The following is a 223858-nucleotide window of genomic DNA, read 5'->3' as shown; positions in this document are numbered from 1 at the left end:
TCTCCACCTGAAGTGGTTCCTTTGCACCGCTCAGGCCAGCTGAGAATCCCTCAGCAGGAGGACTTCTCAACTGATTCACAGCCAGCATAGCTGGACTCTGTACCAGCTGCCCTACGTACCCATGCCAGTATCTGGGGGGGGAGCGGGGGGGCGCGCTGTTGGGAGCATGAGAGGCAAAGTGTAGCTCTGATTGGCCAGTTTTCAGCTGGCGTACGGTCTATAGTGACCATAGCCAATTGGCATTCTAGTTAATGCAGGCCAGAGAGCCAATGACTTTCCCTCCCTATCATGCGCCAAGCAAATCTGACCTTTCTGCAGGAGAGTAAGGTGTTACTCAAGGTGAATAAATGTAGCAGAATGGGGCCCTTAGTGATTTGAAGAAACATACATTATAAAGTACCAATTTATTAACAACTATGGGAATGGGACCACTTGCAATGTGAACTGCAGGTCCAAGAGGGAACATCTTGGGAAGTTATTTGGAAGCATCAAATTCAAACAAAAAAAATCAGTACACAATTGTGCAAACAAAAATATGTTTAATTGCATTGTATATATTGATCTACTATAATTGTTAATAAAAATACTATGTTACTGTATAACTTATCGTTCTTCCAGTTCTTTAAGCAGTTCGTCAAAGTGAGTGATGTACCATTTGGCTTTCTCCTTTACTTGTTTCCTGATTACATTTCCTCCAAATCCAATGAAGCCGTCCTAGCAAAACAGAAATGAATAGGTTCGTATATTAAGCTTTCCACTAATGAAATGGGGATTTTCAGTGTAAATATGTTCAATATTTTAAAAAGAATGAGTTTATCCTCAAAATCTGTAGCAAAAACCCCACAAAAAATTGCCTTTCTGTGTTTGTTGCTGGGATGGATTTCATCAAAAGGCTTGATCTTGCATCCTGGAAGTCAATGGGAACTTTACCATGGGAGAAGGGTCATTCTCTATGTGACATTGAGATTGTTCACATCCGAGACTCTACTGAAAAATCTGAGGAAAATTCCTGTGACTTATGCTGCTACTGTACCTTGAACTGACAGTCCAGTAGGAGTTCACAGGCGAATGTTTATGCCCAATACTACAATTATACCTCTGCTGTTTATTTTAACTCCACTCACCTCCTGTGACAGATACCAAATGCAATCATTAACTAATAATGGCTCAAATAATTAACCAAGAACAATCATCGTTTCTAGAGCCTAGACAATTTAGATCAATGAAAATGCAACATTTAAACTTTCACTCTTTGCTGTTTCGTGAGAGATTTAAGGCATTAAGCAAATATTAATCTGAAATCACAGTGCACACACTTGCTGCCAAGGTACGCACTGTTAGAATTAAAAATAATAGAATCACACAAGCACTGATGCTTGGAACTAGCATCATGCATGTTCCTTATAACACGGTGCTGATTTTGTGGTATTTAGGGAGCACACCCCAGGCCCACATTAAGGTACGTGCTTCCTGATTCTGACAGAGCAAGAGCATTAGTATTCTAGGAAGGTACTTGACTGTAATGGTAAGTTGCAAGTTAGATCCACACCTGCTGTAAAAAGGCACTTTTTTTTTTAGGTTGTATTTTTAATTCTTTTTTAAATTATTCCTAGTTCTGTGAGAGCTGCCATGTTCAGCAGGTGTCTGCTCCATCCCCATGAGAAGTTATCTCTGGTGCAAGAAAGGATCTTGGTACCCACCCTCTAAGTCATCAGACTAGCACTCTTGCTCTGCTAGTATCAGGCAGCATGTGCACCAGAAGGATGCAGGAGCGTGGTTCATAAGCACCATAAATCAGTGGCCCAGATTGGGATCTGGGCACTTGAAGGAATCTGTGTGGAAGCACCATGATACTAACAGGAATCTAAGGCCTGGTCTACACTGGGGTGGAGGGATCGATCTAAGATACGCAACTTCAGCTACGAGAATAGCATAGCTGAAGTCGACTTATCTTAGATCGACTTAGAATCACTTACTTCACGTCCTCATGGCGTGGGATCGACGGCCGCCACTCCCGCGTCGACTCCACTTCCACCTCTCGCCATGGTGGAGTTCCGGAGTCGATGGCAGAGTGATTGGGGATCGATTTATCGCGTCTACACTAGACATGATAAATCGATGATTGATAGATCGATCACTACTCGCCAATCCGGGGAGTAGTGTAGTCATGGCCTTAGCGTTACTGTGACAAAAGATGTGGCTGGTGTGTGTGTGCGTGCAAGCAATGCTTCTGAAAAAGGTAAACAATACCCAAGAAAGAATTGCAAATCTGGAGGTGCTGGCCACAGTCTAAAAGGCAGGTCGAGTGCTGAACAATATTGTCCAGACCAACTGGAAGGCATTATAGTTGGACTGCTTAGTGGCACTGGAGGGTTTTCAGGAGATTTCTGAGGGAGTGTGCTTGGCTGGCTTCCAAGTCTGTTCCAAGCGCAACGTGAAAGAAGGCAAGGAGCTGGGAGTGGGTCAAGGAGCCAAAGGGAGCAGTCGGAAGAGAAGCTTGGGTGGGCTACAGGAAGAGTGATGAGTGTAAGGTGATAACAGAATTATGATGTTTCTTTTCAGGCTTTCGTATTAAGGGCTGGAGAGGCAGGGAGGTGATGACCTCAGCTGCAGGTGTGGGTGTTTGCTGCACCACTTACAAGCAGTAAGATCTGGAGGGCTCTGCCAGCTTGAATGGCACAAAGAAGAGAGAGACGTAATGAGTGTGTGTGTGACCCAGAATGAAAGGGGTACATGAGTGAATGGCCTGATCCCTTGGTCCACCCTGAGGTGATCCCACTGCCTGCTGGCACAGGGAGGTGAATGCCCATCAGTACTTCCCCCCCTCTTGGTGTCAGGCAGGAAATCTGATCTCTGTCACAGCCTTTGCTGCTGCAAATAGCTCACCAAGTACTGTTTCAGAATAGACTGAAAGGCATTAACGATCCCCCGTAAATACTGTATAATGGTCAAACAGATGGTGTCTTGCCATTGAGATATATATATGAAAGCATTTGTTTAAAAGGGAAATCCAGTTCTTGGATACTCACCGCAGGGGGACATGCCTCCATGTCTGTAGCTCCATCTCCAATCATAACTACCTTCTTAAAGTGAAACTCTTCCTTCAGATGACTGATAACCTTTCCTTTTCCACCTGATTCAGCTGTTGGTTGTGTCTCATCAAACCCTGCATATTCTCCTAAAAACATGTGGGGAGGAGGAGTTAGATACTTGGGCAGCATGTCCAATTGCTTCAGTGGGTTGCAGAGAATCACAAGTACCTAGGAAAGACACCAATGAACTTCTTGAAAATCAAGAGGGATTTTTACTTTGTCTATGGCCTTTTCATTAGGAAATAACTAATTAGGGCCCAATCCCGAAGGCTTTACATGCATAAAGCTCCCACTGAATTAACTGGAAATTAAGCATGCATTAAAAACTGTAGATTTGACCTAAATCACTTTGTGGGTCTTACAGTGCCACAAAGGTGTGAATATTTTCACAGTGTTGGATGCTGAGAAAAGGCAAAAAATTCCACAAATTCACAGATGCATTGGGACAGGTTCTACCCTCGGTTACACTGTCACCATGTAATTCAGGAGTGACCCCATTAAAATCAGTGGCATACGCTCAGTGTAAATAAGAATAATGAACCTCCACTGAGCCCAATTCTGCTCAGCTACACTGGTGTAAAATCCAGAGCAACTCCACTGAAGTCAAGTCCATTGAAGTCAATAGTTACTCTGGATTTACCCCAAAGTCACTGAGAACAGAAGCTGACTTTCTATGCCTCCACAGCCATGCAAAGGAGCTCCAACATTTGCTTCTTTTTCCTAGTACAGCACGTAGTTTAAAAAAAAATGATTTGATCTTTTATTCTAGACACACAATAGACTGAACCAACTATCATTATTAGTAGGATATTTCCCATGCTTGTTTCTTTACCCTATTGTGTTATGCTGTCTCAGGGAAAATAATGGCTTCCAAAGAACAATTTGTACGGCCAGAAATTGTTTCAATTGGATTTGTTTTGTTTGGAGGAGAGAGGGGAGTTTTGGGAGAAGAAAGGGTTTTGGGAGAGGGGCGGGGGGGACAACTTAGTGCTGGAGAAAGTTGCCAGCCTGACAGCACAGCAGTTCGCAGTTTTCCATCTACAGAACAGCCCACCCCCATGAGTTTGATTGGCAGACATCAAGAGAGAGAGAAAGAAGAGGGGCTCACAATTTCCTTGCCTGGTGCTGTGCCCAAACTGGCATTGAGACGATGCAGGCTGGATGGTTCTGGCAGAGCATGGAATTTGGCTGTAAAGCCACTACTGCAACCCACGCTTCATTTTCTGTCTTACGTCCTGTGACTTTTTAAATGCTTTTACGTCGCCAAACTGCCTTAACCCTGACCTTTCTAGGGGAGCATGAGCAGTTCAGTTTCCATTCCGCTCTCATTGGCCTCTCTACTAAGACAGTCAATAAGGGACAATCAGTGCCACTCGTAGTAACAGTATTTATAACGTGGACACTTGATCACAAGAAACAGGACTGAGAACCATCAACCTCAGTTCAGAGAGGCCATTCATAGAAGCAAAATGATCATATTTCAATGTGTTGATTTTCCATTCAATTCTTAAGCCACCATAGCCCACGATCCTACTTCAGCTTGAAGTGAAATGGTGACCATCAATGTGTAGAAAAAAGAGCCATCCAATCACATCTTACCATTAAAGTAAAACTTCAGCCTATTGGCAAACACGTTTGCTGTTGGAATGTTCACCTGTAAAGCGACATGCTCCACAATGCTCTGAAACCCTCCGGATATTAAGAAGACTTGGATGCCTCGCTGCTGAAGCCTGCTTACCAGCTCCCTTATAGGAAAAGAAAACACAACAACCAGCCCTGAATATCTAGCAAGATCAAGAAGTAACAGAGAGGGAAGGAGGAATCCCAAGTAGATCGTTCATTAACAAAGCTGACTACAATTTGCATTATCCTTCTTTGTTCAGGAATTGGGTTTCAATACCATACTTCAGTGCAGTTTTAGACTTTCCCTTCTTCCTTTGCAGGCTCCCATAGAGTTTGTATGAAAGGAGCTATAACAAATCTGTATTATATTGAGACACAGACTGGCAATTAGTTGCTCAGAAACTAGTGGATCAGGGAACTGATTTTCTTGACATTCAGGTCAATTTTCTTGACATTCAAGTCAATTCAGGTTAGTGGGTAGGTGGGAGGGGTCAGTGGGGTGAGAAGAGGGGGTGGGGGAAATTTGGGACATGCAGGGCTGCAGTGGCCAGAGAAAGAGGCAACTTTCCCCAGCTCCAGGGCTGCAGCTGCCAGGGAGAGACTGCCCTCCTTTCCAGCCTCAGCTCTGTAGCTGCTGTGACAGGGGAGAGACCCCCCCTCCTTCCAAGCCCCAGCTCAGGGGTTGCTGTGGCGGGGAAGAGAGGGCACATCCATTGCATTAGAAAGGTAAGACTACTGATATTAAAATATGAGTTGTGTGCTTTTATTTGTAGAACAAAAACAATTTAAGTTTTTTTCAATATAGCACTTTTAGCCAAAGCACATTACAGTCGTTAAATAACAGTACAAACAACATTTGGAAAGATCATTAAGTGGTCCGCCAAGACCCTCAGCAATTTTCAAGTGGTCTGTGGGGAAAAAAAAAATTTGAGACCCACTGATCTAAAGCACAAGCTGTTTTTTTGGATTCACTGACCCTGAGCTGTATCTCTTCCTAGGGAACATTGGACAGCAACAGCCTTCCTATAGAAAAAGGCAATAGCTACAGAAAAGGAATCCCCAAAAGCTGTATTGGAGACAAAAGAATTTCACCCCCAATCTGTGAGGACAACGGGAGTTGAAGGCACTCAGCACCTGGCAGGATCTGGCCCTAAAACAAAAGACCAACAAGCAGCAAAAGCAAAGCAGCAGAAGTGGTAGGAAGAGAGGAAGGGACAGGAAAGTACAGGATTAAAGCAGAGGAGCGGTGTGAACAGCGAAGCGGAGGGAAAAAGGAAGAGGGTGAGTGTAAATAGAAGAGAATCGTGATTCCAAACAAGGACACAATGTGCCGTTTGTGTTCTTGCCACCCCTACAGAGAGAGCTAATGTGTGTTTCGGTTCAAGGAGAAAATGCTGATGCAATATCTTCTCACAACACTGGTATTATAGAATTAGAGCCTGCTAGGAGGGCAGTTTTCTAATAAGAGCCTTTTTTCAGCCACTTTCTGCTTTGGGGCGGAAAATACCTGTTAGGTTAAAATAAGTTATGCTTACTCTGAGCCCCAGTTTCTTTAAAACTTCGTTTGTGACTTTAGTAATGAATTGATAGCCTTGAAGAATGGACTTCTCTAGATGGGCCCAGTCCTGGGATTTGAATGCCCTCACCACTTCATAGGGTCAGATTCTGTATCTCCAGAACACACACACCTAGGGCAACAGCAGTGCAATCAAAGGGCCACACGCCTGACCTAGAAAGACCACTTCTAAAGGTGACGGGATAGATCATGGTCCATAACCATTCAGTCCTTGGCCTGTGTGCTGAGACTGCCAACAAGGATGCCCCTTAGTACCAACTGAGATGGTGCTTGCTTTGATGTGGACACTAGTCCACAGAAATGGACTCATCCCACTGTAACATCCCAATTTGAACATCACATACCATGTAAAAGTCAAGCCGGAAAACATTCTGGGCCAGATCCACAGCTGGTGTAACTCCACTGACTTCACACAGCTATGCTGATTTACACCAACTGAGCGTCTGGCCTTCTGTGGTTTTGGAAGGCTCACTTGAAACACATCTTACCTTATCCCTGGTGTGAGCTGAGGAGGATGTTCTGAAATTAGTTTTTGCACTTGCTCGCAGGAGGGACGTATAAGTCCTAGTCGTGCCGTTAAAGCAGCTTTGAATGTTACAGAGCCTCCCATAGCTCTCCGTGTCCTAAATTGAGATCCAAACAAATCCATACAAATCAATTACACTCGATTGGAGATGATTTGTCACAAAGACTTTTAACAGAAGAGGAATTATTCATACTATAACGGGGTTCAAAAGGGAGCTACATAGATTCTTGGAAGATAGGTCCATCAATGGCTATTAGCCAGGATGGGCAGGAATGGTGTCCCTAGCCTCTGTTTGCCAGAAGCTGGGATTGGGAGACAGGGCATGGATCACTTGATGATAACCTGTCTGTTCATTCCCTTTGGTGCACCTGCCATTGGCCACTGTCAGAGGACAGGATACTGGGCTTGATGGACCTCTGGTCTGACCCAGTATGGTCGCTTGTATGTTCTTAAGTGCCATTAGTTCTAGGCTCTGCTGTGTCCACATTCTGAAAAGGTATGATCTGATGAGCTGAGAAATTTGCATGATATTTAGGAACTGCTGCCAGATTTCAAATCCCCCTCCAAAAATTTTGTGGCGGTTCAGATCCACCTCTAGTTACAATGGAGCAAAGAGGGACAGCACTCTAACATGGCAGGTTGAAGTTACCTGACCGATATTACTGGGCAAAATACAGAAGATGGGCAGCAAAGAGCTTTAAAAAGAGGTGGAGCTGAACTGATGATGGATGACTACTTGTTAGCAACTCATCAAGTCTGAGGTTTGTAAGGGATTTATTTACAGCATTCACAAACAGACACTTTCCCCAAGCTCAGTGGAAGAGGATCATTGATACTTCTAAAGATAAATGCTGTGATTTAGGAGGACCATGAAGCAAAGCAGATACGTAGCCCTGACAGGGAACCCCATCATGCTGTACATGAGCATGGCTGAACCAGCTGACAAAATCTTTTATTTCTCCATATCAGACCAGCATTCCTTAAGTAAGGGCCTGATTCGTCTCCCTATGAAGTTAATGGGAGTTTGACTATTGGCAGCAATGGGAGCAAGATCAGGCCTCCGAATGGCCCAAAATGTATTTTCTTTCTTTCACAAAAAAGAGGGACCAAGCTGTGCTACTGTTTTCCAAAGTTTAACTAAAAGCCCCTTAACAAAGTAGGGGCCTGGTGTTCATTGGACAGATGCTCATTGATTTGAATGAACATTGGCTCAGGCCCCGTATATCCACAATTCCAAAATGTAAGTTAGTCCAGTATTCATTGATGCTATTTATTATTACTATGATCCTCTTTAACCTATTTGTCCCTGATGTAATTCCACTGGCCAGGGATGAAGCTGAGCCATTATTACTATTGATTGCTATGCACATGAAATAAATAACCAAATAGTGTACATACATTTCTGCCACAGCATCCCCAACTCCACAGAACTTTGCCAGCTCATCAATTCCTTCTTCCTTGATGACTGTACTATCCACATCAAAGCACACTGCATCGGCATTGCGGAAGATTTCCTTCAGCTCCAGGAGGGAGGCCATCCTTCTGGGAACCTTCCTGCTGCAAGAGAAGAGGAGAAGTTCTTTCTGCCGGTCACTGCACTGCACTCTGTTTTGAGCCATCTAAGAAACTGATCTGTCATCTGCCAGCTAGTGCTGAATGCAGCCGTGTAGCCAGTCCTTATTAATGAGAGTGGGCAGTGGTGAAGACCTGGCTCATTCGCTGATTTGCTCTCTGTGGTGCCTGCTGGCTGATGTTCAGTCTGAGTTCAAGGCTGGAGTTGGGCAGTGGAGATTTGGCTCAGCTATTGATTCGCTCTTTGCAGTGGCTGCCAGTTGATGCTCCAATGGGGCTCAAGCTTATAGTTGTTGCATTAAATGTCAGTACTATCTGAATCCAACTCTCCTGCAGTGATTGTGACATTAAATTCCAGCTCACCCTCTCAGGTCTAAGGAAACAAGACTTCTCACCCCAAGGACTTGTAGAAGGACATAGGATCAGACCCTGGTCCATCTAAGCCTGTGCCAAATGCTCCAGGGATAGTGCAAGAAATCCCATCAAGGACAGTTAGGGATTAATCTGCCCAGAGGTGAAGTTTCTGCCTAAGCCCAGCAGACAGTAAACAAAATTCTTTTATAAGTCCTACTATCCTCCTGGTCTCAGTGAAGTTGACCCAGGACATCAGTCACAATGTCATGACACAACAACCTTTTCCCCAGAGGACTATGTTTAAAATTAGAAGTTGAAAGTGTCACTCAGCTGGACAGTCAGGGTGCATAATTACTGCTGAAATAAAATAGCTTTCCCTTTCTTTTGTATCTGTTTACTTGGCTGTGTTGGGCACAGTTAATTCTGTACATCAGAAACACAGGATTTACAGTTGGATATTAAACAGCATGAGTATACTTTCCTGCTATCCCACGAATCATCTTGTGCTTTTTCTCTTTATAGGCAAATCCAAGGTGTAATTCCATATTTAGCAATCTGTTTGTATTTGGGAGAAATACTCAGTGCTACAGCTTTATACCTACCCTCATACCCCAGATGTTTTTGTTTGGCTGGTTTGTTTTGGGGTTGATTTGTTTCCTAATCACCAATACTTTCTACTATACATCCCTGCATGTGATTAACCTGAATCTTCCCTGTTCTTCCATCTGGTGTCATGTCACACAGCTTCATCTTTTCTTTTCATCACACTAAACTATATGCAGATTCGTTTGCCTCTTGTGTATTCATCTATAATTTGATGGCAAGATGCCCTACAGCTACTTACAGAGGACCTGGCTGGTTCCCACAGAGAACATATTACTTGTCCTTTTAAAACACACTTCTTACACTTGGGCTCCTAACTGTTGCCGGTGGAGATGGGACCCTGATCATCACATATCCAGCTCTGTAAGGGCACCTTTAAAGTAAGAGACGTTTTGATTTTGTAAGAAAGCGCTTGGCTTTGGGAATGGTTAAAACAGCTGCCAGTGGATGCCGTGGGATAAGTGTTTTAATTTTTCCAGGATAGTCTCCCCACCTCTGCCCAATATATATATCAGAACACTCACGGTCAACTTCTTTGCCACCTTGCCTGCAAATATACCTGCTTGTGGCATGATCCTGGTAAATGTCACAAGTTAAGAAGGATTGAACTGATTCAGTATTTGGATGAGAGACCTCTAGAGACAGTAGGTGGTAGGATTGATAAAAGCTGAGAGACAGCAGTGCTGAATAGTTAAAGCAGGGGATTAGGAGTCAGGAAACCTTAGTCAGCTTATTATTTCCCATGCTGCCAGTGCACCTGTGTGTGACAATAAGTCTCTTCATCTTTCTGTGTCTCAGGGCTTGCTTATAAAGAGTTAGTGCTTGGCAAGCGGGGATGTACAACTACAGTGCACTAGCGTGCTGCAAACTAACTGGCTGTGTGGACTCTGTCGCCATGCACTAGAAGTTCCATAGTGTGCTTTGACCTATTGCTGTTTCAAACTCTCAATATAGACATGGCCTCAGTTCCCCAGTCTATAAAATGGGGATAATACTATTTGCCCACCTTTGGGTAGGCTACACATAGTTGAGATGTTCAGAAGGAAAGCTGCTATTTAAGTCCATCTATTGTTATTGGGCTAAATCCTGAAGTTCTCACTCATTTATTACTCACTCCTCTCTTGGACAAAACTCCCAGGAGAGTGATACAAAATTTATCTGAGGACTAATTAAAAACCAAGTAAGAACTTAGGGACAAATTCAGCAGTCCTTAATTGAGCAAAACTTCCATTGACTTTAACGGGCTCTTCATGCTCTAGCTCCACATTATTATACTTTACCATTAGTATAACCACAGTACCTAGGGACCTCAGTCATGGACAGGACCCCACTTTGCTAGGACTCTGACTCAGAAATAAAAGCGTCTGATGAGACATAAAGAATGAGGTCCTGCTCGCTTATCCGTCCCAAGACCTTTTCCATGTGAAAGAGGCATTAAGCCCAGTCATGTGGCAGAATTCCCATTTGAGTACTTGCATCCACCCTAGCTACATTCCCAATACATTTTCAATTGGTTGAGTTATTCTTCACTTCCTGTCCTTATGGAGCTCTGACTGACCATTTCTCCATGGCAGGGGTGGGCAAACTACGGCCCAGGGGCCGTATCCGAGGGTTTTAATCCGGCCCTCGAGCTCCCGTCACGAGTGGGGTTGGGGGCTTACCCTGCTCTGGCTCTCCAGCCAAGGAGCGGGGTTGAGGGCTTGCCCCACTCTGCCCGTGCCTTGGCTCCGCATGGTTCCTGGAAGCAGCAGCATGTCCTTCCTCTGGCTCCTATGAGTAGGGGCAGCCAGGGGGCTCCGCGCGCTGCCCCCGCACCAAGCACCACCCCTGCAGCTCCCATTGGCTGGGAACCACGGCCAGTGGGAGCTGCAGCGGCAGTGCCTGCATACAGGGCAACATGCAGAGCCGCCTGGCTGCGCCTCCGTGTAGGAGCCAGAGGGGGGATATGCTGCTGCTTCTGGGAGCTGCTTGAGGTAAGTGCCCACCAGAGCCTGCGCCCCAACACCCTGCCCCAGCCCTGATCCCTCTCCCGCCCTCTGAACCCCTTGGTTCCAGCCCGGAGCACCCTCCTGCACCCCCAGCCAGAGCTCTCACCTCCCCCCCTGCACCCCAAACCCCTGTCCCAGCCCAGAGCCCCCTCCCGCACCCTGAACTCCTCCTTTCTGGCCCCACCCCAAAGCCCGCACCCCCTCCCACACCTCAACCCCAATTTCCTGAGCATTCATGGCCCACCATACAATTTCCATACCCAGATGTGGCCCTCGGGCCAAAAAGTTTGCCCACCCCTGCTCCACAGCTATGTGTGTAAACTGTTATCTCATGTATTGGCATTTGTCTCAGTGAGATTCCTTGGAGCAGGGTCCTTGTGTTTTGTAAAACATGCGGGTTTATGGCACTCTGCCCTGCCAGTGGATGAATGACTGTATATACCCCGTGGAAAGAGCTTTGAGATCCTTTGGGGTGAAAGGATCTATGAACAATTATTGTAATAACTGAAAACATATGTACTACACACACAGTCATCAAAGAGACTGACTTGGTCTTGTAAATGTTCATGTAGTACACAACTAACCGAATAAATAGGAATGCTCCAGTCCTTCATTATGAGACAGAAGACAACAGCCAAAGATGCCACATCGAACAGGTGGAATAAAGCTTGTGGCTGAGAACAGGTAACTCCTTATCTGTAAATGCTCGTGTGTATTTAGCAGGACGCTATCAGCACGGAGTATGAAATATCACCACGAGAGGCAGAGACAGAGATTTAGCTGGCAAAAAACACCTATGAAAAATAAAACTCTACTAAGGCACCTGTGAAATAGTAGTATGTGCGACATATAGTCTATCTACCTGGTTTAGGGGTTTGTGTGGCACACTCCACAAGAACCAGATTTTGACTTCTGCTGTGCACTCACACAGGGATATAAAGGGATGTAAGGAGTCCCCTTACCCTCCTGCACTTATCTGTACCACAGGTAGGAATGTGAGGAGCATGGGCAGCTGCTGCAGGGCTGCTATTCCCCTCCCACGCAGGTGGGCTGGGAGTGGGTAGGTAGGGCAGAGGGTGTGGGCAGAGCTCTGGCTCAGCCTCCACAATGTTCCAGAAGGCACAGCTGAGCCAGTGTGGAGGGCAAGTAACCTGTGCCAAGAAAATGGCTGGTGCAGCCTACTTCTCTCAGGGCACTAGGAGGAAGCAGGGACTGGAGTCTGACTCTGAAATAATGCAGCTACGCGCTGCCCCTCATTCAGGGCAGATTGTAAACTTCAGTCTACCCCCAACACTTAGCCTACAAGCTCTCTGGAGTGGGGACATCATCATGTACTTTTCTGTGATGCACCCCTTACACTTATGCAATTGCATAAAGAACACATAATATAATAACATTACACGGTCACTGCATGCAAAAGAAACTTAGTGCTACGACATAGCTATAGAAATAAACCATAAACCGCCCTGCAATACCTACAGCTTGGTACTAAGCTAAGGTTTCTCAGTGGGTGGGTATGTGACTGAATTCCAGCTTTACGTTGCATCAGCCTTAACTTGCAATTGACTCCATATCTGCCTGGTCATGCCGTTACTGGAATTTTTTGCTCTGACTTTGGGGCAGAGTTGGAGAACCATGTGTTGTGACATGTGATTGAGCAAGGGAATTGAAAAGAGCATGTACTGACATTTTTGGGAGAGCATTTGGTTAAAATCCAGTCTGCAGAAAATTATGAAGTCTGTCAAGAATTCAACCCTGGCTATAGATGCCGGTTTTAAAGTTTGCTCTACCGGACAAACATATTGCCTCAGAGTGGCATGACATTTGTGTCATGATGTCCCAGTGCTGATCTATCCGTATGCAAAGTTATCATGTTGCATCGTGAGAATGTGAGGTTGCATTGCATGTCATCCTGTAGTGATACACCACTGCCATGTGAAGATGTAGTGCTAGCCTGAAATATATTTCAGGCTATGCCTCCTCAAAATCTGATGTATCCTGTGAAAACTGGGATAGGCAGAAACCCTAATCATGGGCACCAACTGGGTTCTGCCTATCCCTGGGCTCAGCGCTTCCAGTTTGCTCCCTTTCCTGGACATTCCCTGCTGTGATGTAGCTATTGCTGCTGACTCTGATGGACTGGGATATAGGATGGAGAGAAAAAACACTGATGCCAGCTGTGAAGCCACTACTGAGACCAACACTTCCTTCTCTTTATTACATGCAGTGACTCTTTGGAATGCTTAGATGCTTAGGTGGCGTGATCTTGATCCCCGAGGAGAATCTGGGTTTGATGTGTAAAACAGAGCGGATGTTTCTGATCTCCTTTGGCCTGCAATCTGCAAAATAGCTGGAAAATCATCCCACCCCACACTACAGCTAGGATTTTGAGTCATGGGCTAATTGTTGGGGGCATTTGGGGCTTCTGATCAAAAAGGTGATGATGGAGGCTTTGTGGGGTGGGGCAGCTGGTGCAGAGCATGCTTGGGGTAGGGAGGCTGGTGCTACTGCAATGAGGGGCTCGTATGTCGGTACAGCCAGTGCTGCCTGAGTTGGTGAGGGTTGATACACCTCAGGTGAACTGGGGTTCTTCCTTTTTTGTCCTTCATGCCTGCACAGCTCAAGGGGTCGCCTCAGCTCTAGGGTTAGGAAGCATCATTCCAAGGGGCTACAGAACCAGCTTCACAGAGTCTTGAAGCCATTTCCATAGCCCTGGAACTGAAAGTAACAGGGGAGCGGGTAGAGCACCGAGCTGTCCTGTGACTGGTACCGGACAATAGGGGTCGGGGTGGGGGCAGAGGGAGCAGTCACAGCGTCAGCCCAAACTCCCACTGGGCCCTCCTGACCCCATGATTTTGCCACACCAACCAAGCACCCCCGGGGACCCACTTGTGGGTCACACCCCACCCATTAAGGACCTCTTCAAACAGAGCATAAACGCATGGAAGTGGGGAAGGAAGACACAGGAGGAAGTAGACAGAGGTGATCTCTAATCTGACTTTTCTTCAGGGCTGAAAGCAATGCCCTGCACCTTTTTCTCTGGCAGTTCCTCAAATGAGGTGGAGTATAACGATTATGAGCACAGCCAGCACAAGCAAGGAGTTGCTAGGTAATTCACAAGCAGGTGTTGTTTGGAAACAGATAAGCATAAAGACCAGGACATTGTGCAGACGTGTGGTGTATAAGATCTCAAAAGGAGTGGAAGGAGAACTGAAAACCTTTGTCAAACTTCCAAGTAGAAGACATGAGGAACTATCGTGTGTCTGGCTTTACTCCAGAGGCCCACGGTCCAAGAGGTTATGTAAGCTTCTAAGGCTGACAAAGACCAATTGCACTGAGAAAAAGAGAATCTACTAGCATAGATGCACTGAGGTTTGTGCAATATAGACAGAAAAGGATGAATTCCCACAACTAAGATCAGTTAGGCCTATCTCCATGTGAAAGATGCAGGAACATCAAATTGGAAAAGCCTGCCTCCTTCCAGCACAATAACTCCTCGCTTAATGTCGTCCTGGTTAACATTGTTTCGTTGTTATGTTGCTGATCAATCACAGAGCATGCTTTTTAAAGTTGCGCAGTGCTCCCTTATCACATTGTTTGGCAGCTGCCTGCTTTGTCCACTGCTTGCAGGTAGAGCAGCCCGTTGGAGCGAGCTGGTGTGGGCTTGGAACCAGGGTGGGCTGGCAGCCCCCCTATCGGCTCCCCTAAGTTCCCTGTGCAGCAGTGGCCGAGCAGGCTATCAATTGCCGGGCAGTTCAGGTGTCCCTCCCCGCACTGCCATGTGCTGCTCCTGCCCTCTGCCTTGGAGCTGCTCCCTGAGCCTCCTGCTTGCTGTGCAGGGGGTGGGGTGAAGAGGGGTGCCAATGTCAGGGTGTCCCCCTCCCCCTGCTCATGCACCCCATCTCCACAGAACATGGGATGGGGTGGACATGACAGGGCTCAGGAAGGAGGGAGCTTGCTTGCAGCAGCTGCTGTCTCAACTTGCTGATCTACTTAAAAAGGCAGTGTACTTAGAGTGGAGTCAGCGTACTTAAAGGGGCAATGTGCGTCTCTCTCTCTCTCACATACACATACAAACACACAGTGTGTGTGTCTCTGTCTAACACACACATGCACACACACACACCCCGGCACTTTGGAAAGTAGAGGAAGTGGTGTGCTCCAGTGGGATACCGTGGGTTTCAGTTTCCCATGTTTGCAGCCTCTGCCCTGCTGTGTCTCCTCCCTCCATTTGTGCTGCCTTGTCGAGTGTGAGGCTACATTAACAACAATGTGTTAATCCTTGAGGGCTCAGCTGAGCGCTAGTTCATAATTTAGCAGTAAGGTATTTCCTGGGAAATATCCCACCCTCTGACTCCACCACCTCAACCATGCTTCACAATCATCATTGCTGTGTACAGTATTAAATTGTTTGTTTAAAACCTATACTGTGTGTATATATATATATATGTATGTCTTTGTCTGGCAAAAAAAATTCCCTGGAACGTAACCCCCACCCCATTTACATTAATTCTTATGGGGAAATTGGATTCACTTAACATCGTTTCGCTTAAAGTAGCATTTTTCAGGAACATAACTACAATGTTAAGTGAGGAGTTCCTGCATTTGACTTCTGGAAGGCAGGCTAGATTTCTGACTCTATCATTTCACCTTTGGAAAGGTTCCACACAGCAAGCATTCATACAAGTCTGATAAGTGAATGGAAGAAGGTGGACAAAAAGGTGAACGAAGAAAATGGGAAAGAGGAGAAGCCGGGGAAAAGGAGAGATCAGAGAAGATTTAAGAGAAGAGAGTGAAGGTTCAGAAGAGCAAAGTAGCACAGCTGGGGGAAAGGAAAGATAACGAAGAAGAACAAAGAGGAACAAAGAAGGCAGTGGCAAGGAAGGGAAAGTAGATCTTTCTACAGCCATCTGGATTTGCCAGGACACCCAGAAGCAGCCCTGGCACATCCACAGTTTATAGATGAGTTTTGTTACATAACCTAGAGGTGATGGAGCCAGTGGATTAGGATTAGGAGTTATGCAGTGCCAAATGTTACTGTTTAAAGAAAACAATTGAAATATTTCCAGTTTTCCGACCCTTTGAGGAAGAATGTTTTGTACATTATGAAAAGCAAGAAGTCTGATAAATTATACTTTAAGAGGGAAAAGGGAATGATGTTTAGAAGCCACGTGGTTTTCTGGCTGCATTTATTTCTAGCCTGATGTAACTAGGTATTGATTTGCCTAGTGAGATCAGAAAATCAACATCCCAATCTCACTTCACTTGTTATCATATGTTAGTTTTCAGAAGTGCTATCCATCCCCATCCACATTGTCACTTTTTGTTGCATTTACACTTGTTGTCATAAAAAACTGAAGATCAGCTCAACCTTAGTGAAATAGTTACCAAAAGTACCTCCTTAAACAGATCATTAGGGCTGTGGTGTACATCACAAACAGTATCTGGTGTCTCCCACTCTCCCACCCCCCTTCCTTTTCAGTGAAACTGTAAACGCCTTATCAATAGTAATGGACCGCACAAGAGGCCCGATTTTAATCTCACTTACACTGGTTTAACCCTCGTGTAATATCAATTACTTCAAAAGTTACTCCTTGTTTACACCTGTGTATATGAGAACAGAATCAATCCTGAAATATTACTATATTCACGTGGCAGAACTGAACCCTGGTTTGTTGCACAGATGTGAAATTAACTCTTACTATATTAAATTGTTTCTAGTGTACTAAAGAGAAATGAGAGTCAGGAGTAATGGGTTCTAGTCTCAACTCTGCCACTTACTGTGGGTCTTGATCCAGCTCTCACTGAAGTTAATGGCAGTCTTTCCATTGACTTCAGCTGGTGCCGGATTGGGTTGCATGTTAGGATGAGGCAAATTACTTAATCTCTCTGTGCCTCAATTCCTCTATCTGTAAAATGGGAATATAAATACCTACCTCACAAGGTTGTTGCGAGGCTTAATTCACAATGCTAGAAAAGCACTTTGAGCTTTTCAGATGAAAGGAGCTATATTTGAGCAAATTATTATTAGCAGTAATTACATTAAAAGACCAAATAATAATACTCATTAAAAATAATAGAGCGTGGGAGTCCTAAGGAGTTTTTGGTGCACAAGGACTAAAGGATTCAGGTCCTGGTATCACTGAGCGTGGTTCAACATGTTGATTTTCAGTTCAGCTTTTAAAGGAAGCAATGTAAATAAATATTTGCATTTTGAATCAACAGATGGGTTACTTGCAACTGTCAGTTGACATCTAACAGCAATGCACCAGGGTAAATTGCTTTAAATATTTCATAAAAAATAGATGAGGAAAAGGCAAAGGAGACCAAATTATATAGCCATAAACATAGGACCCCTTTCAGCTTTTTGGGTAGTGCTTTCTTCTGGTAAAGTGATGATGATTCCCCTCTATAGGATTGCATCATTCATTTATACTCTTGTTGCAAACCAGCACCTCACTGTCACTGCATCTGGTGTGAGAACACAATCATACCAACAACAAGAAATACCCGGAAGGTTCTGAAAACTAAGTCCATCACATACTGTCTGGAATAGAAAACAAATTGGGAGCAAGATGGATATGAGGTTTCAGAGAGACATCCCCTTTTAAACAGAGAAAAAAAAAGTCCTTGTGACTTACAGTATTGTACTGCCCGTGGCTGCTGTTGCTGCTGCTGGAAACCTCCTGGTTGTGCAGGAAAAGAAATGATAAGCTGGGACCTTTGGTCATATATATACAAAGGCACGAGCTGATCAGGAAGAAAGGTGCATTTTCTAAATAGCTCTTTATAATCTGCTGAGTAAGCACGGCTACTTTTTTTTTAATCTTTACATGCATGAAACTAGAGGTGTTCAGCTGTTTGCTGTCAGGCTTAGGAAAGAGAGGTGCAATCCTGCCCCCTTTGGAGGAGGAGCGCCTATAGCCCAGCCCTGCTAGCTCCCTGGTTGGCTAAGGATGTACTGGCAGAGAGAGCATTGCAAGGAGAGGTGGAGAGTTTGCTCGTTTCATATGTCACTCTGTGCCACAGAAATTTATCAGGGTTCTGAAGCCTCAGCAAAATGAAACAAAAGAGCTTGGCACAAAAACACAAAGAGGTGGGTGTAGGGATGTTAGGGGCCGTGGTCCAGGATTACTATTCCTAGTAATGCAGAGGCAAGGGATACGGTTACAAAGACTATCCCCAGAACTAAGGATAACTCAGTGTTTATATTTGTAACAGAAGAATTCTTAGTCAGTGGAGCTAAGCTGATTTACACCAGCTGAGGATCTGACCCCTTAAATTATCCATCTTGGAGCTGAGGAATATCTCCATTCTCACGTGAATTGAGAGACACATGGTACCAAAGAGATGTAAGAAATATTGGCCTATTTAAAGATTAATGTAGCTCCCTTCTACGCGTGGGCTTTCACTAAATTAGCATGGCCAGTTCAAGCACAGTTCAGATGAACTTGCTTTAAACAGGGTTTGACAGGCCAATGTAGATAGCTCTGATACATATTACACATGAATATGGAAACATAGGAAGGAATTTTGAGGTACCTGTGGAGATTTGGGGACAGATCCTCAGCTGATGTAAACTGATGTAGCTGTGTTGGGATCTGGCCCATTTTGCCAGGCATTCTGTAAGCCAAAATTGCCAGTGATTATTGTCCTGAATAAAAAAGCTACCTTCTCATTTTTAAAAAGGGATGCATTTTAGTGAAAGGTAACTCTAAGCACTGAGAAATTGAATAACTGAAGTCAATGGGATTACTCGCAATCTTAAAGTTAAACACATGCCTAGGTGCTTTACTATATCAAGACCAGGAGGCTGTTCAGCATCTTGCAAGATCAAGCCTCAACTTTTACAGCAATATAAATTTGGAGTGGCTCTATTTAAATCAGTGTGATGACTCCAAATTTACACTATTTTAAACAAATGTAGAAGATAGTGTACAATCTTTTATATTGGTACTCCTGTGGATTTTCGATTAGGGACTGAAATTATAGTGGTTTCCAAAATTAGAGGGCGGATTTCTTTTTATGAATAATCTGGATTGTTAGTAGAGCTGTGTGGAAACTGGAATTTCCATTTGTGGGAAATTGCATGATTTCAAAATCAGTTTTTGTTCTGAATTGGAAAGAAACATTGAATTTCCAAATTTCCTGCAAAATGACATTTTCAACAAATTTTGATTTAGGTCACTGTAAACATTTTGTTTAGCTAAAATGTAAACATTTTATTTCTATTTTAACTTTTTAAAATGTTATATTATAGTGTATAATGTAATCTAAAATACATTTTGAAACAAAGTTGTTTTTTAAATGAAAAATCAAAGTGTGCCATTCAGATAAGGTTGAAATGCTTCATTTCGAAGCTGAGGGTGTGAGGGGAGTTCATTAAATTTTGTCAAAATTGACATGTTCCTGCAGAATGTTTCAATTTGGATTAATCAACATTTTCCAGTGGAAAAATATTCCATCAGAAAATTTTCGACTAGCTCTACTTGTAACCATTAGTTAGGGAGCTTCAGGCAGCCAACCGAAAACTGCCATCTCTCCTTTTAAGTTGGTTGTTATATTCAAAGGCAGGAAAGCTGTTGTGGCTGATATAGCTCCATTTATTCACTTCTTGATGGGCAGTCTTGTGACTGGCATCCTAATGAAAAGATTGTCAAGAGCCAGTCAGTACAACAGTCACAGTTCATGCATCAGCTGTTTTGCAATTCTGGCAACCTTATTCCTCCGATTTATGTGGATTAATTAAAGTCACAAGCTTTATTGGTGCCTCCTTCTATGTCATCCTTGTCGTTTCAAATATTAACAATATTTAAATAATCAGTGGTCAATATGAGCATCTATGTGTAGCTTCTTGTGTCAGAGTACTCCTATGGCAGGACCCCCTATTGGAGTGACACTGACGTCTCTAATGTCTATTCTGATTCTGTTTATTAGTTTTATCTTTGTCAGGACATTGTGTTTTTAAACAGGCTTAGAAATAGTTTATTTTAACATGGGTTAATCACAGTTTGATGCTGGACAAATTGAATCAGATAAAGACTAGAGAAAATGGTTCCTACCCAGAAACCCAATGGCAGTTTTTCCTGAGTAAGGACTGCATAATTTGGCCAACAGAATTCTTATTGCATACGTCAAGTAGAAATATCCCCCCTTTGGTTTCTATAGATTTAGTTGGGTTTAATAGACAGGATTTCATCCATTTAAACATTATAGGGAAGTTCTTCAGTTGATGTAAATTGTCACAGCATCACTGACTTCAGTGGACAATTTACTCCAGCAAGTATCTGCCCTTATATTTTTATTGCACATTAAAAATTAAATGCACAACAGTTCAACAACTGAAATGAAAATGAGCTGTAAATCGACAGGTTTGCATGGATCCCTAAAAAACTGATGCAAAATGGGAGTTCAACTGCTCTAAAAATATAAAAGTCGTAATAAGAAAGGGTTGTTCTGCATACTCTGAAACAGCAGACCCTCAAATGTGTGGTCCGGGGAGGAAGCACAGAGACTTTTAGCTGGGATTTTCATTGGGGCCTAGTGGAATTAGGCACCCTAATCCCCTTGAAAGTCAATGTGAATTGGACACTAACTCCTTGAGGCTCCTGAGAAAACGCCATTTGGTGAGAAGTGTAGATACTGACTTAAACTAAGGACTGATGGATTTCTTTTGAAGTTGGCTTTTCTTTCTGATAAAACATGCAAAAACTCTAACTAAAACAAAAAAAAGACTACATTTTTTCCCCTGCACTAAATCAAAGCCCCCTATCTGAAATAGCTCCTGAGTGTTTGAACACCATAGGCATCAGGGCTGGGGCAAGGCCAAAACTGAATTCCTTACAGATGGCTTCAGCCTTGCCTTGGATTCATATTGACACTGACCCCTTTTTATCTATATTGACAATACAACTGCCCCATTTCCAGGGAACATCACAGGAAAAGATCATACACCTGGAAGTTGCATAATATGAAGGATAGGAAATGTGTGTGTGTACACATGTGCACATGTATGTGTGTGTTTGACTATATTGCCCTCTATTGGCTGGTTGCATGCTACATGCTACAGCTAGAGGCTAGGCCTGCTAATCATCATTAATCAAAGGTGATTGTCAGAATGTTTGGGTGTGATATTTGGACTGTGGAATCCTTTGGGGGAGAATGTCAGGGATGTGTGGAAGATTCAGGAGTGGAGTCTCCTTTGCAGGATATATGGGGACAGAGATCCCAAAAGCTATGTGTGCAGTCTTTCTCCAGGCCTGTAGCCAGTAGCCAGACACACAGAGTAGACAATTAAAATTAAAATTCCAGGGGTCCCCTCTAACAGTACATTTTGAGATACCAAGTGCAATTTCCTGCATTTTAGAATATTGAATTTTAAAAAAGATGAATGCAATGACAAAGAAAGCCTACCTGGTATTTTTTATTTTGGTTCCTCACTAGAATAACTTGCCAGCAGCTCAGCAAAACCACAGAGGTCCAAACATGCTGATATATTTCCCATTGATGCTTACTTACCAACTGCATAAAAAAACATCAAAAAGTCAGTAACCCAAGCAGGTTGCCACCTTTCAGCTGCACAGAAACTCTTGGGCTCCCATACCTAGCTCTATCATTCACAACCAGGTCTCCCAAAACTCCCTCATCCTGCTTTCTCACTAGTAAGCACTGTACCCTTAGCATACTACTGCAAGTAGTTCCTCCAAGGGCAAAGTGTGTAGTACTTAGTCTGGACCTCTGTCATGGCTTTGCCATGAGCCCATCTACAAGGCAGCACGGTGTTGTGCTGCCCCACAATCAGACTGGAGATCCTATTGTGAGGTAGAGTCATATTCGGCCTCACAGCTCCCTCCCTGTGGCAATGGATGGACATACCCTCCATCAGCCCTACACCTGGCATAGTTTACATCTCTCTGTAATGCCAGCATGTTGCAATGGGCAGAGTGGACTGTTGCAGAAGCTGCTACCTCCCCCCCCCAGTGTGCTTTGCTTGAAGAGGGAATAGTAAAGGGGGTGTTTGTTTTCTTTCCTGTATGGACACACAGGATCGACCACCATCTGGCCTGTAGCTAGACCCACCAAGGGCAGAGGCACCTAACTACCTTTGACAATCTGGCATCTGCAATCACAGTGGAGGTATCTATGTATCCTGTAACCACTTCAGTCATAGGGGCATTATATCATGATATTTCAATGAGCAGTATTATTCCAAAGGCACCTGTCTCCTCTCTGGGATCTCTTATATATAGGAAACTGAGGCACGGAGGAGTTAAGTGACTTGCCTAAGGTCACAGAGGAAGTCCAGAGCAGACCAGGGAATTGAACAGAGGTCTCCCTCATCTCAGACTAGTCCCTCAGTCATTAGGCCATCCTTTCTCTCCCAGTGAAAGTGTATTGTTTACGTATGTGAGCTACTACACTCAGAGGTTTGCGTCTACTATTGTACTAGTCCCACTGAGGACAGACCATATTTTCAAAGGTATGTAGACACCTAAAGATGCAGATAGGTGCCTGAAGTGAATGAGAGTTAGGCACCTAGGACTTTTTGAAAAGACCACTAGTTGTCTATCTGCATCTTTAGGCGTCTAAATACCTTAAAAATATGGCCAATGGTGCTTACTCTATGAATAGTTCCACTGAGGATTGGGGTGTGTGTGTTAAAGGATCCTAAGTGAGTTAGGTGCCCACAGCCCATTGACTTTCAATCAGAGTTGGGTTCCTAACTCCCTTAGGCCCCTTTGAAAAGCTAGTCTGTAGAATTTACTATTATGAACACCCCGCTGAGGACATTCAGTCTTCCCAGCTCTCTTGATTTTATTGCAAGTACACAAGTCTCGCAATATTTGTTGTTTTTCTTAAAGCCTCCGCTCCTGAAGTCCTGTGATTACCTGAGAATCTCAACTTTCATCTAAAACAAGCAAGTTTCGAGCCTTCATAGTTACAGATAATATCTTGAAAAAGGGAACCCTAAAGATTCAGAATTCAAGGCAAATAAAAAGAAAAACTCTTAATTTTATTATTTGTGAAATCTCAGGATTTTAAAGCAAATCTCAGTTTTTTGGAGCCTGACTCATGATTTTTGAACATTGGGGATTGGCAATACTGGACATTTGCTTCTTACTCTGAGCAGCACATCAAGGGTATAGCAGTAGCAGGGAGAGCAAAGAAGGCTGTTTGAAATATTAATTGAGTTTATCTGTTATTAAGCTAATTTCAATATTAATCCACTATTTAAAAAAAAACTTGGCTAATTTCTAACTCAGGCAAGTTTGTGATTTTAGTAACTGGGGGATTGCCATTGCTAACTAGGTAATATAACCATTAATGACCTAGAGGCATGTTAATTATTTGATTTGTATACAAATAGCTATAACTGTGACCAGCTATTTTGTGCATGTTAATTACGTTATTCATATTTTGAGTCGCAATCCTACATGACTAGGCATGGTTGTACAGTAGGGTGACCAGATGTCCCGATTTTGGGGGCTTTTTCGTATATAGGCACCTATTACCCCCCCTCCCCATTTTTCACACTTGCTTTCTGGTCATCCTATTGTACAGTAATAACTTTGTATATATTAATGAGCTCTCGTTGTATATTAATTAAAATATGCGCACGTGATTACGAAGATTTGCATATTAACGGCTTCCAGCGGCCGCGAGCGCCTCTGCAGGGGGCGGGCACTGGGAACGAACGACAAGCGAGCTGCCCAATGGTCCTGCAGCCGGCTCGGCCTGGCCAATGGGAGGCGGGCGGGGCTGGCGCCGGCGGAGTGTTCTAGAAGGGCGGGGCGGCGGCGGCTGTGGTAGCTGGAGCCTTCTCGTTCCCTGGCCTTGCTGCAGACATGTCGGCGGTGAAGGCGCTCAACCCTAAGGCCGAGGTGGCCCGGGCCCAGGCGGCGCTGGCCGTTAACATCAGCGCGGCCCGGGGACTGCAGGACGTGCTGCGGACCAATCTGGGCCCCAAGGGCACCATGAAGATGTGAGACCCGCGGGGGCCGGGCTGAGGCGAGGCGAGGCGGGGGGCCCGGGAGAGGCCGCGTGGCCGAGGCGGGTGTAGCGGTGGGGCCCGCTGGGGAGGGGGGCCGGCCGCTCTCGGGAGCCGCTGTGCGCCGTGACTGGCGGGCTCTCCGCCGGCCCCGCGCGGAGCGGGAGGCGCCGGTTGCTGCCCGGCGCCTGCCTCGGGCTCCCGCAGGCCTAGGGGCGCAGAGCGCTGGAGACAAAGCAGCGGGCGGGAGGCTGGCGCTAGCCGCGGCCCCCTGGCCGTGCAGGCGCCTGGGAAGCCACGCGCTGGGGTTGGGCCACGCGCAGGCCGCTGGGGAGCGGGGCAAGGCGGAGGCTGCGCAGCCGCTGACTGTTGTGCATTGTGACCCTCGCAGGCTGGTGTCCGGGGCTGGAGAGATCAAGCTTACCAAGGATGGCAACGTGCTGCTTCACGAGATGGTGAGTGCGCCCCTTTCCCCCGACCCCCTGGGGCGAACAGAGCGGCTGGAGCTCTGTGCGGTAACGGTGATGAACGGGGCTTCTCATGCAGTGGTTCAAGGCAGCGGTAGTTTGGGCAGATGTTCGCTAAATCTCATGGGTTGGCAACCATAAAGGAAAGTTGTTAATTCCCTAGTTAAAATATATCCGTTGCCTCATTGGTTTGTTGTTTACCGATTTCAGACTTCAGAAAGGGATAGATCTTTCATTCAGTATCCTGCCTGTTACTCTTAAATATGCTCTTGTTTACCCAAAATTTCTTTTGGTTCACCTAACACTGGTATGTCTCTAAAGTCCTAGTCTTGCATCTGATCAGGGAGAGGCCTGCATTTCTGTTGCAAACAGTAGGGCTCTGGACAGATGTACATGCAGAACTGAGGCCAAAGGTAGTAAGGTACAGATGTGTGAGGTTAAAAAAGAAAAAGAAAAATGTACTGGGCTGCATGGTGGGTGTGGTCCACGTGTGAGTTTCTGCTACACACAGATCCATTACTACACTGTAGTTTCCCTGCCACATGCTAGCTAAATGAAATATTACAGCAATATTTCATTGTACTGTACTTTACATCACACTTTTAAATGCCGTTTACTCTGTGCTTATATGTTCTGTCTACTCCATTAAGGTTAACTTTTCTGTGCTGCTTCTTAAAATAACATCCTTTTTCTCCTTTCCTGGGTCACTGTCAGGCATGTATACATGGTCCTTTTAGAATAACTCGGCTGATAAGGACTTCTTAATGTTTGAAGAAACCAGTGCTGTGCTTTGGTTCTTTATTTTCATTGCTTTTTGGTCAAAACAAGAGTTATGCAAAGTCTATGACCACTATAGCTGGTTCTTTAAATATGACTCTTTAATTAGATGGTGTCACTTTAAAGTAATAAAAACAAAATCATTCAGATGCACTAGTGGTTATGAAAAGTAAGCACTGGCCAGGTTAAATTGGTTTCAGATAGTTACTCCCATAACAATTCAAGATTTATTGTTCAGTGTCTTGTTTTTGTTTAGCAAATACAACACCCAACAGCCTCCTTGATAGCAAAAGTAGCAACAGCACAGGATGACATCACTGGAGATGGTACCACTTCAAATGTTCTGATCATTGGAGAGCTGCTGAAGCAGGCGGATCTCTATATTTCCGAGGTACGTATGAATTTTTCACTTTCATAAGAAAATGAGTGAACATTTTCCTTTGAGGCTGTTCAGCATCATCGCAGTTAATGTTTCATGTTCATAAAAAAAGCTTCCGGTGTTACAGCTCTTCCAGAATTATTTTATTTTGAGACACTTTTTATTGTGTAAATACATTGGGTAAAAACTAAAACAGATGATCAGCTAGCCAGGGTTATGTTGTTACAGGTTGAAACCACCTATGATAGATGCAGGATGTACCTTGTATCTACCAGTTTGTTTTTGACTTATTTCTATTTGGATTTAAAGCTCTTGTCTTCTAATTGTATGACAACAGGAGGTACCTTTCTAGAGTAAGGAATTGCTGCTGGCAGTGTGTGCCAGGAAACTTAGGCTGATACCTTATTAATTCATGTTGCACAGTGAACACCCAAGTGTGCTTTGTAGTTCCCTTGGCTATAACTCTGTGCTAAAATAATCTGTACTTTTCCTCTGCATTAGAAGGAGTGCCATTCCTTTTACATGTATTCAGAAGGACAGTACAATTTTTATTTTATTTATTTTTTTCCCTTCTCTGTAGCATGCAAATTCTAACTTCAGTCTTATAGCACCAAAGTCATGGGTGTTTGTGGTATCCGAAGTTTGGAGATAACACTTCAAATCTTAACTTTTCAAGTAAAACTAGTAAATAGGAGTTTTCAGTCCACTCATTCTGTTACTTAACTCTTTTTAAAAAATTAGGGCTTGCACCCTAGAATAGTCACCGAAGGATTTGAAGCTGCAAAAGAAAAAGCACTTGAAGTTTTGGAGAAAGTCAAAGTAACCAAGGAGATGGACAGGGAGACACTTGTGGATGTTGCCAGAACGTCCCTGCGTACTAAAGTTCATGCAGAACTTGCTGATATCTTAACAGAGGCAAGTGTGCATGTGTTGTCTGTCATCTACCTTACTGTCCTTTTGTGTAAGGAACTCCAGGTGTTCAGCTTGTTCTGTAACTATTTGGGGAAGGGGTGAGAATGTATGGAAGTTGAGGAAATACTGGCTGGGTTGCTTTTTTGACGAATGCATTGTTTTTTATGGAGGCATTCTCTCCTATTTCAGGCTGTAGTAGATGCTGTTTTGGCAATCAGAAAACCAGATGAGCCTATTGACCTCTACATGGTTGAGATTATGGAGATGAAGCACAAATCGGAAACTGAAACAGCGTAGGTAGCTATAAAATGTTGGTAATGCATTCTGTACTTAAAGGTTAATCATAGCTTGAAACTTAATTGCTTTAAAACAGTTGAAGGTAGCTTTAGGGGTAGTATACCACCTCTGAGTCCCTCTGCCAATTTTTTGTCAATTTACAATTGCGTTTTCCCGTTTTTCTTACCCCTCTTTTGTTTGAAAAGAGGAAACTGACTACGCAGGGAAAACTACAGAACTGACGAATAGCTAGGTATTGTCAGAATTACAAAATAAATAACCTGAAAAATAGCCTTTTTCCTGTAATCTCTGTTTTGCTAATCTTCTAACAGGCCTGGAGGGACTGGACACAAGTGAGACTAAATCATGTCCCTTTATGCTGGAGGATCTGACTGTATTCTTCTGATACACTTTTCTGAACATCATTATCACTACACATTCATTTCAAGTATAAAATGTACATTAGGTGCATGTATACAACTGTTCACTTTCAAAGATTGTTTTAAAACAGTTGTCAGCGTCAAAAACATGAAGTGTCTTATTCCTTTTTAACTATTCCATCTTTTTTGGAATGCAAGTCCACTTCCAGTATAGATGAAGTGTAAGTTTTAGGTGACTAATCAAAAATGGAAGGTGAACAGGAATCCAACTCTCCACCTTTTGTAACTCTAAAATATTGGCAGCACGGGGTGGCTCCTAATGTGTCTTAAGTGTCCTCTTAAGTGAAGATGTATAAAATCTTATCAGAATTACATGTTAAGAGAACCGTAATGCTTCAAAATTCTTTGAAAATACAAAGAAGTGTAGATATTTAACTTCAGTGGCATGGACGAATTCTGCATTGGCTTCTTCAATAGCTAATGCAGTCAGACACTATGCTAGAGTATATTTCCTTTTCACTTGTTCCTAATGGTATGCTTTGTGTAAAGTTAGCATGTCCATACAAGTAGGATACATGATCCAAGGAATTCTTAATGTGACAGTAAGGTAGTTAATCTGTTTGTTCAACTATAGTATGAGTTTTATGACTACATTTCAGGAAAACAGAAGTTTCCTACCCTGTGAATAAAGGATTTCTTACAGGTCATCTTACTGACTTTTTACAGGCTGATTAGAGGACTTGTTTTGGACCATGGTGCTCGTCATCCTGACATGAAGAAAAGAGTGGAAGATGCTTACATCCTTACTTGCAATGTATCACTAGAATACGAAAAAACGTAAGTAGTCACCAGTGAGACAAGGGAAGAAATATACCTGACTCTGGTAGTGTGAATTCATATTTGCATATGTATCTTAAACCTTTTAAGAGTAATAAATACTTTAGAATATCCTTTTTCTAAAAAAAAGAGAGAGAGAAAGAACTAGCCTGGTTTTGTGTAAAAGGAGGAAATGAAGTCAAATGTTTAACTCCAAACTAGTGGAGTGATGAATTGGCTTTTGAGGTGGGCTGGATTGTGGACACATTAGCATAATCGTCCCTTCTGTTGGCTTACTGAATGACAGAAAGTCTCCCCTATGCCTCCAACAAGTCTTACATTGCACAGTGAACACCCAAGTATACTTCATAGTTCCCTTGGTATAACTCTGTGCTAGAATAATTCTGTACTGTGCCTCTGCATTGGAAGGAATCCTTTTCCTTTTTACATGTATTCAAAAGGACTGTACACTTCATAGTGCTGTACTGTAATTTTAGCTAATTGATGTCTTAACTGAAACATGTAAGTTAAGTCCCCTTCTGATTTTAAGATTCTGCTATTTTAACACTCTAGAGCACTAGTAGTAATGTTGAACAATTTCTTTTTTTTTTTTCTTTTCAGAGAGGTGAGCTCGGGATTCTTCTATAAGAGTGCAGAAGAAAGAGAGAAGTTAGTAAAAGCTGAGAGAAAATTCATTGAAGACAGAGTGAACAAAATCATAGATTTGAAAAAGAGAGTCTGTGGTGATTCAAATAAAGGATTTATTGTGATCAATCAAAAGGTGAGATAAATGAGAATGAGGTAACTGGAAAAATTACTTTAAAATGTTGGCATTCTTGGCAGGCCTGATGCTTTGTTTTCAGTTAACTGTATAGGCTTCTTCAGACAAACCCTAGTCAGGCTTGGTCAGCAGTGTATTTTTCAGATACGTGTGCATACCTCCCACTTAACTTCTGTATGAACTGAATGTACAATTTGGTCTTTAGTGCTGGACTGAATCTCTATTTTTAGTTTTCTTAATGTGTACTTCTCCCTTTGATTATAGGGAATTGACCCATTTTCCTTGGATGCACTTGCAAAAGAAGGAATAGTAGCTTTGCGCAGAGCAAAAAGGAGGAACATGGAGAGGTCAGTTCTTGGGGAAGGAATTTTGTGTTAGACTTTCACTCTTTCCATTTTTACTTTATTGTATATTTTCTTTCAAAACTGAAATAAAATATCCCTTTAGCTCAAGCACATACACTTCTTACAGGAGTAAAAACTGTCAGTCCAGTATAAACCATGTTTACAGTAAGCTTTCAACTCCGAGTAGAATAGAAGAGGCTTGAATTGTTTTAAACTTGAACACTAGGAAACAAATCACCTGAATAAACAAACCTTAATATCTTGAAATAAATTCACAAATAAGGAGACCAGCCTATATGTTATAACAATATATGGCATGGTGTGAAAAGCATCTTCACTCAGGACTATTCACACAACTAAGATTCTCTAGCTTTTCACTTTTTTTTTAATGTAACATGCTTTAGGTGTTTTTATGTACATCCTTTTTCAGATTGACACTTGCTTGTGGTGGTATGGCTATGAATTCTGTGGATGACCTCACTGCTGACTGTTTGGGGCATGCTGGTCTTGTCTACGAGTATACACTGGTGCGTAAGACCTTCATCTTCTAACCAAGGCTAAACTAGATATTCCTCTGGCTCCTATCTGGTGTCTGCAGCAGTCTTTTTCAGTTCAGGCTTTATTGTTGATTCTGCTACTTCTAAACATATGGAGGTCTTTGCCAGCATTTAGGTGCCCATGAGAATTCATTTAAAAGTTTGAGAGCAGTAATGGAAGTCTCATAAAAAGTCACTGGGACTTCTTGTCCTTGTTGCTCCTTGTCATGTGTAGAATGTGTTTGGGGTTAAAGAATAAAATTGAACCAAAGGAAAAAACAAAATAAACTTGTTCTCTATTTAAGGATAAAATATAATTGAGAAGGTATCTGAACAGCTTCTGAGGGTGAGGAGACAAACTTCTCCCCTTCTCTCTCTCTTCCCCTCCTGAAAGGTTCAGTATAAAATTAATTTATCTGAATAACTCTCTTGTTGACATCGGTCTTAAAATACTCAGATACACCATAGTTAAATATTTTTCATTTAGTGATTTACATGGATGTACTGTGGGGTTTTTTGTTAAGCAAAAATGTGATATTAGAAACTTGCTATTGGCATATAGGGTGAAGAGAAGTTTACCTTCATTGAGAAGTGTGACAACCCTCGCTCTGTTACCCTATTGATCAGGGGGCCAAATAAACATACGCTCATACAAATCAAGGATGCAGTAAGAGATGGGCTACGTGCTGTCAAAAATGCTATTGAGGATGGTAAGTCTCGTGGTGGTGTTTCATTTAGCAAGGTCTTATGAAGCACATCTTGAAATGTGCAAAACAGCTGCCAATGCACATCTATGTGCCTGTACTTTTCTGTCAGGTGATACGGATAAATTGTTCGCTTTTGTTAATAGTTTATACAGACTGTGCTAAAGCACACTTCTACTTGAAGTGTTCCCAGTGCCTTGCTGTTTTTAAAGTGAGTATTTAGGAAAGATGGGCACACATTTGGTCAGTTATTGTAACTGAAGTTACATGTTAGGTGACACAATTAATAGCTGCATGTTGCCTTTCTCCAAGAAAGGGAATAAGTTATTGTTGTTAATTGTTAACAGTAAGTTAAGTGCTGCAGGTAAAAGTTGCTGGAATACTCTGTTAGTACAAGATGCTCTAATCACTACAGGGAAAATTATTAAAACTTCAGATCTAATTAAATTCAGTGCTTTTGGAAGTGGGAAGAATAAAAAATACATACCTTTAGCTGAAAGGTGTATGTCTACATGTGTGGCAGCATATAGAGTACAGACACCACACACCTCACTAGCACAAATATAAAGAGCAGTGTAGACCGTGAAGCACTGCTTGGCTGAATAGACATGCCAGAACCCTAGGTAATCTACCCTACATAGATCTCTACACACCAAAGCAGTGCCTCCCATGCTACACTGCCACATGTAGCTACATACTGCAGTGTGGACACGGACTATTTTTCACTGCTGTGTGTAGCTATATGTAATATACCCTCTATGCCTCTGGAAGCATAGACGAGGGCTAGGAAAGGCTTGCTTTCCAGTCATCTAAAAGTTTATTACTCTGCATTATCAGTCTAGAGTTCATGCTGGGAAGTATCATTAGAACAGCATTTCTTATCAGTGGAAATAATGAACCGATAACACATTTTTCAAAAATCTGTTTAAAGTATCTTGATTTAGTATATATGTATGGTGTTACCAAAACCTGAGTTTTATTCCAAGAAAACGGTAGAATTGCTGCTTCTCTTCTATTCCAATCTCCATTTCAAAGGGAAGGAGAAAACAAAAACAAAGCGGCTCTTTTAGATGTTTTTTAACTAAAAATGACACATGAGAACTGCAAACTGTTGATGTGAAAACCTTTTAATATGTGTAGACTTGGTGCTTTATTTAAATTACTTCATGTAATACTAATAATCTTGACTTGACTTTCTGCTGTCTTGCTGAAATGTCTACAGTGGGCCTAAAATATAACTGCTGTCAATACTTTAGGTAGCTGGCCAGTTAGTAAGATTTTTACTAAAAATCACCACCACCATCTTGGCACGTTTTTAGTGAATGATAGAAACATACAGGCTTTTGTTTCAACTTCCTAGCTTTCTCTCTGCCCAGTAAAAGCTTGGAGCTCTTCACTACAGTCAGCAAATCTTAAACGGACCTCTTTTTGTCTCTGTGGGAGCTTCATGACCACTAACTTAAATTAGTGTACAGCCTATCAAACAATTGGACTACATAGTGTGTTTTATCTCTTACAGGATGTGTAGTTGCAGGAGCTGGTGCATTAGAAGTGGCAATAGCTGATGCTCTTGTGAAACATAAGCCCAATGTAAAAGGAAGAGCCCAGTTTGGAGTTCAAGCCTTTGCTGATGCTCTGCTCATAATTCCTAAGGTATAAAAGTACTCTTGGTTAAAGTAATGGTTTCAGAGCAGTTATAAAGTGTAGAAAATTGTACCTGTTTTAGCAGTAGTCCACTTCACTGAAGAGTCTTTTGCCAGAGGACAGACATGAGTAATGTTTTGAACTGAAGGCAAGGATGTATACCCTTCCTAATTTTTGTCTGAGTTATACCAGCAGGGGGATATGTTGGGAGCTGTGGTAGAGATTAACAGTTAATGATGCACCTTCTGAAACAACATACAGGGCTTTAAGTTTAATACATACAATGTGCTTTTTTTTTCTCCTTCCTTCCCCCTCCAAGGTTCTTGCGCAGAACTCTGGCTATGACCCCCAGGAAACACTAGTGAAAGTTCTGGCCGAATATGCAGGATCAGGACAACTTATTGGAGTTGATCTGAACACTGGTAAGAAACTTTAAAATATGTTCAGACAATTAGGATTAATTTTTGCTTTGAGCCCTCAAAATGGTGCTGTTTCTGCTGAGGAGGAAATGGAGCTTTTATTTAATGTACAGCAAGTCCATCATGCTTTGGCTTCCAAAGATGTTTCAAGACTGGCGGAATTTTTGTAAGATCTTCTGGCAGATTTTCAGTCGGCAGCTTCTTTAGTTGTTTAGATTTACAAGAAGAATATTTCCTAGAAGAATACTTCACTCGTGATGAATAATGTTAATTTCAATATAGCTTTATGCAAGAGAATTAATTAACTGACTTGGTGAGCCACTGCTCCACATTTGGAGGCTCAGACACTCCATTTACAAAGTATATGTGTTACAGTGAAAAATACGGGCACACAAAGATGAAGGCCAGTGTTTAGTATGAAGTAGGAGATACTTTGGTTTGCCTCTTGGTGGCAGCAGCAAGTGTTCTGCTAGAAGGTGGGAATGGGTGAAGGGATGGATCACTTGATTACCTGTTCTGTTCATTCCCTCTGGGACATTTGGTATTGGCTACTGTCAGAAGACAGGAGATTGGGCTAGATGGACCTTTGGTCTAACCCAATATGGCCATTCTTATGGTGGGGGTGGGGGGAGAACATGTTAATGTCTTGTGATTTCCTATTGTCTGTAACAAGATTTTTGAACTACATTAATAAAATGCATTAATTACCTAAAAGGGGATTTATTTTGCATTCCCAGGTGAACCAATGGTGGCGGCGACAGCTGGAATTTGGGATAATTATAATGTCAAAAAACAACTACTTCATTCATGGTAAATTCTTTGTAATTTTTTTTTTAATTTTAAATTAAAATAGGTTTCCATTGCTACTAGTCAAATTTGATGGATTGATATGGGATGGGTTAATCTTTACAGAAATATTTTATCTAAATAAATATTTTATCTAAATGTACAGTGTAGAAATATAACTATTGTACTCACATGTTTTTATAAAAATGACTAGTCTTGATATCTGTTTCACCTCTGTCTGCCATAGAGAAATCAAACTTCTTAAATAAGCCAAGATTGGTTTATAATAACTTACAGAATGACACTTCAACAGCCGGTACAAGTTTTTTAACAAGTTAGTGAATGTAGAACATAATCTACAGAGTGGGTGTGTGAAGTGGGGACTGAAGGGGGGAGATGCATGCAGTTGGTACTCTTGTTTGGATGAACTGTAGAATAATACAGAAGTTTTGACCATCAATGTTTTGATCTTTTTAGCACGGTGATCGCTAGCAACATTCTTTTGGTTGATGAAATTATGCGAGCTGGAATGTCGTCTCTCAAAGGTTGAACTGAATCTGCCCTCTGCTGTGATGGTTGCCTTGAGTAGGGAGATGCCCTTAAGTAACTTAAAAAAAAAAAAAAAAAAATCCAGCTACAGGCATTATTTTCTCCAGCCTCCAGTGGATCTTCACAGTAACAGAAGTAGCCCTCTCTTTGGAGTATACATAGCCACTCTCAAACATTCGCTCCTATTCAAATATTAGGTTCTAAAATCAGTTATTTATTTTTTTTCTTAATTGCACTGAAATGTACAACAGTCTTTTTACCCAATAAACAGTTCTGCTCTGTGCTTATTTTGTAGTGGTGTCAGTTTTGCTTGGGATGGCTAATGTGGGACAGGTCAATGTAGTTATGTAATTGTCAGCTGGGAGGAAATGTCCCTTATCTGTACACCTCTTTCTGGATATTGCTAGAATACCCCCAGCAGGGATGACTTTCTGTGGCTCATGTACACATGCAGATTGGATTGCACCAAACTCCACTCTTAGCAAATCTTTCAAGCTTCAAAGAGAGTCTCCATAGGATTTGTGAAGAATACCTTTTAGTTGTCTGGGAGGCAATATGTTTTAATGTGTAGGACACTGCACTGGGTGAGTGTCAGTCTGGATTCTTTTCCTAGCTATGCGACTGATTTACGGCCGTTAATGTCAGCTCTATGCATCAGTTTCCCTGTCTACAAAGTGTGTGGGGCGGGGGTAAACAACACCTTCATTTGTAAAGTGATATGAGATCTATAGGTGGAAAGCTGTGCATATTTATAGGCATAATTCTTATAATTTAATTAGCAATGTATAATGGTGATCTACAATCCAGGGTGTTTTTAAAATAGTCCACAAACCTGCTGGCAAGTTCCTAGAGTGTTTGGGTTTTATTTTATTGGCAGAATCTGATAACTCAGATGCGAATTCACCTATGACACAAGCTGCTTGAGCAGCAGCTTGAGGAGTTTAGGGGGAGGGATGGACAGGAACTCTTTGACAAACCTTGAACTAGACCCAGCTGCAATGCCATCAAAACTTCAAGTATGGGATCAACTGGTTGAGATCTGGCCTGATATCACTGTGGGTAATGTAGATTCTTACTTCAGTTGCCTGCCTGTTCTGTTTTCCACATTACAGAACTTCTAGCTTCAGTCTTGCATGCCTTTTGTTGTAATGGTAATCAAGAAATGTTTAACTTCTTTCAACTCTAGCCGTGCTTACTAATTTATCCTGTTACATTTGGTTTTTTGTGAATATGGGCATTGGTCTGATGATTCCTTGCGCATTATCCCCCACCATGGAGCTTGGGTGAACAAGGAATACAGTATGAGGCCTACTGAGTAAAAGCAAAATCCTGAAACAATATCTTGTAACACTAGTCATACGTCACTACCTGAAGAATCAGTCTTTGGAGAGTTGAGTTAAAAAGCAAGCCTCTGTACTTGTGTATGGAAGAGCTCATAAAGAGTCTCTAAAACTGCAAAATTTCTTCTGCAGAAAATCTCAATATCTCAGTAAGAGTAGGTTCAAGAATTGAAATGCTGTGTCCTCTTGACTGAGCAGGTAGGGTAGCTAGTGCTTTCCCCATTTAAAGGGACGCAATATAAAAGCTAGTCACTTTCCAAAAAAAAAAAAGGAAAAAACCGTTCCAGGATCTACACCATCTGTAGGATGGTCTGCGTCTATGGGAGCCTACAGTCCCCTCCCCTCCCTCATGTTTTAAAAATCAAAACACCTTTCATTTGTCATGGTAATGAAAACCCATGCAAAGCAGACCAAGTGCATACCTCCCCCATAAAAAGCACAAAAATGATCGTGTGAAAAGTGTCAAGTGCCCAAAATCGGTTTGGATTTTAGGCTTGCTTTTGGGGGGAGAAGGGTAAGATATTTTCCCCTCTTTAAATGAGAGGGATCCTAGGTATTCTGGGTAACAATTTTAAGGAAAACGCTTCAGTGAAAAGTGATTGGCTTTTGCCTCTTGAACACCAAATGGCTTGTGCACTAATTTAATGCACCGTCAGGAGCGATCCTGCACGGGCTGGGTTTTGGTTATGGCTTAAATATGACTTAATTTCCACACCGACTCCATATACGCAGAAGCCAGCTTCTCTGCTGCCGCTTGTGCACATACTCCTCCCCTTTCATCACCCCCCGGCTTTCGTTTCCATGCAGGGGGAGGCGGGGACTCGGGCCGGGAAGATCTTTGACTGGCCTCCCTTCTAGCCGGAGATCCCGGAAGCATTTCAGCCCAGTACCCAGCCTTTCTGCGTCACAGGCAGCCTTTCCACCTCCTCTTCTAATTCATCTCCTGTCCCCGATGCTACCCTGCTCCTCTGCTGGGAGAGTGCAGCTGGCTCTCCTGTTAGGCACCTGTGTGTTAGGGAGCAGCTCCAGTCTGCAAGGTGAGTTCATGTGTCCAAAGCATGCCTTGCTCCACCTTTCCGTTCCACCTCCTTTACCCTTTACACTCTTTCATTGCAGCAGAGCTTAATAAGTGGTGCCTGCCCCCACTTAATGACTTTTTCCCCTTCTGTCAGGGGCTGCATTAACCGGAACTCATTTCAAGGAAGTGTCTTCCCTGACTCTCACCACCCTAAATCCTTCTCCCGGAACAGAGACTTGAAGTACTGCCTTAAAATGAATCCTTAACTGCCTGAAAACAAGGAAGAAAGGGCCCATCTGTTCCCTTTTAAATAGATTTGAAGGAACCAGTATCAAACTCTTAAACTTATTCCAGCAGTTAGGTGAAATGAGCAATGTAAAAAGAGACCAGCACCCCCACCTCCAAACTTTGGAAAAGTTAGCTGGGAGATCCATCCCTTCACTGACTCTAAAGTGCAAGCTTAAGACAGAATCCTCCTGGATACCCCACAAAGTTCAGCTCTAGATCTGATGTTTGTGATGCTGGGGAGGCTAGGGGAATTCCCTTCCTACTCATCTTCCCTTCTTCGCACCCCCATGCCCAAATTTGTTTCCTAGCTGTAAAGGTCTGGTAACTTCCCCACTCCGATGTATTTTTCTCTTCTCTTTCTTTCTGAAGGTTTGCAGAGTCATTTCTAAATATGTTAACGCAGTATTTAATCCTGGGCCTGCCCATCTCTGGAGGGGCTACTCCTTTCAGAGTTTCCCTCGTGAATCCCTGGGTCATTTGATGCAGCTGAAAAGTGACAGACCTTGAATACTTTCAAAGGAGATTCCTCTGGTGGCCTGAAATCCTGCATGTAAAAACTGATGAGCGAGACTAGATGCCAGGAGTGAATACTCAAAGCAATACCCAGGAATGCTGCTCTTTATAAATTGCCATCAAACCACCACTGAGTCTAATCTAAAGCAACAGATTGAGCTGCAGTTGTCCTCAGTGAACCCTTCATAGTGTAGATTCTGTAACGGTTCCTTCACAATAAAACCTCTGTGCATTTACAAAACTTTCATAGGGCAGATCCAGGCTGTGTGGGCTGGGGGTGTTTTGTGCTGCTAGTCTGATTCCTTTATGTGGTTAATCTGTTGCCATGCAGAGGAGCTGTCTTTCAGATATCAGTATCTTCAGCAGCAGTGGTCCTGTAGCATATTAAGAGATTCCTAACTCTGCTGCTTATCCCCTGTGACCTAGAGTGAGTCACTTAGCCTCTCTGCCTCAGTTACTCCAGCTGTAAAATTGAGATAACAATACTTCCTTGTTTTCCTCCTAGGAGAGTAGAGAGAATGAGTGAATGGACTAAATTTTTCTCGGGGATAATTTCATTGATTTCCATGGAGTTACACCAGGAATAAGCTCAGTGTACTCTGTGCAAAGGACTTTCAAGATATAAAGCACTGTCTAGATGCTAGGTATAATTATCAACTTTCTATTCTCCTCCTTCCCCAGCATGCAGACATACCTCTAGCGAAGAATGTACGCACTCCAAGATTTTGTTACTAATTAATGTTATATTGGATCACAACATCTCTCATAGTTTTTGAAGATGATGGAAACATGGTACAACTGCCTGGCGGGAAGTTCCAAATGGGAGCAAATTCACCTGACGGTAAAAATGAAGGGCCTCTCCAGGAAGTGACAGTGAAGTCATTTGGTATTGACAAATATCCTGTCACCAACCGGGATTTCAGGTGAGGCCTACACTTAGCGTTTGCTTAGTTTGCAGAGACTGGATGGCGCAGGGTGGTGGAGACTTTCAGCTATATGCAGTTGGTCTGGGTAGTGACTGAAGCTATCTTTGCTGAGTTTACCTTTGTTGGCAGCCGCAGTAAAACGTCAGCAGCCCCCCATCAATTCTCCCAGCGCCTCCCACCCACCGGCAGCCCTGCCGATTAGCACCTCCCTTCCTGCACCTCCTGATGAGCTGTTTCGTGGTGTGCAGGAAGCTAGGGTGGGGAGGGGGGAGCAAGGGCATGGCAGGCTCAGGGAGGGGGTGGAGTGGGGGCAGGGCCTGTGGCAGAGCCAGGGGTCAAGCAGTGAGCACCTCTGGCACATTGGAAAGTTGGCACCTGTAGCTCCAGCCCCGGAGTCGGTGCCTGTACAAGGAGCCGCAGGTTGGCCACCCCTGCACTAGACTATGTATTGGAGGGACTATCCTGCATTGGTACAGAGATTATTCTGATATCTTAATGAGTCCTTTTTGGACGTGCCGAGAAGCTCATCTTGAGTCTCAGCTATTTTGGGAGGCGATAGAACACAGATTGGGCAGGGTTATTCACTGCCCTGGATAATTACATTTTGGGGACAGATTTGCAATAGGAGCAGTGGATTTAAGTGGTTGCATGTGGCTTTTGTTCAATGTGAATTTTTGCAAAGTGCACTCACAGCTTAGAATAGGAACTTCTAGTAACTCTGCTGCCTTGATTGGTTGGTTTTTTGGGTTGTTTTGTTTTAATAAATCTAAATAAAGAAACTCAATAAATTTTGTTTTTAAATATTAAAAAAAGTTCACATCAGTATAGCAGTTCCATTCAACCAATACGAACTGGGTCAGTTTCATCTCTAAACCTAACTCCATTGAGCTGATTGGATTTACGCCAGGGGCTCAAACTATAAATGGTGTGAATAGCTCTTGTAAATTACATTTACTTTTATCAACTTCTTATGCATGTGGATCATTAAATTTTGTGGTGTTAACCTTGTGGGATTGCTACCCAGAGACCTATATCTGACATGTTTACACCAGGGAGTTTGTTCGAGAAAAGAAATATAAAACTGAAGCAGAAGCCTTCGGCTGGAGCTTTGTCTTTGAGGATTTTGTATCCGAAGAGCTGAAAAAGAAAGTGACCCAAAAACTGGAGGTAAAGTGCATTTGGAGTGTGTAAAGTGACATGAACAATATGTTATGGGGTTGATGGTGAAAAGAGGGCTGTGGTGTTTGTCCTTGGAACTCAGAGTGGTGTCCGGATGGTGGAATAAATACAAGCAAATCCATTCCTGAAAAGTCTACTATTTATGTTGTGGCCTTATGTGAAGAAAGGAGACGTTAACTTCAACTCTAGCCAGGTGCCCAGAAAAAGGAATGCAAGCCTTTGGAAATCTTAGGCTCCACACCGCAGGGATTAGGAGGGAATTGGATTCCTCACTGGGGAGTTTTTCACTTTATTTCCTGACCGTGTTACCTTTATTTGTTTGTCTTGCTATAAACATTAACCCCTGAGGGAAAGACTTTGTTGATTGCAATGGGTATTTTTTTTTCTGCTGAATACTACCACCGGGTAACAACTGGTTTAATATTTTGGCTTTTTCTCTGCCTGGTTCTGCTCCCATTGAAACCAAGAGCAAAACTCCTGTTGACCCCAATAAGAGCAGGATTATGCCTTACCTGATTTAAGGCCCCAGTTTGCAGAGTGTACAGTAGGGTCTGCTAGGCGAGTATGGAGAGAGCAAGGCATCTCCTGATATTTATTCAACAGAATTGCAAACAGGGAAGCCTACATTTTTAAAGGAGTTTTGTAAATCTTGAATTTTCTTTTTAAAAGAAAGTACCTTTCTTTACCTTTAAAAGAAGTACCTTACTTATGAGCTTTATAGAAATGTCTTTAAAATGAACCAGCTGCTCATATCCAGCCACAGAATCTAACCATATCCAACTCAAAAACACTCCGCATGCTGTGAAATGGGTTAAGCACCAAGAGTCAAGGCTTGAGGACGATTCAATGGCAGGATTGTGTTTTAATCTGGTCTCTTTTTTTCCTTTTTCTTAGTCTGCCCCTTGGTGGTTGCCGATTGACAATGCATTTTGGCGACAGGTGAGCAGTCCAAAGGAGCGAATTGCAATCCCATAGGGCTTCAGAGACTGTCTGCTTATGGGCTGAACTTCAGAGGGGAGAAGAAATGGCATTAATTACAACGTTAGCAATTCCACTCACATAAAAGGAGGAAATTGAGAGTTAAGCGCAGAGACTCCTCTGTGATTTTCAGAGGAGTCTCCGGGAATTAGATGTTCAAATCTCCCACTGCAATTTACTAGGCTGTGGGTGCCTAATTCCCTTAGGCTCATTTGAAAATCCGTACCAGAATAACTAGCAAAAGGAGTGGTAATCAGAAGGGCTGATGACAAGCAGCTGAGGGCACTGGCTGCCCTCCCGGCTATGCACTGTTCTTGTCCGTTTTGTTTATATATTTAGGGGGCACTGTGATTGGAGGAGTTCTGTTAACTACCTGGAAGTGATCACAGGCCACAGTTGATCTGCAGACCTGTTTTAGATCATTGTCTAGGGGATAAACTCCACTACCAGCCAAGTCTTTTTAGCAGAGTAGATAGAACTGGTGTCTATGTGTTACGCAAGTCTCTGAGGGTATATCCTCCAGTCTTTAGTTAGATTGATTTCTGCCAAGTAGTCAAAGGCAAGGTGCCCTGTACCATGTAGAAAAAGATAAAAGGATGCATTTCCAAATCCTGCAGAAGTTCAGAGTATGATCTTTATACATTCATGTGAAGCAGGCTGGGCCAGTATTTCGACCATTAACCTGAGACCTAGGTTCAATTCCTTGCTCTGCCACAGACTGTCTTACTTAATATTTATCATTTGTACCCTCCCCGCCTTTCAGAAAGTTGTCTTGGGCTAATGAATGCTTTTGGTGTTAAAAAAAATATGTCCACAGATTTTTCTTGCCCCCGACCCCCCATAGATTTCAAAGGTGTAGCCACCTTAGCTGACAAGCCATTGAACGCCTGAAGTCCAAGATTCTTGTCTATTTCAGTACTTTACAGATAGGCAGAGCAAAGTGGGTGGTGGATGCTCATGGCAGCACATCATAGATGATGTGTCTAATTGTAGGCCTCCCAGACTCTGTACTGTTCCCTGTTGTTGGGTTTATTTTACATAAAGTTTTTATGGTTCAATGAAAACCTGTTAAATGAAATTCTCCTCAGCCAGCAGGTCCAGGATCTGGGATAAAAACCAAGCTGGACTACCCCGTGCTACACGTGAGCTGGAATGATGCACAGGCATACTGCAAGTGGAAAGGGAAGAGACTCCCTACTGAGGCAGAGTGGGAATTTGCTGCAAGGGGAGGACTAGAGAGTATGTAAGAAAAGCTCTTTGAGCTGATCTCTTTCAAACCAAACTAAGTCATCAAATAATTATAGTTGAGTCTATGGTGGGATGGCAGGGGACCAGACTCAAAGCTCTACCTTCCCTTCTGCTGGGGGGTTCTGGTCTCCGCAGGGAGATGTGGGTGGAAGTCAGATTAGATGATCTAATGGTCCTTTCTGGCCTTAAAACCCATGACTCTATGAAATTAGTTACATGAATACATTTTGGAGCCATCTCTCTGATTAAAGCTCTGGAGGCCAAATTCTCCTCTCAGTAATGAGAGCTGGGTCTGGCCCTTAATGTTCATGCTTTGCAGTGCATTCTGCCAGGAATAATGGGCTGTCCTGGAGTTGACTACAAAGATGTGCTTTGCCTGGGGGAGCTGGATAGCATTAGGTGTTCAGTTATGAGGCATGGCCCTGAGAAGTGAACTTGGCTTGATCCACTTACAATTGAGATATGAACATCAAAGCTTGTGGAACTCATTGCAACAGGACGTCATTACGGCCACAGGTGAAATCCTGGCCCCGTTGTAGTCAAACGGGAGTTTTGTCACTGACTTTGATGGAGCCAAGACTTTGTCCCAATAGTTTAGGAAGATTCACAGAGGGATTGGATGTTTATAGGGATAACAAGAATATCCAGAGTTATAACAGTTAATGCAAAATTTAAAAGAAGAGTGTAGGAAGGGATTACAAAATCTCATGCTGCAAGATTTAAACCAGCTTCTATTTGAGATTGAGATGTGACCTGCATGTGGGGCAGATTATCTCCCATCCGCCTGCGTGGAGTTTCTTGCATCTTCCTCTGGAGCGTCTGGTGCTGGCCACGGTCAGAGATGGGATACTGGACCAGGTGGACCCATGGGTTTGATCAAGTGTGTCAATGCCTGTGTTCCCACAGTTTTTTCGTAAGAGAAGAGACATTAGCTCTGACATCCAGGTCAAATACCAGCTCCAAATTAATGTCCATCCTAAAAACTCCCCCTGCATTTTCAATCAGGTACAATATTCCTCTTCACTTCACAGCAGTAAGAAGCTGGCAGTGTCCTACTCCAGAGGCAGCTGCATTTTAGTGGTGGATGAACTGATCCCCATGTGTAGTTCATGTTTGTAAATCACTATGCGCAGAAACTGTGATTATTTTTTCCCAAGGAGTCTATGGCAGCTAGGTGTTCAAATCTCCCATTGAAATTTAGTAGGCTCTAGGTGCCTAATTCCCTTAGGCTCCTTTGAAAATCCCCGCCAGAGTAACTGGCAAAAAGAGTGGTAATCAGAAGGGCTGATGACAAGCAGTTTAGGGCACTGACTGCCCTCCCAGCTATGCACTGTATCCTTTAGAGTCAATGTTTATTTTTAAAACCAATGTATGGTTTCCTTTTGAACATAAGAATGTTCATATTGGATCAGACCAATGATCCATCAAGCCCAGTATCCTGTCTTCTGACAGTGGCTGGTGCTAGATGCTTCAGAGGGAATGAACAGAACAGGGGAATTTATCAAGTGATCTTTCCCTGGTCATCTATCCCAGCTTGTTGCAGTCAGAGGTTTAGGGACACTCAAAGCATGGGGTTGTGTCCTGGACTGTCTTGGCTAATAGTCACTTCCTTATTACTTTCTCCACATTGGTCATGATTTTATAGACCTCTCTCATATCCCCCCTTAGTCGTCTCTTTTCTAAGATGAACACTCCATCTTTTTAACTTCTCCTCAGATGGAGGCTGTTCCACACCTCAACCTTTTTTTGTTCCCCTTCTTTGTACTTTCCAATTCTAATAGATCTTTTTTGAGATGAGGTGACCAAAATTGCATCACAGTCCTCAAGGTGTGAGCGTACCGTGGATTTATATAGTGGCACTATAATATTTTCCATCTTATCTATCCCTTTCCTGATGGTTCCTAATATTCTTTTAGCTTTTTTTGACTGGTGCTGTACCAGATGTTCTCTGAGAACTATCCACAATGACTTCAAGATCTTTCTTGTGCTATAACAGCTAATTTAGACTCGCATCATTTGTATGTATAGCTGGGATTATGTTTTCCGTATGCATCAGTTTGCATTTATCAACATTGAATTTCATTTGCCATTCTGTTGCCCAGTCTCACCCAGTTTTGTCTGATCCCTTTGTCACTCTTTGCAGTCAGCTTTGGACTTAACTATCTTGAGTAATTTTGTATTGTCTGCAAATTTTGCCATCTCATTGTTTATACCTTTTGCCAGATCGTTTATGCATATGTTGAACAGCACTGGTCCCTGTACATCAGTGAGAAAGGGTAAAGCTGACAGTTCCTACTGGTATCCTGGTTTGATCAGGAAGGAAATAATTGGTCCCGCCTCTTCTTTTTTGACAGGCAGAGTATATCCTTGGGGGAACAAATTTCAACCAAATCGTACAAATCTCTGGCAGGTAGGGTCTTAATACCATCATGTCTGTTACAGGTTGTCTTGATGGCTTATTGATGAAGAAAAATGTCCTAAAGTGACGTAAGGAAACATTTAGCTAGTAAATCATACTGACTTGTCTTCAAGATATTGAACATCAGCTGGTAGGGCTCCCAGGTCAGTTGTTAAATTTGCCACCATTTGACTCTCTTCCCTCCCCCTCCACTCCCAATCTCCAGGATTTAGAATTTAAAGGTAATATTTATCCATAAATATTTAATATTTATACAGAATATCCTTGCAAGGTGGCAATCTCACCCTGCTCTCTATGGCGGAAGTGGAATCCAGATTCCTCAACATTTGTGGCTGTTGAGGTTCAGAGTTTCACGAGGGAGGGATCTCCCTGTTTAGCACTTGGAATGGTTGAACTATTGTTTCCTCATACTGAAATATCTTCATGTTGTGTAATTTACGACTGTTAGACTGTTTCCATTATTTTAAGCATGAGGAGGTTCTGTAAAGCGCAAGCTCCTTTCTGTGCCATCCTGGGTGAGGTTTATTTGGGTTTTTTTTTCTTCGAGTAAAATCCTCTCTTCACACAGGGAATCTTCCCAAAGATTGATACGGCAGAAGATGGTTACCATGGTGTTTCCCCAGTGAACGCATTCTCTCCTCAGAACAACTATGGTATGGACTAGTAGGCACCTTTGCCCCAGTTTGCAAATGAATTCTTTTGTTAATTTCAATTTAGAAATAATAAAATAACGCCTTAAGATTGTAGCTGGACTTTAAAACCTAAACTGACATGGAGTTTCTTGGCATTTAAATATGTTGATGCTGGGCACATTGAGATTTCTGAATGCTGTTTAAATTGGCTGATGTTGACATGAGACATTTTAACACAACAGGCATGACATTGCCTGCAATGATTTATAATAATGATACTTGATGACTTTTTGTCCTTCAGTAATGCTTTTCAGCTGAGAATCTCAAAGCACTTTATTAATATTATCTAATTAAGCTTCACAATGTCCTTTTGAGGGTAAGCAAGCATTATTACCCCACTAAATAGATGGTCACAGCGAAGTTTGGTGATCTGCCCAAGGTCACAGTGAGTGTGTATTAGAGCTGGGAATAAAACCCAGAGCTTCTGATTCCTGGTCACCTGCTCTAGCCATTAGACCATGCTCTTCTGATGGCGTCTTAAACAACCCTCACTGCACCAAAGTGCTTCCAAAAGGGCTTTGTATTGACAGTGTATGTGTCCTCCTATGGATCCTAATTAAGCAATTTCTATATCTCAGGGCTCTATGACCTGTTAGGAAACACCTGGGAATGGACTGCATCAGAGTATCAACCTCATGGACCTGTATCAAGGCAGCGTGCCCAGAAAATGCACGTCCTGCGAGGTGCATCTTGGATTGACACAGTGGACGGATCGGCCAATCACAAAGCTCTTGTTACTACTAGGTAGGTTTACTTACTGCTGTGGCCAGGTGCTATTTTGCACCACATTGGGGGGCTTATAGTAACTTAACCTTCATTACATAGATTTATTTAAAACTTTTTGCTATTTAATAATTATTTACTTTTAACTAATGTGAAGACCACTTTATTATTATTTATTAATAATAAATCCCCAAACACTTCTCAAATTCTGTATGGACAGCAGCCAATCCTGGAATGAAGGCCAGATGCCAGCTAGTGTATAACACCCAATACAACAGTGTGAGAGGGAAGGGAAAATAACATAAGGATAGAAATTATAACAATGAAGTGTAATTAACAGTGGGAAATAATGTTCAACTGTTTTAAATCATACAGACAAACTCATTTTTGTCAGCGATTATGTAAATGACAATTTCTGAATAATTAAATTGCTTTGCCTTCCTTCTCCATATTAATTATTGTCAGAAGATCTCATTTAAAAAGCCCGGGGGAGGAACTGCATCACTCATCAGCCCCTTTGCAGCAATTCTGTACATCAAGTGGTAGATTTTCCCAAATGCTCTGCTCTCATTTAGACCCCTAATTTAAATGGCCAGATTTTTTTTTAATTAGCACAGTATGTTGATGGTTGAGTTATTTTGAAAATCTGGCCACTTACTTAGGTGCCTACATTGGAGCTGAGCTCTTCGAAAATGGCCCCATGTGTCAGTATCATTTTAGGATTGGCTGCCTTTCTGGAAGATTTGCTTTAGTCAAAGACAGGTTAGTGGGCTCAAAACAGGGATCACTATGGCCTGTGTCATTGAGGGGGTCAGATTAGAGGATCTAATGGTCCCTCCTGGCCTTAAAATCTATGACTGAATCGACATAGGAGGGGTGTTTTTGTCCTTTCCCAGGATGGGAAACACACCAGACTCTGCCTCAGATAACCTGGGTTTCCGCTGTGCTGCCCACATCCTGAGTCGGAAAACGGAGAGTAAAACAGAGCTGTGATGACATCACTTATTGGAATGGTCCTGAGATGTTTTCTCCCGTGGAGACGCCAGCGATTCCCTGCAGCTATGTTGGATCGAAGTTTGGCGAGTTTTAAAAATAAACATTTGCTACTAATGGTCAGTGTCAGAGTGGAGGGTGTAGACACTGAAGGTGGTTTTGTCCAGTTGTCTCAATTCTTTTTGACTTTTTAAGAAGATGCTGCTGCTCTCTTTTCAGCTAACTTCAGCCATCCATCCCCGTGGGCCCAGTCCTGCAAACACCTACACACGTGAGTAGTCTCAGGGACACGGATGCTGCTGCTCATGAGTCAACTCTTGCAGCCTTTGCTTAGGCTCTTACTTGCCTAAATTCCTTTTGGAAAAAACTGGGAGTTTTGCTTGAGTAAAGATTGCAGGACTTGGCTCTGTAGGAGTAAGAACTACTCATGTGAGCAAGGGTTGCACTTGTTCCTGCTGGTAACTGAGAAAGACAGGTGTAGGCTGAGCCAGAAATTCCTGAGTTCTAATCCCCGCTCTGACTCAGGGACACTTTAGGTTTGCTACACTACACTCTTCTCCACCCCCCCACCCCAATCCTCTGTGGCCGCAGCTCCACCTGTGCCACTGATGGCGGGAGTGCTAGTGTACATCAGCCACGGCTCTGAGCGCTGTTCCACAACACAGTGTCTAGAATCATGGAACTGTAGGGCTGGAAGGGACCTTGAGAGATCATCCCGTCCAGGCCACAGCACTGAGGCAGGCCCAAGTAAACTTAGACCATCCCTGACCGCTCTTTGTCCAACCTGTTCTTAAAAACTTCCTGTGATTCCACCCCCTCCGGTGGAAGCCTGTTCCAGAGCTTCACTGTTCTTAGAGTTAGAAAGTTGTATTTTCAGTAAATAACCTAAATGTCCCAGGCCCGTGCCAGTGACTAGCCTCCACAAACATTCCCATTCTTGCTATCATCACCCATGCTGCCGTGGTGGGAAATTTTAGGAAGCAAGTGCAATGTAGACACAGCCAAGGTGACCTGAGGCCAGTCTCTTGTGCCCAGATTATCCAAAATGCAGATGGGACCTAGTGGGATTTTCAAGAACACCCAGGCATCTGACGCCTGTTGATTTAAAATGGGAATTAAATCAAGCTCCCATTGGTTTAAAAGCACTAGGCACCTATCTCCATCTTTAAGTTGATAAATACCTCTGACAATCTGCCCCTTAACCTCAGCTCTACCTCAGTTTCCCCACCTCGAAAACGGGGATAATAAAACATACTTACCTCACAGGGTTATTGGGAGGACGAATTACTTATTGTCTGTAAAGCATTTGAATATAAATATAAATACAAAAGGGGATGAGCTAAAGGAGTTACACATCTAACTCCTATTGGCATCCAGTGGGAGTTGGGCACCTAAAGTCTTAGGCCCCTTTACAAATCCCAGCCTAATATGTTACTTGACAGAAAGAATACAACAGGCACTAGCTTACCAATGCCACGTCACACCAGCTAAGTAAAATGAAGCCTATTTATTGACTTGTAAACAGTTTACAAAACAGACATAAATAAACTGAAGCCCTTGACCATTTTGCCCAATGTGAGGTCTGTGTATTAGCCCTATATCTTTTAAAATGTCACCTAAATACACATGCAGTACACAGGTCACCATTAGCTGCAATGTGCATTTTCCGTCATTCAAAGGCTGTTTAAAAACTCAGCCTAAGTTGTAGATGCATAAAATGAATTGCTACTCTTCAGCATAGTGCATTAAAGTTTTGGAAACAAAACACCTGTCGCACTTAAGGCATCGTTTATAGCTTGACTGGTTATAACAGCGGTAACTAAGGCTGGCCGTGATAATGACATAATGGAATCTGTTGGCTAGGAAGAGTGCTATGTGAGATACTAGTCACCGGTCAGGATATGCCCTATCCCTGATAGAAAGGAAGGAGCCAATCGAGTCCCTTAAGATGAAGGCTCTGATTTCTGGTTTCACATGCAGGTGGCCTTTTGCCGTTTGGGGGATTTGGATGGGTCACTTTTTCCTACTGACACAAATTTGAGAGTGGTGGTTTTGTCACAACTTTCCCCCCTCACTCCCCCCCCACGGTTTGGTGGACAGGGAGAGAAGTTTTCCTCAGCTTGTATTAAAGGCTGAGTTATAAACTGCCAATTGTACTACAGCCCAGGGGGGAGGCTTTTTTTTTTTTAAATGTGAAAAATGTGTTAGCCCCAAAGCTAAATGAAGCGAGAGCTCAGTGGATAATACCTAGCTTTTATACAGCACTTTCTATCCGTGGATCTCAAAGCGCCTTACAAAGGAGGTCAGTATCATTAGCCTCATTTTACAGATGGTAAAACAGGCAGTGAACACTTGCCTTTGCAGTGGGGCACCCAAACCAGGCTACTCGTGCCCTGAAAGACTCGATTTTCGAAAGTGATACGGGATAAGCCCACCGTACTTAAGGCCCTGCCGGTGAAGGCTGGTCCCAGAAGCTTGGAAACATGGGTCTCTAATAGCAACAGCCACCTCGTAAAAACAAAGCTTGACCAGCTTTTTCATGTGGTTTTTAACCTCAAGCAATTGAACGTAACTGGTTAGTATTTTGTGAGTGTCCCATGGGTGGGGCTGCTTTCCACACCTCTGCCCCCTTTCCTCCTTGCCTCTAACCATTCAGCGGCCAATCTATCATCTTCACAGAACAGGTCATGCCTGCTACCAAACGAAAGCGAGGCTTTGAAACCTCAGGCTCGCCTGGGCCAGACACTGAGGCCCCAATCTGGCAAGCTGCTTCATAGGGGTGAGCCTCTGCGCCCACATGGAGGTCCCCTGACTGCGCTGGGGCAGGTGCAAAGGTCTGCCTAGGTGTAGCTTACAGGATCGAGGTCCTAGCTGTAAGCAGGAGGGCACCAGCAAGAGCAACATGAGCCTGATTATAGCAAATGGCAATAATAGAAAATATTGCCACCATGGCTGGAGAGGATTTCACACAGATGTGATGGTGCTCCTTTTGTTACCACAGCTCAGGGGAGCATGGCCCATCCTGCCAATGAAAGGGTGTGGTTCCTATAGGAGAAGCACTAAGTGTATTTTGTTGTTCTTGCATCCCCTATTGGTTCCCTCTGCAGTAGAGAGGGGACAGAGCTGCGATGTTCAGAGCTGGAGCTGTACCCGAATGCCACAGCTAGGATTTTACTTGGGCCCCCAACTCTATTCTTTTTCAAAAGCGCTCAGCTTGGGGACCAATTTTGTGCCTGCAATTCATTCCAGGCCAAAAAAAACCACAACATTCAGGTGGAATTAATGTGGGGCACACGTGCTGGCATTTAAGATGTTCACCTGCCTGATGCAGGTGAATTTACACACACAGTTAATTTTTATTTTATTTTATTTATTTTAGTTAATTTATTTACACACACAGTTAATTACAGCTGCAAAACTTAGAGGCCACGTCTAAAAAATCAGGCTCTTAAATGTCATTTTGGAGGGAAGTTGAATATCGGTATGGCAAGGCCAAATTGTGGAGGCCTTACACAGGCAAAACTCTCATTGAAGTTTGATGGGGCTCTGCAGAGGTTTGTGCACCTGGCAGCTTTTGAAGGCCAAATAAGAATGTCAAGGTTTGGCACACCCTGGGTTTAATATTATCTATTGAGATTTTATTGGGAAAACATAAAGGAGACTGCGGTTAGTTTCCAGAGCATCTGCTTGCCTTAGCGCTTACAAACTTAAGCGAAGACGGTGCTGAAGCAGTTTTACTCAGGGCTAAATCAAAAGAACGCTTCCTCTGCAGCTAAGCTCAGCAAAATCACCTTTGCAGTGTTCTCAAACAGGGCTGCTCTGTTCTGTGCTTCTCCTTTCTTCACCCAGTGTCCATAGATTCTAAAGGCACAGGCATCGATCAATTTGCGAATGGGTTTCAGAGCGTAGGGGTCTCTCATTAGTACCTCCCTGGTAACTGGCTTGACATTCCGATAGTGATGATAGATGCGGACTGATGCCAGAACTGTCAGGCAGATGACCTGAAATGAAAGGTAACCAGTTCATGTGAAAAGGCAAGTGCTTTGGAAAACTGAAATTAATCAACAGACTATCACTTTAAACTGATTCATTAACATAAGAATGGCCTTAGTGGGTCAGACCAATGGTCCATCTAGCCCAGGATCATCCTGTCTTCTGACAGTGGCCAATGCCAGATGCTTCAAAGGGAATGAACGGAACATGGCAATTATGAAGTGATCCATCCCCTGTCATCCAGTCGTCCAGTCCCAGCATCGGGAGCATGGGGTCACATCCCTGATCATCTTGGCTAATAGCCATTGACAAACCTATCCTCCATGAACTTATCTAATTCTTTTTTGAAGCTGGCCTTCACAACATCCCCTGGCAATGAGTTCTACATGTTGAATGTGCCTTGTGCAAAGTACTTCTTTTTGTTTGTTTTAAACCTGCTGCCAATTAATTGCATTGGGTGACCCCTGGTTCTTGTGTTATGTAAAGGGATAAATAATACTTCCTCATTCACTTTCCCCATGCCATTCATGATTGTATAGACTCTCTCATATTGTCCCTTAGTCATCTCTTTTCCAAGCCTAACAGTTCCAGTGTTTTTAATCTCTCCTCATATGGAAGCTGTTTCTTACCCTTAATCATGTTTGTTGCCCGTCTCTGTATTTTTTCTGTCTTTAATCTATTTCTTTTTTGAGATGGGGAGACCAGAACTGCACAAATATTCCAGGTGTGGGCATGCCATGGATTTATATAATGGCATGATATTTCCTATCTTCTATTTATCCCTTTCCTAGTGGTTCCGAACGTTCTGTTTGCTTTTTTGGCTGCTGCTGCACATTTAGTGGATGATTTCAGAGAAACATCCACAGTGACTCCAAGATCTCTTTCTTGAGTGGTAACAACTACTTTAGACCCCCATCATTTTGTCATAGTTGGGATTATGTTTTCCAAGATGCATTCCTCTGCATTTATCAACACCAACTTTCATCTACCATTTTGTTCCCCAGTCTACCTTTTCCTTGTTCAAATCCCTCTGTAACACGCTTCTTCCATTAAAAATTTCAGTGGAAACCCACTAGGATATATCAAAAAATAAATGATGTGGGCACTGCTTTTAGCCTGGCCTCCATCTGGTTATCTATAATGTATTAAGTACCTGCACTGTATTGTCTCTCTAAAGCACTAATATACCGGATAGGACTTAAACAAAACGGATCTATTACTTTCCTGTGCATTAGAGATGAACCCAAGCTACAAAATTCAGTCCCAAAGTTTGGCTCCATAGTTACAGTTTGGGCCCATCTTTAACAGCCTGATCCTTCACCCTCATTAACAGTCGAATCAGTGTTGGAGCCGTGGCAGTCGACCATGATGAATAAATAATAAACCAGCTGAAGGCTGAATGCGATCTCGCTTCTAATGTGTTTGAAAGGTCACTGTCAGTCAGTCCTGATGGAAGGGTCTAAAAAATTCTGTTACCTTAAATTTCCTTAAAGGGCTGAAGTACCGCACTTCCTCCACGACATATTGCTGGAAGAACGGGTGGGCCAGCGCATCATTGACTGTGTAGCGCGTCTTAGGATTCACGACCAGGAGCCGGGAAATCTGCAGGAAGGCACAGTCAGACGGACGTACCCCTCTCTCCTTATTGTTACCCCATCCCAGGCGCATTCCGTCAAGTGTCCCCGCTACTGGATTCTTGTCTGTCTTTGGTTCCTCAGGCCTCGAGATTGCATAAGAAGAGCAGTGTCTAGAAATACTTGGAGTGTTATTTATTATTTGTATGACAGTATAGCCTAGAGGCCCTACCCAAGGTTGGGGTGTCATTTCTTTAAGCACTGTATAAACACAAAAAGAAAAGGAGTACTTGTGGCACCTTAGAGACTAACCAATTTATTTGAGCATGAGCTTTCGTGAGCTACAGCTCACTTCATCAGATGTTTACCGTGGAAACTGCAGCAGACTTTATATACACACAGAGAATATGAAACAATACCTCCTCCCACCCCACTGTCCTGCTGGTAATAGCTTATCTAAAGTGATCAACAGGTGGGCCATTTCCAGCACAAATCCAGGTTTTCTCACCCTCCACCCCCCACACAAATTCACTCTCCTGCTGGTGCTAGCCCATCCAAAGTGACAACTCTTTGCATAATCAAGTCGGGCTATTTCCTGCATAGATCAAGGTTTTCTCACATCCCCCCCACCCCCATACACACACAAACTCACTCTCCTGCTGGTAATAGCTCATCTAAACTGACCACTCTCCAAGTTTAAATCCAAGTTAAACCAGAACATCTGGAGGGGGGGGGGTAGGAAAAAACAAGAAGAAACAGGCTACCTTGCATAATGACTTAGCCACTCCCAGTCTCTATTTAAGCCTAAATTAATAGTATCCAATTTGCAAATGAATTCCAATTCAGCAGTTTCTCGCTGCTGAATTGGAATTCATTTGCAAATTGGATACTATTAATTTAGGCTTAAATAGAGACTGGGAGTGGCTAAGTCATTATGCAAGGTAGCCTGTTTCTTCTTGTTTTTTCCTACCCCCCCCCCCTCCAGATGTTCTGGTTTAACTTGGATTTAAACTTGGAGAGTGGTCAGTTTAGATGAGCTATTACCAGCAGGAGAGTGAGTTTGTGTGTGTATGGGGGTGGGGGGGATGTGAGAAAACCTTGATCTATGCAGGAAATAGCCCGACTTGATTATGCAAAGAGTTGTCACTTTGGATGGGCTAGCACCAGCAGGAGAGTGAATTTGTGTGGGGGGTGGAGGGTGAGAAAACCTGGATTTGTGCTGGAAATGGCCCACCTGTTGATCACTTTAGATAAGCTATTACCAGCAGGACAGTGGGGTGGGAGGAGGTATTGTTTCATATTCTCTGTGTGTATATCAAGTCTGCTGCAGTTTCCACGGTAAACATCTGATGAAGTGAGCTGTAGCTCACGAAAGCTCATGCTCAAATAAATTGGTTAGTCTCTAAGGTGCCACAAGTACTCCTTTTCTTTTTGCGAATACAGACTAACACGGCTGTTCCTCTGAAACCTGTATAAACACAGTCCCTACCCCAAAGAGCTTACAGTCCATACACACAAGACTGATAAAGGGTGTGAGGCACAGCGACTAAGTAACTTGCCCAAGATCACACAGGACAGAACCAGGAGTAGAACCCAGGTCTTAGGATACCCATGCTACTGCTGCATCCACCAGGCCACCCTACCCCACTAGTAAAGCCAGAGAGCCATTCCCTTTTTTCTCCCATTCCTTCCATGGCAAGTAAGCGCTCACCAGATCTTTGACTGTGTCTGACTGATCATCCCATTCCGGAGAGCTGAACTGGTAATTCCCGCTCATGATCATCCGCAGCATGAGCATCTGCTTCCGGTGCCAGAAGGGCGGGGAGCCAGCCAGCAGGGTGTACATGATCACACCACTACTCCACCTGCCAAAGGCAGAGCCGACCAGTATCAGTCCTCTGGGCACATTCATTAGTATCGCTCACAACAAGGAAGCCAAGACAGGCATAAACTGCAAAATCCTGATCCAGAGCTGGGTGTCAAATGTCTCTGGGGTGCTCGGTTTATTAGACAAATAGGGCCCAGTTATAAAACTGGAGGCCAGAGCAGGGTTCGGGCCTATCCTGGGTTTGTTTGAACCTCACACTCTGTCAAGCTGGGAAAGGGAGGGTTGGCAGAACAGGCCACAACTGTGGAAAAACTGCCTCCGCTGGTAACGAGGAGGGCAGAGTTTCCTCAGGTGGGGCTCATTAGCTAAGGCATATAAGGAGCAAGCATGGGTGTGTGAGGGGCTGTGTGCAGAAGGAGAAATAACCTATGACTTCTCCTGTGTGGGAAAGACCAGGAAGTCGGAGTAGATGCTGAGGTGGAAGAGTGGAGTGGCCCTCCTCACTCGCCAGAGACATTGCGCGAGCTCAGGGAAGCTGTGAGTTAGACTTTTATTCTGGACCTGTTTTGATTTCACTGCTTTAGACTGTGGGGAAGCTTTGGTGGGCCATGAGAGAGAGGGCTATTTTGCCTTTCAGGCCTATCACTGGTGAAGCCACTGGGTCCTGTATGCCCCCCCAGCCCCATCCTGGCAGGATAGGAGTCAGCTGTCTGGACTGTACTGCAGTGTAATTCGGGAGTCTGCACCTGACAAGCCTGTGCTGTCAGGGGTGAGTGTGCTGGCGTCACTCTGTCACGGCTGGCCAGCCAGGAATGGGAGAACCTTGCACAGCAAATAGCCTTTACACCCATGAGGCTTGTCAGGTGCCCGGTTTAATTCAGGTGACTAACGCAAGAAGAGAGCTGACAAAGCAGCTCAGCTGTCTAGCCATTACGTGTCTGTTTACAGTTACTAATCTGCACAGGCCTGGCCTTGCGCCCATTAAAGTCAATGGCAAAGCTCCCATTTGCTTCACTGGGACAAGGATCAGGCCCTAGAAGAGCATTGTTTTCCTGTCTGACTGCTCTCTCAGGGGGTGTATAAAACCCACTTTCAGGGCTTGTTAGTGTGAAAAAGCAAAGAGCCATTTTGGGCACCCAATCGTGCACAGCTCACTATTATTAATGGCACTTACTGCTTTTCACCTACATAGCACTAAGGCCCAGATTGAATTAAGTGGCAGTTAGGTGCCCCAGTACCTTTATGGATCTGGCCCTATGTGTTATTCCCCTTCAAAACCCCCGTTAACAAAGCCTCACAACACCTGTGAGGCAAGTAAGCAGGGTTGTTATTCCCATGTTTTAGACAGTTGATGGTAAATAATACTACTTCTCTAGCACTGTGTGTTCACATAATAGGCAAAGATGAGGAAACTGTGGCAGAGAATTTGTTAGAGCTGGGATTAGAAGTCTGATCTTCCTGGCTCTCAGTTGTATGTGTAGACCACTAGCCCATATACAGTGCGCTGAGCAAATGACAAGCTCTTCACTGACCCCAGCCAGTTGTGGCTGGTATTCCGGTCTCTTATCCTTGGAGACTAGTTTGTATGAGATCCTCTTGCTTTTCCCAGCATCCAAAAGCATGTGCATTTCAGAAGTAAACGCCAGCGCGAAGGGAGGAGATGTTCACTCCAGTTACTAGGAAAGTTTGTCACGACTTATGAATGTTCTACTTACATGTCAACTTCCTTTCCATACCCTGGATGGTCCTTATCCATGGAGCACTCTAATATTTCAGGTGCTAGATAGCCAGGAGTGCCACAGATTTCTGCAAGAAAGGGATGGAACTTTTCACTTTAACATCAGTGAATTTGCAGAGGTTTGTACCACCCTGTAACCAGTAAATAGCTATTCATTGAGCAGATGCTGCTGGACAGAATGTTTCCAGTGTGTGTTATATAGTCCTTAACTATGCTTCACTGGTATCTAATGAGGGTAATCCAATATCGAGTTATAACCTGTAATGTGGGCAAGGAGAAGAGTGACCAAGCCAAACAGCCATTTGTGCCTTTGAATAATCTCATCCCAATGAATTATAAAATAACTAGTATCTGCAAGTAAGATTGTGACTGGGAAAGCTAGTATAGGATGGCACAGGTGTGTGTAACTAGGAGCAACTAGTAGAAATCAAGAGAAAAAATTTAGGATGAACTTCCAGAGGAGAAGCCAGTGTAATGGCCTCCCAAGGGAAGTGGTGGAAGTCCCATCGGTTAAGACGTTTAAAGCAAGGCTTGACAAAGTACCGGTGTATAGGCTGAAGGAGCAAGCCTGCCCTGCCAAGGGGATAGCATAGACAATCTAGAAGGTCTTCTCCTCCTCTGACTGCTGTGATCAAATAATCTTCCCACCTTTGAGCATCTCATCCCTATTCAACTGGCAGGAGAAGCCAAAGTCCATCAGCTTGATGTTCATGTTGTCATCCAGGAGAATGTTCTCCGGCTTCAGGTCTCTGTGGACTATGTTCATGGAATGGAGGTATTGGATCACTTGCAGCAGTGCACGCATGATCTTCCTAGAGGGGAAGATAATGGGATGGGGGAGATAGGTCCTCCTTCTGCCAAGCAACCCATCCAAAAAGAGAACCCATACCCTCTTCTCCTTCTCTCCCCACAGACAGCCTGAAAATGATGGAGAGACACTGAGCCCATCCTGCTTTTAGGCAATGAGATGAGCACTGTAGCTCTGAACCCTAGTGTCCAATTCAGTAGCCCGAGAGTGAGCTTTGCCAGCTGGCCCTAGGAACAGACACTGGTTGTCCTTACGTTCCATTGAAGCTGGGTGTGGACCAAAAGGTGCCTGTAAGTGCAACCCCTTGCACTCCTGACAAGTTGCCAGCTGAGAGCAGCAGTTTTGGGCAACCTCAGGAACTGAAAGGTGTGAAACCTGGGCTGTGAGGAACCCCATTTCAGACCTGGAGACCTTTTGGGGGAGCTTGGGACTAGCGGGTCCAAAGTGCCACTGTTTGTCCAGGCAGAAGTGCTGGCTGAACCACTGTGCTGTTCAAGTCTGTCTCACCATACCTGGTTTCCTTCTCACTTAAGGTGACTTTCTCTGTGAGGTAATCGAAAAGCTCTCCTCTCTTCATTCTGTGTTTAGGAAGACAAGGCATTTAAAGATGCTGGACTTAAGTCACAGCCACAATGTAAAATGGAAATAAAATCTTTGGAATCAACCATTGCATGTAAAATGCAGTGACAATCCTGGAAAAGGTCTACAGGGTTCCCAGTTTCTCTCTGTGACATCAAGCAAATCTCAGTATCTCCAACTACAAGCCTGCAAAAGTCAAGAGTCAGGGCTCAAACAATCAAGAGATTTGGCTTTAAAATCATGAGATTTGTAAAACAATAAATATGGGGTTCTTTTCATTTTGCCTTCTGAACTTTGTACTCTGTGAGGTCACATTTTCAAGCTTTCCTCTAACTATGAGGAACCATACTTAAAAAAAAAAAAAAAAAAAAAAAGCTGGGAGTCTCACATAATCACTTGACTCCGGGAGTTGAAGCTTTAAGAAAAACAACAAAGATTATAAGAGTCATGATAAAATCATGAGAGTTGGTAACACTGAATTGTACTCAATTCACAAGTAAAAGGGAGTAGATTTCTCCCCCAATCAATCAGCCCCATAAGCTCACTCTGAGATCTGAGAGTCAAGCTGGGTTCTCTCTGGTTCTTGCATCATGACCAGTAATAAAGTTTTTGCAAATGAACTTGGTTAACAATTCCACTGATGCAGAACTAGGAAAGAACCCAGATCCCTCTCCTGGAATTGTTTTTGGCTTAACAGGAGGAAGCCCTTTATCTTGGTCACTAAAGAGCACAGAGATGACTCCGAACACCCACAGGCCATAGATGTGGTGGATAAGAAGCTGACAGTTCTAAATAATGTTCTTTCTCTTGCCTTTTACACCACAAACATAATATGAAGGAACCACAGGGGCACAGTAGGGTCCAAATAACCATATTTACTGAAAAGACACAACATTCAAGGTGTCATTACATACGTATTCTGGTTGCTCTGGTTAGGTTCTGGCAGCTTCTAAAGCCTAGAACACCATGAGCACCACTAGAGGGCTTGCAAACTATTTAAAGGAATACTCCCCTAGTCTTTTACACAACAAATAGTAGTTTTTCTGACCACTCAAAACTATTTATTTATTGGTTTTTCTGTGGGACTTTTCACCTAGATTCTCAGCCCCTCTGTGACAGAGTGCAGGGTGCAAACAGGTGAGCCTGCCCTCTGATCACTCTAAGAGTAATTAGTTTCCCCAGTAGGAAGCTGATGGGGGGGTGGGGGGTTGTAATTACTCAATCAGTAATTGAGCCCTGGGCTGATGAGAGGTGGCCCAGAAAGGAAGGGTGGGGGAGGAGAGAAGGAGAAATAAGGCCAGCTAAGCCTAGCCAGACAGAGGCTCTGAACAGGGAGTCCTCTGTTACCTTCCAGCTCTGGTGAGAGGGCCAAGAGGCAGTTAATATTGTCAATAGGCTGTCGCGCCAAGGACTGTTTGGTGGTGGGAACACTAAATAAAAAGACATGGGGAAGGCACAACCAAGCGAGTCTGTGCAATTTTTGCAGGGAGAAGACAGGAGTGGGGCCATGCCCCATGACACCCTCACAAAACATGAATCGCGTTATTCCCACTAAACCCCAGTGAGGCTGAGAGCCTCAGATGGGGGAACTGAGGCCCAAAGCAACTAAAAAGAAACAAACTTATTTTTAGAGGTGCCCAAGATGACACAGGAAGCTGGTGGCAGATCTCCTGAGTTCCATTTTTATGGTACTGGCTAATCCCACACCTCCCATGCTGTAGCTCCATTGGAGAGGACTCTCTAAGCCGGCGCTGCATTCCTTTGTGCCCTGACATCACAAGAGATGCTGTCCAGGCCCAGAAGTTCTTTGCCTGATACATGCAGTGACTTCTTGCAATCGGTTAGCTTTTGGAGCTTTCCCACAGGAGACGGATGTTTTTGCTTAGACTGCCCCACTGGATGCATTGAGATCCAGGGACTCTTCTGCTAAGGGTGGCTACGAGGCGTAAGAAGATGGGTTAATGCAGCCACCTCAGAGCAGTGACAGAAAAGCATCTCTCCGGGCTTGTTCCCGCACAAAGTTGCAGTGGTTTAACCGAATTGGTGCAACATCACACCCTGAGTTAAATCAGGTCTAAGCCACAGAGCTCACACCTTTCCCACTCCACTTGGTTACCTTCTAAAGAGCTGGCTGAAACCACAAGCCCTGACTGATCGAAGTTGAAGCATTACACAAGACACAGATAGTTCTGGGGATGCAGATGGGGCCAAATGTATAAATAGACTCCAGGATCTATGACAGACCTTGCCAAAGGTTACAGGGAAACCTGAGCAACCCCGCTCGCTCCCACAAAGGGGAGGGCTGCCTGTGCTGACAGCTGCAGCCAGCCCTGTATTGACGGGAGGCTGCGGCCTTAGCAGCGAAGAGAATGTTCTTGGGCATACAGCGCTGAGTCCTGGCAGAGTCGGATACATTGCAAAGTGCTGCTGGGTGCCTGGTGGTTTTTTGGGCCTGTGTGAAATTCCATTCACAAACGCCCTTTTGCAACGGTTACTGGAACAGAGGCCACCTGCTTGGTGTCTGCTGACGGGAGACTGACGCTCACTTCTCATTTAGCCAGGCGGCTCGGTGGGTGTACACAGGAAAGTTCCTGATAGAAGGGGATGAAGAACAGTAAAGTGGGAATGGGGACACCAGCTGAACCAGCATCATAACCAGCAAAGCCACCTTCACTCTGAGGGCCACGTGAGGTCTCGTCATGGCCTTCCTGGCTACCTTTCTCCCCTCAGTTAGATCCACGGATTTCCTGTTTATCACCTGCCATGCTGAAGGAGTACTAGAGGGTGCCTCTATAAAAGGGATGTTCCCTCCTCTCAACCAGACTGTTGTGACCTTTAACGTGGCTGGGAGGCAAACTCAAGGGAAGTGTTTTTCGTAATTCCACCAGAATGGAGCTATCCGCTGTGATCCTACTTTTGTCAGGCAGCAGGGCTCCAAGGGTACATCAGGGGAAACAGGACGCATTGCACTTGTTTCCACCTCGGCTACAGGCTTGGGACAGGACTCTGGGCAAGTCTCTTACCGTCTCTATTTCCCCAGCTGTAAAGTGAGGGTGACAATATTTCCCAGTCTCACAGGGGCAGTGAGATTAGTGCATTCGGCTTGTAAAGCTCTTTGAGAGCCTCAGATAGAAGATGCTAGGGAAGAGCAAAGTGTTATTGTTGTTTCTCTCAGTCATTGACTTTAAGCATTTCACCTCTTCCCAGTTGGTCCCAGTAGCCGCTCTGGTGATTGATTTGCCTGAGGCCGAGATGGTAGGAACAGCTACATTTAAAAAAACAAACAAAAAACCCCGCCTTCAACTCTTCTCTCACCTTGTGCCGCATTCCTAACCTCACACTGCTTGGCACAGCTACTCAATAGAACTACTTTTCCTCTGCCAGCTGAAGCCAGCTGTATGTGCATGGGGTTGAGCTCCTGAGAAACCTGCGGGGATCTATGTCGATTGCGTAGCTCTTTTTATCAAGCTGGATCCAAACCAGAATCCCAGCTTGATCAGCCAGAGCTTGAGGGTGTTTGAGTCAGACCAGATCAGATGCTTGGGAGCTTTTCTGCACTGGTTGCTTGGTTCATACAGAAAAGCACACATCACCTAGCTTATGTTATGGAAGATCATCTCCATTGCCCAGCCAGAGCCTTCCATGGTGCTGGGGTTTAGAGGTAATGGGGGGAGAAGTAACTGCCAGCCAAACGCCCAACTCTGCCTGAGTGCGAATTGGGTGCTGAGGTGGCTGGCTGCCTTCTGCTCCCTCAGAGGTCACTAGGAGCAGAAGGTGCTCAACGTTCTGCAGGACCCATCCAACACCTGGCTGTATTGGCTCCTAAACAGAGCGGAGCTCGGTTAGATTGGCTGGGAGACCACCAAGGAAATCTCCCCTGGACTCACTGCCAGGAGAGGGGTCAGGCCAGGAATAGCTTAGAGTGCCAGCCTGTTACTTGTCTTGCATGTGTTTAAAGCCAGCCCTGCATGTTATCAGGCTTAGGATGATCTGTTGCAAGGAGGGGGCACACTCCTTTATAGTCTCAACTTCAGTTTGGTACGGCAACCACTAATAAGAATAATCTATAAATCCGCAGGGCCAGATATTGCTGTTGGATACATTACTGTAAACCCCATTGATGTCCTTAAGGATTGAATGGGTGTAACTGAACAGAACATGCCCCCACTGATCAATCAGACAGACAGGAGGACAAAAAAAAAGATGGTACTTACAGGTCAAACACCAAGAAGAAAAAGGTGTGGGATTCATAACTATCCTTCAGCTGAACTGCAATAAAACACGATATCAACTATCACTACGGTGCTGTAACTTACACTGGGCTCTATGTATGTGCAATCAGACACGTTCCCTGCCCCAAAGAGACTCTAATCCACTGACTCTCTAAGGATGGAAAATGTGAGCTCCTCTCCGAGCTCCCCAATCCACGAAGGTGGCTGGGTGCCCTAGGCTTTCACTGAGCTCAGTGGGAGCTGAGAGTGCATGACACATTGCAGAAGTCACCCGGCACCTTGCTGGATTGGATCCTGAGCTGAGCTTGGTTTGTCTTTGGCTGGGAGACCACCAAGGAAAACCCAGTGCCACAGAAAGCAGCATGGGTGAATCAGAGGCAGCAATGTCCCAGCATGGTTAGGGACCACTGGGCTACTAGTGGCCTCCCCTTTCAGATGAGATGCAAGCCTAGTCCTGGCTAGCTGTGCTCACCCCCTTGCACCAAAGGGTACATCATCACAGTAACCAAATACCTCCTGGGGAAATTACCTTCTGCCTCCCTACAGACCACAGAATTCCTGAATGGCTCTTCCTCCCCCTTCCCCAAGAAGAGTGAAAAATGAGACCAGGAGTGTTGTCTTGTTGACACCAGTGCCAGCTTTACTATCTAAAACTTCTGGCAGTGGGACTACATCCCTGCCCTCAGGGAAATGGATTCTAGCTAAACCCCTTGTTCCTTCCTATAGCTTTTCTCTGGTCAGATTCTCTAATGGCACTGAACTGAAAGGGACTTCCTGGAATCATTTGAAGAGAAACTAACCAATCCCAGGAATCTGCAATGCAACCCTTCCATTTCCTAGAATACGTTCATCAGGCAGAACTGGAAACCATGTCCTGGAGGTCACAGCCTGTACTTTTCAGAAGAGCTGAGTCATTAACAAGTGAAACACACAACACCAGAGGTGTCAGGGTGGAATTTCAGGCTCCTCATATGGTACTGGAGCCTGCAAACCAAAGTCAAGGTCCTGAGGAATCAAATGTGAACACAGCAGGCTCTGAAGTGAGGTGCTTGCCCTGTGTCAATTTGCAGGTTTTAGCCACCCACCAGGCTTGTAGAGCGCTGCAGCTGTGCGCTGTAGCGCTTAGTGAAGACGCTACCTACAGCAACAGGGAGAGGGTCTCCCATCAGCATAGGTACTCTGCCTCCTGAAGAGGTGATAGCTATGTCGACAGGCGCAGCCCTCCCGTTGACATAGTGCTGTCTACACTGGCGGCTAGCTCAATCTAACTGTCACTCGGCAGTGTGGATTTTCCACACCCCTGAGCGACATAGTTACACCAACATAAGCTTGTAGCGTAGTGTAGACCAAGCCATACTCTTTGCCTGAAGCAGAGATCTTCATGGGTCACAGACTGTGTCTGTCAACAAAGTGATTTCCCCACTAAGAGCCCTGACGTCCGTGAGCTTTGGCCTAACACCTCACCTAATCTGTCTTCCCCGGCTGGAGGTTCCATGGAGTGTTGGGATCTTGCTTCCAGCAGGTGCTGTGCTCTGTCCAGCAACAATGCTGACTGGGATCATTATGGGTCTGGGGGAAGCAGTGAGTGTCAGAAGGGCTCACGAGGGCCCTGCTCATCTAGGATTTGAGCCAATTCCCAGCAAGATATCACTGTCAGGCACCATCAGGTGGGCATCCACAGAAGATGCATCCTTTCCCTGACGGGATTTTGGCTCAAGGAGCCAAAGGGATTAATCAAAATCTGAAAACTCTTGTGAATATCTAGAACAGAAAATGGGGTGGAAAAAGCCACTGATCAATTTTTAGAGTAGCAGCCATGTTAGTCTGTATCCGCAAAAAGAAAAGGATGATTTGTGGCACCTTAGAGACTAACAAATTTATTTGAGCATAAGCTTTCGTGAGCTACAGCTCACTTCATCGGATGCATTCAGTGGAAAATACAGTGGGGAGATTTATATACACACATAGAATATGAAACAATGTGTATATATAAATCTCCCCACTGTATTTTCCACTGAATGCATCCGATGAAGTGAGCTGTAGCTCACGAAAGCTTATGCTCAAATAAATTTGTTAGTCTCTAAGGTGCCACAAGTACTCCTTTTCTTTTTGTGGTCCGTTTTTGTTACCCAGGTGCCCAGTCATACTAATACTTTGACTTACTGATATTGGGATGTCCTGAGACCTGCCGAAGGATGTCTATCTCCTTGATAGTGGCTTTCCTCAGCTCCTGGACCTCCTCTGGGGACAAATTGCCAGCTGTGATGTCTATAATCTTAACTGCGTACTCTTGGCTGGTGGGTTTGTGAATGCACCGACGAACCACGCTGCTTACCCCTCTGCCAGGACCAAGACAAAGAAAAGATTGGAATAGGAGGAAAATTTCTAGCCAGTTTCACTTCCTGGTGCTCATGCACTAGCACAGGGCTAACAGGATGGGGTAAGGGAGTTTGGGTCAATGGAAAATACAGTGAGGCTCCCACATGTTAGTTTGACTCCCCAAGCTGCTGCTGTGGACCCTATCTAGTATCTGCAGCTATAGTCTGCAAATAGAATCCTAGAAATACAGGGCTGGGAGGGACCTTAAGAAGTCATCCAGCCCAGCTCCCAGTGCTGAGGCAGGACCAAGTAAATCTAGACTGTCCCTGACAAGTGTTTGTCCAACCTGCTCTTAAAAACCTCCACTGATGCTGATTCAACAATCTCCCTTGGAAGCCTAGTCCAGAGTTTAACTACCCTTGGAAAGTTTTTCCTACTATCTACCCTAAATCTCCCTTGCTACAGAGTAAGCCCATTACTACTTCTCCTGCCTTCAGTGGATATGGAGCACAATTGATCACCATCCTCCATATGATACTCCTTAACTTATCTGAAGACTATTAGTGGTCCTCTTTTCTCGAGACTAAACATGTCTGGGATTTTTTTTTAACCTTTCCTCATAGATCAGGTTTTTCTAAACCTTTTACCATTTTTGTTGCTCTCCTCTGGACTCTCTCCAATTTGTCCACATCTTTCCTAAAGTGTGGCGCCCAGAATTGGACATAGTACTCCAAGTGAGGCCTCACCAGTACTGAGTAGAGTAGGACAATGACTTCCTGGGCATTACATACAAGACTTCTGCTAATACCCCCCTGGAATATAACCCTTTTTCACAACTGCATCATATTGTTGACTCATATTCTAGATGTGATCCACTGTAACCCCCAGATCCTTGTCAGCAGTATTACCACCTAGCCAGTGAGTCCCCATTTTTGTAGTTGTGAATTTGATTTTTTTTTTCCTTCCTAAGTGAAGTATTTTGTACTTGTCATTATTGAATTTCATCATGTTGAATGCAGACGACGTCTCCAATTTGTTGAGGTCCTTTTGAATCCTGTCCTCCAGAGTGTTTGCAACCCCTCCCAACTTGGTGTCATTTGCAAACTTTATAATCCTACTTTCCACTCTATTATCCAAGTCATTAATGAAAATATTGACTAGCATCTCATCCAGGACTGACCCCTGCGGGATCTCACTACATATGCCCTCCCAGTTGGATGGCAAACTATTGATAACTATTCTTTGAGTACGGTCTTTCAATCAGTTGTGCGCACACCTTATAGTAAATTCATCTAGACCACACTTCCCTAGTTTATGAAAATGTCATGGGGGACTGTGTAAAAAGCATTACTGAAATCAAGATATATCATAGTTATTGCTCCTTTCCTATCCACTAGACCAGTTACCCTATCAAAGAAAGTTGTTTTGGCATGATTTGTTCTTGAACAGCTAGCATGGATTTGTCCTTATAACCCTATTATCTTTTAGAGTTTAGATGCTTACAAATGGATTCTTTCCAGGTGTCAAAGCTAGGCTGACTAGTATATAATTACCCAGATTCTCTTGGTACCTATCTTTCAAATGGGCAACAACGTTTGCCTTTCTCCAGTACTCTGGGACCTCACCCATCCTCCAGGAGTTCTCAAAGACAACCGCTAATAGTTCCAAGGTTGCCTCAACTAGTTCCTTAAGTACCCTAGGATGAATTTCATCAGGACCTGCCAACTTTAATAGATCTAACTTGTCTAAATATTCTTTAACCTGGTGTTTCCCTACTTTGGCTTGTATTCCTTCCCTGTGGTTGTTAATATTAATTGTGTTGAGTATCTGATCGCCATTAACCTTTTTAGTGAACATTGAAGCAAAATAGGCATTAAACCTCAGCCTTCTTGATGTCATCAGTTATTCGCTCCCCTTCCCCATTAAATAGAGGACCTACACTTTCCTTCATCTTTCGCCAAATGTACTTAAAAACCCATTTCTTACACCTAGTAAGGAACATAAAAGGCAGTAACTCATTCTGTGCCTTGGCCTTTCTGATTTTGTCTTTTGACTTTACCTGCCCAGAATTTCCTTCGGGTCATAATTCTGATAAAATTCCTTGGCCGAATGCCAGTCTGGTAGCTGCTCCTCCTTGGTCATGTTTGGATCCTCACTGCGCCCACTGTAAAGCCTTGCTTCAAGGTAACAAGTAGCTAAAACAAGAAAAAAGCAACTAAATAGTACCATGGCTGTCTTGGTTTCCTCTAACCAGGCCTTTAGTCTTAATGACTAAAAATGGACCTGCACCTCTGTATTATTGGCTTTCCAATTGTCTCTTTTATTCTGAGTCCTGATGTCTGATAGATCTTAGAACTAGAAACAGAGGCCCAGACCTTCAAAGGCACTGAGATTCCTAACTGCCACTGAAATAAATGGGAGTTAGGAGCCTGCATGCCTCTGAGGGTCTGGTCCAGAATGCAAACAAAATTGTATTCATCACTGTCCCAGGACCAGGTGCGTTCATTCGCCATATGTGCGCACACCAGTGATGATGAGGTGGCATGCTGCAGTGCTCACGGGAGTTAGCCTTGTATCTGCTTCCTTCTAAAGGCAGGGTGGGCAATAGAAAGGGACGAAATGAAAGGGAGCATTTCACTGATGGGGAATGTTCTATTCTGTGCAGGATTCCAATCCCATTGAAGTTATGGAAACATGCCACTGACTTCAATGAACCAAAGTGTCTCACAAGTTTGGGCCCCCCATCCTGCTGGTAGAAACTATCAGTCCTGCACTCAAGCAGCACCAGTTAGGCCCACCCTCAGAACATGCACCACCTGGAGAAGGGGAGCTTAAGAAGGTGAAACCTGATCTTAAGGTGAACCTGAGCTTAAGAAGGTGTGAGCCTGATGTGAGCAAGGGACCCTGTAAATCTGCTTCCTGCCTGTGACAAGACCTAGGAGTCCCCTGCAGGGACTACAGACAAGTGAACTGTAGCTGGACTCTTAAAAGACCCCAAGAGTGAGCAGAACTCCTTCCAGAAACGGTGAGATTGGCCAGGGGTGGGGGCTTCCATAGGGGACCCAGGAGCAAGAGACCCAACAAGACTACAGTTGAGCCCAGGTTGAGGGTCAGCTACTCTAAGGTCTCTCAAGTTGGGGCCACCAAACTTTGAGGTACCCCAAATCACTTTTGAAATCTTGTCCCTTTCCTGACTGTCCTGGCCCTATAGCATCCCTCATAGTAGAGGCTGTAGTGAGCACAGGGATATTTCTACTGAGGATACTGGGCATGCAGAGCAGCTGTAGCTCCCTGGCTCCCTATCTCACAGACAGAGGAACACAGGCTCTACTTAACCCCTCGGCTGGAGTGAGCAATCATTGACTCCAGTTGCTGGGTGTACTCCAGGCCCTTTTAAAATTCCTTCAGTCCTGCAGGAAGACTTCCAGTGAATAACACTGGATTCTTGCTGGGATGGCAGGGGCAGAGTATTCCTTCTTGTAGTAAAGCAAGGACTTTAAAGGGCAAGCACCAGGACCCCCAGTATAGCTGCAGTTCAGCAAAGTATCTGCTTGAGTCCCATTTACTCCAGTGTGCTCAGTGCCTTGCTGAATAGGGATAGTTGGCTGAACCAGGACCCCAAACCTGGGGAGGAATGAAGGTAACTATTTAAATTTTACAGCTATGGGGGGCAGGAAGCTGAGAGAGAGAGGTTAAGTAGTATGCCCAGGTGCACACAGTGAGCTGGCAGCAGAAGAGTTTCTGGCTCCCAGACCTGTGCTCAAACCACTGCTGCTCTCATTATCAACAACAGCCAAGGTTTCCAAAAGCCATTGGTACCCCACTTGAGATGTGATTAAAGGGCCCTGATTTTCAGAGAGTGGGTGATTGGTGCTCTCTGAAAACCAGGCCTTTTGGAATGTCTCACCCTAGGCAACCCAAATCAATAGAAGCTTGAGAAATCTTTGGCTTACGTGTCAGGCTCCTTTAGCCTAATAAACTACAGCACATCAACAACATTGGCCAATGGCTATTTCTGAGCACCCTCTCTCCCCCCAATGAGACATTGTCAGCTTTTTAAATAAAGCATTAAGCCTCACAAAACTGTCTGAAGTGTTTGGATTTTTAAAAATCCATTAAAAACTAAATAAAAATGACTCCCAGCAAAAGAAAAAAACCCACTCAAATACAGTTTTAGGTCTGGATGACATCTGAGCTGCTGCTTCTGCCAGGAGGATATTCTGCTGATCGACATAACTAAAGTTTATACTAAATAGAGACAGTGAGAGCTGGACTTCTCCCACGAGCCTCCGTTTTTTATGAAGCACTGAGCTTGCAGCAGCTCGGTTTCATAAGGTCAGGGTTTGGATAACGCACTTTGTGTTTCTAAGACTCCCCATATCATCACTGTGGAATACAGCAGTTTTGAAATAAAGTTTCCAAGAGTCCATTCAGCACCGGTACACTTAAGGCCTGATCCTAGTGGGAGTTAAGGGGGCTCCGAATCCCCCTGGAGACATTCAGTGCTTAACAGAAAGGAGTTTTTAGGTTCTTTGTGTGTGTGTACATGTGGGGAGAGGGGTTGAAGTTGCTGCTCCTATTGAAGTCAGTGGCCAGGAATGCCGATATCCCTTATTACAAGGGACGTCCCTTATGTTTTCCTCTCTATACAACACTGGTAGTTGCTGAGTGCTGCAAAAAAGCAGCAAGAAATACCCCTGGTGAATGTAGCTGAGGGCTGCTTATTAATTAATAATGATGATATCAGCAGGAGGGGCAGTGTGGGTGTAACACTGACAGACCCCGGTCGTTTGCTGGCAGGATTGAGCCTGGGATCTCTGGAGATAAATGCATGAGCCTCTACGGCATGAGCTAAAAGCCATACGGCTGTTAGCTAAGGTTGTAGCAGACTCATCAATCTCTCAGTGGTTTCTGTGCCACTCCATGGGACAAAGCACTGCACCAAGAGGTGTGTGGGTTACACATGGTGCTAGGAAAACAGTCCCTTATTTTTTAAATACGTTTGCAGCCACGGGAGCGTAGTGTTGTCATGGAAGTAGGGTCCGGCCCTAACTTTCACAGATGGCCTCATTTGTTGGATATCCCAGTTTAGACACCTCTAGGGACAGGGTCCCATGAGGAACTGAACTCCCACAGTGCTCCTTGCTGAGCCTGGCCTTCCTGAAATTCTCCAGCTATTGTGTGCATGTTCGGCACCATTGCAAAAAACAGGCTTCTAACATAAGCCATTTAGCCTTAGAGGTTACCTCTGTAAACATGCCTGAAAGCTTTGGAGGGGCTGTTCACCAAATTTCTTTCATAGCCAGTTGCAGTTGGCCAGAAGGTCCCACTGTAGCAATTTTGCCTCCACGTTGTCTTTTTGTTTGTCCTACCAGTAACATGATGATTCTGCTACAATACCTACAGGTGCGCTTTCATTTCTCTGCAGTGCATTCAGATCATGTCCCCAAATGGTGTCTGTCTTGGCCTGGTTCTAAGAAACGAAAAGCTCTTCTTGAAGGTCTTCAGCCTGTATGTCTTGATCTATGCTCCATTCTGAGTCACTTAATATCAATCTAACTTATTTATATCAGTGCTAAATAAAGAAGAGCATCCAACCCTTAACTAACACAAACAAATTTCAATTAATTAACTTGTGGCCACTGAATTTATAAAGAGCAGCCTATACCCTATAAGCTCTTTCAGGTGCTGTAGATAACATAGAAGTTAGAAAGTGCACAAGCATTATATAAACCAATAGCTAAGGCAAGCCAGAGGGGATATTTTAAATAAGGGGGAGGATCAGACAGAGAAAAGAGAACACCAACACACCTGACAAAGTGTCCTCAAGAGGGCTTGTGGATTTGGCTTGTTTTTAAGGGGGAAACTGAGGCAGGTATACAGGGGGAGTGAGTCCTACACCCATAGCAAAAACTCACTGTCTACTGAGCTCAGCTGCAAGGGTGGCACCTGGCAAGGCAGGTGGTGTCAGGGCACCTACACCCACCCCAAGGCCTCTCATATAGTCAAGTCTTGTCCCACCACATGAGGTGCTGAGGGCCCTCTACTGCCACACCAGGCTGAAGTGCTCAACACCACACAGGCTGGGGTCCTACGGGCTTTTCAAATCTTAAGGGCCTGATTGGAGGACTTCAGGGGGAGCTGAGAATGCTCCATACCACCTGGGATACGCTCAGCACCTTGCAAGATCAGACCTTTAAGGTCTCTTTTTTGTCTAGTTTTGTGGGGAAAAGACCTAGATGTGGAGCTCGCTTCAGTGGGAGGGCTCCCATAGACTTCAATGGATGCAGGAGACTCCAGCCTAACGGAGCTTGCTTAAAATCCACTGGACTCCTTTACAGGCAGCTGCTGTAAAGAACTAACAATAGTGGGACAGTCCAGTAGTAGTATTGATCCTGTAAAAGGAGTTGTCTTTACCAGGGTAATATTACTCTTTAGTTAGAGAAGGAAAATCCATTATCTCAGTATGGATAAACAAACATCTGCACCAAGTCTGCATTTCATATTATCCCCATATCATGTATTTTGAAACTTTGATAGCTTGAAATAACTGATTGGCCACTCATGGTTTAATATATACACACAAACTTACTGACCCTCTGAGCCACATACGATAATTGTCATAACCTCGAGAGCTGGGCATGCCTGCAGCAGGGCTTGGGGCTTCTGCCCCATGGGAGGTGCCTGCCAAGGCTCGGGGCCCCAGTTGGTGTGCCCCCTAGGGCTGAAGCCCCAAGCCACACCACCCTGCTGCAGGGCAGAAACCCCAAACTCCCCATCCCTGGCAATCTGTTGGACAGAGAAGCTGTGGGGGGGAAATGGACATAGTGGGCTCCAGGAGCCGTACTTTAACCATAAAAGAGCCGCATGTGAGCTCGCAAGCCATGGGTTGGCCACCCCATATTAAACCCTAAAGAATATAGCAGATACAGGAATAGCATCTCTCTGAACCAGTCTTTCTACTCTTGATGCACCCTTTGTCCCTTTACCAAGTATGTTAATATAAAGCTCAATACTGCAAGATAATGGGCCAAATTCTACTTTGACACCAGTGCAGTAAATGGAGTCATTCCAGTTACACTGCTACAATATTGTAATGACAGCAGAATTTGACACAATCTATTCCAAAGGCCTGATTAGACAATATACTTTTGTTCCAGATATCTTGCTGGTTTTAGCATTCGCTAGTGGATTTGAGAGAGGCTTTCAACTTCAGCAAGATTACATAATTACTTCTATGGTACCAAAAGGACCCACCATGACACAGGCACATAAGAAAATAAGGCTCTCTGCCTTACAATTGAGAATGATTTATGGTGGTCACTTGTAAGGTGCTATATAAAACATCACAACATATCAATGGTTTGTAGTTCTAACCTGTTGCTTCATACACTTCCCCCCACTCTCCTTTGTAGATGTACTCCTACTGCTCATTTCCTTTCAAGAGAGCTGTTGCTAGACACAGCAGGTCCCTACTTACCATTACCTCTTTGCAGATTCTGCCTTCTACTTTCAGCCCAAATTTTCCAGGAGCAGCAATTAGGGATCAAATTACTACCACAAATATCAAAATGAACTTGAACAATAAGGGTCTAAGAGACAGACCACTTTGAGTTCCACAATAACAACCCAGCCGTCAGCACGGCTGCTAACTCGTTCCAGGTCAGCGTCCGTGTGAGGGCTGCAAAGCCAAAAATAAGTTGCAGTGCTACTTGGAAGCAATGCCAGAACCTCAGACATAAACGTACAGCGCCACAACATTCGTTTAATTGCTGGTTTGGAGCGGAAGGGGGGGGAAAAGCAACATGAATGACCCTATTCTGAAGTGATCAGAAACCATTCAAACAGGCAGCAGGGCTTTCCTGGCTCTCCTGCAGGTTACTGAATGGTAACAGCATGCTAGAGCAGGCTGGGTAGTTTCTCGTAAGCGATCAGTCTTTTTTTCCCCTCAGCATTTGGAGCCAATTCACAACTGTTCTTAGGTAAGATTCTATGGAATTCAGGCAGGGAGCATAGAAAGGACTTGTAATCCCAGCATGCATGATTCTGAAGTGCAGCCGGAGGAGTGGGAGGTAACTAAGCTAAAGCTAATTTGGTAAAAGTAGTAACAAGGTGAGAAGGCAGAAGCCCCATCTTCAACGTGTTTGTCCTTCATGTTCGCTTCCCTCTCTGAACATTTATGCCAATGTATATATTCAATAATAATGTTGAAAGGGTTCTTTAACCATCTTGTACTTCTGTTCTCCACTCCTGAAATGGGTCACGTGCCAGCTTTGCCTCTCCCTGTTCTTGTCTCATATCTTTGAGCAGATGTACTGCAGCAAGTTCCTTGCAAGGGGGATGCTAGGCACACTTTTTAAACTACTGCAGCTATTCTTGCCATGGCTCCCATGGGAACAGCCACACAGGAGTCTTATGAAACCTCTACAGAAATAGATTTGAGGCTAAAATGTGAATTTGTTATGGGGAGGGAACAGCAAATCTCCACTTTAGTTCAAGAGGAAGTGCTCAGCCTACAAAGCCACCTTTAAAGATACATAGTGGTAAAGATTCTTACCCAGGCCATTATGAAAACTGTTGCACTGTTCTCTTGACCTTATGAAACTTTCCCCCATATCTACATGTATCCTTGTACTTTAGTCCAGCTCTTATTTCAAGAACAGTATCCACCATAAATTCCATCTGCACCTTAATGCTTTACATAGCTATACATCACCTACAGCCTAAAAATAAGCTGATCAAGTGTAAGCTTGCTTGTTCAAGGATAGCAGATTCTCTAACATACATAAGATGTATTACCCAAGGAGCAGCTTTTGCTAACGTAGGAAAAGCAGAAATGCATATGGCATGGTAGATGTGGTCTTACCCTCTAACCTCTTTTGCACTGCTGCATAGAATACTTTATCACTTCTACCTTTCTTGCTTGCTACATATTAAGTTGTATTTTGAACACTTGCATTATTTAAGGCATAAAATGTCTCTTCCACCAGAGAGTTAAGTCAGACCTAGGCCTGGGACCTTCTGGGAACAGTCAAGTTGTATGCTGGTATATCGATACCTATGGAAAACGGGTAATATCAAGCACTAGCATAAGAGGAAAGGGGGAACAGTGGAAAGCAATTCATATAACCGTCATCTCCTTCCCCTTTGCACTGGAACGGGAGTGGTCTAAGCCCTCCTCTAAAAGCCTATTGCTTTTTCCAATTGTGAAGAAGATTCCATTCATGGGTTGTACATAACGTAGAACATAAGTATTGGGCAGCTTTTAAAGGCAGCTGAATTTCACTTGACATCCTTAAGCCGTTAACAGCAACACCCTCTAGTGGAGCAGTTAAGGAGGGCATCTTAAAACAAATCAGACTACTTCCAATTCTTTCTTTAGAGGTTTTTAACCGATAGTTGCAAAGGTCGCTGGTAACATGTAGCAGTGCAGGCTGTTACTAGCAGTACTAGTACATGCAGCAGCTGCTGAAGACAATTGAACGGCATACCACCATGCAGGATTGTTGACCTTGTGAGGAATGTTTCTTGGTAATCTTTTTCCCTGAAGTGGAAGAAAGGAACCTGCCACCATTGTCACATACTCATTGTTTCTGCTGCTCTTGAGAGCCAGGATTTTGCACGATCTAATGAATTGCACATTGACGTTTTCTAGAGAGTACACAGTCATGCTTCAGATGTGATCTGAGTTTTGCTGTATTGGTCATCATTCAGCTCTTGTTCAATGTAATAGACATGTTAGAATGACAGTTTCAATTACTGAACACCTCTGGATTTCCTGCAGGAACTTTCCCTGACTAGCCCCCTCTCCCTATTTCATAAAGCTTGAACCAATTAAGATGGCATGAGTTCAGGCAACACGCATTGAACCAATTACATGAAGAGAGATCTCCTAATGAAGCCTGGTAGTTAATCCTTAGGGGGACAAACCTTGCTGTATTCAGTGATGTCAGTTGCTTCAGTTGTTCCCAGCTTGAGCTGGTGCGATGTAGGCCCACTGTGCTAATGTTCCTGGTTTCCAGATACTTACAGAAGCCCAAGCTTGTGTCAGAGGCTGCCTGAGTAGCTGGAAACAAGGAGAAGTTAACATAGGTGCCTTTACTGGTGCCACTGCTAGGTAGGGGAAAGAGACAGGGGCTGGCAGTTACCACCAAGATGGTTGAAAGATCTATCAGTTGGAAGCTGAAGTTAGACAAATGCAGACCAGAAATAAGAGGTAGTTAAAATAAAATAGGGAGGGTAGTTACCCACTCTGACAATTTACTAAGGGTTATGGTGCATTTTCCATCACTGGCAATTTAGAAATCAAGCTTTTTTAAAAAAGTGCTCTAATTCAAACAATTCTGGGGAAAGTTCTATGGCCTGCATTACACAGATGGTCAGCCTAGATATTCACACTGGTCCCTTCTGACCTTGGAAGGTATTAATGGAGGTAAGAGGCAGAATGCCCCGGGAGAAAAGCAAGTGATTCACATTAATCTCAGTGGGGGGGAGGGGGAGAGTGTCTCATACACTTCAGAACCTGACCACACCATACAAGTTTAGGAACTGCTGATTTAGCAGATTTGATTTTCATATGACTGAGGTTTTTCTAAAGATTGATGATGGCAGAGAGACAAGTTTGCATTACTCCTTCATACCCTTTAGGTCAGATTTTGAGAGTGTTCAGAACCAACAGTAGGGACCAGACTTCGAAGAGTGCTCATCAGCATGAACAGGGCATGTGTGTGCTAAGCTCTCCTGAAAACATGGTCTTTAGGCTAACATAGAAGGGGTGTTTCCCTAATTATCTACTTCCACATCTTATTTCCACAGAAAGTGATAACTCCTAATTCACAGGCTCTCATTACACACCTCAAACATTGAGAATTTTATTTAGTCTCACATTTAAACAGCAATGTAATAAGCAGAACTAGTTTTGATTAGGCCCCTTGTATAAGATTCTGAAGATGGGCAAAATATTTCAACTCCCTCCCCTGATCTCTAGTTTAGAACTATCCTGTTACAATCCAGCATGTTTATCAATGTGGCAGAAAACTCTAAAGGACCCTTTAAGTTGTGTCAAGGTTTGGACATTCAGTTGTGAATATATGAACTAACAAGGTATTACAGATAGTAAACTTAAGGTCTAAAGCTACTGAAGCATCTTTCAATTTTAGATCTTTGGATGCTCATTTTCAGCTTCTTCATTCTGTAGAACTTGATTAGGATAAACCTGTAAATTAAACAGTTAGAATTAGTGACAAGATAAATTTTAATGCTGAGAACCTTCACTACCTGTGGATTAATCTGCTTTGTATGATTCAGGAAGACTTAATTCCTCAGTGACATTAGGCATCACTAGGTTTCATATTCCAACTGTGCTTGCGTAGATTAACAGTTGCACAATTAGCAATTTCGCCTCAATAAAAAGCAGAACAGATGTCTCTGGAGAGCAACACCCATAATTAGACAAGCACTGTCAATGCACCTTACACAGTTTAGCGTAGGTAGTACAAGTTTGGGGTACCACTCCTTTGGAGTCCACCTTTAATTTCAGACTTGGACATGGAGCAAAGGAGGAAACATTAGAAGCTTTTGTGCATTCTTTCAGTTCCATTGCAAATAATTACAGGGGGCTCTGGCATGCACACCAGAATGGATATTACCAAGTACCATGCTGGTTCAGGCCCAGTTCCTGAGAGAATTAATCAGGTGACTTAAGTCTGTACCAGACTACACAGAGCTAAGTAAGCTACTCACCATTAGCAAACCTGCATTGCTTCAACACCTCACTGAAACCCTCACACAGCTTGAGGTCACTCTGGTTCTGTGCACACTCCAAAAACTGCTTCATTTCATACTGGCAGGGCGGATACTGGGACTGCTGCTGATATGCAGCCTGGGCTGCTTGAGGCTCCTGAAAAGGAAGCCACAGAAGCACATTCACAAATTTGAAAAAATGAACTTGGATGAAGATTTCCAGATACAGAGAATCACACCCTAAGACTACTTATTACAATAGGTATATTTCTGCTTCTTTCTTCCCCTGTGAAGGCAGCAGGAGCTCCCTTGGAAGTTGTGCAACTTTCAAATACTAGAGGTAATATCCTGACCCCACTGAAGTCAAAGGGAGTCTTCCCATTCTTAGGAACTTAGTGGACTTAAGATTTCATCCAGTGTTCGGCAATGTAAGAACTGTCCCTAGAGGGATTCAAACCCCAACACAGGGAAAGAGTACCCAAAAAAGCCTGGTCCCAAGCATCACATTGGTGAATAGAGGTCAATTTAAACTCATAAAACATTGAGATTTTCCTGTTCCCCTTATAGTTAGGAGACTTGTTGATAAATAAGTTAATGTTTTGGATTACAGTTGTGTCCGCATTTTAAAGAAAAATGTGATCAGAAAGGGTACTAATGGAAGGCTAATCCATAACTCTCCACAGTCTATTTCAGTAAGATTAAGAATTTGGTACAAAAGCAGAACAAGGTAAGATGTTCAAATGCAGCTGACAGAATCTGAGCCTTATACCGAGCCTCTAGCTGACCATCTTAATCGATCTAGTCTTTTTTTCTACTTGAGTGAAAAGCAGCACATGGAAATTCTCTTGTGCACAAATCCAACAGCTAAATATTTCAGACCTTCATCACAAACTCTTAATGAATCCTAGAATGGCAGTTAATAACACTTGAATACCCATAACATCTTATTACTCTGATGGCTAGTTTACCAATCAAACCATAAGGGCATTAGATTTGACTGAGCCAATCGGTTACACACCCCTTTTTTGAGGGGGTGAGGGGTGTCAAAAGCCAGTCACTAGAATAGAATTATGCATGTATCCCCATATACCATCTCCATGGATTAAGCTGTCATTAGGCCTATGTCACTCACTATGGCTCACCTTACAAGTTTCCCATTTCATTCATAGCTCAGACTGAAGATACAATATCAGCCATGTACCTGGTAAGTAATGTCAGGCCTTGCAGCTTCAGAGCCACTTCCTCCACCAAATCCTCCTGTCATGGCATGACCTAGTGTGTGTCCTACAGCTGAGCCTACTGCTACTCCTGCAGCTGTTGTAGCCATCTGTGCCATCAGACCAGGCTGCCTTGGTGCAGCAGCAGAAGTCACTGCAGATGCAGGGGCAGGTGCTGGTACTGGAGCACGAGCTGCAGGGGGTGGGGGTGCTGCTCTCATTTGCGGTGCACGACTGCATTGGGGGAAAAAAATAATTAATGCAAAAAAACCCACACCCTTTATAAAAGACTCCATTTAAAAGCTGAGTTTCAGAGTAGCAGCCATGTTAGTCTGTATCTGTAAAAAGGAGTACTTGTGGCACCTTAGACTAACAAGTTTATTAGAGCATACACTTTCATGAGCTACAGCTCACTTCATCAGATGGATACAGTGGAAAATATAGTGGGGAGATTTTATATACATAGAGAACATGAAACAATGGATGTTACCATACAGACTGTAACAAGAGTGATCAGGAAAGGTGAGTTATTAATAAATGGACACAAATCAGACATCAAGAATCATAACATTCAAAAACCAGTCGGAGAACACTTCAATTTCTTTGGTCACTCGCTTACAGACCTAAAAGTGGCAATTCTTCAACAAAAAAACCTTCAAAACAGACTCCAACGAGAGACTGCTGAATTGGAATTAATTTGCAAACTGGATACAATTAATTTAGGCTTGAATAAAGACTGGGAGTGGATGGGTCATTACACAAAGTAAAACTATTTCCCCTTGTTTATTTCCCCTCCTACTGTTCTTGTCAACTGCTGGAAATGGCCCACCTTGATCATCACTACAAAAGGTCCCCCTTCCCCCCCCTTTGCTGTTAATAGCTCACCTTTCCTGATCACTCTTGTTACAGTAAAAAGAAAAGGAGTACTTGTGGCACCTTAGAGACTAACCAATTTATTTGAGCATAAGCTTTCGGGAGCTACAGCTCACTTCATCGGATGTATGCATCCAGTGAAGTGAGTTGTAGCTCACAAAAGCTTATGCTCAAATAAATTGGTCAGTCTCTAAGGTGCCACAAGTACTCCTTTTCTTTTTGCGAATACAGACTAACACGGCTGTTACTCTGAATCTTGTTACAGTCTGTATGGTAACACCCATTGTTTCATGTTCTGTGTATATAAAATCTCCCCACTATATTTTCCACTGAATGCATCCGATGAAGTGAGCTGTAGCTCACGAAAGCTTATGCTCAAATAAATTTGTTTGTCTTAGGTGTCACAAGTACTCCTTTTCTTTTTATTTAAAAGTTGAGTTTTTGAATACCTGTAATGTTTATACCACATACATGTCTTGCAATACAAAGACTGAACTCTAGGGCTGGTGTACATGCTTTAGGCTTAGGTCTCCTTTTTGGAAACTTTCATAAAGATTTCACAAATGGATACAGGCGATTCAGACCCCCTTCCCCTAATGTGAATGAAAAGAACAAAACAGTGTGAACTGTGGGATAATCGACGTGTGGCGGATTTTCAAACCGGAGCCAGCTGGCTTTTGCCAAGGCTGATCCACAGCCCGTCCAGCCTGTAGGTGCCACAAACTAGTTTAGTGCAGGCCTGTCCAGGCAGCACCCCGCCCGGTTACAAGTCGGCTGTTCCCTCAGCCGGTTAAACATTGACCGCCTCGACAAGGCCGCAGCGCTCAGCAAACACCGCCTCCCTCTGCGGGAGAGGAGGCCGGAGACGGTTACATAACCGAGGCCTTGGATCAGCCTCCGCCGCGGGCCTCACGGCGCGCCCATCCCCCGCTGCCCTGCGCCCGCACCAGGCTCGCTGGGGGAGGCCCACGAACCCGGATCCACGCAGGGGCTGCTGCCCTGCCAGGCCGGGGGGGACAAGGTGAGATTAACAGGGCCCGCCCCCCCCAGCGCGCCCTATCTGCCCTCCAGGCTCCTCGCCCCCTCCCTGGCCTGCCCCCAGCCCCGCTCACCTGGCCGGGGCCGCCATGCGGGACGTGCGGCTCCGGCTGCCCCTCGGCATGCTGGCGGCTGCGGGCGGACTCGCTAACGGCCGGGACTGCGCCTGCTGCACCCGCCTTCCCCTGCCGACGCCGCGGGCCGCACTGATCCGAGCCGCCGCTTCCGCTTCCGCTTCCGCCCCCTTGAAGGTCACCGGCTTGCCAGCGGCGCCGCGCGCCCTCATGATGTCACACGCAAAGAGCGGCGTAGAGGGCGGAGCCAATGCTCTGCGATCTGCTCCCTTGGCCCAGTCTCCACCCCCTGCCATGGCTGGGAGAGACTCCCCTGCTGTCCCCATCAACCTGCCCTCAGACCAAGGCCGGGGGAGGAGGGACCCACTGGGGAGGCCCTGCTGGGTAGAGGAAGGATGTTCTAGGGCTGCCCCTCGTCCTTGGTTAAGGCCCTATCCATAGGCTGATGGATGTCTGCGGTATTGGGAAGTCGAGTGCAACTATTGGGCCAGTCTGAGACCCTGTGATCACTGTACCTGTGGAGTTGATCTTAACATTTACAGGGGTGAAATCTTAGTTAAAAATGGTCAATTTTATATGGTAGAAGAATGATAAAGAATTTAATGTATCTGTTTGTATAGCAACCATAATGGGGCCCCACTCCTGATGGAGACCTTTTAAGTGCTGCCGTAATAGAAATGTGAATTGATAGTAAACGCATCTCATGTTAATGTCACTCAGCAGCACCACTGTTCAAAATTCAAGCCAAGAGAATGAAAAATAACAACTATTCAGAGGAAACCAATTAGTAAAGTGACTACAGATCCAATAAATGTATTTGGTAGGAAAGTCTTAGAGTAGAACCATCTACAATCAAATTACATAGTCTTGTGAATGCTGTTGTATACAGTATGTGTTTAAATGAGTTGTTATATATTGAATTAAGCTAAGTTTAGTTAATGTTAAAGGTTTTTTCACATGTCTGAAATGTGTTAGTACTATACAAATATTACTTCCAAAAACTTATTTGAGTACAGACTCATGCTCAAAGCACCTTGTAATACAACATCTGTTCACAGCTGTTCAGCTAAAGTTCTAAATGTTTTTCTCTCTTTTAAACTGTGATTGGTTTGGCATGTATGAGAAATTATACTGTTTGTTTACATGTATTGCCACCTTTTAATTTTGATCTATTAATAGTTATACTCTAGAGAACAGGTGAATCAATTAAATCCAACTTTATAGCATTATGATATCAATCAGAAAAAGTGGCACACGTCTCTCCCCTCTGCCTTTATTTCATATCTCACTGCCCTGATTAACATTTTCTATTTATCCATATTTAATTACCAGTTCCCCAAAAAGCATAATTGTGTCATTTTTGCATACAGAAGCAACCTATCATTAGATTTAGACAGCTGTCTAGAAAGTAAAAAAACAAGTATTGATCAGAAAAACTACGACCATGATTCCACACAGAGTTGTGTGCAGGAACAGTGGTCTACACACACACAGCTCGTTGTAGGATGGGAGTCTTAAAAAAAAAAAAAAATCTTAAGAGCAGCAGGAGAAGTGACAGGACCCAACTCCCAAAAATTGCCATGATCAAAATCAGATTACTTATGTGATTTTACTGACAATAAAAGCCACTCTTTAAAAAAAAAAAAAAAAGCCAATAATAATACCTGTATTTACATATATTCATATAGCTATCGTATATTAGAAACGTCATATACAATTAACCAGTATATAAAAAGGTACTATGTACAGCCCAATGCCAATATACATAACCAGTCATTTAAAAACAAAGAAAAACACCAACATTGCCCTAAAGGAGAGTTAGAAGGGATATACTTAAAATACACTCCTCTCTAATTTTTGTTAACTTACTGTTATTACAACTCTTAAGATCAATAGAACTTGATGGGAATGTATATTATTTCAGTTTATTTTGTGGTTTTGATACCACTTCATATGTAGCTGCCCCTATATTTTAGGTCCTAGATCCTGCGAACAGCTATGCTCACAGTTTTACATGCCTGTGTAAATCACTGTGAGACTACTCATGTGCCTGTTCTTTGGCACACAAACTGTATCTACAATGCTTGTTGCAGTTGTGAAGCATCTAGCATAACAAAGCCCTGATCCTGATGAGGGCCCCTTGCCACTACTGTAATCGCACATACGTAACTTTAAGCATGCCAGTAGCCCCTATTATAGTAGACAATGGGACTACTACTCATGTCAGTAAAATAACACATGTGCAGGATAGGGGCCTTAATCAGTTTCCCCTATTTGTATGGGTCTTTCAAACAGCAATAAGGGACTGAGATATTTTTGAAAATAGTGAAAATTAAAAAAAAATATTTTAAACAACTTTAATCCCCATTAAAAAAATAAAACAACCCCCTTGATTTCATTTGATTTTTAGTGGTGTACCTTTTCACCTTTTCAACATTCTGGCTAAGATTTTTAAAGATCCCTGAAACCTCCCTAATTTAGACCCCTTTGAAAATCACAACTCTATCACTTAAGCCCTGATCTTCCAAACTCACATGTGCAGTTGGATCCCAGTGCCCACACCGACTCTCATTCACTGACTTCAATTGGGTTCTTTGTGAGTACAAGAGATCCACCTGTACATATGCTCATGTAAAATCAAGGCTGTAATCAGCAACTCTGAGATTTAAGGCCCCAATCTTGCAAATTTTTACACACCTGAGTAAACTCATTGAGTTCAACAAGATTACTCAAGCATGCATCTACCCACTCTGCAACAGGATTTACTAGCAAGGAACCTGACTTCAGTGAAGCTTCACCTGGGCACAAGCATCCACACTAACAGATATGACTGAAGTGCCTTCAATTGTAAAAGAAAACAAGGAGTACTTGTGGCACCTTAGAAACTAACAAATTTATTTGGGCATAAACTTTTGTGGGATAAAACCCACTTCATTGGATGCAGGCAGTGGAAAATACAGTAGGAAGATATATATACACACAGAGAACATGAAAAAATGGGTGTTGCCATACCAACTGTAACAAGACCAATTAGTTAAGATGAAAAGGAGGACTTGTGGCACCTTAGAAACTAACCAATTTATTTGAGCATGAGCTTTCGTGAGCTACAGCTCACTTCATTGGATGCATACCGTGGAAACTGCAGCAGACTTTATATACACACAGAGAATATGAAACAATACCTCCTCCCACCCCACTGTCCTGCTGGTAATAGCTTATCTAAAGTGATCATCAAGTTGGGCCATTTCCAGCACAAATCCAGGTTTTCTCACCCTCCACCCCCCCACACAAATTCACTCTCCTGATGGTGATAGCCCATCCAAAGTGACAACTCTCTACACAATGTGCATGATAATCAAGTTGGGCCATTTCCTGCACAAATCCAGGTTCTCCCAACTTGATTATCATGCACATTGTGTAGAGAGTTGTCACTTTGGATGGGCTATCACCAGCAGGAGAGTGAATTTGTGTGGGGGGGTGGAGGGTGAGAAAACCTGGATTTGTGCTGGAAATGGCCCAACTTGATGATCACTTTAGATAAGCTATTACCAGCAGGACAGTGGGGTGGGAGGAGGTATTGTTTCATGATCTCTGTGTGTATATAAAGTCTGCTGCAGTTTCCACGGTATGCATCCGATGAAGTGAGCTGTAGCTCACGAAAGCTCATGCTCAAATAAATTGGTTAGTTTCTAAGGTGCCACAAGTACTCCTTTTCTTTTTATGAATACAGACTAACACGGCTATTATCAGCAGGAGAAAAAAAAACCTTTTGTAGTGACAATCAGGATGGCCCATTTCAAACAGTTGACAAGAAGGTTGGGGGTGGTGGTGGAATAGTTTTTACTTTGTGTAATGACCCATCCACTCCCAGTCTTTATTCAAATGTAAAGTCTCTAATTCAGAAAGCCTAGCTTCTTACTTGTCTGTAAAGTGCTTAGCATACTGTTGGCATTACATAAAATAACACAAGATGAGGCAAAAAATGTACCAAGGACCTTGGTCTTATTGAAAAACATGTCACTTATTTGTCCTACAAGACATGGTATTTAAACAGTGCAACAGGTGAGGTTAAGGAGATCCCATTGCATAGCATTCCTGAGCAGAGCTCCCTCTTCCTAAGGGGAAGAGCAGTAGGAATGTGTGGAGGGGTTTAACATCCGGTCCTCTATTCAGCCTGCAAGAAATAGACACAAAACATTGTCTCTTTTAGTTACATGATCAGCTACTGTGTGACATTTCGCTGTTTCATTTAAACATGAGGTAAGCCAACCCTCCTCCTTTGTTATCAGCATGAAACCATCCTCTCCCAAGAATATTGACAGTGGTGGTGCCTTAAAATCAGGCAGCTCCTTGGGCTGCACATGCTGATGCTTCAAAGTAGGAGGGGGAAAAGTCAGGATATAGAGAGGCTATGAAGTTTTATCACCGCAGTTAGTCCTAACGCTCATTATTATTATTTATTTGTACTACCATGTTGCCTCAGGGTTCTAGTCATGGGACCTAGTCTCCTCTGTGCTAGGTGCTGTACCAAGAGAACGAAAAGTCCCTATCCCAAGAGGCTTACAAGCTGAGTACAGTGAGAAGGAACATTATGGACCTTGGGTTGCTTACAGAGGGGTACCATCGGTTTGGGGCTCGCGAGTTGGCAGTGCAGAGGGTATGGGAGAGAAGCTAGTGTACAGATTTGCGTGGCTGCAAAGGGGTTTCGGGATGGGGGAGCTGTGTAAGGAGCGCGGGTCACCTCCCTGGAAAGTCCAGGGGGTGGGTGGAGAAGGGGGACCCCCCCCTTGGGCCTAGCGCGTAACTCGCCCTGGCGCTGCGCCTCCCGGCCCGGGTGGAGCGAGGCCCGCGCTGCTCCCGGCGGCGCCGCTTGGCCTGGCTGTTGCGCAGCTTTTGGGCGAGCTTCCTCTCGTGGCCGGCGGGGAGGTAGCGGTTGGTGCGGAGCTCCCGCTCCCGGCGGCTGCGGCCTTTCCCGCCGGAGCCCGGGCCCCGCGGCCCGCTCCACTCCCGCACGTTGTACCACTCGTACGGGTCGTAGCGAGCCTCGGGCTCCTCCGCCCCAGGGGGCGCTGCCTTCTGCGGCCGGGCGGCGGCCGGGCCCTCGGGCTCCTCCTGGGTCCCTGGCTCTCGCATGCCTGCCGAGCCTGGCTCTGTCTGCGCGCAGTCCCGCCCACCTGAGTGGGAGGGGGCACTCCGTTCCGCCTTCCCATTGGCTCCGCCGCGGAGGGCGGGCTCTAACGCGCCATAAACCCCACCCCTCCCGTTGCGTCATAGACCATGTCGCGCCCTCTCTGAAGGTTACCGGCCCCTGGGCTTGCGGGGTTGCTATGGCAACAGAGGCCTATGCCAAAGGATCCCCCTCTCACTTCTCAGGCCTACATGTGGAGGGGTGTGCCCCTTGCTTTGCCCCAGATGTATACACAAGGGGAGTGGTCCTGCCCCCAAGTCTATATACAAAGTGGGGTGTCCCCTGTAGAGCAGATTCATACCCAAAGGGGGTGTCCCCTGACCACAAATCTCTATCTACAAGGGGTGGTCCCCTGCACTCCACTTCTACATAAAAAGGGAGCATTCATCTACCGAGAAAAAGAGGGACCTCCCCCCCCAAGCCTGTATACAAAGGGGACCTTCCTATCTTTCTCTCCCCATATGCAAAGAGTGGGAGGCTCTCTCTTGCACAATGCACATCCTTTTTGGCACACAGGATCACCAGAACTCCACCATGGGATTGGGATATGTTAGAAAAAGAAGAGGATCAGAGATAGGTGGCAAAAAATAGGAGAGATTGAAAGGATTAGGACTTTTTAGTACAGAGAAGGGACATGATAGATGTAAAAAGAATAATGAAAGGCATTAGAAAAAGGAAATCTGGCACTTTTATTAGATACTTAATACACATTAAAGTCAAATGCAATATACCTAAAACTGATGAAAGGAAATACTTATTTAGATAGCACAATTAACCTGTGGATATTGCTGCCATAAGATAGCAAGCTTATTCAGATTTTAAAAAGGATTAGTTGTTTACATGTATAATAGGAGATCCACAGCTACATTACAAATATATAATGAAAAATAGTCCTCGCCCCAAAGAGCTTACAACAACCTACATATATGCACACCATGGATAAATGTGTCCCTCTGATTTCCTGATCCCTACTTATTCAGTTAATGTAGAAAAGTTTTTTTTTTTCCTGATTAGGGGCCTGCGCTAATATCCACTGAAATAAATAGAAGGACTCCTGTTGAAGTCAATGGACCTGGGATTGGGCCCTGTGTGTGTGTTTTTTTGTTGTTGTTTTTCAAATGGCAGAGGGAATCAGCCAAAAGCAAAATCTCAGGTTGCTTTATTTCCCATTGTAGGCAGGTATATCTCTTATTTGTATTGTATGCAAGCATTCAGAAGTTCATATATTTAATATGATTGCTACCATGCAACATTATAACTTAATGCTCAAGCCCAAGGAGGAATAATTTCCACAAGAGAAAATTTGTCATTCCTTTTACTTCAGTTTTTTGCTGCTATGTAAGGAATGTGTACAAGACTAGAATTATATTAAATACCGCTCGCAAATTATTTCTGCATTGTTGTGTATGATGTTGCTGTTCTCTGACTAGTGATACTCTCTCTGCATGATCACATCATTAGTATTATCAGCTGGTAAAGTATTATTTGTCTGAAGCGCAGCTTGAATCACAGATGTAATTTCTGTTAATTCCTGTATTAAAGGGGAGACAAACAAACCACTTATACTGCAACAAAATATCTTACAAAAGCAAATCATTGAGGTAACCTGCCCATTTAGTGTGACATATACAACAAATAAACCACTCACATAATTTCTTTTAATTTATGGGACCATACAAAACTGTTTGCAGGATTTTTTTTAATCAATTTGGAATATATGTAAATGTTTGCAGGTCTGGACCTTTACTATTGTCTCAGAAGCTGTTTCCTCCACCTTCTTAATCTCTGTCGTTCTTTTTCCCTGACTTTTCTCCAGTCTGTTAAGATCTCTATGGCATGTATCTTTCCCTGAACGTCCCTGTTTTTTGGTTTTGTTTGTCAGCCAGGCAATAATTTCTATTTTTAATAATTTCTAAATATATTATTACACCAGCTGCCAATCTAACTAGGCTGAAAAATATTTGCTGTGCTGTATTTATATGAAAAATATTCCATGTTTCTATAGGTTTTCATACAGAATTTGGATTCCAGATAGTAATCATTTCAGATTTTGGAACTAGTTTTGAACTCCTTCTCCTAAATTTGGCCCATAGTGATTCCCAATAGCACATCCTCTATAAATCAGCCATTGACACAGAAAGCATCATTCAAAAGTTGACAGAGGAAAAATAAATTGTATTCCACCTGAAGTAAAAATTCAGGACCCAGTCCTGTACCTGTTGAGTGCCTATTGTGAAGAGTTGTGTCCTCAACTCTCTGTGACTTTAATAAGAGTTGAGTGTGCTAAACACCTCTTAGGCACTGCCTAGGTTCTTACCTGGTTGCGCCTTCATTAATTATACATAAAAATATTCTTAACTGGAAACTTTGTGTTATTTGGGGGCTGAACTTCAAAAATGTGACTGCTGCCAGGCAAGAGACAGGGTTGTTTCTGTTCCCCCATACCTCACCTTTATTATCTCTTCTGTGCAACCCGACTTTTTTTCGCCACAGCAGTAGAAATTGGAGCCTAGACAGCAAGGACAGCCGTTTTTATTGTTAATACATTTTTATGAGTCCTGAGCAATACATCTCTTCTCTTTGCTGCAGTAATTTCACAATGTGTTTCTGTGTATTGCTTTTGTTCCATAGAACAAAAGAGGCACTAATGGCATCATTTGTGCAATGAATGCTGCCATTGTGTTGCTTTATTGTTTCTTGTTCCTTGGGAAATTCTACAGAGGCTCATATTGTACTGAGTTACTGTCTGTTAGTATGTCTAGCAGCAAGCCCAGAAGGCTCAAGAGAGTAGGGGGATAGATGGGCTGTGATTGTACTTTAAATATGCAGGAAGATAGTGGCTGTGGAGGGTGTTTATAATAGTGCAAGGCTGATTCTAGACTCTGCTGTTATACCTCTTTTGTATTTATAGTTCAGAGACTTTAGCTGGCTTCTCAAACTATAACCAGAGATGTATTATGACAGATTTCAGAGTAACAGTCGTGTTAGTCTGTGTTCGCAAAAAGAAAAGGAGTACTTGTGGCACCTTAGAGACTAACCAATTTATTTGAGCATAAGCTTTCGTGAGCTACAGCTCACTTCATCGGCTGCTACAGCTCACTTCATCGGAGGAGGGTTTGAGGATTAAGTACATGCCATTTGTGTTTTGTCATCCACGGTGATTAGGGTGACAGGCATTTTTTGGTAAAACGTGGTTCATCAAATGATGCATCCGATGAAGTGAGCTGTAGCTCACGAAAGCTTATGCTCAAATAAATTGGTTAGTCTCTAAGGTGCCACAAGTACTCCTTTTCTTTCAGAGATGTATTGAAACTGCTCCTGCCAGAAAAACCTTATTTTCTAGACTATCTTGTTCTAGGACGTTAATTCATAAGAAAACATATTCTCATGAATCAATCTCCTCTCCTCCTTAATCACCCTACTGCTTAGTTCTCAAAAAGTTTAGTTCTGCAGATTACTAGGAAAGAATCTACAAATCACTGATGATTTTTAGACACAATTTAAGATTATTGTCCTACGCTATCCTTTCCCCGCCTCTTCCTTCTTCCGTAACCTCTCAAATCTTACAGTAAGGCTTAATGGGAGCATTGTTCTTAAGTACAATGGTATACCTTGTACCTTTCTTGTTTCTTTCCAAATGGACTAAAGCATAAAGGGGACTTCAAAAGGAGATGCATGTGCTAAAACCCATTGATAGTTTGTCCTGCCGAGGTCAATGCCACAAATTCCATTTATTTCAAAGGGAGCAGGATGGAGTTTCTATTACCTCATTTCTTAAAGTGAGTTTGGAGTTGTTTATTGACATTTTAGTGGTGTTTGGGATGGTCATGGAAACTACATGGCTACTGGCAGAAAAATATTAGTTATCTACAGCCAATCTAGAAGCACCTTAAGGCCTACCCCCACAAGCCCATACCCCATATTGATGTTTTCCATTCTCCCCCTCGTGTCCATGCAATATTATTCATGTGCCCTTTGACCATGTCCTAATGCACTTTGTCATTTATTACAAAGACAAAACAAAACTGGTAACTGAGTGGGTATCTGTTGGGGTAGATCCCTTGATTCACAAAATCGAGTGTGACGTTAACACCTTGTTCCTCTAGCAGAGTATGCCCAGCCTAGCATGGGTACAGCTAAAAGCTGTTTGGGGAGCCAATGTAGGGAAGATGATCTGAGATTAGGGTCTACCAGCCCCCACCTCAACTGATACCACAGCATGGACCCCATCCCTCACTGATAAAGGGGGATCCCGTCTCCCCATTGACATAAGCAGGCAAGACTCCACTACCAGGTCAGCTGGACGGGTGGCTGTCGCACGAGAATCTGGTCGCACCACACGGCGGAGGGATTCGAACACGCCACCCCCAGCCTCGCGGCTCGCGCCCCGACGCCACACGGTGACCTCTTTCCGACCTGAGCGCGCCTGCGCCACACCCCTTCCTGGACGTGGCGTCTGGGAACGCCCTGACGCACCTCCGCCGGCGCGGAACGCCACGTCCAGGTTGGCCGAGCTGCTGAGCCAATGGGCTCCCGGCGCGCGTGCGCTGCTGTCCCCTGGCCGGGTCCGCGTCGGGGGCTGAGGTGGAGGGAGGGGGGAAGATGGCGGCGCCCGTCCTGCTGCGAGTGTCGGTGCCGCGCTGGGAGCGGGTGGCCCGCTACGCGGTGTGCGCGGCCGGCATCCTGCTCTCTCTCTACGCCTGCCACCTGGAGCGGGAGAAGGGCCGGGACCTCCACTATCGGGCCCTGTGCGACTTCAGCGAGCGGGTCCGCTGCTCCGCCGCCATCGCCTCCCGGTGAGGGGGCTGTCGCCGGGGGCTGCGGCAGGCGCCAGAGACGGGGGCCGGGGCCGGGTAGGGAGCCGAGAGGACGGGGCCGCCCGGGGAGGTGGGAAAGCCCGGCGCCGGGGGCCAGGAGTGGGCGGGACAGGAGGGAGGGGTGGACTCGGGGGTGACAGATATTGGGGTGGGGGGTTCGCTTCTGGGCGGTGGGTGGAGGAGGCCGGTGGGCGACGTGGAGAATCTAGGTCTGGCGCTTCTCCAGCTGAGGGGTAATGGGAAGAAACTCCCCCCCCCCCCCCAGCAAGCTCCCCTCCCCGGTGAAGCGGGTACCGGGGTGCGTTTCCTCTTCCCCAAGGGCAAAGGGGGGAGGAGAGGGAGGCTCCATCACTGCCTCCCTTAGCCTCTCACGGGGGGCTGCAGGACTCGGAGATTTCATGGCTCGGGACGAATTGTAAAGGGGTGTTGTCGTCAGGGTCTCCTCGAGGATGGAGGATTCTGACCTAAAGAGACGTGGGATTATTTCGCTCTGCCAGATTGTGATCTTCATTTCAATTGCTTCTGCTGGGTACAGCCTTGGGGAAATGGTAATCTTGCCATTATGGACTTGTGATAAATGAGGGGTGGATTCCGGGCTGATAGAAAGCGGCTGTTATGTCATGTATTGAGGGAATGAGGTAGGAATTGCTCTTCTGTGTGTCTTTTGTTGGGTGCGAGGAGGGTTTGAGGATTAAGTACATGCCATTTGTGTTTTGTCATCCACGGTGATTAGGGTGACAGGCATTTTTTGGTAAAACGTGGTTCATCAAAATTAAATGGTGTAAATAATCAGTGTTTGAGGAAAATATTTAAGATATTGGATGTTTAGGTTGTTTAATTTTAGCATAAACAGTTGAAGTGCTTTTTCAGTAAATGTTGTTTTACCCCATAGTGCATATGAGTGTCTGTCTGATGCATTTAAAAATGCTTAATGTTTAATGCTAAGGGTAAGATTTAATTTACTTCAGTACTGAAGACTCCATTCCAAATTTGGATTTTTCTTAATATTGTAGGATGAGCTTCTCTATTTAAGTATCAGTAATAAAATTAAATGGATAGCTACTTTCCATTTTTACAGGTATTTTAGGAGATTAATAGAATATAAATTTTATATGGTACTAATCTGACTTCCATTGGCAAGCAGCTAAGTTATTTAATCATAAATGGTGTGGAGAATGTATGTATCCCTTATTTTTTACACACTAATAGTGCTGTAACTTTGCCATTCACTGTTCAAACTATAATAAACTTACAAATGTGGTTAAGTGCATATAGCTTTCCACAATTTTTTTAAAGAAAAATTAATAGGAATTATTTTTTAGTCTAAGAAACAAGAGGATTATCCAAAGACAGCATTCACTTGTAGATTAGAAATCTCTTTCTCTCTATTGTTTAACAAGTTGTAGAGCTGGAGGGATTTGGTCCTTGAACAAACATATATTCTCTAAACAACTTGCTTATATTTTTGAAAAGTTTTGTGTTTTTTTGTTGATGCTTTTGCGATTATTTATTCAAACACCTAAGGCTTAAATTCAGTGAGAATTGCAGAAATGTCTTTTTTTCTATTTAACTCAAATATTTTAGCAGTCAAAATACTTATATTAGGCAATTATCTCATTGTCATATCAGGATTTAATCATAGGAAGAATAATCCTGTAATAAATGAAAGAGTACATGGGACTTGCTTTCTAATTTAGTCTAACTATAACTTAGTACTTAGTCTTAAAACTAATTTTATTGTGATTGAAACCAACATTGCAACATACTGTGTTGAGAAGTTTATGTACCAATCTCTGAAAGGAATTTTGTTGGGTCTGGGTGGGGACTTCATTTTTGCTTTTCTGCTAGTCATCAGATTAATCTTCAGCCAAGAAAAGACTTGAGAATTGGCCCTCTCTCTTTGAGAAATAACTTAAAATCGTAGTCTTCTCTCTTTAGATTAAGATGGTCAAACAACTTGAGCAATTACATTAAACTGTTATTAGGCCACTTATGTTAAACTATTCAAACATCATTAACAATATAATTGTTACCGAAGCTGTAACAAAAAATCAAAAGTCTGGTCCTGTGTGTTTTGGCTGAGTGGGGCAACCGTCACAATAATCAATTTTTCCAACCTTTGGACCAGAAGTCAGTGGGACTACAGTAGTCCTAAGTAACATTTTCAAGATTAGACCATAGGGTTTTACACCCCTTTCTTTAATTTCTGTACTTAAAATGCTGCGCATGTATAAGGTCTCAAGTTTCAAGTAAGTAAATAATGAGGTACAGTCTTGTGATTAATTTTTACAAAATATTTGAATATGCAAAAGTGCTCTAACTTTTTAAGGAATTTTTAATGGCTCATTCGTATTTGGCAGGTTTCAGAGTATTTGAGTAATTAGAGCACTTACTAAGGGCACGTCTTCACTATCAATGTTAAAAAGCTCTCCCAGCACTGTAAAAAAACCCACCTCCATGAGGGGAATAGCTGCCAGCGCTGCTGCACCGTCTACACTGGCACTTTACAGCAGTGAAACTTGCAGCACTCAGGAGGGTGTTTTATCACACCCCATAGTGAGAAAGTTGCAGCACTGTAAAGTGCCAGTGTAAACAAGCCCTAATATACTACTACAATCTGAGTGTTGGGTTCCTGTGATGTACAAGGATGTGCAAGGACCAAAGAAGTAACTCAAGACAGGTGGAGCAGTCATGCAAAGGGTGTCTGTGGAACAGGTGATATTAAGCATGCAAGTTATCTTTATTTCAAACTATATTAGGAGAAGAATGCGCTTTCAGCAAATGATAATATTTCCAATACATAAGTGAGAGGATTATCTGTGGCAGGGGAGCTGTGCATTTTTGTTGAAAGAATAGTCACTCTTAAAACACCGCCAAATGGAGATTTTTCTTTTTACGCTGTTTCTTGCCTTTCACTGTATTTCAGTTAAATAGTTTGACACCTCCAGCAATAGCACTGTTTCATTGGAACTTAAATTCCAGTTAAAGTTGGCAGAGACAGTGAAGGCTCAAATTATGGTGTTCCAGCATTTTCAGGTATGCTAGTAATTTTAGTGTTAACTTATTATTCTGATCCGCTATTTAAATTCACAGTATAACAGCAAATAGATTAGTTAGTCGTCTGTCTTCAACTGAAAGACCAGTCTTTAATTTGTTAGTGTTGTGCAACAGTATTCTTCCTTAAGCTAGATTTGTGACTGAAATTTGAATGGGATCTGATGGTTTGTAGATGAATCCCCTTGGGTCAATATCTTTTCTTAAAGTGTTTGTACAAGTGGTGGATTGAATAAAAACATTCAGTTGATGTGTTTAGATTAAAAGTAAATGTGTAATTTAGCTTGTCTATAAATTTATTTATTCTGCTTTGATCTGGTCAGTTTGGGGATTAATTTTTGGTCTTCAGGGAAGATATTTTTTCTATTAATAAACTGTTAGCATTTCACAAGTCACTCATAAGATGAATCAGGTATTGACTCAGCATTGAAAAGGGAAATAATTAATGTAGGCTACTATTAATGGGGAGAGGCCTGGAAAATCATGTATCTGAAAATTAATTCATCATGAAGAATTAATCAGAGAAATCTAGCTCCTCACTTTTATATGTGAAATATAAGCTTTCTATTGAGTTTATTTCAAGCTGGTATCAGGACACTCTAAAATGACAGTTTGCTCAACATTGCAAGACCACTTTCTTAAATATTCCTCTGATTATAAGAATGAACTATTGTATACTTGAATATAAATTTTATTTTGCTATACATGGCAAACTATAAAGAGGGCCTGATTTTATAATTAACACACTTTATACTCAAATAAGGAAGTAGAATGTTTATATTTAACTGAAACAATTTACTTTGTGAGTTACAAATAACTTCTTAAAATTTAGTATTTGATGGCAAATTATACTTTAATATGATTACAGAAAACAAGAAATCTATCCTTTATATCTCTTGCATGCTATGGAGTAACTTTTCTTTCTACCATTTTATCTTCCTTTTGGAGATGGAATGCTCTCCATCTATTTGTGTTGACACTTCAGTAACATGGGAAGCCTTGGGAGACTTCCAAATATAACTGAGTCCCCGAGGGAGTTCACAAGCGAAAGTTAGCAAGAACACTGTAAGCTCATGTTACTGCATCTGAGAAAAATGTTAGGAACTAAGGAAACATTCAAAATCTTCACTTGGCAATTACAGTAATGTTTTTAATAACTTAATTCTTTTATGTGTAAGAATAATTGTAAATAGCTGGTAAAATTTTAATTACAATGAAATCTGTTAAAGGCAATCATGAAAGGAACTGATAGCTGTTATTTACAGCAGGCTAGACTATTCCAGAGTAGCTTCAAAAAAAACCCAGAATGAAACATGCAAGGTTGTTTGTGATACTTTATTTTTAAAAAGTTAAATTTAAATTTTAAATCCTCTCATCTAAAGGCTTGGGGGTTTTTTTTTTTTTTTCCTACTTTGTCCTTTGCATACTGCAGTGGACTGTTTTAGGTCTTCAGATATGTTTCCGCCTCCTGGCTATCTTCCAGGTTGATCTTTAAATGTCTTATGGAGTGGGGCATGTCAGCGTATGACTATTAATGTGTAGCCCCTAACCCAATGTGTGTTAACATGTTGGTGGCAACTCTGAGACAGATTTCTGGTGGCTAGTGTGAGTGTCCATTGGGGCAGGTTTAATTTTACATCTTGAACAATATCTGCAGCCTTCACCGAGTGGCTGAATGTGGAGGGTTTGGAAATAGTCAATATTGATCTAGTTGGGCACATTCAGTTTATCAAGTAAGTCCTAGAATAAAGATAAGTCCAATAGCTCTTAAGAGTGGACATTGACTTGGGTGCGACTCTTCGAACAATCTACTTCAGGAACTCTATCTTCAAGGTATTACCAAGTGTGGAAGGACGTCAGCTATCAACCCTTCTAAGATGACTATGCTGAAAAACATTTGGTGGCTGTATGTATATCTCATGCAAGAAATACATTTGGATAGTCAAATTTAAAAAGTCATTAATTTATAAACACGCTCTAGAAAATTTTGCTGTTTTTGTGGATGAGTCTTTGCAGTTCTCCAGTTGTTTCATGTGGAGTTCCTGAGCATTGCTGTGTAACCACTAATGTTTTTCTTTGTACAATGGCATCTGTTTACTAGTTTATCAAATACAATTAATAAATAGTGTTTAGAGCTTGTCTAACTATGCCAGATATTTATAGAAGTATAACTTTTTTATTTAAAGTGGTACAACCCCCCTATTTTGGACATTTGATACTGGTATTAAAATGTTATACCAGTATTGTTTATTCCCATGCAGGAAGAGGAAAAAGATATACAGCCCAGTGTGACCACATCCATACTAGAACTTTTACCAGTATAACTACTTTGGTGGTGGTGTGTTTTTAAAATCACACCCCTATTCAAAATTCTTATACTGGTACAGCTTTTAAGAATAGACCAGGCCTTAGATATAATCAAGGTCAAGTTCACAAGAACCACCCCTAAACCATATCTAAACCATGGGACATAGATCAAAGCTTCTTTGACTTCACACCTAACCTGCTGTTTATATTACAGGTTCCTATTCAGTTCTGTTGTGGGGCAGTTCCTGTAAACTTGATGTCTGTCAAGTTTGATTCCAAGTTAAGAACATTTTATAGCAGTTATCTTTCTCTTTAATGGTAAGTCCACTGACATCAGCACTTTTATATTGCTGTAGTTTCAAGAGAATATTCTAATATTTTTAACCCTGACTACTGCAATTATTAGTGACTGAGGTGTAAGGTTAGCAACCATAATGGCAATCTGGGGTAGAAAGCCAAATACCCTGTGAGCCATTCTTTGGAACTGTCTTAGCAAACAGCATTTATTTTAAATTTTACTGGTCGTTTTGATTAGTATTATTCATTCTTCAGTATTGAGGCACCAATACAGATTCCTTATTGGTTTGTCTTTTGTGACTTCGACCACACTGAGTGCAAGCTAGTATTTTTGTTGGATTTTGTTGACTCAGTGCAGCAAAAAATAAAGTTTAAGTAGTAGATCTTTCTTGAAGGTCAGGAGTGTGTGGACATTCCTATAGTATTTAAGCTACCTTGGTAGGTATGTTGTATGGAAACACAGATCCATCAGGGTTGACCCTAAAATGTCTTCCAGGGGGTTTAACTTGGCTTCTGTAGTTCACATTGAACAGGGATTTCAGATTGTTGGGGCATATCTACAATACAAACTTAAGTCAACCTATGTTAGGTCGACTTGCGGCTACCGCAGTAATTACTGCAGTGGGTCATGTCCACACTGCCCTTCTTCTGTCGGTGGTGCACATCCTCACCAGGAGCACTTCCACCAGTTTAAGAGGGTAGTATGGGGCCCAAGAGCCCGGGGAGCCTCAGTGCAGCTGGGCTCGGAGCAGGGAGCCCCTCATCTGCCCCAGGGTAACAGCACTCTGAGCGACTTTCTTGTCAGTTTCACAGCTCCAGCATAGAGCCCTGAAATTGAGAAGAATAACAGCAAGTAGCGGATGTAAGTAACAGGTAGTATCTACAGGGACACACTGTTGCCCTTACTACACTGACATAAGCCCTATGCCTCTCCTGAAGGCGGAGTTATGTCGGTGTAGTAGGGAACTTACATTAGCAGGAGCAAGGCTTGTAGTATGTACACTGACATAATTAGGTTGATGGGAACTGATGGGCAGGATCCCCTGCGAGAAAAACATGAGGGGGGAAGGAGTCCAGGAGAGCCAGCTGTATTTTAAAGAATCCTTATTGAGGTTACAGGAACAAACCATCCCGTCATGTAGAAAGAATAGTAAATATGGCAGGGGACCACCTTGGCTTAACTGTGAAATCCTTGCTGATCTTAAACACAAAAAAGAAGCTTACAGGAAGTGGAAGATTGGACAAATGACCAGGGAGGAGTATAAAAATATTACTCAGGCATGCAGGAGTGAAATCAGGAAGGCCAAATCACACTTGGAGTTGCAGCTAGCAAGAGATGTTAAGAGTAACAAGAAGGGTTTCTTCAGGTATGTTAGCAACAAGAAGAAAGTCAAGGAAAGTGTGGACCCCTTACTGAATGAGGGAGGCAACCTTGTGACAGAGGATGTGGAAAAAGCTAATGTACTCAATGCTTTTTTTGCCTCTGTCTTCACGAACAAGGTCAGCTCCCAGACTACTGCACTGGGCAGCACAGCATGGGGAGGAGGTGACCAGCCATCTGTGGAGAAAGAAGTGGTTCGGGACTATTTAGAAAAGCTGGACGTGCACAAGTCCATGGGGCCAGATGCGCTGCATCCAAGGGTGCTAGAGGAGTTGGCAGATGTGATTGCAGAGCCATCAGCCATTATCTTTGAAAACTCATGGCGATTGGGGGAGGTCCCGGACGTCTGGAAAAAGACTAATGTAATGCCCATCTTTAAAAAAGGGAAGAAAGAGGATCCAGGAAACTACAGGCCAGTCAGCCTCACCCCAGTCCCTGGAAAAATCATGGACCAGGTGCTCAAGGAATCAATTCTGAAGCACTTAGAGGAGAGGAAAGTGATCAGGAACAGTCAGCATGATTCACCAAGGGCAAGTCATGCCTGACTAATCTAATTGCCTTCTATGATGAGATAACTGGCTCTGTGAATGAGGGGAAAGCAGTGGACGTGTTGTTCCTTGACTTCAGCAAAGCTTTTGATACGGTCTCCCACAGTATTCTTGCCAGCAAGTTAAAGAAGTATGGGCTGGATGAATGGACTATAAGGTTGATAGAAAGCTGGCTAGATCATTGGGCTCAAAGGGTAGTGAGCAATGGCTCCATGTCTAGTTGGCAGCCGGTAGCAAGCGGAGTGCCCCAAGGATCAGTCCTGGGGCTGGTTTTGTTCAATATCTTCATTAATGATCTGGAGGATGGTGTGGACTGCACCCTCAGCAAGTTTGCAGATGACACTAAACTGGGAAGAGTGGTAGATGCGCTGGAGGGTAGGGATAGGATACAGAGGGACCTAGACAAATTGGAGGATTGGGCCAAAAGAAATCTGATGAGGTTCAACAAAGACAAGTGCAGAGTCCTGCACTTAGGACAGAAGAATCCCATGCATTGCTACAGACTAGGGACCGAATGACTAGGCAGCAGTTCTGCAGAAAAGGACCTAGGGGTTACAGTGGACGAGAACCTGGATATGAGTCAACAGTATGCCCTTATTGCCAAGAAGGCTAACGACATTTTGGGCTGTATAAGTAGGGGCATTGTCAGCAGATGGAGGGATGTGATCGTTTCCCTCTATTCAACATTGGTGAGGCCTCATCTAGAGTACTGTGTCCAGTTTTGGGCCCCACACTACAAGAACGATGTGGAAAATTGGAACGCGTCCAGCGGAGGGCAACAAAAATTATTAGGGGACTGGAAAACAAGACTTATGAGGAAAGGCTGAGGGAACTGGGATTGTTTAGTCTGCAAAAGAGAAGAATGAGGGGGGATTTGGTGGCTGCTTTCAACTACCTGAAAGGGGGTTCCAAAGAGGATGGCTCTAGACTGTTCTCAGTGGTAGCAGATGACAGAACAAGGAATAATGGTCTCAAGTTGCGCGGGGGAGGTTTAGGTTGGATATTATGAAAAACTTTTTCACTAGGAGGGCGGTGAAGCACTGGAGGTGCTAGGGAGGTGGTAGAATCTCCTTCCTTTGAGGTTTTTAAGGTCAGGCTTGACAAAGCCCTAGCTGGGATGATTTAGCTGGGGATTGGTCCTGCTTTGAGCAGGGGGTTGGACTAGATGACGTCCCGAGGTCCTTTCCAACCCTGATATTCTATGATTCTATGTAAGCTGCCTTACGTTGACCTAACTCTGTAGAATAGACCAGGTCTTGGTTTTGGGTTGTTCCAGAGCAAAAATACCAGGATATTTGAAAACTTTTGCAGTTATATATGGATTAATCATTTTTGTTGTATGAAAGAAGTTGTTTTGAAAGCCACTAGTATAGTTACTTTCTAAATCTTATTTTCACTGCAGAAACTTGCCATCTGCTATAGCACCTACTGTGCTATATCAAACAGTCAGCTTAGCTCCTGCCTCTTCAGGAGGTGGATTAACTACAGTGACTGGAGATCCTCTCATTGTTGGAGTGAGTATGTGAACTGAAGCACCACAGCGGCCCAGCTGCAATGGTTTAAATGTAGACATGCTCTTGCAGATGTAGCGTGCCAGGAGTTAAACCAGCAGCAGGAAAAGGGCTGCCATGTGTTCACACTGTCAGCTGCAAGTGCAGTGGTGTGGTCACATTTGCAGCACTTGGAGCAGCTTTTGGAGTGGTGCATTATGGACAGCTATCCCACAGAGTACCTCTTCCCATTCTGGTGCTGAGGCTTGTGGGAAGGAGGATGGGGGGTGCGGGGCATCATGGGTCCTGTCCCAATGCCGTGTGATGCATCGCTTCGCGTCCTGGCAGTCCCTGTGCTTCTGGCCACATTTGGAGCCATCTTTCAATGGTTTTTGTTTTGCGCGCTCTGTCTTCCCTTTTGGTCTGCGGGAATGGATCCCGAACTGCTGAGGAATATGGTCTCACCAGCACATCACGAATTGCAGTTGAGTTACTCCTTAAGCTACAAAGTGACAGTGAGGAGTCTGATGATGATGTCGACACGCTTAATGCTACGACATGAGATTGCTTGTGGCATTCACAAACATGCTCGCTGCCGTGGAACGCTGCTTTTGGGCTTGGGAAACAAGTACTGAGTGGTTGGATCACATCGTCATGCAAGTCTGGGATGAAGAGCAGTGGCTGCAGAACTTTCGGATGAGGAAAGCCACTTTTATGGGACTGTGTGCTGAGCTCGCCCCCACCCTACAGTGCAAGGACATGAGATTGAGAGCTGCCCTGTCTGTGGAGAAGCTCGTGGTGATTGCAATCTGGAAGCTGGCTACTCCAGACAGCTACCAATCGGTCACTAACCAGTTTGGAGTGGGCAAGTCGACGGTTGGAATTGTGTTGAGGCAAGTGTGCAGGGCCATTAATCACATCCTGCTCAGAAGAACTGTGACTCTGAGTAACAATGCGGCTTCAGCCCTGGCCCTTATGCGATTTGCCTTTGTGCAGCAATGGTCCCCTCCCCTGCCTCTCACGGCACAGTGGTGCAGATATGTTAGCCTTCCTCGGACAATGAGCACAGTGGCTCCGCCAAGGAACCTGTGCAGTTGGATTGCCCTGTTTCTGCATGAGACCTTCAAAGAGATCACTGAGGCCAATTACTGCAATATGTGAGAGTACATCAAAGCCCTATTCCGCATCTAGGCATGCACGCAGCCCTAACCCTTCTTTCTGCAACCCTCCTCTCCCCAACAGCCCGCACCCAACAACTCCCTTCTCAAAATAAAAGCCGCTTACTGGGCACTTCCTCTGCTGTTTGTTCTTCCCCAAGCACCATCTGCTGCGAATGGCTACCTTCCTCCTGGCTTGAAAACAGCTTCTGGCTGCATGCATCTACGGATGCTGGGCTGTTCTCTGGTTCTGGGCTCCCCTCCTCCTCAGCACCCTCATTCCCGCTTTCCTCCTCCTGCCTTGTTGCACTCTAGGCTGCCACGGCCTCTGAAGCATCCATGGTGCTCTTTGGAGTGGAGTTGGGGTCACCCCCAAGTATCTTGTCCAGCTCTTTGTAGAACCAGCAGGTTGTGGTGGCAGCTCTCGAGCGGTAGTTTGCCTCCCGCGTTTTGTAGTAGGCGTTAGCTCCTTCATTTTAACCCTGCACTGCACTGTGTCCCGGTCATGGCCCCTTTTTGTCATGGCCCTTGATATCTGCCTGTAAGTGTTGTAATTCCCACAGCTGGAGCGCAGCTGGGACTAGACAACCTCCTCCCCCCCCAAACACTGATGAGGTCCAGCACCTCGCCATTGCTCTATACTGGGGATCGCATGGAGGCATGGTCACCTGGAAAGATGCTCTGAGAGCACTCAATGCCTTGCTGAGCAAACAGGAAGGGGACTTTCAAAATTCCCAGAGAATTTAAAGGGAAGGTCTGACTGTTGGTCACCTGAGGGCAGGGCAGTATACTACAAAGTGATAACCAGAGTGCCTAGAACAGGCATTGTGGGACACTTCCTTGAGGCCAGTCAGAGTGCATTAATAGACCAGGGCATCCACACTGGCACTGTGCTGCTCCAGCCGGGGCGCAGAAAGCTCTATGCTTCTCGTGGAGGTGGATTACCAGGCGTGCTCCAGCCACGGAGTCTGGGCGCTCTACATGCCTTGCCAGTGTAGACACCTCAGGAGTTGGGGCACGTGGGGATGATTTAATGTGCTCCAACTTACAAGTATAGACAAGGCCTAAGTAACTTAGCAAAGCTTACCTAGAATGAAGAAAATTGCTGTTAAGTCTTAGGTTGAATAGCCAGCAGTGTCTGCTATAAAATTGGCATCTGCATGTGAATCTGCTATAGATCTAAAAGCTGAAATATGTGAGATTGTAGTCTAGCTGCTGCTGCTATTATTATTATTATTGTATTAGGGCTGTTGATTAATTGCAGTTAACTCAACACGATTAACTCAAAAAAAGTAATTGCAATTAAAAAAATTAATCGCTATTAATCACATTTTTAATTGCACTGTTAAACAATAAAATACCGATTGAAATTTATTAAATATTTTTGGATGGTTTTTGTACATTTCCAAATATATTGATTTCAGTTACAACACAATACAAAGTGTACAGTGCTCACTTTATATTATTATTTCTGATTACAAATATTTGTACTGTAAAATTGATAATTGAAAACGTATTTTTTCAATATGCCTGTAGTGCAGTCTCCTAATTGTGAAAGCGCAACTTACAAATGTAGTTTTGTTTTTTTTTGGTTCCGTAACTGCACTCAAAAACAAAACAATGCAAAACTTTAGAGCCTACAAGTCCTCTCAGTCCTACTTCTTGTTCAGCCAATCAGATTGCTCAGAAAAACAAGTCTGTTTACATTTTCAGGAGATAATGCTGTCCACGTCTTGTTCACAATGTCACCAAAAAGTGAGAACAGGCGTTTGCTTGGCACTTTTGTAGCCGACATTGTAAGGTATTTACATGCCAGATATGCTAAATATTTGTATGTCCCTTCATACTTCCGCCACCATTTCAGAGGACATGCTTCCATGCTGATGATGCTCATTAAAAATACAATGCATTAATTAAATTTGTGACTGAACTCCTTGGGAGAGAATTGTATGTCTTCAGCTCTATTTTACCCGCATTCAACCGTATATGTCATGTTCTAGCAGTCTCGGATGATGGCCCAGCACGTTACTCATTTTAAGAACATTTTCGCTGCAGATTTGGCAAAACGCAAAGAAAGTACCCATGTGAGATTTCTAAAGATAGCTACAGCACTTGATCCAAGGTTTAAGAATCTGAAGTGCCTTCCAAAATTTGAGAGGGACAGGCTGTGGAGCATGCTTTCAGAAGTCTTAAAAGAGCAACACTCCAATGTGGAAACACAGAACCCAAACCTCCAAAAAAGAAAATCAACCTTCTGCTGGTGGCATCTGATTCAGGTAATGAAAATGAACATGCGTTGGTCCACACTGCTTTGGATTGTTAACAAGCAGAACCCGTCATCAGCATGGACAAATGTCCTCTGGAATGGTGGTTGAAGCATGAAGGGACATATGAATCTTTAGTGCATCTGGCACGTAAATATCTTGTGGCACCGGCTACAACAGTGCCATGAGAACACCTGTTCTCACTTTCAGGTGATGTGAACAAGAAGCGGGCAGCATTATCTCCTGCAAATGTAAACAAACTTGTTTGTCTGAGCAATTGTCTGAACAAGATATAGGACTGTATGGACTTGTAGGCTCTAAAGTTTTACGTTGTTTTGTTTTTGAATGCAGTTATTTTTTTGTTCATAAACCTACATTTGTAAATTCAACTTTCAGAGATTGCATTACAGTACTTGTATTAGGTGAATTGAAAAACTATTTCTTTTGTTTTTTACAGTGCAAATGTAAATCAAAAATAAATATAAAGTGAACATTGTATACTTTGTATTCTGTGTTGTAATTGAAATCAATATATTTGAAAATGTAGAAAACATCCAAAAATATTTAAATAAATGGTATTCTATTGTTTAACGGTGTGATTAATCGATTAATTTTTTAATCGTGTGATTAATCACGATTCATTTTTTTAATCACTTGATAGCCCTAATTATCATTTCTTATGTGAAGTGTAAAAGGTATATAGAATAAAATATCTTCGTTCTTAAGTATACTAATATTTAAAATCAATCATGAAAGTAAATGTCTGTAATGTATTTTTGAGCACTGTTGGCAAGGTTACAAACTGGAACTTTGACTCTATTCTTTGTTGGCTTTTAAAGAGCTTCAGTTAAGACTGGCAGAGTGACCCAAGTGACCTTATAGCTGTGAACTGGGCTTAATCCAAAGTCTCTAGCGGAGTTGTGCAAAAGCTGCAACCAAGGTTCTTATCCTTGCTACATATTAACGCACATTCTAGGTCCTTTAATCAAAAGCTGATGTAAAGATCAAAGGTGCACCCCATGAGTTCAGGCCAGCTTTATTGACCTTATTAGAACTTATATTCCAAATTGAATCTGGGTATGTAGTCATCTGGATGCTAGTCATTTGATTCCTGGCCATCAATTTTAAGGGTGGTGGGTTGTTTGTTTTTTGTTCGGTTTTATTGCACTTAACAAGCTCGGAATTACATTCATTCTCCGTTTGAGACACTGATAGCTGTTGCCAGCTCCTAAACCAGTATTAAACATGTAAGCTGTTTGTTTAGTCACTTGTAAAGAACCTTGCGATGCATAATAGCAAAGATGCTACTTTTAGCTGCCTTTGCTAACTTATAATGGAGTAGCCAGTTCTTCAAGTGCACTCCTTTGGATCTTGCATAATGACAGGTTTCAGAGTAGCAGCCGTGTTAGTCCGTATCTGCAAAAAGAAAAGGAGTATTTGTGGCACCTTAGAGACTAACAAATTTATTTGAGCATAAGCTTTCTTGAGCTATAGCTCACTTCATCGGATGCATCGGACTATCCTTGCAAGGGTTATATACATTCTACATAGCCGGTGTCGGGGCAGTGCAACACGTGTGGGCACACAAAAGGTGCCTTCTTTACATGACTCATCTTGTCATAAGGAAACTCTGTACTGTCTGTTTTGCCAACACAACAGCTGCCCCCCACCCCCAGGCCCAAAATAAGGAAAACAACTCCCCAAAGTGAGAGGAGGAGGAGAGGAAAGGAGAGGGGGAAAGAAGGGAACTGGAAAAGGGGAGTAAACAGTGGGATTGAAACAAGAGGGGATGAATGGAAGGAGAGGCCAGACAACAGGAAAGGACCAATAAAGAAAAGAGAGAGATCCTAAATGCGTATAGAGGAAATGGAAAGAAGAAAGAACAAAATAACAAGGAAATAGACTTGTGGCACCTTAGACTAACAAATTTATTAGAGCATAAGCTTTCGTGAGCTACAGCTCACTTCATCACATGCATTCAGTGGAAAATACAGTGGGGAGATTTATATACACAGAGAACATGAAACAATGGGTGTTACCATACAGACTTTAACAAGAGTGATCAGGTAAGGTGAGCTATTACCAGCAGGAGAGCGGGTGGGGGGACTTTTGTAGTGATAATCAAGGTGGGCCATTTCCAGCAGTTGACAAGAACGTCTGAGGAACAGTGTGTGTGTGTGGGGGAATAAACATGGGGAAAGAATTTTACTTTGTGTAATGACCCATCCACTCCCAGTCTTTATTCAAGCCTAAGTTAATTGTATCCAGTTTGCAAATTAATTCCAATTCAGAACTCTCTTGTTGAAGTCTGTTTTTGAAGCTTTTTTGTTGAAGAATTGCCACTTTTAGGTCTGTAATCGAGTGACCAGAGAGATTGAAGTGTTCTCCGACTGGTTTTTGAATGTTATAATTCTTGATGTCTGATTTGTATCCATTTATTCAACTGCTGGAAATGGCCCATCTTGATTATCACCAGAAAAGGTCCCTCCACCCCCCCGCCGGCTCTCCTGCTGGTAATAGCTCACCTTACCTGATCACTCTCATTACAGTGTGTATGGTAACACCCACTGTTTCATGTTCTCTGTGTATATAAATCTCCCCACTGTATTTTCGACTGAATGCATCCGATGAAGTGAGCTGTAGCTCACGAAAGCTTATGCTCAAGTCCTCCTTTCCTTTGGATGTGGTGTTCTTGAACATGAGTGAAATTCATAGCTGATCAGAGCTAATGATTAACAGTTTCTAAAGTTTTCGTTGAGCATTCATCATGGATGGACAGAATGACACATCAGTGCCACGGTGTAACAAGAGGAAGACAAGGGTCAAATATAGGTAATTGCATATATTTATAGTAAAACATTAAGAATTGGTTGCTTCTGAGCCTTTTTAAATGCCACAAGTCAAAATTGTCAAACCCTTTAGATGTTGCCTATCTTCCACTCTTTTAAAAGGGACATGTGTGAATAGAATTGTGTGCGGTATTCACAGTTCTAGTGATTCTGGTAAAGCTAGATAAACTATTCTAAATTTATTGTGTGTCAGGTTCTTTACTATGAGGTCTTTTTTACATACATTTTTAAGAACGCTTTCAAGTCATAAAGTTGTCTAAAACATTAAGGGTATTAGTTGCAAACAACTTAAGTAGAGCTGACAAGCTGTGATAACTTGAAGGAGGAAAAATTTGAAATGGTATTTTGAAGTTCTCTTTGAGGCATGCAGCAGAATCTTTCCTAAAGGAAACTTTTTTTAAAACTGTCTTAAAATTCATGCAAATTGCCTCTCCTCTAACTGAGTGAAACTTGCTTGTGGCATACGTACACATGCCAAGTATAGTTTTTGTGTAACACCAAATCATGCAGTACTTTTATTTTGCATTACTTTCGCAACTGAACACTTGTCCGATCCAACAGTTACAAATCAATAAAGGGAAGGAATTGGTGATCTTGAGTGGTACATTTTCTTATGTTTTTTGAGTTTATTGCATCAGCCAGTTCTTTATTAACTACTGTTTAATTGAATTTCCTTCTTTGTTTATTGTGAACTTTGCTATAACCTGAATAGGGAGTTTACAGCAGCATGTAAAACAGTAGCATTTTATAAGCTGAAAATCGTTGGCCCTGAAGAACTTTTGAGCAGTTAAGCCAACAAACTAGCACTGTTCAATAAAGTAAGACTGGAATTCTAGTTCAAAATGATTCCTTAATCCAAAGCAATAGAGCCGATGTGTGGCACTGATTGCATGGGAATTGGTAATTAGTAGAACAGTTACTGCCATTGAGGAGGGCACCCAGTTTCTGAGGTCTGTCAGAGCCAAGACTGTTGTTATCGACTTGTCTGAGAGATTCAAATTGCTTCTTTACAGTTGCAGCAAACTATCTCTTCCAAAAACCTTCACTGGCTACAGAATGGAAACTAGAATACTACAGAAATTTGAACTTTCATGTAAACCATGTTGGAATTTCCAAAGATATTGAAAATAAAATTAAATCGCATAGGGAAGGAATCAGAATCATCATCCCCAAGACTGTTAAAATCTCCAGTTTGTAAAGACCTCTTTAGCAAAGCCATAATCTGTTCCTCCCATGTAAATAAGCTTCAAAAGATCTTAGAGCATACAATATTTCACAATGATTCAAATCTGTGGAGGATTGCACAGGTGGTGGATGTGGTCCAATCTGGGAAATGGTTCTGGGAAAAGCTTGGCATAAACCTAAACAAACAGCAACTCTGCGTTTGGAACAGTGGCCTTCTTGGGACAATGCAGAAGAACAGTTTTGCTAATGGAAAGATTCTGAAGTCAGCCCTATAATGAGGGGCTCACTAAATTTAGCCATCTGTATGTAGCTGTAAAAAGATCAGGATGGTAGAGGTGTCTGCAACATGGAATAGTTCATTATATATTTTGTTGGCCTTGCTGCAGCTTTAAAAGCTTGAAGTGTTAAGTGTCGGTGCAGCTGTTCTGCTGTAGTGTAGACATAGCAAAAGAGAAAAGCAAGTAACCTTTTCTCACCAAATGGAAGATGCAAGAAGTTTAGAGTCCCATTTCGATTTTGAAAAAAGCATGCTTTATGTATGCATTTTGTGCACTTTCTCTATGGAAAGGGCTGTCATCTTGTGCAGTACTGCATAGCCATCCATTAGACTTTGGATGATGTTTGAGCTATGTATGCAAGCCATCTCACTTATTAAAATAATGCAAGTTTTAATGCAGATGGAACACTACACAGTCAGCAGTAGAGGCTGCCTCCATCAAGACACAGGAAAGGGTTAGCAACCTGCCATAGACAAATTAATAAACGATATGTTCATATTGATCCCAAAAGCCACTGCCCCAATTGCATAGGACCTTCTCTTGCTGAGGTACGTCAACTGAATTGCCAAAAACTGTGATTATGCTACTACTATTCACTGCACCAGAGAGCTAATGATCTACAAGAGACTTTCCAAAACATTTTAGAATATGATCACACACTCGGTATACAAAATGCAAATGCAATAAAAACTCTGAAGTGGGATTTTCTTTGTACTTCCTAATTGAGATGACCAAATGATGCAGAGAAGTTACATGCTTGCCCAAACTTGAAGGAAACCAGGTTTGTACTATTACAGTAGAGAAAAAGGTTTGAGAAGCTACTTGTAGACAAAAGTTGCACATGGTTGTAAATATAAGTATGTGTTATTAACATGTCTGCTTGGTGCTACTCTGGCATACTTCCTCTGTTTGATACCTACCAGATGCATGGAAACTTTGACTGTTTGTATCAGTACTTGTAATAAGTTAATGAGAGCTAGTCCATAACTTAGAGAATGACACAGCCAAGTTACTTCTTTTCTGGAAGTAGTCCATGCTTCTGGGACCATGAAGACCCTACTTGAGTTTAGTGTACTGCCTTTCCAACCCTTACAAGTCCTGGAAGATGAGGGCTAAGAAACCCAAATCTGGTTCTGAGTCTGGTGGCCTTGTAATTTGCATGCTCTTTATCATGAATATTTACTTCAGTTTAAATTTTGATCACCTGAGAAGCAGTCAAACAAGCTGGAGATAGAAAAGTTTAGTGCTGAGGAGGGACATTACCATGAACTCTAGAGGTGACACCTGTGAGAAGTACTGGATCAGAAGCACTGGAGCTCCACCCAGGAATTTTATAAAGAAATTAAATGCTGCCAACTCACAAACAGATTAAATATCAGCAATAATAAATTGCCTGTTAGTAAGCCATTTGAGACAGAGACGGAAAGGAACCAAGTACAAGAGAATTTCACATGTTTTCACTCCGTACACAGATTTGTGGTGTGAAACTGCGTGCCACTGATTAGGCGAGTGTGGTAACAATGGGAATCTGCTGCAGGATTTCCAGTCTTTGAACTCTGTCACACTTAATTTTGTAGTGTAGACGTATCCTAAGTCAACTTAAGTTGACGTACAGCCACAGCAGTAATTAAAGCGGTGTTTCATGTCCACACTAATGCTCCTTCTGTGCACCCTCACCAAGAGTGCTTCCACTGCCTTAACCCCCAGCCCAGGGCTGACAGTTGCAGGCCCCCTCATCCTGGGGCTGACAGCCAACAGGCGATGTAAGTAACTCAGTGTCTATCCTAAAAACATCGACCTAAGTGCTACCTCTTTCGTGGAGGTGGAGTTAAATCAATGTAGTGGGTGATTTACGTCTTTGGGAGCTACATTTTAGTGTAGACGCTTACACAGGTCTACGTAAGGCAGCTTATGTTGACCTAACTCTGTAGTGTAGACCTGGCCTTACACAAATTAGTAAAGTTAAACCTGTGCATAAGTGTTTGCAGGATTGGGGTCAAAGTAGGTAAGAGCATAATACCTAGGACTGAAGGTCCACTTGCTATAGGAAGCTTTCCACCAGTGGATAGGGTCATAAACTTTAATTTTTGCCTAGTATAAGATTTAATTTAAAAAACCCAACTCTTCTGCTCACACTTGGCTTATTGAGGAAACCAGGTATTTTGCGATTTTTTAACACTGGAAGAACAATTTGTTTAAGCAATATGGGTTTTCATATTTATACTTAAATTTCATTTCTCATACATTCATTTTGAGGTTTAGGAGAACATGGATTCATGTAGCATTTCCAAGGAACACACTCATATTGGAACAAATTAGTGTACTTTTAATACAGTTGACTGTCTAGTCAGACTCTATCTAGGAATTGGTCTGTAATTCTCTCTACAGTGTTTGGAGGAGATGGATGAGGCGGCTGGTGGGCATAGTAGTTCAACCAATGAGCCCACTTTTCCGAAGTGGCTGATTTGCTTTAACTATGTCTGATCTGAGGATGTTTTGAAAATGTTGCTCATAGAAGCGTACCTGATTTGAAAGTGTTTGGAGATGAAAAGCACTAAATCATCCTCATCGGGGCTGTTAAAGTGTGGGAAAGTCAGACGTAGGGAAACTTTGGCTTGATAGTTGGAGAAAATGCAGGTGACATCTAACTTATAAATAGTAATAGAAATCTAATGTTCTAATTTAACATTGCTTCAGTATTCAAGTTACTTTGCTTATCTCCTCTTTCAGTTGTCACTTTTAAAAAATTATCCTTACTTTGCTCTGGCCACTAATATTTCTTGACGTGTTCGGTCTTAGAGAGAAGGAACCATCTATTCCTAGCACAAATACACAATTGTTGATTAGAAAATTCCTTCTTACTGTAGTTGCTATTTTGTACTATTACTTTTATAACTTTATCATTTATAAAATTGAAGCCTGCCCTGTTGAGACGCTACATCAGAATCACATTCCGTATAATATTGTGGAGAGAGATTCTGCTAACGGTTTCCTCAATAAATCCTGACTTACCATTATAGCTTATAAGCATTACCAAGATTTTCAGACTGATAAGTCCTGTAGAAATAAATGACTTGTTATAATGTGTCTTGCATTTTTTTGTGGTTATACTGGTACTGAATGTAATAAATCCCAATTTTAGCATGGATGCATGAGATAGCGTTGTATCCAGTACACCCTCATTATGACAAAGTTATTTTTTTAAAGCAAAGTTTGAGCTACATATAGGGAATGCTCTAGTTGCACCAGAATATCGTCCTATGGTACTAAAGTGAAATTTGGGTTAGAAAGAAGCAGATCTCAAATCTGGGATTATTGGTGTTTGTTATTTTACAGATGGGGTCGAGGATTTGGTCTGTTGGGTTCCATCTTTGGAAAGGACAGTGCAATAAATCAGCCAAACAGTGTCTTTGGACTTGTATTTTATATACTACAAATGTTACTTGGTAAGTATTTAACTTTGTTTATGATCTAAAGTATATAACAATGTAGATGTTAATAAAACAGGACATTGATATAAACATTGCTAAACCTGGATGAAACCACGATAAATTGCACTGGTGCAAGTCACAATTTACACCAGTCTAGCTGTCCAGTCACAGTGGTAGCTCTAAAACTCCTAATAACGTCAAGAGTTACTTTGCTTGCTTTTAGTATTCTTCTATATCATTAATATGAGCACTGGCACAAGTGACTGCATGTGGCAAGCAGGCAAACAAGTGAGATAAGATGTGTGACTAGTAACACATGCAAACCCATCTCTGCCCGGCCCTGTAATATGATCTGAAACCAATGAAAATGTTCATAGATCTAACCTCATCAACCGGTAACTTTCCCATAATTCAGGAACATGAAAGATGATGATAATACCACTCACACTGCTGATCAAAAAAGAACTGCAATACAGAACCTAGAAACTCCGCTCCAAATTGTGATTTGCAACCAGCGTGGACTCATGGTATTTTAAGCGGAGCTATATGAATACAAACTCACTGAATAGAAATAGTTAAAATTTTAGTTCTTAAATTTTTTTGCTTAACTATGGAATGAGGGCATTAAAGTAGCAATAATAACTTTTGTCTTTTGTTGCAGGTATGACAGCCAGTGCAGTAGCAGCTCTAATCCTCATGACATCCTCCATAGTGTCAGTAGTAGGGTCACTCTACCTGGCATACATTCTGTACTTTGTGCTGAAGGAATTTTGCATTATAGGCGTCATCACATATTTGCTGAACTTCATTCTCTTTATCATCAACTACAAACGACTAGTTTACTTGAATGAGGCCTGGAAACGGCAACTCCAGCCCAAACAGGAATAACACATGTTTGAACTTTTGACCGATAGTCTGAAGACCTGACTTCCATTTAAGTTTATTTTGCAGTAATTTTTTATTTTTCATATCAGACACTTTTCCCAAGAATCATAACTGATATTTTTAATAACTGTAAATTGGAAGGGGCCCTAGATAATTTCTGTGCTAATCTTCAATTTAAATATGGCTACAAAAGAAAAAGCTCTAATACAATCAAAGACAAGCTTTAACTTTACTTTGAAGAAATTTCTTAGCCACACAAAATCTAGACTCCTTGCAACTTGTAAAGTGGGTAACGCTAGAAAATATCCTGTGTATAAATTCAACTTCAGATATGATGAGATGTGATCATGCCATTTAAATATCCTAGAATAGAGGTACCATATTTAATGTTGCCATGTTTACAGTATGTGTATTACATTTTTAGCAGATGGACTTAAACATGTAGATCTGACTAAAACATGATATTGTAAATAACTAGAAATATTGGATCCATTCCTGCAGAACTCACTGTACAGTCAATTTTGTTAGTGTAGCAACTTTAAGAATGTTCAGCTTATAGTTGATTGATTGATTGATTGATTGAAATAATGGAAGGAATGAGCCCATATATGAGAAGCACTAGTAGTAGTCAGTACAGAAATACAAGTGATGTTACCTTTGCTCCATCTTTTTTTCCCCTATTAATGAAAATGGAATTAAAGCTAAAACTTCAGGTATATCCAGTAATGAAATTGTAATTTAATATCTGTACCGAATGAAGACTCTTTAACATAGCCTGCAAAAAGCCACCATTGGGAAATTTAATACATGAAGGCGTGGGAGGTGGTATGTTGAAACTGGAGAAATCTCTTATATAAGATTATCTGAGTAGCACTTCTTGGAATGGCTTAATTTTCATGCAGATCTGTTTTTCATTTTAAACTGGTGTCAGACAGCCCAACACAGTGTTACCAACAACAATCTGACATTACATTGAAGGCTGCAAAATAGAATTGTAATTTACAGTGGGTACCAGAGACTTACTGGGCTAGCTGAGTAATGCACTGACTGAACAGATATTTCACTGATCTTTTTCAGGATCTTTGATTTGTGTTATATTTAGAAATGAACTTTAGAACTGACACGTATTGCCCTTTCAAGGGGTCTTATCTGTTTGAGTGGGATAAGTAGGTAAACATGCTCTTGAAAATGAAACACAGTAGTGCTATCATTGCTCTTTCTAAGAACTATTTTTAAAAAGTAAACAAAATTGTAAACAGTGTGTCTACGCTCAATATATCCTGAAGTAGAATGTTGAAAGTGCCTTCTGTCTTAAATTCATAAACCAAATATTTTGTGTGTTGAACTTGGCAGGCAGAAGCGTCCTTGCTATTTAACAAATAAACTTACAGTGTGTAGAAAAGCATTCTATGGTCCTTAGAATGAGTAGTGGTAGCAATATGATTGGTTCCTTAAGCCAGTGTGTTAGACAGACATGTGGGGCTGATAATCTGATACTTCATTTACCCTCAAACAAGCCAAATACCGTGTTCTCTGAAACTTGGTGAATCCAGAATACATTGATTCAACAGTTTCCAGTCGCTGGTGCCATGACTTTTCTTCCCTCATGTCAGCTAGATTGAACTAGATCATTTAAAGAATACATCTTCAGATTTAGAAGCAAGTTTAGTTAATTCTACTAAATATGAGCCTACTTAAGGGACACTGTTCTTATGTGTTGTACTGTAAAATGAATTAAAAACACTAAAGGGTTGAAAATAAACTTAACTGTGTGAAAGTATGATGTATAATAGTGATAATAGATATTTAGGATGAATTCACAACAGTATTTAAATTACTGTTGAGGTAAATTTCTGATTCTTACCCTGGAAGTAGGTGGAGATTTGATTTATGGATGGAGTTCTATGGTGTGAGTAACATCTGTTACGTGTTACACTAAATAACTTGTCTCTTTTGTCTAACAGCGCTAGACAATGTCGCCATTAAATACGTTTTGTATTGACGAGAGCTAAAGCTTGTCTTGATGTTTAGTTCTCTCAGATGCCTTGAACTTTGACATGAGCAACTTTAAACTGTGTACCTCAAAGCTTTACCCTCTCCTGGCTCAAGGTTTGGGGAAATACCACTGTTGAATCTGTTGTATGGATTTATTTTGATACATTCGTGTGATCTGCTACACTAAGGCATCTCTTCAATGAAAGAAAAGGTGAACATGGGCTGCTTGAAATGATTAGTCACAATGCTAATATCTGAGAATAAGCAGCAGTGGAGACAAGTATAATGAGTATTATTTGGTCTAATTAATGACTTAATGCATAAAACCCCCAAAACCATCTGCTGAAAATATAGGTGTTAACTATCTTCTGTGTCCTTGTGCTTAACTGTGCGGGCACAGTCTGTAACTTTAAAGTTTGTTCAGCAGAATCATCTGGGGCCAGATTTGCAAAAGGCACCCGGCCTGCGGCCCCCATTTGCGTGTATATCAGGCTTGGCCTCCATAAGAGTTTGCCACGATGCTGCGTGCAAACCCTTGCAAATCTGACCCTTAATTTTAAATCCTTTTTCTTGTGTGCTTTTCTAGTGTTTACTTTATAATTCATCCTAACATGGAAATAACACTTGCTAGAAATGACCCCTTCCTCTTCTCGTGTTTCTCTTTTATGTCAGAGAAAATGCAATTTGTGTGAATAAAGGGCAAAACAATTAGATTCTTGGTAGACACTGCCCATACTTGACCTCTCTTCTTTATTGCTGCCAATGAGACACAGCATTTTTCTTCCAGTAAAACAGCTCAGGTCATAATTAGTAATGTGCCAGGTATCAGACTAGTACTTAATCCATCTCTCCGCCCCTACCCCCCAACCAGAGTAAATGGCATGCCAAATGTACTAAAATATGCTAATTTGAGCTTTTTCAAATTAAAGGTAACTTCTGGTAAACTTTCATGGAAAGATTGGGGTACAAGAATAAGGCAAAATGCTACCTAGTATCCAGACTTAAAAAATAAACAAACAAAAAATCTCCATCCCAACTGTGGCTTCAGCACTCATACCATTTTGTGCTTTCTTCAAAACACAAAAGCTGTTCAAAATTTGGACTTCTACCCTTTCGGGTTTTGGAGGGTGATAAGAGGAGAGGGAAAAGAATCGAATCCCAAGACTTGCTTAGAAAGCAAACATTCCTGAAAAGGCTCCTTATTGTAAGGTATTTGCTACAAGAAGGCCGATGAAACATTTCCCACCACTTTAAGTATCAGAGGTGAGAACAAAACTCTCCATTTAGAGGAGAGAAATTTCTGTATGCTGTAGTACTTGTCTTCTACTGTACTAAGTCTCTAATAGGTCTTGATTGGTCAAAATGGATGGTTAGGTGCTTCACGAGGCAAGTGTGGCTCCTAATTTGTTTGAACTAAACTTAAATAAACAATCTGATAAAACTTGACTTTGGTTCAGCCAACATTGTTTAAACATGATCTAGACAAAACTAGTCCAAAAAAAGTGAAGTATTCTGTTACCGTAAAACTGTATTAAGCATGGCCTAAATATTAGGTGTGTGTTCTGTATAGTATGTTCCATCTAATATTTATTACTAGTGCTTTAAACTCCAGAGTAAACATCCATTTAAAGTGGAGTCATTGGGCAGATGTTCCTTTTATCAAGTATGGGTTGAGATACTCTATATCAGAGGTTTAGAATACAATTTTGCTAACAGGTAAAGAAAACTAATGTAAATATATAAATGTTTATTTGTTGCACAACTTTTTTTGGTAAAAAAATAAATGTAGAAATGACCTGTGGGCGTCTTGCTGCAATCATTCTTACACTGCAGTAGTGCCGTTCAGACAAAGAGCTTGAATGAACCTGACGAGAGGCCTTTTTGGACTCAGTCAGAGCCTTAGAAACTGGTTTTAAAGCCAGCACTGTAATCTTGTTTGTAGAAATGTTCTCAGTTGTGATTTCTTTTTTCAAAAAGATGTATGTTAGCAGTAGAAGGTTGAAGCACTGAGTCCCCAGAGATACTAGTGCAGAAAATTCCTGTAGCTTCATGTATTGCTGAATGTTGTGTGCACATGGGTACGTAAAGGTTGAGCACCATTGACTTAAGGATTTACTGTTTACAGTTCTTCAAGCAACATGCAAACATATTTCTAAGTGTTATTTTACTCACTGCCTACTTTTGTTAGGTGTGAAGATCTGCTTTAACTCCACTCTGACAATGTCTCAGTATTCTAAACCTGCAGTATGTGTTCCCGTTTTTTGTTTAAATTTGCGATGAGCTGTGGAGAACTTAAGCAGGAAATGACTCTCCTTGACATGCGTGCTTACCACACAAATGGATGTTGAACCCTTAACCATCTGTCTTGTTGGAGTGAACAAAAGTGTAGCTTTTTCTACTGAAATTGCAAGTCCTGTGCATATTGTCGGGATCTGAGTCCTCGTTTGTAATGCATTAACCATGTCAAATTTGTCTCTGTATCTTGATGTGACAGCTGTTGGTATGTCATTCTGTCAGTGTTGAAATGGGGAAAGAAACTTTAAAAAAAAAAAATTAAAGTTTAGAAATTAACAAGTTTTTAAATGACTTTCAAATGCTGGTAATGGGATTAATATGGTATTCAGTAAAGTCCTGGATAACATTTGAGTGACTGCTTTTTAACATGGATAAACTTTTTTATATTCTGAGTTTTAGTTAATTAGGAAATCTGTAAAATTTAAGTATGCAATGTAAACATGACATCCTCATAGTCTGGGTTTTCTTTTGGAAACTAAAAGAAAATTGTTCTGAGTTCTGTAGTGAGTGTATCTTTCCTTTTTTATTGCTGCATGTGGTGGTTAGAATTGCCCTTGGCTTCTAATGTGTTGCTTCAAGAGTGGAAGAACACTCTGATACCATCCAAACCCAATAAATAGTGGCCACTATTTTCTTTTCTTTATATATGGGCAGAAATTTAAGTCCCTTACATCAGGCCATAAGGAGATATTTGCATAAAGGAGAACCATAAGTGATGGTATTCTTAATCATTCTGGTCAGGGGATGGTGTGCAGAAATGGGGACACCCAGGCAGTTTAATGCATATCAATTACTATCCAAAATCTAGTAAGCAACCACTGTTCAGGAACATGGATCTGGCAAGGTGATGCTGCTGTAGGACTAGACTTACAATCTTTGTGTAAAAAGAAAAGGAGTACTTGTGGCACCTTAGAGACTAACCAATTTATTTAAGCATAAGCTTTCGTGAGCTACAGCTCACTTCATCGGATGCATACTGCTGAAGTGAGCTGTAGCTCACGAAAGCTTATGCTCAAATAAATTGGTTAGTCTCTAAGGTGCCACAAGTACTCCTTTTCTTTTTGCGAATACAGACTAACACGGCTGTTACTCTGAAACCAATCTTTGTGTAAGAAGCTTTTATAACTACCTCCACTATACTAGCTTCACTGAGACTGGATTGTAGCCAATAAGGTAAGGCTGGCACCCTGAATTTGTTATAAGATCAACAAATCTGTCTACCCCAAAAACATTGAGGGTGCTACAGTATCTATATTTCAATCCAGTGTTAAGTGATAGTGCTCAGGTCAGACTTGGACAAAGTTAACTTATCTACTGAGAATACTACTACGGTTTGACCTCCAAATGTGAATTAAGCTCCTCCAAGCTGAAAGTTGGGGCTGCATCTCATCCTTGTAGTCCTAGGAGAGAAGTTCATACTTAAAAGAACTGGAGCTGCTATCCATAGGTATGTCTATTTATGTCTGACTGGCATGGTAGGGTAGAAGCCACTGTGGTATAATGAAACAACCTAATGTAGTATAGATTCCATACTAACTAGAATTAGTTGTGTACCCTTATAGCAGAGCAATTCTAATCAATTATAGTACTCATTCTGAGGCACCAGAGGGTAGAGGGGAAAGGGTGATTCCTTCAGAACGTAGCTATCCGGAAATCCATTTTCAGGGATAGGGTATGAAAACACTACAGTGTTAAAAATCCGGAGAGCTAATGCATGTCTCCCAATCTACCTCTCTCAGATACGTTAGTTATTAAGAACGTTAGGTATCCACTTTACCACCTGCAACCATACAGCCTATTGATTACTAATTTTCTATGGATATATTTCAATTTGCCTGGTGGTGTGTATTAAATAGAACCCATGGTATGGAAATATTTTTATTTTAGTACTATTTCAAACACACTGCACTAATTCTGTAATATTAGATTTCAGTAAAATATTAAGCAAAATATTATTTAATGAAAACATCTGAGCTTAATACCCACTCATAAATTGTAATATGTCAGTGTTGGACGGAGACAACTGGATTCATTTGCAAGCTTCCAATATCTGTCTCTTAGGACAAATGCAGCTGCCTTTGGTTGTCGTTGACGGGTAAAGATCCCCTTCTTGTTCCCTAAAACACGACTGGTTGCTGTAGATATAAAAAGTCATAAAATAAAGCAGGTGTTTTACAGAAGAATCACAAAATAAAGCATCTGTGTACAGAGTAAGACACCTTTCTTTCCCTGCGGTAATCAACGTGACATGACTAACTCCTAAGCCAAAGGGAAAGAATGTTAGTAGCAGCTTTTCACAACCAAGTTATACAGAAGAAACTTAAGTCACCACCTTCCTATATATGGAAGATGATTACTGTTACGCTGGGTTCGTTAAAACTGATTTAGCTTAAACCACTATGCACTTACATAGGTTCATAGCTGTCAAATGAGTTGTAAATGGCTTTAAGTGTGCGTATGAATGGGCTCTGTTGCTTTAATTAAATGAATTTTAATTAAGCTGGTGCTTAATAGTCTATAACCAGTCTTATCTTAAATAGCTGGGGGTTCTATTTGTGCTCTATTTCCACAGTTAAATCTCACTGAAAAACTTTACTTTGATACTCAATTAGATTTTCTTCTTTCTTCACCCTTAGCCCTGGTCTACGGGGGGCGGGGGGGAGGATCAATCTAAGTTATGCAACTTCAGCTATGTGAATAATGTAGCTGAAATCGACATACTTAGATCAACTTACCGTGGTGTCTTCACCACGGTGAGTCAACTGGTGCCGCTTCCCCATCGACTCTGCCTGCGCCTCTCGTGGCGTTGGAGTACAAGAGAGTGCTCAGGGATCGATTTATCGCATCTGCTCTAGATGCGATAAATCGCTGCCTGCCGGATCAATCGCTGCCCGCCAATCCGGTGGGTAGTGAAGACATACCCTTACCCTGCATTCCTTTCTTTTCCTTTCCTTTCCTGCTGTTCATGCCCTTTTGTCCACCTTACTAGTCTTTTGTTCAGTTTTTAATCATACCAGTCCAAACAACAAATCTTCTCCAAGTGACCTCCAGTTCCTCCATGCTGCATGGTGTGAGTGGAGCCCAAAGCTGCAGTGATTTGCCATTGCAAACTTTGTCTAATTGCCTTTCCACTATTCCTTTTGAATCGGTATCTTTTCTCCCACTACTCCTAATTTTTTTACGCCCATGTCTGTCTGGTCTCTTTAGAGCCTTGTATCTCACATGCTCTTTACTTAAGTCACTGAAGATAGCACCTGTGGAACAGATTCCTACAGAATTCCACCCAAGACAGTGCTCACGCTGCTTCTGCTGACCATCTCTCAGTCACTCTTGTAACTCCAACAGATTCTCTGAACTCTGGCTTAAGCTCTGCCCTGGGAACATACGAGACTGGTCATGCACCGGTGGTGGAGACAGTAGCATACAAGATCAATCACTTTTACCATCATGGCATCTAGCCCTGCTGTGCAGAGCCTCTGGGGCTACAGCCAGAGAAGCTGCCTGCGGTGTGATTAATGCAGTTTGCCAGTGTAGGTGCAGTGATGGGAGTTACTTGTGAAACACCTACAGCAACTTTGAGCAGAATTTAGAAAGTAAAAACGGATAGTTGAGGCTGAGCATTTGGGAGGATGGGGAAGAGGATAGGGTGGAATGAGCAAGTGAGTCCCTCGACAGACTTCACTTGCATTCTGTCGTAGTGCACCATCTCCACAAACTGGTGATGAAGGTGTTCCTACAGCACTTCTCTTAGTGGGTGGGACGCTTTGTAACTCAACCCAGCCAAAGGAGAGAGACCATTCAGCATAGGAAATGCTGCTTTGTGATTAGGTCCTAGCCAGAGACTTGACTTGGTCATGGAAAAATGTCACTTTTCCCCCTGCCTTAATGCAAGAGTTTAGACTGAGCCAGCTTGTTTGGAACACAACCCATTTCTAGAGAAACAGCAAAAATAGAACATTTCCATTTCTTACTAAGTCGTCATTTTAATGAACTTTGACCGAGTCTAAAGCATCAGAGCCAAGTGGCCTAAATTCTAGCTACATTTCAATGAGTAGCTGTAATGGAAGAGTAGAGAGATTATCCCATTCAAATCCAACTTTGTGACAAGGTTGTGCTCTCAGTCCTAAATCAACAAACATCTAACGGTGCTGATGCTGGAGAAATAAAGGGACCAAGCTGTGGGAGTTGGCTACAGAGGGCGTTTCTGAAGTTCTTCGTGAAAAGCATGAAGTTTCTGCATGCCACATAAGGGAACACTTCAGCTGACCACACAACAGCTGCCGAAAGGACAGACTTATCTTGCTTTTTACAGTAAGGAGAAATGCTTGACTGTTTTGCATTTTAAGAACACAGCAGACACTGTAAAAGTCAGTGATCTCTTTCTACACCCACAGTCTGGCTAGAGTACAGCTTTAGCCCCCGTGTTTGTGTATGGGTTGGGGGAGGGATAGTTCTATTTTGTAGTGTAGCTATGACTCTCCCCAGCTGCAGAAAGACTTGAGCAGTTTGTTTAGTGTACACTGAACAACGGTACTATTTTCATAACGAGATATGACTAGGCTGCCGTTGATATGCTTATGGTGCTCATGTCGTCTTCACAATTCCCCGGAGAGAGCACATTTTCCAGAGCTGGCAGAGAAAATTAAGTTAAAGGAAGCTTTTGGGATAGATGGTTGTGCTAGGCATCTTTGCCTCTTTCTGAGCCAGTAGCCTGATACTATAGTACTCGCTTCATTCTCCCCCCGAAAAAAGTTGTTCATGTGGAAGAAAGTGACAAGGGAACTTTTAAATAAGTTATGCTGCATTTAACCATCTTCAGTGCTACATATACGAACTAGGTTGTCTAGAACACATGCTTGTACTTAAAATCTTGTACTCTCAATTCCGTAACATGATGTGTGGAGAAAATACTTACCTTTTACATTGCAGCTTAAATCTATAATGGAATCCCAGCCTACCTTGATCTGTCATAAAATCAGCAAAGTTCCAGATGAGCTCTCCAATCACATAGTCCTTTCTCTTTTTGTCAAATACTGAATGGTATTCCTTTAGCACAGCCTTTTGGTATTCCTCGCTGAACATAAGAGGTGGGTCCTGTAACCAAAGAAGGGAGAAAAGACTCAAACATAGGACATAGCAGGTGTCAGCAAAGGTTTTCAATTGACTTTTCATATGAAGAGAGTTGTACAGTTATTCATTCGCTTCACCCACTGCTGAATTATGGGATGTGATGGCTACTTAGTAGAGGCTAGAAGTACCGAAGAAGGGTATCTAATTGAAACTGCGAGGGGAAGTTTTAGATAGTGTTGAATTCATCTTCTACCTATGTTGGCAGTTCCTTTTTGATTCATAGGGGAGAAACTAGTAACATAGTTTTTGATTGATCAACTTCTGAATGTACTTCCTGGCAATGGCTTTTAAGGTGCTACATTTGAAGTGAGCTGTAGCTCACAAAAGCTTATGCTCCAATAAATTGGTTAGTCTCTACGGTACCACTAGTCCTCCTTTTCTTTTTGCGGATACAGACTAACACGGCTGCTACTCTGAAACCTACATCTAAATGGTTTCTCCGAAGCTACACAATCGAATCGCCCCATAATGAACGGACGTTTCTCCCCAGCACCATACCTTCCTGTCTGCTGAATATTCTCCACAAGTGCCAAAGCACTGAGAGAATATTCCAAGTTGTATCTTCTGGAGGCTTGACCACAACAGTGTAAATCAGTGAGTGAACTGTAGCCTAAATGTCAGTGATTCAGCTTAAAGGGAAAACTGTAACATCACATAAGAGCCAGTTAATGAGTTACACTGTGTAAACCAGTCTATTTTAAGTAGTGTTTTAAGTAAGGAAAACAGGAGAACTAGCTACCACAATCAGAATGTTAAGTTTGACAGGTCTTCAAAGGGGCAAAAAACAATTATAGAAGGCTAGTGGCTCAGAGATTAGGGAAATGTATTCGTGGCTTGCGGCATACAGCAGTGCTTTTACTTAAAGAACTCATCTCCTCAGGTGCCATCTTAGCCCCAGTGAAATCAAGGGCAGAACTCGCTGACTTCAATGGGGCCCAGTGTTTCAACAGTAGAGTCCAGAATAATTTGCGTGGCAGCTGAGGAGTATATTTCACATTGTGTCTAGCATGTCTCAGAATTAAGGGGTCAGTACATTTCATGGGTTGGTTGGTTGTGACTGACTCTCCCTCCTTGACTGGCACTGTGTTTCCCAAACTGGCACAGCTGCGAAACTCACATTGTGAAGCCCAGCAATCGAATCTGCTCCATATTCGCTCTGGATAATTGGCTTTTGGTAGGTTTCATACCAGCTCTCAAACTGTGTATTGAGTTGCAGCTGAATAACCTCCAGATGGCCGGCGTCATGGTACCAGGAAAAGTAGCTATTTACGCAAATTACATCCACGTATGGAGCCTGAAGAAATAATGTAGAGTAATAGTTGTAACAAACCCCAAAGTAACCTACGTATATTCACAAGGCTACATCCCTCTCTGCTATAGTTCTACTGACCTAAGTTGTTACACGTAGGATCAATTTGGCCCACAGCATTTTAAAACAAAAATGAGACTGCCCACCACCCACCCTATTCCCAGAAAAAACAGGAGGAAACTCACCAAGTCAAGCAGTTTTCCCCATCAACCTATGTTAATTTTGGCATTTTCTTACAGATTAAGGTAGGCAAAGTAGCCAGTTAAACAAGATTAACTGTTTCGTCCCTAGGTATGTTAGGTTTTTTTGGAAATTCCAAGATGTGTCTTGGATCTGGTTGTGCATTTAAACATCCTTTTTAACTTATCAGATAACGTGATGATCAACTTAGTGGTCAATTACTTTGAGTAGTGACTAAGTTCATGCATCAGTTGTGTAATTTAGGACTATGCATTCTGTGAGTTGTATGCCATTTCTACCACCTGGACAGTATGACAGAGGGCACTAGCCCACTGAAGATAAAATGATGTTATATGTAACTTATCCAATGTTCTCTTAACATGTTTTGTAATAAAGTTCTGAAATCAGAATTTACAGCGTATAAGTTCTTTAAATCTCTTCTGCGTCTCCCTGAGCTGTAGGAAAAAGCGTGGAGCATGATGGGGTGCATGCAACTAGCGATAGATGGGACACTGGGGTAATCAACAGCAGTGCCTTCTTTGCTATGTTTAAAACGGAAATGAACCCCAGTGGTTTTGATCCTGTGCCAATGGAAGAAAAGTCATAGCATTCCAAAAGGCCACACATGCTTGCTCTAGGACAACCCAGTTTAGAGAGGAAAAACTAGCTTACTTTGAAAGGAAAATGAAATGGGATTTCTCACAGGTACTTGTGAAAGTCATTTATATACACCCATCGTATGTAACCCTACAAGCTCATCTAAAAATAGACTTGTTTCAAAGACATGGTATGCTAAAAACATCCCAAAGCTTTTTATGTTGTCTTTGATTTCCAAGGAAATTCTATGGGGAGACCAGTTTTCAAACACAAGCACTTAAAGCAAGGCCCTCAATTCTGCATGTAGGGCCTCTGTAGCAGGACTAAGCCGGCAAAGGCTTTCATGGGCCAATGTCCGAGCCCCGTTTCAGAACTCCGGGTAAGCCTCCTGCGGCAGCGAGTCTCAGGGTCAGCTGGCTCAAGACTCGCGCTGCAGAGCTAAGAGTAGCAGTGCAGACGTGTGGGCTTGGGCTGGAGTCCCGTCTTTGAGACCCTCCTCGCACGCTGGGTTTCAGGGCTCCAAACTCCACCGGCTATACGGCTATTTTTATCTCCGCAGTGCAAGCCCAGTTGACCTGCCACGGGTCTTTTTTTGCTGGGTAGACATACCCTTAGATTAGAGGCTCAAGCCAGGCGTGGGGGGTGGTTAGACTATGGAAAGCTAATAGGCATCTGCCCAAGAAGAACAAGAGCAATTTACAATGAGTGGAGACAAAACATTCTTTACTATACTATACGTGGGGCCTGCTCCCATCTGAAGAGGTTTTATTCTATGCTTTAACAAGCAGCCTATTGCAAGGGAGAGGCTCAGGGGTTAATAGGCACAATGAGGAGTGAAACAACAAAAATCCACAATAGGTTATACAGTTACACAATGGGTCTGATCCTACACACCATTATTGAGAAGGGACCATTCTACTTATTCTCCTGGATTCAGTTTTGCCTGAGTAAAGACTGCAGGATGAGGCGCTGTGCCCTTTGCTTCTCCGTGCAACTCAAATGTTCTCTCCTCCAAAAATCTTTAATAGATTGTACAGGGGGGCGGGCAGAAGAAGAGGGTTATTTAACATTCCTAAAATCTACCCCTTTCCCAGTTTTATTAAGCAAACAAAGGAGAAAAGAAATTAAACTTACACCATGATCATGAGCGTAATTAGCATTTGACACAAAGGTTACGGGTCTGGTAGGATCAATGGCTTTAGTGTGAGCTATCACTGTCCTGTTTACAAACAGTAAAACACAAGTGTCCATCACCAAAAAGGAGAAACAGCCCCACAAAAATCAGCGAACTTCCCCACGCCCCCAACCTTTGGAGTTGGTGTTTAGTTTAATAGGCAGGAGTTTTGAAAGTGAAACGGTGCGGGTCTTGGATGGTAGTTATCCCCCACCAAGTGTGTGTAATTCTAGCTAAGAATAATAGGAGTCACAGGGAGAGGAGACTATTTTGCCTGGGTGAAACACATCCATTGCACAAATCGCTGGAGAGGTGTCCGTCCCAATAAGACATCATAAGCATAACTTAAAAAGAGAACGAGAGAGAAAGGGGTAGGGGGCCAGTGTCTCTGTAGCCTTCAAGATAAGGTGCTGTGGCCTGCCCCAGCAAGAACAAATGAGTGGTGGTACTCTAACAATCACAGCTTCTTCAGTATGCAGGCCCAAGCTCTATGCTGGCCTGACTCCACAGTGTTAAGCCAGCAGAGAATTTGGATCCTGTTTTTTCTGTAGTTAGGAATGACCAAACCCTCGACCAATTCTGCCTTACCTGAACCTTAGTCTTGAAGGACTCTCTCATTCCAAGTGATCTCCTGTTGGCTCTTCAGAGTTTAGCTCAGAGAACTGGTTAGGAGGCTGCTGCGGGGCATTAAACTCAATATGCAACAGAATAGGTGTGTTGGGGAAATATGTAGTAAGCACATAGAACATGTATACAAATTCCTAGGCTTTACAAAGAAACTCTACAATAGATTAAGGGATCCCTGAACACCTGCCAGACTTCCCAATGCAACTGACCTGAAAAATGAAAAATGATGAGGCACATCCATCACAACTGAGTGTCAACCTCCACACACAAGAACGCGCACTTACTTAAAGTAGTAAGCTGCCGGCGATAGCTCCGAGGCTGGCTCATTGGCAACAGACCACATCACAACCGAGGGCCGGTTCTTATCCCTGCGGATCAGCTCTTCCATCACCACGAGATGGTGTGCCAGTGATGCATTCCCAAAGTTCTCCCTCAAAGGCAAAAGGAAGCAAGAGCAGGTCACTAAACTGCTAAATAAAACTCACCTTAAATCCATTATTGACACTAACAATGTAATGAATGGTCTTGGAACGTAGTGACCAACATTAATCCCTGGTATAAGTCCGTCCACACCAGAAACGAAGATGGCCCTGTATCTCTGGATGGGGATAACTATTTGCAGAACAGCAGCTGGCCTCTTGGATATTCTAGCAAAATACGTTTTACTTCACGCACTCCTTGAACTTGAAACCTGCTCCCTCTTCTCAGGAGCCAAACCACCACCTCTTCCTCTTTCAACTTCCAGCTTAAACTACATACTTCTAGGCAGCCTTTCAGAGACTTCTACAGCACTGCCAAGATTTCACCATCACCCAGCGCAGCTTGTGTGTCTGAAGTAAAGCGGAACCCAGACAAGAGCCTTTGAGCCAAACCTCCCCTCACCCCCAAACATTGGTGGTCTGGTTTAAACGGGCTCCAGAACCAAGCTACCCCTGATTTGGGATTTGGAAAAACAAAACAAGGCTGACAAGGCTCAGATGAACTAGGTTCTCTTTCTACTAAAACCCCCCATGTTGGTAGCTCCAGTTACAGCTTGATTCCCTCGGCCTGCCCCTCTCCCCGCTGGGGATAAGGCACAGCTCGCCCTTGCAGCGTAGCTGGGATACAAGCGTGCTGCAGCCCTGGGCTGCAGTGTAGTTTAGGAAGGCAGGTTGGGCCCATCTACGTTGCAAGACTGAACAGTATGTTAACTATGCTGAGAAACTGCACAGCTGTAGCCTGCTCCATCACACCAGCGAGTGTAGACAGGCCCGACCTCGTCATAGGCTCGTTTTTACGTGGGGTCGAGTTCCCGCACATGCAGCTGCGGTCAGTAGGAGCTACATGTGCCCAGCACACCTGAGAAGTCCTTTCCCCGGGCAGGGGCTGTGTACTCAGTAGAGCCGGGGCGCTGTAAATAATCGTTCTTGAGCAGGGAGAAATACAAAGGGTGGAGTGAGCTTTCAAACAATCCCTTACGGATCTCTCATCCCCACGCCCGGACACTCGTCAATAACCACAATGCCATACGCGTCGCACAGCTCCATGATCTCCTCCGCGTAGGGGTAGTGGCTAGTGCGGAAGGAATTGGCCCCCAGCCACTGCAGCAAGTTGAGGTCCTTCACGATCAGGGACCAGTCCAGTCCTTTGCCACGGATCTGGGGGAAGAGCAGGCAGGACAATCCATGATGAACAAGAACTCAGTAATACTTTTCACTGCGCTTGCAACTTCCAGGCTTCACAGTCGCTTCCCTAAGCTTGACAGCACGGTTGTGTGTTACACCCGGAGAATCCTGGCTTCAGGCTAAACATGTTGCTACATCCCTCTCTCTCAGCCTGTACCGGCTGGGCTCCATCTGCCCTCCACTCACTTTCACAGGGCAGAGGGACACGATCAGGCTTGCCTGGGTTCCATCCTTAGTGGACAGCATGGGAGCCTTTCGGCTTCCAACACTACAATATTTGTCTGTCTTTGCGAGTTTTAAAAGACTCACACAGAGCTGAAAACTGAATAGTTATGCAGAAGAGCTTTGGAGGGGAGAGGGGCAGAAGGCTCACCAAGGCTGGAAAAATCATTAGTCACTGGAAACAGGGTTTGCTGTTTCCACGGTACCAGCTGAGGTGTTGTGCAGAGCCAGGGTTTCGCAGCTGTGTACCCTCAAACTAAAGTGTGTGTCTCAGTTGCCCACCTGTAAAATGGGGATAATAATGCTTCCCACCCTTTGTGGGGCTTGTCTATTTGGGATTGTAAACTCTTTAGGACAAAGAACATCTCTCAGTAGGCATATCCACAGTATCTAGCACAATGGGGCCTGTTTCTCAGTTGGGGCCGCTATTTGTATCACAGAAGGGACTAAACGGCCTGGTGCTCCATGGATGTCTCTGTATAAACCTCACAATGTTACTGCCAACTGCATTTGTGCATCTGGGGAGGGGATGGTAGGCAATGGACTGTTTCTGGCGGTGGGGCCAGAAATGGCCCCCCACGCCTCACCCCACTCTGTGCTCTTACATCGGCATCTTCGTGTTTGTTGACTCCATGGAAGTAGAAGGGCTTTCCATTGATGAGAAACTGACTGCTGGTGACATGGACAGTGCGGATCCCGATGGGGAGTGTGTACACATCTTCCGACAGCTCACCGCCCACCTGCGCCAACAGCTTCACCTGGATCCCCAACAGAAACCAGCATCTGTGCTCAACCCTGAGCGCACTGAGGAGAATACGCTCAGTTCTACCTCCCTCCCAGCCAATGCTTCCCTCTCACAGACCCCTTGAAGGCAGCCCATCCCAGCATGGCACTCCCCATCCATTTTACAGCTGCACCAACCCCACCTCTGAGCTGTCCTACACTGGCTGGTTCCTCCACATTCCCAGCCTGTCCCCCTGATGGCACCCACCTCCCCTCCTGGCCTGAGGGATTGGTCAACCCACGGAAAGTGGGTCACAGCAGGAGCCCAGGCTGGGGAAGGTAGAGAGTACAGCAGGAGGAAGGGAGGCAGGCTGGCTGGCTTGGGGACTTGCTCCTCCCAAGAGCTCTGACCTGACACCCAACCCCAACAGCCAGAACCCTCCATTCTTGCTGTCTTGGTAACATAGTGCTCGTCTTTCCAGTGACCAAGCCCAAGACTGGAATTTAGCCGGCTCACAGGCAGCATGCACCTGGGGCTTTACAAACTGGCTGTGGGTTAGTGGATCTACCCTACATCACAGTTAAATCCCTACTCAGGCAGAGGAGATAAAGACAGACACGTATGACATCTAATCTTCCAAGATTGCACGCTGAAAACAAAGCCAAATGCCTGTATTGTACTAAGGGGGAAAGAGCTCACTGCAGTTGTTAAATATGTGCAGCAGGTTAGCAGTTTGCTCCAGATGGATCATTTATCTCTTCTGTCACTCCCTGGGTGCTCTCCCTCTCTTTCCTTGTTGAATTCTCATCCAGAGCTTGCTAAAGTCCACGGAAAGACTCCCCTTGACTTCAGTAAGAGATGGACTGGGCCCTAAGACAAGACACCAGTGAGGATTACAAGCACTGTGGTAAGATCCTGAAGCCAATGGCCTCGCGTTCCCTCCCCACACAGCCAGCCCTCTCTTGCCCAGTGGCTTGGCTTTCAGCTCAGTAAGCCAAGAAGGTAGCAAACCTTGATTTGATTATGGCACGATTAGCAACACGGTAGCGGGCATGAAATGAAAGCATGTAGGCAGGATTCTTAGGATAGGAGGATTAAGGAAAACAGGCTTCATGATGCCCATGAATTTCTGTAATCCTAGGAGGGGAATGAAATGAGAGACACGCAAAATGAGACAAATATGTGCATGTTACCTCTAGGTAATAAAGGTATCCGGGGTTTTCATGCATCAGATAAGGCCACCAAAGCTTTGGCTCCACCACTTTCAACTCCCCGATCGGTCCCTCTCCCATAGCCACCACTTTCCCCTCTTTCTCCCGTAAATTCAGCGATAAGGAGTAGCGGGTGCTGCCCGTCACCAAAACCTGGTATCGTACCACACCTAACCAAAAGAAAGCATGGAGCAGGTTGAAGACCCTTCTCCCATCAGACATGTTTCCCGGTGACCCCACTGTGATGTGGGTCCTACATCACCAAGCTTAGCAGTGCTGGGTGGTCTCCCAATAATTACATCTCTGACATGCTACCTGCTGGACTTCACGTTATTGATACATATTAATTGGAGTGACACAGATTGTTTCTTCCCAGTCTGAAAGCCTTGACTTAGAAGCGGTGTTTCCTTTAGAGCAATACCCTGCATTAGTCAAGTTGAAGAATTGCTTCCTCACCCAACTTCTACATTGTAAATGGTCTGTGGGGACAGTTTGGCTCATGAGCTTGTTACCGAAATAAGAATGGCCATACTGGGTCAGACCAAAGATCCATCCAGCCCAGCATCGTGTCTGCCAACAGTAGCCAATGCCAGGTGCCCCAGAAGGAGTGAACCTAACAGGTAATGATCAAGTGATCTCTCTCCTGCCTTCCATCTCCACCCTCTGACAAACAGAGGCTAGTGACACCATTCCTTACCCATCCTGGCTAATAGCCATTAATGGACTTAGCCTCCATGAATTTATCCAGTTCTCTTTTAAACCCTGTTATCGTCCTAGCCTTCACAACCTCCTCAGGCAAGGAGTTCCATAGGTTGACTGTGCGCTGTGTGAAGAACTTTTATTTGTTTTAAACCTGCTACCCATTAATTTCATTTGGTGGCCTCTAGTTCTTATGTGATGGGAACAAGTAAATAACTTTTCCTTATTCACTTTCTCCACACCACTCATGATTTTATAGACCTCTATCATATCCCCCCTTAGTCTCCTCTTTTCCAAGCTGAAAAGTCCTAGCCTCTTTAATCTCTCCTCATATGGGACCCGTTCCAAACCCCTAATCATTTTAGTTGCCCTTTTCTGAACCTTTTCTAATGTCAGTATATCTTTTTTGAGATGAGGGGACCACATCTGTACGCAGTATTCAAGATGTGGGCGTACCATGGATTTATAGAAGGGCAATAAGAGTGTCTCCGTCTTATTCTCTATCCCTTTTTCAACGATTCCTAACGTCCCGTTTGCTTTTTTGAGTACCGCTGCACACTGCGTGGATGTCTTCAGAGAACTATCCACGATGACTCCAAGATCTCTTTCCTGATTAGCTGTAGCTAAATTAGCCCCCATCATATTGTATGTATACAATATATGAGATACAAAGGTTTTGCCGCTTCAAATCCAGTCCAAGGGATCAGTGGATGAAAGAAGGTACCGTGTATGAGCTGACACCCAACTATGGCTTGGTACCATAGTGCTCATCTTCCCAGTGACCAAGCCCAAGACTGGAATTTAGCCGGCTCACAGGCACCAGGCCTGTGTGAAATGAGTTTGGTGGGTCTCAGGCCAGTTCCCATTGGACTGATGTCCCCATCACCAAAATTGCTACTACTGGCCCCATTGCTGGCATGTAGAGTCTCACCCTGAAGAATTCTAGATAGGGCGACCAGAGAGCAACTGTGAAAAACCGGGACAGTGGGTGGGTGGGGGGGTAATAGGCACCTATATAAGAAAAAGTCCCCAAAACCAGGACTGTCCCTTTAAAAATGGGACATCTGGGCACCCTAATTCCAGACCAGAGCTCAGGCACACACAGGGCAGGACTGGTTGAGCTGGCAATGCCTCTGCCCCTGCTGACCTCCTGTGGAGAGAGGACTCCAGTCTCCAGGGCTGCGTGTTAACACAGTGCTAACTACACACACCTATACGCTCGCTCAGAGCTGGCTTCCTGACTATTGTTCTCCGTCCAGCTCTGTCAGTTTGCACTGAACGACCTACCATGGCCCTGCCAAATGAGCTCAGAATCTAAAGGCACAGTCACAGAACACGCCCAGAGGGGAGTGGGAGGGGGAACAGGGAGCTCTCAGACGGTGGGGGGGGGGGGGCCTGCCTGGAGAATGTTCCTGGGGAGGTTGTTCCAAGCACAGAAGGAGGGCAGGCAGGAGCAGGTGACTGAGGCAAAGAGAGACGGGTAGGTGAAGCCAGGGATGCATGTCAGAGGATTTGACATGCACAGAGATGCAGGGAAGCGCAGGGTTAGGGTGTAGCAGAGGAGAAGCCTGACATTTACACAGCGGGAAATGCGGGGGACATAGCGCAGAGTGTCAAGATAAGAGGGACAGAGTATCAGAAAAGGAAACATGGAAAGTAATTGGCCACTGCTTAATATGAGCTGGGGGTGGAAATCTAAGCCAGATTTGCATTTCCTGTTGCAAGGACCTGCAGCTGTCAGAAATAGGGTGAGAGAAACAATTACCCTTTATAGCACACACCTTGGCCTAGTATCTGCACCTGCACCAGGCAAGCTACAGGGAAAAGCATGTTTTTGAGCAGCTGCCCTCAATTTAACGCTGCAGGGGAAACTAATTAAATGTATTACAAGTGACAGCTCTAAACAGACAGGCGTCCATACATGCGAAATGAAATGGACCAGTCAAGCAAAAATCCCTTCATTTCCCTAGACTCTTATCTGCCTTTGGAGGTTACCTCTCTAGGGATATGAGCCATTTTACTGGACTTTTATATTCTTTGTGTACCTGGAAGATTATGGCCATTTGACATGGCTTTAAAGCAATTGCAATCATTTGGATAGTCATCCTCAATGACATATAATCAGAGGAACAATTTAAAAGGCAAGCTCTAGAGATGCAGCTGAAATAATTAAGACTAATTAAAAGGAATGTAATATGCCTAGCAACAGGGTCCAGTAGACAGAACACTGGGCTGGGAACTAGGAGACCTGGGTACCAACTATGCAAGTCACTTCACAGCTCCATGCCTTGGTTTTCCCATCTGTGAAAAAGGGATAATGATCCTCTTTTATCAAATGCTTTGAGATCTATGAATGAAAAGTGCTGGGACAATCTGGGGAATCTGTCTATATATGGCTAATGAGTTTTGTTTGATATTGGGGATTGCATTTTGAATGTGGGGCTGGTTGTCTTCTCAGTTGTCTTTTTACCTCCATGTGGAACTGAAATTCCCAGGAGTGGTGACACAGGGTTAACAGTTTCAGAGTAGCAGCCATGTTAGTCTGTATCCGCTAAAAGAAAAGGAGTACTAGTGGCACCTTAGAGACTAAACAATTTATTTGGGTTAACAGTGGAGAGTTTTTAAAACTTCCCAGGGAAGCACCCTGGGACATACAATTGGCTACAGAAGAACCAGTCTGCACAGGTGGGCTGGTAACTAAGTAATGACTCACCTGGTGGGGGCCATTGATCACCTGACAAGGCTGATGAGAGGGTCACACAGCAAAGGAACTGAAGGTTATAAAAGAAAGGCTCTTATTAGCCATGGGGGGCTAGAAGAGGAAAGAGAGCATCCATGCATAAAAGAGGGTACTCACTGCAGCGAGCAGACAACAGTTCTATGATTTGGAGGAGAAGCTGTAAGAAAAGAAGGAGCCACAATACCCCCCAGAGCACTCTGACCTAAGCCCAAAGAATGCTCCAGAGTGGTGAGGAAACTGAGGTAGGGAAATGTGTGTGTTTAATATTTTGTCTGAATCTTTATATCATCTGTGCTGTCCAAAGTAAGAGGAGTGGTTTAGAATTCCCCTTTGCAAAGCCTGTGTTATGTGGTTCAACTCTCCTGGGTCCCTGAAATGGTAAATGGTGAACCAGTGCTGGTGCTCTGGGAAAGGGCATGGGGCAGCCTGCCTACTCTCAGGTCTTAGGCAGTTGGACTATGGGGTCTCAGGTCTCACGAGGGGGTGGAGACAGAGGATCTGCACCCAACAATGTGCCTGGAAAACCAGAGGCAGTGCCCAAGCACTGCTGGGTCTCAGGAAGTTTAACAGCATGGGGGAACCCAAATACGCCTGCCTGATAAGTGTCCAGAAGGGGAAGAGCAACTAGGCCTTTGTCAGGCACTTTCGTAGCTTAAACCTGAACCATTTAAAACCACTGAGAGTTTGGCTACTGACCCCAGTGGGAGCCAGCTTGGGGCTTGTAAGGCTACACATTAATACAGGATGCACACAGCTGGGTGCAGAGCGCTACTGAAGGGAGGACGAGGCTGGTTGATCTAGCGTTTAGGGCACTGGTCTTAGATTCTGGAGACCGGCATTCAACTCCCTGCTCTGCCACAGATTATGTGTGAGACCTTGTTTAGGCCTCAGTTCCTCACCTGTGAAACGGGCATAACAGCCAGGCCCTGCTTCCAGGCAGGCAGTTGTGAGAGTAAATGAATTAAAAGACTGTCAGTGCTCAGGTCTGAGAGAAATGGGGGCCGTGTCAGTACCTAAGATGCGTACACAGAAGGATTTTTATGGGGCATAATGTGTGTGTGTTGAGGTCCAGAAAATTCCTGTGGAGATTTTGTGGAGCTCAAGAAATCATCTCCATTGGCACTGGTCCTTATGCCAGTTAAAGCAGGATTGGCCCTTATACAAAATTCCCCCTCAAGGCGCTACAACTGGATCCTTTCACTAGACTAGATCAGTGCTTCTCAACCTTTCTGGACTACTGGACCCCTTTCAGGAGTCTGATTTGTCTTGTGTACCCCCAAGTTTCACCTCTCTTAACAACTTCCTGCCTACAGAACTGTCACAGCGTACTATTACTGGAAAATGGCTGACTTCCTCATTTCTACCATAGAATTATAAAATAAATTGATCAGAATATAAATATTGTATTTACATTTCAGTGTACCCGAAGCCTGAGCCGCTGCCCGGGGCCCAAGCCCTGCCACCTGGGGCTGAAGCATGTAACTTAACTCTGTGGGGGCCCCTGTAGCATGGAGCCCCAGGCAATTGCCTGGTTGCCTCCCCATAATGTCAGCTCTGCACTTGCAATCCCCCCAAACCTGTCCCATGACCCCCCAGGAAATTATGACCCCTTGGTTGAGAAACACTGAACTTGGCAAATATCTAGATGAGTTGACGTACCTGCTGGAAGACATCTGCATACCCCAGGTTGAGAACCGCTGGACTATACTGTCAGTCAAGTGCCTTTTTTCTTTTTTTAAACCCCTGAAGGATATTTTTACAACTTCTGTGATCAAATGAGCACACGTGGCTGCCCACACTAAACCTACTACGTGATCAGTTCAACCCGTCCAAGAATTCCCCAGCAGGAAGTTTTCCCATTGCCTCCGTTGGATAGGAAGATAGTTGCCATCATTGCCTAGACACCTACCAATATTCCCGGCCCAGGCTGTAGTCACAGTGATGTCATCTATGTAGACAGAAGGGGTTGTATACAACACGACCGGCCGGTGAATTCCAGCGTAGTTAAAGAAATCAAACCTTGTGTTCTGAACAAAATAACCCCTAGGGTACCTGTGCGGGAGGGGAAAGGGTTACATTCCATTTCACAAGAATTAAAAAGCAAAGTACAGATGTTAGCGACACACTTTACTCCTGCAATAGACCACGTCGTCCCATTCAACAAACACTTGGACAAGCGGGATCCAGTAGATATAGTGTACTTGGACTTTCAGAAAGCCTTTGACAAAAAATCCCTCCCCAAAGGCTCCTAAGCAAGGTAGGCAATCATGGTATAAGAGGGAAGGTCCCCGCATAGATCAGTAACTGGTTAAAAGACAGGAATTACTCCAGATACAAAATTATTCAAGATAATTAAATCCAAAACTGACTGAAAAGAGTTACAAAGGGATCTCACAGAATTGCGTGACTGGGCAACAAAATGGCAGATGAAATTCAATGTTGATAAATGCAAAGTAATGTACATTGGAAAACATAATCCCAACTATACAGATAAAATGATGGGGTCTAAATCAGCAGTTTTCACTCAAGAAACTGGATAATTCTTTGGAAACATCTGCTCAAGGGGCAGCGGCTGTCAAAAAATGCTTAAGGAACCATTAGGAAAGGGGTAGATAAGAAGATAGAAAATATCATATTGCCTCTACATAAATCCACAGTATGCCCACACCTTGAGGACTGCATGCAGTTTTTGTCACTTCATCTCAAAAAAGACATAATAGGGAAAAGTACAGAAAAGGGCAACAATAATGCTTAGGGGTGTGGAACACCTTCCATAGGAAGCAAGATTAAAAAAGACCGAGAATATTCATTGTAGAAAAGAGATGACTAAGGGGCGATATGATCTAGGTCTATAAAATCAGGAATGGTTTGGGGAAAGTGAATGAGGAAGTGTTATTTACCCCTTCACATAACACAAGAACCAAGGGTCGCCCAATGAAATTAATAGGCAGCAGGTTTAAAACAAACAAAAGGAAGTACTTCTTCCCACAGTGCACAGTCAACCTGTGGAACTCATTGCCAGGGGAAGCTGCGAAGGCCAAAAGTATAACTGGTTTTGAAAAAGAATTAGGGCAATCAGTGGCTATTAGCCAAGATGGTCAGGGATGCAACCCCTGCTCTGGGTGTCCCTAAATCTCTGACTGCATGAAGTTTGGACTGGCCAACTGGGTGATGGATCACTCGATAAATTAGCCAGTTCTGCTCATTCCCTCTGAGGCATCTGCCACTGGCCACTGTTGGGAGACAAGATACTGGGCTAGAGGGACCATTTGTCTGACCCAGTGTGGCCGTTCTTCCGTTCCAGCACATTTGCTATTAATACTACAGGGATTAACGGGGCCTAATGGCTCACAAGTTACTTGGAGGTGCTGAATGAGTTCCTAGGACATGATGATTAATGAGGATAACTCTGGTGTGTAACTTCCACCACTGCCCTGGTAGCAATTCAGTGAACTCACTTAGACTCGTCCCTCATGAACTGAATGGAGCCGGGAGGCAGGGTCTGAGGTGTCAGCGTATTGTTGAGTGCAATGGTGATGCGACACGCAGCTCTGGAGCCGCCCTGAACAATCCTGCTTATGTCTGCCTCGAAGGGGAGGTGGCCACCTTCATGCTCAGTAACCTGCACACCATTGACCCACTGCAAAAGAAGAAACAGAAAGGGTGGGGTGGCAACATTAGATATCACAGGGAACCCTGGGCTGGGGGGAAGAACATGACCTCCCTGAATACTAATACCGGGGTCAGAGCTCTCCTCCCAAGGGCCCACCCCTGCAGCCCTTCTAGGCACTTATCTCCCAGTGGAGTCCCACAAAGCCAACATCACCTTCATGGGAGACTTATCGGGGTGCTTCAGATGCATCAATAACTGGTGTCCTTCAGCCCTACAATGGGGCAACACTTTCAGCTACTAGCTCAGAGGATCAATGAAGCTAGAACTGGAAAAATACCACCAGGTCCTTGTTCTGAGCCCTCTGCACTTTGGACTCCAGATCTGTGGCTTGGCTCCACTTCTTATTTACAAACAACATAGAAGGTGCAGCTGGACTCGCAAAGGGAAAAACTGCAGAGTGCTGACTTGGGTCCATAGTTTAGACCTGGCCTACTACTATGTTGGTATAACTCTGTCCGTTGCTCCGGGGTGTGGATTTTTCCCTGAGTGATGTAGTTATGCCAAACTTAACATGTAGACAGAGCTGTCGATGGGAGACCTTCTCCCGCCGACACAGCTACCAGCTCTCGGGGAGGTGGATTAACTACGCCAACGGGAGAGCTCTCTCCCCTCGCTACGGTGGAGCAGCTACATCGGCGCTGCAGTGTTTTTAGTGTAGACCAGAAGTGGGCAAACTATGCCCGCAGGCTAGATCCAACCTGCCAGCTGTTTTAATCCAGCTCTTGAGCTCCCGCTGGGGAGTGGGGTCTGGGGCTTGTCCTGCTCCGGTGTTCCAGCCAGGGAGCAGAGTCAGGGGCTGCTCTGTTCAGCTCCCGGAAGCAGCGGCATGCCCCCCCTCTGGCTCCTATGCATAGGGGCAGTCAGGGGGCTCTGCTCCACATGCTGCCCCCGCCCCAAGCACTGCCCCCACAGCTCCCATTGGCCAGGAACCACGGCCAACGGTACCTGCAGGAGCAGTGCCTGTGGATGGGGCAGCGTGCAGCAGAGCCTCCTGGCAGCGCCTCCACATAGGAGCTGGAGAGGGACATGCCGCTGCTTCTGGAAGCTGCTTGAGGTAAGAGCCAGCTGGAGCCTGCACCCGAGCCACCCCCCTGCACCCCAATCCTCTGCCCCAGCCCTGATCCCCCCCTGCCCTCCGAACCTCTCAGTCCCAGCCCGGAGCTCCCTCCTGCATCCCAAACTCCTCATTCCCAGCCCCCGCCAGAGCCCTCACCACCTCCTGCACCCCAACTCCCAATTTTGTGAGCGTTCATGGCCCGCCATACAACTTCCATACCCAGACGTGGCCCTCGGGCCAAAAAGTTTGCCCACCCCTGGTGTAGACCATAGGTGCTGGAGCTTGGGATGCTGCCACGCCCCCTGGCTTGTAGTGGGTCCCATTATAAACAGGGTTTACTGTTTAGTTCAATGGCTCTCAACACCCCCACTATAAAAATTGTTCCAGCACCCCGGTGTAAACATGCCTGCCGCGTGTTGTCAGAACACACAGAGCTGCCACATTCTTCTATAATACAGGATGTGGGGGTCCCCTAGGGCAGCTTTTACTGTGGGTATCTCGAGAGCCTCTGAGCAGGGCTGAATGCATGGCGAATTGCTCACCGGGCCACCATACTTACAACTATGGAGTAGTAATGGGCACTGCCGACCCGAAGCACCACTCGGGTATTGAGGGCGTTCGGAAGCCAGCTCCTGGGAAGCAGCACCTCCTTCTCATACCAAACCCAGCCAGTGTATTTCCGCAGGTTGGGATTCTGAGTGAGCTCGTTGAAGCTGGCAGGTACTGGCATGTCGATCACAGGCCCACTCTGAGAGGATCAAAGGAGACAGAGGGTGAAATGATTCACCTGAGACTAAAAAGAAAACAGTGTGAAGTTAGGCTTCTGGGTTACAGGGCGAAAAGTTTCACGGGCACATCCATTGTGGGTCAGAGTCTCATGTCCATCAACTGCTGTAAATTCACCAGGGGTTTCTGTCCCTTTACATTACTTGGCTTTTTGGATTGGAATGGACCCCTACAAAATGCAAAGGGAAATTCCTTTCTCCCCCCGATTTAGATTGAACCTACCAGATTCTGCATAATTTCCACCTAAAATCATATCACATCAGGCTGACCAGAAACTCAGGCCCTAGCCCCATCGCAAAAGGCAAATTGTGTCCGAGTTTGGGGTTACGTTCATGTCGCCCTGCACTAACTGTTCAGGATTTACTGGCAATGTAGTTACACCAATTAGCCAGCAGGGAGCGCTGAGGGTTAGTAAACCTTTCATTAACCTACACAGGGCGGGATTCACAAGGAACTTTTACAGCCAATGTATCTATCTGGCTGTTGTGCTCATGTTTCCCATGTGGTTATAACTCTCCCCCTGGTCACTGCTGACGAACAAACACGTGCATAAATTTCAAACACTGACCTGCACACTTAGTGAAGAGTGCCCGTTTCTGCTCCATCAATCCCAGTCCCCCCCTGCTACTTTCACAAACTCCTTACACACAGCTGCCCCACACAACGCAGGGCATGGGAACGGCCAGTAGTACAATTAGTTTGTGTTATTTCTACAAAATGGAGCCCCAAGCCCGAACAGGGACCTTTGGACACCCGCCATCACATAAATCTCTTTGGTACTCCTGTGGCGTCCATTCCCATCGTATTTATCCTCACAACACTCCTGAAAGGGTGGGAATTTATTATTATCCTTATTTGACAGATGGGAAGCCCAGAGAGTCTAAGGGCCGGCTTTTCAAAGGTATTTGAGTGCCTCAGGCTGCAAAAGGCCTAGGTTGATTTTTTCAAAAGCACTTAAGCCGGTTAATTTCCATGGGAGTTAGATATCTAATCTGGTTCGGTGCTTTTGAAAATCCCACTGGCTGTATCTTTAGGCACCTAAATACCTTTGAAAATGTGGCCCTAAGTGCCCTGCCCAAGGTCACCCAGGAAATCTGTAGTGGAGCAGGGAATTGAACCCTAACCACGGGACCATCCTTTCTCACAAATAATTCAGCCAATTAGGCACACTCCTTAAAGTCACTGATCATAGAGAGCAGTAGTAGTTTGGCTGCCAAGAATTTGGGCGGTCTGGGGCCAGATCTTCAACGGGTGGAAACTGGTGTAGCCTCACTGACACTGAGTTAGCACCAGATGACAATCTGGCCCTTTGTCTTCTGAGCACTAGGTAGTTTTTCTACAGCTACAAAATGTGGCAAATTCAGTGCGTTTTTAAGCAAGAGGCTCTCGACGATATTTGCACACTGTAAAGGATTAAAACTATTCAGTGATCACAAACTATTCTGTTTGAATCTAAACTGATTGAGTACCAGCCTATAAATATTAACACCCCCCTAAATATTAAAAAATAATTGCATGCCTTTCAGAAAGTGTAACCAGTAGCTCGCTATTTTCCCTCCATGAATGACATAAGGAAACCCTAGAGATGGTATAATTATTTCACGTTCTCAAACTATATTACAAAATATAATACTCCATACAGTGTTTGTTCTCTCTCTCTCTCTCTCCCCCCTCTCTGAGATATTATTTCTCTAAGTGCCCCATAATTGCAGCAGCTCGCACTCCAATGGTTATTCCCCTTTAACAAAATAAACCAAAACATATCATTACATTACACCACTTTGCCTTCTTGTATTCATAACTATTCTGAAGTAAATTCTATATTTACTGTTCACATGTTTTCATTTGGAAAAGATTCAACATTTACTCCATTATTTATTTTTGTATTGGCTATTTGTCAGAATCATTCTATATTTCCCAAATTTTGCAACATTGAACATGTATAACTACTCTTTAGAGAATGGTATTAATTTCTGGAGTACTAGGATTGCTGTAATGTTTTCTACAGTTCAATCAAACATTCATACACGTTCCAAGCTTCCTGCTTCAGGCCCTTGTGAATGAAACCGAGAAACAATAAAAGCCTGCTCAGTTTTATTGATTAGTATTTGGAAAGCATCTTGAATATGAAAAGCACTACTCAGATGCTAAACATTATTCATGCAATGCAGGAAGTAAACAGCAACTGATTTGCCTCCAGTTAAATAGAAAAGGGGAAGCTAAAATCACATGCCCAGATAACCGGAAAAGAACCGTTAAGTTGTACTACCGAAAGATCCTTTTTTTTTTCCTTTCCCTCCCCCTAATACAGTATTCACACCCATGCCTGTGTTTCAGGAAACGGCAAGTGAGGGTCAGGATGGAAACTGATATAACAAAGAGCAATTGGAGGAAAGGGGCTCTTTTTCCCGCTTGTCTCATGCTGATATTTATGATGCTCGTTTCCTGCTTTTCACGAGAGATGGGCCTGAACCAGCCCCCCGATCCGAATCTCACAGCTCTGTTTGACCTCTGCGGAGGACTTGCTTTAAGGGGTTGAACTCCTGGTGCTGGGACCGTGGCGTTTTCACCCATCTGCCCCGTTACAGAGATGGGCTCATGCCACTGGATCCAAACTCCGGGCCTGGGTTCTGGTTCGGGCCCCAAGCCCTGGCGACAAAGGCATTTAACTCGCCTGCAGCGGGGACCCAGTGGAAACTCACAGCTCCCAGGCTGGCCCGACGTCTCTCTTCGGTGGCCAAGGCCAGTGGCAGATACCCTCTTTGCCACTCCTGCCCCAGCGGTGGCCCCCCCCATACCTGTCTCAGGGGCTTCCGGTACCACTGCTGCACAAACCCCTGGTCCCGCTGCTCCGAGAAGTCGGCCCTGAAGCTCCAGATGCCATTCAGCTCCTTCAGCTCCCTGGAGGCAGACTCCCTGGGGTAGAGCATCCCTCCCCCCAGGGCGAGAGCCTGGCAGCTGAGCAGCAGCAGGCACAGAGAACAGCACAGAGCCATGCTGCTGTCTGCCGGGCAGCTCTGCAAGAGGCAGTCAGCTGAGCCAGGGCCCAGCTGACTGCAAGGAACACTCACATGACTTCCAGCTGGCGGCACCTGCAGCCATCTTGCTTATGGGCTTGCCAGGCTCTCTGTGTGCCTGAGACCTGTGACAGAAAGTGGATGTGATCCCACTGACTGGGCCATGGGGCCAGGGGATTATAGTCTTTTACCTACACTGAGCCCGATTGCTAGGCACTTTACAGATCCATAAGAAGGCAAGATGTGGCCCCTGTCCTGACAAGCTCACAGTCGAAATAGGATAACAAATATTTCCCAGTGTAACTTGTACAGAGTTTGAGCCAGGTTCTGTTCTCAGTGACTCAGGATTGCCCACCCCAGGCATTCAGAAATCATTACTCAAGTCGTCATGTTCCCCCTACACACACACACACACATCAGAACTGTAAAATAATAATGTAGATTCTTTTTAATCTTCTGGGTTTTTTTTAAACCTTTCAGGTGCTTTTGGGTCATCAAGCATTTTTCCACAATCGTGAGAGCTAGAAGTTAACTTTATTACAATAGGAAAACTGAGGTCCTCACATATTCATATGACTCCAGGAGCTGGGGCTTTAAGAAACACACCACATATCATGAGAGTTGGCAACCCTGTAGGTAAACCCAGAGGGACTCAACCTAAATAGGTGGAGTTACTCTGAATTTCAATGACAGTAGAAGTTTGCCCTGTGACTTTAGGGCCCAAATTTATTTCCAGGCTGGTAAGAAGGGAGACATGATGTTCATTTAAAATACTTGTGAGGTGCTCTGCTACCATGGCGATGGAGGCCCCATAAGCACATACACAGATGGATATAAACTGGCCATTAATAAATTTAGGCTTGAAATTAGATGAAGGTTTCTAACCCTCAGAGCAGTGAAGTTCTGGAACAGCCTTCCAAGGGGAGTATTAGGGGGGAAAAAAACTGGCTTCAAGACTAAGCTTGAAAAGTTTATGGAGTGGGTGTACGATGAGACTGCCTACAATGGCATGTAGCTGATTTCTGACTGCTATTAGCAAATTTCTCCAATGGCCAGTGGTGGGACACTAGAGTGGGAGGGCTCTGAGTTATTAGATAATTCTTTCCCAGGTGTCTGGCTGCTGGGTGTGACTACATGCTCAGGGGCTAATTGATGGCCATATTTGGGGTCAGGAGGGAACTGTCCTCTGGGCAGATTGATAGCAGGGTTTTCGCCTTTCTCTGCAGCCTGGTGGATTATCTGTAACTTGACCTCTTTAAATCATTATTTGAGGACTTCAGTAACTCAGCCAGAGGTGATGAGTCTATTACAGGAATAGGTGAGTCAGGTTCTGGGACCTGCGATGTGCGGGAGGTCAGACTAGATGATCATGATGGTTCCTTCTGACCTTAAAGTCTATGCCACCGATTCTGCTTGCCTTACTTAAGCAGTGTGTAGGTGTTACAAAGAGAGGTAATGGCTAAGAAAGATAAGCCACCTGAGTGATTGTAACTGGGGCTATTCCTGAGAGGTACTAGTGAGAGGATTGGACCCTGAGGCCCCGATTTGTCAATTGACGACACAGGGGTGCACTGCTGCACCTGCATGGAACGCCATAGACTCCAGTCCATCCGCACACTGTCAGCTGCAGGGTCAGGGCTGTAATTCGGGTAGCAGCTTTCATTCAAACTGCATCCCCCAAACCTCGATGGGATTAAATGCTGTTTAGTGGCAGCGGAGGAAGACTCACACAAAGGCAAGGGCGGGAGGAGATGATTTCAGATGGATTTTTTTTCTAGGTACAGTAGTTTTTTTCTGGTTCACTTCAGTCTCCTGGCTTGCAAGTCAAGTGGCCACAGTGACTGAGCAGCTGGAAGTTAGTCACTGGAATCTTGTGTCCCAGTGACTCACTTACAGAGACAACAGCTGTTTATTCCAGCATGGTATAAGTGAAGGGATTGGCCCCACTTGTGGGTGATGGAGAAGGGGTGGGAGGTATGTTAGACAGCTTGTGTTCATGGAATGCTTGGCCATGCAGAACACCTGGGTATGATTCTCTGCGCAGCCCTCTTGTTCCTTGGGCTGGCAGGACCCTGTGTCACACAACACATACCCCTCTGGCTGTTTAATGGTTGTTGATTGACATTAAGGGCCATCACATCAGTGGGTGGCTAAAAGCTGCTGACTATGAGTGTGGAGATGTCTCAGCTATAGAAGGTTTGGGAAAAGAAAGAAAATAGCTGCAAAGTGGAGGCCGGGCTGTGAGTAACGTGGGCACTGCAGCTTTGATAAGATAATGCTTGAAGTGCACCTCTTAGCAACCCAGCTGATTTTAATTTTTTGGGGGGGTTGGGGGCTGGCTCTGCAACCCATAACACACGCACACTGAAGGCCAGGAGGTGACACTCCTTTTTGACCTGGTTGGTTTTGTGCATCAATCTTATTTCATGCCCTTTTCATCTAAGGCTCCACTTGTGCAGAGGCATTGCTTTCCCTCTGCCAGCTAGCTAGCCAGAACCGAGCGAGCTCTGTGTCCTAAAATATGGAAACTGAGCATGTGACCGGTGCAAACAAGGTCAGGGTTGTGTGATTCTGAATTGCACCTTTTTATGTTAGGGCAATGGGTCCACCCTAGTACCAGAGAAAGGAAAGTCTTGACTCTTGGGAAATGGGGGATTATTTTTCATGGCTGAGCCTCCCCTCCCATTTGGAAAGCGCATTAACTTAGCTGTCTTACATAGCGTGAAAGTGGCTTGTTTCTACCCCAACATTTATGTAACTGTGATGGTTGCAGCTATGCCAGCTTAAGCTGTGTTCTGGTCAGATCCCCTGCACTAAGCAGGGTGGCTTGTGGGCATACTTTGCTGGTGCAGGTCCTTATGGGGGTTCTCTCTCTGGGTCTGTAATAAGCCACTGGCCCTGCACTGAGATGCCAGCATTAGTAGTCTGGGCCAGCCTGTTGCTGTCTCATTCTAAACAGCCTCATGCTTGCCCTTTGGTTTGGCTCATGTTCCAAGCTGGTCTTTTGTTGAACTAAAATTGCCCATCCTTACAGATGGAGCAGTTAGTCCTCTGCTCCCCTCCCTAGTATGTTTGTGTAGCGTGCACTTGTGTTCCACCCAAGGTGACTGCACTCGTGTGTCCCACCTATGCAGTTGCTAGTGAACTCTATAAATACTCTTCAAGAGACAACCATGCTGCTGTGTCTTTCCTGAAGTGAAACACTTCAGGACCCCCCCTCTTCCCCTTTGTTTGGGAAGTTCCTGTCTTCCAAAGGAGGCTGGTAAATGATTAGTGGAATCCTACCATTAATGAATACTTGTAAGAACTCTGCTCCCAATAGAGTAGGGGTCCACCCCAGAGAACAGTGTGGCCTTCACTTCCCCACAGAGACTTGTGTGTGTTGTAAACAACATCTGAAAGTGCATCTTTAGTAGCTTAATGGTGTACCAGAGCCAGACCCTGGATCTGAGTAAGACACAGCCATTTTCAATTGACAATTCATGTTCCATGGGAGAATGTCTTTAGGCTGCACAACCCCTGGTCAGGAAGAGGCAACACAGATGTTTGGGAAGTGGAAAACCTTCCCCTCATCACCTGATTGGGACACACAGCCAGGGGATGTGATACCCTGGAGGAGATAGAGGCATGTGCAAAGGAAAACCACCCCTACTCCTCTTAATGTGACTTGACTTCCCCTTAATATGCTGGATAGCCCCTTTAATGTTCCTTGATTCCTCTTTGTGCTGTGCCCATTACCCCTGCATTCCCAAGGTCTTTTTCCTACTGCGATTAAACCTGGATGATTTTGCTGTAAAATCCTTCTAGAACCTATGGGGACCAAGCCTGCAACTCCCCTACCTAGGGCTCGCTCAGGTCAGGGAGGGCTTTCTGTTCTTTAGAGCTCTTGCCCAGCCAGTCCTCGTGATAGCTGAAAAAGCCCTGCTGGGGTTTTCCTGGGGAAGAAAGACACGGCAGGCATGCAGGGTTTTCAGTGAAAGACAATACACCCAGGTTTATTAACTCGGGAGTCATGTGATAAGCAGAAACTCACACAAATGGGATGGTTTCCCCATGCTCAAAACAGATCTTTCTGTCTCTTCAGAAGCTCCCTCAGCTGCTCGATCTGCACCATCACACTGCTCTTGGACGTGCCCCCTGGCGTGGTGTACTGCTCCACGCTGTTGGCGTAATCCCACACTTGAGACACGTCGGTGCCAAACAGGGGGCTGGGGAGGCAAAATGAGGCCGTGCATCAGTGGAGAGCTCCACCCTGGGGTCTGTCCCACAGGCTGAACGGATTTTGCTTTGCAAGCCGGCTACGCCATGCTTCAATAACTGCCTGGGTTATGGAGCTCACTCCCACTGAAGTGAAGGCCAAAATTCCCAAGGCCTCCTCCTGCCGTGCCTTGCACCTTGTGTTGTCAGTTACGCCTGCGCACAGTGAGTGCTACTCGATCAGAAGGGCAGTGTTATACACCTGCTCTGCAGAGATGCCAGTGACAAGGTAGGGGCAAGATTGGAGAACCAGGCCTTCAGTTTTTAGAGATGGTCACATGAGTTAGCACTGTAGAGTGTCTAAATCTGCAAGACATTTAAGCCCATAGGTACCTAAATATCTTTGAGGCTAACTCCCGTTGAAGGATCTGGAACCTAGGGCCGGCTCCAAATCCTACTCTAGTCAGTGGAGAGACTCAATCCACCCTGCTTCAGGGAATCCACTGCATAGTCACACACCATCAGTTACAGAAGCTGACATTAACATCAACGAAAAGTTTGACAAATAAAATCACTTTCTAGTTACTCCATGGAGAAGTGGATAGTGCTTTGGTGAGAGATGCTGCAGCGTCTGTTCCCCTCCCCAGCTAAGCACAAATCTCCCTGTCCATGCCTGGCTCCAGCTGAAAGGCACCTCCCCATGGGTAAATGGGCACCTCGTCACACAGGCATTGTTTTAGGGCACACTGTCCACATGTAAACCTCAATAGCACATGGTAATTCAGCCCAGAAGGGCTTGAGATTGAGTTGTGCCCAGGTGAGATGTTGTTGTGGGAGTTGTACAACAAGGGGACAAGTTGTGAGGACCCTAGCAAATGGCCTTTGAAAGCTAAGTTAAGGAATACAAACCTAATGCTCTTCATGTCCTCCACACTGAGCTGATTAATGGAGATGCCCTTTGTCTCGGCTAGGTGGACAACCTTCCCGGATACAGCATGGGCTTGTCTGAATGGCATCTGCAGTTAGAAGTACAAACAACAAAAAGTGAGCAAGCGATTATGGTCCAGGACCAAAGAGTGTGTGAACACTTAAGTAACTGTGGCCCTTGTTTTACAAGGTGATGCAACAGTCCCAGTGATGTCAGAGGCTGGGTTTTCTGGGATACAGGGTGTGCATGTTACACAGGGAAACACTATCTGCAAAAATGTCTGCCAGGCCATGATGCAACAGTTACTACTGGGGATACATTCAAAAGGGCTTTCAGTCCTGCTGGCTCAGGGCACAAACTGAGCATCAGCTGGAGATCCAACATGACATAACTAGGTGCCTCACAGGGAAAGGAGAGTGACCCCTTTCTCAGACATATCCAGCTGTTGGCACAAAATGGAATAGCTTAACATTATTCCTACTGTGCATTGATGTCAAGGGATGTTGTCCAGAGGAGAATTGAGCCCAATCATATTTGCACTCTCAAGCTGAGACACACCTGCCATGAGTGTTTGTGGCTTCGAAACCCTCTATCATGCTTTCCATTAGGATTTCCTCAATACTTACTCCTTTACGAACCAAGTAGAGGGCTAAGTCAGTAGCCAGCATGTCAGGGCTCAAAGCTTTCTCCATGTTCTCCTTATGGATCTGCAGAAGGGAGGACCACAAGCAGAAATCAACAGCTACTGACAGGTCACTGACAAGTCCTCACACAAGAGATTAAGATCACAAGGAGAGGCCTGGGTTTTGAAAGGCCTCATTGTAAAATACAACCCACCAGCTGAAAACATTTACTCCCTGCCTTTCGTTTTACTACAGCGGATGATCCAGATCCTGCATTTTAAACTACTGGGAGGGACAAAGGCTTCAGCTGAGACTCTCTCCTCTATACAACCCCCCATTTGAGGGGTCTGCATATGAGAACGTCAGGGAGATAAGTTTCAACTTGTGGGCCCAATTTGGATCACTTTTTACCAGCAAGACTCTTGACTTGGATGGAGTTACTCCTGATTTACACAGCGGTGCGCAAGTGCAGAATCAGACCCAAAACACAGTAGTAAAAAGTTAGTCTTACCTGGAGAGTGGAAATGACTCCAGTTGCCACCTGTAGCACAGAACTCAGAGTATCGATAACATCAAACACTGCTTCCTTGTCTTCCTATTTGTTAGCAAAAATAAAAACCCAGTCAGCCTAGTGCAGTGGACAAAGCAGAAAGCAGCAGCAGCAGCTTGGTGAGTGGATGCAATGTCCGTGTTGACCAAACACATTCGGTCTCCATAAACGAGTGGAAATAACCACACTTGGAGGAACTGCCAGCCCATGGAGCTTTGGGCATGATGACAGCCTTCTTTCCCTGTGCGGTCTCGTGCCCAGCTGAGGAGGACATTCTAACAATAGCAATTCAGCCCAGCCAATGGGAATTCAGCGGGGGGCTGACTACACTGTAAATTGTTCTTAAACGAACCTTTGTGCTAGTGAAAGGTGCCAGACTGCCAGCCCAAGAGAGAGAAGGCCTGTATCAAAACACAGAGCATCAGCGCAAGCTTTCTCCATGCAGCTCTCTGCCACGTGCTCTGGAGTGGTTATTGCTAGGGGCACAGGAGTAGCTCATTCCCCACACCCACTCAGCTTTTGGCTGGAGACACCCACCCTTGGTGCTGTTTGTGATGCAGAAACTTTCCAGGTAGCAACTGGACGGCAACCTCACCAACTCCCTTAATGTAGCTCAGCTAACAGTTATCAGAGGACAGAGACCCTTGATCACAGTCACTCTGGGCCAGATTTGAACCAGAAAATCTGGCAATAAAGCTATGTCCTATTATCAGCCCTCCAAGCCATCCAGAACCTGAGCCAGATCCGCAGCTGGTGTAAATGGGCATAGCTGCATTGAAATCAATATACTGGATTGACACTAGCTGAGCATCTAGCTCTGTAGCCTTAATTCTCAATTGTCTCTTGTTCCATATCCAATCATTAGGATTGGAGCGACTCAAATACAAACTGCAGTCTTTAAACCCTCCCATCTCTGAATACGCAACAGCCATGTACCAAGCAGGTCATGTGCAATGTGTAGGTATTAATGGATTTTGGAGGGAGTGTGTTTGTTGTGTCTATGCAGAGAAATGGAATGAGAATGAGGGTTTACCTGCAAGTCCTTGTTGTAGGTGCTTGGGAGTCCTTTGAGAATCATCATCATTCCAGAACACTGCAGAGAAGGGGAAGTTTATGGTACTTGGATTAAAACAAGAATAGCAAGGAATTTTAAACCCTTTCACTCAGCAGAGCTACAAAACCAAGGCTGCATCCTCTGGCCAGAGTTTGGTACACCAGACATTGCTCATTTAAAGCCTGATCCAGGGCCCACTGAAGTCAGTGGGAAGACTCTATGGACTTCACTGGGAATAGGATCAGCCCTTTATTTGCCAGATTTTTTTTTTAAACCTTAACCAAAGCAAACACCTACTGGCAGACCAGCCCCCCCACCCCAAATGGACCATTCTCAGAGTTCCACTGCAGTTAGAGGATTCTGTAGATGGTTATCAAATGTATAGCAGACATGCACCTTCTTATGCCTGTTGTACACAGTTGATGGACCTTCCTCCACTGGCAAGACTTGGCCTCTTGGTGGTGTTACTTGTAATACTTGGTGGCCACCTTGTGCCATTGCTTCAAGTAGTGCTGTGTGTTTTGTAAGGGTTTTGCTGCTGGTCATCCATGTTGTCCTGTTTGACCGATTTAACTCCCATCGGTGCCAAGTTGTGGTATGTAGCTGGGATACAGCCCGGCAGGTGTGCTTTGCCTGCTGTCTGTAGCCTTGTGGTACAATCTTTCCTAGGGATTATATTCTACTTTGTCTAGTAGCATGCTCGGAGGGTTGGCAGGTGTAATGACTAACAACACTGTGTACGTACACAGCATCTTCCAACAGAGAAGATCAAAATACAGTGCAACAGTGGGGACACCCTATTATCTCCCAGTGACAGTTGAGGAAACAGATATATAGGGGAAGTTAGGGCCTAATTGTTAATGTGGCCTCTGACTTTGGGTGCCCCAAACTGGCACACCTTTGATCTTAGTTTTCACCCTCTGTTCCTACTGACGTGAGCTGGAATTGTGGGGGGGGTCAGCACCTCTGAGCCATCAGGCCCGAGGCGTCTCATGCTACAAACGAAAGCCAAGCCAATCTTTTCAGGTCTAGCCTCTGACTTGCCCAGTGGCTCCCCCAGATTCAGGAAGAGAACCAGAGTATGACAGGTGGGATTTAAGTTTCTCTCCCAGCTACACTAACTGGGGATAAACCCTAGTGCTCCGACATCTCCTCCCCTTGCAGACTCACCCTTCCAAATACACGTCCAGCCTTGCTGCGGATCAGCTCCAGACTGTCTGGATTCTTCTTCTGAGGCATCAAGCTACTCCCTGTGCTGAAAACAAAACACTGAGCACATTAGACTGGTGCGGTCCCTTTCTGTAGGGAGAGCAAGACGGGAAAGTTCACGGGGACTCTTAAACGCTGCACTACAGCAGACCCCTGGGGGCGCAGGAAAGCTACACCTGCCACCACCATGTACAGTCTAACTGCATGTGGCAGGAAATACCTGGTGCTCTCCAGCCTTCATGATGAACAGTGGGGCTAATTTCCTCTTGACACACCCAGTACAGGCAGGGGTTCCCAAACTGTGGAAAGTGGATTTCAGGAATTTTCCAGAAAACGTCAGGACTACTAAACCCATTGCACCACCCCATGTGAACTCTGGCATGTTAGCAGGGGGTCGGAGAACGGCTCCTTGTCCCGCTCGCTAGTCCTTTGCAGCCCCCAATCCCACACATTGGGAAATGCTGCATTGGGATGTTAAAGGAGACTAGGGCAACTCATAGTAAGATACCACGCTGGGGTCACTGGGTGGAATTCAGCACACAGAGAGCCACAGTTGAAGGAAATGCCAGTTCCTTTACATGGCCTTAGACACATGGGGCCACATGAATCCCTGCAAACTCCATTGACTTCAGTGGGGTTACACCAAGGCGGAATTTGATCCTTTGTGGACTGGAGCCGCGTGCTATTGCTCTGCAGCCTCCTCGGCTTAGTTCGCTTAAAACAAGCCAGGAGTGGAGTCTGCCACTTTGACACTGTGGTAGCTGCACTTTAATGGAATGAGGCTGGATTTAAGCCAGCACAGCTGAGAGCAGAATCAGAGCCCCTGCACGTTAAAGTGCTGCTGGGGTAGTGTGATGCTGTGTCTGTCTAATGAAGGCTTTAAATAAGATGCAAAATATCACATTTCTCTGGGTCACTCAGATCCCTGAGATGTGCTGTTTCTCCCCTAACGCAGCCTACATGTGCCAGATTGTTTCATGGGAAGAGGGCAGGGATGCCTGCAGGTATATTTGACGTGCATCTTATCTACAGCTACCATGCATCCCTGCTCCTGAGCCAGTATCAAAGCTCCTCTGGGTTTAGCTCCGTCTAGATGGAAAGATCTTAGCTGTCTTATTCAACAGCTATGTACATATATTGAAGGGAGCCCAGTCCCCTAAGGGTGTGGTCTTTCTTGTACCAGGATATACTAACAAATTGTGGCTTGGTAACTCTGTCAGAGTGAGACATGAGACTAGTAACAGGAAATCTGGAAGGATTGCAAAACAAGTCTGTTTTAAGGAAAGGCCCTTTTTACAGGAACTCCTAGCCTAGGAGGTTTTTTATTCCTGGCTTCTCATTTACAGCCTGATTCCACAAGTGTTTACTCAGGCAAAATGCCCAGTGAGTATGACAGAAGATTCATCAGAGTAGGGCTACAGGATCTGGCCTTTACAGGGATCAGAGTCAAAATATTTTTTAGTAATATGTACGCTTATAAAGCTCCTACTGTCTGACACTCTAGTCTTCATTTTCATTATATTTCTGTGAAGCAGGGAAGTCCCCCTTTACCATACCCATCTTACAGGCAGGCAAACTGAAGTAAAGAGGCTGAGTGATTTTTCCTAGTGGCAAGGGCAAGGAGGGAGTAGAATCCACAGCCCCTCTCCCAGCAACAATTTGTTCCAAAATGGAACTAGTCACACAAGTAACCAGGTCTCCCTGCACCCGAAGGAAAAATCCGGTTAACAGGGAATATTTGTCTGGGTGCAGAAGTGAATGATAAGAGACTGCTCAAACACATGCTGTTACTGGGCATCTGACAGGACTTTGCAAGCAGGAAGCTCCACATTGGAGTACATTTTAATTTTCTCTCTTCACACCTGATCGAGAAGAGTCCCAGCTCAGTGCCAAGCCTGTCATTAGGATATGGCAAATATATCTATAGTGCCCATCCCTGCCTCCCCAAACCACCCAACCCTATGCTGTGGTGACAGGGGCAGGACACATGCAGCTCTGCAGTGCTACCGATACTAGTGGGTTGAAAAGAGGGTGCAGAAAAACAGGTGCTGGAAGCATGCTCCGTTGGGTCGGGGAGATGACCTCTGAAGTCCAAGTATGTGACTGCCAGCCCACCAAGACCCCCCTCTGTCCTAGCAGCCCACTCTGAGGGGAGCTAGACTCCTCTCCCTCCTGATCCCAGTGCAGGGTGCGAGCAATGCAGATTTATATCAACTGGCTTGATTGAGGTTTTGGGGTCTTTTCCCTCCACGATCCCCTGTTGTATTCAAGCCTTTAATACAATTCAATTCATATTCATTCACAATTCCTTTTATTTTGAATGTGGGAAATAGTCCCGTCCCCCCACAACCTGCAATAAGCCCTAGAGAGTTACCTGTAGGCATCAGACAGGGTCACAAAGCCAAATTCCTTTGTACTATAGATGATGAGATCTTCAGCCATCTTACTTAGGTGAATCATTAACAAGGAGGCGAAGAAGAGAAACTCCACTGTAGAGAAGGATGACAGTAAAGAGCATATGAAGGTCTTGTTTTGGCTGCCATTTTGCTAGTCAAAGTTGTAATTTAGCTGCAGGAAAATTCAGGCCGTGAACATTTGAGGTAAAATTCAAGTGTGACATAGAAGCCAGAGACTCATGGATGTCAATGGGACTAAGGCTCTTAAGTCACCTTCGAAGCTTTTGCCTGAGATCTATTAGATTTGTGGAAGGTCCATCACTTGGGTTGTTGCACAAAGCCCTGATAGTTTCAAATTAATGGTGACTCCACCTCCTTAGCACATGGCATTGGGAGTTTCTTGACCATGAGGGACTGAACTCCTCGAGGGGCAATATCCTCAGCATAGCTAAATCAGCAAAGGAGCTCTGCAGATTTATGCTAGCTGAGGATCAGGACCCTGGGGTCCCAACTTCTGGTCACAAATATAACAGCAGCTATTCATATGTAGTATTTATTGCCAGGTTAAGAGCTCAAATCTTCCCCACCAGGAAGTGTGGGTGTGCGGGGGTGGGAAATACCACATCTGAGATTTTCTCCCTCTTGATAAATTTACTGGGAAGAATCTCAGAGAAGCAGGTTACTGGTAAGCATTCAGGGAGAGGGAAAAAAAAAAGTAGTGATAAAGTTGCACCTACCCACGAAGTCTCGCTCACTAGTTGCATCCATGCTGTTCAGGCTGATGGAAGCAAAGTCAAGTTCTGCAATTTAAAAACAAACACACGGACACAGGGTCATACCGCTAACTATTATTTGAGCTCTGAAGCCCGGCTTCACCAGGCTACCCAAGCATGTACTTCAAGTCTAAGCAGGAATAGTGCCATTGCTACACACGCTTGAGTGGTGATGAATCAGGGCCTGAATTATTAGCCATAGACTTTCAAGGCAACGGTAGCTGATCAGCTCCGCTACTGTGTTCCTCTTACGGGCACCGGAGCACCAAATATTTGTAATCTCATCTCACTTCAGAGCACGTTTATCACAAGAGAAGGACTATGACCCCTAAGCAAAGCACATTGCAGTTGATGGGAGTCTTCCCATTGATTTCAGTGGGCTTTGGACCAAGCCTTCTAGTGCCAGTTATTTTCCAAGCAGCATGGCAAGATATTGCAACATATCTAGACAGTGGAGTTGGAATACCTGGTTTAATGGCTATCACAGATGGCTCCAGAGTACTCCATTTCCAACCAGAGTCCGCTCCAGGGACCCACAAAACTCAGGGATGTACTGCCTCGTCTTTGATGGATGGTTTTGAATTTAACAAGGCCTCTGGGGTCTACTGCTGTCACAGTGCATGGATCAGCATCTTAGGCAGACGCAAAGAGGAGTATTCCCTGCCAGTGGCTGCTGTAGCAAAATGCCCCACTACTAGGGCTTCTCTTAAGCATGCTAGAGAAAGTGTTGGGGGCAGGGAACTAGCTATCTTTCCTCTTCTACTGTGGGGGAGAAGGAGAAAGCATAGCAAGAGGAAGTTGGGTGAAGACCCTCTATAGCGGGGGTGGGCAAACTATGGCCTGCAGGCCAGATCCAGCCTGCCAGCCGTTTTAATCTGGCCCTCGAGCTCCTGCTGGGGAGTGGGGTCTGGGGCTTGCCCTGCTTCAGCGTGCCAGCTGGGGAGCAGAGTTGGGGGCCACTCTGTGCGGCTCCTGGAAGCAGCAGCACGTCCCCGCTCTGGCTCCTATGTGTAGGGGCAGCCAGGGAGCTCCACACGCTGCCCCCGCCCCCACCCCAAACGAGGTCCCACAGCTCCCATTGGCTGGGAACTGCCTGGCCATGCCTCGGCATAGGAGCCAGAGAGGGGACATGCTGCTACTTCTGGGAGCTGCTTGGAGGTAAGCACCGTCTGCAGCCTGCACCCCAAGCCATCCTGCCCCCCACCCAACCCCTCGGTCCCAGCTTAGAACACCCTCCTGCACCCCAAACCCCTCATCCCCAACCCCTGTCCTGTTTCCTCAATGTACATTAAATTCATTTGGCTGATGAGAGCTTTATTCCCCTACCAGCCTCATGAAAAGGGTGTAATACCTATAAAAGTCAGCGTTTTGCTTAACTGATCTAGTCTATGATACAGCAGTCAATCTGTTACCATCCCCAGACTTGTCATTCACTCAGTTCTGTGAATGGAAAGACAATTTACCTTTACGCAGAAACTCTCGATCGATACCCAGTGGGTTGCCAGCTACAGCACCGCTGCAAGGTAGAAAGAAACCTCATGCATGACGCACTGCACTTCTTACACTCACAAACCTGCAGCAGCATCCACAACATAAATCCAGTTACAGAAAGCGGCGAGGGAAGCCAGTCTTAAGACTGGTGATACCTGGGCAGCGCAGTAGAAAAAGCAGCCATCATGCACCGTATGTGGGCAGCTGTAGTATGTTTTGTTAGCTCCTGGCCAAAGTCAACCCCTGTGACTAAGGCATGGTTTCTATTTTGAAGTGTTTAGGGCAGGATCCTGTACCCAAGAGAAGAGCCTATAGATACTGGAGATCTCTTCTACAAATCCAGACAACCATGTCTCAGATATCTGCCACCCAGGGGACCTTGGGCTGAAGGTACAACATTACACTGAGAAGCACTAGCAGTCCGAGTGCTCTCAGTCCATGTTCGCTCAGGTAGGCTAACAGTAGATCCCTCCAAAGTTGACAGAGCCTTAGATGATGCATACCAATGATTAGGGTAGTCAGAAGGAATGTATCAAAAGTGGGTGGGTGGGTGGGTGGGTGGGGGGGAGCACAAGAAGGTTATAAGCTTTGCCATCTGTGCGATTTACAGCAGAGCTCAACAACCTCCTCCATCAGCACATACAGCTCACACTGGGCTCACTAAGTGGAAGGACCCCAACCCTCACATCTGTGTTTTCTCTGTAAGATATAGAAGTGTTACCCCACCACAACAAACAAGCAGACTGAATGCTTTACCTTCCCAACGGCAAAACATTGATCCTTCTCTTCACTTCTCCCAGACGCTCAGAATCGCGGGTGAATGCAACTGCATGACTGGGGGGGAGGGGGAACAAAAGGGAAAAAGATGATGGGTAGGAAAGAAGCTGGTTTCACATTTTCCTCTCTAAAGTGGAATGTAGCTGTTGTAAAGAGTGCCAGGTTGTCAACCCTGGAGACCAGAATCCTGTTCATCAGTGGATCACAGAGCCTGTGATACCATGGGCATGGAGAGCATGGCACCCAGCTACCATGGTGAGGGATGCTTTGTCAGTGAAGCGATGGAAAGGCTAGCAGCTGTGCAAGCTTCCCCATGCTACCCTCTCCAGTGAGCCATAACTCTGGCCTACAGGGATCACCTCTAAGTGTGAAAAGGGGGCACCTGTCTCCATGCCCCCCCCCCCAATGATTTTGCAGAAAGCAGATTTACTTAAAGTAGACTGTGGGCTCAGAACCCTGGTAAACTAAGTGCAGATTAAAATGGGGTGGTTAGGTTGGTCCTACGGTCTTTTGTGGTAGAGCCTATGAGCTACTTTAAGTTTAGTTCCTGAGCTTGGCGGTCTGGTGTTTGTGCAGGGAAAGCTTTGGATTTTATGCACTTAGCCCCTGTGGTTGTTCTCTGAAGCCACCCACAACCCAGGAAGAGCATTAAGGAAGGTTAACTCAGCACAGGGCTCCTAGTAGTGTGAAGTTTGGTGTGCTACCCATCCCAAGTCAGACATCTGGAAAAACAGCAGCTTCTTAGGTTAGCTTTGGGGGTCACTGCAGCATCACCATGTGCTGATGTTACAGTGTGACATGGCTGCACACATAGGTGTCAATAAGCTGGTCCCCAAGGACAAACTGTCACAGCAGATCCTATGGAGGATAGTTACCTGAGTAAAAAGTGGCTCCACCTGATTGGCTGAGCTCTTTGCAGATGAGTATAGCCAGGAAAGATCACATCAGTTTCTCTGCAATAAGAAGAAAGGAGGGAGAAAAGGGAGACAGCTGATCTACAGTTCAAAGGAGTCCAGCAAATCAAATCCAACAACCTGCAGATTATGTGCTGGAGGCTCACAATAAGCCAGGAAGCACTGAACACAATAATAATTTAATTAAAGATGCAGTAGCTCAAACAGAAGCTATGGGCTTGATGCAGAAATATCTGGGTGAGGTTCTTTGACCTGTGTTACATAGACGGTCAGACTGGATAATCACTATGGTCCCTTCTGGCTTAAATCCATGAACCACATGTCAGAGCCAGGATTAGACCTCAGGAATTCCCAGTCCAGTGCATAGTCCACTAGGCTTTCAAGATGTTTTTGTAACATTATTGGTTTAGAGTAGTGCCAACCCTTTGTTGTACAGTAGTTATTTATCCTCATATTTGTTAGCTATGAAGAGATCTGTGACATTAAAATATCCTGTAATGAAGGCTCAGTCTATGAGAAATTGTTTGGATCACTGTAGTTTAGTCAGCAGCTAAATTCATTACAGTTTTTAATAGTTACAATCTGGAAAGGGGGAGCAGTCCCAGCTGCCTCTGTGTGATTTTGCTTTATTAAAATTAAATTTTAGCCTCTTCAACATGATTTGTTGCCAGGATACATCTGGGATAAGAGGAAGTCTCCATGCAGCAGGCCAGCCATTCCCCAAGAGAAAAGAAGGGGCCAACCATATTACCCGGACAATCAGCTGCACGCACTTTGCCTGACTGCACATGGACACTGTACGAGTTGAATGGAAAGAACATCGGTGACTTCAACGGAGTGTTGCTGATTTACGCTAGCTAAGGATCTGGCCCAGAATTTTTAACATCACAGCACACAAGCAGCTTCCCCAAGAGAGGCCACAGCATTTTGTTTCCTAGTGTGGGCTTGGAAAAATAAGGACTTACGCGGCAGCCCGTTCCACCAGAGTCTTGATAAACTGCAACAGGTGAGCAGACAGGACAGAGCAGGAATTTCGCATATAGAGTCTCAAGTCAGTCACAACCTGCAAGAGATCCCCAGTCAGTCAAGATGGAGCATGATGTACATTGTGACCAAACAATACTCACCAGATCATTTGACTTTTGCCAGCTTGGAGAACCAGATAACAAAGTCAATTCCTCCCCCCAACACACACATTTTCAATAGGAAAAACAACTTCACAGTGTCTTACGGATGCCATTCAAACAGTTCAGGGCTTTCAATCTAATTTATTATTAAATGGGAGTTTCACTATATTTGAATTTGCTCTCCAGGGGCCTGATCCAAAGCCAATGGGAGTTTTTCCATTGACCTCAATGGTCTTTGGCTCAGGCCCCATCAGTGGTTCCCTTAATAGAGGGTCTGCTCCCTAAAGGGGCTGTAACTCCCACTGATGTTAGGATCAGGTCCCAGTCACTGCAGAAGACAAACAGAGGGGGGAAAATAATCACATCAGCTAATACAAGCATGAAGGGACTCAAAAATAGAACATCAAGCGGCCCAAAGCTTAGAGGTTTGGTCCATCTACCTGTCAGAGGCCAAAAGCTCACAGATAAACCCAAGCTTTTTCTAGGAAACCTGTACTCCATGCTCAAACACACAGGACCAGATCCACTGAAGTGAAGCCATTGGAAAGACCACATTAATTTCAATGGGTGCTGGATCAGACCCAGAGAGAGAAGTAAAAAACAAAATTATCTAGGGAAACAAACTAGAAGGTGGGGGATGGAGAAAAAAGTCTGGGAAAAGTTATGGACTGCACATTTTAGTAAATCAGATCTCAATGTCCCTAAGGTCAAGAATATTGCTTGCCAAATGAAATTACTGCAACAGTCAGCAGCCTGGACTAACCTCTGAAGCTCTGAATTGAAAAGGACAAGGAGTCAGTATTGCTGAGTAATGGTGATAAAATGGAATATACCGGGACTATAAAATTAATAAGGACAAAAAAGGTTGCTAGTGGTCAAAGCAGAAGAAGTGTAAAAAACTAACTGCAGGTGTTCGCCTAACCATAGCGACAGCTTCAGTAACTCCCATTTAATTGCCGGAGTATATGTGTGTGAGCTATAGAGGAGGATCCCCATGACTATGGGCTAGACTAGGGATTCTAAAGTCCCTCAGAAATGGAAACAGAACATACAGTGTGGTTACACAAGGGGGGGGGCATTTTTGCCCCTCTCTGCACAAACACAACCCCCTGGCTGGGAAAATGCAAGTTTCTCTAAGAGCTATTAGATCCCAGAATCTTCAACAGAGAGCTAGATGCCTTCCAAAGCAGTGCATATGTACGCCATTCCTTCAGTTTAGTAGCACCTCTAACCTGCTCCAGTGTGCATGAACTGATCACCCTTTAGTGGATGCAGAAGATAGCTGCAGTACTAGTCATAGTCTGGTCTATCTCAGGTTCACCTTCAGCTCAAGTGGTCAGGACTAAGTCCCGAGTTCTGTCCTTGCTTTGGACCACTAAGTTCACGTAGGAATGATGTTCAGTCCAGGTGGAAACCACAACCTGGCATGGAACTGCTGCAACTTGTTTGAAAGAGTCTTGAAGTGCCTCGGGTTCTTGTTTGCACAGAGCTCCTATTGAGTCCCAAAGGAACGCTGTGCAAGGGTCTGGCTTCAGTGTCTTTGCCAAAAGAAATGGAGTTCAATTTGTGTTCATACCCAATACTATTGCTCAGCAATTGTGCTCATTCTGTCCATCCAGCGCTCATGGGTCACTAGATGAGCTGTGCACCTGCAGTGACTAAGTCCCAAGGGATTGTGTTGTGGATGGCAATTAAGAAAAGGGAAAGGGGGTAAAAGGAAATCTGATAGAGGAGGAAAAAAAGCAAGTACTGAATGATAAAAGGCAATTCTTGCCATACTTGATCATTCCGGCTTCGTCCGGTGTGCAACTTCCCAGCTACGTCCCCAATCAGCTCCTGAGGGCGACAGAAGAATTTCCATCAGTGTTAGTGGTATTGGAACTATAAGGACTGCAGAGAAAGCAGACCCCACCTCCGCTTAAAAGACAAGGGCTGGATTCACAAACTCTGACGCAAACGCTTAACTTTATGCAAGCAAATAATACACCGAAGCCATACAATTCAGAGCAGTTATTTTGTGTTGTGCTTGGTCCACAATGGGGCCCTGATCAGAGGCCCTACATGCTACTGCAATACAAATAATCCCCACTGGGGCCTTTAGGTGCCACCAGACTATACATATTCAGTAGTAACTAATAACCGCATGCTTAACATACTAACATTCATAAGTGTCGGTAGGATCAGGGCCCAAGGCTGCTTTGGGCCAGGTCTGGCCAAGTCTCCTCCTAGTAATATTTTGGGACAGCCTCCTCTCACTTGGAATACAAAATAAGATGGAAAAAAAAATATACGCCACCAAATGTATAAATAAGTTTTGTCATTGCAACATATTTTTAATTCTCTCAACAGGGCTGTAGCCTAAAAAAGGAAACACTTAGATCAAAGTATTTAAGGGGAGAAGACTTATTTTACTACTGCTGGACTGATCAGAGGCATGACCTGGAAGTTATGAGAAAATTAGAGGAACTGCACCTTTAGTCTGCGTTCGTTGGCAGTGTGGATATCCTCGTCACTTTTGTTCACCACAAAGGCTCCCCTGGACCATTCTTCAGAAATCTACATCAGCAAGAGACACCAGGCAGTGGTTAATGACGCTTCTTTACTGCACAAGGGTGTTGGAGGCTTGATTCAGTCAGGTTTGTAAAATGTTTTGCGATCCTGAGATCTAGTAATTGGGGCCTCATCCTGATCTCAAACTGGTGCAATCAAATAACTTGACTGAAATCACTGAATTTACACAATGGTACACAAGAGATCAAAATGAGGAACTAAAAAGTGCAAAGCATTATTAAGAGACTCTTCCTATCGGATTAGAAATACATTTTAAGTCTCATTAAAATTGCATCAGATCAGTGCCACACCCTCCTTCAGTGTGCAGGAATAGGTGTTGTTGCACTGTTTTTCCACCTCTAGCTACTAACCTTTATGACACAGGAGGTTAAAAATGTACTTGACAAAGTGAGTTGAAAAGTCAACCAGTAATACAAACCACCACCATTTTCATCCATAAACACTGTATAGATTCCCCATTATTCACTGTGTGTAAGCAGCAACAATGGCTTAACAGAGATGCATTCCCCTGGCTTATCGGCTGACTTTTCTCTTCACCCCTATACAATATGGTGAATTCATTCAGAGAGCCAGACACATGAGCATCCTGTGCGTCAGCTCAAAGAGAACATTCCCAATTTCTATTGGGACAATTCCTGAGTACTGCTTGCTCTAGGAAGGGGGTTTGCACTGAATGCACCTCAGCAGGGTGTCCCAGCTTCTATAATGGCCATTAATAACATTTGTAGAAGACTTTCAGAACCCACATTCCTGCCACATTACCTGGGGTCACGGGCTACCAGACAACATTATATTAAGCACAGGGTTCTGTTTCTTCTAGGTCTAAATAAATCTTAAACAGATGCTACTGAGGCTGTTGATCTTAAATATGGGACTGTCTCTACACATAGGCTCTTATCTTTCCACACACAATGCTAGTCATTCACAGATGGGGAGGAAATCAAGGTTGAGAGATTAAGTGAGTTTTCCGAAGGCCACAAGAGCAAGCCAATGTCAGACAACATTAGAACTAGAGTTCCTGGGTCCCTGCCATTAGACTGTGTTACTCTTCAGGATTTCAGGGATCAATAGTTCTAAATATATCCAAGTAGTCCCAAGACCTACACTGCCATTTCCCCAAAAACAAAAGTCAGTAAAACAAAAACCCCTCCTCTTTTTGAGGTGAAGAGCAAATAAAGGATAGAGTCATGACCAAGAGTTGCCTCTTTGGGAAATCATTCCCCTTTGTAATACCTTCAGATATTGTGATGCTATGCTATAGACAGAAACGACAAATCTTTCAGAGTCAGAAATGGCAGAGGCATGGAGTGGGATTACAGATTTGTTGTGCTTGATTAAGCGCTTCTGCTTGCAGGAACAGAGACACTAAAATGGGAAATCTCCACCAGGCAACCGTTTGGTGGCATGGAGCAGCCTAAGCACAACGTGGGCTAGAGTGCGTACAACTGAATGGGAAGCAAAGATAAGCCAAGGGTCAGGACAGATGCTGGATCCCCAACTTCATAATCAAAGACACCATCCCTCTTCAGGGAAGCATGTAATGTACCCACTTTTAAATATGGGACTTAAACATGGGCTTAAATGTTTTCTTGAATGAGGACTAAGAAAGATTACAATGCAGACTACCTGAAAAGAGGAAGATCAACAGCCAAGTAGCAGTGGTTAAAGCTTCAAGTCAGGCTGGGTACCTGTGGCAATGACTGACAACCTTTTACCACAGTCTGTGCTCAAGCAAATACATACCTTTTCTAATCCACTCAGCATCTTCTCCAAATCACCCTTGGTTAGAATCCCAGACTTCTCCAAAGCCTTGGCATAAGCCATGCTTCCTCGAATGTCAACTTCCGACAACCGCTGGTCGGAAGCCATGGAAGAGTTGAGAATCTCCATGATGGGATCAGTGCCTCCTACGAATCTTCCTCCCCAAAGTTTATCCCCCTGTGGAAAAGGAAGTTTAAAAAAAAATGCAGCTTAAAAGGACATACTGATAAATCTGAAAGAACCTTCAAAGAAACACTCTTTGGGATGAGTATTAATTCTGTGGGACAGCATCCCTGAATCTACCAGAATAGAAGGAACAAATTGAGACCTGGTGTAGGCGAGTACAACTCTGTCAATTAATTTGGCCAGTTACACTAACTTCCATTGAAGTCAACAGGCCAACTTTGGCGGTAATGTCAAAGGTGCTGTAAGCTAGTTTATGCTGCTGTAACCTGTGCAGAGAGAGGCTAGGACAAAAAGGGAGCAAGGAGGCCCTGCTTTAAACTTGTACATTGAAACCCTCCTGTCCACAGCTTCTCCCGTTACATCTCTCTCTCCCAGACCCTTATCATGAGTCAGTCTCCCTTAGGCATGCTTATCAGTTTGTAATCACCTACAAAAAAAACTTGACTACAGTTCGGTGGCTGGTGTCCTAAGGTCACGGCCTACCATGCTGCCCATTGTTTCCCTGTGTTCCCCCCTCCATCTCTCTGTAGCCACCTGTTGTCTCTTGTCTTGTATTTAGATTGTAAACTTCTTGGGAAAGGGGTTATCTTTTTGTTCTGTGTTGACACGTAGCACAGTGGGGTCCTGGGCACTACCATAAGGCAAATAATTATACATCACTTCTGAATCTCAGTGAATGGGAACTGCCAGTATTCATCTAAGAGCAGAATGTGGCCCATGCTCAGATAATAAGCAATCCAGCCTTTGAGTCATCATAAGAGCACAGATTAGAAAAAGGCTGACGTAATATTCAGAATGCCAGGACTCTTGCATGCTGTTCCAGAGATGTGCAGTTTGTCTTTGTCATTAGTGTCTAGCTACTGAGCTGTTACTGCTGGATCATGGGCTAACCAATTGTACTTTGCCCCCAACACAAGTATAGCATTTTTATGGCCTAATTTTTCAAAATAAGTAAAAGGGCATGTGACACACAACCAGCATTGACTCTCTTTTAAAGCAGTTGAAAGCCCCTGACATCCTTTTAGAGCAAAATAATTGGTCAGCAAAGGACATAGCAAAGACTAGCACTTTTCCACTGTTTTGAACAAAGAATAAAAAGCAGGGGAGGGGTTTTAATTGCAAGGGTACTGTGGGCAGATACAAGTTACCTCAATTAAAAGCACTTATGAAATTATGAAGTATTTTAAGTTCAGATTGTGCCGGAGTCTCTCCTCACTTATCCTGGTGTGTATCAGGAATAACTTCATTTACTTCAGTGGAGTTACACCAGGATAAACACAGTGTAAGAGGCATGAGAATCAAGCCTGCTGTGGGTTAAGTTTTAGGGACAGGTTTTGGTCTGTTAAATGCAGTTACTCCGGATTTACAGAGTAACTCAAATGGGTCAATTTACCCTGGTGTAAATCCATTGCATGAATTTGACATTGGAGTGTGGCATTACGATATTCTTTCTGGGCACCTTTCTGAAGTGAACACACTTTAAGCCACTCAGATGCATAAACCTGTGTGTGACCTATTTCACCATGCATTTGTACAACGGCATTGCTTCATTAGCAAACAGAAACATGTCACTTGGTCCCATGTCACTTGTTTACACAGATGGACACATCCCTGAAGTCCTTACACAGGCACAACTCCCACTGACGTCAAATGGGATGTCTGCTTGTGTAAAAACGCCATGGTTTGGCCTAACAGATTCAAAAAGAAAATTTCCAAAGCAGATATTAGCAGATGGAGAGGAGCAATTGGGAAGCATTTACAGGAAGTACCTGTAGCAGGGTTTAAGTTGTTAAATGGATACTTTTGCCCATCTAATGTATTTCCCCTTCTACAGGCCATGAATCACAGTCACCTTCTCTGGCAGAAGACTGGACAGGTTAATCAGTGCCACTATTTCATCAACTGGCGGGGTCATTGTTAAGCAAGTCTTTCCCCGAGGACTGTTTCCACATATCTACCAACCCCAATGAACAAAGATTGTTCATGGAGGCTATCTCACAGTCCCTATGGGGGCAATACACTTAGTGAAATACTGAGGCGTTTTGCCCCCAGGACTGTAGAATTAGGGCCTATAGTTGGAGATTTAAAAAAAAAAAAAAAAGATTTTCAGGGCAGCTTTGTCAATACAGCCCTTTTTAGTTCTAAATTTTGTCAGTCTAATTCTGCACGGCCTCAGCTACACTACCACCTACATGTTGCCATCATATTGATTTCCTCTACTGTTTCAAGTGAATGGCATTTTGCCTGTCAAACCAATAAAGTTACCCAGCCTGATCTCTGCAAAACTTTAGATATGATTTTTCCTCATCAGTTCTGTACTAAGGACAAGTGAAGGGGGCTGAAATCTGGAGATCAACACCAGAACATAGCAGCATTGGGACTGGGGAATGGGCAAAGATATATCTACGTGATTTGTTTCAGGTTCTCCCCATATTAATTCAGGTATAAGCAGAAAATTGAGGTAACTGAACCTTTACTACAAGTGATTAAAAAAAAAGTCTAGCTGTGAACATGCAAACAGTTTCTCTCATCTTTTAGATGTCACAGAATTTCATGATAGATTTCATACAGGCTTCACTCCTAGTCAAAATTTGCTACCTTTGGCCCAACAATGGAAACAGCCAGGCTAGCAAATTTTTGACAGGTGCGGGACGCTTATTAGAATATCAACAGCAACTGTGTGCAATAGCAGATAAGGCCAAGAAGACTGCGAGAGCAATTTCTGAAGCAGGAGCCGCTATGGGAGCGGGTCGGATTTTGCTCACTGGGGCAAGTGCCGACAATGGAGCCTTTGCCTGGAGAAGCGGCTCGGGCCAGCAACTCTACAAGTGGGTGTCCTAAGAGCGACAGCCCCCTACAAAAACTGCCTTTGTCATGGGAAGAAACCCTCCAGCAAATGGAGGGCTGCAACATTTTTTGACGCCAACTCCCTCCAAAAGAATTTACTTGGGGTCTGGAGCAGCTCCCCTGACAGGGACACTGATAATCAGGCGGCAGCTCCCGATGATACATCCAAGCTCACACTCACCTCGGATGCCATGACGGAGGAGTTTTTCCCCTTCTCGCCTCTGGAAACCTCAGCAACTTATGCAACCTGCAAGACAAGAAGACACCGGTTCCTCCCCTCAGCCGGGCAGTGCAGCAGGTCTGCCGCTCCTGCCTGGCAGGTACCCCCGGCTTTGTTGCCCTCCGCTATTTACTCTCAGCCAGGACCGAGAAAAGCAGGCGAGCCACCCTGCCGCGGCGGAAGGCCATTGCTGCCCCAGGGCCAGATCCGCGGGGCCCCGAAACGCCCCTCTGCTGCTCACCTGCTTTGCTGCAAAGCCCCCGCGCCGCTCGCCTCTCTAGCCCCGGCCCGGCTGCTTTTACAGCCCACCCGGGCTCCACGCCCCTCGCGGGGCGGGGCGGAACCGAGCCTGGAAAGGCCCCGGAGGTTCCCTCCTATCCCCGCCCTCCTCCCCTTGCCTGGCTGTTCCCTTCTCCGTCCGCCTCCAAGGCTAGCTCTGCCTCTTGCCTTGCTCACAAGGGACAGAGCTCGGCAGAGGGGGTGAGAGCGGTGCTCGGAGCTGACCCCGAGTCTATGTCGTTTGTAGGGAGACTACTTTTGGGGGGGCAATGGGGTACGGGTAGAGTGACCAGATAGCAAGTGTGAAAAAATCAGAACAGGGGATGGGGGGGGGGGGTCATAGGCACCTATATAAGAAAAAGTCCTGACTATCAAGACTTTATCGGGACATCTGGTCACCCCAGGTACAGGGGAGAGACTTCCCCCCTTATATAAAGAAAAGGAGGACTCGTGGCACCTTAGAGACTAACCAATTTATTTGAGCATAAGCTTTCGTATGCTCAAATAAATTGGTTAGTCTCTAAGGTGCCACGAGTCCTCCTTTTCTTTTTGCGAATACAGACTAACACGGCTGCTACTCTGAAACCTGTCAGTCCCCCATTATGTATGTTGGGGGAAACACCCTCCCAGGGCGCTAATTGTAAGGCATATGATTCCTTATGGAGAGCAACACAAGGGTTTCCTAACCGAGGGTGTCAGTGACAAGGTGGGTGAGGTATCTTTCATTGGAACAGCTTCTGTGAGAGAGACAAGCTTTTGAGCTTCCCCAGAAGCAGAGCTCCGGGTGGCTGGGAAGCTCGCCTCTCTGATAAACAGAAGTTGGTCTGATGAGTGATACCTACCTCGCCCACCTTGTCTCTTTACTGTGCTGGAACCACCAGGGCTGCAATACCACTGCTCATTTCAATGCCAGACATTTGACATCTCCGCTCGTTATTTAGTAGTCGATTAAAATCTTCTGCATTTAAAAAAAAATTGCACAAGCTGGAGACATACTCCTGCAAACTGCATTCAATTCTATACCTGTTACGGGTAGGGATCAATCCGGAACTGTCTGGTCTGTCTATTGGTCTAACAAGGATGGTGGGATTGATATGGGATTTAATAGGTCTTTTCCATCTCTGTGTTTGCAATTCCATTAATCCCATTTCCTGCGCATACTGCAGGAATAGTTACAAGGTTCCAAGTCTTGCTGATTACCTGGAATTATTCTTGATGAGTGGCTCTTTTTAGCTTTTTGACTTTTTTAGGAGAGCTGAGGCGCAACTGAATGGTCCTTGGATGCTAAACTGTGCAACCTGAAATACCAGTGCTGCTGCTGGCATGGACCTTTATAAATATGCAATGGGATCCTGGATGCCAACTTTTAAATTTTGCTTTGCGATTTGCATTTTCAAAACTGAGGTTGAGGACTTCAGTCACTCATTTCAGAGCAGGGGGAAGCCAAAGAAATCACCCTCTCCCCCCCAAATCTATTACTTGGCTTTAAATATTAAATAATGCAGCAGCCAAGGGGGGGTGCTTTCTTCTCCTTCCCTCTCCAGACAGTCAAATGTGTTCTCTTTTTTTTAATTCCGTTTCTTTTGCTTTCTGTTTCATTCTTTTAATCTTTTACCTGAGACTTTTTTATGATTTGCATTGTTTGTTAGTTACATTATAATGCAATATTTATCTCAGTCTGAAGGGTCAAGACTTTGGAGAGACTCTAGAAATGGTGCAAATTAATCCTTAGGGAAATTAGCCATTAGATCCTCAGCAGATTATTCAGATTATTTTTTTCTCATCTATTTCCTTGTGATTTTGTTCTTTCTTCTTTCCATTTCCTCTATGCACATTTAGGATCTCTCTCTTTCTTTTATTGGTCCTTTCCTGTTGTCTGGCCTCTCCTTCCATTCATCCCCTCTTGTTTCTATCCCACTATTTACTCCCCTTTTCCAGTTCCCTTCTTTCCCCCTCTCCTTTCCTCTCCTCCTCCTCTCACTTTGGGGAGTTGTTTTCCTTATTTTGGGCCTGGGGGTAGGGGGCAGCTGTTGTGTTGGCAAAACTGTCAGTACAGAGTTTCCTTATGACAAGATGAGTCATGTAAAGAAGGCACCTTTTGTGTGCCCACACGTGTTGCACTGCCCCGGCACCGGCTATGTAGAATGTATACAACCCTTGCAAGGATAGTCCGATGCATCCGATGAAGTGAGCTATAGCTCAAGAAAACTTATGCTCAAATAAATTTGTTAGTCTCTAAGGTGCCACAAGTCCTCCTTTTCTTTTTGCAAGGATAGTGTCTCCCTGCAGGAAGGTGATGTGGGAAAGGACTTTCCCAAAGTGAAAGGTGGACTGGTGATCACCCCCCATATATGGCAACCAGGTACTGGTTATCCATTGACTTAATACTATATGTTTTCCATGAGTTATCAAGTGACTAGACCTGCTCCCACTTAAGTTAATACCAAAACTCCATTGACTTCAGATGGATCAGGACTGAGGCCAAATTGTAAATCACTTGAGTATTATCCACCATCTGCATTCTAACTGAATTTATTTTATGTTCTTTCTTCTCTTACATGCCTCAGCACAAAACCCAGGTGATCTAGTTTTGCAAGTAAAGTGCCTTTGGTGTATGTTATCATACAATATTTTTCTTATTGATCTCATCTTCACAGGCATTTACATGACATCCATCACTGGTGTCCAGGTGCCTGTGGGAGTGACGTTATTTCTGATTTATTACATTCATATACCTGCCTGTCTCTAGGAGCTGATTAATCCTCTGTCCTACTCTTCTGGATGGAACAGCTCAAAAACGGTCCTTTTCATAGTGATGAGAAACAAGGAAACTGCAGAAAACAGAAATGAAACTGAAGGTCAAAAGAGAAGTTTCAGGGATTGCGCCAGGCAATGAGCAAGGTCTTCTATGGAGTGCTTCTGAGCGAGGAAGTTAGAGCTCTGCAGCAGGCAGTGGCGAAATAGGACTGCAAAATAGGGCTTGACCAGAAACTCAGATCTCAGTTATTTTTTTCATTCTGTTTTTTATTTTATTTCTCTTTCTGTTTTATTCTTTCAGTCTTTTACTTGCTTAAGTGACACAGAAGCATTTAAAAAAAAATTAAATACACGGTACTTAATTATTTAATTAAATGCAAGGTACTTCTTTGGCCCTGATGGAATGGCAGTGCCAGAGCATAGCACTATGTGTCCCACACTGGGGAGAAAGAGTGGAGCATCACCCCTTTACTGATGTTTCCTGCTATACCCTTTTCCAAACTGATGTACTCGGGCAGCTCTGAAAGGGCATTTTGCACATTCAGCAGCATGGACGTGTTTAATTTCATTTCACTGCATTTCATTGCCCCTAGGTACTAGACATTTGAACCTTAACTGCGCTTGCTTTTGTAAAATTAAGGTCACAAACTTACTATTTCTTAACTGTATTTTTTTGGCTGAGGAGTGTTTTTCTAGTGGTGTTCAACTTCTTTCAGTGTTTTGAGTGGTTTCCAGAAATATGCTACAATAATAATAGGCCTAACTGTAGAAGCTCGTTGACTCACAATGCAGAGCAGAGGTGAAGAAAAGTGCTACCTTTCAGCTTCTTCAGAAGGTTCTTTTTGAACAGTGACTTTGCTTTAAAAAAAAAAAAGGGTCCATTCGCGATATGGACTGAAACTGCTAGTCAAATGCACTTGTCAGCTGCAGTGGTGTGGAGCAGAGTTGACATTTTTGTTAAAAAAAAAATTGCTTAATTTTGAATGCCAAAAAGACACTATAGGGTGATCAGCAAAATGCTGACTACGCCAAACATCTTTCATAACAAAGAATACAAACACTGCAGATCTGCTTTCAATAGCAGTTACAAGGCCCCCTGCTTTCAATAGTTAATACCAAGGCCCCCCTCTCACTGAGGCTTAGCAGTAACAATCAAAATCCTATGCTTAGAATGTTGACACACTGAGCACATTTCGAAAACCCCACATCTGTGTTCTCTATGGATGTTCTATTCTGTGTATCTCATACTCCTAGTCCAATCTAAAGTGTAGCATTTGGAAACGCTGAGCTAATCACTGCTTTTGTCGCCTCTCCTGAAAAGTTGTTTGCAAGACCCATAGTGGTAATTTTGGTAATGCATGAGCTCCTAGATTCAGCAACTGAAACAAAAAGAAGCTGGAGTAGTGTGTAGTTCCTAAAGGTCCATCAGCAAAGCCTTGGAGGGAAGTCATGGGAAACTGAAAATGCAGATGATTAGGAATAAAATGGAATTCTGGGGAGAGAGATAAAAAAGAGATGCCATGAGGAAAAATTAATATGTTGAAGATGTTGAATCCCAAATCTAATTGTATAGGAAAGGTGGAGGGCAGGGGTGAACAGATCAGTCGAAAAAACTTTGAGAAATGAATACAATCTGGAAGCACTGTATTCCCAAAAGAAACATGACATTCTTCGTCCCCTTCATCAAACTGGGAACAGATGAGCACTTAGGGTCGCAGGCAGAAATCCGGAGACTTGCTCCAACCAAGAAAGAAGTTACAAGGCATCTCTTTGCCTGTTTAGCATTATAATGACAGGTTTCAGAGGAACAGCCGTGTCTCCCTGCTAGCATTATAATGACTTTTCGAGACCTCCATGACTTCTACAGCTGGCAGGTACGACTGACCACAGGGCCGCTGCAGTAGCTCGGGCAGCCCCAGGGTCAGCTGCACTGATTTCCCCCCACCCAAGCAAGAGTGGCGGTCCTGAGCTGCCCCCACCAGCAGCAGTGCATCGGTCCCAAGCTGGCGAGGCTGCCCCCCACCAGCCGTGGAGGTCCCGGGCCGCCTGCTGCCAGCCGCAGCGGGGGTCCCAGGATGCCCTGCGCCAGCAGCGGTGGCTGCCATGGTCCTGGGCTGGCAGGGCCATCCCCTGGTGTGCTACCCCTGCCCCCAGGCAGTGGGTGCCCCGGAGGCCCCCCCAGGGCACCAGCGGGTGCCCCAGAGGACCCCCTCCAGCACAGCAGCTGAGCCCCCGGAGCCCCGCAAAACGCCAAAATTTAGTCAGGGGTTTATAGTAGAAGTCATGGACAGGTCACAGGGCCGTGAATTTTTGTTTATTGCCCCTGACCTGTCCATGACTTTTACGAAAAATGCCCATGACTAAATCTTATCCTTACTTATGAGTTTGAGTCAGTGCAAGACTGTGAATTCACTATGCAGCCCCCAGAAACAAGCACTTTGTGCCTGTTATGGGAGGAATCACTGATGTACTGTTTCTACATAGATTCCTGAATGGCAGATCAATAACAGAAAAAACTGTTTCTTGTATTCATCTACTCCTGCCTCTCAGCCAGTTTGGTCAAGGCAGAATTTTGCCTGCCCTAGCCAATGGGATTTTCAACTGAATCCACTCAGCAGAGTGTACAAAATATAATAAAATATATATACAAAGCGGTGCAAGAGGAGGGAGTGGAGAAAAGGGGATTGAGAGTGCTTATGACCTGGATGATGAAATACACATAGAATTGGGTGGGTAGGTGGGAATAGGAACAGATTTTATATATTTGTTGCAGAACTAGCAAAATTTCCTTGCACGTAGTCAATAATTTTTTTGATGGACAAGTGAGATATGTTTCCCCCCCCATTTTTATCCTGGTAAAAGGTAGCCAAGAGTTTTGGAACCAGAGCTAATGAAATTCCAGGACACTTTTGCAAGGCTTCTATATGTACCGAGTTCTCTGTCCACAGTGCCTAATTAATTTGTTAATAGGCAAGTGGAATATTCTTCCCTCCCCTGCCCACCTTCCCCCAAAACTTGTGTCAGGCTAAAGGGCAGACAAGTACATTTTTAGGGCATTTGTGCAAGGCTTCTATAGATTGGACTCTCTTGTTCAGTATATGTAGAAAAAAAATAAAAAAAAATACTCATTTAATCTCTTTTAAATTAAGTACCTGGTAGTGAGCAACATTATCATCACCTGCATTGGTGGTTCAGTGGTAGAATTCTCGCCTGCCACGCGGGAGGCCCGGGTTCGATTCCCGGCCAATGCAAGTCTCGCTTTTTGGCCCCCGTTTCCCCCCAGAATAACTTTGCCTCCATGCTTTTGCCTCGGCGATGGGGATGCGCCCCCGCCGAGGCCCACAACCACAGAAGGGCCCCAGGGCTGCGCGCCCTGAGTCAGGCGGCCTCAGCGCCGAGCTCCGTCAGGAGGCCCGGGCGTGCGGCAGCTCCGCCCAGAGGCCGGGCGGCCACCGCGCGCGGCTCTGCCGGGACCAGAGCTCCAGGGGCGGGGGCGGCCTGGGCGTGCAGCTCCGCCAGCGGGCAGGCGGCGGCGGCGGCGGCGGCACGAGATGGAGGTGTAAGGAGCCTCGGCGCGCGCGTAGGCCGCTCCTGGGGCGCCGCGTGGGTGCGGCTGAGGGACCCCCCCACTCCCGCGCCGGCCGAGTACCCAGCGGAAGGGGCGTCCCCTCGGGGGGGGGCGGTCTGGCTGCGACGGGGGAGCCCCTCTGGGGGGGGTCTGGCCTCGGGGAGTGCTGGGGGAGGGGAGCCCCTCTTGGGGTGGGGTCTGGCTGCGAGCGGGAGGGGAGCCCCTGGGGGGGGGGTCTGGCTGTGAGCGGGAGCCCCTCTTGGGGGGGGGTCTGGCCTCGGGGAGTGCTGGGGGAGGGGAGCCCCTCTTGGGGTGGGGTCTGGCTGTGAGCGGGAGCCCCTCTTGGGGGGGGTCTGGCCTCGGGGAGTGCTGGGGGAGGGGAGCCCCTCTTGGGGGGGGTCTGGCTGTGAGCGGGAGCTCCTCGGGGGGGGTGTCTGGCCTCGGGGAGTGCTGGGGGGGAGGGGAGCCCCTCTTGGGGGGGGGTCTGGCTACGGGTGGGAGCTGGGAGTGGGGAGCCCCTGTCGCGGGGGGTCTGGCTACAGGAGTGGGATGTGGACTTTAGAGGTTATGGGGACCCCCCTATTGGCTGGGATCTGCCTGAAGGGGGAGCTGGGCATGGTATGTGAGGTGTTTTCAGGGGGCTTCCCTTTCAGTTGGGGCTGACTGAGAATCTTGTGTAGGAGGTGGGATCCTGACCCCACAGGGCTGCTGAGGTGAGGTGAAGTGAAATTGCCCCTTAAACCTGGGGGAGTGAGGGTTCCCCTTCACCCATTTGCCAGCTGCTTCCGTGGCCAACGTCAGGGTTGAAGAAGGTGGTGGTGTTTGCACTTTGACAGTGTTGTGTCCTAAAGTCGCAGGGGTCTGTACTCTCCCAACGCTGCACCTCGACATCTAGTGCTTCCCATCATGGTACCACATCAGAATAATTGTGTCTTCTCACCTCATTGGTGCTATGTAGTATCATCCTGTACTGATGCAGAATTGAGGTGGGATGCACGACATGGCCGCAAAGTACCATACGGACCCATGAAATACATGAAGGGTAGCGCAGTGCTTTGTTGCACCCCAAATCTAATCGTTACTTCACTTTCTCCCTCTGTAAATTTAAGAGGAACATTGGGGAGGCAGGGAGGCTAAATACTTGGAATATGTTAAAAACTGTAATTATTTAGGTATTGATACTCCAGATCAGGCCAATACTCTTGGACAGTTTGTTAAGAGCTTTCCAATGAGAAACTGCATTTTTGTTTGCTTGAAAAATATTGCTGAAGTTATTTGAGTAAAACACTGTGGGAACAGTTTTAACCCTCTAATAAAACCATCCTCTCTGGTCAGATGTGCATGGACATAACATTCTCCCCATCTTCTTTCTCTGTTCTTGCCATAAAGTAAAATCCAAAGCCTGCTTTTCGGGATCCTTGGGGACCTTTATGCCTGCTTGCAAGAATGGAGCAGACTGGCACAGAGAGGGTGGAAACATAATATGCATGCACCTACAATTCAAAACACAAGAGGCAAGTCAAATTCTTGCCTAGCCTACTAACCTTGAAAGCGATTAAGACAATCAATCAAACAAACAAAAATAAACAAACAAAAAATCAAACAAAATTAAACATCAAAACAAACAAACCAGGAAGTTACTACAGCAGAAGAGTGCTGGTTCACGGCAGCAGTGCTAGGAACTCCAGCAATTTGTTGTATATCTGGGTGCTGTGCATGTTATAAAACACAAACCTATGTATTTCTAAATCGACAGTAGTACACACTTCCAAAAAGTTAAATGAAAAATTAGATTGTATGTCTCAGAGAGTTTAATCTATTTTGAATTTTAAAAATGAATTCTAGAGATAATAAACTATTATTTATAGAAAGCAAGTTTCATAAATGTTGACTTGTGCTGTTATCTACGTACGTACAGCACTGATTTCTGAGAAATATGGGTATTAGGTACTAGAACCTCAGCTGATGTATGTCAGCATAGCTTCTTCGCTGACATCACTGGAGCTAATGGTGTTCTATACCATCTGAGACGCTGTCTCTCCATTATTATAATTAAAGCTACTTATTGAAATTCAGAAGTTGATACTGAAGAGGGGTGTTGTTTTTATTACAAATATAGGATTGTATTCTGTCAGCCTTAAACCAAGTAGCAACTTTGAGAGTAAGGCCGCTGCCCTGCAAGCTACTGTGCTTGGAAGGACCTCTGTGTATGCATGAAGCAGTTAGCAGGATCAGGACATAAGTGGCAATTCAACATGTGACAGGATCTGGCTCATTGAAAAATTCCTACTCATTCCTTTGATGAGTAGGGCCTATCATAACTGAGGGTCTGATCCTGCAAACAAACGCTTATGCACATGCTTAACTCTACAACTGAGCGTGGCCCCACTGATTTCAATGGGACTGCTCATGGTAGTAAAGTTAGGTATGTGTGTAAGTGGTTGCAGGATTTGGGGCCTAGGATCCTGATCCTGCAGTGAGCTCCGTGGGAGTGGACCTTTGCCCAGTGCTGAGCCCCACTGAATGTGGTGGGAATATTGTGCAGTCCACCCCAGGTAGTACTCTCAGCCCTGTTGGGGCCTAGTGGACAAACACCCCCATCTTGTTCGTCAGCCAGTCCTCAGAAGAGGAAAATCTTCAAATAAAATTTTCACAGCGCTCTAGAGGTTCAAAGTGAAAATCTGTTCACAAAATGTTTTGGTTTAGAAATGGAATGTATTTTTCAGTGTTAAAAGCAGAAGGTGCCGATAATATTTTTTTTAAAAGAAGGGCTCCCATACAGTAATGTAAATAGTACTATATCAAGAAACATCTTTCAGTAATATTTCACTTAGGACAGCAATTAAAGCCATTAATATCTCTCTAAGGGACTCTAATACATTACAGAGTTGGTGTTAAAATCAAGTCAGTTTTCCTTTTCCATTAATCTCTGAGTCTCATTGCAGTGGAGTGCTATATGTTTAGACATCTGATATGAAACTACGTATTGAACTGATATAAAATAAGTTCTGGTATTTTATGTACATTCTTTTCTTTAAATCTTTTGGTTGTTTTTTAGTACCCATAAGAGGGCTGGGACTGACGTGAAAACTGAAATCTGTACTTTATAAACGGTGCCAGTTTTTCATAAAGATATAACTCAGCATGAATAAGCACACTAGCAATAATGTTTCTATTGTTCAATTTAAAATCCTACTAGCCTGGCAAAATATAAAATGTTGAGACGATCCAAGGTCTGTATGGGTTTAGGTTTGGCACACGAAAAAAGTGAAAGCCCCTGAACTGTAGAGATATACAGTTTTTAACACAAACCAATCCTTTGACTTAAATGTAGTTTAAAAAACTTATTCTCCACAGACTCATATCCTGTAAACCTTGTGTTTACTGTACGATAATCATCTCACTTTTTAATTGGATGACTTTATATGTGATTCTTCCATGGCATTATTATTATTATTTACAATAAAGAATGTCCTCATCCACAGGGATTTCTGTGGAGACTGACTGAATGCAAAGATTCTAAAGAACTGCATTTACCAAATAAACAAAAGTGATATGGTTCGTAAAACATGAATGAAAACTGATGTGTGTGAGCTTACTTACTGAAGTTTCTCTTGAGTCAGTTTAGGAGGTCCCTTTCATTTAAAAACAATAGTAGAACCTGTGGAAGTTTGTGGAAGGCATTTAGCTTGTTTGAATTTGATGAATGTGACAGTTCTATTCAAACAGTTGACTGCTTGACAATACATTCTACCTTTTTTATATGGTGCAACACAGACGTCCGAGAAAAGCCTTTTTTTTGTTTGTTTGTTTGTTTGTTTTGTATGGTAACTTTCTGTTGTTGTTACTACTGTCTGCTCAGCAGAACATATTGTTCTGATGAAGTATGGTGCTCTTGACTAGTTTTTCTACATAACATTTATTTAAAAAAATAAATTACAGTATTCTCTACTTAGTTAGGGCATGCTTAACTCAGAGCAAACCTGTTTAGCATAGTGAATGTCAATGATTCTTGGTTAATTGGGACAGAATTATTATATATTTCACTTAATAGGGAAGCATTTGGTTGGTGTTAAGTAATGGGAAGCTCTAAACTTCAGTCTGCTAGTGTAGAACTTGTCAAATAAACATTAAAAGAACAAAATAAAGGTGAAGTGCAATGAATATTATTTTATTCTTTCATTTGTATTCTGTATTGTATATATTTTTCTTTTTTATAATGGTCTTCTGTAATGGTTCTGCTTATCACTCTTCACTCAGACAAAACTTCAGGGAGTTTTGTCTAATCCGGGAGTAATGGGGCAGATTCTTAATTAGGATGATAAGCCATTCAGTGGGGGTGTGCAAGTTAAACACTTCATGATGCTTTGTGTGCTGAGTTGTAGCCAAATATTCTTACACAGTTAGTTTGTGTAATGGCTGCATTTGAAGTGTGCAAAAATAAGTAACTCCTAAAGGCAGCAATAGCCAGAAATGATAGAGGATTTAACAGAATTTTGATCCTGAAGATTTTATAAAAAAAAAAAAAATCTCTGCAATTAACAAAGTGTCCCCTTTTTTAGTGTAAACACATCAGCAAAGAATAGAGAATAGATTTCTGACAGTTTTGTTTGAGACACGCATAATTTTCTCTTTTTCAGGAAAGACGCAAATGCTGCCTTGCTGAGTAACTTTGAGGTAAGTTTATTTGTACCATGATTTTAAACTGACAACTTATCCTTTTGATGTCAGTGAGAGCATGTCCCGGTCCAAATACAAATAGTGTCTCCAGGGAGTTTTAAACAGGATATCAGGGAGATTTGTGTATGACTTGATTTTTCATGTGTTGAATTTTTTGTTTTTATAAGTTTGGTAGAATGGGTGCTATTCCTGGCTTTAAAGGGGACCTAGAAATGCTGTTGTTTGTACTGTTTGCATGGTGAATGACAGCAAGGTTTGATCCCGAATCTGAAGATGAAGGAAAGTGTGGGTCCACTACTTGGTGGGGAAGGAGAGTTAAGAATACATGACATCAAGAAAGCTGAGGTATTTAATGCCTATTATACTTCATTCTTTGCTATTGAGGTTAATAGTGACCAGATACTTCACACAATTAATATTAACAGCAAGGGGAAAGGTGCACAAGCCTGAACTGTGAAAGAACAGGTTAAAGAATGTTTAGATAAGTTAGATGTATTCAAGTCAGCAGGGCCTGATGAAATTCACCCTAGGGTACTTAAGGAGCTAGCTGAAACAAACTCAGAACTGTTAACGATTATCTTTGGGAATTCTGGCGGACAGGTGAGGTCACAGATGTCTGGAGAAGAATAAACACAGTACCTATCTTTAGAACGAGGAACAAAGAGGACCCAGACAATTATAAAGCAATCACCATAATATCAATATGTGGAAAGATACTGGAACAAATTTTTAAACAATCAATTTGTAAGCACCTAGAGGATAATAAGGTAATAAATAGTAGCCAACATGGATTTTCAAGAATAGGTTGGTCTGGCATGATTTGTTTTCCTTCTTTGACTGAGTTAGTGACCTAGTAGATGGGAGGGAGCTGTAGATATGATATATCTTGATTTTAGTAATGCTTTTGACACAGTTCCACATGACATTCTTGTAAGCAAACTAGGGAAATGTGGTCTAGATGAAATTACTATATGGTTGGTGCATAATTGGTTGAAAGACCGTACTCAAAGAGTATTTAATAATGGTTTACTGTCAGTCTGGGAGGATATATGTAGTGGGGTTGCATGGGGTCAGGCCTGGGTCCAGTTCTAGTCAATATTTTCATTAATGACTTGAATAATGGAATGGGAGTATGCTTATAAAATTTACAGATGGGAGGGATTGCAAGCACTTAGGACAGGATTGAAATTCAAAAGGATCTTGACAAATTGGAGAATTGGTCTGAATTCAGCAAGATGAAATTCAAGAAAGACAGTACTACACATGGGAGGGAAAAATCAAATGCACAACAACAAAATGGAATAACTGTCTAGGCAGTTGTTAAAAACGATCTGGGGTTTATGGTGGGAAAAGCTAATATTATTCTGTCGTGTCCTGTATGTAAAACATGGGAGATAATTGTCTCACAGTACTCAGCCCTGGTAATTGTCTCACAGTACTCATCTAAAATATTGTGTCCCGTTCTGGCTGCACAGTTTAGGAAAGATGTGGACAAATTGGAGAGAAGAGGAGAAGAACAAAAACGACAAAAGGTTTAAAAAGAAAGTAGGCATATTTCATCTTGAAAAGAGAAGGCTGAGGGGAAACCTACTAAGAGTCTTCAATATAGTTGCTATAAGGAGGAGGAGGATCAATTGTTCTTAATGTCCACTGAAAATAGGACAAGTAATACTGGGTTTAGTCTGAAGCAAGAGCCATTTAGGTTTGATATTGGGAACAACCTTTCAACTACAAGGATAGTTAAGTGGTGAAACAGGCTTCCAAGGGTCGTTTTGAACCCCTGTCATTGAAGGTTCTTAAAAACAGGTTAGACAAATACCTGTCAGAAATGGTCTTAGGTATACTTGTTCCTGCCTCAGCATGGGGCTGGACTAGATGACCTTTCAAGGTCCTTCCAGCCCTACATTTCTGTGATCAACTGCTGAATCCATTTTCATGTTGCAGAGAAAAACAGAATTAGAACTGGAGGAAATCTTTGCCAAAAAAAAAAAAAATCCAGATGTTTTCTGAAATGGCTGCTGATAGCAGGGTCACTATTTCATGCTTAACTTGAATGATCCTGCAGCTCAGAACTCTCAAATACCTACTGAAATTAAAATAAGTGCTTTAAGAAAAAAAGCGCTTTGTAAGTCTCTCACAGCTTGGTTTTAAAAGATCTTGGAGTAAGTCCACACTACAGAAAAAATGTGTTTTCTTAAGGTGGTAAAATCTTAGTAATGGCCAATAGTTTGTTGTTTGGAAATGTGTTAGTGGGTCCAGGTAAACTCTAGAGGGGAGCCTAGGGTTTACCTTGACCTGCTAACACATATTAGAACTACAACTGCCTTGTCTTCATAAAGTTTTTACCATGTTAGCTAAGAAAACACGTTTTTTCCTAGTGAAGAGAAGGCCTTACTGAGTCACCTCTTTTACAGTCTTCAGAGTGAAAATGCCTTTTTGGTGACGGTAAGATGGAAATGTGACATTAGTATGAGGTGTAAATTCAACCAGGTAACTTGAGGATTTCAGTGCTTTTGGCTTTAAAAACCATACATCTTCCTTCAGATTATTTCCTTGCTGAAGTTTTGGGGTTACATATCCATTTCATCCTGACTTTGAGCTAAGTCTTGAAGTGTTTGACGAGGCCAGAGTATGCCACCTGGCAGTCATTGGAAGATCTTTAATTAAATATTTGGAAGGAATCTTACTGTCTAAGAAATAGAAAATAGCCTATGGTTTTATGTCAGAGGATGTAAGTGTGGTATTAAATGTCTATTTAAAAAATCTACCATTTCAGAATGGAAAGCAAGAAGTATTGAAAAGATTATTGCTTGCAGAATCAGACCTTTCCAATACTTCTCTGTATTCCTTTTCAACATGCAAGGATGTTATGGTAAAATTGGGTATGGATCCTGTCTTTCATGTACAAGAAGAATTCTTGCATTGTGTAAATCTTCTGGCACCCCAGAACAAGGGCCCAGTGCAGTGAGGTGCTGATCACTTTGCATGATCGGACCCTTAATTATAAGCACTAAATATCTACGTTTATTAAATCCACTTTCTGTCCCTCAGTCTGCACCATCATCATCTTAGCGTCAGTGCCTCCCCACTATTGCCATATATACCCATATGTGCTGAGTGAGAAAGTGAAAGGAAGTGGAAAATGGAATTACTGATCAGACTGCTCATTCACCATTTCCCTTTCTCAGCATAGTTGTCTCAGCACATATAGCTTTTTAATTCTTTTCAGGAAGGGATTTGCAGTGTCTGCAGCTGTAGGCATTTTAATCACATTTTTTCAGCACTCTCAGTTTACAGATTCCTCTAAAACTAGTATCCTATTTCCCATCGGCTGCTATTTGTGCCTTCTTTTCTCTGTATTGCAGTTTGGCGAGGGTGTCTAACTCAATCAGTGCCAAGCTAATATTTTGTTCTAAAAATGTTTGAATAAAGCACAGGTCTAAGAGTTAAGAGATCTGGGTTCTATCCCTGATTCTTTAAAAGATTTCCTTGGGCTAGTTGCTTCACCTGTTTGTGCCTCATTTTCATAATCTGCAGACAATACTTTCCCGTCTCAGTAGTGTATTGGTATGGTCTACAGTTAATGTGTACACAGTGCGTTGAGATCCTGAGGTGGCAGGTGCTATAGATGTGAAAAATTATAGGAAATGATATCTCACCTAGGATTAGGGCTAGTCATGTTTCTCCTGACCACAGTTAGAAAAATGCCAACTAGTGTTGACGGAACTGTGCTGATGAAGATGAAGGCAGGGGGACTCTTGCACAATATGCTTTCTTCCCTATCTCCTTCTAGAAGAGAAAATATTACAACAGAGTAGTGCATTGGTTAGAATAAGTAAAGTGTAAATACAGCTATAATTCACTTTCCCTCATTTAACCTGATACTTATTTGTATGTAGGTTTGTGGAATCAATGTCCTCTTTCAAGTCCCAGTTTGGTTATATTTATTTATACTCTATTTAGTATATAAAGACTGCATTTTGTTTGAAGATCTGTTATAGCAACATTTGCTGTAATGGCAGAGTTAGCATTAGTAAACTGGTAACATTGCTCATCAGATTTCACTGTAGTTTTATGAACCAGTAATTTTTACAAGGCCATGGGATTTATAAGTGGAACATGAGTGGGGCTTGTTAAAAATTAAGGAAGCAGAAATAGAAGGGTGTCCATTATTTAGATTTTGTTATCAGCTTTGGACATATTGTGAGGCATGAGGTGAAGGCATTCACAGTAATTGCACAAATAGCCAAGTTGTTCCCAAGCAATGCAGTTGTAGTTTAATATGGATCTGTGGTTATGGATCCAGTATTTAAGGCAGCAAGTAGCATTGCTGTTATGCTCAAATAAATTTGTAAGTCTCTAAGGTGCCACAAGTCCTCCTTTTCTTTTTGCGAATACAGACTAACACGGCTGCTACTCTGAAACCTGTCATTGCTGTTAAAGTAAGTTTAAAAATTACAACAGGCAATTCAGAAATGGGGCATATAAGCAGTATTTATTTTTGGTTTATTACAACCTTAAAAATAGTACCATCTGCTACTCTGGGCTCAAATATAGTGAGTACAGTATAAATGCTTAGATAGAGAAATACTGTTTTAACTAAATGTTTAGAGAATTCTTTTTAAAGTTTACTCCCTCTTCTGAGCTCATTAGTGATGCACCAGAATGCATTATTCCAGGACAACACATGCACCAGAAGAGTCGGTGCATGGAGACTTTTGGTATCAGCAATGACCCATAAGGATGCATTCTGGGGGGTCTCTGTGAACACAGAACCATCAGTGGACTTTCACAGTGTATAAAAGGAATTTTAAATAGATGATTTAAAACCTTTCTGTCCTGAATGCCTCCCACAGCCTGGCTGGGAGCACTTAAGCGCGTGAACCACTGAAGCCTAAGCGCTTTGCTGCATTGGAGCCGAAAAAAATAACAGAAGTTGTCTTTACATTTTACTACAGTTCTGGCTGTCATGCAAGAGATGTAGCAACAGTGTAGTAGGTTTGTCAATACTTTATTTTAGAAACTGAAACATAATTTATTTTGAAAAATTCTTATTACATAAAACATTGAATAGTTAATTTCATTCCTACAGTTTTGAGTATTCAAAAACGTGGAGACATCTTTATTACCCCTTTTTCAACAATATTGCTGCTTGTATTTATTTTTTCTAAGGAACTTGTGTACTAATTAAATCTATTGAGGTTTTTATACCATACTTATCACTGTGGCATCCGAGCACACTGCTAAGCTGATCCCAGAAATGCTTACTGTTAAGCATAGTGCTTACTGCAAGCAGCCCCACTGAAGTGAATTTATAGTAGCACCACTACACGTAGTCGTGTTTGCAGCATCAGGGCCTAATTTTGTAGGCTTGTTACAGAAACACAATTGTAGGGCACGCATTCTTCTTGCACCCGCAGCACACTTGAGTTTCTGTAAAATAGAATATTTTGAATATTTTTCTTTTAATATTGTAGGTTAATGTATACATACATTACATACTATAAGATAGGGCCATATCTTACAGCCCTTATTCCAGCAACACTCACATTGATTTCAGTGGGAGTTTCAATTAAGAACTGCAGGGTGTGGGACATAGGCAGCAGTTGCACAGAATAAAGTAAGTGGCTGATTCATTCTGGAAACCACTTTTTCCATTGGGGCTTTTGGGTAAGGCTTCAACAAGTGCTGATAGTCCATTCAAATATCTACAGGCTTTGGTCCAACACTTTCTACATCTTTTTGTTCAACATAATTCAAGACCAATAATCATAATTTAGAATGATCTGCTGTCTCATCATTTCTTGTATACAAATAATTTTTCCGTTACCAAAATAGAAATACCATTTCCGTTACCAAAATAAAAATACCATTTTAATCACCCAGTCAGTCTCCCAGTCAGGGCAATCTTTTGTATTTGATTGGTAATATTTTAATAACACATGTTTAAAAAACAGCAGTAGAAAAAATGCTAAACTAGTTCAAAAAATCTTTTAAAGTATTTTAGTAATAAAATACTTTTTATTTTTCCAGGTGTTCCAGTTACTTACCGATCTTAAGCAGCAGCGCAAAGATAGTGGAAAACATAAACAGAGCTCTGGCCAGCAGAATCTGAACACTATCATGTACGAAGTGAGTAGAGTTATACATTCCCTTAGCACGTTAGCACAAGTCAGAGGCTGGACTGTATCACACTGTTCATCATTTACAATCACACATGCAAAAGTAAGTCTTGGAATTTTCCTACTGATAAACATTGTTTCAGTAAACACAGATTTTACTTTTGTAATATAACTTTCCTCCCCAAAAGAACAGCACAACTGAAATACAACCACCTAGGTGGAAAGTGCTGGCTAGCTGGTGCACACCATTATGGAGGAAAGGAGCAATTTTGGTCAAGGACAAACTCCTGCTCTTATGAAAATTGCCAAAGGATTTTTAACGTTAGAGAGCAGACAGGCTGTGGCTCTGGTTTTGAGGTGTCATTCAAAAGACCTCAACACAGCAAACTACATTCAATATATTTTTTTAAGCCTGCCAGCACATGCTGCCGGTATTTGAATCTGTACTTCCAGGGAGTCTAGGCATTTCAGACCTGAGGTTTAGAACACACATGGTCTATCGATTTCTCTGTTAAAAACAAGTAAATTAAATTCTCCAACTAAAAAAGAAACTACTACCTGGGATTACACAGTGTAACTAAATTATACATATACATTCAGTCACTGGCAAATTCAGTATTAAATGTTCGATGTGTTGTTGGAAAAATCTTTAAAACTATTATTTACTGATGGTTAATGTGGATGAGATGGTTTTGAGTATCTTAAATTAGCAGCTTTATCAAATGTAATTAATTTTAAAAATTGTCGTCTGACCTCTGGTGGCCGTGGAAGAGAACTGTCTTTAATATCACCATGGTTAATACTGGGCCAGTTCCAGCTTTCCTGGCCTGTATGAATAGTCCCATTGACTGCTGGGGAGCTATTCATGCGAGCAAGATTTCGTCCAGGATTTCTTTTTTGTTTGTTTTTTGTCTGAAAGGACAAAATTGCAATTTATAAGCCTTAGATTTGATAAAACAGAAGTTTACAAAAATCTAGTTTAATTTTACATTGAGATTTACTATCTCATTCTCACGTGTTGCAAATATATGGGGGAAAAGATCATTCTGTGAGTATATTTACATCTAAACATAATTTACATTTAACTCTTTAATCATATAGTTGCCTGTGTATGCAATGCTTTCCCATGCATTTTCCCATCTAGACATTTATTCTGTGCCAGTAGAGAGAGACTAATTCTAGGTGTACTTGCTTTAAGTACTTGACTTAATAGAATAATTTCTGACCACCATACATACACACTCATAAGTTTTGTGCACGCATGTACCCCCTGGTATTGTAGTCGCTGGATCTAGCTTAATAAACAGGAGCTGAATTTTGATGTGACCATAATATGACATTTTTGTACTTCTTAATTTTTTTTAATGGAAGAAGCAGCAGAGTTTTGAAAAGAAATCACTACAGAAGTGAAATAGCGCTGTGTTCCTCTAATAGAAAATGGTATTTTAATGGGGAAATTGGTAAATAATAGTAATGTTTAGTACGTTTTTTATTTCAGAAAAATGCAAGAATTCTCTAGAATCCTGTTATGATCCCAGTTCCTTATAGTGGGTGTTTTTCAAGCAACGTCCACGAAAGCTCATAAGTTATTGTCAAATTAAAAAGGGAGCTGTAAACTGCAGACTGCATATAGTTATTTAAAACTAAAGCAGGGATTCTTCACTAAGCCTTCCATTTAGTTAGGATGACAGGCTCAGATAAGTTGAAAGATGTATTATAATGTCATCTTGGATTCTCATTCATTTAAACAGAGAAACAAAACATAACATATCCTTTCAAGATTATTTTAGTGTAAAAGATAAACAGAGCAGGGAAGTGAATTGTCTCACTGAGAATATCTGAATAAATTACTACAATGTCCTTGCAAAGTTTTTTTTAATTATGCTCTGCATAAATAACTTCTGAGCTCTTTGAGAAAGCACTGCCAAATATGCTGATTACAGCACGCTTTCAGCTGTAAAAGATGAAAACATCCTTACGCTGGAAGGCTTTGTTTCAGTTGTGGAGCTCAGATTAGCTATTTATGGCCTGGGAACGAGAGTACCACTGGCAATGAATTCATGAACACTTGGCAGAAAATAACTTTACATGGTCCCAAGGATGAATACCATAAGGTGGTTCTTCAGTTCGGTTTTAACAGCAACTGGATCCCTTTTTAAACAAGGTTTTGAAATCCTCTGTATTGTTAGAATTATACCTATACAAAACATTCTAAATCTCTGATGTTGTTAAAAATATCTTGGTCCCAATTTGATCTTCCAGTTAAGATTAGTTCATTCAAATTAATAAAGAAAATGTGTTACAGGTGAATACCCTTTGAATTGCATGTGTTTAAATGCTTAGCACTAAAAAAGGACCTTTCATCCATACACTTCAGTGCACTTTTCAAATCTGGGTAGCTATTATCCCAATTTTACAGACAGGCAAGTGAAGTTACAGGGAGGTTAAGTGATTGTTCAACACTACAGAGGGAACCCTCAGAGTTGGGTTAGAACATAGGAGTTCCTGTCTTTCAGCATTAGACCGTGTCTCTCTGTATGGACCAACTTCAGCAGGGTTTCCTAGATAAGTGCTGGCATAATTTCCATCACATAATTACTTTTTTAGGTACTGCCTGTTGCTTATACTTTCAGAGCAGAAATGAATATGGTCTTCGTGAATCAAGGGAAATCCAGATGACTGTGCCAGTTATGACAGCACATTCCACCTTCTGAACAAGGTTAAAGAACTAAGTTCCCCATTCAGACTTCTCTCAAAAGGAGTGTGGAGATTTTTCACAAAATAACTTGTTTCATAGAGATCTCATATGACTCATAAAGCAAAAATAAATGTGGAGTAACTTGTTTTTTTCCAACTTTGTGCAGACATTGAAATACATATCCAAAACACCATGCAGATTCCAAAGTCCTGAGATTGTGAGAGATTTCCTCATAGCAATGAAAGGCCATAAACTAACCAAGTAAGTAAAGATCTCCTTTTGAGTATGTGTATATGAGTGCATGAGAATATGCAAAACCAGTTCTTCATAAAAATAATTTAATAATTTGTCTGCTTTTGCTTAACTTGTCTAACTCAGTTCACGGAAAAATGAAGGACAAAACTAAAATTCTCTGTCTAACCATCCTTTTTTTTCAGATGAACACCTACACACATGCACATTTGGTTTAATTTGATGCTGTTTGCCAAAATTTTCTCAAACTGTTTGCCTGTATTTACCTTATAGTGTTCAGCATGAGTTCTCATAGTCAAAATGCAAAGAAGTTTTAAAAAATATGTTTGCTGAGGTAGAAACTGTGTGAGGTGGATGGATTTTCAGCAAAATAAAAAGGGACACTAAGAGAAACCTCAGTGTGTTGAGTCATCTTGCTCATTTCTATCCTCAGAAAAATAAATCCATTCCTAAAAAAACCTGATGTCTCCCCGGCAAAGAATAGGCATAATAGTGTGACTGAAAATAAGGTCCCCAAAGAGATGTATGGGAAATGTGTAATCTGTTGAAGAAACTAATTCTTACCTGAGTCTGTGAGTTGTAGATGCTCAGCAGCTTCCCAGAATTGTACCCTCTAATTAATTAATGTTCAGCAAATTAAAATACTTCTTTTCCCCCTCTGTTTTCCTTGGACACTAAAGGTGTGTCTGCTGTGATTTTCAGGAAACGTGTTTTTGTTCACTTGAATCAACACCCAGACAACAGCCTTAGTCTCTTCTGGGGAATTCAGAGTGGAAGTTTGACTGGCTTCCCTCATACTTCCAACAAGCTTCAAAAACATTTTTTCTCTTAGGCATTAGTGTGAATGGGTGTTCCTAGTGCCTGAAATGCCTAGGTCTCCTGCACACCTCATCAAACTGTGAGTGAAGCCTGTCATACATTTTTAAGCCTGTCATACATTTTTAAGCTCATGAGAACTGGGAGGAGTGAGTCAATTTTCTCCCTCTGCATAGCTTTAATCTGTTCTCTTTTTCCATCCTTCCTTTTTCAAACACAGCTTTTCACAAAGGCTCAGTTGTTTCTAAACCACTCGCTTAACTCCACAAGTGAACAGTGTACTCCCCGTGGATTCTCTGACTACTTTTTTCTCCTCTGGAGATTCCGTAAAGAAATCTTGCTCTGGGGAGAAGACTAACTTGGTTCTGTCCCAAAAAGACACAAGTTAAGATTATCTGTCGTATACAGTACTACAAGGGAAATGCTTACTTCTCTGGAAACAGCAGTAACTTGGGCAGAAAGAAAATTCATTCAACCCATGTGTCTTGTGCCCAGAGTGTTAGTGACATTTTGCTGATCATTTAGCATCACTCTCAGTGTTGACATTGAGGTACTAGTACTGAGAACCCACCTAACTTAAACATTTCTGCTTTTATTCATTTCAATGGTAGTCAACATTAATTGCCCAGATAGTATGCCAGCATTGTATCTTACAATGGAGTACTTTACATAGATCCTGTAAACCACATTCATGCAACAAAATTGAAAGCACTCTAGGGATTTCTGAGCAAATTACATAATCTAGGAGGACAATTTCACCTTCAGGCATTCAGACAAGGTCTCCTAATCCCTTCCAGGTCTGACACTGAAGTATTAGTGTGTATGAGAAAAGTCTTTACTATAAAGAGCTGACACTGAAAGTGAGAGAGTTTTTCCTGAAATCCCCATGGCAGTCATTTTCTTGTGTAGGCAGCAAGTGACACTGAATTATATAGTGTACATTTCTCCCTGTGCTGAAATACAGTATTTCTCAGGTGGACTATGACTGTTTAACATGTGTTGAATGACAATCATGGCCCTTCTTGGCCTAGCTCCACCCTGCCTATCATCTTTCATTTGCTATCAAAAAATTGACTTCTGCCTCCAATCAGCCCATGATGCCAGCTTCCATAACCCACTCGTTAAATTTTCAAACAAGTGATTTCTCCGATACTGCCCCTCACACTTGGAGAAGCTCCGGATGAACATCAGCAAAGCTACTTCATTATCCTCCTTCAAATCCTGTCTCAAAACGCTCCTCTGTTGTGATGCCTACAAAAAACTTGACAGTGGTCAGGGTACTGGTGAGCTAAGACCACTGCCTGTCATGCTTACCAATATTGTTTCATTGTTTCCTTGTGCTCCCCCATCTGTCCGTATCCATCTGTTGTTGTCTCTTGTCCTGTACTTAGATTGTAAAGTTTGGAGGAGCTGTCCGTCTGTTCTGTATTTGTACAGCGGGTAGCAAAATGGGGCCCTGGTCCGGGGCTGAGACTCCTAAGCACTTTGATAATACAAATAATATAATAATCTATGATAGGAAGAAAGAATACTGTACCAAAAGGAAAATGCTGGGGAACTTTAGTAAGGCAGGATAGCTGGGATTTTCAAAAGCACCAGCATGAGCACAAGTCTCATTAAAAGTCAATGGGATTTTTGCTGCTAAATCACTTAGGCATTGTTGAGAATCCCACCCAGAATAATTGTCTGAGTTGGAATGTGAATAGGACTTCAGGGTTTACACTGCTACTCCTACAAAAAAAAGTCATTCAAGTTCTGTTTTTGCATGATCTTGGGACTTGTTTCCCCTCTGATCTTTTCTATTCATTTTGTCCAGGCCAGATTTACCAGATCACATCTGGCAGCCACTTCTCCAACTTTCGCCAAAACATAGAAAGCATATGGTGATGTTGCACTTGTAAGAGAACGGATTCAATGTGATTAATCTTATGTCTTAACTTCCACGATTCTATAAATTAAGGAGAAATAACTTTGTTAAATATATTACTCTATTTAAAAAGAAATCCACAGTATTATTTTACTAGGAGAGCATTTGCCTCTTTAACCATGTACATAGTGTTAATAACCAGTGAGCAACTAAGATCCCTTAACCGCATTTGCTGTTTTTTCACTCTCCTCAGTGCTATTTTTTCACTCTCCTTACAAGATACTTCTGATTGTACATCCCCAGTCAACTGCACTGGTTCCTGTTTTGGTAAAATTGAGCTATTCTTTACTCTCCCATCTGATCCTAATCCAGGAAGAGGATTGAAGAGTGAATGATTGACAGATTTTTATCTAGAAGACTTATTTTAAAAATCTTATATGTCGCAGCCTCTGTTACTAGTTCACAGGTTTAGTCAATAGTTCGTGTTTTGGGCCTTTAATATATCTGTTTAACATGAGGACAATAAAAAGGTGTCCGTGGCAATCTTCTGGCACTAGTTCTTTCACCTGTATTTTGTACCATTGCCAAAAAAGGGTGATCTTTACTTAATGTGTGAACTGAAGAGGTATTGTATTACTATCAATCCCTGGGAAAGTATTGACTACTGTCATGATGAATAGAATGAAGACCTCAGTGGATGAAATATTACGAGAAGAACAGGCTGGGTACTGTCCAGGTAGATTATGTTGTGAACAGGTATTCACTCTTCTGCAGATCATCGAAAAAGCTACTATTTGGTAAAAATGGATCTTAATCAACTGTATTGACTTTAAAAAGCATTTGATAGTGTCACAGAGAGACTCTGTGGAATATTGCTAGAAGCTGTGGGATATCAGACAAGCTGATCAACATAATGAGGAGTTTGTATGATGGAAGTAGATGTGCAGTAAGATCGGATAAGGCCCTGGGTGAGTAGTTTGATGTTGTGACTAGAGTTAGATAAGGGTGTGAGTTATCACCAATCCTCTTTGCATTAGCAATAAATTGAGTGACTAAACAGACAACACAAGGCATTGTGGATGGTGTAAAATGGGTTAGTGGAGATGAGTTATGTGATCTTGACTTTGCCAATGATATTGCTTTACTAAGTATGATGTGGAACAAGAATGATCTTACTTCAGAGGTAGAATAGGAAGCAACAAAAATGGGATTGAAAATAAATGCTGAGAAAATCAAGATTATGAAGGTAAGAAACTGGATAACAGATGCAAAAGTGTATGTGGATTGAAAAGAAATTAAACAGGTCAAAAGAGTTCTGCTATCTGGGCAGCGTGGTGATGTTTGAAGGTGTCTGTGATAAAGATATTCATACAAGATGAGGAAAAGCAAACATCATGTTTTGAAAGGATGAACAACATCTGGTCAAACAGAGGTCTCCCCATCAAACTAAAGAGAAGATGATACCATGTGATTGTACTGAGCATGCTACCGTATGGAGCAGAGACTTGGCCAATGACAGAGATTGGAGGCTTCTCATCACAGATGGCTGCGGAAGAGAGAATACATTTTATAGAAAAATAAAATAACAAACGTGAGAGGAAGGGAGATGACAGAGCAGGACATGTTAGAAAATATCATCAAAGAAAGAAGGCTCAGATGGTTGGGAGAGGTACATCGTATGGAAGTTGGGAGATGCACTAAGCAAACATTCAGCTGGGTATTAGAGGAAGGGAAGAGAAGGTGAGAAAGGATAAGGAAGATCTGACAGAAGACAGTGACAGGAGGATCTTGGATGTGCTGGTATCACCAGGGAAGAGGTAACATAACTGGCAAATGACTTAGTCAATGGAGGAACTGTACCGTCTGATGCGTCAATGGCACAGGAAGAACTAAGGTATGCAATTCAATAGAACTATGTGAGAATGAGAAACTTTTTCCATTTGTTGTTGCGCCCATTGAACACTAGGGGGAGCTGTTATATAGCAGAATTTTAGATAGGTTTGTTAGCTCAGTGACTGTCTATGGAGAACCACCTAACCTACTGCTTGAGGTAGCGCTGCATGAAGAAATAGGCCTCTATCAAGTAAATTATTTTTATTCTGCCTTCCCTCTGCAAACCAACAAGATGAGTAGCCATGGAAGCGCATTGCCCTTATGGCCAGTCATTGTGTCCTAATTTCTTGTAATAGTTTTATAGTTCAAAGCATTTTAATGCTGGCGTATGGTGTGATCCCAGTAAAATAACTGCCACAAGCCTTTTCTGATTCCTCATAGTGGCCTTGTGGGACCGGTGGTCTGATCTGATCTAAGTTTCTCATTATTGCTGCTGTGCTCAGTGATGTTGATGCATTTTCCAAAACACACTTGTTGGGCGTTTAGTGACCCCTGTAAGTTTATTTTTCAGTCCTCTCTTAAAGAGAAAACAAAGTAGTAAAATATACTAAAACAATTTAAAACCTCCAGTTTTTAGTGCTTTCAGCCAATTGGCTTGCCAACGGACAGTTTTTCAAAGCCATGCAAATACCTAACTCACTGATTCTGTCTGACATGAGATGTAGCCATACTTGGGCCTCAGCAGCATTGGATGAAATTCAAGGCTTGGAACAGAGAATTTAAAAGTAAAAAAAGCTATAAGCTAACATCACAGTAAATTATATAACTACCTTGTTGAGGTCTTATGCTTTAATTAATTCATTAGTTCGTGAGCAAATCTAGCAGTGTTGTATTTGGAAATATGAGGTCTAGCCTGCTTGCTTGCTTTGTTATTTCCTTTCTTATGGGTTTGTTGATAATAGATTTATAGCTTTGTATTTGAGTATTTTGGCAGTAACTCAAGGAACTTACAGGCCACATCCAGTATGAGCTAAAGCAGGCTAGCATACATATGTTTGTGACCTTTGACATAGATAAGTGGCCTACCGATTGCCTTCTATGCACTTAATGGGTACACCACAAAGAACATGGAAATAACAACCACCGGTTCAGGCCAGAAATAACTGGATGTGAGAATGAGTTAATTGTTGTTAATACGTATGAATATGTCAGCCTATAGAGTAAGCATACCTCATAGTATGTGGGTGAGGAAATTAAATTTGGACATGGAAGGTGGGTACATAGTGGTCAGGCGCTAGAAGAGGGGCAAATCACCATGTTTAGTTAGGTTTTAGTTTAGTTTTTCTTGGGTCTTCCTATAGCTTTCTAGCTCTCTAGCTTCTCCTAAGTCAGGGATGGACAAACTTTTTGGCCTTGAGGGCCACATCTGGGTATGGAAATTGTATGGCTGGCCATGAATGCTCATGAAATTGGGGGTTGGGGTGCAGGAGGGGGTGAGGGCTCCATCTGGGGGTGTGGGCTGTGGGGTGGGGCTGGGGATGAGGGGTTTAGGGTGTAGGGGGGGCTCAGGGCTGGGACGAGGGGTTCGGAGAGTGGGGGGGGATCAGGGCTGGGGCAGAGGGTTGGGGCGTGGGAGCGGGGTCACGGGTGTAGACTCTGGGCAGCGCTTACCTCAAGCAGCTCCCGGAAGCAGCGGCATGTCCCTCCTCCAACTCCTACTCAGAGGCGCGGCCAGGCAGTTCCCAGCCAATGGGGTGGGGGCAGTGTGTGGAGCAGAGCTCCCTGGCTTCTCCTACACGTAGGAGCCGGAGGGGGGACATGCCGCTGCTTCCAGGAACTGTGCAGAGCTAAGGCACTTGGGAGCACCAGAGCAGGGCAAGCCCTGGACCCCACTCCCCGGCGGGAGTTCAAGGGCTGGATTAAAACATCTGAAGGGCCAGATGTGGCTCCTGGGCTGTAGTTGGCCCACCCCTGTTCTAAGTTTTTCATCTTCCACTCGAGAATTGAGGAACCTGGACCATTGGACTCTTTTGGCATGCCACTGTCGAGGCTAGTCCTTTGCCTCTTACTACCAGGTTATCAAGGAAGGGTGTGAGTATGTTAACCTAGGAAGTTTTATCGTAAATGATATCACATATACCTCTAAGAGAGAACGTATTATTTCCGTTTTAATTCTGATTGATTACTTTTCCATTTGATTACTATTCCATTTATGTCAATAAAAGTCTTTTATTGTATTTTGTTCCCAGCATGAGTGTCCTTGTGATACGTCCCGAGGGTCCTTGCAAGACTCTGTGTAGCCTGATTCTGGGACAAGAACCTTATTAAGTTCTGATCAGATCAATTGGCGAGCCTATAACCTTTATTAAAATAAACAATAATATTAATACCCTAAAATTAGGCAACAAGGGGAAGATACTGTGCGGCACTCTAGATTAATTTTCCAGGCCTAGTCCTCTTTAGAAGGATCTGATATTTTTCTATGTGGTTGTTAATGCCACTTCACTTAAAAGAGCATGTATCAATCTTACGGTTTGTAATTGAGCTTAAATCAAAACTGACTGTTCTCTCACTTTTTCTTGCCTGTATTACCTATGTAGCTTTTATTTTGGGAGAATCAATTTTTAGATATCAGGTGGACCTAAAGATTTGAAAGTATATTACGGTTAGGACCCAGACATTATCCTTTTAGTTTTTAAACCGACAAATTCAAAGAAATTTGGATCTGAAGATCAGTAGCCCTTTAAAATGTATTTCATCCTGATTTTACTTTTCCCTTGTCGTTGACAAAAACTATAACAAAGCAAAACCCTTAAAATGTTTAAGGGCGGGCTGTGTGTTTTGTCACTGCTATCTCCTCCAGAGTTTTCAGAATGAAAACATTTCCTGGAAGACAAAATGGTACCACTTAAGTAACAGCATAATTTTCTAGCTTCCTGAAGAATATCCATTGTACTTCCCATGCTTCAGTGCAATCGTAATTGGGCATATTATCTATCGAGCAATTCCTGTAATCTTCATTCCAGCCAGAGGCCTACTGGGGAGTCTTGGCTGAAGTAGGAGGATCAGATTTAACCCTATGAGTTTGAAGCATGTGATAAAATATAAAGTAGTGGTAGCATATGCCACAATATGATTTTTCTTCTAGCAGCTAGAAAAATCATGTTCCTTAAGTATAAATCTGCCTCCATGCAGCGGGAGGAAATTCTGATTTTTAGCTCTGAGTGGTGGACCTTGGTGCTGTTAGGCTACTCTGCCCACTTGTGTAGATCTCCACCTGTGTTGCAAGAGGAGACTATCAGAGCTCAGACCTGCTGTACAACAGTTGTATTAGACTTTTTTTCCCATGAGAATGTGGAGAACTTGAAAAGGACAACCTAGGGTTCTTCTTCGAGTGATTGTTCATGTCCATTCCAAGCAGGTGTCTGCGTGCTAGGGGAAAAATCTTCCGGCTGGCGTGCACGCGGCGTGCACCCAGGGTTTCGTCGACTCCTGCCCTGGTCCCCGGACCATATGGTGGACATATAACCACCATTCAAGGCGGCAACAGACCTGATGCACCTCAAGGTGCCGTCCCCTCTCTCCTCCCCCCCCAAAGGAGAGACAAATCTCCGGCGACCGTAAGCCCCCTGTTCCACTCCAGGGGTAAGCCAACCATGATGGCCTGTCGGAAGTGCACCGCTCCCCAGAATTGAGTCGTCGTTCGTTGGCCACCCAGGGGACTGCTCCTCTATGGTCTTCTTATTTGGAGACCTCTCAGTCGGAGGTGGACTCAGCTCGATCTATCAGATTGCGGAGCAGAAGGTCCAGGTCCCAGCACAGTCACCAACCATACACGGCACCATGGCAGCAACAGTGGCAACCACCTGCTCAATGGCCCTTCTGGACACCCTGGTCCGCACTCCAGAACGGTGTTGGTGTCCTTGGCGTCGTTCGTGCCACAGTCAGCACCGGCACTGCCGATGATGGCATTTCCCTCGGGCGGAGTGGCCCCACCAACTCCCATGGTTTCGCCACTGATACCTCAGCCAGCTCCGGCACCGGCTCTCCAGGAAGCCTCAGCTCCGTCCCTACTGATGCCGATGGTCTCAGTCCCACCGGATTCATCTGCCCCGGCACCGGCTGTGGCGCAGAGTTCTTCATCGGTACCAGCTCCACAGCCCGAGTACCGCGTGCCAAGGGACCCCGGGGGGACCAAAGGCAATGAACTGGGCCCTCTTCCTCACCCGATGAAGCAGTCGCAGGGACTTCGACGGCCCTAGCTTTGGAGGACAACTGGGTTCTTCAACAGCTTTTGAGGCGGGCCGCCCAAAGCCTGGGGATTCAGGCAGAGGAGGTGGAAGAGGATTTAGACCCTGTCATAGACATCCTGGCTCCCTCCGGCCCATCCAGGGTTGCATTGCCATTTATCAAGTGGATAACCGAAACATCTAAAAACTTGTGGCAAGGATCCACCCCATCTAAAAACAGGGATGCCAAGAAACTGGACCTGTTTGGCCGGAAGGTCTACTCGACAGGAAGCCTGCAACTTTGTATAGCCAAGGCACCCTGGTGGGGCTGAAGGCAGTGAACTGGGCCCTTGTCCTCACTCCAGGGGGCACCCAGGCCAATCCTACAGATGCTGCTAGGGGGAAAATCTTCCGCCTGGCGTGCACGCGGCATGCACACACCTGCTTGGAATGGACATGAACAACACATCTCGAAGAACAATAGTTACGAGAAAGTGAGTAATTGTTTTATTCTCACTACTTAAAATATCTGTATTAAAGTTAACGTTTGATTACAAGGAGTTGGTTAAAAGTGTAAATGTGCAAAATTCATTTGGTTTGCTATTGATCAAAGTTGGTGCTCCCACTTTAATTTTCACCATAATACTTACTTACTTTGTATTTGTTGTTATTGTAGCATCCACAATAGGACTTAAATCTGCAGAGGCATTGCAACAGTGTGCTGTTAATTAGATATCTTAGTTAGGGCATGTGCTGCCTAAATTAGGTATGCTATAGGAAGTTAAAGATGGGTTGACCTGAGTTCCAAAGTTCCTGGCTCAAAGTTCTTGTCTGATATAACTAATCATGAGTTCAACTCAGACCCTAAATTCTTTGCTGTGTATTCATGTTTGTGCAAAGGCAGCATTAATTGTGGGCTCAGACTGAGACTGGCAACACTGGCCTCTTGTGAAGATTATTTTTGATCGAGTTTACAATAATCAAGTTCTGTGTGTGTGTGTGTGTGTATATATATATATATATATATATATATGCTAGCAAGGAACCCTACGTACACTTGTAGGGCATGATCCTATGTGAATGACATCTGTGAGAGTTTTTTGACATTGTCTTAGATGGGAGCAGATCAGTTTCTGAGCTCTTTGCTCTAAAACAACACAGTGGCTGTTCGTTCCCTGCTTATATAGTGAATAGGGGGTAGCCTACCTATTGCTAGTGTCATGGGGCTGTGGGTTCTTGTTCCGCCACGACATACATGCATTTTTTTCCATCTTCCCTTGCCTGCTGCAGGAGTGACATCATAGATACAGAAAGAAGCCACACTGTTAAAATTTTAGATCTTTGAACTGCTTTTTTAAAAGTCCAATCCTGCTTTTTATCCCTTGATGGAAATTTAAATCTTGGAAGCAATGTGCAAGTGGAGAAGGAAGTGCTAATAGTTCCCCAGTCTTGCAGCAGCATGCAAGAGAAAAGGAGAGTTCTCCTCTGTTTGTACCACTCAGTTTGGGGAAAGGGAGGTCAGGGGCTTGCTGTTTATACAGAGGAAAGAGGAGCTTTCATATTTACAGCCCCTGTGGTGTTCTCACAGCTCACACTTAGGCTGGTCTACACCTAACTCTTAGGTCCACCTATCTTTGTCACTCACACTGTGAAAAATTTTGCCTCCTGAGCACTATAGTTAGGTCAACCTAACTTCCGGTGTATACAGAGACCTAGTTACCTCCTCTCAGAGAGGTGGATTACCTACGTCAATGGAAAACCCCCTTCTGTCAATGTAGGGAGTGTTTGTACTACAGCAGCACAGCTGCAGGCTGTAGCTTTTCTACAGAAGCTGCTGTAGTGTAGACATACCCTTAGAGTACATCTGTGCAAACAGGAGAGGGAACTGCTAACGTGGACCTCCCATGCCATAAGATGCAGCTATATTTATTACACTTCTGTGCATGCTGATTATTTGTTAAACAAATCCCTGCCTCTGGATATTTCCTAAACAAAGAGTTATCAGAGAACATGTTCTCGCTGTAGGTTGCTGAATGAAAAATAACCATGGGAACAAATATTCATACTAATATCAACACACACACAGCCTAGTTTTATGATCAACCCAACCAGTATCATCCGAAATGCTTCACCAACAGAAGATAACCTACAGTTCTGATGGTCAGAACAGTATTTAGGTCAATCAGTAAATAGATGACTAATTACTGGTAATCAAATAGCTACCTCTGTAACTTCTGATATTTTCCTTTGTGTCTCCGGTTGAAGCCCTGTATATTTTTTTCAAATGCATTGTTTGCAATCTTAAATATCCAGTGATTGAAAGACATTAACACTCACGCCTGAGGTTTCTAATTTTTTTCAGTATAAATTAGTATTTGCAGTTTATAACCTGGTAGGACCTGTTCAGGCATCTTAGGATGAAAAAAGACATGCAAACTGTTCATGTTGCTTTTTGATTTTTGTACCCTGCTGCTAATGCTTTTTTGATGCACTTAGTCATTTTTCTGCAAGGAAGCACTATGATCAAAAGCTCAATGAAATTGCCCAGATAAAAAGTTTTTAATGACTTGCTACTTTTTCCTCTTGTAAATTATCCCCTCATTTTTCTGCACATAAATTTTGGAAACTGAGTACAGTCTGTATGATTTCATCTTTTGTTGAAGCATTTCTCATTGAGATTATATTGCATTGCTGATAAGCCTTCTAAAAAACTACATTACAGGTTATTATGTTTTCTGTTGATGACATTTAAGTCAAAACACCCTTTGAGAGATGACATTGCTTTACACTCTTGGAACCGATATTCCTTGTCTCAAGGAATGATGAGTATTTCTGCTTACTGATCACATTAGATGGTTCTAGTTATGATGTACATTTGTCTATAGTTGTTGTTGTTGTTGCCTATTCTGCCAATAACACGGTACTGTTAACTGGAGATCTGTGTCTTTTAAAATTGTTCTAGAAGAATCTAGATTAACTGGAGATCTGTGTCTTTTAAAATTGTTCTAGAAGAATCTAGATAAATAAGACTGAAATTTATAAAATCTTTAATATTCGGGATGACATAGCTTTGGTATGTGACCAATATTCAAGGCATAATTGGGGAAAAAACAAACAAAAACTATTATGATTATGTTCTCCTTAGTGAATAATTATTTGGTAAAAAGTGAGAAAAACCATTCTAGGTTTTTCTTTTCCATAATGAATTATGTACCTCTGGGAAGAACTGATGAGGGATTTTTGTTTTTCACAGAATTTTCTTCAAACAGCTGTATTTTTAAAACATCCTTATTTCCTGACAGGTTCAAGGAGATGGAACTATTGCTCTGCATTGTTTGGGGGAATAAATAATTCTAAATGTTACAGATATCAATGTTAGTTGGAAAACCGACATGCTAAAGATGGTTTGTCAAAACCCAATCTCCCCATTAATAGAGTTTTTACTTGCTGAGCAAAAATCGCTTTCCAAAACAGCTTCTGCTTTCTGGTAATATTTTGATCCACCATTTTGTTTAGTTTTCATAAAATATATCCTCGTGCCATTCTGTTCGGTGCAGGGTACAACTTTTAGTGACTTCTTTTTGGCTAGATGCTATAAATTAGATTTTTATTTTATTTATGTGTATTTTTATTTATGTGTATTTTTCAGAATTATATGTTTACAATGGAAACCTTGACATCTTACTTACTCACCTGATCCCAGCTGTTGTTTTTTCTGTATTAAGTTCCTTGCCCCTTTTATTATAACTTTACTTTCTAGAATAAAACTTGTTCAGAAGCTAAAAGATGCTTTTAAATGCAACCTTGGCAACTAGCTCTCCCACCTCAAGGCAGCCATCTCATCCAAACTGGGGCTTAAACTGAGTTAAGAGACCATGTTGAAACATGGGTTCATCATTCTAAACCAGCTCCTAACACAACTGGATTGACAAATATGCACGCGGCCAGACCATGTTACAACTAATACATATATTTAAATATTCTAATCTAAGACCCTATGGCTAGCCAGCATTTTGTTAGGATTGGTTCTACTAGACATTTGTTTAAACACATTTTTCAAACTCATTTTGAAGTCGAACGCAGAGAGGGTCAAAATCCAAGGACATTTGCTCCTTCCAGCCTGAAAAACAAGAACAAGAGCCATTGTTTACGAATAAACAGTTTTTTCCCTTTATTTAGTCAAGGATTTTTTTCTTGATAAAGGTGATTGGGTCACCTGGATGGACTGAATAACATGCATCTTGCAGCAATGGGGGGAGGGGGAAACAGCTAAAAAGGCTCAGGTCTAAACATAGCCCGAGAGTGTAGTGTGAGGAACTTGCGGTTAGACTATTGTCATTTAATATAAAAAAATAATTTTAACTGGTACATAGAGCTTTTCTTTCTCAAAATGCTTTACCAATATGAATCTCTACAACTCTTCTGTGAGGGAGGCAAATGTTATCCCCATTTTACAGCTCTGGAAACCAAGGCACAGAGAAGTTGTGGCTTGCCAAAGCCACACATCAAACCAAATTGAAAGCCAGGATTAGAACATGGTATCGCCCATCTCTCAGGCCTGTGCTCAAACCACTGGATCATCCATACTGCTTCCCAGCTCTGGAAAAATTCATCTTATATGATTACTCAGGTGAGCCATGGCCTAATCCAATACCAATCAGTGAAGACACTGATCACCATCTTTTCCCCAAGCGAGCCAGGACTTCTTTTTTAGATTGGGTAGGGTTGTTTGTTTTTTGTTTTGCTTTTTTTATAGTATTATTTTCGGAGTGTAGGTTTTTTCCTTCTGTGATTGTTTTTCCTATTTAATTGTAGCATTAGAACATTTTATGCTAGTATCTTTAATCAGCATTCATTCTTACATGTCTGTGTCTTCAGCTGCACACAATAGTAATGAACTCCAACAGAAATAAATACTTTATCTTTTAGACAGAAAGCAGCCAGCAATGTGACCTCAGCTCAGTTCTAAATCCAGCTACATTCTTAACAGACACTGTATTGTTGTAAACAAGTTTGGGATTATTGGTAGAGAAATCTTCATAAATGGCTAATATGGAAAAACAGTGGAGGTATAAGCAGAGTTCCCAGAGGCTAGCATATTGGACTCTTATCCTTGACTTTCCAAAAACAAAGCAAAGTTATGGGTACAGGGAATGAGTCTAATACTGACTCCTGCATGTCTTTTGTAAACCATCATTTTCTTCTTGCGCAATCAGTCTGACTTCAGAATTAAAGAGGCTAAATGCTGTGCTGCAAAAAGGATTATTGATGGGAGGAAAAAACCCTGAACAATTACTCTGACAGAAGAGAGAGTATGTAGTTGCTGCAGTGGATAAACTGGGTTAGATACATTGGGTTAGATTGTGGCAAACCCTGCATGGGAGGACGTGGAGCAAAGAGATTTCTCTTCTTCACCCCGTGTAGAGACTGCCGTGGAAGGACAGGCCTTTTGGACAGGCTAGGGACACTAGCTGATCCCTATTTCAAGGAAGATGGTATCTTTGTTCTTAAAATATTCAAACAAAAAGCATACAAAAGAACTCTTGCCAATTAATCATTGAGTGCCTCAATTTTCCTGTCTGTAAAATTGGGATTATGATCTTTACCTGTTTTGTAAAACGTTATGAGATATGCACCACCACTCTATAAGTAGTGAAACAATAACAGGCATTTCTAAAAACACTTTACCTTTCCTCTGAAGAACAAATCTTGGTAGTTGTACTTAAGGGGATGCATACATGTCCATGCTGTCATGGCAAGTGCTAAATTCAAAGGACACTGATGATTATAGAATGGAAGCAAGCGTCTTGTTCCTTAAAAAAAAATAATTTTGTACATTTACAGAAGTTGATCCGGATGTCAGACATCTTTTATTCCAGATTCTTGCTTAAGGAATGGCAAATGTGTCTGTTTTGTGGGGGTAGCGGGGGAAATAAATTCTGTTCTTTGTAAATATGAGAGCAAATTAAAATGAAAGGGATGGTCAAAAAGTGGAGTAGAAATGGTTTCAATCAAAGATTGTCCTGATTTTTTTTTTTTTAAATTTCATCAAAATTTGAAAAATTTTGACTGGTTCTAGTAAATAGTGTTCAGCACATTATTCAAATATTAAGCAAATGTAGAGTTTTTTGTATGGTTAAATATAAAGTATTTCACAAGTGTATTATTATTAAAAACTGTATTGTGAATGTATTAAAGTTGAAACGTATTTTAGAACAGTTTCCAGTGCTTTTTATAAAAATGGTAACTGAACGGCTTAAGGAATTAGGTAAGATAAGATAGTCTTTCTCCTTTAGGACATTGTTTTTGGCCAGATTTGAAATGAATATGACATTTCTTTGGAGGCTCCTGTGAAATAAGGAGGTAGTCTGAGTTCTTAATGGGTATGCATCCACATCACAAAAATCACCAAACCTAATTAACACTGTTGTTTCAGCCTCAGCAGCATGGTTCAGATTTGAATGAACCATGTTGTCTCTCATAGGAATACTCTGTTCATAGAATCATGGACATCAGAGATGGTAAAGACCTGTCAGGTCATCTTGTCTTTGGGAATGTGGGATTTTTCCTTCAGGTCAAAGTAGAGACATATTGGTGGAGCAGCCTGGAAAAATTTGTACTACGGCTGCTTATGCTGTGTATGTTCTTTGGATAAACAGAGGGCTTCAGTCTCCAGGGCTGTCATTCAGGCTCCTTTCATGAGTATTAAGTTCACTCTTTTTGCACGCACACAAACCAGAGCAGCACATCGCTTGTCACTGTTTTCTCATGTAAATGCCTTGGCTGTTGAATGGTTACTAGGGTGCATACATAAGTGATAAGGCATTTAAGTGTCTTAAATATTATAAGGTGTTTGTCAGCCTTTGAAATCTGGTACTATGTCTGAGGACCATTTAAAACTGAAATGGTATCTGGAAGGGATGTAAATATAATTTTAAAAAGTACCTGTTTAAATTATTAAAATTTAATCGGTTAACTGGTTAACCAGTTTGGACCTCACGATGCCTAGGATGGTGCGTCTCCCCTCCCTCGTTGCCCCGGACAGACTGGGAAGGGCAGCTGCACTCATACCGGGGGTGACACAACAAGTCTAGCCAGGAGAGCCTGGGGCAGTTGAGTGATCCCAGCACCCCCCTCGCATCATCAGTACCCAGGGAAAGAGGCCCCAGGTATCTAGTTTGTCCCAGTGTGGCCTCTGCAGATGCTCTGTGCCACCCCAGCAGCAGCTTCCCTTCCCTTCAAATATCAGCTGAAGCCACAGCACCAGTGGCACAGGCAGAGGCGAGGGGCTACTTTACCCCCCAACGGGACCCGCAGCCTCTGCCCGCCCCCCACGGTCGAAACGCTTTCCCTTTGCCTGGCTGGCCACCCCCCACGAAGCCTCTGGCCTAGCGGTTTGTTTGTCCTGCTTCCCTGCACTGCCAAGCGTTCCTTCGCCTAGCGAGCGGTATCCTTCCGCCGGGGTCGTCACCCCTGGGTCCGTGCAAATATTTCCCCTCAGGTCAGCGGGGCTGGAGGGACTGTTTTTACCAACTAAGGGGTGTGCAGGACCCTCCTTGTTGCTGGACCGAAGACCCCGCTGGGCTAATGCGTTAATATCGACCCAGCCCTTTTAAGAGGGTGCTGGCCTCCCTGTGGCCTCTTGTGATGCCTGCCCCTTCCTGGCTGCCATAATTACCTCCTGCCAGCGTCCCAAAAATGACATCTCTGCTTCAGGAAAACCTGTTCGAGACCCGGGCACAGCCCCCAGCAGGACTTCTACCAGCTGATTGTCACCTGGAAGGAGGTGGGTGAACGAGGGAGGGTTAATGATAAGACTGGTACTTATCAGTCAACCGTTTAATATTTTATTTCCCTGGTATCTGGAGGGCATAGGCATGCAGACAATGACCAGCTGGTTGCAAAGGCCCAGACATCTGAGCACAGTTCTGTGAGTTTGGCATTTCTTTCCTCTTGAAGAATGTGAGGTTTCCTCTTTCTTGAAACCTCCTACAGTTCTGAGAAACTGATGAGAAGCTATTTGGAGTTGCTATAAATATACATTTAAATACTCTTTGGAATTCTATTAAATAACTTGGAAAGAAGCTTTAGTCCTTTTAAAATGGGAGGTTGCTCCTAGATGGCAAACTAGTAAAACCATAAATATTAACTGATTCTTTTTTATTCTAGTTTACTAATTAATAATAAGAAGAACAATAATGAAATATTGGGCAAATACAGATTGCAATAAAGAAATGAGATTCCTCTAATTTTAAAATAGTTCTTGAACAATTACTTTTATTCAAAAGGGGGGTGAGGGTTAAAATTTTATCTTAACTCCCATTTTCATTGTATCTAAACTTACTAAATTACAACTACTGACCTTTTATTATAAGATGTCTTTATTACTGCTGCAGATTCCCTCACCAGTCGTACCAGTTCTATCTCTAGCAGTGTGATATAGCTGTGTGGTTCTCCCCTAAGCCATTAAGGCGGGCTGAGATCACTGCTACTTTGATATCGTGACCTGGTCAATAGGACCAGAGTGATAAAATATAGCTTTTGAGAGCAGTGAGAAACACATTCTGGCATATGACAGCACCTTTGGGCTTAGCTGTTGGGAAGATATGTATTTCACTAGGATGTAAAATAAATACTGAAATATGTTTTCTTCCATTCTTTCCACTTCAGTAATAAAGCTCTTAAAGGAGGAAAAATGTGTATTTTTTTTTAATTTGTAGATTAATGAGTAGAATTATTATGGAGAGTGAATCCAAGGTATAGTAAGGCTTTATGGGTGCACTCTCTATTGAAGTCAGTGGGAGTTTTCCATTGACTTCAATAGAGGCATTTACATCAAGGCTAGACAGTTATGTGTTGATGGCCAATTAAGGACACTTCACTCTAACGATGGGCCATAGAAGAAACTTATCTTGCCCAGATAGCTCTCCCTGAGGATGCCTCAGACACTGAGTGGCCAATGGCCCACCCCTGTGATCCAGCCAACTATGTAAGGACATGTGATCCTGGACTCCATCTTTGGCCAGTCACTTTCCACAAACAGGGGCTGTGGGCTTTGATTGGGACATACAGTAAAATTCCAAGCACATGGCAGAGGATATAAAAAGACACCTGAGACATCTCCTTTTTGTCTTCATTTCCTATTTCATTTCTCTGGACTGGATTTTTTAACAAAGAAGCTCTAAACAAGGACTGATGATCCCCAATCTACTTGGGTGATTCTAGAGAGACTTTTGCAAGCTAGCAGTTCATTCCATCACTGCTATGATCCTGATCTATGAACACTGAAAGTACTTGTATGTATATGATCTGTTAACCATTCAATAACACTCTTCTTTTAAAAAAGAAAAGGAGTACTTGTGGCACCTTAGAGACTAACCAATTTATTTGAGCATGAGCTTTCGTGAGCTACAGCTCACTTCATCAGATGCATACCGTGGAAACTGCAGCAGACTTTATATATACACAGAGAATATGAAACAATACCTCCTCCCACCCCACTGTCCTGCTGGTAATAGCTTATCTAAAGTGATCATCAGGTGGGCCATTTCCAGCACAAATCCAGGTTCTCTCACCCTCCACCCCCCCACACAAATTCACTCTCCTGCTGGTGCTAGCCCATCCAAAGTGACAACTCTTTACATAATCAAGTCGGGCTATTTCCTGCATAAATCCAGGTTTTCTCACATCCCCCCCACCCCCATACACACACAAACTCACTCTCCTGCTGGTAATAGCTCATCTAAACTGACCACTCTCCAAGTTTAAATCCAAGTTAAACCAGAACATCTGGGGGGGGGGGGGTAGGAAAAAACAAGAGGAAACAGGCTACCTTGCATAATGACTTAGCCACTCCCAGTCTCTATTTAAGCCTAAATTAATAGTATCCAATTTGCAAATGAATTCCAATTCAGCAGTTTCTCGCTGGAGTCTGGATTTGAAGTTTTTTTGTTTTAAGATAGCGACCTTCATGTCTGTGATTGCGTGACCAGAGAGATTGAAGTGTTCTCCGACTGGTTTATGAATGTTATAATTCTTGACATCTGATTTGTGTCCATTTATTCTTTTACGTAGAGACTGTCCAGTTTGACCAATGTACATGGCAGAGGGGCATTGCTGGCACATGATGGCATATATCACATTGGTGGATGTGCAGGTGAACGAGCCTCTGATAGTGTGACTGATGTTATTAGGCCCTGTGATGGTGTCCCCTGAATATTCAGGGCCTAATAACATCAGCCACACTATCAGAGGCTCGTTCACCTGCACATCCACCAATGTGATATATGCCATCATGTGCCAGCAATGCCCCTCTGCCATGTACATTGGTCAAACTGGACAGTCTCTACGTAAAAGAATAAATGGACACAAATCAGATGTCAAGAATTCTAACATTCATAAACCAGTCGGAGAACACTTCAATCTCTCTGGTCACGCAATCACAGACATGAAGGTCGCTATCTTAAAACAAAAAAACTTCAAATCCAGACTCCAGCGAGAAACTGCTGAATTGGAATTCATTTGCAAATTGGATACTATTAATTTAGGCTTAAATAGAGACTGGGAGTGGCTAAGTCATTATGCAAGGTAGCCTGTTTCCTCTTGTTTTTTCCTACCCCCCCCCCCCCCCCCCAATGTTCTGGTTTAACTTGGATTTAAACTTGGAGAGTGGTCAGTTTAGATGAGCTATTACCAGCAGGAGAGTGAGTTTGTGTGTGTATGGGGGTGGGGGGGATGTGAGAAAACCTGGATTTATGCAGGAAATAGCCCGACTTGATTATGTAAAGAGTTGTCACTTTGGATGGGCTAGCACCAGCAGGAGAGTGAATTTGTGTGGGGGGGTGGAGGGTGAGAGAACCTGGATTTGTGCTGGAAATGGCCCACCTGATGATCACTTTAGATAAGCTATTACCAGCAGGACAGTGGGGTGGGAGGAGGTATTGTTTCATATTCTCTGTGTATATATAAAGTCTGCTGCAGTTTCCACGGTATGCATCTGATGAAGTGAGCTGTAGCTAAATAACCAAATAAATTGGTTAGTCTCTAAGGTGCCACAAGTACTCCTTTTCTTTTTGCGAATACAGACTAACACGGCTGTTACTCTGAAACTCTTCTTTTAGATTATTAAACCTTTAGTTTTTAGCTACTAAAGGATTGGCATCGGCATGATTATTGGGTAAGATCTGAGTTATATATTGACCTCGCTAAGTGGCTGATGCCTTGGGATTGGAAGGATCCTGTATCTGATTAAATTGGTTTTCAGTAACCACTCATCATAAAGTCCAGCGTCTGGGTGGTGCTTTCCTACCTCTCATGGATGTTGAGGCTTAATTTCACTGATTTTTGTAAAGTGTTTTAAAATCCTCAGGTGGAAGGTGCTATAGGAGTAGTCCAAAGTATTATTAATAAATAATTTGAGGCAGAGACAAAGCATTGAAAATTCCAACTCGAAAGATTAATGCTTCAGTAAGTTATGCATGTGTGGAAACAAGGGATTGTAATGGAAGCTGCTTTGCCACGTTGGTCTACTAAATACCAGTTTAGGTAGATAGCCAAAGAAAAGACATCTACAGAATTATCGTGACAATCAAGGTCAGAGACCATGCATCAACTCTAGTGAAAATGACCTCTGGAAATAACTCTGTTATTAGGGAAGTGTTTGCATCTGACCATTCATTTGTTCAGAATTCTATGTAAATATATATATATATTTCTTTTCAACAGAGCAGAAAAGCTACAGTTGCTTAACCACAGGCCAATGACCGCAGTTGAGATACAGCTGGTAAGTTACAGTTCTCCTAACTGCTTAAAATCCATATATTAATGCATCTTTAATCTTGCAGATCAATTGAATAATCATTTGCTCATGGTCACTAACTGATAGGACCTCTGTACACATCTTTATATTCATGTTTTCTGATTTTGTTTTCTTTCCTCTCTGCTTCCCCTAAGAGACCTCTCTATAAGACTTACCCCTCTTCCTCTCAGAACCCACAGCAGGGGCAACTCTTCACTCTCACGTTTGTGTCAGTGTTTCAGATGGAAAATAGCCATCAGAATTGTTAAATGGAGGTATAATCTCATGTCCTAGGAATACATTTACCTAAGGGTTTCTTCTGTTGCTTTGTAAAGTCAAATACTTTGGAATATGAAATTTGATTTAGAAAACTACTGTGGTATATTCCTTTTCATTATTTTTCTAAGGTACAAGGAAGGCAAACATTTGGGAGAGAACAATAGTTAGCAATGTCTGCCGCTGTGCTTTTGAAGTGACCGTGTAGCATGAGAACTCTACAGTGGGAAGAAGAAAAGGAGTACTTGTGGCACTTTAGAGACTAACCAATTTATTTGAGCATAAGCTGGGAAGCTATCAGTTGGAAGTCATCCATTATCAATCTGCTGGAACATAACGTTTGGATAAAGGAATATTACAGATAAAAAGGGATAGATAGGTTAAATGTTCTCCAGAGCATCGTGTAAAGAACACAAATGCTGTATTAATAAGGAGATTATTGTAACAAGGCTATTCCTCTAATAAGGCTGTCTTGCATGGAGAACATCTGTTGATTGTGTAATAGCCGGATTGTATTCTGTTGCAAAAGTGTATGGGTTAGAAGTGGATGCTAATAGGACTGCATCCTTACTTCTTATATTCCTTGATAGCCAAGAACTAGCATTTCTAGCAGAGAAAACAGCTGATCTGATATCCCAGGAACTGCTATTGTCAAGTTTATCTACGAGTTAATGCCACTTTCTGCAGCTGCAAACAAGAGTATGAAGGCTTCACTCGTTTTGTTAGGCAGCTTTTCAGAAGAGATGAAGTAGAGCCTTCAAATGTTTTAGAATTTCTTTCTATTTCTGTTAGCTTCCTGTATTGCACTTACAATTCATTAGGTTTCAGCACAGTTCACATTCTATCTTCTCTTCTTCTTAAAATGTACTCATCTTATTTGGGGACAATGTATACCTTCAGATCAGCGGCACTGCTATGGGTACCCGCATGGCCCCACAGTATGCCAACATTTTTATGGCTGATTTAGAACAACGCTTCCTCAGCTCTCGTCCCCTAAAGCCCCTACTCTACTTGCGCTATATTGATGACATCTTCATCATCTGGACCCATGGAAAAGAAGCCCTTGAGGAATTCCACCATGATTTCAACAATTTCCATCCCACCACCAACCTCAGCCTGGTCCAGTCCACACAAGAGATCCACTTCCTGGACACTACAGTGCTAATAAACAATGGCCACATAAACACCACCCTATACCGGAAACCTACTAACCGCTATTCCTACCTGCATGCCTCCAGCTTTCACCCTGACCACACCACACGATCCATCGTCTACAGCCAAGCTCTGCGATACAACCGCATTTGCTCCAACCCCTCAGACAGAGACAAACACCTACAAGATCTCTGTCAAGCTTTCTTACAACTACAATACCCACCTGCAGAAGTAAAGAAACAGATTGATAGAGCCAGAAGAGTTCCCAGAAGTTACCTACTACAGGACAGGCCTAACAAAGAAAATAACAGAACGCCACTAGCGGTCACCTTCAGCCCCCAACTAAAACCCCTCCAACGCATTATTAAGGATCTACAACCTATCCTAAAGGATGACCCAACACTCTCACAAGTCTTGGGAGACAGGCCAGTCCTTGCCTACAGACAGCCCCGCAACCTGAAGCAAATACTCACCAACAACCACATACCACACAACAGAACCACTAACCCAGGAACTTATCCTTGCAACAAAGCCCGTTGCCAATTGTGCCCACATATCTATTCAGGGGACACCATCACAGGGCCTAATAACATCAGCCACACTATCAGAGGCTCGTTCACCTGCACATCCACCAATGTGATATATGCCATCATGTGCCAGCAATGCCCCTCTGCCATGTACATTGGTCAAACTGGACAGTCTCTACGTAAAAGAATAAATGGACACAAATCAGATGTCAAGAATTCTAACATTCATAAACCAGTCGGAGAACACTTCAATCTCTCTGGTCACGCAATCACAGACATGAAGGTCGCTATCTTAAAACAAAAAAACTTCAAATCCAGACTCCAGCGAGAAACTGCTGAATTGGAATTCATTTGCAAATTGGATACTATTAATTTAGGCTTAAATAGAGACTGGGAGTGGCTAAGTCATTATGCAAGGTAGCCTGTTTCCTCTTGTTTTTTCCTACCCCCCCCCCCCCAGATATTCTGGTTTAACTTGGATTTAAACTTGGAGAGTGGTCAGTTTAGACCAGCAGGAGAGTGAGTTTGTGTGTGTATGGGGGTGGGGGGGGAAGTGAGAGAACCTGGATCTATGCAGGAAATAGCCCGACTTGATTATGTAAAGAGTTGTCACTTTGGATGGGCTAGCACCAGCAGGAGAGTGAATTTGTGTGGGGGGGTGGAGGGTGAGAAAACCTGGATTTGTGTTGGAAATGGCCCACCTGCTGATCACTTTAGATAAGCTATTACCAGCAGGACAGTGGGGTGGGAGGAGGTATTGTTTCATATTCTCTGTGTGTATATAAAGTCTGCTGCAGTTTCCACGGTACACATCTGATGAAGTGAGCTGTGGCTCACGAAAGCTCATGCTCAAATAAATTGGTTAGTCTCTAAGGTGCCACAAGTACTCCTTTTCTTTTTACTCATCTTATTGTCACTTTCAAGACATCCTTTGTATTTGACTGCTTCCTCAGTCACTAATTCTCTTGTCTAGCCACATAACATGAATGCATCCGATGAAGTGAGCTGTAGCTCACGAAAGCTTATGCTCAAATAAATTTGTTAGTCTCTAAGGTGCCACAAGTACTCCTTTTCTTTTTGTGATAACATGGAGTGTATCTGTTTATGCTCCAATATCCAGCTATCAGTTTCAGCTTCAGGTCCATGAGGCAAGTTAAGCAAAATATGACTTTTGAGTTGGAGTAAAGTGACTGCACTGGTACATCATTTGTACCTCAATTCTTTCAAGGTTTAGCAATATAAAAGTTAAAATTGCTCTATTAAAACTGATGAGTTGCTGCAATAAAACAAGTTAAATGCGAATTCACCAATTTTGGTACGTAACCATTCTCTAAGTAACCCAAAGCAATCTGTTATATAATTAGAAATTGCTCTTAGGAGGTAATGTGATGTTACAGTTGGCAACTAATCTTGAGTTCATCCCCAAACTGTACCCCAGACTAGACAATAGAATGAATTATTGATGTATCTGTGCAAGTTTTTCCAACATCAGAATAGGTTAAGATGAGTGGATTGCTCATATGTACACATGGCGTTGCCAAAGTAAGTCAGCAGAAAACTTAAACTACATAGATCCTTCATTAAACTAATCAATCTTTGCGGAGTAACAAATATTAGGCTGTCACAGGCCATTTTTGTGAAGGTTGCCTTTGGGATCTGTGTAATGAATGGCTGTTTACTGATATAATGGCAAGAGTTAGTGTTACAGCATCCTCAAGCAAGTAGAACCTCCATGTATTTATAAGGAATTTAATTCATAAAAACAGAAGCCACTGGGAGTTTTGTCATTCACTTTAGGAGGACAGGGATTGTCTATACACAAGTTTCCATGAAAGCAAGTCTGTTAGCTGGATTAGAGGATTTGAAAGGCAAAATATACAAGTAAATAAATATGAACTCTAAAATGATCTTGATTGCACTGTGAACTTTTTTTTCTTAAAAGCTTTGACTCATCCCTGGCTACAGATCTGCAGCAATAGATACAGAACATTTTTAACAATAAGTTTCACAAAAAGCAGGTGAATTAATTCAATTTTAAAAAGAGACACCTTCTGGAACTAGTTATAAAACAAACCATGTCCCCAAAAGTGTGTTTAAGTATGTGTGTGTATGTGTAATTTCCCCAATTTATTTTGAGTAATTTATGTAAAACGGTATTTAGTACTATTTGTTTTCTTTTTGGCTTCAAGTCTTTTTATCCTCTCCTGTACAATTCCTGCCCTGTAATAGTGCACAAGATATAAATCAGGGTAACTATATTTAATCTAAAAGACCTCTCCACAGAAAGATGCATCTTTTTTGTTTTAATTGAGGTCTTTTTTGTTTATGTCCTCCTCTTGCATAATCATTCCACTTTGTTTATAGTTTCCTTCTCCAGATTGTTGCTGAGATAGTTTTTAAACAATAACAACAAAAGCAGCATGAAATTCTAATCCTTATCCCACTGGATTAAACACTGTATGCAATACAGCTATCTTGACCTCTAGCTTTAATCTCAAACATATGTTGTTCATGGCTCAGTGACTCACACAGAGAAAGAAAAAAGAAAGACAGTAATGTTGATCTAACCATGACATGGGTTCCAACTTTATGTAACGCTTAACAATGATGTGTTAGAAGAGTGAGGAGCTTCTCTTTAAAGAACAAATTGTTCCATATCTGTCTCTCATTGGAGCAGTAGGTGTTAATTTTGCATATTTTAAAACTAGACTTCCACACCTGGGAGTTCACTGCCTCATAGTATCCACTCCAGGCAACCAAACTGGCAGATTGTCATTTATTGTTGACCAGAGAATAATAACACCTATTGCTCTGGAAAATGCAAAAAGCTGGAAGGTTTAAACATTTCATGTTCTCAACAATGTACTTTGCGTACTTGTCTAGTTTCCTATCACAAGGAGATGAATCCAGCCACTCAGTCTTTTGCTGTATTTCTTTTTCTTATGGTCTGTCTTATTTGTATGTTTGTGCTGAACATCTTGGAATTACTCTACATTTGAGGAAACTGCAAGTATTTCCTTGCTTAAAGTGTCTCCTACATTCGAACAAAAGAATATTGTGATTGGTAGCTCTGAGAAGTACCAAAATGCACCTTTTCTCTTTTTTGTTATTGATTTTTGCATTTAATAGTCTTGAAACTATTATCTACAAAAAAACAATAATGTGCAACCCACAAATTGTTCTCTTCACTGGCACTAAGTCTTATTAGCACATCAAAAATTGTTCACCAGTGCAGGGTATTTTAAAGTTCCTTGTATTGTTTATTCTCCAGCATTTGCAATATATATTTGTGGATCAAATGCCTAAGGAAACAGCCGTTTTTCAGCTGAAAATATTTTATTCAATCACATTACAGAACAGTGCTCACTTACAATATCTTTTCTCCGGACTCCTGCATTGAACCTATCATAGTGACCACTGCTGAGCAGGAGAAAAAAATCGTGACTGTTGCTCATAATATTAACATATCACATTGGAATGTAATAATTGAATTGAAGTATTTGTCTGTGTCAAATGGGAAGCATGATTGACTGCAGCATGGCAATACATTTGATCTTGTTAGCCCCACAATTGCATTTTCCTGAAAAAAAAACAGACCCATGTATTCATATATATTGTGACAGGGTCGGGCCAGATGGCTATAGGAGAGTGATTTTTTTTTTCTCACAAGAAAAGTTGAATTTTTATTTATTAGGCAGACAGTACAAAGAGATTCACTTAGATTTCTGACTCTGTGCTTGTGCCTTCAACACTTTCACAACAATCTTCTCTTCAATAAGGAAAGCTCGTTTGATTCTGTCACGGACACATTTAGCACACATGGAACTGCCATGGGCTCTGCTAATATGCTTCTTTGTTTTTGACAACCTCATAAGGACTTTAGGGCACACAGCACGAACACCGCGAAGTCTTCCTGGACACACACCACATGCAGACTTCGGTGCCTTGCCAACTTTCTTAGTGTAAAGAAGGCAGATATATTAGCCCCAGGTTAAGTAGGTCTCTTTTCCTTGGGTAAGGTAACAGGGAAGGTTCCAGAACAATCAGGAACTTTCTGGAAACAATTGAGGCAGACAGGCTGATTACAACACCTGCAGCCAATCAAGAAACTGCTAGAATCGATTAAGGCAGGCTAATCAGGGCACCTGGGTTTAAAAAGGAGCTCACTTCAGTTTGTGGTGTGCGTGTGAGGAGCTGGGAGCAAGAGGTGCAAGAAGCTGAGAGTGAGAAGGCGTACTACTGGAAGACTGAGAAATACAAGCATTATTAGACATCAGGAGGAAGGTCCCGTGGTGAGAATAAAGAAGGTGTTGGGAGGAGGCCATGGGGAAATAGCCCAGGGAGTTGTAGCTGTCACACAGCTGTTACAGGAGCCACTTTAGAGAGCTGCAATCAACAGGGCCCTGGGCTGGATCCCGGAGTAGAGGGCGGGCCTGGGTTCCCCCCATCCTCCCAACTCCCTACTTGATACTGGAGGAGTTGACCTGGACTGTGGGTTCCACCAGAGGGGAAGGTCTCTGGCCTTTTCCCCGATCTACTAGGTGGATCAGCAGAGACTGCGGGGATTGTTCTTCTTCCTTTCCCCATGCTGGCCAGTGATGAGGCTAACTGAGTGAATGGCAGATTTAAGCCACGAAAGTGGCCAAACTGAGGGCTGCTGTGAGCCTCTGAGGTGAGAAAATCTGCCAATAAGCGCAGGAACCACCAAGGCAGAGGAGGAACTTTGTCACAATACAAATGCAACTCGTATGCTACAGCATCCGCGACAGAGAGATTTTACAATGATTTAGGGTAGCGAAAAGGTGAGTGCTGAAATGCAGCAGCATCTTTGGAATTATTTATTAGAACCAGTAGCATAGACACTATGATTTATTGCATTTCTTCCACTTTGATTTTAATTAGGTTCTTACTCTGAGCCTTGAGAGAGACACGTGTCTGTCTGGTTGTATTGGGGAGAGTTTTTTAACATGTACCTTCTGTTACTGTAATGCCAGGTGCTTTACACTAGTCACATGAAGCTTTTTTAAAGCCCACCTGTATCTCCAAACACAATATAAACACGGAGAACATAGTAAACATTAAAAATGTCCAGTCCAATTGAAATGTTGGCTGACTATGCCATGCTGTCGACATGGCATCATTTGCTGAGGTAATCTATCTCCATTTGGATTGTGTGGTCCTGCCAATAAATACACTATATATAATTCATTGACCAAAAAAAATATTATTTTTCCCAGCGTAAAGTTTTGCATTCCCTTCTGCTTAGAGTTTGTATTTGTTGCTTTTACAACTTTAGCTCGTTGCAGGATAGAGGTTAGCAGGACTGCTTTATAATCCATAAATGATTTGGTATTTGTTCCTTTGTTTGTGAACCTTTAGATATAAATGTTAGTACTTAAAATGTTTGTTTCTTTCCCTCCTTTTGTGTTTTTCCTTCTATATTATTTTTTCTGCGAGGTTAGTGTTTCCTCGAGAGACTACTATACAGTAATCAGGGAGCATTTTGTCGTCTTGTAAATCAGGAGCCTGTGTGTAAATCAGAAGACTGTGTGCTAAAGTCTGGAGCACTTAGAATGAGCCACTGAATCTCCTTCTGTTTCCTTGTTTTGATGTTTTTATTTGACTCCTTTCCATTTGTCTCTTTGTCTGTATCTCGGTCATGCTTAATCTTTTGCATTTCTCCTTTAACATGTTACTTTGCTGTTTTCTAATTGCATAATACATTTCATGTCATTACACTTGCTGGTTTTTTTTTTTTTTTTTGCTGGGGAGGAAATCTAATTTTCTAGTTTATTCTTTTGATCCTTGAACTCTGGTTATACTGCACCTCTGCAGAAGAATGGACCACAATAGCAAGCGCTCAGCCCATCCCAAACACAAAGACTTTGTGTGTTGGCCCCATTCCAATATATAAGAACTTCTAAAGAAGAACGAGGGTGCATGCTTAAGTCACTGTTTGGAATCAACCAGTCCTACAAGATTTCCTTATTCAAGTATTATTATTAATGTCAGCATGACTATTCACATGAGGAGTTGCAGCAGGATTAAACACTACAGTTTACCAAATGAAACAACACTCTGGACAATTAATGCACTATCATTAGCACTGAGAAATTAATCATTCAGTCTTAACTAGCTTTGGCTCTCTAAGGAGCAAAAGATCTGTCTCTTTTTGTATGTTTGTACAGTGCCTAACACAATAGGGCTCTGGCCCTACAATAATACTTACTAATTGATAATGTAACACTATAATATGGTGCACAACCAGGTAGACCAATCTCCCTTTCTACAGCACTGTTAGTAATAGGATGACAGGTCAGTTGTTTGAATTCAAGCCTTTTCAGTTGCTTTAGCAAGGAAAAGTAAACTGAAAAAAGTTTCAAAGTTTTGAGGATCTTAATTTTGGATTTAGGTGCCTAAAATGGCAATTAGGTGCCTAAATCCCTTTGTGGATCTAGCTTATTGTGTCAACAGATATGAGTGGCCCCCAAGATATCATTTATAATTCCCATAGAAATTTTAACTTCAGAAAAAAAATCAAAAGTATGACAGTCTGGAAGTGAATAGTTAAGAGATGCAGCCATTTTCTTCCTGCCATATGTGTCTCCAAACTTGCTATCAACCCATGCAAGTTACACCCTCCCACGTTGCCAGTACTATATCCCCCTGTGTTGTGTTCTAAAATAATAATATGTTGTTGAATGCATGCAGGAGAATTAATATATTGCTCACTCCTTTAGAGCGAACTGTTTCAAAATTAAGTACTTAGCGGGCCTTAGCGTATGGCAGAGCTCCCTAAGTTTTCTGCTAGTGCAGTGTGTTGAATGAATAGTTAAACTTTTTATGAATAAAAAGAAAAACCGTAAAGGTGGGACTCTGCAAAGCATTCAGTGTTGGCCTAACTGTTCCCTTTGAAGCATGGCAAAGACTCCCATTGATTTCAGTCAGAACAGAGACCAGTGCTGAGCACTCTTAAAAATCCCCCCAAAATGTTTATTTAAAAATAACACCCCTAAAAACAAACAAATAAAACCTAAAAGGCATTTCTTTCCTCCACAGGCTAACAGGAAAAAAAAGAAATTTGGAATCTCTATACCAAAGACAACATTTGCAAAAGCACCTAAGTTCCTTTTTCAAAAATGATCTAAGCACTTAAGCGCTTACGCCTATTAACTTTAGGCACCTAAGTCACTCAGACATTTTTTGACAATGTTATGCCAAGTCACGTTAGGGAGGTCCTGAGCCCAAAGTCTTAGAAAAATGTCCAAAAGAAACTTCTGCCAAATGTTCATAACATTATAACTTTAAAACTGGCTCATTTTTAACACATTTTCTTTAAAAATACTAATGTACCCTGGGATGACATATGGAAAGCGACACTTTAGAAAATAAGTTTCTTTTTGGAGAAGATGGGGGTCTTACAAATCTGGCTTATAGTGTGGAGAGCTAGTTCCCATCATAACTATGGAGCAACTATCATTCCGCAGTACATTTTTTATCATCAAGATTCAGCTTTTTAAAAGCAAAAGTTTGCATAATGAGCTCAGACAATGTGTAATGTCCAGTTAATGCAGCACCGCCTAACTGGGTAAATCTTCCCTCTGGAGGTGAGGGAGGAAGTGTGGATTTTACAATGACAGTAGGTTGTTTTGGATTTGCAGATGGTAGAGGAAAGTGAAGAAAGACTAACAGAAGAGCAGATTGAGTCACTTCTTCAGACACTTTCCAGCATTCTTCCAGGGAACCCAGAGGAAGAGCTGCAGAGACAGGCGACAATGGCAGCTGAAGAAGAAGGTGACCCAGAATAGACAGCATCTGAACCTAAGTTGGCAACATCATCAAAAGCTTAATGAGTAAAGAACCAGCTAAACTTTCTGATTGCAAAGACCATGTCTGGGGTTTTTCACCCAGGGCTTAATCTTGTGTGACATCGTTGTACAGTACGTTAATGTTTTGTTGTGTAAATCATAAAAGCAACAGTTGTTTATAAGAAACATAAATCAAAGGAGAGCTCTCATGTCAGCCTGTTTTGAGATGTGAGAAAGATAGTAAGTGGCTTCATAATACAGCAGTTTGTGAAATAGTGAAAATAAACGTTATGCTTGAATATTCTTTTTTTCCATTACCCATGTAACAGCTGTTCTTTTTTGAGGAGGGTATATGCAGCTGGCAGTGTTCTCATTATCATAGCAATACACTATAATTATAATTGATTTCATATGTTTTTGAATTACTCAACTGTTTTTCAGAGTGCAGTTTACAATGCAGTGCAAATTGTGTGTGGAAGAAGCCATTTCAGGGTATCAGTACACAGAATAAAGTTTAAAAACTGTTTAATATCCATATAAGATCAGTAGTAATAATAGATCCTTATAACTACTAATATCTTTAGGGTTATACCATGGAAGTGGAGGAATGTAAAGGCTGTATTGATATGGTAACTAGTCTCAAGGACACCTCTGATATGACCCTATGCTTATTTTAAATATAGGGCCAGATCCTCAGCTGATGTAAATGGACAGAATCCCATCAAAGTCAAGAGAGTGATGCTGATTCACACCAGTTGAGGATCTGGCCCATGAAGTTAGGGTTCTCAGTAATACAAACAAAAAAATTTATAAGTATAAGGCTGCTGTTTTCCTTTGAAATCACCTGTTGTCTAGGTCTAACACAGGGGTGGGCAAACTTTTTGGGCCGAGGGCCACATCTGGGTGGGGAAATTGTATGCAGGGCTGGGGCAGAGGGTTGGGGTGTGGGAGGGGGTGCAGTGTGCAGGAACGGGCTCAGGGCAAGGGATTGAGGCAGAGGAGGGGTACAGGGTGTATGAGGGGGCTCAGAAGGGGGTTGAGGTGCAGGAGGGGGCTCAGGGCAGGGGTGCAGGAGGGGTGCAGACTGGGAGGGAGCTCAGGGCACGGGGTTGGGGTGCAGGAGAGGTGCGGGGTGCGACGGCTCAGGGCTGGGGGTTGGGGTGCAGGAGGGGTTCAGGGTGCGATAGGGCTCAGGACAGGGAGTTGGGGCGCAAGAGGCGTGTGGGGTGCGGCGGGGGCTCAGGGCAGGGGGTTGGGGTGCACAGTGCAGCAGGGGGCTGAGGGCAGGGAGGAGGGGTGCGAGGTGCAGGCAGGGGTTCGGGCTCCGGCTTGGCACCGCTTACCTAAAGTGACTCCGGGGTGGCAGCAGCGCACACTGGGGCTGGGGCAGGCTCCATGTCCCTGCGCGTCCTCTGGGGGAGTGGGGGGCACAGGGCTCTGCATGCTGCCCTTGCCACGCCTCCAGGTACCTCCCCCGAAGCTCTCATTGGCTGTGGCTCCCTGTTCCCATTGGGGCCTGGAGGCAAGGGCAATGCATGGAGCCCTCTTCCCCTCCCTCCCCACCCAGGCCCCAGGGACATGGTGCCAGCTACTTCTGAGAGTGGTGCGGGGCCTGCGGTACCATGGGGGGCAATCCTGCGGGCCGGATCCAAAGCTCTGAGGGGCCAGATCCAGCCTGCAGGCCGTAGTTTACCCACCCCTGGTCTAACATGTAGAAGATTGCACAGTCCACATGAGCTATGCTGTCATGGCACACCTGGGTGAGTTAATGATGACATGACAGCCTTAACTGTGAATTTCCCTATTTTGTTTTCAGAAGTTTAATGAGGCTCAGTCCTTGCTCAAGCAAAATCACTGAAGTCAATAGTTTTTTCTGACCACAGGATCAAGCACTTAATGTTGAAAGTGTTAAAGATCATTAAATCACAGATCGTACATATATGGTACAGGCAACGCTGTTTCTTCTTATGCTATGTCTGCAAACAAAAATTGTACCAGTCATTATAATATGTTAAAAGCCGAAATAAAAAGTTTGAAAAAAACTCCTAGGAATTTTGTGGTTGATAGCAGTGGGAGTCAGAATATCTGATTTCTGTTTCCAGCTCTTTCACAGCCTGTGTTTGTGACATTGGGCAAATAATTTACCATTGCTCTGTCTCCGTTTTCCCTTATGTAAAGTAGAATGCTTCACAGGAGTGTCGTAATGCTCATAAATATTTGTAAGATTCTCTGAGGTACTAAGATGGAAGGTGCTATTGAAGTAGAAATGACAACTACTGCTATCTTTAGGAAGTGTATAACTATAAGGTTAATAAATTCTAAGGCTGAAAGCCAAGGTGTGTGTTAGCACAAGGTACAGTGATTATGCTGTTAAAAAGAAAGTTCCGAGTTCTTTTTGTTAAATAAATGTAAATATTCATAGAGGGTGGAGGGGAAGCCCTCCAAAATGGTTAATGGACTATCAGACTACTGAAAGATACATTTTTAAATTTGTTTTAAAATTAACCTTTTTGGCTCTTATGGGTCATTACTGGTGCTCGGCAGCTTGCAGGGATGGGCCATGTCTTTTAGAATTTATTGTATTTTCTAAAAGCCAGCTCATGAAATGTCATTATAAAACTAACAGAGCAAACAGAAGCAAAATCACAAGTCCCTTTAAAATACAAGTGAGTATTTTAACCACTTTCTTAAGCTGGTTGTTCCACGTGGGAAATTGTTGATTTGTTATCATAATATATCTGTGCCAGAGTCAGTGTGGTTTTATGTTGAAAGTTGAAAATGTGTTGTTTGGATTTCTAATAAACTGCCCTTTTATTTAATGTACTTAACAATAAATCACTTCCAGGTGAATAAAAATATTTACTTTTGTACAAATACAAGAATAGACTACTTCTCTCAGTGAAGACACAAAAATGATCATTTTCTTGGAACTATTTTGCCAAATGATATTCTGTGAAAGATTATCTAGGGTTCCAACCTCTGCATTTTGTTTTAACCTCCTGCCTGTATTTTCTGAATGCACAAATACAGGCGGTGGATTCTGGAACTATAAATGGCTCTTGCTTCATGCTTGTTTTCACTCCGATTATTACTTGGAAGCCATGATCCTGAGACACAAATGGTTTATGGAAAACAAATATTACCTCATGTGTGATATCATCTTCTGGTGTGCTGTACGTTACATGAAAGAGCTGATCAGTATCTTATTTTTTTACTGCTAATCTGTTATCTAGTACTGCAAGTGTATGCTGGGTTATAAAACAGAGAGCAATACACATTCCCTGCCCCAAAGAACTTACACTCTGAGACCCTGATTCAGCAAAATACTTAAACATTTGCTTAACTGTAAGCATTTTTATAATCCTATTAACTTTAATGAGACTACCCACTTTTTTAAAGTTAGCAACATGCTTAAGTACCTTGCTGACTCTGGGCCTGAGAGACCGGATGAAACATATCACAGAAGTTTAGGTAAAGGAGGGTGTCAGAAATACTGCTGCAGAAAATAAAGTAGGATTTCTGAAAGAGGAGGATTTTGAAGAAAGAAAAGAGAGAGCGCACTTAATAGAGAAGAATTTGGTAGATGTTTCCAAGCAGAGGGGACAGCATGAAAAAAGGCATGAAAACAAGAGAGTGAGATGGTGAAAGAGATAGTAAAGGGAGAACTTGGCAGAGGAGTAAAAGGAAATTAAAGCAGAGGTGTAGGCTGGGTAAGGTTATGTAGGGTCTCAAAGGTGAGGATGGGTTTGATGTTGTTGCTGTTAAAGACAGCAGGCTAGTGAAGGGATTCAAAGAGGGGGGCAAATTGTGAGGAGATGAAGTTAACTGTGGTCTAATGTTCTGGACAGACTGGAGATAGGATGGGACAGAGACTTACAGTAGTCAAAGTGAAAAATGAGCAGGGCCATGGACAAGAGCTTTAGGAGAGGGGCTAAAGAGAAAGTGGAATAAAAAATGACAGTGATCTTGTTTTAAGTATGTTTCTACAGAAACAGATATCAAGTAATAAGGTGTCTCAGGTAATGCATTTATGGCTCTACAGATAATTTACCTTCTAAACTGACCCATTCAAGTGCTACTAAATGTCAATTCAGAATGCTGCTGCAAAGATCATTTTTCTAGCCCAGTGCTTTGACCATGGCACCCCTCTCCATGCATCTCTTCACTGGCTCTCCCTTCTCATTGGGTCCAATGTAAGCTGCTTTTTTCCCCACTTTTCACCCTACATATGCATCTCTCATTTGCTATTGAGATGCTGACTTTTGCTGCCAGTCAGCCTGTGATGCCTGCCACCACCCACTTGTTAAATTTAAAACAAACAAAACACCTTTTGTGCTTTCTCTTCTGCTGCTCCTGATGCTTAGGAGCAGCCCCCTCTAAAGATCCCAAAAAGCTAACATCATCTTCCTTCAAAACCCTCCTCAAAATTGTCCTTTGCCATGATGCCTACAAAAATCGTAACGGTTAGATAGCTGCTATCCTGAGATCGCCTGTCATGCTGACCAATTGTTTCCTTGCACATTGTTTCCTTGTCATTGTTTCCTTGCATACCCCAATCTGTCTGTCAATCTTCTGTCTCTGCAACATGGTTGGCAGCCCACCTCTCGCAAGTTCCCCCTCCTGATGGGGAGTGTCTGCGTTCTTTAGGTTTGGAGACCCCTTTCAGTGGTTATCAGGTGGGTTTTCAGTGGCTCAGCCCTCTGGCTGAGTCACACGGTCTTCAAGTAGTCCAGCCCAGGTATGAGGCTGTATCCCCAGGGCTTCCTCCCTGGAAACACTATCTTTCTGTAGCCCTCCCCAGGCTCAGTCCTTACTCAGTCCCTAGCAGCCAGCCAGGAGCCTCTTGCTCCCCGAGTCCCCGCCAGCAGGCTTAGCTGTCTGGAGTCCTGCTGCTCGTCCAGGCAGCCAGCCTGCAGCCCATTCTTCTAGCTTGCTATGTGCATGTATACACAAAGCACACAACTGGACGAGGAGTTCTGAAAAATATGGTCCTTAATCTTGAAGGTGTAGGAAGCTATACATATTAAAGAAGCACATCCCATACCATTTCTAGCTTCTTCCCTTGCAATATATATATATTTTTTTTGTATTCCTCATTTCTGTTCTTTATCTCACAAGTGGGCCTGGGAAGATTGAAAGCTTTGGTTGCGACAGCACTTAGGCTGTAGAAACTGCTCTCTTGGAGAGTTTACGATTTAACTGTCAAAAACCCTCTTGCATTTTGGTATTTTAAAATAGAAGAATAAAACCAGAAATCAGTTGACTGGTCACAAACCTTAGCATGTGTGCTGCACGGGAGTTCCTGCTAGCCTTGTGACTTTCATAGTTTATGTTCTGAGGGATGGTCTGAGGGAAAACAGCCAGGTTCATTTACGTGTCCATGCCCATCCAAAGGCTGAGCTGTGCATTTATCACAACATTGCTATGAGAGACGGGAAGGGCTGAAATAAGATCAGTGTTTAGTCAATGTCTGTGTTGCTTTCCCTCCCCCATATCTGCACAATATCTTCCCTTACAGCTCTTTGACCCAGAGGTTGAAGGATGCTTTGCATTCCAGCTAGCAGTTGAATGGCAGCGTGGACTAATAGAGAGGGCATTGAATAGGCCACAGAAGACTTGGGTTCTAATTCTTGACCTGCTGTGTGATCTTGGGCAAATCACTTAACCCGTCTGTGCCTCTGTTTCCCCTTCCACCCTTTATCTGTGTTGTCAATTTAGACTATTTAAGTTTTTTGGGATGATCCTTTTCTTTGTGTTTGTACAGTGCCTTGTGCAACAGGCCACCAATCTCAGCTGGGTGCTCCAGGGACTACCATAATACAATTAGCCAGGAGACAAAAAATTGTATTATTATTAGCAGGAATCCAGTGGAAAATCTTCTTTGGCATGAAGGACATTGAGAGGCTGGGATGCAGCAGAATCTTGCATTGTGTCATACGTGCTGTCGCATCAGTAACTTGCAGCCTGAAATCACTGCAGGTATGTTGAAGCTGTCCTGTGTCAAAGTCTTCAGGCTTCGCATCTTTGATAATGGTTTGTCTTCCAAAGGAGGCTTGTATGAGATGCCAAGAGCATGACACAGACTTGGTTGACCTCATGAGTTACCGTATGATCACAGACTTGCACTCATGTTTTTTATTCCATTCAATGGGCCAGATTCATTCCTGCTATCACTCTGCTGACTTTAACTTGGCCCAAAGTCTAGAACAGTTTGCCCATTTACATTGGTTGGGCCCAGTCCATTGGTGTCAATGGGAACAAGGTTGGAATCTTAGTTTAATGAGGTAAACTAAGCCCCATTCATGGCTGCGTATAATCTAGATACTAATTTGAAACCCTCACATTTATTCTGTATTGCATTTTCTGTGACTGCATTCTCTCTCTCTATTGTCTCTGTCTCCCTGAGGTAATACCTTTATCATGCCAGCTCTACGAACAGCACATTCTAATCCCAATAAATGTTTCACATTACACAAATGAAACATGCAGACTTGTATTTAAACACATGCTTTTTAAGAATTGATTTAACTGCAAACTGTTGTTTTTTTAATGCTATTTCCAAAACTGTTGATACATCCACATGCCCCTTGATGGATCCAGTTATAATCTGTAATTATTTTCCCTTTTAGGAGCAAGTAATGTTCCCTAATGGTTAAAGCAGGTGACTCACTGGGAATAGGGATTGAGAGGTTTTGTTTCTGGATCTGTCACTGAGTCTTTGCAACTTGGGACAAGTCTCTCAATCTCCTTACTCCTCTGTTTTCCTTCTGTAAAATAAATATAAGAAGTCATTGGGCTTAATTAGTTTTAAGTGCTATGGGATCCTGCAGTGAAAGGTGTTATAGAAGGAATAACACTTAATCCAAATTGTACAAACTGTATCCTGTACCCAACCTGTTTAATACTTTTAGCCATAGTGATTCAGCAGAGGGAGGTGGTGGTACTGAGGGGAAGTGCTAGGGTAGTATGCTCACCTAAAGCAGAGATTCTGAGCCTTTTTCTGATTTGTCATCCCAAATCTTCCTACGTGTAACTTTCAGCCATGCCCACAGGTCCTCAGATCAGGTGCTGGGTTCCATGGTGCTTCAAAGTGTGCAGCATAGAAATAGTGGATTTCTTTATGTGCTGTTGCTGGTAGCTGAAATGGACGGGTGGAATGGTTGCATGCAAGTGGCTGAGTGAATCCATTTAATCAGACACTGGCAATGGGAACAAACTCACAACTCCTCAGACAACGGCAGGTGACCCCCTCTTGACTATCTCTGGCCTACAGAGCACTGCTGAGAAAACTTCCTTTCAAAAACTGAACAAGTGTATATACACCATGACTCCTTGGAACTTTTATAGTGGGGGGCGGGAATAGAACTTAAATCCTCCTACTCCAAAAGTACAGGCCTCCAAATCTCGTTTCCAGTTTTCGGGTCTATGATGTATAATTGAGCAGTTTTAATTTCTCCAGTAGAGGGCAGTGGCAGAATGAGATTGGAGTGATGGAGAGATTGATTAGGGTGACCACTGCCCAGATGTCCTGATTTTACACAAACAGTCCTTGTTTTTGGGGCTTTGTCTTATGTAGGCACCTATTACCTTCCACCCCCTCCCGATTTTTTACACTTGCTATTTGGTTGCCCTAAGACTGATTGATTCCTAATAATGGAGGATGACCGTTGTGGCAGCATGTGGTATATCAGCTGATGCTTTGCTAGTAAGGCAAGATGACAAAGAGGAAGTTGAATCAATGTGTTTTGGAAATGAATGTTACTTCATGTTGGAATTGTATTTAACTATTATTATTAATTGTTATAGCACCCTATGAAGTGCTAATTATGTCTCAGAACAAACAGGAAGACACAATCACTGTCCCAGAGTTTGCCATCAAGTTTTAGGCATGACACAGCTAGTAAAGATAACCAATCATAGAAAGGTAGTGTTCTTTAGTGGTTAGAGCAAGAGCCTGGGAGTCAGGAGACCTGAATTCTAGTATCAGCTCTGACAAAGACCTGCTAAGTGTCCTTAGGTAAGTCACTTCTCTCTCGGCCTCAGTTTCCACATCTGTACAATGGCATTCATACCATTTATCTTCTTTCTAACGCACTTTGAGTTCTATGTAAATGCGAAGAACCAGGATTATTAAAGAGACGGTGCCAGGAAGGGCAGGGTCAGCAGCCGGGAGTCTGCACAGCCACTCATTTTAGACAATTGTGCATCCTGATGGCTGAATTAATTTTTTAACAATAACTGGCTCCCAACGATGTTGTGGCTTTATTGAAGTGTTTGGTTTTTCATGTTGTTTTGGGATTAGGGTGAAAAGTGTGCAGCATAGACCAGTCTGGTCATTTGGCACTGTCGTGAACGAAGGCCTTGTCTCTACTGGCATTTTAGCCTACGCTGGTGGCTAAAAATCCAGCATACACAAGCCCCAAAATGGCTCTCAAGCTAAACAAAAACCAAGATGTTAATGTCCTGTTAATACTCTCGATGAGATTATGTGCATTTTATTGATCTGTGAGGAGAGAGTTCATTACAAGGAAATTTATGTTAAAGTTATTGGAAAGTTAAGCTCCAGTCTTTATCAGCATTGGCGTTTGTGTTGCTGGGAATTACCTCCCGATACAGGCATGTTTTCCCCATGCTGGGAGTCATTTCAATCATTTGTAACAGAGGTAGCGCTCAACTGAACTATGTGGTAAAATAACGTTCTAAAGAAAACCCCGGCACTCTTGTTTCAGTTACAGGATCCAACCTTTTAAATTCAAGATGAGCCCGAGCCGTGGAGTCTGGGTCCAGAGCCAAACTGGAACTTTCACAAAATTATTGGGTGACCATCACAAGCTATTGAACTTGATAATATTCACTTAAACAGCAGGGAAGATCGAGTTCTTCCAATGCCAGGATTATGGGTGGAGTTCTGCAGCCTGTGCTATGCAAGAGATCAGACTAGAAGATCATTGTACGTCCTTTCTGGCCATAAAAACCCGTGTTTGACAGCTCCTCAGCTGGTGACCTCAGTGGAGGCTATGGTGCTTTACACCAGCTGAGTGGTTCCATCCATCTAGGGACATTCAAGAGGAGTGGGATTCCGGTGCTGCAGTTTCTCATTCAAGCAGATCTGTTTTGCTTGTCTGGTGACATCAAAATTCAGTATCTCAGGGTAGGCTGGATCAGAGCTCTGTGAGGACAAAAGATTGGCATTTTTCCTCTTTAAACCAGTGGTCTGGTAGAATCCTAGAACTAATGTAAGAGGCTTGTGGTGATGTAGCGGAGACCTAGAGATGGAAGGTGGAAGGTCCTCAAGGTTCTTGGGTAGCTGGAGACAGCTAGGAAACTGGCACAGAGCAGGGACGGGCCTGTGAAGTGAAGGAAGCTGGTACCTGAAGCTCTGTGGAAAGGCTTGGATGTAATTATTCCCCACTAGTCTTACTACTGTCCCTACCCAAGAAGGTCTGCAGTGTCTTGCTGCTGTCATTTGGAAGGGCCGCTGAGAGCTTTTTGCTACTGGTTTCCCCTCAGTGGGTCCTTCAAAGCCAGTTTGGGGTGGTCGGTGGAGGAACTGGGGGGGTCGGAGGGATGCGAGAGCGAGAGAGAGATGCTGCTGCTGCCATGTCCCTGTTTAAGATTGCCAGGACTGTTATTAACAAGGGGCTGATGGAAGCCAGGCAGCTTTGCTGCCATGTGGGAGCGTGAACCACAGTTAGTGGCCTTACGGTCCTGCAGACCCTAAACGTAACCGTTCATCGGGCAGATAACGCTCACAAGCCTGCATGTTCCCCAGGAGATTCTTGCCTGCTCTGCTCTGCACAGTACAGATTGATTTAATTAATGTTATGGGATTAATTCGTTATTAATTATTTGCAAAGCACTTTGGAAAGCAGCCAAGTGAGAGAGAAGTGGTATTCAGTCACCCCGCTCCGGCCCAGAAAGGGTTAAAGCCAGCCCTTGGAGAGGGCTGGGGCTGAGCGAAAAGCCTAGGCTGATTGGGAAGGCGGCCACGCCCCAGTCAGGCTGCAGCTGGCCCTGTAAGCTGGCCCTGTATGAAAGGCCAGTGAGCCAGGAGCTGGCAGAGTCTCTCTCTAGCTTCTGAGAGAGGAGGACTGACTGTCTGGAGAGAAAAGGGTACCTGGAGTGGGGCAGGGTTGGGGGAAGGCCAGAGGGGCTGGGGAGCTCCAGCCTGGAAAACCCGCAGGCTGCAGGCCTTGTAAAGGCCAGAGAAAGGTACAGGGGCTGCAGAGGGGCAGCCTGGGAATAGGCAGAGGCAGCTGGTCCAACCCCACCTTGCCAATGATGAGTGGCCATGACAGACTGCAATCTGCCCCAGTGAGCGGGGGCTAGAGGATGACTGGCAGTAGCCACTGAGGGAAGGTGGGGATAGAGGGTTGGGGGTTCCCCTGGGAGGGGAGACCCAGAATGAGGGGGCACTGCCAGGGGGCAGCACCCCCAGGTAAAGGGGCACCGGGGTCTGGGAGGGACACAGAGGCCAGCGGCAGGCAAGACACCGGCCTGCAGAGGGCGCTCTGGCTGGAAGAGCTAATTCCCGAGACAACCAGCAGGAGGCGCTGCATCGGTGAGTCATCGCCTTGCTACAGGTATCAATATTAGTACAATTATACATTACCAGACCTTCAGATTTGAAGCATTAAGCTTCTGTGTTTGCCTTTCAGCCCCAATCAAGTATATATATTTTTTCCTGATTGCTGAGGATAGATACCCACAGATGTTACCCTCTGAAAATAGGGGTATTGAAGGTATGAAGTTGCAGGAGGGAAAGGGGTGTGGCTGAGAAGATAGCACTTTTGAGTTTCTCTGGAACAGTATTATGGTTTAATCTGTAGTGACAGTTTAGCCATGCGATATTATAACACAGCCCTCTTGGGCTAATAAGAATACTTTGCATGTACATAGATAGCCTCTTTCTTCAAAG

General features: G+C 43.4%; 10 protein-coding genes, 1 long non-coding RNA gene and 4 other non-coding genes across 23 annotated transcripts; 8 read left to right on the top strand and 7 right to left on the bottom strand.

Moving 5' to 3' along the window:
• Nucleotides 1-519: 519 nt before the first annotated feature.
• On the bottom strand, nucleotides 520-18228 carry PSPH (phosphoserine phosphatase). Of its 3 annotated transcripts, none has more exons than XM_048824171.2 (6): nucleotides 17976-18228; nucleotides 8216-8371; nucleotides 6780-6914; nucleotides 4692-4837; nucleotides 3030-3178; nucleotides 520-714 (listed from the first exon to the last, which is right to left on the bottom strand). In XM_048824171.2, the coding sequence occupies exons 2-6, from the start codon at nucleotides 8353-8355 to the stop codon at nucleotides 604-606; spliced, it is 681 nt and encodes a 226-aa protein (XP_048680128.1). In that variant the 5' UTR covers nucleotides 8356-8371; nucleotides 17976-18228; the 3' UTR covers nucleotides 520-603. The 3 variants fall into 3 exon arrangements, with proteins under 3 accessions (XP_048680128.1, XP_048680127.1, XP_048680126.1); XM_048824170.2 differs by having other exon boundaries at nucleotides 8216-8374; nucleotides 17976-18227; XM_048824169.2 differs by lacking the exon at nucleotides 17976-18228 and having other exon boundaries at nucleotides 8216-8388.
• A 5893-nt stretch (nucleotides 18229-24121) lies between these two features.
• Nucleotides 24122-34379, top strand: CCT6A (chaperonin containing TCP1 subunit 6A). The gene is made up of 14 exons (XM_048823752.2): nucleotides 24122-24316; nucleotides 24714-24777; nucleotides 25823-25957; nucleotides 26687-26860; nucleotides 27047-27150; nucleotides 28240-28350; nucleotides 28951-29110; nucleotides 29375-29457; nucleotides 29885-29981; nucleotides 30553-30700; nucleotides 32214-32347; nucleotides 32658-32760; nucleotides 33495-33567; nucleotides 34021-34379. The coding sequence occupies exons 1-14, from the start codon at nucleotides 24180-24182 to the stop codon at nucleotides 34091-34093; spliced, it is 1596 nt and encodes a 531-aa protein (XP_048679709.1). The 5' UTR covers nucleotides 24122-24179; the 3' UTR covers nucleotides 34094-34379.
• On the top strand, nucleotides 26361-26492 carry LOC125624170 (small nucleolar RNA SNORA22). The gene has a single exon (XR_007353228.1). It is a non-coding gene; the product is annotated as a small nucleolar RNA SNORA22 (small nucleolar RNA).
• LOC125624169 (small nucleolar RNA SNORA15) lies at nucleotides 27957-28092 on the top strand. Its single transcript, XR_007353227.1, has one exon. It is a non-coding gene; the product is annotated as a small nucleolar RNA SNORA15 (small nucleolar RNA).
• On the top strand, nucleotides 28670-28802 carry LOC125624171 (small nucleolar RNA SNORA22). The gene has a single exon (XR_007353229.1). It is a non-coding gene; the product is annotated as a small nucleolar RNA SNORA22 (small nucleolar RNA).
• A 1927-nt stretch (nucleotides 34380-36306) lies between the features above and the next one.
• On the top strand, nucleotides 36307-46526 carry SUMF2 (sulfatase modifying factor 2). Of its 3 annotated transcripts, none has more exons than XM_048823755.2 (9): nucleotides 36310-36469; nucleotides 38021-38174; nucleotides 39230-39344; nucleotides 40251-40295; nucleotides 41423-41573; nucleotides 43937-43992; nucleotides 44570-44654; nucleotides 45272-45437; nucleotides 46313-46526. In XM_048823755.2, the coding sequence occupies exons 1-9, from the start codon at nucleotides 36385-36387 to the stop codon at nucleotides 46407-46409; spliced, it is 954 nt and encodes a 317-aa protein (XP_048679712.2). In that variant the 5' UTR covers nucleotides 36310-36384; the 3' UTR covers nucleotides 46410-46526. The 3 variants fall into 3 exon arrangements, with proteins under 3 accessions (XP_048679715.2, XP_048679712.2, XP_048679713.2); XM_048823756.2 differs by having other exon boundaries at nucleotides 36357-36469; nucleotides 37933-38174; XM_048823758.2 differs by lacking the exons at nucleotides 41423-41573; nucleotides 43937-43992 and having other exon boundaries at nucleotides 36307-36469.
• A 3283-nt stretch (nucleotides 46527-49809) lies between these two features.
• On the bottom strand, nucleotides 49810-65727 carry PHKG1 (phosphorylase kinase catalytic subunit gamma 1). Its single transcript, XM_048823754.2, has 9 exons — nucleotides 65540-65727; nucleotides 63325-63500; nucleotides 61144-61198; nucleotides 56863-56928; nucleotides 56191-56354; nucleotides 55520-55610; nucleotides 53688-53841; nucleotides 51879-52004; nucleotides 49810-50410 (listed from the first exon to the last, which is right to left on the bottom strand). The coding sequence occupies exons 1-9, from the start codon at nucleotides 65707-65709 to the stop codon at nucleotides 50159-50161; spliced, it is 1254 nt and encodes a 417-aa protein (XP_048679711.1). The 5' UTR covers nucleotides 65710-65727; the 3' UTR covers nucleotides 49810-50158.
• Nucleotides 65728-74337: 8610 nt separating this feature from the next.
• On the bottom strand, nucleotides 74338-78596 carry CHCHD2 (coiled-coil-helix-coiled-coil-helix domain containing 2). Its single transcript, XM_048824162.2, has 4 exons — nucleotides 78425-78596; nucleotides 76424-76673; nucleotides 75223-75379; nucleotides 74338-74695 (listed from the first exon to the last, which is right to left on the bottom strand). The coding sequence occupies exons 1-4, from the start codon at nucleotides 78472-78474 to the stop codon at nucleotides 74685-74687; spliced, it is 468 nt and encodes a 155-aa protein (XP_048680119.1). The 5' UTR covers nucleotides 78475-78596; the 3' UTR covers nucleotides 74338-74684.
• A 3811-nt stretch (nucleotides 78597-82407) lies between these two features.
• On the bottom strand, nucleotides 82408-83587 carry NUPR2 (nuclear protein 2, transcriptional regulator). Its single transcript, XM_048823710.2, has 2 exons — nucleotides 83234-83587; nucleotides 82408-82598 (listed from the first exon to the last, which is right to left on the bottom strand). Exons 1-2 carry the CDS (start codon nucleotides 83555-83557, stop codon nucleotides 82590-82592), a joined length of 333 nt encoding a protein of 110 aa, XP_048679667.2. The 5' UTR covers nucleotides 83558-83587; the 3' UTR covers nucleotides 82408-82589.
• Nucleotides 83588-84357: 770 nt separating this feature from the next.
• Nucleotides 84358-88064, bottom strand: LOC125623805 (uncharacterized). Its single transcript, XR_007353133.2, has 3 exons — nucleotides 87904-88064; nucleotides 86063-86121; nucleotides 84358-85143 (listed from the first exon to the last, which is right to left on the bottom strand). It is a non-coding gene; the product is annotated as an uncharacterized LOC125623805 (long non-coding RNA).
• Nucleotides 88065-88110: 46 nt separating this feature from the next.
• VKORC1L1 (vitamin K epoxide reductase complex subunit 1 like 1) lies at nucleotides 88111-111562 on the top strand. The gene is made up of 3 exons (XM_048823709.2): nucleotides 88111-88408; nucleotides 108576-108685; nucleotides 109332-111562. Exons 1-3 carry the CDS (start codon nucleotides 88215-88217, stop codon nucleotides 109556-109558), a joined length of 531 nt encoding a protein of 176 aa, XP_048679666.1. The 5' UTR covers nucleotides 88111-88214; the 3' UTR covers nucleotides 109559-111562.
• GUSB (glucuronidase beta) lies at nucleotides 101948-138676 on the bottom strand. Of its 3 annotated transcripts, none has more exons than XM_048823707.2 (13): nucleotides 138437-138675; nucleotides 135412-135600; nucleotides 133581-133762; nucleotides 132032-132174; nucleotides 126666-126853; nucleotides 125354-125506; nucleotides 124321-124499; nucleotides 123147-123293; nucleotides 122196-122280; nucleotides 120093-120269; nucleotides 118804-118939; nucleotides 115832-115980; nucleotides 101948-102343 (listed from the first exon to the last, which is right to left on the bottom strand). In XM_048823707.2, exons 1-12 carry the CDS (start codon nucleotides 138632-138634, stop codon nucleotides 115832-115834), a joined length of 1926 nt encoding a protein of 641 aa, XP_048679664.2. In that variant the 5' UTR covers nucleotides 138635-138675; the 3' UTR covers nucleotides 101948-102343. The 3 variants fall into 3 exon arrangements, with proteins under 3 accessions (XP_048679664.2, XP_048679665.2, XP_048679663.2); XM_048823708.2 differs by lacking the exon at nucleotides 101948-102343 and adding an exon at nucleotides 113283-114087 and having other exon boundaries at nucleotides 138437-138676; XM_048823706.2 differs by lacking the exon at nucleotides 101948-102343 and having other exon boundaries at nucleotides 115711-115980; nucleotides 138437-138676.
• A 3946-nt stretch (nucleotides 138677-142622) lies between these two features.
• On the bottom strand, nucleotides 142623-162635 carry ASL (argininosuccinate lyase). The gene is made up of 17 exons (XM_048824073.2): nucleotides 162521-162635; nucleotides 162241-162306; nucleotides 159009-159203; nucleotides 157167-157250; nucleotides 156474-156530; nucleotides 154533-154630; nucleotides 153529-153606; nucleotides 152633-152710; nucleotides 151849-151901; nucleotides 150350-150412; nucleotides 149591-149705; nucleotides 147178-147262; nucleotides 145987-146046; nucleotides 144915-144998; nucleotides 144407-144487; nucleotides 143762-143868; nucleotides 142623-142863 (listed from the first exon to the last, which is right to left on the bottom strand). The coding sequence occupies exons 2-17, from the start codon at nucleotides 162250-162252 to the stop codon at nucleotides 142713-142715; spliced, it is 1401 nt and encodes a 466-aa protein (XP_048680030.1). The 5' UTR covers nucleotides 162253-162306; nucleotides 162521-162635; the 3' UTR covers nucleotides 142623-142712.
• A 5860-nt stretch (nucleotides 162636-168495) lies between these two features.
• Nucleotides 168496-168566, top strand: TRNAG-GCC (transfer RNA glycine (anticodon GCC)). The gene has a single exon. It is a non-coding gene; the product is annotated as a tRNA-Gly (tRNA).
• Nucleotides 168567-168598: 32 nt separating this feature from the next.
• On the top strand, nucleotides 168599-213480 carry CRCP (CGRP receptor component). Of its 3 annotated transcripts, XM_048824076.2 has the most exons (6): nucleotides 168774-168874; nucleotides 173524-173560; nucleotides 179597-179695; nucleotides 182550-182644; nucleotides 203105-203162; nucleotides 212794-213480. In XM_048824076.2, exons 1-6 carry the CDS (start codon nucleotides 168867-168869, stop codon nucleotides 212938-212940), a joined length of 444 nt encoding a protein of 147 aa, XP_048680033.1. In that variant the 5' UTR covers nucleotides 168774-168866; the 3' UTR covers nucleotides 212941-213480. The 3 variants fall into 3 exon arrangements, with proteins under 3 accessions (XP_048680032.2, XP_048680031.2, XP_048680033.1); XM_048824075.2 differs by lacking the exon at nucleotides 173524-173560 and having other exon boundaries at nucleotides 168599-168874; XM_048824074.2 differs by lacking the exon at nucleotides 173524-173560 and having other exon boundaries at nucleotides 168599-168874; nucleotides 179597-179788.
• Nucleotides 213481-223858: the final 10378 nt, after the last annotated feature.

The sequence above is a fragment of the Caretta caretta genome, chromosome 17 (assembly GCF_965140235.1).
Source record: "Caretta caretta isolate rCarCar2 chromosome 17, rCarCar1.hap1, whole genome shotgun sequence".
In the NCBI taxonomy this organism is placed as follows: Eukaryota; Metazoa; Chordata; order Testudines; family Cheloniidae; genus Caretta; species Caretta caretta.
Note: the sequence above shows the minus strand (reverse complement) of the source record. Positions and strands in the feature narration are given on the sequence as shown.

Bases quoted from the DNA above. Each gene is read 5' to 3' on its own strand.
- PSPH (XM_048824171.2), bottom strand. From the start codon at position 8,355: ATGGCCTCCCTCCTGGAGCTGAAGGAAATCTTCCGCAATGCCGATGCA. The intron at 6,915-8,215 runs GTATGTACACTA...ATCTCAATTTAG, and splicing joins GGGGATGCTGTGGCAGAAAT to GACACGGAGAGCTATGGGAG. The intron at 4,838-6,779 runs GTAAGATGTGTT...TTTTCCTATAAG, and splicing joins CAGCTCACACCAGGGATAAG to GGAGCTGGTAAGCAGGCTTC.
- CCT6A (XM_048823752.2), top strand. From the start codon at position 24,180: ATGTCGGCGGTGAAGGCGCTCAACCCTAAGGCCGAGGTGGCCCGGGCC. The intron at 25,958-26,686 runs GTACGTATGAAT...TTAAAAAATTAG, and splicing joins CGGATCTCTATATTTCCGAG to GGCTTGCACCCTAGAATAGT. The intron at 32,348-32,657 runs GTATAAAAGTAC...TCCCCCTCCAAG, and splicing joins CTCTGCTCATAATTCCTAAG to GTTCTTGCGCAGAACTCTGG.
- SUMF2 (XM_048823755.2), top strand. From the start codon at position 36,385: ATGCTACCCTGCTCCTCTGCTGGGAGAGTGCAGCTGGCTCTCCTGTTA. The intron at 36,470-38,020 runs GTGAGTTCATGT...CATCTCTCATAG, and splicing joins GAGCAGCTCCAGTCTGCAAG to TTTTTGAAGATGATGGAAAC. The intron at 45,438-46,312 runs GTAGGTTTACTT...GTCCTTTCCCAG, and splicing joins AAAGCTCTTGTTACTACTAG to GATGGGAAACACACCAGACT.
- PHKG1 (XM_048823754.2), bottom strand. From the start codon at position 65,709: ATGGTACTATTTAGTTGCTTTTTTCTTGTTTTAGCTACTTGTTACCTT. The intron at 56,929-61,143 runs GTAAGTACCATC...TCCTAAACACAG, and splicing joins TTCTTCTTGGTGTTTGACCT to AATGAAGAGAGGAGAGCTTT. The intron at 52,005-53,687 runs GTGAGCGCTTAC...GCCTTCCTGCAG, and splicing joins CAGACACAGTCAAAGATCTG to ATTTCCCGGCTCCTGGTCGT.
- CHCHD2 (XM_048824162.2), bottom strand. From the start codon at position 78,474: ATGCCGAGGGGCAGCCGGAGCCGCACGTCCCGCATGGCGGCCCCGGCC. The intron at 76,674-78,424 runs GTGAGCGGGGCT...CCCCCAATGCAG, and splicing joins CGCATGGCGGCCCCGGCCAG to TCGTGCACCGCAAATGAGAG. The intron at 75,380-76,423 runs GTACATGGCTGA...CTTCCTTTTCAG, and splicing joins GGCCTGACATTACTTACCAG to GAGCCTCAAGCAGCCCAGGC.
- NUPR2 (XM_048823710.2), bottom strand. From the start codon at position 83,557: ATGCGAGAGCCAGGGACCCAGGAGGAGCCCGAGGGCCCGGCCGCCGCC.
- VKORC1L1 (XM_048823709.2), top strand. From the start codon at position 88,215: ATGGCGGCGCCCGTCCTGCTGCGAGTGTCGGTGCCGCGCTGGGAGCGG. The intron at 88,409-108,575 runs GTGAGGGGGCTG...GTTATTTTACAG, and splicing joins TCCGCCGCCATCGCCTCCCG to ATGGGGTCGAGGATTTGGTC. The intron at 108,686-109,331 runs GTAAGTATTTAA...CTTTTGTTGCAG, and splicing joins TATACTACAAATGTTACTTG to GTATGACAGCCAGTGCAGTA.
- GUSB (XM_048823708.2), bottom strand. From the start codon at position 138,634: ATGGCTCTGTGCTGTTCTCTGTGCCTGCTGCTGCTCAGCTGCCAGGCT. The intron at 132,175-133,580 runs GTGAGTTCACTG...CCTCCCGCACAG, and splicing joins TTCATGAGGGACGAGTCTAA to GTACCCTAGGGGTTATTTTG. The intron at 126,854-132,031 runs GTAGGTGTCTAG...TCTTTTGGTTAG, and splicing joins AGCCTGGGCCGGGAATATTG to GTGTGGTACGATACCAGGTT.
- ASL (XM_048824073.2), bottom strand. The intron at 152,711-153,528 runs GTAACTATCCTC...CCTCCCCCCCAG, and splicing joins TGGAGCCACTTTTTACTCAG to TCATGCAGTTGCATTCACCC. The intron at 150,413-151,848 runs GTAAATTGTCTT...TTTAAATTGCAG, and splicing joins TCGAGAGTTTCTGCGTAAAG to AACTTGACTTTGCTTCCATC.
- CRCP (XM_048824074.2), top strand. From the start codon at position 168,614: ATGCTTTTGCCTCGGCGATGGGGATGCGCCCCCGCCGAGGCCCACAAC. The intron at 168,875-179,596 runs GTAAGGAGCCTC...TTATTTTTCCAG, and splicing joins CGGCGGCACGAGATGGAGGT to GTGTTCCAGTTACTTACCGA. The intron at 182,645-203,104 runs GTAAGTAAAGAT...TCTTTTCAACAG, and splicing joins AAAGGCCATAAACTAACCAA to AGCAGAAAAGCTACAGTTGC.